Genomic DNA, 239,435 nt, shown 5'->3' with positions numbered 1-239,435 from the left:
GGCTCCTTACTTTTTGGGGTGGTGAATTCTGTGGAATAAATCCTGAGCTGCCGTTGACTGTCTTTGCTGCCCGAGAACGAAGCCTATGTGGAGGTTAGCAGAGACAAGAGATGGGAAGAGGCAGGTCCCTGATAACATTGTTTGAATACCTGGATCCCATTGTACCTAAAGCTATATATCCTTGCATCAGCTACAGGATAAACCTGTATTTCAACCTCAGGCAGTTTGAGTTGTATTTATTTCAACTACAATTGAATTTTAGGAGACTAATCTTACAAAGTATAAGGGTAACTAATCTAATCAGTCTTTTATAGATGGACATTTAGGTTGCTCCACATTTGAGTTGTTAAGTCTCTAACTTTCTGGGGCCAAGGGGAGAAGGAGAATGGATGAAGAATTTACAGAAATGGAAAGGCTTTGTTTTGAGGGAGATGTGGTGAATTTCAAAAGATGAACAAAGTCAGCAATGGGCTACTTTGAACCTGCATAGCTGAGCCAAGGAGAGGGAACTCTTTCATTACTCTCCATTAGAGGACTGCAGCCCTCTGCCTGGGGCAGAGGAATGGCCTGGAAGAGATGGGGCCTCCTGCCTCAGCACCTGTGCCAGGGGAGGGGAGAAGGCAGGGGCAAATGGCTGTTGCCATTATGAGTGCTCCTGCGCTGGTCTCTGATCCAGCCAACGCCATGCTCATGGTCACAGTCCTGGTGTCTGCCCTCTCCACAGATCTCTTCCTATCACACACTGCCCTCTCTGGAGGGGACTGTAGACCCTGAAACCCGGGGTCTTTCTGTGACCTTGATATAATCTTTTTTTTTTTTTTAAGATTTTATTTTTTTAAGCAATCTCTACATCCAACATGGAACTTGAACCCACAACTCTGAGATCACGAGTCGCCTGCTCTACTGACTGAGCCAGCCAGGTGCCCCTCTCTTGATATAATCTTGGATATAAATAATCATTTGAATTACTTTCAAGTTTGCAAGGCAAAATATCCGACAAAGGCATCACCATCATCATTTACCAAGGCTTATTTGAAAAGTGAGACTATATTGGAGATAGGAAAATACTTCAGCATATACTGTGGAGTCAGAATGATTTCAACGACTCTACTGGATTAAAACCTTGGGCGAGTTGCTTCCTATGCCTCAGTTTCTTAATCTATAAAATGGGGATAGCAAACAATTCCTCCATATACTGTAAGGGTTAAATGAAATAATTCTTGGCAGTATGACACATGGAACAGAGCCAGTGAATGGTAATAGTCATCATTAATAAACAAAGGCTCAGAAAAGTAGAGACATGCCCGAGTTCTCCTACGTAGGGAGAGTCTTGAACAGTCCTGAATGCATGACTTCTGCCTCTTGTCCTTTCCACTGCACTACACAGCTTCTGAAATGACTCTTTTAAAAGGACACAGGGGGAAGACACAGAATAGTCTCTCAGCCAGTGAGGGGAGATTGTGGAGATAACAGGATGTTCCCTAATTCCTTTTCCTTCAGCAGTAGACAATTTTCCTTTCTCAAACCTTCTCTGAACCCTGGTCTATGTAGAATGAGGTCCTCGCAGGAACTGATGCCGGCCACCTCAATTTTCCCATTGCGTGGAAAATGTCTCTAGAGTGTCCAGCTTCCCAGAGCTCCCGGCCCAGGCTCCCCCTAGTGGCTGCTGCGAGGCAGGCCCAGTCCTCATTGGGCCGTGAGGCCTTGGGGTCCATGGAAGAGAGAAATCATTCCCTAAGCTCAACACCCTTCACAGAACATACCCAACTGTGATGCAGTGCTTCCCCAGGGGGAGGATACACTCACCTTCTGCTCTGGGATTCCAGGGCTAAGGGTATAAACAGTGATAGGGGACTGAGCTGAGGTCTTCCTGGAGACACATAGCTGAGGACCAGGGCGGAGGAAGACAAAGCCTTTGTGACCCCTCCAAATCTCACATAGCTTACCCACGTTGCTCGGGGTCTCCATGCCTCACCAATCGTCTTAACGGACATTCGCATCCAATCTGGACCTGCCCCTGGGGGACTGGCTCCAGAACCCTGTCCTGCCTTTGCCTGTTCTTTTTTTTTTTTTAAGATTTTATTTATTTATTTGAGACAGAGAGAATGAGAGAGAGAGAGAGCACATGAGAGGGGGGAGGGTCAGAGGCAGAAGCAGGCTCCCTGCCGAGCAGGGAGCCCGATGCCGGACTCGATCCAGGGACTCCAGGATCATGACCTGAGCCGAAGGCAGTCGCCTAACCAACTGAGCCACCCAGGCGCCCTGCCTTTGCCTGTTCTTGGTCAGCATTCAGGCAAAGTCCTGTGCTTGAGAACCGTGTCTCTAACGCTCAATTTTGGTGGAAGCCTGTGCTATTTGATCCCCGAGGACACCCCTGTGAGCTTGGTTCTTCCGTTATCCCTATCTTCGAGATGAGGAGACTGTGATTCAGAAGCCCTCCCTCTCCTGCCAAGGATCACACACCCAGGGAATGGAAAAGGTGACATTCGAGCGCAGCGCTGAGAACTTCAAAGACTGTTCTCTCTCCACCAGGCTACCCTGCACTGAACACAGTAATTATTTGTTACCTACAGACGCTATCAATCATAGAACTGAATAAAAGACTTGGAATCGCAGCAGAGAGGAAAAGCCTTATTATCCACAGTTCTACTTGTATCTCCTTTCCCTGCTCTTACCCATCTTCCTCCCTCTCTCTGGTTTGTTCTACACGCCTTCTTTTTATCTAAGAACTGCTGCCAAGCCACAATTTCCTGTGTTTTGTCTTGTTATCCAGGGACGAAAGTAGTGTCTGCTGGCCTGATCCGTGACTTGGGGCCATAATTACTTCTGGACTGTTTGGGTCCAAAGGGCTTGCTAAACATCTCAAAGAAATATCACAGTTTTCCGGTTCTTTCATCTACCCTGTGGAAGTTAAATAGAAGAGGATTAACGTGATTGGAACACTGTTAAATATCCTATTCGGAGAAACAAATAGATATACATTTATTCCTCATCACAACTATCAGTACTTCCACTAGTACAGATGAGAAAACTGAGGATCTTAGAAGTAAAATGGTCTGTCCCAGGTCACATCTCTGGGATATAAAGCACTGAGATTTGAACCGAATCTGTCTGAATACCAGTCTATAATCTCTCTTATACCATACCTCCTTCTTGTTAAAATATTTTTTTTTCTTTTTAAGTCAACTCCAATGAGATGTAATTAACTTATAATAAAATATCCTCATTTTAAATGTACAGTTTGATGAGTTTTGACAAATGGATATACCTTGTAACTGCTACCATATCAAAATAAAAAATATTCCCATTATCCTAAAACGTTCCCTTGTGCCCCATTGTGGTCATTTCCACCTCCAGTGCAGGTAACCATTAGCCTGCTTTCTGTCACTATAGATGAGGTCTTTTCTAGAACTTCATATAAGTGGAATCATACAATATTGATACTTCAACACATGAATTTTGGGAGGGCATAGACATTCAGTTCATAGCAGTGTTTAGTTATAAATTAATTTTTAAAAATAGGATATAGGTCTATTCAAATTTTCTATTTCTTCTTGGGTCAGTTTTGGTAAGTTGCATTCTTTTAGGGAATTTGTCCACTTCATATATAAGTTGTCGAATTTGTTGATATTATGTTGTTCATAATTTTTCCTTATTATCTTTTTAATATTTGCAATATCTATAGTGATGTTCTCTCTTTCATTCTTGAATTGGCACTTTGTATCTACTCTCTTTTATTCTTGGGAAGTCTAGCTGGAGTTTTTTCAGTTCCATTGATCATTTCAGAGAACAAGTTATTATTTTCATTCATTTTGTTTGTTGTTTAGCTGTTCTAAATTTTACCATTTTCTGCTCTTGGTTTTACTATTTCTTTCTTTCTGTATTTTTTGGGCTTAATTTACTCTTCTCTTTCTAGCTTCTTAAGGTGGAAGCCTAGATCATTGATCCCATTTTCTGTCTATTGATTCAGAGTTTACATTTTGTTTGCTTGATCTTTCATCTCCATTACTGTGTAAATATTTTCCCTACTATTGCTCATTCTCCTATTATTTTGGAACATGTCTTGTTTTGTCTACTCTAATATCTGTTTTGATGGATTTAATAGATAGAACTATACTTTATTCTTCTTTGCATCCTGCACAAATATTAATGTGATGTTCTGCATGTAGTAGGTACTTAAAAATAATTATTAAAGTAAATAATATTTCAGTGTGTTTCCAAGCACCAGATACAAATGGGTGGAGGACAGGGCATATAAGAGGGTTTGGGCTTAATATTACTGTTTGGTCATCAAAAGTCAGCTCAAACATCTCTTCTTGGAAGGAGACTCTACTGGTGGAGAGCATCACTTTCTCATTCAGTTTTCTTTATTGTATCATAATATTTAAAACGTTAGTTTATAAGTCTGTCTCCTACTCTAGTCTTAATTTTTTGACAGCAGGGCCCCTGTCTTGTTCCTCAGGGCCCAGCACAATGCCTGACATGTCGAAATCACTCAATAAGTGTTTATTGGGCAAATGAGAGAACAAAAGGCCCTCCTCTGCCTCTGGAGTCTGGTGAAACATTCAGAACATATGTAACAATCTGTGCATTCTGCTGTGCTATATTTCAGAGGATAAGCATGCAGGCCTATTGTATTTTTGAAATGCATTTTAAATGGAAAAGCATTCAGCATGTGTTGTAAGTTACTGCTCTCACTCAGAGCAGGGTCCGGAATCAATCAATGCCTGGGACCCAACAGCAAGTGGACACCACCACTGCCCCCCTTTCATTGGTCTGGATAGAAAAGAACTGGCTAAAACCAAATGAAGCTCTCCTGTCTTTGTTCCCAAAGGTGAGGACTGTTTCACAAAAAAAGGAGGGTGTGCATCTCCACTGTCTCAGAAATACTGAATCCAGAGCAATTACGTAATAGGAGATGCCCCTCAACTCCAGCCAGATCAATGTGCTCCCCTTCTGGGGCTGCTATCACAGTGCCCTTTCTGAAGCTCTCAACTTCATAATCTCGCACGGGCTTAGATCTTGTTTTCCAAGCTCCTTCCCACCCATTACCTTCTCCAACCATCACAACAGCTGCTATATGTTCTGGAGGGCGCTGAATAAAGGAAAAAGATCCAGCTGGAGCCAGACAGCGCTGATTCAGCTTCTGCCTTTATCTCATCAAGCCTCGGTTTTCTCACTTGTGAAATGGGGGTGATAACACTCACCTCACAGGCTTGTGGTGCTTGGAGCTGATTTGTACAACCCATATGTTTGGCACCTGTTAGGTGCTTGATGGATGGTAGTTATTATTTTCATGTTTGCAAATGTTGTAATTATTTTGGGTTCTTGTGGCAATTCAGGGTGAGATTAAACCAGGTGCAGTAAAGCAATGCAAATGGACATGATATTGCTGCCAGTTTACTGCCTTCCAGAACAACAACTTCTATGGGCAAGAATAGAAGGAACTTAAACAAACAAAACCAAAAACCTTCCTCCAAATTAAATGGAACAGAGGGAGGTCCTGTAACTTAAATAATGCTGGAGGGCTGCTCAATCCATCCTGGAAGCTGTATAGACCTTGTACTTAAAGTGATTGCTTTGGAGAATTTGGTATTAATCGGTTTCTAGGAGTATCATTTTTTTAAAAAAGATTTTATTTTTTTGAGAGAGAGCACAAGCGAGAGAGCAGAAGCAGGGGGAGCAGCAGAGGGAGCAGCAGAAGGAGAGGGAGAAGCAGGGAGCCCGATGTGGGACTTGATCCCAGGACCCTGGGATCATGACCTGAGCCGAAGGCAGATGCTTAACTGACTGAAGCACCCAGATGCCCCTCTGTGAGTATCATTTAACAAAAATTGAACTGGCACCTCCTCTGTGCTAGATGCTGTGGTTAGGGAGATAAATGAATGAATAAATCAGTAACTGAATGAACCTTCTCTCTCCAACAGAAGGCCCTACAAAGAGCACAGAGGATGGACTCACTAACTTTGTCCAGGAGAATTGGGGAAGGGTCTACAGAAGAGTTTTGAAGGATAGGTGGGTTTTCCTCAGATGATGCTATCACTGAGTCTTAATGGCCTGATGAGATTTTATGAAGGACAGCTGTGGGGAACAATGAAGTTGCAGGGATTAGCTGGGCATGATAGCAGAATGTTTGCTCTAGATTAAACAGAACTGAGTGAGAATCCATGCTCTGTCATTGTCGAGCTGGGAAACCTTGGAGAAGCTGGCTCTGTGCTTGTGTTTACTGAACTTAAACTGGAGATACTAGTAATGCCTACTTTGGGGATTTTTTTTTTTTTTTTTTACTTTGGGGATTTTAAGAGATTAATAATTTCCCATCTTTTCCATATAGAGTTGAACTAATTGAAAAGGCAGAAATTAGATAGGCAAATATCAAATGCTGCTTTATACTAATAAAACTGTGTTCAAAAACTTGGATGTTTAGAAATGAAGGGCTTCCTAATATTGTGCCCCAACATTAAACATATTCACTAGGCACAGGCAGAAAAGGAAACTACCAGCCCCTCTCCTATGACAGATCTGCTCCACTAAGCTTACTCTGAGGCTTCCCAAGCAGACCAAAATACATCCTTTCTTTAGGAAGGCAGATCAAAGTGTGATCTTGGATGTGGCTGAGCCATGTGTGTCTAGTTCCTTTTTCCCCAACCCGCCAATGGGATGAGTGACTCTCCCCAGGGAGATGAGGGGGTGAGCAAGAGGCCACGAATTTTATTCTAATGGAGATCCTTCCACATGAAAACATGAAGCCACAGAAGGGGAGGCTGCCTCCAACACCTATGGCAAAGTGTTATTGTGAGGATGAACATGATGTAATATGTACAAAATACTAAACACAATGCCTGGCACACAGTAAGCACTCAACAAATGTTAGCCTTTATGATTGTTGTGATGGCAGCAGATTAGCAGGGTCATATATATTTTCTGATATTCTTCCATTAAAATATCCATGGAGATATGCAAAAAGGCAAACACTGGAAGCTAAAGAGAAGACCATATGCCAATATCTGAGGGAGAATTTCTTCCAGTTGTACCGTTCATAAAGATACACATCTGGACTACACTCTCCTTTAGAAAATATGGAACCTCCTTTTGGGAAGGAGTCTAAACTGACCCCAAATATCAACAAACCCTATGCAGCTACATCCCTTCTGCATTTGGGGATTATCTTTTGAGCTTGATAAATGTGGTCCTATCCTCTCATTTCCATAAATTTCACCCCACACATATCCAAAAGCTACAATTCTCAGGATGTGTGATATATTTCTTCCTAAAATGAATAGTTATCCAAGAAAAAAAAACATTCTGGTAGAAATGGTAGAGTTTGGGGAACTGTGGTAGGTAGAGATGGGGTAGTGGTGGAGGAAAAGGCAGGATAAAGGATATGGTCTTTTATGCTCTGACAAAATAATTGATGGGAGCATCTGACCCAAACATCAGAGAGAGAGGAGAGCTCACCTCAGTCCTGCTCAGTCAGTGAAATGCTCACCTCCCCAGCCCTGGACTAGGGACTGTGTACATCTATCCCTGTTTTAAGTCTAGATCTTAAAGAGGAATACTCTAGCACTCAAGTGCATATGGAGAGAAATCAAGGAGATTCCATGGTTCCCACCTGTTGGCAAAGATTGGGCCTTGTTTAAGGATAAGACAACAGTAAAAAAGGAATCCTATACAAATTATTATAGCATAAAAGAAATGGAAAATTATTCTCTAGGCACAGAGGAAAATCATAACTCTAAAAATTACTTACTACAGGAGTTAGAAAAGGTTTTGAAAGACATTCCTTTATTATTTTCAATAAGATCCAAGAAGTCATGGTCTCTCTGAAAAGAGATAAGTGAGTTTTATCAGCAATGGTTGGGGATAAAAAGGGAACTTGCAAGTCAACTCCAAAAGTAAGACTAATACCAGTGTTGGACATAATTTTATAAAATCGAATTGTTTCTGAAGAAAAGATGAGAACAAATGAAACAAAAATAAGAATCTAACTTTTTTTTTTTAAGATTTTATTTATTTATTTGACAGAGAGAGAAAGAGAAGAGTAGGGGGAGAGGGAGAAACAGGCTCTCCGCAGAGCAGAGAGCCCGATGCGGGACTCGATCCCAGGACCCTGAGGTCATGACCTGAGCCGAAGGCAGACGCTCGACTGAGCCACCCAGGCACCCCAAGAATCTAACTTTTAATTAAGAAGCTATTCTTCAGTGGGAAGACAGACAAGTGACTGGAGATCAACATGGTTTGGTATGTTCCAGGTGACATTAATATTCATTCTTGAGGATATTTTTTGAATTTTAAGGAAAACAAAAAAAATTCTGTAAGAATGCATGCAAAATAAACAATAAAACAAAACCCCAGATTATCTACAAAGGAGCCAAAATTAGATTTCTCTTTGGTGGCACTGATTAACTTAAGAAAATTGAGCAATGTCTGCATAGTTTTAAAGGGAAAAATGTTAACCACGTTTTTGTCAGAGAAACCAAGTGAGAGATGAATCTAAAATAATCCAAGAGTGTTAAATTGTTGTATAATAGGATAGGTGGTAAGCATCAAAAACAAACTTGAACATAAAACATTGAACATAAAAACTTGACTGTGTCAGTTAGGGTCCTGTCAGGAAGCAGTAACCATCTAGGCATTTCAAACAAAGGGAATTTAATACAGGTGATTTGTTTCTTAGGGGATGGTCTTCTTGAAGACACAAATAGGCCATTACTTCTCAAACTTTAATGAGTATTCAAATCACCTGGGATCTTTTTCAATGCAAATTAAAATTCAATAGGTTTGGAGTAGAGCCTGAGATTCTGCATTTTTAAGAATTTCCCAAAGTCAATGCTGCTGGCCCATTAACCACTTTATGAATAGCAAGGAAACAGGGGAAGCTGAGGCAACCAGAGATTAGGAATAGCAGGAAGACATACTTTTCCTTAGAGCTGAAAGAACACTGGGAGGAGACAATGCTTCCAAAGCCTCGAACTTTGTACCATCAAGGGCTAGCTAGCAACATGGTCAGGCCTTCCTGATGGGAGCTGGGATCAAGGGGGAGGGGTTATCTGGCAGGATCGGAAGTTACAGTGGAGAGGCTGCTGCTGCTGGAGACCCAGCTGGAGGCAGAGAGATAGGGAGTAAATGCCCTGGCTTCTGCCCTCCTTCTAGCCTCTGATCTTCTGCAAGCTTTTTCTACTAGCTTGAAGTACCTTCCCCAGTACGGCATGCAGCCTCACTGGCTCTCAGCTTCTCCCTCTGGGTCACTGTTAAATTTCCCATTCCTTTAATGTCCTGAACAATTAAGTTTGATTTCATCTTGGTTCCAATTTCTACCTCCAAACTGGTGCAAGTCAAACATATCACAAAGGGTTCTTTAGGGTATAGGATCTACCCTCTTAGAAAGAGTTGGAGAGGTGGTGTAGGGAATGAATGTGAGGGAAATAGCAAATATAGTTGTTTTTAATAACAAAGGTAGTTTTTCTTTTATGCTTATTATACTATGTGGCTCCTATCCTTCAGGGCCTTGAACACACCAAGCTCTCTCCCACTTCAAGGTCTCTGTAAAGGCTGATCCCTTACCATGGAATGCTTTTCCCCATCTGTGGCTGGTTAACTCTTGCTCACCATTTAGATCTTAGCTCAAATGTCTCTTATTAACAGAAAGCTCCCTAACACTCTAGACTAGGTAAGATATGCCTGAAGTAATTCCTCATAACATCTTTTCCTTGCTCTTCAATTTCAGCATGATATTATATATTTCTCTGATTATATTCTGTGTTCCTTTCCTCCACTAGGCCATAAGTTTCACGAGGGCAAAAACTTGTCAACATTGTTAAATGCTGTATTTCCCATGCCTGGAAAACTAGACTAATAAATGGGTGTACCTTCCCATTGCATTTCTATGAAAAAGCAAGCGGGGTGTTATGGTGGCTAAAGGGCATATTCCTGCTTTTAATATTTGCATGTGAATATTGAAATAATGTAAAAAAAAGAATGTGATTTTTGGAAGGCACTTTGCCTTAGTAATGAGCTAGTTAATCAGGAGCTGATATTCTAAACTTTCATATGTTGCATCGTAAGTGTATCTACCTAAAGCTGGTGGATAATAGCAATGGATAATTGCAATTTGGATAATGGATAAAATAGATAAGAACAATTTACCATTTGAACACTTACTCAGTGCCAGACACTGTGCTGCTTTGTAGACATTATCTCATTTAATCTTCACAACTGCCTGTGAAGTTACTACTCCCATTTCACTAATGAGGATACTGAAACTCTGGGAGGCTGAATGATGTCCCATAGCTCGTAAGTAGCAGAATAAGGATTAAGACCCATGTCTTTTTGTATTAATCAACCAATATAATTAACTTTTACAACTTCTATATAACTAGTTTTAGGCTTAATTTAGTAGGCATATTTCTCCCTTTTTCTAATTCAAGGGGAAAAAAGGGAAATGACCTAAGTTATGAATACAATATAGTCTTCAAGGAACTTTATTGCTTGGATGAGAAAGGTTAAGTGATGCAGGCACCTGTTTGTGCAGAGTATGGCAGCCTCCAAGGAATCCAGTGTGGGGTATATACGTCTCCCACCTGCAAAGAGTCAAGAGAAATCTTGGGAAGTAAGTTCAAATTGGAACCATGAAAAATCTTGGCAGATTGAATTCAGTGGTGTGCCAGCTCATAAGAACTGACTTAAATTTTGAGGAACTTTGCGAGCTGATTATTAGCTGTAGCCTTTATTAAAAATTAAATTTTATGCAGTTATAATTTAAAATTATATTAACAATGAAGATAATATAAACTTGAAACTCATCATTTCCTAATTATTTTACTACAATTTTCTATTATCTATGCTTTTGAGTTATTTGTATCTATTGAAACAGAATGGTAAAAATACATGTAGTGGTGTGCCACTCCGCCTCTCTTCCTAACTCTGTGTTCAGTGATATTATGGAGGTCTCTTGAAGTGGCCTATTGTGGAATATTTACACCATGAAAGTCAGCAAATGGTACAAATCAGCTTCTGCCCTCCTGAAATCTAGTTGTTAAGCATTTATCAGGACACTATTGCTTTAATCCCTGGGAAAAGGGCAAGGTTCCAAGCCAATGTCAAAAGCAAAAGAACAGTAATGATTAAAACTGCAGTTGCCTGGAAAAAGAAATCAAGAAAACAGTCCTATTTACAATTGCACCAAAAATAATGAAGTACTTAGGAATATATTAAACCAAGAAGGTGAAAGACCTTTACTCTGAAAACTATAAAAAACTATGAAAGAGAATGAAAACACAAATGGAAAGATATTCTATGCTCATGGATTGGGAGAAAAAAAATATTGTTAAAATGTCCATACTACCAAAAGCAGTCTACAGATTTAATGCAATTCCTATCAAGACCAACAGCATTTTTCACAGAACTAGAACAAATAATCCTAAAATTTGTATGGAACCACAAAAGACACTGAATAGTCAAAACAATCTTGAAAAAGAACAAACCTGGGAGTATCACAATTCCAGATTTCAAGGTATACTACAAAGCTGTAGTAATCAAAACAGTATGGTACTGGCACAAAAACAGACACATAGATCAATGGAACAGAATGGAAAGCCCAGAAATAAACCCACAATTATATGGTCAATTAATCTTTGACAAAGGAGGCAAGAATATCTTTTCAACAAATGGTTTTGGGAAAACTGGACAGCTACATGCAAAACAATGAAACTGAACCACTTCCTAACACCACCCACAAAAATAAGCTCAAAATGGGTGAAAGACCTAAATGTGAGACCTGAAACCATACAAATCCTACAAGAGAACACAGGCAATAATTTCTGACATCACCATAGCAATACTTTTCTAGATCTGTCTTCTAAGGCAAGGGAAACAGAAACAAAAATAAACTATTAGGATTACATCAAAATAAAAAGATTTTTCACAGCAAAGAAAACCATCAACAAAACAAAAAGGCAGCCTACTGAATGGGAGAAGATATTTGCAAATGATACATTGGGTAAAGGGTTAATATACAAAATATATAAAAACTTATGCAACTCAACACCAAAAAACCAAATAATCCAATTAAAAATGGGCAGAAGACATGAACAGACATTTCTCCAAAGAAGACATACAGATAACGAACAGACACATGAAAAGATACTGCCATCACTAAGCATCAGGGAAATGCGAACCAAAACCACAATGAGATACCACCTCACACCTGTCAGAATGGCTGAAGTAAAAAAGATAAGAAACAACAAGTGTCAGCAAAGATGTGGAGAAAAAGGAACCCCCATGCACTGTTGGTCATAATGCAGCCACTATGGAAAGCAGATACGGAGGTTCCTCAAAAAAATTAAAAATAGAATTACCATATGATCCAATAATTCTACTACTGGGTATTTACTCAAATAATGCAAAAACACTAATTCAAAAGGATATATGCACCCCTATGTTTATTGCAGCATTATTTACAATAGCTAGTTATGGAAGCAGCCCAAGTATCCATCAACAGATGAACAGATAAAGAAAATATGGTGCATATATATACAGTGGAATATTATTCAGCCATAAAAAGAATGAAACATTGCCATTTGCAACAACATGGATGGATCTAGAGGGTATAATGCTAAGTGAGACAGGTCAGTTAAAGAAAGACATATGATTTCATTCACATGTGGAATTTAAGAAATAAAACACATGAACAAAGAAAAAAAGAGACAAACAAAAATCCAGATTCTTAACTATAGAGAACAGACTGGTGGTTACCAGAGGGGATGTGGAGAGGGAATGGGTGAAATATAGGAAGGGGGATTAAGAGCACACTTAATTGTTGAATCACTGTACTCTACAGTTAAAACTAATACAACACTGTATCTTCATTATACTGAAATTTAAAAAGAAACAAACAAAACTGCAGTTGCCTGTGGTTGCTCCCCTCTGTTATTTGGGATAACTAGCCCTCAGAAGGCTGAGGAATGGGGTTTTAGTATTTTACCAACAGAAATATTTGGTATAGATGTCCTGATGATAATGCAGTTATGAAGTAGAAATCATACACTATTAATATAAACTCAATTGGTAAAAAATTTTTAGGGGCTAGAGAAATCTCATATTAAGTAGTTATAGATGGGATGATGGGATTCTTTTTTTATTAGACCTGATTAAACTTGGAGGTAATGTGTGAAGTTTAATCTGTGTTTACAAATTTTACACTTGTCACTCCTGCCACTATCTGGCTACTGTCCTGTTGTCCATGACTATGAAAGGTATAAGTTGTTCATGTTTATCCTCCTGTTTCCTGTCTTTTTCTAGTCAACATTTACCCCACTGGGAGTTCACTTTCCCTCACTTCTGGGTTGCATTATCAGGCTTTTTGGCTGCTGCGGGCAGTCAGATCCCATACCCTGTGGAGTGGCATTTCCTCTGAGTCTGCAGGTTGTGGGAGGAGCCATAGACTCTAGGGAAGTGGCTGGCCAGCCCTAAGCAGCAGAACCACAAGGTCCTGCATGAAGTTCTTTGGCTGGGGTGGTGAGTGAAGCAGAGCAAATGTCTGGGAATCCAGGAGGCAGGTGAGACTGAGATACTATAAGGATGTACAAAAATAGGTCAGTTAATAGGGCTACTGCTAGCATCTACATCATAGGGCTAGTGTGTGGATTAAATACATTACTAGTTGTAAAATGCTTAGCAAAGTGCCTGGTATGGAGTGAGGTCTCAGATGCTATTAGCTAAAATGCGATCCAATTTATCATCTTTTTCTCCATAGACACTGATCTTTGTGAAATGCTCAGAGAAGTCCTCTCCACTCAGCTATGATAAAAATAGCATCCATCTGGATTTTATTTTGGCACACGAAGTGAGGTCAGAATCATGCTTTATGTTTTTCCAAATGACTTGACACCAGTCCAAACACCATGCATTGAATATTCTGTATTTCTCCCTTTGCTTTGAAATTTGATTTATAATATATTAAATTTGTATATTTATTTTCTAATTCACTTTTTAATTTTGTTCTATTGACATATCTATACATTCTGTTGTACTATTTTAAGGATTGTAGCTTTATGATAATGTATTGTAGGACATGATCCCATTTCTGCTCTTCTTTTTTTAAAAAGGATTTTCCCAGCTATTTTCACATGTTTATAATTTTAGATGAAGTTAAGAATCATTTTTTCAAGTTCCTTCTTCCAAAAAAATCCTGCTGGGATTTTGATTGTGAATACATTGAATTTATGGTTTAAGTTAGAGAGAATTTATTATGATAAAATTTACTTTAAAAAAACCAAAATATTGCTCTCCATTTATTCCAGACATAATGTTTCTTAGTAGAATCTTGTGGTTTCTTATAAATCCCAAATATTTTTTATTACATTATTCCTGGATAATTCATAATTTTCTGTAGTTGTGAATGGAATGTTTTCTTCTATCATATATTTAACTTGATTATTGTTTGTATATCAGAAATTTATTAGCTTTTAGTTATTGGTTTTTAAGCAGCTTTACTGAGCTAAATTCTATAATATTGTTGAATTCACCTATTTCAAGTGTGCATTTCAATGATTTTTAGTAACATTGCTGAGGGATGCCACTGTTGCCATAAATTAGATACATTGCTTTTTCCAATAAGATCTCACATGCCAATTCACAGTTAATCCCAGCTCCCATCCTCAGTCCCAGGTGAACAGTAATCTACTTTCTGGTTTTATACATTTTCTGGATAATTCATATAAATGGAAATATGTAGTTTCTCATGTCTGGCTTTCTTTCATTTAGCATAATTTTTTTCAAGGTTCGTTTATGATGTTGCCTGTGTTATTGGGTTTTTTTTTTCCCTGCTGAATAGTATTCCACTGTGTATTTATATCACATTTTCTCTATCCATTCACCAACAATGGATATTTAGGTTGTTTTCAGTTTTGTGCTATTATGAATAATGCTATGAACATTTGCATGAAGTCTTTGTGTGGTCATATGTTTTTATTTATTTTGGGTAGATACATAGGAGTGGAATTGTTGGGTTGTATGGTAATTTCATGTTTAACTTTTTGAAAAACTGCCAAACTGTTTTCCAAAGTGACTATGCTATTTTATATTCCCACTAGCAATGTATGAACATTCTCTATTGACTTTAAAATATTTATCTTGTATGTGACTACCTTATTGAATAATCTTTTACTTCCTAATAGTTTTTCTCTTGGCATTTGTATTAGTATATACTCTCAATTGCAAGGGGCAGCATTCCAACTCAAACTAGCTTAAGGAAAAAAAAGAAATGTATTGGTTTATGTAAATAAAGACAAATGAAGTGATCATATACAATTAGCATTCAGAGACTTAAAAGATAATGAAAAGATGTCTCTTCCTCTCTCTCTCCCCCTATGCTTTTTAATATTTATCAGTCTTGAATATCTTGATGGATGCTGAATGATGATACAGTTTTCCTCCTTTGATTTCTTTCTAATGGATTATGTTAATCAAGCTCTTGCTAGCATACCATCCTTGATTCTCTAGAAGCAACCCCAGTTGATCATATTGTACTATTATTTTATATATTCCTTTATTTTATTTGCTAATATGTTGTTTAGAATTTTTCTTTTTAAATAAACAGGCAATCTTGATCTTCTTTGTTTTGTACTATCTTTAACCAATTCGGTTATTACAATGTTTCCTAATAAGATGAACTGGAGAGTTCTCTATATATTTATGTGGCTTGAAATAATTTGAATTAAAAAATAATTTGAATAGAGTTGTTATAGTTTGTTTGCTCAGTTCTAAACCCATTTGGACTTAGTGCCATTTTCAATTGGTAGATTTCTTGTCACTTTTCAACTGCTTTTAAAATTTGTAATTTGAATATGAATTTACAGTCTGAATCTCACTGGATTTACTGCCAAAATCAATCTTCTACAGGGGATTTTAATAGAACCCAGAGCTTCACAATACAATATTAAATTATGCAGGATATAATCTTAAATTACTTAACATACAAAGCACCAGACAAACGTGGTAAATTCTCAAGAGAAAAGGCAACAACAGATGCTAATCCCAACGTGTTTAAGCAGCCATTATAACTATGCTACATTAGGTAAAGGTAAACATTCTTGAAATGAATAGAAAGGTAAATTGAATATTCATTCTTTTATTTTTAAGGATTTTATTTATTTATTTGACAGAGAGATAGAGAGCACAAGTAGGCAGAGCAGCAGACCGAGGGAGAGGGAGAAGCAGGCTCTCCACTAAGCAGGGAACCTGACGCAGGGCTAGACCCAGGACCCCAGGATCATGACCTGAGCTGAAGGCAGATGCTTAACCAACTGAGCCACCCAAGCGCCCCTTGAATATTCATTCTTGAAGTGAGTAGAAAGGTAAAAGTCTCAGACAGAGAAATAGAAACTGCAAGAAGGACCAATTGGGAATTTTAAAACTGAAAAGTGTAATATCTAAAATAAAAAATTCACTGGATGAGAAGATGACAGAGGAAAGAGTCTATGAATATGAAGATGGAGCAATAGAAATTATCCTATTTAAAAAACAAGAAAAAAAGATTGACAAAAAACAGAACAGAACTTCAGGCACCTGTGGGGTGATATCAAAAGGTCTAATATTTATGTCATTGGAATTGCAGAAAGAGAGGAGAAACGATGGGTTCAGAAAAAGTATTTGAAGAGATAATGATGAAGAACTACTGAGGCTTGGTGAAAGACATAAATTTGTATTTCAAGAAGATCACCGAGGGGTGCCTGTGTGGCTTAGTCAGTTAAGCATCTGCCTTTTGCTCAGGTCGTGATTCCAGAGCCCTGGGATCGAGCCCTGCATCAGACTCCCAGCTCAGTGGGGAGTCTGCTTCTCCCTCTCCCTCTGCCTGCCATTCCCCTTGCTTGTGCTCTCTCTCTCTGTTAAATAAATGAATAAAATCTTGAAAAAAAAAGGTCACTGAATCCCAAACAAGATTAACTGAAACAACCATGCCCATATATCCATCATAGCAAGACTTCTGAAAACCAAAGAAAAAGAAAAAATCTTGAAAGCAACCAAAGAAAAGTGACATATTTCAAACAAGGGAATAATAATTTTTTTTTTTTTAGATTTTATTTATTTATTTGACAGAGAGAGACACAGAGAGAGAGGGAACACAAGCAGGGGGAGTGGGAGAGGGAGAAGCAGGCTTCCCGCCAAGCAGGGAGCCCAATGCGGGGCTCGATCCCAGGATCCTGGGATCATGACCCGAGCCAAAGGCAGACGCTCAACCGACTGAGCCACCCAGGCGCCCCGGGAATAATAATTTTTAAGACTGTAGATTTCTTACCAGAAAACTTGAAAGCCAAAAAACAGTGGAATGAAATCTTTAAGGAAAGAAAGCTGTCAATCCAAATTCTATATCCAGTAGATATTCATTAAGAAGAAAGGTGAAATAAGATATTCTCACTTGAATAAAAACTAAGAAAATGGATTCATCACTACTAGACCTGGTCTTCAAGAAGTGTCAAAGGAAGTTCTTCAGGTTAAAGGAAAATGATACCAGAGAGATCCTTGGAACTTCAGGAATTAATGGAGAGTAACAGAAATGGTAAATATCTCAATATATAGAATAGATGATTTTTCCTTTTATAAGTATTTTTTTTTCTTCTCTTAAATTTTTAAAAAGATGTCTGGCTGCTGAAATCAAATATTATAAAATTGTCAATGCATCTAGATGTAATACATATGACAACTGTAAACAAGAAATAGAAAGGTAATGGTTGTAAGACATCTACATTTTACTTGATATGGTGAAATATTTATTCTAAGGAGGCTATGAAGTTAGTTATATACATTGTAATCCCTAGAGCAACCACTAAGTGTGAACTTATTTATTCCTGGAAACATTCAATGGCCTGAAATCTACCCTGTTAAAAGCCACTCCAACAGTCTTCAAATTAGTGTTTGCATGGTGTATATTTTTCCATCTTTTAATTTCTAACTTCTTTTTTTTTAAGATTTTAGTTATTTATTCATAAGAGACAGAGAGAGAGAGGCAGAGGGAGAAGCAGGCTTCCCGCTGAGCAGGGAGCCCGATGTGGGACTCGATCCCAGGACCCCAGGACCACGACCTGAGCCGAAGGCAGATGCCCAACCATCTGAGCCACCCAGGCACCCTAATTTCTAACTTCTTTTATCTCTTTATATTTGAAGTGAGTTTTTCAGAGGCAGCACATAGTTGGATTTCATATGTTTTTATCCAAATTGATAATTTTTGCCTCTTAATTAGGACAATTAGACCATTTACATTTAATATGATTACTCATACAGATAGGTTTAAGCCTATTATATTCCCTTTTTTCCCCTATCTCTACCATCTGTGCTTTGTTACCTTTCCTCTTTTGTGCTAACTTCTTTTGGATTAATTGAATATATTTTTGTAATTTCATTTTGGCTCCTACATTAGATTATTAGCTATGACTATTGTTTTAGAGATTGCTTTAGGGTTTATAATAGACATCTTTAACTTATCATATTCTAGCTTCAAGTAATGTTATACCATTTCATATATAGAAAAATAACATTTCAAAATAAGCTTCCACTTCTTTCCTTCTAAGCTTTGTGCTATTTTTGTCATATCTTTTATTTTTACATATGTTGTTAAACTTTCATTAAATAGTGATGGCTTTTGTCTAAAGAGTCAATTACCTTTACAGGCATTCATATTAAGAGACGAATCTTATATATTTGTGTATGTAGTTACCATTTGCAATACTCTTGCTTCCTTTGTGTACATCTGTATTTTCATCGGATATCTCTTTGCTTCTGCCTGAAGGGTGTTTAAAAATATTTCTTGTAGTGTGGGTCTGCTGGTAGAGAATTTTTTCAGCTTTTCAATATCTGAAAAGAATCTATTTCACTTTCATTTTTGAAGGATATTTTTGCTGGGTATAAAATTCTAGGCTGACAGTTTATTTTCTTTTGACATTTTAAAGATATTATTTGTTGTTTTCTTACTTAACATTGTTTCTAGCAAGTTAGCTTTGTTTCCACATAAGTTATATATTGTTTTGTTTTATTTATTATTATTTTTAAACTGCTGCCTTTAAGTTATTTAGTTTTATCACTGGTCTTGAACAATTTGATTATGATGGGCCTTGGTATAGTTTTCTTCGTATTTCTTGTGTTTGGAGTTTGTTGAAATTCTTGTCTCTGTGGACTTATAGTTTTCATCAAATTTTGAAAAATTGTGGCCATTATTTCTTTAAATATTTTTCTACTATCACATTTTCTCTCTTTCAGGGACTCTAATTACAAGCACAGTAGCAACTTGCAGTTTTCCCATAGCTCATTATAAATTTTTTCTTTCTCTGTTTCTTCTTTTGGATACTTTTTATTGTTCTATCTTCAGGTCACTGACTTTTTCCTCTGCAAAATCTAATTTGCTATTACTTCTATCCAGTGTATTTTCTATCACACGTGTTGCAATTTTCTTCTCTAGAAGTTTTATTTGGTTCTTTTTTTTTAATCTTTATGTCTCCATTTAATTTTTCTTAATATGAAGAATATAGCTGTAGTAACTATTTTAACATTTGCTAATTATAATATTTGTGTCAGTTCTGGTTGGTTTCTATTAATTTATTAATTTCTCATTACAGGTCTTATTTTCTTTCTCTTTTATATCTGGGAATTTTTGGTTGGATTCTAGACATTATGAATTTTTCCTTAATGCATGCTGAATTTTTTTATTCATCCCCTTTGGTCTGTGGCATGCTTAAGATACTTGAAACAATTAGATCCTTCCAGGTATTGCTTTTAAAATTTATTAGGCAAAACTGAAGTAGTGCACAATAGAGGACTAATAATTCCCCACTATTGAGATAAGAGACTTTTGTGTACTTTACCTCACATTTTGAGAATCATAAAGTTTCCCAGTTTAGGTGGTGGGATCAGGCACCATTCCTAGCTATAAGTTAGCACTGGCTACTGTTATTTCTAAATCTTTTAGGATGTTCTTTACCCAGCCATGGCTTGTTTTGTCACACAGGTGTGCTTATACACAGCTGAAAACTCAAGGGAACCCTCTGCAGATCCCTGCAGTTCTCTTTCTGTGATACTCCATTTTCTCTTTACTCTGTCCCACAAATGCAAGCCACCTTAGTTTCCCCAGGCTCTCAGCTAAATATTCTTAACACAATGATTATTTCCTTTTGATGAACTGACCCCATTAGTCCCTCTTTATCCATGGCAATAGTCTTTGTTTTAAATCTTGATATCATTACTGATATGTCAGCTTTCTAAGTATTCTACTCAATGCCCTGAATTGTGAGGGTTTTCATGCTGGCTGGCAGGAAAATGAACTATTTCTGGCTTTCTGTGAGCTTTGGGAATTGATCTCTGCTCTTTTTGGTTGATTCTTTCCCCAGCTTTTGGGTAGATTCCTCACAAGCACAAATGTACTCAGCTGAAGACTTAAGAGGCTCTGATGATCTCTGTAGCTCACTCTTGGTATATCTTTCTCTTCTCTGGTTCCTTGTTTTGTGTGCTCTAGCCACTCAGCCTCCCTTTCTCCCAGCTCTCTCTTCTCAACTCACAGAGTCTGCAAATCTCCACCTTAATTCTACGTTCCTCTGTTATGGCCTGGAAATTCCCTCCAAGCCATAATTTGTGGCAACTGTTGTGCTCCTTTTCTTTGTTCCCCTTCTCTCAGGTGTCACTGTCCAGAACTAATGTCCAATGTCGAAAACCATTGTTTAATATATTATTTTGTCCTTTTTTTTTTTTTTTGGTTGTTTCAGATATAAGGGCAAATCCAATTTTCTGTTACTCCATATTGGCCCTAAGTGGAAATTTTTATCTTTAATAACTTTAGAAGTATCTGTTTTATGGATACACCGTATCTAAGGTTTTTGTATTCTAGGTGGTGCATACTGTTGTTCAATTATGATGATTTATGTTTTCGAGTGTTTAATATTGTTATTTTTTATTATGAGCTCATCTTCAGTTGTGGTTTTTCTTTTCTTTTGGTCAGAATCTTGTGCAGCCTGCTTTGAGAGCATCTCTCTCTAGATAGTTTAGTGTTCCCTTCTACCAGATTATGTTAACTTCTCAGCTCCACAGCATTCCCACAGATAAAAACCATTAAAGATGGACTCACAAAATATGCAAAATAATCATTTGTAGACATTGGATATCATCGGTGTCCTCAGATCACATGGAGAATGTAGAGTCAAAGTCCAAACCCATGTATGGTGTGGGCCCACATTTTTGCATTGCCAAGAGAGACTTTTTCTTTTTTCCATCCAGAGCCTAAGACAACATGGACAAACTTTCTTATGATCTTTGCATGCTGATAGTTTTTTTGTTTTGTTTTGTTTTGTTTTGTTTGCTAGAAGGTGGATATTTCATTTCTAACTCCTAGTATTAATAGGGTTTTTCTGTCCTCACAGAATGTTAAAACCCAAATCCCTAGATTACTAAAAATAGCATCTCTTTCCTTCCTCTAAAACCTTTGCATAGTCAGTTCCCATATTATTCCAATTTGCAGTTTCCTAAGATGTAGAAATTTCTCTTTATTTCTTATAGTGTTAGCTATTTTAAAAATATACATTTGAGGGGCTCCTGGGTGGCTCAGTCGTTAAGCGTCTGCCTTCGGCTTGGGTCATGATCCCAGGGTCCTGGGATCAAGTCCCACATTGGGCTCCCTGCTTGGCAGGAAGCCTGCTTCTCCCTCTCCCACTCCCCCTGCTTGTGTTCCTGCTCTCGCTATCTCTCTCTGTGTCAAATAAATAAATAAAATCTTTCAAAATATATATATATATATACATTTGAAACTATTTTATAGTATTAACTACACACACACAGACACACACACACACTTTCCAGATAACTATATATTTTCTATAGATAACTGTTTTTCTTATCTTTTTTCCAGATAACTATATTATATATTTTGATTGCTAGTTAGTGGCAAAACTTATTGACTTATTCAGGCTTCCAGCCTTCAATAATTTGAAGTTAAAGAATAAGTATCTAAATACAGGTAAGAGAAAGGATATTAATAAAGATATTGTCAGCAATTAAAGGAAATGGTGGTTGGGTAATGGTACCAGGAAATGAAAAAAGCAAGAAGAAAAGAATGGGGTCAGGCGGATGAGGATAGGTGTAGTAAACCTAATAATCACCATTTATTGGGTGCTGACTATGTGCAGGGCACTTTACATGTGGTGTCTCACTGACACTTCCTTTAGAGAAGATAATAGTAACCCCAGCATCCAGAGAAGAGAATTGGAGCCCAGGGAACCAGAATGTAAGAGAGCTGATTTTAATTGGATCTATTTGCTTTTTCTATTAAACTATGCTGCCTCTCAGGTGTGTAGAGCACATTGGATTCTTGTGAGAAAGAAGAAGAAAGGTAAGATTATTATATTCTCTTTGAATGAACATTTTGTTCCTAAACTTAGTGTTATTTTGTAATAAGAGTATGCTACTATACATAATACACATACATATACAGTTGACCCTTGAACAACACAAGTTTGAATTGCGTGGGTCCACTTATATGCAGATTTTTTTTCGATAAATATAGTACCATAAATGTATTTTTTCTTCCTTATGATTTTCTTAATAACATTTCCCTTTCTCTAGCTTACTTTAAGAATACAATATATAATACATAAAACATACAAAGTATGTGTTAATTGATAGCTTATGTTATTGGTAAGGCTTCAGTCAATAGTAGGGTATTAATAGTTAAGTTTTAGGGGAGCCAAAAGTAACATGCATTATTCAAGAGGTGCCAGTCCCCTAACCCCTGCATTATTCAAGAATCAACACTACATATATATGTATATACATGTTCACATACATATATACATAGATACTTATTATTTATATGATAATAATGATAATTTTATCTGTATCTATATTTCTTTATCTCCAAAGCAGGATTTTTCATGGTGATAGGGCAACATTGTGCTATCATGCTGTCTGATTTTGTTAGTGGGAGTCAGCTGGATGCCAGGCCTGAGCACTCTTGAGTAGGGTTCAGCAGAATTTTTAAAGGGCTAGATAGTAAATATTTTTGGCTTTGTGGCCCATGTGTTCTTTTGTCACAGCTACTCAATTCTGTTGTAGCATGAAAGTGGCTATAAACAATAGCCAGATGAATGGGTGTGGCCATCTTCCAATTATATTTTATTTACAAACTAGACCATGGGCCAGATTTGGGTCTATGGGCTGTAGTTTGCTGACCCTTGCTCATAAGTCTATTCCATGATGAAATGCCATGATCACATAAATGCATTAATAAACCAAAGCTTCCGCTGCACACATGAAACTCTCAGAGGCTGAGTCAGGTAGAGAGAATGTGGATGGCAACTGTTGGAGCTCCCAGAGAGTTGAAAAAAAGTGAGATGGAACTCTGACACACCAGAGTTGTTGTCTTATCATAGCCTGACTGCAGAGAGAAGGTGAAAAATATTGGTGTTGGCCAGGGAGTTTTTCATAAAGATAATGATACTATTCCATAGACTTTTGGAATCATCCTTGTCATCCCAGAGCCTGGTGGGCCTGGTAGAATGACAAAGTGAGATTATAGTTTATATTTATTATATGTAAGAAAAGTGTGTAAGTTTTAAAGTCTTTTTTAGGGCACCTGGGTGGCTCAGTTGGTTAAGCGACTGCCTTCGGCTCAGGTCATGATCCTGGAGTCCCGGGATCGAGTCCCACATCGGGCTCCCTGCTCGGCGGGGAGCCTGCTTCTCCCTCTGACCCTCCACCCTCTCATGTGCTCTCTCATTCTCTCTCTCTCAAATAAATAAATAAAATCTTAAAAAAAAAAAATAAAGTCTTTTTTAAACAGTTAAACTTAGTTTTAATATTAATAGTTAGCTTAGTAGTTTTATAAAAAGACAAGGTGGCTAGGCCAAAGAGTGATTTTCTAGTTATGATAAATTCACCTTTGAATGTCATTGATCTTAGTTTCATCAAGGGTGTAACAGGCTGGGCTGAATTCAAATGGGGATCCACTGACCTGACTTAGCTGCTCAAGAATCTAGGACTCTGAGAAGAGATGGGTCCAGAATAATCCTGTTCTAAGCAACAAGGTTACATGGAGTCACTGTGCATATAGTATACCGTTTACAGAGAGCAGTATGAATTTTAGTTTGCTTCCAGTATGGACCTGGACTTTCTTATACAGCTTTTTTGTTTGTTTCCTTCCTAGAGTTTCTAATTACCTGTTTTTGTGTTTCTAATTTCTGTTTTTGTGTTGACATGAGGATAATGTGCCTTTATCTTAGAATACAATCTATCTAGCTTCCATTTTTAAATAAAAATTTCTATTTAATTTTTTGAATATGGGATACATTCCCACAAGTCAAAGATCAGGAATTCTAAAGCAATCCCCTTCCCACTTCATTCTTATATTTGCTCAGTTCCCACAATAGGTAGCTACTTTTATTAGTTTCTTAATAATCCTTTCATTGAATTTTTCTTTGTACATAAGCTGGAGCACCTAATTATTTTTTTTCTCTTCCCCTTTTTTACACAAGGGACAACATAAATATTTTTCTGCATCTTATTCTTCACCTAACAGTGTATCTTGGCGATCCTTTTGTGTTAATCCATAAAGAGCTTTATCGTGTGTTTTTACAGCTGTACAGTTTTCCATTGTATAAATAATCATGATATATTTAATTCTCAGTTTACTGACATTCTAATCTTTGGCTAATGCTGATAATGTTGCAACGAATAACCCTGTCTGTTTGTCATTTTACATGTGCCTAAGCACATGATAAATTCCTAAGAGTGAATTTCTGGAGCAAAGGTTATGTCCATTTGAATTCTCATAATTATTGGCAATCTGTCCTCTCTACAGGTTGTACCATTTAAAACTTCTGGTAGTAATATATGAAAATACGCATTTCTTCAGCAGCATCACACTATTCTAAAATCTTCTGGTTTTTGCTAGTGTGATGAGTGAGAAATAGTATCTAAGTATAGGTTTAATATACATTCCCTTTATTATGAATCAAGTTGAGCATCTTCTCATGTGTTTTGTGAACTGCTTATATATTTTTTCTGTGAATTTTTATGTCCTTTAAAAATTTTTTTTATTAGAGTTTAGCCTCTTTCTTGTCTATATCTGGATATTTTATATTCTAGGGAGATTAGCCTTCTGCTCTCATGAATTGCAAATATTTTCCTGATTTGTCATTTATCTTTTTTTAATTTAAATTTGATTAGCCAACATATAATACATCATTAGTTTTAGATGTAGTGTTCAATAATTCATCAGTTGTGTATAATACCCAGTGCTTATCACATCACGTGCCCTCTTTAATACCCATTACCCAGTTGCCCCATTCCCTCACCCACCTCCCCTTCCACAACTCTCAGTTTGTTTCCCAGAGTCAAGAGTCTCTCATGATTTTTCTCCCTCTCTGATTTCTTCCCATTCAGTTTTCCCTCCCTTCCCCTATGATCCTCTGCACTATTTCTTATATTCCACATATGAGTGAAATCATATGATAATTGTCTTTCTCTGATAGACTTATTTCACTTAGCATACTACCCTCCAGTTCCATCCATGTCAATGTAAATGGTAGGCATTCATCTTTTCTGATGGCTGAGTAATATTCCATTGTATATATAACCACATCTTCTTTATCCATTCATCTGTTGAAGGGCATCTCAGCTCCTTCCACAGTTTGGCTATTGTGGACATTGTTGCTATGCGTATTGGGGTGCAGGTGCCCCTTCATTTCACTACATCTGTATCTTTGGGGTAAATACCCAGTAGTGCAATTGCTGGTTTGCAGGGTAGCTCTATTTTTAACTTCTTGAGGAAACTCCATACTGTTTTCCAGAGTGGCTGCACCAGTTTGCATTCCCACCAACAGTGCACGAGGGTTCCCCTTTCACCACATTCTCACCAACATTTGTTGTTTCCTCTCTTGTTAATTTTAGCCATTCTGACAGGTGTAAGGTGGTATCTCATTGTGGTTTTGATTTGTATTTCCCTGATGACAAGTGATGTTGAGCATTTTTTAAAATGTGTCTGTTGACCATTTTTATGTTTTCTTTGGAAAAATGTCTGTTCATGTCTTCTGCCCATTTCTTGACTGGATTGTTTGTTTTTTGTGTGTTGAGTTTGATAAGTTCTTTCTAGATCTTGGATACCAGCCCTTTATCTGATATGTCATTTGGTGCAAGTATAAGTGGGATCGATTCCTTAATTTCTCTTTCTTCAGTCACATTGTTAATGTATAGAAATGCAACTGATTTATGTGCATTGATTTTATATCCCACCACATTGCTAAATTGCTGTATGAGTTCTAGCAATTTTGAGGTGGAGTCTTTTGAGTTTTCCATATAAAGTATCATGTCATCTGCAAAGAGTGAGAGTTTGACTTCTTCTTTGCCAATTTGAATGCCTTTTATTTCTTTTTGTTGTCTGATTGCTGTGGCTAGGACTTCTAGTATTATGTTGAATAATAGTGGTGAGAGTGGGCATCCTTGTTGTGTTCCTGACCTTAGGGGAAAGGCTCTCAGTTTTTCCCCATTGAGAATGATATTTGCTGTGGGCTTTACATAGGTGGCTTTTATGATATTGAGGCATGTTTCCTCTATCCCTATACTTTGAAGAGTTTTAATTAAGAAAAGATGCTGTATTTTGTCAAATGTTTTTTCTACATTAATTGAGAGGATCATATAGTTCTGGTCTTGTCTTTTATTAATGTGATCTGTCACGTTGATTGATTTGTGAATATTGAACCACTCTTGTATCCCAGGAATAAATCCCACTTGATTATGGTGAATAATCCTTTTAATGTACTGTTAGATCCTATTGGCTAGTATGTTGGTGAGTATTTTGGCATCCATGTTCATCAGGGATATTGGTCTGTAATTTTCCTTTTTGATGGGGTCTTTGTCTGGTTTGGGGAATCAAGGTAATGGCCTCATAGAACGAGTTTGGAAGTTTTCCTTCTATTTCAATTTTTTGAAACAGCTTCGGTAGAATAAGTATTGTTTCTTTTTAAATTTTTGGTAGAATTCCCCTGGGAAGCCATCTGGCCCTGGACTCTTCTTTTTTAGGAGGTTTTTGATTACTGTTTCAATTTCCTTCCTGGTTATTGGTCTGTTCAGATTTTCTATTTCTTCCTGTTTCAGTTTTGGTAGTTTTAAGTTTCCAGGAATGCATCAATTTCTTCCAGATTGCCTAATCTGTTGGCATATGATTGCTCATAATATGTTAAAATTTTCTGTATTTCCTTGGTGTTGGTCATGATCTTTCCCCTTTCATACATGATTTTATTAATTTGGGTCCTTTCTCTTTTCTTTCTGGTAAGTGTGGCTAGAGGTTTATCAATCTTTTTAATTGCTTCAAAGAACCAGCTTCTAGTTTCACTGATCTGTTCTGCTGTTCTTCTGGTTTCTATTTCATTGATTTCTGCTCTAATCTTTATTATTTCTCTTCTCCTGCTGGGTTTAGGCTTTATTTCCTGTTCTTTCTCCAGCTCCTTTTGGTGTAAGGTTAGCTTGTGTATTTGAGACTTTTCTAATTTTTTGAGAGAGGCTTGTATTGCAATGTAGTTCCCTCTTAGGACTGCCTTTGCTGTATCCCAAAGGTTTTGAACAGATGTGTTTTCATTCTCATTAGTTTCCATGGAATTTTTAAAATTCTTCTTTAATTTCCTGGTTGACCCACTCATTCTTTAGTAGGATGCTCTTTAACCTCCAAGTGTTTGAGTTCCTTCCAAATTTCCTCTTGTGATTGAGTTCAAGTTTCAAAGCATTGTGGTCTGAGAATATGCAGGGAATCGTCCCACTTATTATCAGTTGAGACCTCATTTGTGACCCAGTATGTGATCTATTCTGGAGAAAGTTCCATGTGCACTCGAAAAGAATGAGTATTCTGTAGCTTTAGGATGGAATGTTCTGTGTATATCTGTGAAGTCCATCTGGTCCAGTGTGTCATTCAAAACCCTTGTTTTTTGTTGATCTTCTGCTTATATGATCTGTCCATTGCTGTGAGTGGGGTGTTGAAGTCCCCTACTATTAATGTATTATTATCAATGTGTTTCTTTATCTTGATTATTAATTGGTTTGTATAATTGGCTGCTCTCATGTTGGGGGCATAAATATTTAGAATTATTAGATCTTCTTGTTGGATAGACCCTTTAAGTATGATATAGTGTCCCTCTTCATCTCTTACTACAGTCCTTGGTTTAAAATCTACTTTTTCTGATATGAGGATTACTACCCCAGCTTTCTTTTGAAGTCCATTAGCATGGTAAATTGTTCTCCACCCCCTCACTTTCAGTCTGGAAGTTACTTTAGGTCTAAAATGAGTCTCTAAAATGAGACCAATCTGATATCCTGTGTCTTTTGATTGGAGCACTTAGCCCATTTACATTCAGAGTAACTATTGAAAGCTATTAATTTAATGCCATTGTATTGCCTGTCAACTCTCTGTTTCTGTATATGGTCTTTGTTTCTTTCTGGTCTATATTACTCTTGGGCTCTCTCTTTGCTTACAGGAACCCCTTAATATTTCTTTTTTTTTTTTTTAAGATTTTATTTATTTTATTTGAGACAGAGAGAATGAGAGACAGAGAGCATGAGAGGGAGGAGGGTCAGAGGGAGAAGCAGACTCCCTGCCAAGCAGGGAGCCCGATGCGGGACTCGATCCTGGGACTCCAGGATCATGACCTGAGCCAAAGGCAGTCGCTTAACCAACTGAGCCACCCAGGTGCCCCCCCCTTAATATTTCTTGCAGGGCTGGCTTAGTGGTCACAAATTCTTTCAGTTGCTGTCTATCCTGGAAGCTCTTTATTTCTCCTTCCATTCTGAATGACAGCCTTGCTGGATAAAGTATTCTTGGCTGCATGTTCTTCTCATTTAGTACTCTGAATATATCATGACAGCCCTTTCTGGCCTGCCAGGTTTCTGTGGATAAGTCTGATGTTAGTCTGATGTTCCTCTGTCTGTAGGTTAGGTGCCCCTCTTCTCAAGCTGCTTTCAGGGTTTTCTCTTTGTCTCTGAAATTTGCAAGCTTCACTATTATATGTTGGGGTGTTGATCTATTTTTATTGATTTGGGAGGGGTCCTCTCTACCTCTTGGACATGAATGCTTGTTTTCTTCCCCAGATTAGGGGAGTTCTCAGCTATGATTTGCTCAAATATACCTTCTGGCCCTCTTTCTCTCTCTCTTCACCCTCAGGCACCCCAATAATTCTGATGTTGATATGTATCATGGCATCACTGATTTCTCGAAGCCTCTCTTCATGAGCTATTCATTATTTTTCTCTTTTCCTCAACTTCCTTCCTTTCCATCAACCTGTCTTCTACATCGCTTACTCTCTTTTCTGCTTCATTCACCCTAACTGCTAGAGCATCCAATGTAGACTGCATCTCAGTTATAGCATTTTTAATTACAGCCTGATTAGATCTCATTTCTGTATGAAGAGATTCTTTAGTATCTTTTAAGCTTTTTTTCAAGCCCAGCTATTATCTTTATATTTGCTATCCTGAATTCCACTTCTGACATTCTACTTATATCCATATCGACTAGATCTGTGGCAGAGAACATTACCTCTGGTTCTTTATCTTGTTGTGAATTCCTCCTTCTAGCCATTTTGCCCAGAGAAGAATGGATTAGTGAGTGAGCAGAATCAAAAATATTAACCACAACCCAAGCAAAATACACACTAGACAAATCCAAAGAGGTCAGAAACCAAAGCAGAAAAGCAAACAAAAACAAAACAAAACAAAACCAAAAAAAAAAAGGGGAGAGAAGAGAGAATATAATCTTACAGCGTGGATAAAATAGGGTGATCCACTTGTTCCTGAGTGAATTTTGTCTGTGTGTTAGAAGATGCTAAAACCCAAAATTGCAAAGAAAGGAAAACTTATATATATATATATATAAGTTTTATATATACATATGTAAGTTTTATATCTATCTACACAAAAATAAAATTGAACAGAGTGAAAAGAAGCCAAAACTGAAGCATATATCTATAAAATGGTAGATGTAAAAAAGAAGTTAAAAAGCAACTTAAAAACAAAGAATTGATAAAATACAAAACTAGTTGAAAAGGGAAAAAAGAAAGAAAGAAATGCAAAATTAGACTGAAAGATAAATGAATCATGAGAAAAAAACCTTGAGTTCTATATACTATTTTTCCCCTAGCGCTGGAGTTTTACTGTCTTGTGGGATCCGTAAACTTGTGCACCTGTTCTTCCAATTGGTCTTCTGGGGGAGGGGCCTGTTGTGCAGCTTCTCAAGTGTCTTTGCCTGGGCAGAGTTGCATTGCCCCTTGTCAGGGGACTGGGCTCAGTGTAAGCTGGTCCTCTGTGTGGCTTTTGTTCCCTGAAGGCTTTCCACACCTCTTTAGAGGATCAAAATAAAAATGGCCCTGCCCCGATCTCCAGCCCCAGAGCCGAAAGATCGAGGTCCCCTATCTTCAGGAAACCTTCTGGGACAAACGGTCCTCACCTTTGTGTGTGCCAAACTCTGCAGAATCTGTGGTGCGTGCCCACAGCGATCCTCCCAGAAGGAGTCCGAGTGTCACTCGTTACCGCCCTTTGTAGGGCCCTGGTGCTGAGAGCAGTTGCGGGATGGTGTGTGTACCTGCTCTGCCAATCCCGGGGGATGGCAGACAGTCCCCGAATTCCAGCCTGCTGCTGGATGCTCAGGCAGAGAATGGTCACTGGATTTGGCCTGGCTTGCAGTTTATGGCGAACCAAGCTGAGAGTCCCCTCGTGGTATAACCAGTTTCCTCAATCCACTGCTTGGGCACTCCACCGGCTCAGACACCCCTGTTAGTTCTGTACTCCTGGGGTCCTGAGACCACACTGACCCACCATTCATCTGCCCATTTCATCCCCTGAGCCCCTTACAGACAGAGATGTCTCTTGCTGGAGCAGATTTCCAAGGGTTCTGATTTTGCCCTCCAGGGCTATATCATTTTCCAGTGGCCAGCGTAGGGAGGCTCCCTCCCCCCTCCATTTATCTTCCAATATCTCCCCTCAGACTCACTTCTCTGCACCTCCTACCTTGCAAAAAGCAATCGCTTTTCAACTTGTAGAGCTCCAGATATTTTTTTCTTACATCTCAGGCTGAATTCATGGGTGTTCAGGATGGTTTGATAGTTATCTAGCTAAATTCAAGGGACCAGGTGAAACAAGGTCCCCTATTCTTCCACCATCTTGCCCTTGTCATTTATCTTTTGCTATTTTGATTATTTAGTAAGTGAAATTTGACCTTCGTTATAGTAATTCTTCTTTGCTTTAGAGTAGTTTGTTGTTGTTGTTAGTTTTTACTGTAGTCAAATTTAACAATCTTTATTTCTGGCTTTTAGATTTTATGCTTTAATTAGAAAGGCCTTCCCCGGGCGCCTGGGTGGCTCAGTTGGTTAAGCGACTGCCTTCAGCTCAGGTCATGATCCTGGAGTCCCGGGATCGAGTCCCTCATCAGGCTCCCTGCTCAGCGGGGAGTGTGCTTCTCCCTCTGACCCTCCTGCCTCTCATGCTCTCTGTCTCTCATTCTCTCTCTCTCAAATAAATAAATAAATAAATAAATCTTTAAAAAAAAAAAGAAAGGCCTTCCCCATTCCAAGATCCTAAAAAAAAAATCACAGTTTTTTCCTACAACTTTATGATTATTTTATTATCTGATCTTTTGGAATTTATTCTGGAATATAGTGTGAGATATGGATCTAACTACAGTCTATTGTTATTACTCACAGATACAGTATATACAAATTCACTTCCTTTTTAAAATTCATTTGTAACCCCAAATTGATACTTTGCTGTCATTTGCTGACAAGTATTATAAAAAATCTGGGTTGCCTGACACATGAATGTTCCCAGCTGAGGCTGAACAAGGTGCCACTCAGCCTTCGTATTTCAGCTTTTGAACTGTGAACGAGTGTCCTTCTTGTGGTCTATTTAGTGCTACAGTTTTTACATCTCTGCACTGTTTGTTGGTAATTTTGCAGTTTAAAATGGCCCCCAACTATAGCACTGAAGTGCTGTCTAGTGTTTGCAAGCCTAGAAGGCTATGATGTGCCTTATGGAGAAATATGTGTGTTAGATAAGCTTTGTTCAGGCAAGAGCTACCGTGCTGTTGGCCATGAGGCCATGAGTAGACACTGTGTATTAACAAGGTATCTTTAAACAGAGACACCTAAAACAAGGTGTGTATTGATCAGTTGATAAAAACGTTGTGACCAGAGGCTTGCAGAAACCTAACCCTTTATTTCTCCCAGTGAAAATGTTTCAGTATTCACTAATTTAGTGTTTGCAGTGTCTTTATAGAATAGCACTACTGCTAATGAGAATTAACTATATGTGGATTTTCCAGATGACTACTAACTGCCCCAACACCTCCACTGGATAGTTCATTTTTCCTTACTGGTTTGATATGTCACCTTTATTGTACATCAGAGGTTCATTTCTTGCTCTATTCTGTTGGTCAGCCTGTGAGTTCATGAACCAAGACCACATTAGGCTTCGTTAAAAAGCTAGCATAGTTCCCTCCTCATTTCTTTTCCAGGATATGATTGGTTCTGTGTTTTACATAAACTTTTAGGGTCTCTTTATCTGATTCTGAAAAACTTAATTGAAAGTTTTGTTGAGTTAATTTACAAGTTAGCTCAGGGATGATTGACATCTTTATGATATTGAGTCTTGCCACTCAGGCAAATCTTTTATTTCCTTTAGGAGATTTTTAAAGTTTTCTTCATATAGGCATTAGACGTTTCTTTATTATTTTTTATTTTTACTACTATTCTTTCTCTGAGATTGGCAATCTCAGAAATCTATGGAAGATGGGAAAAAATATGTTCTGAACCTAGTTGGTGTATTTAAATATTTTCACATAATTATTTAAAGAGAGAGAAACATAAATAACAAATCAATTTTGGAATGATGCGGGGAGATTAATGAAAATGTAGGAAAGGCTTTATGGATCATTTTACTTATTTTAGCAAATACTTCCAGGGCTTTACTATATGTGTCAGGCTGTTCTGAGTACTTTAGAATTATTAATCCATTGAGTCTTACAACAACTCCAAAAAAATGGGTATATTATCATTATCACCCCCATTTTACCAATGAGGAAACTAAAGTGGAGAGAAACTTGAGGTTGAGCTGGTTGAAGGGGCAAATGGGTTCAGGCACAGCCAACTGACCTGCAGGGCCATGCTCTTCACCAGATGCCTCACTGCATTATATGGAGAAACAGTTGGAATGGGGACTGGATCATTATGGCCCCAAATATTGAAATACCAATGTATAGAGGTAACTTACAGAACAAACTTAATATGATTCTTCAGAACTTGAGAGGACCTCATGGTATCATTGACACTGTGGAGACTACAATAGAATATGGTGACAGAAGAGTCACCTTTACTTCAGGAGAGAGCAGGGATGGAATGTGGGTCACCTGAGTGAACATCAGTGAGCCTGGGAGTGGTGAGGATACCTGTGGGAGTCTGTGGCCGGCCACATGGCCATGGGGAGACATTGAATGACGCCATTTGACCCAACCAACAGGAAGGACACAAATGGCACATAGTCGCCAAGATAGGGAGGGAATCACCTCTCTGCATCCTTTCCCACAACCTCACATTCAGCTGCCAGCAGGATGACTGACAAGCAGATTTGTGAGTGAATTCATCTCCAAGAATTCTAAGAAGAAATTCAACTGCTTCTTATTCTGATCAATGAGGCGAGATTGGCTGGCTTAATGGGACTGGGAGGAAGCCATGTTATATATAGCCAAAATGCTGTAAAAATGACCATATTATCTCACTTCATTAGATTAGGGTAGTCAGATGTGTGCCCTAAAATTCAGGGTGAAAGATTCTAAATAGATAAAAAGCCACATAGGCATGAATGTATAAATTGAAACTGTGAAAAAGAAAAAAATACAGGGAGGTTATGAAGAGATGAAGAAGATAATCGATGTTAATTATTTGCCAACTGTGCATGTCTGCTTTACACACATGTTGTGGCTCAGGAGTAGACCATTAAGACAATGAAGCATAATAGAAAGTCTAGAAACAGACTCTTGTATTTATGGAAATTTAATTTATGACAAACATAGCATATCGAAGAATAGTGATAGGAACATTGGGTCTCCACTTAAAAAAGTTAGAGCCAAAGTTACATCCTAAAATAGGTCCCAGATGGAATATAGAGTTAAACATAAAAATTAAATGTTAGAAGAAAAGAATAAGAATATTTTATCATCGTGAGTAGGAAAGGACACAAAATTCAGAAGCCATATGTAGAAAGAAACTGATGGATTTGACTATGTCAAATTTTAAAAACTTTTGAGTAACAAAACATATAAAAAAAACAGCCTAGGTGAAACGTTTTGCCACATTTAAGTAATATTCAGTGTTCCTAAAAATCAATAACTAAAAGACAGAGAAACCCAATAGAAAACATGGGCAAAGAAAATGAGCAGGTGATTCATAGAAAAATACAAATGGCCAGTAATCAATGGATAGAAGTACAATGTCCCAGTAGACCAGGAAGCACGAATTAAATGAATAATGAAATATTATTTTTTTACCTATATGTTTAAATGACTTTAAAACTCATAACACCCGTCATTGGCAAGGGTGTTGGGGAGCAGGTGCTCTCAAATGATGATAGAGTGAATTAAATTGATGCAGAATTTTTGGAGTAAAATGTTCTTTCTCTCAGACATAACAATTCAACCTTAGAATATTCATCCAAATGGAGGAGCACAGTGATAGGAGTCTGACCTTGCCTTTGGGAGCAAGGTAGCCTGGGGGCTAAATCATTGCCTGTTCGCTTATTCCCTGCTGAGTTTTTTGGCGAGGCATTCAATTTCTTTCTCAGTTTTGTCATCTAAAAAATGGGAATGATAACAATAGCACCAAGCTCAAATGGCTGTTGTGGGCATTAAGTCTGTTAATGCATATGAAGTGCTTATATTAGGATAGTTAGCACCCAGTTGTGATAACTATTGTTGTTCTGTAAACACAGTGGAGCCAGGACATTCACAACAGTATTATTCGTAAAGGTAAAAAAATTGGAAGTAACCAAAATGGTTGCTTTAATGGGGGAAAGGTTGAATAAATACTAGTGAAGACCTGTAGGCATCAGAAGAACAAAGAAGCTGGTTATTCATTAGTTAAATCTTTATTTATTGAGTGTGTGGTAGGTACTGTTCTTACTTATGTGACAGGTACTGTTCCAGCGCTGGCGATCCAGTAGTGGATGGAACAAAGTCTTCTACTGAAAAAGAAAATGCTCTGGGAAGTGTTGTCCAGAAGGCAGCTGCAGAACTATGTGCTTAGAATGAATTTATTAATGATCAAAACTAATAACCATACAAAAATCGACAGATACATGGAATGCTGAGAAAATATTTGGAAAGATACTCAACACACTGCTATATCTGATTCCATCTTTTCACATCTCCAAAATGCGGATGTGTCTTACAATTGACGACATTTCAGCTAGCATAAAATAGGGCACGAGCAAGGGTTATCTTGGAGGCAGGACCTAAGGCTGGGTAAGGATGATGAGAGACTTCTGTATTTATTCTATATCCTTTTATATTGTTTGAAACTTTACTAAGAGAGTGCGTGTGTGACTTGCTTGTGTAAGAAAGCAACAACAACGAACCTGTTGGGGTTTGAGGAGGGCAGTCCAGACCAGGTAAAGTGTTGCAATCCCATCCTGATGCTCAGGTAAAAACCTTACCTTGCAAATCTTACCTGAACTCCCTCTCTTCCTACCTTGGCCTGTGGGCCTTCTTGTATTTCGGCTTTAGGCAATGTTCTTCTGGTTATAAGTAACCCAAACCCACTCATATTAGCGTAACCAAAGAAAATGGGGAGAGGGATTATTATACGAATAGGTAGAGAATCTAATCCTTGAAGAATCCAACGATGTAACCAAGCCTGAACAAAGATGCCTTTAGGAGCCAGGCTCAGGGTCTTTCAGGGGCTCTCGCTCGCTCTCTCTCTTTCTGTTCATCTGGTCAGTTCATTTCCCTCCTTCTCTCTCCACAGAGGAGGGTTTTAGGCTTTCCTATCTACGGGATAGAAGACAAATTCTCCATGGCTGCCAAATTACATCTCTTTAATTCAAATGATGAACTGGTACATCTAGCATCTCTGGACCCCAAATCTAAACTCCTGTGAGAGAGAATCTCATTATTCAGTTTGGGTCAGGTGTCCACTTATGATCAATTATCTCGGGGGTGGGGAGCAAGGCCTATGTTCAGATAATGCTATAGCCAAGGGCTACTTTTGTGGCCAAAGGACTGCAGCTTCTCTGGAGGGCAGATTATGGGCAGAGCAGATGACTTCATCATTATAGCTCATTGATGTCATTTCCATGCCATCTTATTTCCTTGATTCTTTCTGTTCTGGTCCTAAAAGGCTTATAAGGTTTTGGTGCCCTGTGGTACCAACAAAGTCAGGATGCTGTTTCCCTCCCTAGATACTACTGTTTCTCCCCAAATTGGTCCCTTCCTTGTAAGATTCTTAGCCTGGCTTCTTTCTTTGGGAGAGACTGCTAGTTTTACTTTCAGTGGCCTTAATTAGGTAAGACTTCACTAACAAATCCAGTGACCTATTGGTTTATCTCTTAGCCTTTGGATATGGAATGGTCATTTTGCAAACAGCTTCCAATGTCTCCATTCCCCCCATATCCTAGCCTAATGGTGCTGGGATAACACAGTCTTAGCTCAACTGCTCGAGTTACTACAGAGAAGTCTGTTCAAGTGCTACCATTCCCTGGTACCAATACCACGGAGTAGGGGGCGGAAATCAGGACACAGGGCTCCCTCCCCTGAGCTAGAGAATTTCTCCAGATGACTGGTACCAGAGATATTTTGGGGTACACACAGAAGTCTCTAGGCTTGAGCTTCTTTTTTAGTGTGGTGACAAGAAATTTTCTTGTGAGCTGCTCTCTGAGGGTGACTGCGAACATCCTAGGTTTCTAATTTTAAATGGAAAGTAACATCCATCATCATCATCATTCTAAAAGCCCGAGCGAGTTGTAATGTGGAATTTTAGTGACTCACCTGGTCTCTGGAGTGCGTGTTAAAGGACACAAGGAAGTCCTTGAGGAAAATGAAAATGCATTGGGTTTGAGTCCTTAGGGACAGCTGCAGGGTGGGGCAGGGGAAAGGAGGGATGGGGGGGGGCGTTGGGCCAATTCCCTTCAAGTCATTTTCTTTAGAAAATGGAAAGTGGAACCGAATCTAAAGATCAGCTGAAGAAGTGGGACTCCTTGATGAGATTCTTGTAATGAACTCATATCCGCAGCGGTGCGGGAAGTGGCCTGCACCATTCAAGGCCTGGGCAGCTGTAGGAAAGAACTGGACAGGTCAGTTCCTGTCTCTATTTTCAATTTGAGCAAAGGCAGAGACTTTGCTGGTCCTCTGCAAAGCATCCTTGGACCAATGGCACTCCATGCATTTTTCTGAGACTTCGGATCATTTGCAGTTTGCTCCACAACTCCCACACATTTGCCTCTTCGTGTCCCAAAGCTCTCACTGCTGCAACGTTCCCATAGGAATGTGGCCCCCTGCCAAGCGACCTCATGAACATTCCATTCATCTCCTTGGCTGGGAGGCAGCAAGGAAGCCAAATTGGCTGGTTGTTTAACCGTTTGGGTCCCAAACTCACCCTGAAATGAATGGTCAAGCTTGCTGGCCTTTTCCTACAATCATACAGAAACACAGAAGATAAAACAAAAGAGAAGGACTTATTTATTCATATGGTCCCATCTGAAAAACAGCTATTTTTAAAGGTAGCCTAATGAAAACCACATTCTCTGGTTCTCCTTGTTGTGAAATCATCTTCCACCAGAAAGGCATTTTGAAGTAATGAGGCTTTGTGAGGTGTGACTAAAAACAACGTGACTAATTTTTTTTTTTTTTAAAGCCAACACAGCAGAATAGAGCCATCTAAATAAAGGTTATTGCCTTCCAAGTAATCTCAGTGGGACATTATCCTGCAATTCCAAGATGCTCAGACATGTATAAAATTCCTTTTAAGGAATTACTGGCTGAGTCTTGCTCTCACTGTTTTGCTTTCTGTTTATCATTCGTTCAGCATGTATTAGACACCTCCTGTGTACCAAGCACTCTGCCAGGCCCTTGGGACAGAATGATGAGATGCACTCTCATTGAGTGTTGGATAGGAGAAGGTCCTCAGGGACCAATAGAAAAAGTTAGCTTGACCCAGGTTTGAATCCCGGGTTAGCCTGCTGTGAGTTGTGTAACCTCAGGCAACTTTCCTAAACTCATTGCATCAGTATCCTTGTTTCTAAAATGAAGACGGTAAAACCTACTTCTTAAGATTGCTTTGAAGGGAAAATCAGATGAAATGTGTAAGTAACCCTAACACGAGGCCAGTACAGAGTAATTGCTCAGCAAATGAGAGCTCTTGTGATTATAACTGTTTGAATGATATAGTTAGTTGGACCATCTTTCTTCGGGCTAGACCCTGAACGCAGTTTTTGAAAAATCAACCATTTTATCATCGTGTATATGGGTAACACAAGGTACAAAACTCAAGAGTGTACAGAAATGACAAAAACTTCTTCTTCTTGAGCCTCTGCCCCTGGTTCTCCTCCCAGAGATGATCAATATGACCAGGATCTTGTGTATTTCCAGATTTAACTGTTAACTATATTTCTTGGGCATTATTTCATAATAACACTTATTGTTTGTTCTTGGTGAATCACTTAAAAAAATTTTTTTATTATTTTTTTGTTTTTTTTAATTAATCAACACATAATGTGTTATTGGTTTCAGAGGTACAGGTCAGTGATTCATCAGTCTTACATAACACCCAGTGCTCATTACATCATGTGCCCTCCTTAATGTCCATCACCCACTTACCCCATCCCTCCACCCCTTTCCCTCCAACAACCCTCAGTTTGTTTTCTGATTAAGAGTCTCTTATGGTTGGTCTCCCTCTCTGGTTTTGTCTTGTTTAATTTTTTCTTCTCTTCCCCTATGATCCTCTGTTTTCTTTCTTTTTTTTTTTTTAAAGATTTTATTTATTTGACAGAGAGAGATACAGCGAGAGAGGGAACACAAGCAGGGGGAGTGGGAGAGGGAGAAGCAGGCTTCCTGGGGAGCAGGGAGCCCGATGTGGGGCTTGATCCCAGGACCCTGGGACCATGACCTGAGCCGAAGGCAGACGCTTAACGCCTGAGCCACCCAGGCACCCCCCTCTGTTTTATTTCTTAAATTCCACATATCAGTGAGATCATATGATAATTGTCTTTCTCTGATTGACTTATTTCGCTTAGCATAATACCCTCTAGCTCCATCCATGTTGTTGCAAATGGCAAGATTTTTTGATGGCTGTGTAATATTCCATTGTATATCTATATCCCTCATCTTCTTTATCCATTCATCTGTCGATGGACATCTGGGCTCTTTCCATAGTTTGGCTATTGTGGACATTGCTGCTATAAACACTGGGGTGCAGGTGCTCCTTCGGATTATCACTTTTTTTTTTTTAAATGATTATATGCCATTCTATTGACTGGATGTGGTATCCTAATTGATTTAGCTAGTCCCCTATCAATGAACACTTGTGTCTGATCTTTGGCCATGGCAATAATGCAGCCAAGACCATCCATGTGCCTAGCTCTGACTAAGGATGATAAACCAAAGGCATGCAAAAGGCTCCTAAGGCAATATCATCAGAATAAAGTACCTGATTGGAGGCAGATAATGCTGATCTGATTGGACACATTCTGGATCGTTTTCTCAAAAAAACTCACTCTTTTAATTCCTAGAATATTTATACCACTCCCCAAATGCTACCTGTTTGAAAAGTGTAGAGTCTTCATAATATTATAAGAACGGTGGTATTTTAGCTCAGACGGGCTTGTCTTAAGCCCCCCCTCCCCCCAAGATATATAATACAGGGACAAGTTTTTCTTTGGTTGACACCAACAGGTCAAGGATGCAGAGATTCCAGACAGCCACTCTAGGAGCAGCTGTTAGGAAGATTCACACTCTAAATTTGCTGCCACAGCTTGAGACGGTGAAATGTATTAAAATGTACCACATCAGTTAACATGGCTTCAATGAGATGAAGAAGGCTGCCAATTTGGAAGAAGGGCAAATGTTCTCTGGCGGCCATCTTTGCTGATGCTCAGGCCCACACAGGCTATGTGTGGAGTTGAATCAGAGAGAACCTATATGTGAGGTTCTGGCAAAATCCATGCACAAGTAAGACTCAGGGATTAGTTTTCCTGGATGGGTAATTATTTCTGAATCATGAGAAAGCACACGAGGAAAGGAGGCAGGGGAATGGAAGTCTTTCTAAGAAGTCTCCACCGTCAGAGGCGCAGATCCTCAGATGAGCTCCATGCAAATGAAAACCGGTCCCAGCAGCATCTCGAGCCAAAGAAGATTCTTGGTTGGGGTTGAAAAAATGTCAGATAAATAGTTTTTCCTTGCTTCTCAGCAGGCCCCAGCTATCACTGCAATCCAGATCTGGCCTCTGAGCGGTTCTGGCAGGTTTATCTTGGACCAGCTGCTGTGATGAAATCGCAGTAATTCCAGGTTTCCCTCAAATCCAGACTGAGCCAAAGGCAATCTGGGCTTCTAGCATCCGGCTTACTTCATTGCCCTCTCTCTGGTCCCTCCTCCACTTTCAAGCTTCTGATTTTTTAAAAAAAATTTAATTTCTTAAAAATTTTTAAAGTAATCTCTACAATCAACCTGGGGCTTGAACCCACAGCCCCGAGATCAAGAGTCACACGATCCACCAGCTGTGCCACCTGGGCACCCTGCTTCTGATTTTTTTTTTTTTTAAGCCGAGATAAGGGTGGTAGAGGAAACCTTCCAGGGCAGCCTGGAAATCTAGAAAATGTTTATTTCAGATTAATTCAAGAAACCTCTATTGAGTGAGTCTACTTAGGTGGGCTATGTGGTGTGGGGCTGACTACTATGGATTGTGTATCTGACAATATGCCAGGCTTCCTACACAAAAGATCCCACTTAATCCACCGACAGCACTATGAGCTAGGAACTATCATCCCTATTTTACTAAAGAGAAAATTGGGTCTTAGAAAGGTTGAGTCTCTTACCTTAGGACTCACAGCTGGATTTGAACCTGTGACCTGAACCTCAGGCCTCTGCTGATTCTTGCTAGGCTATAGCACTGGCTATGGGTAAGAAGGCCTTATTTAGAGTCCAGGAAAAGAGACTGGGACAAGAAAAACTAAGGCAAACAAAAGGGAGGAAACTGAGACCCAGATGAGAGAAGGTAGAGTGGATGGGTACAGTATATGGAAAAAATGACAGGCTTAGGAAGGGCTGCTTTATTGAATTTCTTTTTCTTTTAAGATTTTATTTATTTATTTGAGAGAGAGAGAGAGAGAGCAAGAGAGAGCACAAGCAGGGGAGAGGGAGGGAGAAGCAGGGGAGAGGGAGGGAGAAGCAGGCTTCCCGCTGAGCAGGGAGCCTGACATGGGGCTCGATCCCACAACTTAAGCCAAAGGCAGATGCTTAACCGACTGAGCCACCCAAACACCCCTTTATTGAATTTCTTATAATTTCTTTAAAATAGCCTTCCTGGGCTAGATGGCTCACTGCCTATCTCCCAAATTCTGGGCTCCCAGGAGGATGGCAGCAAATCTGGTTTAGGGCAAAAAGCATCCTCAACCCAGACAGGGAGATGGACTCTGAGCAGAGTGCACCTCAGCAACACCCAGCAAAAAAGGCAGAGCTTGAGCTTTGCACCAACAAGTGTTGGTGACAAAGAGGAGGGTGGATTCATAGTGGAGCTGTGGGATCCTGAACCACATGATGTGTCAAGAAGGACACTTCTGAGCAAAGCTGGTTAACAAATGACTTTTATTTTCACCTGTGGCATCTTCGAACATGTTCTCTGGATCATCCTGAGGCAGCTCCAGAAGGCTGCTGGTAACAAAGGTCTAACATTCAAAATGGAGGAATTGCTGGATTCCGGAAATGGAATGACCTGAGGAAAATTCATTATCTAAAAAGTAAAGAGAGAAGAAGCGTCCCACTTCCCTGACGGTGAGTTCTTCCTGGCAAGGTCTTCAGCCGAGGGAGAGGAGACATTTTAATCTCTTGATTATTTTGTTAGAAACGTAATGTGAGGGCGCCTGGGTGGCTCAGTTGTTAAGCGTCCGCCTTTGGCTCAGGTCATGATTCCAGGATCCTGGGATCGAGCCCCACATCGGGCTCCCTGCTCCGCGGGAAGCCTGCTTCTCCCTCTCCCGCTCCCCCTGCTTGTGTTCTTGCTCTCTCTATGTCTCTCTCTGTCAAATAAATAAATAAAATCTTAAAAAAAAAAAAGTGAGGTACTAGAAGTCAGAAGAAAATGATAAAACTGCCCAATTTTGCATGTCCTGGTAGGGGAGGGGCAATCTCCACTGACTAGAGCAAAAAAGACAAGGAGAGACAAAAATAGGTCTTATGATAACTTTTGGGACCTACATATCCATATACTGGCTTAATATTACAGTTTTTTTTTAAATTGGTAAACTAGAGCGTTTAGTAGGTTGAGAGGGACAGAGAATACAGTTGGTAGAAAGAAGGTGGTCTCTGACTTAGGTACACCTGAATTTGTTCTTGGGTCTGACACCCATGAACTGTGAGACTTTGGGCAAGTAAGTCCTTGTCCCTAAGCATTCCTATCTGCCAAACAGGATACAAAAATTATCCCGAGCCCTGGCATGAATGTTCTATATTTCCAAAATGTCTAGCATATTATGTGTGCTGAGTAAATGTTGGTTGAAAATAACAAGAATAGTACTATTTAATAATAATGATGATGATAATGATGATAACTACAAGGTACCAGATGATAAGCTCAAGCTCTGCCTTGGTCACCGCTGTATCTCCAGCGTATTACCAACCACTTGGCACGTAGGAAGCAACCTCTATGTTTGTTGCATTAAACCAAGCTGGTTGGTTGTGCACCATCTACATGTAAAGCATGGTTTTGAACCCTCTTGGAATTATAGCAGTGAGTGAGATGCAGGACAAAGTCCAATAGACAAAGGTTCAAGTCATGGAGTTGTCAATTTTGGTGATTTTCACCAGCAAGTTCGAGAAAACAGCATCCCCCAGGATCAGAGAGAGTTGGTCAGCTCCCCAGCCACCCTCTCCTTTTTCCTTGCAGACAGAATCCTGGTTGTACTTAGGGCTCCAGGCCCCCTCTCCATAATTCAGGGAGGAGCAATCCTCACTCTTCGGGCCAGTCTTTCTGGTGATCTCATTCCCTTTGCCTGTGAGTCGTGGCTTCAGGGTGGCCATGAGCCTCTGTCCTGGCCAAGGAGACACGAGGAGGGAACGTCACTAAGGATGCAGGGAAGAAGAAGACACATAGGATAAACAAACTCTCACCCCCCCCCCAAAAAAAAACCCACCAAAAAAACCTGTCCGCCCTCCACTGGCTATCACTGAGGCTGCCTATGAAGCCTGGAACGGAAGCAGCCATTGCAAGCCCGTGTGGAGAAACACCGACCCCCTGACGGGGGGCCGAGCTGTATGCGGGAAAGAACCTGGGTCGCTGATGACGTCATGGAGCCACTGAATTAACTGGCGCTGGACTTCTTGTTATGTAGATGAGTTTTCCTTATGGTTTAGTCCAGTCAGGTCAGAACTTGTGCTTTTTTGTAGACAAATGCCACCTAGATAATACACTCCTTCCTGGCCTTGTTAATGTTGGTTCCTCTCACTTCCTCTTCCGGGAAACAGGACATGCATCCGCCAGGAATATTGTCGGAGGGGTTCCTGCCTTGTGTGGGAAATGCAGCAGGTCCTTTCCAACCTTGGAATTCTCTGTTCCTGTGCTCTGCGGAGAGGAACTCTGCACAGCCTCTGGAGGGGATTTCTCAGGGAGATGGCAGGCAGTGGGGGGCCGGAGGAGTGCGGGGCTTGGAGGCAGACATCCTGAGGTGCATCCTGGTGATGCCATTACCAGTCCTGCAGCTCTGGCTGCATCACATAAGCTCTCAGAAACTCAGTTTTCCTACCTGCAAAATGGGGATAAAATTAGCCCCTACCTCAGGATGAGGATTAAATGAGAAAACCGTCAAAGTGCCTTTCCATGTGAACTCCTATTTATAGATAATTACTTTCAAGAAAAAGCCGAAACGAAAGGCTTTTGTTTACCTCACTGGAAACAGAGAAGTGAAATATAAAGACATTTGTTGGGAAACAATTTGAGGAAAGTGATGGTCTTCTCCAGGCAAGATTTCATGCTCTTTCCCCCACTAGCTTTTCCAACGAACACCACTCTTTCTCAGTGCTTCTAAAGAGCAGTGCAGCTGAGAGCAGAGGAGAAAGAGGAGTCCCTTGGACAGTGGCCTGCAGCCCCACTGCCACCAACTATTAATAGCCCATAAACCCTTGGAGTGGAGCCCCGGCCCCTGCCACCCCCCGGGACAGCAGAGGGGTCAGAGCACTGCCTGATATGGTCTCAGAATCCTGGTGATCCCTGGAATTCTCCCAGTTAGGGAACTTTTGTCCTGCTGGGCTGGGCCTGGCTGGACTTCCTCCTGCAGAGACCCCAGCCTGAACTGCTAGTCAGGTTTACATCCAGAAGCATGAATTGACCTCTTTCTGGGTCCCCAGGCCACATACTACCTGCCTTGACACACAGGATCTCATTGTACCCTCACAGTAATGGGCACGGCTATCCTCTGGAAGTAGAACCCAGCTCCGAAAGGGGTCATGGCCTGTTCAAGGTCATTCAGAGGGGAAATTTGGTTCTCAAACCCAATTCACCTATCTCCATGCCAGTACTCTAACATTTGTATTAGACTGTGAAGTCTAGCGGACTTCTGGGTCTTCAACAAGACCATCCAAATGCCCTGGTCATGCTGGCAAGGAGGGTGGAGGGGTGGGGTAAAGTGAGTCGGAGAGCAAGGGCAAAGCCAGCCTGGCCCCTGGACTCTGTGGACTGGAGAAGCTGACCTGGCGTGGCTCTGGTGGCTAGGGAGCCACGGGCTCAGAGAGCAGGTGGGGCCCCTCCTTCCCTCTCTGATCCTATTGCTTCCCCACTTAGACAACTTTAGAGACCCTCTCCAGTCCCTGAATGGGGGACAAAGATAGTCCCTTAGGTTGATGTTTGGGGTCCTTCATGACCGAACTCCTGCTCTTCTTTCAACATTTACTCCTATTCTGTACCTTCTGTTCTCACCCACACCTATTGCCAGGAGCCAGGATAGCATTTTGAGGGCAAGGATAAAATCTTAGGCCTTTTTGGACCCCCAGGTCCTGGCCCAGCATCCGGAGCAGCTGTGATGCCCAGGAACTGCCAGAAGAACTGCCTCTTGTCAACTGGGTCCAGAGAGCTGGAATAGGAGGGATGGGGCATAGGACGTGGGGCAAGGAGGCCACACACAGAGGAAGGTCCAGACTGCCCCTTCTGACTCCAGGGCTGAGTTCAAGAGATCCTGGGCCTGGGATGCTTGGTCTTCTCTCCTTTAAGTTAAGTTCTAGCGCCTGGAGTTTTGGTGCTGTTGAGGGCATTAGGTCCAGGCTGTTTCCAGAAGGAGTCCTTCTCCAAAGAGTTGGGCACAAATATTAGACTGTGAGTGTCTGGCTTCCTGGGTGTGGATGCCAGTGCATCCTACTGGGGAAGGAGAGCACAAGCATTTCCTGGAATCATTCTGGGGTCTGGTGGCCCAAGAAGCACACCCAGAGAGGAACCAATCTAACTCAGATGTCATTTTTCCCCGACAAAGAGTAGGAAGGGGCTTCTTTTCTTTCCATGACCATGGCTCTCAGAGTCTGGGGGCCTGGATGTTTGTATTCTCAGTTCCAATCCGTGTGTGTTCCCTCCTGCTCTGGGTTGGGCAAGAGTTAGCTCTTCGCCGGGGCCTCTGGTAGGAGAAGTCATTTCTCCGCTGTGGCTTCTCTGCGGTTGCAGCCTCAGGGAGCACTGCGAGCCATGGCATGGCCGCTGGACCAAGCTGCGCCCTCGGGGGCATACTCTCTTCCATGGTCCCTGTGCTCTGAGTCCTCTGGGAGGCTATTATCACTCTTATTCTGCAGGTGAGAGAAGACAGAAGGAGCCTCAGGGAGAAGCTGGAGCTGAATCTGGAACCGCAGTCTCCGTCCAGAGCTGCTACTTTGGTACTTGTGTCCCTCATTCAACTAATGAGGAGCCAGCTCCTCACCCAGAGGACAGTAAAAGCTCCAGGCTTTGCGCTCCACGCCTGGCCCAACCGCCAGGGTAGAAGCCACTGGTTGCCCTTTGAAAAAGCATGTGGTCACTGAGACATGATGAGCCAGCCGCCAGGGGGACCTGGGGCTTTGGCTGGTACGTGCTTTGGACCACGGACAGTCCTGTTCCACCCCAGGCTGAGTCATCTGCGGACAGTCACATGGGGTCACTCTACGGCCTCATGTTACTTGTTTTATAGCATTTCTGGGGTTCTTGCAGACCTTCCCAAACCTCCTTTGGGGGACTGGTTTCATAGGCAACCACTACTGAGCTCACTTGCTTTTTCACTTTTATTTCCACCGCTCCTCATTACGGCTGTGCCGTTTCCTCCCATAGCCTGTGTCCCTAAGAAAGGAAAGAGCTCCTGTTTCAGGAGAACACCTCATATGCCAGGCATGGTGACGTAGCATCTCTTTGAATTTAATCCTTATAACAGGCCTCTGAGAGTTCATTCCCATTTTTACAGTTCAGGCTGATAAGACGGAAGGACTTAGTACCTTTCCTTATACAGCTAGTAAGGGGCAAAGCCAGAATTTGAACCTGGCCTTCTAACCCCACCTATACTTTCCCATACACCCACGGTCCCCTAAGGAGGCCGGCTGCTACTCTGGTGGCTACTTAAGCTCAAACTCAAGCTTGACCTCTGCTATGGCTCCAGACTGGCTCTACTGAGCTTCCAGACTCTTCTCTCCCAGGTGCTCTGCTCAGTCCTTCTTCCTAGTGATTTTTGCTGAGAATCCTAGGCTCTGAGAGCTGAACGGGACTTCAGAAGTCACCCAGTTCCCCCTCCCCTGGAGTCTGAACCTCTTGCCTGATCCTCACAGCTTCCTTGGAGGTAAGCAGGACAGGTATTGTTTCCTTCTTTTTTGAATAAGAAAATGTTTTCAGAGAGGGCATGTGGGATATTCTCCATTTGCCCCTGCAGTCCTGCTTTCAAACTTTCCCTACCCTTCTCTGTGCTCCAGGAGGCTGCAACAGCTGGCCTCCCTTGGCCTCTGGGCAGGAGGCTGGAAGGCTGGAGTAGAAAGGAGGTTGTTCATGCTCTCTTGCTTCCTCCCTTCCTGGCCTCAGTTTGCCGGTGGTAAGTAGATTCCTTCACCGAAAGCCACAGCTCCTGTCCAGCGGCCCCTTCCTTGCAGCTCTCGGTCTCACTGGGTCCCCACAAGACCCCTGTGCCCCTGGCCCTGGCATGGTACCGGCTGCCCAGTGCTGCTGGTCTCCAGCGTGTCACCACCCCTCAGTGATTCCCTCAGGCCTGCCCCCAACTTTGAAAATCATTCCTTCATTAAATTCCCATGAACCATCCCATTGTTAATCTTGCTCACTCCTTTGGAATGGTCCATCCATTTCCTGCAGGGACTCACCTGAGACAGAGGTGAAGTGACTGACCCAAGGTCTCTTGGCCACTGAGGAGTGGAGTTGGTTTTTGAACATGGGGCTCAGGACTCCTTATACCTGGGCCAGCCGTGCTCTCCAGCCTGAACCCTTCTGCCCAAGACTGAGCACAGGTCTCCTACGTGCATTCCTGGGGTATACAATGGCCTACTCTGGGTTACTTTTTGGGGACTGATTACCCTTGGCTCTTCTTAGGTCAACGTTACTGAATGCAAGAATACCCCTGGGTCAAGACCCTTCACTTTTCCCCCTGGTTGGCCCCACCTTCTCAAGGGCTATCATTGCTGACCCAGATATAGTTCAGTCCTTTAGCCTAGCAGTCAGAGCCTAGCCCTTGAGGGCCTTTCCTGGCCTGGGGCTCAGCCCTTTAAGGATTTCCCTGAAGCTTTGAATCTGCCAAGCTCCTGGTCACTAGCTAGGCAGGGGGTCAGAACCATCCCTCTCTGCCTGATGTTGGATATTAGCCACCATGATTGTCTCTTCCCACGTCCACCCCACCTAAATCTTGTCTGAGCTTCCGAAGCCACAGTGCTTGCTGCCTCTGACCACCGTTCATGGTTGGGCTACTGATCGCCAGAACTCTGCTGTCATCCACAGTGGCGAAGTTCTGGGAACTCTGTCTCCTTGAGGAGCACCACAAACAATGGCCAGATTTTGGAGCAGAGATACCGACATCCTTTACTCCCGACCCCTAGCAAAGGGAGCACTGTCTGGGAACGCTGTCAGAATCTCAGTCAGGCAGCGTGGACTCATAATCAGTAACAATTCCGTGGGGAAATAAGAGTGCCAGGAAGGGAAACTGAGGCAGAAGTTGGGTGTGTTGGGGGAATGGTGATAGGCCACTGCTCAGATCACAGCCTCTTAGGCCTTGGCCACTAGGCATGAGTAAAATAATGTCACTGGGGCGCTGAGGGTGCCCCCTGTGGGCCCTGGGCCTGAAGGAGGCTGAGCGTGCGGGGGGAGGCCTCCTTGTCTGAGGTGCACGTGGTCCGGGGGTGTGTGTGCACATGCGGGAGCAGAGCAGGGGCCTACAGGGACAGGTGGGCCCGCCCACCTGGTTTTTTGCCCATTTCTCTTGTTCCCCTATGCAGGGGTAATCCCTCCCTTCTCTTTCCCCGCTGGTCTATCATGAAGCTTTTAAAAAAAATAAATTTATTTATGCATGCATGCATGCATGCATGCCCCCAACACGGGGCTCAAACCCATGACCCTGAGATCAAGACCTGAACTGAGATCAAGAGTCGGACACTGAACCACCGAGCCACCCAGGCGCCCCTATCAATGGGGCTTTTATATTCATATCTCCCTCATCGTATGTCATCCTAGAAGGATCCTACTGCCTCCTCATCAAGCCCCGTCTTGAGTTGCAATAATTCTGACTTAGTCTAGTAGATAGAGCACGAGTGTGACGTATTTCTATCCCCTTTGGGGACATCCCTGGGGAGCTGCTGGGCATTTGATTTAAATCCTGACCCTGCAATCCCTGGCTCCCCTGGGCTGGAATGGTGGCGGGCAGGGCTGCCCCGAGGAATGGGCGAGAACTTGACCTGCAGAAGGAGCGACTCTGCCCCTGGGCCACATTTGGGCCAGGACCCACGTGGGTCTTGCATGGGTCATGAACAAGCCGAAGGCTCCATTTTCCCACAAGAGCTAGAAGCAGTGTGGCTAGTGCAAAGCACATGCGCTGGAGAGCAGTGCAGACCTGAGCTCTACCACTTCTGGGCTGTGCAACCTGGGGCAGCTCATTGATATCTGCAAAATGTGACGCTAATAACCCCTCCCTTATGGGCTCGTGAAGATTAGCAGAAATGCTTATAGACAGAGTGGGTGTCAAGCACGTTAGCAGCTTAAATATCATCCCACGAAAGCAGAGGGCAGTGAGGTCAGAGGCCCCTAGGGCCAGCTTAGCTTAGCCACCAAGAGGTCCTGTGGCCCTGGGCGGGCTGTCCACCTGCGAGCTGGCAGGGCTGGATGCGGTGATTTCTCAGTGCCCTGGCTGCAGCGGGCCAGGGTCCCGGGCTGCAGGCTTGGAGATGCGGGGAGGCCGCACGAGGCAGACGGGCGCAACGGCAGGAGCACCTGCGAGCGAATGAGATACACCTGTCGGGAGCACCGATCACAGCACCAACAGCTGTGAGGGACAGCCCCTATGAGGAGGCAGCTGCGGTGAGGCCTGGGAGAGAAGCCAAACTGCCAGGCGCCTGCCAGGAGGACTCAACCCTCTCACCGGAGCGCCGAGATGCCCTGGATGGATGGAAGTAAGGTACCAGTCCTTGTGTCCCAGGGGTGGGGACACTTCCTTGGCTGAGGTCGCTGGTGCAGTGGGAGCACCTGGGGGAGGTTGGGGAGAAGAAGGGAATCAGCGCCAGGTCCTGAGGGGGATCTGGGTGGGCGCCCAACACCCTCAGCAACAGCCTTGCCCTCCTCTGGCCATTTCTAGAGGAGAGACTTGGTGTGCTGGCTTCCCGGTCTCGGGGCTGGCCTGGCCTGGCCTTCCGCAGCAGAGGAGAATCAGTGTCTGTCCGTGAATACTCACCCTCTGCACGGGGCTGCCAGAAATTCTGGAGGCAAAAGCGGAGGAATTCGAAGCATTTATGACTTAGCGGGATTGTTCCCAAACTGCAAGCTTCTCTAAAGAGCCTTTTGGATTTCATTGTGGTTGCTTCTCAGCTCTTAGATCCTGGCCAAGGGCTCCCTGGGTCTCACTTTTCAGGGCTGGCCTCTGGCTGTAGGGTCTGGGCCTCTGTGAGGTTGGCTGAGTAATGCGTGGCTGTTTGCAAACCTTGCTGCCTGCCCCCAGGTAAAAAGCACAGAAACTGAAGTTAGGAGTTCTAGCCCTTTCTAGAAGGTCATCTTGGCCACACCACTTAACGTCTCTGGGTTTTTTGCTCATCTCTCACATGGCTTGGTACCCCTGAGAACCTTGGGTAGTGTCTTTTCTAGAGGAGAAAAATCTGAGTAGAATAAAATGCTTTTTTCTAGTAGCTGTTTCTCTTGACTTTGAATGGTAGCTACTATGTTCTTACAGACTCTGCCTCTTACCCTTATCCTCAGTTGCAGCTAACTGGCCCAGGGGTGAGCATCTGACCCTGTGTGGAGCCCCACATTGGTATCCTAAGCTATAAATACTGTGCACGATGGCCAGTAGCTTTCTTTTCTACATTTCCTCTTCCCTCCACTCCACTGCAGACATCACTGGCCAGGAAAAGTGCTGGATGATAAGGGATGTCTGCCACAGGTGTGTGAGGAGCAGAGTAAGCATGCCGCTATTTGCCAACTCTGGTCCTGTGCTTGGAGCAGGAACAGCAGTGAGAATTCCTATGTGACACGAACTCTCAGCTCTACCCAATGTCCGCAGCAACACTCTCGTTCAGTCCCCTCTGCTCAGTCTGGGAAGGTCACTGTCAGAGTTGGAGAACAGCTTCAAGCCCGAAGAGGGTGAGGGGGGAAGGAGACACCTGAGTCAGGCAAGCAGAACCAAACCCCATACTTAACATGTGAGAGGCCCCCCCCTTATACCTCACTACAAAGAAAGAGGCTCAGAGAGGTGAAGTGACTTGCCCAATAACACACAGCTAGCGAGTGCCAGGCCTTGAGCCCAAGTGCTATGTTCTAAGTAGAAGTGTCCAGGGCTTCTGGCTGTACCTAAAACATGTGCCTGCGCACTCTCGCGTGGGTCCATCCTGGGTCAGTGTAACTTGATTCCCTGACACTTCAGGGAAAATGTCGAAGAAGATGGCTGCTCGGTGGCTTGCTTGCTTTTCCCTGGAATTCCATTTTGAAATCTCTCATGGAGTTATTGTAAATATGCATGGTCGTGGCACCTTCAGCTTACAACCAGCATTCACGCAGAGGCCAGCGTGAGAAATCCTGGTTGTGAATGGAGGAAGCAGAGACTTTCGGTGGAGGGGCCTAGGCTGGGCCAACAGAACTATGCGCTCTCCGCAGGGTGGCCGGGCCCGGCCTGGACGGTGTGCCAGGATGGCTGTCCCCACGCTGCTTTGGTTGCCTGCGGCTGGGTCCACACACATTCCCTGAAGCAGATGCAGAAGCCACCCCCTGACCACGGGGTGGGGGGGTGACAGGGAGGGGAGGGAGATTGGAAAGGGTGGAGAGAGGGATCACGGGCAGCAGCTTGGCAGCCCTGGAGAGGCTTGGTTGCTAAAGACCCAGAGTCTAGCTGGAGCGCCTGGGCACCTTGATGGCAGTGCCCTCCTCCCTGGCTCTTTTGTCCAGCTCACAGGCTGAGCGCCTGCCTCCATCCCCACCCCACCCCACCACCCCACTGTGGGGCTTCGAGGCCAGCTGGTCCGCCCCCTTTGTGAACGATGCCCTCTGAGCTCAAGCCTTGCTTGCTGCCCGGGCTCAGCCCTACCTGCCGGAGTCCTCCTGCCTGAACCGTGTCCAGCCTGTGGGAGGCTCACCTGTGAGACGTCAGCCGTTCTGGCTGCTCTCCTGGGCACAGCAGTGCTCAGCTGTCCTAGCCCCCAGGCCCCTTCCCTCCTTCCAGACACAAGCCTCATGCTCAGCCTGTCCCCTGCTTTCTGCCTAAGGCCAGACAGCCCCCCAAATCCCCACTCCAGGGCAAAGGCAGGTCACTTCTTTGCTGGAGAGAAAGTGAGGCTCCCTCAGCCATTAACACCTGCGCCCCTTCCCAGAGCACCCCAAATAACCAAGTGTTTGGCAAGAAAAGACACAGAACGGACCTTCAAAAGAACACCTTTGGAGTTTTGTTAAATCTTTCTTCATTCAGAGTTTCCTACAGTTAGTTAAGGAACGCTGCACCATTCCCCCTCTGCCAACCACCTAACTAGATAAATACATAAAGCATAGTCAAGAGGAAACACAGTATTTGAGACGTGAAAAGGAACACTGATCCACAGTTGGAATCAAACCCCACTGATCTTGCTCTTGACCTCCGTCTCTAGCCTGTGTGGCCCCAGAAATCTAGGATGCTAGGAATATGGAGGCAGCAGGGAATTGTGGGGAGAATAAAGCCTTCAGAGTCAGAACCAAGTTTGAGTCCCAGCTAGTGAACTTCTATTTTCTCTTCTGTAAAATGGGTATAACAGTTGCCCCTCCCTGAGAGGTTGCTTGCCCAGTTTTCTGCAAAAGCCAGCCCTGTGCCTAGACACAGGGTGGCAACACAACAAGAGTTTGTCTCAAGTCTTTGCTTGACCTCTGGAGCTCATCTCTGACTCACGGCCTCCTGACCACAAAGGGGCTTGGAGCTGAGCTTTCCTGAGAGGGAGTATCCGTCCCCTGGCAACACCCTCACAGCTTTGGCAAAACATGGGTTTTACCTGGCATGCAAAGAGGGTCTGAGCCCCCTAACTCCCTAGCGGGAGCCTAGCAGGGACTGTGGCTGGAGGGGGTCATGCAGAAGCCTGGGAGGAGATGTAGCCCGGTTCTGTGTGGGGTCTGCATCGGGGGTCAGAGGACAGTAGCAGGGTTTGGAAGTCACTTGACTGTAAGCACATGGGGACGAGGCCATGCCTGTTTTATTATCTGCAGTATTCTGCACCTCACATAGTGTCTGGTGGCGCAGGCAATATTTAAATCTTTATTGAACAAATGAATAAATGAATGACAGCCTTATCAGTCAGAGCCTGGTTGCTTCAGGAATTCCTTCTAGAAACAAGGCAAAGGAGAACAGCTCCTGGCAGGAAACAGAGGTCCTCCGGCAAACAGACGGGTCTGTCTGGATGCAGGGAGTTAGTGATTGGTCAGGCAGCATAGAAGCGGGTTCTAGAGGCCCGGAGCAGGGCAAAGGGATTCTGGTCTCTGGACAGGCAAACCGCTGAGGGGACCGAGGAAGACCTCCTGAGTTCAAGAGGTTAGAACCTGAACGCTAGAGCCTGGCAGGCCGGGCTCACGGCCCAGCTCTGGCACCCGTGGGGCACGTGACCTGTATCAAGTACTGGATCTCTGGGCCTTTAGTTTTCCCTTTGTAAAAGGAGGATGCTAATAGGATGTACCTCACAGTCTTGTAGAGGGGACTCGATGGGATTATTTGTAGAAAGTCCACGCTGTAAGCGCGCAGTAAGTACCACTGTCGGTATTATTGGAGAGGGGGGTGAGATGATCTGAGCTGGGTTTCAAGACCTGGAGGCAGGGAACGGGTGCAGGATGGATGAGCCCAAAGGGAGACTGGTTAAGAGGTCATTGCAAAATTCAGGCATGAGGGGATGAAGCCTAAATTAGGGGAATACTCAGGGTTTGAAGAGGAGAACAATGCAAAACAGGTGGTTCATGAAGAAGCAATCGATAGAACGGATCGGCTGTGATTGGGGTGGGGAAGATCAGGGGAGGGGAAGCAGAAAACTCAGAACTCCTTTGTGCATCTGAGAGCACCTGGGAAGGAGATGGCACCTCTGGAAGAGACAAGGGATGTCTAGGGAAGGAGCCGGTATGGGGGGGGGGGAGGGTAAAGATTCAGCGTGGGTGTGCTCGGTTGTGCTAAGGGGAGATGTGAGGCTGGAAATGCCCAACCAGCTGGGTGACTATGTCGGGGCTGGGGAGGAGACGGGCCATAGTGGAAGCCAGGCAGAGACCTAAGAAGTATGGAGGATGCCCCTAGGCAGCATTCACATTTGTGGAGCCGGGGAGATGGAAAAAAGCCCAGCTAGGAGCCAAAAGAGCAAGAGAGAGCGGGAGAGAAGCAGAAAAGTATAGTGTGCGTGACCTTTGTAGCTGAGTTCCTGGAAGGAGGTGATGGCCAGCAAGGTCAGAGGCTGCAGGGCCAGGAGAAGAGGTGTCATGGCCAGCCCCGTGTGTGAAGAGCTGACCACCCAGAGAGCAATTTCAGCTGCTGAAAAACTAGTAGTGGATTCTCGGGGTTCATAAAAGGAAGGGGTAAGGGAGGAAGTGGAACGAGCCTGGATCTGTATCCTTCCAGGAGAGTGTCCCAGAGAAGACGTGAACAGGGGCAGACGATGGAACTGCCTGGAGAACTGGCTCAAGTGCCGGTTATTTTTCACTGTAGGAATCTGCATGGTTTGGAGCGAAAGCCCAGATGCTGGAGGAGAAGGGGGGCTGGGCCTGGAGGAGGGGCAGCAGCCTGGGAACTGGGGCGGGAAGACATGAGAGGCAGTGAGATGTTGGGATGCTCTGGAAAACACAGGAAGCAAACGGCTTTGATTTCTCAGTAAAGGAAGAGGTGAAGACCTCATGTGGGGAGGAAGTAGGCAGAGGGGTCTGGGGAGAAGGTAGGGAGTGGGTGTTTGGGGGAGGTGAAGGGAATCCATGAGAGAAGACAGAGGACTCAGAGAAGGCAAGGAGCATCTAATGGCAATTGAGTAGTCCGCTGGTATGTGTCCATTCTGTGATTTGCTACAGCAATTCTATGCTGGGAACAAGAATAAAAATGTCCACTAATGGGGCTGACCAGAGGGTCATTTGGAGAGGCAAGGAAGCTTTGAGAGCAAGGACAGAGTTCAAATGATTGGCAATGGAGCCCGGCGTGGATTTGGGGGGACTGACTGGCTGTTTGCAGAATAAAGACAATGATTTCTCAGCAACAAGTATGACTTTAGACAAATGACCCTAAATCTCCATTTGGCTTTAGAGTGAGTCGTGTGTTCTCTTGTAGCAGCAAATCTGTATGGAATGTGAAATTACTGATCCTGGGGGCAGACGCCCCTAAAGATTATATGGCAGCTGGGGCTGGGTTATTTTCTGGGAGAATCTACCTAGATTCTCTCTGAGATACCTACTCAGTGGCATCTGGTCCTATCTTGTCATTGTCACTGAATTATTTTAAATGAGCTGCATCTGTCACCCACCTCCATTGGGATGGAAGAATCCATGTGGGAAGGGACCCTGTACTTTCCGATCCCATTTTGTGCATGGAAAGGGGCTGAACTCAGAACAAGGCTTCTTCAAATATTCCGCGACTTGATTGCATTCTGATCATGTGCAGTTTGGGGCCTGGCCCAGGGAGTTGACTGGGATTCCTATTGTCCTCTGGTGTTTGGTGTCCCACTCAACAATGCCAGGGCATACTCCTTGTGTAGGGATGGGAATCCTAGTGAAAAAACAGGAGAGAAAGCTATCTTACTGACAAATAGCACCGAAGGCATGCAGTTGAGGAAGCCATTTAATCTGGATGGGTGAGTTTTATGAATGAAAGAAATTTGGCAGGTCCCCTGATCAGGGTGGTTGCTGGTGAGCTTGGTCTCTCACAGGCAATGACAGACCTGGTCATGGGTCTGGACAACAAGTAATTCCAAAACGTGAGAGAGGGATATTATGGGAATGAGCTGCGGGAACCGAAGATGCAAGAGCTCAAGGCTCAGAGATAGCACGTAGAATGCCATCACCCACGAGCGCACCGCATTAACCGAAGACTCAGAGCGTGGACGAGATGAGGGTTCTGTGGCCTCAGGAACCTAGCTTAGTGCATGCTCCCCGGTCACCATTGTCATTGTCCATTATTTCAAGCCAACTGCCCCCAGTTCCGTGAGCGTTTGTATTCTCCAATATCATGACGAATGAGGAAAGATGGGGTAACCTCTGAAGCTGGAGTGGAAAAAGGCTTCCAGAAGCTGCTTTTCAGAAACACTGGCAAGTGTTTGCCAAGGGCGGGTCCAGTGTTTCTGTGGGCAGTTGGTGAGGCCATTGTCAGGGTTTCCGGAAAGACATGAGAGAGCCTCAGAGTCACACGGTCCCAAGCCCGTCTCCCATGCCAGGCCAATGTGTAACAGATTAAATGTTTATCTATTGTCCTGTCTGCCTCAATAAAACATGGCAGTCTTTAAAACGGCTGTCTTAATGACGTTTGTGTGTCTTGGAATGCGGCCCTGGGCTAGCAAATCGCATCTGAAGATGTGAAAACGTGAAAATCGATAACAAGAAATGAAAAGGCTGTTTCACTGACAAAACCTCATTTATCTTAATCTGAGGGGCTTCTCAGAATTTCCTAAGTGCCCTTTGAAATGCCAGCGCGTCAAAGCCAGGGCCCACGTGCACTGCGCGCCAAGGCCTGGGTTGCTCAGGCCACGAAAGCCTCCTGAGAGCGTCCTTCTGGGGCAGGCACCCACGGAACTGGTTTCCCGCCAAATTGCTCCCCAGCGGGGGTTTCCAGGGCTATTTCTGGGATTTCAAAACTCCCAGTGAAAATAATGTACCATAGGAATGAAAGGTATTTCACAAGACCCGAACCGTGAAGCCTAAGTGATCCACTTCTGGTAGGCTTTATTATAACGTGGTAGGCACGCTAACAGTAATTCATGCTGACTAATGTGAACTGGGAAAATGAAATTATTATTCCACCTCCAGGAAGCCTATACCTTGTCCTGCCCTCAGGCTGGATGACCACATTCCTGCCTCCCCCGGTCTCCTTCCCCCTTCTTCTCCCCCCCCCATCCCCCACTGAATCCGCACAGGGACCAAACAGCAACAGTCCTCTGTGGTGACAAGGTTGGGAGCACTGAGCCCCAGGGATCTGCTTTCTGGCTGTAAGTCCTCCCCTTTGCTTCATGCACACAGCCCCATCCTGTCTTCTGGTTCCAGAGCAAAATGCAGGAGGCTTGGAGATGGCTTAGGTCCTCCTGCCCTGCCAGTAGCCCCAGGAGGGTGAGCCATTTCTAAGAACACCCAGGCTTCCAGCTTGGGCTGGAGACCAGATTGGGGCTGGGCAGGGGCTCCATCCCCTCTCTTGGTCTCCTTTGTTCTCCAACTGTCATCCTGGTTTGCAGATGGAAGGCCAGTCTCAGACCCCCTACGCTGACTGCTTTCTCCAGTTTTCTCACACATGGGCCAGAAGGCTTTTATGTATACATTACTTGCCATTTTTCTGATAAAATCCACAGGCCTCTGCTACCTCCAGTCTGGTACCTCTTCTCCCTGCCTCACCCCTTGTCCTCTAGCCATCCTGGCTTTCTGCAGTTTCCTCCAGGGAGCCAAGTTTTCTCCTGGCTTAGGATCCTCACCTGAGTTGTTCCCTTGAACGGTGAGCTCTTCTCTTGTGTAGGTGTCCCTTGAAAACCTCACTTTGCCAGAGACCTCTCTTGACCTCAAAACCTAAATGAGACCTCTCTCATAGACTTTTGTATTTGTTCTCAGCGGCTATCACCATTTGTAGGTACCCCTGATCTGTGATGATTTTTTTGTGCATCTGAGTGAGCTCCACAAGGGAGCCTCCTTCACCACTGGACACAGCACAACTAAGACGTCATAGAGGTTCAGCACATACTCGTTGACTATCTGGCCCACTGGCTAAATTTTATGAACCGATGAGTTCCACAGAGCACTCATTCTGCAAATTTTTTAGGGGGCAAATAGGTCCCATGGTCAGATGCAATCCGGACGTGCCCTAGTCTGTCTCCCTGTAGAGGGTCATAATATATGTCCATGTAGGAAACTGAGATACGCTCCAATTAGAACACAAAAAGCAAAAAATAAAACCAAAGCTGTAGAAAGCGAGTTTACTTTTCTTTAGCCTCACATTTCCCAAACGTATTTGAATGTGACATTTTTTTCACTTAATATCTACTAACATCCTGCAAATGTACTTTAAGACCTGCTTCACTGGTGGCTTTGGACTTGGGAAGTCCGAAACTCCAGATTGTCAGGCTTGGTGTGGGGGCTGCTCATCCTGCGTTGAAGACCCTCATGGATGCCCAGGCATGTATTCGCGTCTGCACTCACCACCCTAGTAAAGCAGGGGGCGCGAGCAAATTTTGGAGCTAGCCTGGGCTTAGATTTTTCAGGGAAAAGAGAGGAAAAGGCAGTCTAAATTTGGTATTTGCAGATATAACTTGGCGTTTGCAGATATGATCTTTGGAGTTATAACAGTGAGAAACCTGCACACACGAACTTGTCTTTTGTTGAGACTTGAATCTGCAGGTGTTGGGAAGCTGGTGGGTGGACATGGGTCCCTTAGTGGCTGAGAGAGTCTTCTTCCTACATGGCATTTCATTTCAATTCAGTTCTCCTGTTCTTAGTATTCTCTTGAATTTTCCAATAGATGTAAATGAATTTTACGGGGAGGGGGGTGATTGCATGCCATATTAGCATGAGTGGAGGCTTCAGGACCTATCCCTCTTGAATAGCTAGGATGTTTTATGTAGGTAGGGTTCCTGAGGTGGAGCTGTAGTAGATGCAGTGGGTCTCAAATTATTTTTGATCAGCCCCTACTTAGGGCAAAACTGCTTGACCTGCAGACTCCATCTAGTCTCATTTTCCAGTGGAAAAATAAATTAGTGATAATTTGGGGGAAGTGGATTATGTATACATTTGCTTTAGCACTGGAGTATGGACAATTCATATTTGGACCACAATGTATACATGTCTTAGAGTCTGGTTATTGGAAAATTATAGTTCCAGAAGACTTTTGATGCAAATAAGCTTCAGTATGCTATGTAGGGTTAACCAAGCAACCCACAACAAAATAAACTGATAATGATAAAGCTAAGCTGACAGTAATTCATAATTAGAAAGGACTGACTGTAGCCATTGCAAATCGGAACCAACTCAAGGCCACACTGATGAAGTGCTGATAAAGAGTCTTCTCCCAGATTCTGGGCACATCAACTCTGGGTCTGCACACGGGAAATGGGAGTTTTCTGATAGAACAGAGGAGCATTGCTAGGCTTATAGCAGAATACACACAGTATTTAGTAACCATTAGTACTTTCTTAGTCGACTACAAATTAGTAGCCGTAGTTATATGTACAAATGAAAACTTAATTAAACTGTACACATTCAGCATAATAATCTAAAGGAGGCCTTTCAAAAAAAAAAAAAAAATTCAGAGGCTACCTGAGAATGTCTCTGGTGACATACCCCTGACCCCCAACTACTACCCACTAGAACACAGTTTCAACTTTTGAGATCACTGTCTAGGCAGCATTCCCTCCTTCCGGGGAGGGCTTTCATTTCCTAGCTCAAGCAGACCAGAGGTGTGCATTTGGATTTATAAAGTATTCATAGTCTCACTTGAAAAAGTTTTAATATCCAGTGTAAATCTCCAAGATATAACGTTAAGTGAAAAAAGCAATGTGCATGGCAGTATGTATAATATACTATTTATGTAAAAAAAAAGATTTTATATGTGTGTTAATGCTTTATATGGCCTGAGAATCTCTGGAAATGAATATGCAAAACGGATTCAAATAGTTGCCTCTGGGGAGGGTTATTGGCCGCTGGGGGAGGGGAGGGAGGCAGACCGGTTTTTTACTAGATACCCATTCATGCTTTTTGAATTTTGTACCACTTATATGTGAGCTATTAAAAATATCAATGAATGTAAAAAAAAATAAAAATATCAATGAATGTAGGAGAGAAAAGGCACAATAATAACAACAACAACAAACAAAAAAATCCAGTAAGCCCACAGAGACTTGATTCTTGGTTTCTTTTTCTTTCTTTTTCTTTCTTTTTTTTTTTTTTTTTTAAGAGGTGACGGTGAAGTTTGGTTTATTTATTGTTCTGATGCCTTTCTCCACCTCCAAAAACACCATTGTGTGTTAAGCAGGAGATTCTAGAATCTAAAGGAAAATCTCCAGGTGAGGGGAGATGACAGACCCAGGCCCTAGGCCTCTGGACTGAGGCAGAGACCTCCGTCTGGTTGTTTAAAACCTTCCCAGTGTTCTGATGTGTTTCCATTACCATATAAACACAAAATACAAAAGGGGTGCTCTTAATGAGGCCCCTTGTACTTTGTACATTTGCAGCTTGAATGTAAAGAGAAAAGGACAACAAAGGAGACAAAATTCGCACAGCAAAGCATGTTTAAATGAATGCATTCCTCTTATTTCATCCCGCTTTCGGACTGCTCAAAGAGACAAAGCAATGGTTTATCTTGATTTGCTATCAGGAATTTAAATGAGCGCAAACAGAAATATGACACTATTTAGTGTTTCCTAATGAGAAAAATGTAATATTGCGTTAATCCTGTAAAAAGAATTGTGTTCTTTTACATAAATTGGCACAAGAGAGTGCATTGTCTTTCTATCTTAAAAGCTCATTATGCTCAGTAACAATTATTTCTTAGAGCAAAATATCCACAGAAATATGCGGTCTATCTAAACTTTATGGGTTCAGAGTTACAGCAGGTAGCAGGAAATGTTTCGAAGCTGGAAGGAAATGTTTTGGACAATATGGGAGGCCTAACTTGGTGGGGTGGGCGGTGATGGTGATAGAGATAAAAATTAATTCCTCTAACTGGAGGTGGGCTTTGGGCAATGATCTGAAAGCAGTGACAAAGCAGGCACAGACTTTGGGTGGGTATCTAGGCTGGTGTCCATCTGGCAAATTTAGGAAAATTCTATAATGAAGTTGTAATAACAGAACGAGTTATTATTTACCCCAAGGCCTTAGGCAATTAAGGGCAACTGTTAAGTACCATAAGCCCCATCTCTCTCTGTCTGGGGGTACTCCCCCCGCAAGTCAAGTGTGCAAATGCGTCCCCTCGCTTCCTGTCCTTCTGGTCCCTCCCACTTCAGCCCCTTTCCTATTCCCAAGGAACGCAGCAGCCTGGCACAAGCAGAGCCCTGTATTTCAAAGCTGGGTTCACGGAGAGGGGATACAAGTAACCACAAACCCGCGAGTAAACCCACGCAAGGAGACTGCTCGACTTGGGTCTAAGTGACTTACATTTTTCCTCGCCTGAATTAGCCGGTAATTGCATGTGGGCAGACTTAGCCGGAAATGGTCTAAATGATCAATTAGAAGGCAAAAAGGAGTTTCTTTCTTTAAAGTTCAAGGGTCCCTGTTGAAGAGCCCTACTTCCTAAGCCCTGCTCACATGGGCCTGCGCCCAGCTCTCCGTGGTGCCCGAGTATATTGTACATTTGCTTAACGATAATGAATTGAGTACCTATTTTGCAGGAAAATATAGGGCACTCCCATTACATGCAATCAAGCAAAAAGGCTGCAGAATGTGCCACTCCATTAATTTTAAACAGAATTCTTCCCAAATGTCACCCTGAAACCAGAGTATGGGGTGATTACAAATCTGAAGGAATTGAGAGTAATTTTCATTTGTACAAAGTAGTTGAGGGACAGGACTCCTGCCACACACACACACAATTAATTGAGTTAAATTGGATTAGCCGATGTCAGTGTGAATCACTAAGCCCTGACCCAGCCCACCTAGTGGTGAGATGGGGCGGGGGGGCAGGGGCTCTGCCATCTTTGAGAGCGCAGGTGCACGCCCCACCCCCCACAACTACAGAGCGTGCAGAGTGTCATGTGATGGGCTAGTTATTAACAAACATGTTCAAGGCAGAAAAATGCCAGCCTCTGGCAACTCACTGAGCCTCAGTTTCGTTGTCTATAAAAGGGGATTATATTACCTGCTTCAGTGGGAGTCATGAGTATGTCGGAGCGCTTACCGTGGTGCCCGGCAGGTAGTTTGTGACCATTAAATGGTACCTATTACCTTTATTTTAATCTTCTAAGAGGGAGTCTCTTGTGCCTAAACTGGTTCCCAAATCACACTGAGGAAATCTGGACCTGGCCCCAGGGTGGGAGCGATGGCCCGTCGGTCCCCAGGGCCTGCGAGGTGCGAGTCAGCCCACTGAGTTACTGATCCTTTCCTTCCTGACTCCAGCCCTGCTGTCCCTGCGTGGGAGCTGGGTCGGCGGGAGAGCAAAGAGCTGGACACGGGAACAAGCAGGCGAGGGCGGTGGGGGCGCGGGCTGGTGTGCCCCTCACTCCATGTTCCGGTACTTGGTGAAGAGGTTGTACAACACTCGGAGTGTGGATTTCAGGTCACAGTTGACAATGTCTGCACAGAAAACAAAAACGCACGTGGCTTCAGTGGGGCCACACAGCCCCCTTCCTTCTACCACCCACCTCGTGTGTCCAGCATGGCCCGGGGGTGGGGGTCCCGCCCCCTCACCCCCAGGACATCATCTGGTGCTCCTGAAGAGCTCCCAGTGCTGCTGGGAGAGAAAAGCCTCCCCCACCAGACAGCCAGAGGCAGGGGGGTGGTGAAGGCTAGGCAGTGTGTACAGTAAGAATTCGGATCAGGGGGTTGGCAAGGCGCCGAGGTGCTGGGCGCGGGGGTCTCGCCTCTCACTGAAATAAAGCAGACCCCGGAGCCTCCAGGCTTTGCTCTGGAGACATCTCCAGGTGGGGGGCCCCTGCCCCGTCTCCCGAGTCTCACTTGTGTCCGGGGCTCCTCTGCCTTCAGCCTCCGCCACCAGAGCCAGCTAGGAGTGGTGGGGAGGAGCAGGGGGGGGGGGAACATAGAGGGGGGCACCAGGTGGGGAGTTAGGATGGAGCTGCCTCTCCCTGAGGAAGGGAGGGCCCCAGGGGCACAGAAGCCCACCTGGCAGACAGTACTCAGTAAACAGGTGGCATCAGGGGACAGACTGCTTCCGGTGGAGGACGGAGCAAGGCAGCTGGGTTTGAGGCTGGGAGTTTGTGTTTTCAGGAGAGTTCTGCCATGGGTTCCCCAGCTTTTATACAACCGTTTCCTCCCTCCCTCCCTTCTATTTACTGGTCACCTTCTCTGGTTGCCCCTTGAGCCCTCTGCCAGCTCCTCTGCCCTACAAGGCCCCCCTCCCTAGTCTTGTCCCCCCACACTCACTCCCTTGGAGAGCTGTCCATGGAGAGGACATAAGAAAAGAATCCTGTCTACTACTTAGGAGTGCGTATTTAGGTAAAAAATAAGGAAAAGTGAAAGAAAAAGAAAAGCAAAAGGCAAAAGCCCAATGACTATAAAAGTCAGGGCAGTGGTTACATTTAGGGAGAAGGCTGAGGATTCTGTAGCTGGAAGGAGCACCTGGGAGCTGTGTGGTGCTTACACCGTGGCTTGGCGGGACGGTACTTCACGGACCTGTAAGTTATGTCTGATGTACCTTTCTGTGTATGTGATGTTTTGCACAGTAAGAATTTTTAAAAACCTGTGTAGAAGGTCAGATGAAGTAAGTGTTGTAAGAGAAAATAATAAATGCTCTGGGATTCAGAGGTGGGAAGTTCCTGCAGAGCCACTGGGAAGGAAGGGATTGGGGAAGATGTTGGAACTCTAGCCACCCTGGTCAACAGGAACAGGGGCTCTTGGAGATCAGGCAGAGCAGGAGGCCGGTGGCTCTGATAGGCTGGGTTGTGACCCCCAGGTTGGCTGCCACACCAGGCACGCTCAGGCCCCGGGGCCCGGCTCTGCAAAGATCGACACTGACTGGGCCACAAGCTGAGGGTCCAGGGCCTAGGGTTCCTCTGACCACTGCCCTCCACCCCCTTGCTCGCCCAGCCTCATCCCAGCTGAAACCAACCCTGTTCCACCCCAGCTGGGCTCGGACCCTGCTCCAAGCTCTCCTGCTGATGGATGTGCTCATGGCCTTCCTAGGACTACTTGGGAAGCCTGGAGCTCAGCTTCCCTTTCTGCTCCCATGTCAGTTCAGGCACATATATGTATTTTTTCAGGCACATATTGAGCCTCTGTCGAGACCCTATCCAGTGGCTCCACCCTGCTACCTTGCCCTCCCCATCCAAGGCATTCTCCCTAGGTGGAGTCCTTTGCCCTATAGGCTGATTCTTGCTTTTCCCTGACTGCTTGCTATTGAGTAGTTCTTAAATTCCACTCAAGTCAAACGTTAAGAAGTTAGGGGAGGAATTGTTGGAAAGCAGAGAGGGACAGAGGTGAGCTCAGCAAGGGAGTGAGCATGAAGGGGAAGGTAGGGACCACGGCAACAGGCTCCTAACTGGGCTCCTCAGAGCCTCTTGCCCTCTCCAATCCATGCAACCCACTGTAGTTAGACTATTTAGTCTCTGGGTATGGTTGTGCAGGATGTACACTGCACAACCTTAGGGCGCGTCATTCACATTTCCAGGGCATCATTACCATAGACCACAACATAAATGGTGCCCCTTGAAGTTGTACAGCTCACGACTTGTATGGCCATACACCCATTTCACTTAAGCTAAGGTTCCAAATCCTAAATCATGAATTTGCAAGGCATGATGTGAACCCGGCCTACCTTTCCCAGTCTCCCTTCATGCCACACTCTCCCTCATTCACTCTGCACAGGTCACACGGACCTCCTTTCCTTCCTTCCCAATGTCTGCGCTTCTCCATCATCTTGGCCTCTGCACACGCTGTGTGCCTGGATTACCCTTCCCAGATCGTTAACTCCTCATCTTTCTGCAGACCTCAGCTCAAAGCCCCACCTCCTTAGGGAAGCCTTCCGGACCCCTGGCCTGGGTGATGGTACCCTGCTTTATGATCTCAAAGCCCCCCTGCTCTTCCTTCATGGCACTCACTCCAGTTCTAAATTGGTGATTTGTGTGTTCATTGGATCCAGTCTGCCTCTTCCCTGGACGGCGTGTGACTTGATCACTGACAGCCAGTCTTGCTTGCTCCAGCACCTAACCTAGTACCTGGCATGCACAGACCTCAAGAGGTACGAATGGATAGCCGGATGAATGAATGATTGCCCAGTGTCGTGCGAGCCAAGGAAGAAAATTCCAGGAAGAGGAGATAGCCAAAAGGGCTACGTGCTCCTAAGAGGGGAAGACTGGAAAGAGTTCCCAGGGGACACGGCTCCAACTGGTGGCGTGGGAGAGAGCAAAGCCATGTGCAGGGAGAGGCAAAGTAGTACCCACAGAATGGGCAGATGCGGAATGGAGGCAGTGGGCCTGGGCACAAAGGAGGGACTTGGGGGCCTGATGGAGGACAGATCGGGATGGAGGCAGGAGGACTCGTTTTCCCCTTGTAAGGACGGGTGAGTTGTGAGGTTTCTGGAGAAGGAAAATGTCCAATATGATGGGAGAATGTCTCAAACTGACCATTTAATTTTAAGGCCCACTGAGGTTTGAAGCCCATCTTCGTGATAGCTGCGTAACCCAGTTATGTCATTTAACTTCTCTGAATCAGTTTTCTCACTGGTAAAATTGGGTTTTATGAAGAACATCTAGAACACATTAAGGGCTCCCTAAGTGGTCGTCCCCTTCCCCTTTCCCATCTTTGCCTGTTAACAGAGCTGCTCTGTACAGCTGTGCAGTGTGTATACTGCACAACTCCTGGGGGTGCCATTCACCTAGAGCAGGCCCTGGGAAACCTGACTTCCTTCCTCCTACAGGCCATCACCTTATCAAGAAAGCCAACGGTCCCACAGTTCCAAGCAGGTCAGTAGATGGGCTTTCTCAGCCAGAAGAGGGGCTCTGGATTCCTGGGAATGAACTGTGACTCCATGCTATATAAACAGAGCCTCTTGAAAGCCCTGGCCTACTAAACTGTGTGATTAGTAACTCAGTCCTGCTCTGATGGCCTCTGCGTGCTGGCCCAGGGCCCCTCTCTGGCAACAGTCTGGATGCTGGGGCTCCTATTTAGAAACTACCAGAGCAGAGTCTGGCTAGCTCACTGTGAGCAGGGGAGAGACCAATCGGACCCCAGGCTACTCCAGGGAGAAAAGAGCCTCCGGCCAAGGGGAAAAGGTTCCATGTTTGCTCCTCTTGCCTGGTGGTATGAGTGCCTCTTCTGTTCATTAGATGACCATCCCAAATGAGTTCATGGCTCTCGTACTGATGCAGAAGTCAAAGGAAGGGGACGGGAACTCTTCACAGTGGAAACTCAGTCTTTACCCAGAGGGACAGGGCCCTGGATGGCCCCTGAGCCCCTTTCTCTGACGCTTCCCTGCTGGGTCCCCAGATCCCTTGAGCAAGGTGGGAAGACAGCGGGCAGCTCAGTGCCACCAGGTGGTGGGGGCTGGAATAAGTTGGGCAGTTGCAGGCCAGCTCCTCGGGGTGGGTCTGGCCCCCTCCCGATGGAGCTAGCTGATCCTGGGTCTCTGTCTGGCTTACCTTGCTTCTCCCTATTCCCCACTGGGCTAGGACCCATCCTCTGGAGATGGGTCATATTGGTGTTGGCCTGCTACCCTATCTGGGGAATCTTGCTATTTTCTGTACGTGTTAAAAAAAAAAACAACTGAAAGGTGATAAACATCCAGAAAAGTTCATGGAACATATATTGGCAGTTTTCAATGCTTGAAAGAGAACCCTGAGGTAACCAGCACCCAAGAGAGAAGCAGAACGTTGTGAGTACCCTTGAAATGCCCCCTCCCTCTCTGCATTCCGTTCACAAACCTCTCGCACCCAGCAAAGATAACCACTATCTGGACTTTCTATTTTATTATATTTTGAAAAGATTTTATTTATTTGACAGAAGGGGGAGAGAGAGAGCACAAGCAGGGGGAGCAGTAGGCAGAGGGAGAAGCAGGCTCCCCACTGAGCAAGGAGCCCGATGTGGGACTCCATCCTAGGACCCCGGAATCATGGCCTGAGCCAAAGGCAGACACTTAACCGACTGAGCCACCCAGGTGCCCCAACATATGTACCTTTAAAGAGCAGATTTTAGTTTTGCCTGTTTTCATGCTTTATATCAGTGTGATCGTGCTACGTGTATTCTTTTGTGATTTTCTTACTCCAAATTATGTTTATAGGATTCATCTATGTTGTGTGAGCTGTTCACTTTTGTAAACAACTTTGAGGTGTCATTTGTCTTATTGAGAGAGAACTATCATTATCCAGCTCTACTTTTCTAGTTCTTCAGGAATAAGTGCTTCTCCATTTGTCGTCAATTTATGGTCCATCTTCAGTGCCTTGAAGTGGTCGTGTTGGATCCTCGTGTCCAGTTTTATACTTGCTTTATTTGCGGAAAAGAATCACTGACTTCTTCATGCTGCAGTACCTAGAAGTCCTTTCCCTGACTTCTCAGTTCATTTTTTGTCATTGTTGGGTATTAACCCATGGTCTGATGATACTCCAACGCATCTAGTCTGGTAGGATGCGCAGTCCAGGCTCGGCTGCCGTGGCTAGTGTTGGGCTAGTTTCCTGGTGTATGGACACGTAACCTATAAGCGAGGTTACTGCATCAGCTGGTGTATTAGTTTCCTGCTGCTGTTAACAAATTATCATGGGTTTGGTGGCTTAACACAACCCAAATTTGTTATCTTAGAGTTCTAAAGGTCACAGTCCAAAGTGGGCTGCACTGGGATAAAATCAGGGCATCCGCAGGGCTGCAATCTCTTCTGGAGACTCCAGGGAGCATCAGTTTTCTTGCCTTTTCTAGCTGCTAAGGGCTAGCTTCAAGAAGCCTGCATTCTTTGGCTTGTAATCCCTTCTATCCGCAAAGCCAGTGATGGCTGTTTGAGTCTTTCTCATGCTGCATCACGCCGACACTGGGTCTTGTGCTTCCCTTGTGATTATGCCGGAACCCTCCAGATGCTCTAAGATCCTCAACTTAATCACATTTGCAAAGTCCCTTTTGCCATGTAAGGTCACATATTGTCAGGTTCTGGGGATGAGGATGGGAGCATTTTGGGGGCCATCCTTCTGCCTACCATTGAAGGTAGTGCAAATCCTTGACTGTATTACGTAAAGACAAACTACTCTTCAAAAATGGTTATGTTTATATTAACACCAGCAGTTTCTGTTGCTCCATATCATTGCTAACACTTGATATCATCAGTTTTGCCACTGTCTGGTCTGCACACTATTCTCAGTGAATGGGGGCAAGAAATGGAACTGTTTTTGCTATTTCCAGCCGCTAGCCAAGGCCTTCCCCAAATGAACTGATCACTTGGACCTCAGCTCCTATTACCTGCCTGGAATTTTTAGCATTGCTTAAAATCTGGCCCCAACTTTTCAACTTTTTAAATTGTAGATATTCCATCAGCCTGCTGGCTGATAGGCAGGCTCCATTCCTGGCGAGTACTAGATTTCTCCTGAGTCTGCACTTGGCTATAATGCCGGAGTCTTAACCATATTCAGCGAGGAGTCTACTTGAATAATAATGGGGTAGGCGTGTGCACTGGAAGACAGGCGGGGTGATGTCCTAAATAGCCACCAGCTTTATGCCAGGATTTCAACTGCTTCATTGGCCGTGAACATGGTGCTAACACTTGGCCTACTAAAAGTTGATGAAGCCCGGGCAGCCAAGTCATCTGGGATGCACACCCGGCTCCCAGGAGATTTCAAGGTACGATGGAGCTTTGAATGTCAAACAGCATGGCAGAGAGTGCACTTTCCTGAGCTTAAAATCCTTTGCCATGAAAAATGCCTCCACCACAGCCAATCTGATTTTGAGACACCCTCAAAGAATTACCCACATTGGCATCTTTTGTAAAGTCTGTAGCATTTACTATCGAATCTCACTTCCCAGGTAGAGGTGCAGAAACCAGAGGGGATGCTGGGGTATATACCTCTTACTAAGTACAATTTCACACAGGCCGGTTCAGTTCTCCTTTACGCACTGGAAATTTTCAGCATGGGGTGATGCCCAGTGTAACAACAAATAAAACAGATGCGTTTTTCCATTGCCATGGGTCAGGAAGTTTCATATTAAGCAGTTCAGTCAGTAATTGTACAAGAAATGTCCTCTGAATCCTGAAATATCCCTATAGGTTAATTGATCCTGGGAGAACGGTCTGTTCTGAGGGAAATAAACGTCGGACAGTGGATGTATGGGGGGAGTAATACTTCTGGTCCATGACCAGGAAGTTTCATATTAAACGGCTCAAGAACGTGGAAAGAGAAACGCTGGCCAGAACTCTCCCACTGTCTCTCTTACTCTGAAGCAGGGTGTTCGTCATCTGGCCACAGGGCTCCAAGTCCATTCCTGATGGCATCAGGATGGCCAGAGTGACCTTGGCCCCAGAGGGCCCCTAGAAGGACGCCAACCTTGCTAGAGGCCCTCGGTAGTGACCAGATGCTTAGAACAGGTGACAGTAAGTGAGAATAAGGGATTGGCTTTTGTTGGCTAGAGCCAAGTTAGCGAGGTCTGTGATGAGGCATGACATGGGGACCCAGCCCGTCTCTTCACGATCCACCTCTCCCCTCTGGTTTTCCTGCTTTCCCCTCCAGCTTCAAGTAAAAGCATTCCCACAAGATACTGTCCTTAACCTTTTTCTTCTCTCTGCATGCTTTCCTATTGTTGGTCTTCCACTAAGTGGAAGATTTCCAATTACATAACCGCAGCCCTGATCTTTTCCCCAAACTCCAGTTCTGCTTGGTCAAGACCTCGGCTTCCTAAAGCTGACATCCTCATGTCCCCTACCAAGCTTGCTTTTCTTCCCGGGTTCCCCAGTGTTGCTGACAGTGCCCCACAGCTACATATCTGTTCTTCACACTGCTTTCCAAAGGATCTCTCTGGAACAGAGCTCTGATCACGTCACTTGCCTGCTTAAGAACCTTCCATGTCGGGTGCCTGGGTGGCTCAGTTGGTTAAATGTCTGCCTTAGGCTCAGGTCACGATCTCAGGGCCCTGGGATCGAGCCCCGAGTCAGGCTCCCTGCTCAGCGGGGAACCTTCTTCTCCCTCTCCTTCTGCCACTCCCCACCCCGCTCGTGCTCGCTCGCTCTCTCCCTTTCTCTCTCTCTCTCTCTCTCGATCTCTCAAACAAACAAAATCTTAAAAAAAAAAAAAAAAAAAAAAAAAGAAGCTTCCATGTCTCCTACTGCCTAGAGAATAAAGTCCAAACTTTCTGCCTTGGTATCAAGTCTGTCTAGGACCTAAACCAGCTCGCTTCATCCTCACCAAGCACTATTCAATTCGTACTCTTAATATTCCAGCCAAATAGGTAACTGCTTACATTCCTTATCAAGTACCAGGCTTGATAAGGCTTGATTCAGGACACTGAATCCTGTCATGTGCATGTGTCTCGGAGTTCCATTCTTATAGACATGAAAAGTAGGCTCAGAGATGGTGGGTAAGTTGCTGGAGGCCACACAGCTGGTAGGGTGGGGACTGGATCCAGGGCCGTCAGCAGCTTAGCCACACCCTCTGCCCTCTCACAAGCAGAGCCCCTCCCCCTTTCCCAGGCGGGACTTGTGCTCACACTGTCCTCCTGTCTGGGGTGCTGGCTCCTCCCTCCCGATGGCCAAATACAAAAGCCCTGTCTGACCTTCCTGGTTTAGCCCCAGGGCCGCCATCTCCATCAAACCGTCCTCTGCCCAGACCCAAGTGATGGCCCCTCCATTCTCTCGCTCTCTTAGCGTTACCTCTTTTTTTTTTTTTTAAAGATTTTATTTATTTATTTGAGAGAGAATGAGAGAGAGCACATGAGACGGGGGAGGGTCAGAGGGAGAAGCAGACTCCCTGCCGAGCAGGGAGCCCGATGCGGGACTCGATCCAGGGACTCCAGGATCATGACCTGAGCCGAAGGCAGTCGCTTAACCGACTGAGCCACCCAGGCGCCCAGCGCTACCTCTTTCAATGGCAGTTGTCACCACTGTCATTCTGTTGTGGTTACTGGGGGCATCTTTTCTCTCCCCTGAGGGTGGCAAGTGCCTTGAGGTCAGGAACAGCCCACCCCTCTTGGCATATCACCATTGATGGGGCCGTGCGCCCCTAGACAGCGCATGCCCCCCTCGATGTGGAGGTGTGGGAGGCTCAGCAATGGGGAGGGAACACACCCCATCCCTACTTGTCCACTTCCTTTAAACAACTAGGAAAGTGCAAGCAAAAGGGCCCACGGCTGGAAAACAGAATATTATCTGTGACACAGTGTTGACTCACCAGTGCTGATAAAATGGAATATTTCAGTCAGTAAGTCAATAATCATCCGTACCAAGAAGACTCCCAGGAGAGACAAGGCTCACAAATGCACACAGCTCCAAGTGTGAGCATGGGAGCGCTGCTTGAGCAGTCTGTTCCTTGTGCATTTTTATTCAGTCTTACATTTGCATTCCGAACCCAGCAAATCAGGCCTCCTCTTTGGGCGGAGTTGGAGTGAGCAAAGAACAGGAGAGGCAATTATGCTCTGAGCAGAGCTGCCGGTGAGGACTCCTGCATCTCCCCCTGCCTGGCCGGGATACAGCTATGTGACAGGTCAGCACCCTGTCCAGTGACCGAAAGATCTGGAAACTGGGCACAGGGCAGTTCCTGTGGCCCCTCTGCGATCCCATGAGTGGGATCTTTACTTGCAGTTCACAAAGGATCTCTAGGACTGAGCAGCTTCGCCCTGTCCCACCTTCCCTGACGCAAAGAAGCTTTCAGAGAAGAAACCCTTGCCCTGATGTCAAACATGGGGCTTGCCCTGTGCCCTGAACACCCATGTGCAGGGACAGGGTCTCTCAGTCCTGTCACAAACCCAGGAAAGAGCAAAGTACCTTCTGGCCGTGGCTTTGGCTTTTCCAATCCCCCGTCTTGCATGAGCTCAAAGGCAAAGGAGACATTCAAGACCTGGAAAGAGAAATGTGCCAGTGTCATTGTGCCCAGATTCCTGGACGCTTGGGGCTCCCAGCCCCTGACCCTGGGAAGCGAAGGAGCCAGCACTACAGCCAGAGGGGCAGAGGCTGAGTAAAAACGGGGCCCTAATGTGAAGGAGAAACGAAGCTACCAGGATGGGCAGGCTGTGTGAAGTGCAGCCTGGCCGGACCCAGCTGGCTGTTGGTGAAACGTTCCCGGAGAAGTTCAAGATCTTCTTCCTGGCCTACTGTGTTCCCGCGTCAACTGCCAGGACTTTAAACTTAGGGACATGAGTGTGCACAGTTGAAAGGATCAGATGGCAAGACATGGTCAAGAGGCAGAGAGCGGCTTCTGCTTTGGACCAGATGTCCTTTGTCTAGCAGGCAGGCTGGGGCAGCCCGGGAGAGGCATCAGAAGTAGGCTGGGGGTGAGCCTCCGGTCTGGCCAGCCTTGCGGCCACCTTCCTTGTCCTGTCTGGGGAGAGATGAGGCTGGCCTGTGTACCTGGCCGGAAGCGTATGGCTAGGGGGCCAGGGCCAGACGGCAAAGGGAAGGGAGAGCTGTTCACGATGCTCAGGGGTCTGCAGGTGGCTCCTTCCCAGCTCAGCTGTTCATCAGAACAGGCCCCACATCCCACTGCCGAAGACTCGGGGCAGCTGGGGAGCCCTTACCTTTTCCCTGCATGGCCCTAGCAGAGGTGTGGGTGGGTGAGTTGGTGGGACACGCGGCCGGGGGGCCTCCCTTGATGTCCCCTCCCCTTACCTTCTGTTCAAAGCTGTCCGGGGTCAGGAAGAAGCTGTGCAGGGGCACGAAGTAGCCCTCGAGGAGCCCCATGAGCAGCACCAGGTACACCCCATCTGCAAACTGGAGGGAGAAGGTCAGGTGAAGGCACTGGGTCCCAGAGACCCCCAGGCAAGCCCTATCCAGGGGGCTCGTCAGTCACCATGTCAGTGCCCCAAAGGCTACATCCCCAGGCAGGCTGCTGGCCAGGGGTGAGGGGCGGTGGCCTGAGGCAGGAAGGTCCGCTTTGCAGCAGGCCCGCCCCACATCTGGCTTGTCCCCCACGGGAGCCACCACCCACGGTCCTGGTTTCAGCTGATTCAGCATGTACTGAGCACTGACCATGTACCCAGCCCTGAGTGGCATGGGGACCAGAGAGACAGGTGAGGCACGGCCCCTGCCCTTGAGGAGCTCCAGTTGGGTGGGGAGATGGATGTGGAGGAAAGGCAGCAGCTACTCTGATGGAGGGAAGCACGTTGGCCTGTGTGACCGTGACAGAGGTTCCTCACCCCACTGAAGATGACAGGGAAGGCTTCTGGAGGTGGCTCTGCCCGAATGGAGAGCTGAGGGGTGAGCAGGAGTAGCTAAGGTGGGGCAGAGGGAGGCCGGCAAGGGGGTCCAAGGCCTATGGCCCAGTGACAGAGAAAGAAGTCTAGTGTTTTGTAGGCCTGGGCAGTCTCCTGTCTCACCTCTTACTTTATTACTGTTTGAGAGACAGCATGGTGTAGCTGGTGCGAATGTGGGCTCTAGAGCTAGGCCTCCAGCTGTCCTACTTTCCAGCTGGGTGACTTGAGAAAGTTACGTAACTTCTCTGTGCCTCATTTTTCTCATCTGTGAAGTGGGGATGATGATAGTGTAGTACCTACTCTATAGGGTTATCGGGATGATAGACCAATTAATATGTGCACAGTGCCTAGAACACCGTCTAGCATTTAGGCAACACTTACTAAATCTTAACTATTGCTATTACTATCTGGGAAGACAGCAAAGCAATCAGGATACAACTCCCTGGCTCTTGTTGACAAAGAACAACTGTATGCTGAGGGCCACAGCAAGAGGCTTAGAGCCTGGTCCCTTCCATCAAGGGCAGTTGGGAACCTGGTCTGAGGGACAGTAGATTCCTGGGCTAAGTGGGAGGTGCAGGTCTTCTGCTGACAGGGGGTGTGGGCAAGGAGAGTGTGTGCTGGGCAAGTGGGGTGGGCTTTGTGGTGGCAGTGGGGGCCTCTGGGCTGGGAGACATTTGGGATGAACTGGTATTCCCAGAGGTGGAGGCTGGCCTGAACAAAGATCTAGAGGTCAGATGCATACTTGAAATTAGAGAACGTTTTAAAGGAGGTGGGGGCCCCCAAATCTTTGTGGGCATAAATCCAAGTTGCTAAAGAGTTAAGAGGTCAAAGTTCTTGGAATCATCTCAAGGAACTTAAAACTAGACAGAATTGCCTAGAACATGGACTGGACCATGAGCTGAACTCTGCTGGGTGACCCGGCTGGTGGGCCTGTGACTCAGCCTTTATGATTGGTGTACTGCTTGGCCTTGAACTTGACTTAGGAACAGCTTCCTCCCTTCATCCTTCCAGCTGGCCTTCAATTCCAGTGGGGAGAGCCCAAGCCTGACTCATCCCAGGAGTCAAGGAGAGCAGACCCCAGCATCTGTGTCAGAATCAAGGCCCTCCCACGGAACGAGTCAACTGGGCCTCTTTTTGGTGGTGGCTGGAAGGGACTGAGAATGAAAGAATCCAATCTGTCTACTCATGGGAGGACCCTGGGTTAGGGTCAGGGTTACTCAGAACTCTGAGTGCCACTGACCTAGACCATTCCCATCCCTGACCGCTGGTTCTGATGACTCGGTGGTTGAACCTGCAGACCGACCCCAATCATGCCTGGCAGAGGCTCCCTCTCCCACCACTCCTTACCCATGAAAACTGAAGTGGGAATCGCAGACTCATGCTAGCTCTCTCAAGGGCACCTCACTTTTCCAAAGGGTACCCTGTCTCCCAAATGAGTAGATAAAGCTCACTTTATAGAGTACAGACACCGAACAGTCAGGGAGAGCTCAGTGACAGACCTGGGAATTGCCTTACACGTAACAGGAGATGCCCATGTCCTCAAAAGAAAACCATACTTACGAAGTTCATTGCAGATGAAAGGGGGTTGGGAAATAGGGTGCGTTATACAGTCTTAAAGTATCTCCTGATAATGATTAGTTATAAGGGTGGGGGAAGCTTTACAGTAGAGAAATCTGGTGGAGACTAACCAAGTGACCAAAGTTACTGTCACCAGTAATGGGCCTAATGGACAAAGTGCCTGAGAAGAGCACAGTGTTACTGGGGTTGGAACCGTCACTGTAAATGCATAACTTGAATCTAATCATGAGGGGAAAAAATTGAGAGACAGCCTATGAACCTAGTGACCTGCACTCTTCAAAAATGTCAATGTCATGCAAAAAAAAAAACAAACGGCTGAGGATTTGCTCCATATTAAAAAGAGACTAAAGAGACAGGACCATTAGAAGCAGCTTGAGAATATTACAACACCTGTGTTTCTTTGACTCAGATGCTGTTGTCAAAAGTAGTCAAATATCCATGATTTTATGTGGTTCAACCTAAATAGATGAACATCTTGACGTTATAGTTGCTTGAATGTGGTAATTGTAATGTGATTATTTAAGAGCATACTTGTTCTTAGAGATGTTTGCTGAAGTATTTAGGGGTGGAGGGAGAGAAATAGACCCTGAATGTGGTCAGATGCTAACAATTGGTTTATGTAGGTGAAGAGTATATGGATGTTCATGAGAATATTCTTGCAACTTTTCAAAATAAAAAATTAGAAAAAAAAAATCAGCATTCCAGGCAGTTCACCCCTCTGAGCAGAACAGAATGCCCCTCCCTCCTGGGAGAGCTTCAGGATCAGTATGGATCAGTATGGAAAGCCATCCTGGCTGTGCGGGGGTGAGGTACTTGGAACAGTGGCTGCACTCAGGTCTGTCACCCACCTGGGTTTCCAGTTCTGTGACCTCCAGGTTCAGTTTATTCAGGTGCTTGTTCACAAAAGTGATGAGTGTCTAAAAGAGAACCACACGCCAGGCATGAAGATGGAGACTCCTGCCAGTGTCAGACCCTGAAGGCCACCTCTGTGACTCTACTGTGAGGACAAGGACCAGTGTGATAACAGGACGAGGCCCAGCTGAGGGTGCTAGCAGGGATCACTGCTGAGCTGAGAAGGAACAGCCTATGAGGCTCTTCTGCAAAGCTCCTTGAGTTCCCAGGAAAGGACAGCCCCAGGGTTTGTGATCCCATGTACTATGTGACTTGAATAGCCAGTTTCAGGGCTGTGAAAGGGGCAGGAAGTCCCGAGAGGGCAGAATGATAGGTGCAGTGTCCTAGTCCAGGCCTGGGAGGGGGTGGCAGAGAAGAAATGACCTCCCCGCGTCCCTCCTTCCAGACCTTCCCAGGGGCAGGTGCATGTGCCCTGGGGAGGAGTGAGGGAGGAGGCCTGGTTGGCCAAGGGTTCAGTGTGGATGGGAAGGCAGGGTGCTCATAGTCTCAGAACCCCCAGGAGACACTGTCCTCCTGATAGGAGGAGGGGGTGGACAAGGTATCCAGTGGGAACGAGAATGTAAAGTGTACATCACTTACTCAGAGTGGGAAAGCCCCGAGTTTGCAGAGAGCAGGTGAGGACGCCAGTTTCAGGAAGCATGCAAGCTACCGGCGTGGGTTCTTAATGTTTGGCTGCATCTCGCTCCCCTCCCTCCCAGGCACCTCTTGCTCACCTTTTTCACTACATTGAGTTTGTCTGGTGCGTGGTCGAACAAGGTGTCAAAGGCATCACGTTCTGGAGAAACAGGAAAAGGTAAAGTGGAGCAAAGACCAGCTTCCTGGTGGGGAAGCCCCCCCCCCGCCCCCCTAGGGCCCTGCCAAGGTGGCCATACTGTCAGCTACAGGCAGGAATTCTTCAGTGCATGAAACAATGCTGGGACTCGGGAAGTGGGGCTTGGGGCAGAGACTCTGGATTGACTCTTAGCTTAGGGGCTTTCTCTGTTTCTCTCTCTTTCTCTCTCTCCACTTTCCACATTAACCCTCTTTTGGGCTGGGGTTGGGGGGCTCTGTTGGACAGTTTGACTTGGTGACTGGTCCTTTCTCTTCACTATTTATATCCATTACATCATGATTTGTCACAGGTCTAAAGTGTTTCTGAAGCTTTTTGGAGGCAGAATGTTTTCCAAACGTCAAATCACCTCACCCCCTAATTTTCAAACCCAGGACAGCCACGGCAAACCTCGTGGTAGAGTGCACGGATGATGGGATTGGGAGCCTGGGAGCTCTGGGATAGAATGTGTGCTCTTGCTCTTGAGTGATCTAGTCACTTCAACCCTTGCGCCTCAGTTTCCTCTTCTGTCAAATGCCATCTGTAAACAAAACCTCCCCCAGGAGTGTTATGAGGATGAAAGACAAGAATGTATGTGCATGCGTTCTGTAAACTTTGAAGCGTCTGCTGATCTGAGTTCATTAGCATATTTCAAACATTATCCATAGTAAATATGGGATCGTTGAAAGTAGCAAAGCTGTGCCCCCGGCCCCCTGTTTTCCTTGCTGTAGCCCCCAGGCTCTTTGAACTCAGAGGTGAAATAGTGGATAGGATCGGAGGCAGGGAATGAGAAGAATGTCCAGGAGGGACGTGGGCCTGGGAAGCTTGGTGGTCCTGGGGCCTGCCTTTTCCTGCTCTTGCACCGATGAGTAAATCTGGGACTGCCAGAGGGGTGACTGAGGTCTCGAACATTCACAGACTGTATAAACAAATGCAAAGTTCTGGGAAACTGGAGCAGTATGACGTGTGATGAGGAAAGAGGGGTAAGAGGGCTTCTAGAAGGGCCAGACTGAGGGGGAGAGTGGACTGTCCCGAGTGTGTACGTCCACCCCTTTACTTCCACAACACACTTAGAGCACGACTGTCCCGCCGATGTCCAGGGCCCATCCCGAGCCCAGCAATGCCAGTGGTCTGGTTACTGATGGGAGGACTGTGCCGCTCTGGCTCGTTTTCCTCTTCCCACCGGTAAGCCAACCCTCCCTACTAAGCCGCCCTGTCACCAGGCTGGTGCAGACACACATGCAGGAAGCAGGCCGAGTGCCTGTTCTTCCCAGCTGCTGCAGAATTAACTAGACCCCTGTGGCAGCCACCAGCACCAGAGGATAATCTTATGCAACTCACCATGCCTTCCGGAGAGAGCCCTGCAGGAAAAGGAGAAAGAAAACAGTATGAGTCTTCTCTCTCCGTCCTTCACTGAAGAGCCCACAAAGCTGCTTTCCTTGGCATTTTATTCTGCACTAAGTCTCCAATTGTCTGTCACCTCTACCCCATGACCACCTGTTTCTTCCCTCTGCTCTAGAGATATGCTGGTGTTCGCACAAAGCCTGGTATAAATGATACTTTCAGGACTATTTCTTGCTCTACGTAAAATCCCACTGTTGCTTACAGTTGAGAAGGAATATCGGACTTGGGGTTGCAACATGCCCAACCATTGCACCGTCTGGGCTGCTGTGGGCATCTGCCTAGGGACATCGGCGTTGTCTTTCTCCTGTTTATTCTGTGATTCCCGCCAAACTGCACCTGCCGTTGACTCAAAATCGGTTTCTCAAAGAGGGCAGGAATTGCAACCATACTCATAGTGGTGAAGCAGCAAAGTACTAACAGCACAAGCATTAGAACAGACTACTTAGGTTTAAATCCCACAGAGCCACTTGCTTGCTGTGTGATCTTGGGCAAGCTACAGAACCTCTCTGGGCTCCAGGTCTCTTATCTCTAAAACAAGGATGATAACGTAACTACCTCAGTAGGATGTTGTGAGCATTACATGATTTAATATGTAGAAAGATTTTAGTGTAATTCCTAGTATATAATAAGTGCTCAATACATTTTTTTTCCTATATGTTTTTGGTTCTTATCATATTGGTTTATTGCAACTGTACATCTATCACCTACTAAATGATAACTTGGGGGTAGTGTACTGGAAAGAATAATGAACTTGGAGTTAACTGTTGGAGAGCCCAAGGACAGCTGCTTTTCCACCTTGGGATGGGGTCTTAGGAGGTGTAGGCATTGCTTTGTGTATTTATTATGAGTACCAATAGATATAAAAGTGCTTCATAAACTGTTATGTGTTGCCATTGTTAGGAGTCGACCTCCACCTTCATGTCTGTGTGGCAAGATGGCAGAGGGAGACCACAGGAAGCATGACAGGCAGCTGACTCATTACTCTGCAAACCTAAACTTCCATGTCCCCTGGTTCAGGAGTTTCTCACAGGCCACGTTCCTCTCAGGTATGTCTTTCTCTTCTCCAGAATGTGAAAGAACAGGCGTGGACAAGCCCAGCAAAGGGTGGGGGTGTGGGGCAGGGCTGAGCCAGGGGGCGTGAGCGACATGTCACAGGACCCAGGCCAGGGAAGTAGTGTGCCTTGTGGATCAGGTGCCCTCTTGACTTCCAAGACTAGCCCCCAGAGTGACATGGAGGCTGCCTGACAGGCTCTCTGCGGGCCATAAGCTGGGCATCTTGGGAAGGGCCACTGCCCCTCTCTGCCCTACCCTGGTCCTGTTGAAGCCAAAAGCACATTGTGGTTCAGACAGGCCACACCGGGGACCTCCCTCAGCCACCACTGGGGAAGCCAGCTGCCTAGAGATTGGGCAAGACTTGGAAGGCATGGGTCAGCTGTGAATCCTCACCACCACTCTGGTTACACAAATGCTCCCCACTTCAGATACAGAAACCAAGGTCTGAACAAGTGGCAGAGCCTGGATTTGAACTCAAGTCAGGCTGGCTTAGAGGTCTCTGCTCTTTCCACTTCGCTGTTGTTCAAGATAATATAGAAGAAAGTTGGGGCAGCAGGGGATGCTGAAAATGTCCTTTGCCTGTGGCCGGGGCTCAGGCCTGCCCGATGATCTCAAGACCCTTGCCCCCAGCGTCCTGCTTTTTCTACCTCAGAACAAACTTCGTTTCCCCACGGCAAACCTCTTACATATTCTGAGATTCCAACTGCTTAACGGAAATGAAAAAAACACAAAACACCAACCCACTGCTCTGAGGTAGAAAAGGGCTTTCTGGGTCATGGCATGTGACCAAATACATCAGATTCAGAAAAGGAAGAAAAACGTCCTTTTGAAGGTTCACACTTTAAATTCAACCCCATGTTTATGGCATGACGATTTCATGCTGGTTGGCTTTTTTGGGCACACTTTTTCCTGGAGTGCCACAAAATTAGAATTTTTCAATCACGGCTAATTCTCTCTCCCCACGTCCCCACCCAAGTTTGTATCTTAAGCATTGAGAGGCATGTTTTGAATGCATGGAAAAGGCTAAACTATAATCATTGGCTGAAGTCTAATCCCTCTTGCAATCCCAATAAATGAAAACTAAATATCAGCAAATGGATGAATTTCGGAGAAACATCTGTGTTCCATTAGAGAATCGCTGGCAACAATGGTGTTGACATACTCTGTGTTACCAGTTATTTCCTCTTGGATTTGCCGAGACTGGAGGATTCCTTCTCGTTTCTGAAACAGGGGTGGGGAGGCGGGCGGGGAGGAGGAGAGAAAAATATTCTTTAGAAAAATACAAAAAACTGATAAGCATTCCTGATATTGAGAAAGTTACTGGTGTTTAAGAAATGAAACCCAGAGAAGAGATCGTGCCAGAAGCAAAACGAGGCCCCTGATTTCCTGGGACTGGACCATACCATTCATGCTTAAGGGCAATTAGTGTTTATTCCAAGCAAGTTGGCTGTTTCTTGGACGGTGAAATCTTTTCTTTCTTTATTGGAAGACATTTTTGCTGGAAGCAAACTGCCTCCTGGAGTAATCCACAGTAAACCGAATGGAAATGAAGGCCAGGGTGTGTCTGCCCTCCAGCTGGGGCCACAGAGGGTAGGGAAGAAACACATTTAGCGGTGGGGCTGGGGGAGAGGACAGAAGCCAACTGGGAGAATTTAAACAGAGGGAGAGTTTTCGGTTTTGTTTTTGTTTTTAAGGGATAAATAGGGGAGCTTTTCTGTGAGCTGTACGGTCCTGAGGTAACTGGCTTATTCTCTGAGAAAAGAGCACTAAGCACTCTGGAGGCCCTCACGCCTACCCACCCACTCAGCCACTCATCCATCGGTCTGTCCATCCATCATCTGTCCACCTCCTCCCATCAATTTATCTTCTTTCTTTATTTCATGAGTCAGTGTCTTCTCTGTACAAGAACTTATGTTGGACTGACAGCAAACACTGTGGAACGTCTGACCTAACTTCTGACCTTGAGTAAAATGGGGTAGATGAAACAGGTAGGTGAGAAAGATTGCCAAGAAACAGTCCGGGTTTATGCCTGATGGCGCCGCTCGATTATTACAGCAGGATTCCCTGTTCACTCTCAGAAGTGTCACGTGTCATCAATTATGCGGTCACCCCAGGCAGACAGGACGTGCTGAATGTGGGACAGAAGCAGGCACTTTCGTGGGGATGGTTGGGGACCCCTTCCAAGGGGAGGGTGTCCTTGAGCTAGAACTTGGCAGGACACAGAGGATTTGGCTGGACACAGAGGAGAGGATATTCCAACAGAAGGGATGGCCCCAGTGAAAAGGCAGGTCAGGAGAGCACAAACGTGTCCGGGAGGATGTTTGGAGGGCTGGTGGCTGCCCTTAGTCGGTGGAGAGTCAACTGCGTGCCGGTCTGGAGTTTAAACCTCATTGTGTGGGGATGGGAGCCAGTAAAGGAGTGCTGGGGCTCAGGAAGACCTTCTGATAGGTGTGGGGAGGGAGATCCATTTCATCAGGTTTCTATAGTCCATTCCCAGACACCTAAACGACAGTAGTTTGGGGATGGCAAGCGGTTGTCAGGGCAAGTTCATCTACAAAGGCGGAGAAGAGTGTCCAGAAGGAGCCTCCAAGCCTTAGCATTTCAGCTGAAACCTGCCTTCTTGCCCTTCTGCCCAAACTTCCAGAACCTTCTCTTCTAGTCCCAGTAGCCACAGAAACGAGAGTCCTTGCAAAATGCTTTTATGGAAGGAAAGGTAGAGCTGGATAAAGGCCAAGAATATATCTGCACTAGATTAGGAAGAACAGATTATCAAAGTAAAAAAGAAAAATGATATCATTTAAAAGGGATCCAGTAAGGATAAATCAAGACTTTTTCCCAGTTCAGCTTCAACATGTGTATAATTTTCACATGGGGCTAATGGAATTTGTGTCCTTGTCTTGTGAGGTTCTTCACGGACATAAAAACTCATCTTCAACTTCTTGCAGAATTCATTGCTTTTGTATAGAATAGAAGGGAAATCTGGGTTAAATAACCCCTCACGCAGCATCCAGATTCCACCTTGATCTCTTATTTGTTGCCTCAAGAACTCTCTCTGTGGTTTAGTCAGTGTCTTCTGACTAATTCTGAGTCCTGCTTCTGTTCCTGTTTAAGTTGACAAAGGAAGACACCCCATAAAACCTGACACGCATAGGTGCCGTTCTGTGTTACCTTGCCCTCTTTTTACCCTCATGCTAACAAAATGGTCCGCAGAGAAATGAAACCGACAACAGCTTTCTAATGACCTGTAACTGAGCTCAAAATAAGGCGTGAAACGTGGGCTTGCAGTTTCATGCCACTGTTTCAAGAGGATTCTACCCCCTAATCTTGAATCAGAGTCTTAAAAAATATAATGAAATGAATTTATACGTTATTGACTGGTGAAAACAACACAGTAGGGATGGTTTGGATTCACTGGTAAGATGCTTGTACCAGGAGGATCTGGGCTGGTCACATATCCATGACAGACACAAAATGCTTGCCACAGTTGAGTGCTCAATACATGAGACCAGCTCATTTCTTTTAGCTGCACTTAGCCTCTGAACCACACACATTCTCACCCCCTCTGACCCTCTCTTCATCCTCTCTCTCTGCTCCTTAGGTGTAGTCTTGTCTCCTGGCAGGCAGGGCCAAGATGACCATTCCTATTATCCCCTTGATGTTTAGCAAGTTAAGTTCTCAGAAGGTATGGAAGAAATCCTTTATTACCAGGGCATGGCCGAGCAGCTGATCGAGGAGCACCCTCACAACCTCCTCCCCTTCACTAACATCTGATCCCTGAAAGCTCAGCTTTTGTCCTGGAGACTTGGCCTGGTGGGGTCAGGCAAAGCCTACCAGCCCTCAGGACTCTTCCTCACCAAGGGATGGTAGCGCCGCCACCATATTGTTCTCTTCTCCAGAACCCTGGCTAACCAGAGAGCTACTTATTAGGGGAGTTCTCCCTTGCAGCATGTTTACTTGAAAAGAACAGAAACAAGCAAACAGAATGCTGACCTTTCCTAGATGGGCATAGAGTTGGAAAATGAAATTGAATTTGAGTATGTAATGGGGTTAGGAGCAGAGTGAGAGAGTCACAAGGAAAGAGCACACCCTCATTGTGGAAATTATACAGCCATATGTGAGTGGAAATTCCATCCAACAGTCTGGAAAAGATGACCTGAGATCCCAGCCATGCTTCTGTGGGCAGGTGAAAAGCAGCAGTGCCCTGAACACAGGCACGGCCTGTCAGGGGCTCGCTCTCAAACACACACGCACCCATGCACGCAGCCCTTCACATGCACGGGTGTCTGTCTCTTCCCAATATCTGTGCCTCATTTGTTTAACCAAAAAATGACTCTCCATGGCTTGCAGGGTTTACACACACGGATACACCTTTCCTCCTGATCCTACTGCACACACTTCACAGACCTACACACCTCACACCCTCGAATATACAGGACACAGACACCCTCCTGACGACAACATGTAAACCCCAGGCATATGCCCCACACAAGGCTAGCCCATACTCAAGTATCCTTTGCCCAATAACTGATTGCTGCCCACATGCATCAGGCAGTGCACTCACATGCCTTCCAACATAGAGCATATCAAGGATACTCAGCATTCATCCCACTATCCTTGTAATAAGCTCCCCAGGCTGCCTTAGCTCCCTTACGAACTCAGCCTTTATCCCTCTCTAAGGGCGCAGATGTTTGTCATGCTGTCTCACCTGGACCACAACCACTTGGATGGAGACATGATCTGGGAGTCGGATTGGTGCCCGGAAATACTGGGACAGAGCAACCAGCAGATGCAAGATGGCTACCAGGCTCTTGGCATGAACAGCTGAAATAAAAGATGATTTAAAAATTAGAGAATCTTCTTCCAGATCCTAGGCAAATATAAGCAGATATTCAAAATGTAGCAGTACCAACACCCAATGCACCTTCTATCCCCCACAGCCCCACATCCCCCCACTAAGGATCTCACAGGCCTCCCTGTTAGGCCCCCTCATTCTTGGCCAAGTCCCATGGAGCTGCTTCTTGGATCATGTGATTGTTGGATTTCCAATATAGTGCCTCTCCACTCTAATCCAAGTTTCCAGTAGGGCCCCTGACAACTGCTGAATTTTGAGATCAGATCAGCCCTCTGCCACCCCCATGTTTTTGTTCATTCTATTCTAATAACCATGAGCATGTCTGCTCTGCATCCTCTTTTCCTTCCCACTTGACTGTGAACTCTTTGGGTTATCACCACTCCTTGTGTCCCAAGGCTCTACCCAAAGCACGTCCTCAGTAAATGAACACTGAGTCAGGAACACTGGATCCTTTCCTTTGTTCAGGGCTTACAGTCCCTTGAGGAAGTCATGACATATCTAAAGGGCTTTGTTGCTCTTTTGAGTACTGTGTATGGTCAGCGTAGGCAGTGGCCCTTGGGGAATAGCGGGGAGAGGATGTTTATGACCCAACTAGCTTCTACAGCTACTGAGTAGCATGCTAGATGTTAAACCACTCGTACTAGAGAATGGTGAGCAACCACTGAGTTGTAGTTTTTGCAGCAGCTGAGAGGAGAAAAATGCTGTGACATAATGGGTACACATGGGGTCAGGCAGACTGGAGCTTCAGTTCTCAGTTGCTAAGCTCTGTATTGGTTTCCTGCCTACATGACCTTGGGGAGGCCATTGAAGGCCTCTGAGCCTCAATGTGCTCATCTTCACAAATGGGGATAACAGTCCTGTGCAGAAATACAAGCTGTAAGAATTTCTAGAGATAAGGAAAGCAAAGCTTCCAGCACATAGCAGGTACCTAGGAATGGTTGATTTTTTTTTTTTTTATTATAACTTAGGAGAAAATAGCTGGCACCTAGGCAATTCAGTCATATCAACACTCTCCTCTTTCTTTCTCCTAAAAGGAAAGATTCACCAGATACTTTACCTGCCTTCACAGTCCTATCAGCCTCATGGGCTCCTCCTTACAGAGGGGCACTTAAGGAAAGAACAAAACATGCTCATTTTGTGTACTTAGCACAAACTGGGCCCATTATTAGGGTGTCGCTCTGTCTGCCCTGGGATTGATGAATCTGCTTCAGCAGAAGCTTTAAGAAATCACCAAGAAAAGGAAATGACTCAGACATTCCTTGGGAACTCATTAGAGTTACTTGTTATCATTGCTGTTTCGAAGGTTTTCCACTGAGCAGCAGTCCCACAGCAACATAGAGTAGATGATCTGCTCCTAACTCAGCCTTCCAGAAGACATTTTTTAGTTCTGGGCTTTTGGGCATCGTCCAAAGTTTCACCTACATGACAGCCTCAGAAAAGGCTCCTGGCATGGGAGTGACCTACTGCCAAGGTGTGCTCGCTGCTGGGCAGAGGCATCACTGGGTTTGCCCGTCTGATCAGAACTGTCACACCATCAGTCCGGGCACCAAGGGCTGTAAGGACATTGGCTAACTCTCTCCCTTTTAATGACAAAACATGATGCTAGAGAAGGTGTGGTCGAAAAGGTGGTTCTTACACACTGGTGACCTGTACTTCATCCTGACTGTCTCACTAAGCAACACGGAGCTATCTTATATGCACCGTACAGATGCCAGTCTCTTCTGATGAGGGTTCTGTCCTCCTGGGAGTTTTTTCAAAAGAAGTGAATTACAGTTTCTCTCTCCCTCTTTCTCCCTCCCCGCCACACACTACATGTGCAAAGATGTTAATTATTATGTGATATATCATCATTAAAAAAATCTGGAAAACACCATGTCTAATAACCAGAGGATCGTTTAGACCAGTGGTTTTCAAAAGAAAATTTTTATTATGCAGAGAAACCCTTTGTTTAAAAGCCATTAGGCAAAACAGAGAAGAAAAAAAGTACAAGTGCTCTGGTCCCCAAGTCCTAACTGCAGCCCACCCACAGCTGCCTCTCTCTCCAGTGATGTCTGAGTTCCTCCTAGCAAATCATTAGGTTGGGCCAAGCATGGTTTAATGGTTTAATAATCACTGCCTTAATAAATTATGGTATACCCACATAACGGAATAGTTTCCATGCACTGAAGATCACTGTTGAAACAATGTAACTATAAATGTTAATAATGTAATGTTAAACAGAAACAATAGAAACAATGTAAATATATACACTTAATGGATATACAGATATAATACATGTATACATATACACACATATATGCACACACATACAGACATGCTTATGGCCAAGACTTGGAAAGGAACATTAAAAAAAACCGAAAACATGGTAGTTTCCTATTTCAAAATTTTCTTTAGGTTAAAGACACGTCATCCTCTCCCATTAAGACAAATCCTAACAACCTTTGCATATCTGGATACCCTCCTCATTGTCACCTGTGAGCATGTCTCCTGGTTTTCTCCCTGATGCTATACAGAATCTAGAACCACTGTGATCTTGCACTCGAGTCAAGATGGCAATGTGCAGATCTAGAGTAGGGCCAAGGCTGTACTGTATAAATTGGGCACTTACCCACTGTGCCGAGAGCTGAAAAACAATTTCAGAGGAGCTGCTGAGTTAGAAATAGTCCTCCAAATAGGAGTTGTTGTGGAAATATAAATTGGTGTCATTTTGGGGGGAGGCAATTTGACAATATGTATTATGACCTTAGAAATGTACATATACTTTGGCCCTAAAAATACCATTCCTAGGTATTTAGCCTGAAGAAGTAATTGTGGCTATGAGCGGAGAGAACTCATCAGGCTATATTGATAAGAGTGAAAAAAAAAAAATCTCAAAAATCCACCATTAATTAAATAGTTATGATATACCCATACAATGTCCTGTTACATAATGTTAAAAGTGACAGAGTATTTAATGATCTGTCAAGATATATATCTTCTAAACATACACAGACTGATTTCATCTTTGTAAAAATAAAATATATTTACATAAGTATGTATACACACATTTATCTATTTCTTACACACATACACACGCACAACTTGATGGAGTACACCACCAGGTGACAGTTCCCGTCTTTGGGTGGGCAGCTTAAAGGAACAGCATGTGCAGGCTTAGTGCAGAGGCTCCACGATCAGACTCTCTGCCTCTCATTCCTGGCCCCATCACTTACCACCCGTGTGGTGGATGACGATACTCCTTTAGCAAATATTACTGTGCTTAGTAATTGCCAGTCACTCTTCTAGATTTTGGGGATTTGGTAGTGAAGAGACAAAAATCCCTGACCTCATGAAGCTTACATAAATTGTTTCTTAACCTCGCTCTGCCTCTATTTTTCCATCTATAAAATGGGCATAATAGAATTTTTTTTTTTAAGATTTTTTATTCATTTATTTGAGAGAGAGAGAGAGAGAGAGTGAGAGAGACAGCACAGAGGGGGTAGGGTCAGAGGGAGAAGCAGATTCCCCGCTGAGCAGGGAGCCCGCTGAGCAGGGAGCCCGCTGCGGGACCCGATCCCAGGACTCCGGGATCATGACCTGAGCCAAAGGCAGTCGCTCAACCAACTGAGCCACCCAGGTGCCCAGGCATAATAGAATTCTTACCTTAGATGAGTGTGGATTATAAGGATCAAAAGATGTAAATTGCTTAGAATAGTACAAAGCATACAGAAAGCACTATAAATATGTTAGATCTTCATATTTAAATTTCTTTTATCTTTATAAAATTTAGTAATGAAAATTGTTGTGAATAGAACAGAAAAAAAGGGAAGATTTCCCTAAAGCACTAGATGAAGAGCCTTGTTAACTCATAGCTGTCCCTGACACCTTTATGCTGACTGGAAAGATGAAAAAATGTCAAACAGCCAGATAGGAGAACAGGAGGGACGGAACTTCTCCCTAGGAATTAGGCCCACCACATTCCTTATGGAAGAAGCTACTGCTGCTTGTAAACAGGCATCACAGGGAGCTCGCCACTGAGATAATCATCCCTCTGACCTAGTAATTCATCTCAGTTTTGGAAATCTATCTGACAGGAATAATTTAAGAGAAGCAAAAAGAGACACAACCTAAGACATTCGACTTGGCCCTATCGGATAGGAGCCATAGGCGAGCAAATGTCCTAATAGGATCAACGTCCACATAGAGTTTAAATCTACTATGGGATTATCTCCCCCATGAAATAGAAGCAAAAGTAAGTACAAAGACCACTTGGGAATATAGGAAATATCTAATATTAAGAGAAAGTAAAACACCAGAGTGTATGTGACTTCATCAAGTAAAAGTAGGCATGGATATGGACAGTAGTGGGCGAAAAATGGAAACAGCTAGATGAGAGTGAGAATACAGGGGATTATTTTCACATTTCCCTATAAGAAATGAAGGTAAATGCGAACCAAACAAATCATTAAAAGCCACTGAAGACAATGGTCCTGAAGTGGCTTTAAAAAGTTCCATTCTTCTGGGGCACCTGGGTGGCTCAATCAGTTTCAGTGTCTGATTCTTGGTTTCAGCTGAGGTCATGATCTCAGGGTTGTGAGATCGAGCCCCGGGTTGGGCTCTGAGCTCAGCACTGAGTCTGCTGGAGATTCTCTTCCTCTGCCTCTCCCCCCACTCTGCATGCGCTTGCACTCTCTCTCAAATAAATAAATAAAAATCTTTTTTTTATTTGTTAGGGTGAGTGAGAGAGAATATGAGTGAGGGGGGAGGGACAGAGGGAGAAGCAGACTCCCCACTAAGCAAGGAGCCTGATGTGGGGCTCGATCCCAGGACCCTGGGATCATGACCTGAGCCAAAGGCAGATACTTAACTGACTAAGCCACCCAGGTGCCCCTAAGTAAATCTTAAAAAAAAAAAAAAAACCCATTCTTCTATCTCAGTCTTTCCCAAACTGGATTCCCTGGTAAGTTAAAAGGTGTTTTGTTTTGTTTGGAGGGGTACATGGAGATGGTCCATATTCAGGGAGTAGGAAGTAGGATGAAATGAAACTAAGAAGGGGTCTTCATCAGAAGACTTTCTCATGACTGTTGTGGATTTCCAAAATGTAGATGCAGCTCCTACACAAGTGATCAGGTGCTCTCCCCTCCCCTCCCCTCCCCCCAACACTATTAGCATTCCCAGACCCTGGGGCAGCGTCCAGGGCCCAGGGCTTGGCCTCTCCTCCACCTGCTCTTGGGTGTTTCTGTCAGGCAGCAGACACCCTGTTCCAAGCACTGTGTGCTGTGCACGCAAAGATGTAATTATGCTGGGCGCCTGGGTGGCTCAGACGGTTGGGCATCTGCCTTCAGCTCAGGTCATGATCCCAGAGTCCTGGGATCGAGTCCCGCATCGGGCTCCCTGCTCCTTGGGAGCCTGCTTCTCCCTCTACTTCTCTCTCTCTCTCTCTGTCTCTCATGAATAAATAAATAAAATCTTAAAAAAAAAAAAAAGATGTAATTATGCTGCAGGAGGTACCTGGTATCTTGCCTCCAATGTCAGATGCTAGAAACTCGCTTAAGAGGTTGCGTCTGGCAGCTACTGGGTCTCTAAGTTGAGGGGTAAAGATTTCCTTTTCTTTCCCAAGTTGGAAAGGCATGTTTTGTTTTGTTTTTTTGGTTTTGGTGGGGAGGGAAGGTGTCCACTGTAAGTTGTATGAACTGGATACAGTAAGGTCTAGCACTTAACCCCGTAATGCTTAACAGCAGAGAACACAATCTAGATCATTCTATTAATCTGAATTCTTTTCATCTATTACAAAGAAGAAAATAACTTTAGACTCCCTCTGAGAAATCCGTTGTTGCTGCTGGATTCACCTGACTTGCTGATTTAACACGGATTCTGTTAGGGACTCATCGTGTCCACAGTAGACTGGCGGGCCCTTACGGCAGCAAAAGAATGGACAGTTTACACTTTCCCAGACCCTGGAGCTACACTCGCTGTGCAACCTGAATTTGAAAATCCCATTCCAGGGCCTGCAATCTCAGCCAGATCTTTGCTCCTTCTGGAAGATATGGGGCTGAGAGGAAGGGCATGGGCTTAAGAACAGAGCCAAGTCTTGTACCCTTGCTCCTCAGCTGCCTGAACGTAGGGATCCCCACATCCTGAAGCCTCTCTGAGCTGGAGACACAGCTTTCTCAAAAGGTTGTGCTGGGGCTCAGGAGGAGCTCATGATTGAGCTCCTCCTCCTCCCCATCTCCCATGAGCTTGCTACAATCAGCCTTTCACGGAAGGGCACACCGGACTTTGTTCTTTTCCCAGCAGCGCAGAGAAGTTCTCTAAGGAAGGGCATGTCTCGCTCAATGATAAATGGGTTTGCACCCCCCACCGTGGGCCTGCCAGCTTCCTGGATGGCTTCTTGGGGAAACCCTAGGGAGGGGACGACAGCCCCATCCTTCTTTGTAAAACTCACAGTCCACGTTCCACTTGATGCTCCTGGGAGGAAGTTTCAGAGTTTCGTTGATCTTCTCCAGGACAGTCTGCAGCTTTTGCTTCTGAGCAATCTCTGACTGGGTGACTTCAGCAACGTTCAGCTTCTCACTCTCAAGCTTCTCTGGGGTGACAAGGGGGAAAGAGAGCCACTGTTATCTCCACAGACAACCCCAACTCACACGCTTACTTGCTCATTCATTCCCTCACACGTACTCCTGCACTCACACATTCGCTCAGTCCACAAGGGTATACTGAGCACCTGCTATGTGAGGGACACTGCCCTCCCCTCATCTGATGGTGGTACTGGTGACACCAGGATTGTGAGAGCTTGTGACTGTGTCTTGAATGATAAGCTCCCAGGAGCACAGAAGTGGGGCATGTAACCCAGCCTGCCATAACTGAACTGAACATAACCCAGCCTGCCACCATTCTGGATTTTTCCTTCTTTTCAACTCTGCCTTCTCCAAGCATACTCTGGGCCCCGACTAGAAAGCCTTGTGTGCCTCCCCTGGGTCTTTTGCACACTTCTGTCTTGTGTATGTATGCATGTGTCATGCTGAATCACATTTATCTGTTCTAAGGACCTCCTTTCCTCTTAAACCCACCTGGACTGTAACTTATTTGATGTGTCCTGTTTCATGAATTCTAGGGCATACTTCCACCCTGCCCCCCCACACTTTAACATCCCTGAAATCAGTGTCTTCAAATTGATGACATTCTATAGTTGTGGTCAGCCAGGTGCAAGATAGGCGTTCTCACTGTTTCCTCGTGGGTGTAGTGTGGCCACTTCTATGTCTCAGTCAGCCTAGAAGAACACTTTCCAAAAGTAGGAAATAAAAATTCTAAGGAAAATGAAAGCTTTGGGTAATAGTAATTTAAATGATTTTTCTTTTTTTGAGTGGTACTTGTAAAATGGTATGTTTTAAAATCAATTGTTCTTGCATGCAGTGGCATAGCCCCATAATACTTACAGGCAAAACACAGTCTAATCACTTAATTGGTCTAAATTTTTATGTTAGAACAACTTTTGGATTTCTGAATGGGAAGTATCATCTGCTGTTGGATTCACCTAATCTACTCTCCACAACTCATTCAGGATTGATAGAATTGACACTCTGAAATAGGTTAAAATATCTTTTTCCTTCATTTTTAAGGACTACCCTCCAAAAGAATTAAACTTTATGTCAATGATCCCCTCGTTGCTTATATTATTTCTTTTATTTTTCAGTAGTTGTAGCTTATCCGGTCAAATATGCATTGGGTAATTCTTTGAAGAAATTCTGCAGGTTCTGTGGATTTAAGGATTCTTTTCTGTACCTGGATAGAAGGAGCTCAAGCTCTTCTCATCTGTGAAGGCCCGAGTGTTCTCCTTCTCTCCTCTTTAGTTGCTTATGGCCATCATTCTTTATTTCTAAATGTCAGGGATTTAATAAGCCTATACTTAATTGTCTTCCTCTTGATTGTTCGAACGTGAAGAGACCATGTGTGCTTTTTCCATTTTTAGGCTGTGAATTCTTGTCTTGGATCCTCTCCTACTGAAGAAATGACAAGCTGCTTGTATCTTATGTCGCAATCACAGTTTTGGTAGTTTGGTAGAGGCTGCCCAAAGTGCTAGGTTAAGGAAATTTCTGAAACCTTCTCTTGGCTAAGAGAAAAAGATCACCAGGTTAGGACAGTGATGAGTGTCTTGGGAGAATGCTTGGGGTGGGGATGAGGGGACGAGTGGCAGTGTCAGAACCACTCTCCAGCCAGCTCTATTGTGGTATATCATTGCCTGTGATTTTTCATATTTATAACCTTCTGCTGGCATTGGACTTCTTAGGTCTCTGAGTCTGTTTTCTAGCTCACTAACTTTTTTTTGCATTGTTGTCCATTCTGTTCTCATTTTTTTAAAAATAGGATTTTAGACATTACCTACTAGAACACTTAATTTTTTCTGTTTTTGCCAATATTTTTTAATTGTCACAATACTAACATTATAATGCTTTCTTCTTAAAATTAAAAATGTTCTGATTTTTAGCATCTGGCATTATTCAGGAGGAGACTTTTTATGGTTTGCTTATTTCTTTTGCATTACTAATTTTGGAGGAAATGTAATTCTGCTTTACTTTTTTTCTACTTTAGTTATGCTTTGGGTTTATTTTTTTGCTTTTTATTGGATATTTTACTTTAGGCACTGATGTTGGTATAACGTAGATTTGAGTAGATAGAATATCTGAAGTAACCTTTATTAATAGTTTTAGGTGTATCTTTTCATGTTCACACAGAGAGTTCTCTCTCTCATTCTCCTTTAATGAAAGTGAGATTACCGTGTATATATTTTTCTGCTACCTTTTTTTCCATTCAAACATATATCATGAGTATCTTTGTCAATATATATGGATATAATTCATTTTTGGGGTACCTTTTGACCACCTTTACCCACTCAGTCCACCCCCCAACCCCTTACCTCTGGTGACCACCACTCTCTTCTCTGTATCTATGAGCTTTTTTTTTTTTTTAAATAAAGATTCAACATACAAGTAAGATCATATGGTATTTCACTTAGCATAGTGCCCTCAAAGTCCATCTACATTGTTGTAAATGGCAAGATTTTATTCTTTCTTTATGACCAAATAATACTCCATATAAATATACATACACCATATCTTCTTTATCTATTCATCCATTGATAGACATTTAAGTTGTTTTCATATCTTGGCTATTGTAAATAATGCTACAGTGAACATAGGGATGCACATATCTTTCAAGTTAGCATTTTCATTTTCTTCTTTAGACAAATAACCAGAAGTAGAATCAGTGGATCATATGGTATTTTCATTTTTAATTTTTTAAAGAACCCCCATATTGTTTTCCACAATGGCTGCACCAATTTACATTCTTAGCAACAGTGCATGAAGGCTCCCTTTTCTCCACATCCTTGCCAATATTTCTTCTTTTTTTTTTTAATGTTTTATTTATTTATTCATGAGAGAGAATGAGAAAGAGAGAGGCAGAGGCAGAGGGAGAAGCAGGCTCCCCGCCAAGCAGGGAGCCCGATGTGGGACTCAATCCCAGGACCCTGGGATCATGACCTGAGCCGAAGGCAGACGCTTAACCATCTGAGCCACCCAGGCGCCCCGCCAATATTTCTTATTTCTTGTCATTCTGACACTAGCCATTCTGACTGGTGTTAGGTAGTATCTTATTGTGGTTTTGGTTTGCCTTTCTCCGATGATTGTTGTGCACCTTTTCATGTGCCTGTTAGCCATCTGAGTGTCTTCTCGGGAAAAGTATCTATTCAGATCTTCTGTGCATTTTTAAATTAGATGTATTTGCCCCCCCCCCCTTTTTTTTTGCTATTCAGTTCCATGAGTGCTTTATATATTTGGATATTAAATCCTGGCAAATATTTCCCCCCATTCGGTAGGTTGCCTTTTCATTTTATGGATGGTTTCCTTTGCTATGCAGAAGCTTTTTATTTTGATGTAGTCCCACTTATTTTTGTTTGTTACCTTTGCTTTTTGTATCAAATCCAAAAAAATCATCCCTGAGGCCAATGTCAAGGAGATTAATGCCTATGCTTTCTTGTAGGAGTTTTATGGTTTCAGGTCTTATATTCAAGTCTAAAGACCCATTTTGAGTTAGTGTTTCTGTATGTTGTAAGATAGAGGTCCATTTTCATTCTTTTGCATATGGCTGTCCACTTTTCCCAATGCCACTTATTGAAGAAACTGTTTATTCTTGGCTCCTTTGTCATGAATTAATTGGCCATATATGTGTGGCTTTATTTCCAGGCTCTCTATTCTGTTCCATTAACATAGTGTCTGTTTTTATGCCAATACCATACTATTTTGACTACTGGAGTTTGTAATACAGTTTGAAGTCAGGGAGCATGGTGCCTCCAGCTTATTCTTTGTCAAGATTGTTTTGGCTTTTCGAGGTCTTGTGTGGTTCCATACAAATTTTAGGATCCTTTGTTCTATTTTCTTTTTTTTTTTTTCTAGACAATGTGTCTTTATTTTTATCTATTTTCATTTGTATATAATTGACACAAAATGTTACAATAGTTTCAGGTGTACAAAATAGTGATTCAACAAGTTTATTTACTATGCTATGTTCACTACAAATGTAGCTACCGTTTGTCTTGATACATCTCCATTACAACATTGATTATATTCCTTATGCTGTGTCTTTTATTCCCATTTCTTATTTCATAACTGGAAGCCAATTTCCCCCACTTCCCTAATTCTGTGAAAACTGCCATTGGAATCTCAATAGGGGTTGCACTGAATCTGTAGATTGCTTTGGGTAGTATGGACATTTTAACAAATATTAATTATTCTAATCCATGAACATAGAATATCTTACCATTTGTGATCTTCAATTTCTTTCAGCAATGTCTTATAGTTTTAAGTGTAAAGGTCTTTCGCCTCCTTGGTTAAGTTTATTCCTTGGTATTTTATTCTTTTTGATGTGGTTGTACGTGGGATTGTTTTCTTAATTTCTTTCTAAGGGTGGGCATCCTTGTCTTGTTCCTTATCTTAGAGAAAAATCTTCCAGCTCCTCACCATTGGGTATGTGGGCTTGTCATATAGAATCTTTATTATGTAGAGATATGTTCTCTCTGTACCCACTCTGTTGAGCATTTTTATCGTGAATGGATGTGGAATTTTGTCAAATGCTTTTCTACATCTATTGAGATGATCATATAATGTTTATCCTTCATTTTACTAATGTGGCATATCACACTGATTGATTTGTGGATGTGAAACCATTCTTGCATCCTTGGAATAAAGCCCACTTGATCATGGTGTATGATTCTTTTAATGTATTGTTGAATTCACTTTGTTAATATTTTGTTGAGGACATTTGTACCTATGTTCATTAGGGATATTGCTGCAATTTTCTTATGGTGTCCTTGTCTGGTTTTAGCACTGGAGTAACACTGGTTTTGTAAAATGAGTCTGGAAGTGTTCCTGCCTCTTCTATTTTTGGGGAAGAGTTTGAGAAGGATTGGTATTAATTTTTTTTTAAATGTTTGATAGAATTCATCAGTGAAGCCATCTGGTCCTGGGCTTTTGTTTGTTGGGGACTTTCTGGTTACTGATTCAGTCTCCTTACTAACAATGATTTGGTCAGATTTTCTATTTCTTCATGATTTAGTCTTGGTAGGTTGCATATTTCCAGGAATTTATCAATTTCTTCTAGGTTGTACAATTGTTGGTGCATAATTATTCATAGTAGTCTCTTATGATCCTTTGTATTTCTGTAGTACCAATTATAACGTCTCCTCTTTCTTTACTGATTTTGAGTTCTCTCTCTGTGAGTCTAGCTAAAGGTTTGTCAATTCTGTTTATCTCTTTAAAAAATCCAGCTCTTAGTTTCATTGATCTTTTCTATTATCTTTTCAGTTTCTAAACATGTCTCTATATGATACATGTGTCACCCAAACGTATGAGTATCTTTTTATGCCAGTACATATTGATATAACTCATTTAAAAATTTGCATAATATATTATGGGACTTATAACTTATTCGACCATTCCTCTGTAGATATATAGCAAGGTTATAAGCCACCTTTTTCTTATTTGTATTAAAGTTTCAGTAAACATGCGTGTGCGTGCGTGTGTGTGTTACCAGCTGATTATTGCTAGTAAAAAGAAAAGCTGCTGCCTTACAGATTTTCTTCTTAAATAGAATCATCTTACCAAATCTCCTTATTAGTTCTATTATTGTTTATTTGAGTCTCTGGGTATGGAAATAAGATAAAACATAGTTATCTCTATTTTGTAAGCTTATATCATTTATTTCAATTTTGTGACATTTTAAAATAAAAGATTTGAGGACCTCTTCTATTTCTATCCCCTACTTTATTTTTAAAATACTCAACCCCCAAAATTTAACAGATCCACTCAAATATCCCTATAGTTAAATAGTAATTGCACTCATTGTTGCTAAGTATTTAAAGATAATTTCTTTCTCAAGATTCCTGGCTTTTCTCTTTTGCTCTTTATTAGGCTAATTTCAGCTAGCTACATGAAAATTTTCTATTGCTGAAATTTTATTCTTCCATGAAGTTGTTTCTTTCATGTTTCTATAGTTCTGTAAATTGTTCATCATTAGTTTAACTTGTTATAAAGTAATAGGCATGATTTTGAAATAGGATGCTATTTAGAAAATTTCCTCAGGATTATTTTGTGAATCTTTCACTTGTTTTTGAATTTAGCATCCCAACGTGCTTCTGGAGAGATTATTTTTAGAAAACAATGAAATAGTATTCAAAAAGTTCTGAAGTATCAAGACAGAATAAACTCAATTACTCTGAATGGTAGAAAAAATGGGATGTTCTAGCAAACACAGTTACTATATATATTATACTATATTAATGTAACCATCCTTCAGAGAATTAGAGTACATAAAATACTCTTTCCAGTATGAGTGATTCCTGAGTTATTACATTTTTGTTTTCCGAATATACAGAGAGGCTTTGTTAGAATTTTTTTTTTTTTTTTTGTATCATGGCCAGAGAATTTGGTCTGTATAACAATTTGTTGAGACACACTTTATGGACATAGTCAAATTTGTAAGTGTTCCATATGCAGTTGAAAATAGGGGCGCCTGGGTGGCTCAGTCATCAAGCATCTGCCTTCGGCTCAGGTCATGATCCCAGCGTCCTGGGATCAAGCCCTACATCGGGCTCCCTGCTCAGTGGGAAGCCTGCTTCTCCCTCTCCCACTCCTCCTGCTTGTGTTCCCTCTCTCGCTGTCTCTCTCTCTGTCGAATAAATAAATAAAATCTTTAAAAAAAAAGAAAAGAATGCTCTAGTTTTGGTATTGGTGGTTAATTGTATTCTCCAAATCTTCTCTATCCTTATGCACCTTTTTCTTAATGTGTTTATTAAAAGATATATGTTAAAAATCTAACACTGTGATGACAATTTATCATGTCCTTGTAATTCTGATTGTCATTTTTATATAGTGATGCACAAAAAAATACATTTAGGTTTAAAATGTCTGTATTTTCCTAGTAGCTTTAGTCTCCTCAATATGTAGACTTTCTATAGTAATGCTTTTTGCTTTAAAGTCTGTTTTGTCAGATATTAAAATATTACTCCAGCTTTCTTTTATTTAGCATTACTCTAGTGTATGTAATTATTTCCATTCTTTAAACCACTCTAATGTGGGGTTTGAACTCACCACCCTGAGATCAAGAGTCAAATGCTTAACTGACTGAGCTATGCAGGTACCCCTAATTATTTCCATTCTTTTTTTTTTTTTAAAGATTTTATTTATTTATTTGAGAGAGAGAGAGAGATACAGCATGAGAGGGGAGAGGGTCAGAGAGAGAAGCAGGCTCTCTGCTGAGCAGGGACCCTGATGTGGGACTCGATCCCAGGACCCCGGGACCATGATCTGAGCCGAAGGCAGTCGTTTAACCAACTGAGCCACCCAGGAGCCCCATTATTTCCATTCTTTAAAGCATTCTTTGTCCTCATAAATTAAGATTGTCTCTTGTAAATAGCATATAGCAAGATGTGCTATCTAGTCTGACAATTTTTATCTTTTAAATGGATAAAGTCAATTTATATTGAGTGGGTTCATCAATATACCTGGATTCACTTCTACCAACTTATTTTCAACTTTGTATTTGCTTTTCTGGTTTTTTATCCACCTTTCCATCCTTGCTTTCTTTTGGTTTAAGGTTTCTCTTTTCTCTCATTTCATTTTTTCTCATGGCTAGTGGGGAGGTTATATACTCTGTTTTATTATTTTAGTGGCCACCATAAAAGATTTATCATGTGTATTTAACTTAATAGAAATGATCCAGGCTTTCTCAGTCTGACTTATTGCACTTAGCCTGTTACTAAATAATACAGGACCTGAGCATACTTTGACTCTAATCATACTCTTCCTGATTTAAATGCTATAATTGTCTGGTATTCTATTTTATTTTTTTAAATAAACAAATTAGACATGATTTTGATTGTTTTATATTCATTTAATTATTGCTTCAATCTACCCACAATGGTGATCTTTTTAATTGTAGATACAGGTTTTTATTTCATTTTATTAAAAATTTTTTTTTAAGATTTTATTTATTTATTTGACAGAGAGAGACACAGCAAGAGAGGGAACACAAGCAGGGGGAGTGGGAGAGGGAGAAGCAGGCTTCCCACAGAGCAGGGAGCCCGATGCGGGGCTCGATCCCAGGACCCTGGGACCATGACCTGAGCCGAAGGCAGACGCTTAACGACTGAGCCACCTAGGCGCCCCTAAAAATTTTTTTTTGAGTATAGTTCACATGTTACACTAGTTTCAGGTGTACAGCATAGTGACTCAACATCTCTGTACGTTATGCTATGCTCACCACAAGTGTAGCTACCATCTGTCACCATACGATGCTATTACAATATCACTGACTATATTTCCTATACTGTACATTTTATTCCCATGATTTATTCATTCCATAATTGGAAACCTGTATCTCCCATTCCCCTTTGTCCATTTTGCCTATCCTCTACACCTTCCTTCGGCAACCATGAGTTTGTTTTCTGTATTTATAGGAATGATTCTGCTTTTTGTTTATTCATTTGTTATGTTTTTTTTACATTCCACATAAGTGAAATCAAAGGTTTTTGGCTTTCTCATCCTGACTTATTGCATTTAACCTAATACCGTCTAGGCCCATCCATGCTATCACAGATGGCAAGATCTCATTCTTTTGCATGGCTAATATTCCAATGTATATATACACACACACACACACAACTTCTTTATCCATTCACCTATCAATGGGCACTTGGGTTCCATTTCTTGACTATTATAAATAATGTTGCAATAAACACTGGGCTGCATAGATCTTCAAATTAGTGTTTTTGTTTTCTTTGGGTAAATACATAATAGTGGAATTATTGGATGGTAGGGTATTCCTATTTTTAATTCTTTTTAATTTAATTTTATTATGTTAGTCACCATACATTACAAATTAGTTTTTGATGTAGTGTTCCATGATTCATTGTTTGCGTATAACACCCAGTGCTCCATTCGATATGTGCCCTCCTTAATACCCATCACTGGGCTAACCCATCCCCCTACCCCCTATTTTTAATTTTTTTGAAGAAACTCCATACTGTTTTTCACAGTGGCTGCACCAATTTATATTCCCACCAACAGTGCACAAGGGTTCCCTTTCCCTTTCCCAACACCAACAGTTGTTATTTCTTGTCTTTTTGATTTTAGCCATTCTAACTGGTGTAAGGTGCTATCTCATAGTGGTTTTGATTTACATTTCCCTGATGGTTACTGATGTTGAGCATTTTATCATATGTCTGTAGGCCATCTATATGTCATTTTTTGAAAAATGTTTTATTCAGTTCCTCTGCCCATTTTTAATTGGATTATTTGATTTTTTTGGTGTTGACTTGTATAAGTTCTTTATATAGTTTTTATATTAACCCCTTATCAGATATATCATTTTCAAATACTTTCTCCCATTCAGTATGTTGCCTTTTTGGGCTTTTGATCTTTTTTTTTTTCTCACGCTTTTTATTTTGATGTAGTCCCCCCCGTTTTCTTTTATTTCCCATATCTTAGGAGACATATCTAGAAAAATGCTCCTATGGCCAATGTCAAAGAAATTACTGCTTATGTTCTCTTCTAAGATTTTTATGGTTTTGGGTCTTACATTTAGACCTTTAATCCATTTTAAGTTTATTTTTGTGTATGGTATAAGAAAGTGGTCCAGCTTCATTCTTTTGCGTGTTGCTGTCCAGTTTCCCCAACACCATTTGTTGATGAGACTATCTTTTCCCTGTTGTATATTCTTGCCTCCTTTGTCATACACTAATTGACTATATAGGCATGGTTTTATTTCGGAGCTCTTTATTCTTTTTTTAAAAAATTTTTTATTGTTATGTTAATCACCATACATTACATCATTAGTTTTAGATGTAGTGTTCCATGACTCATTGTTTGTGCATAACACCCAGTGCTCCATGCAGTACGTGCCCTCCTCAATACCCATCACCAGGCTAACCCATCCTCCCACCCCCCCTCCCCTCTAGAACCCTCAGTTTGTTTTTCAGAGTCCATCGTCTCCCATGGTTCATCTCCCCCTCCGATTTCCCCCTTCATTCTTCCCCTCCTGCTATCTTCTTTTTTTTTTCTTTACATATATTGCATTATTTGTTTCAGAGGTACAGATCTGTGATTCAACAGTCTTGCACAATTCACAGTGCTCACCATAGCACATACCCTCCCCAGTGTCTAGCACCCAGCCACCCCATCCCTCCCACCTCACCCCCCACTCCAGCAACCCTCAGTTTGTTTCCTGAGATTAAGAATTCCTCATATCAGTGAGGTCACATGATACATGTCTTTCTCTGATTGACTTATTTCGCTCAGCATAACACCCTCCAATTCCATCCACGTCATTGCAAATGTCAAGATCTTATTCCTTTTGATGGCTGCATAATATTCCATTGTATATATATACCACATCTTTTTTTTTTAATTTAAAGATTTTATTTATTTGAGAGAGAGAATGAGAGAGAGAGAGCATGAGAAGGGGGAGGGTCAAAGGGAGAAGCAGACTCCCCGCTGAGCAGGGAGCCCGATGTGGGACTCGATCCCGGGACTCCAGGATCATGACCTGAGCTGAAGGCAGTCGCTTAACCAACTGAGCCACCCAGGCGCCCTATACCACATCTTCTTTATCCATTCATCTGTCAATGAACATCTTGGCTCTTTCCACAGTTTGGCTATTGTGGACATTGCTGCTATAAACATCGGGGTGCACATACCCCTTTGGATCCCTACATTTGTATCTTTGGGGTCAATACCCAGTAGTACAATTGCTGGATCATATGGTAGCTCTATTTTCAACTTTTTGAGGAACCTCCATACTGTTTTCCAGAGTGGTTGCACCAGTTTGCATTCCCACCAACAGTGTAGGAGGGTTCCCCTTTCTCCACATCCCTGCCAATATCTGTCGTTTCCTGACTTGTTAATTTTAGCCATTCTGACTGGTGTGAGATGGTATCTCATTGAGGTTTTGATTTGGATTTCCGTGATGCTGAGTGATGTTGAGCACTTTTTCATGTGTCTGTTGGCCATTTGGATGTCTTCTTTGGAAAAATGTCTGTTCATGTCTTCTGCCCATTTCTTGATTGGATTCTTTGTTCTTTGGGTGTTGAGTTTGATAGTTCTTTATAGATTTTGGATACTAGCCCTTTATCTGATATGTCATTTGCAAATATCTTCTCCCATGCTGTCGGTTGTCTTTTGGTTTTGTTGACTGTTTCTTTTGCTGTGCAAATGCTTTTTATCTTGATGAAGTCCCAGTAGTTCATTTTTGCCCTTGCTTCCCTTGCCTTTGGCAATGTTTCTAAGAAGCTGCTACTGCAGCTGAGGTTGAAGAGGTTGCTGCCTGTGTTCTCCTTTAGGATTTTGATGGACTCCTGTCTCACATTGAGGTCTTTCAACCATTTTGAGTCTATTTTTGTGTGTGGTGTAAGGAAATGGTCCAGTTTCATTCTTCTGCATGTGGCTGTCCAATTTTCCCAACACCATTTGTTGAAGAGACTGTCTTTTTTCCATTGGACATTCTTTCCTGCTTTGTCAAAGATAAGTTGACCATAGAGTTGAGGGTCCATTTCTGGGCTCTCTATTCTGTTCCATTGATCTATGTGTCTGTTTTTGTGCCAGTACCATACTGTCTTGATGATGACAGCTTTGTAATAGAGCTGGAAGTCCGGAATTGTGATGCCGCCAGCTTTGCTTTTCTTTTTCAACATTCCTCTGGTTATTCGGGGTCTTTTCTGGTTCCATACAAATTGTAGGATTATTTGTTCCATTTCTTTGAAAAAAGTGGATGGTATTTTGATGGGGATTGCACTGAATGTGTAGATTGCTCTAGGTAGCATTGACATCTTCACAATATTTGTTCTTCCAATCCATGAGCATGGAACGTTTTTCCATTTCTTTGTGTTTTCCTCAATTTCTTTCATGAGTATTTTATAGTTTTCTGAGTACAGATCCTTTGCCTCTTTGGTTACATTTATGCTTAGGTATCTTATGGTTTTGGGTGCAAGTGTAAATGGGATTGACTCCTTAATTTCTCTTTCTTCTGTCTTGCTGTTGGTGTATAGGAATGCCACTGATTTCTGTGCATTGATTTTATATCCTGCCACTTTACTGAATTCCTGTATGAGTTCTAGCAGTTTTGGGGTGGAATCTTTTGGGTTTTCCACATAGAGTATCATATCATCTGCAAAGAGTGAGAGTTTGACTTCTTTGCTGATTTGGATGTCTTTTATTTCTTTTTGTTGTCTGATTGCTGTGGCTAGGACTTCTAATACTATGTTGAATAGCAGTGGTGATAGTGGACATCCCTGCCGCATTCCTGACCTTAGGGGGAAAGCTCTCAGTTTTTCCCCATTGAGAATGATATTCGCTGTGGGTTTTTCATAGATGGCTTTTATGATATTGAGGTATGTACCCTCTATGCCTATACTCTGAAGAGTTTTGATCAAGAAAGGATGCTGTACTTTGTCAAATGTTTTTCTGCATCTTTTGAGAGGATCATATGATTCTTGTTCTTTCTTTTGTTAATGTATTGTATCATGTTGATTGATTTGCAGATGTTGAACCAACCTTGCAGCCCAGGGATAAATCCCACTTGGTCGTGGTGAATAATCCTTTCAATGTACTGTTGGATCCTATTGGCTAGTATTTTGGTGAGAATTTTTGGATCCATGTTCATCAAGGATATTGGTGTGTAATTCTCCTTTTTGATGGGGTCTTTGTCTGGTTTTGGGTTCAAGGTAATGGTGGCCTCATAAAACGAGTTTGGAAGTTTTCCTTCCATTTCTATTTTTTGGAACAGTTTCAGAAGAATAGGTATTAATTCTTCTTGAAATGTTTGGTAGAATTCCCCTGGGAAGCCATTTGGCCCTGGGCTTTTGTTTGTTGGGAGATTTTTGATGACTGCTTCAATTTCCTTAGTGGTTATAGGTCTGTTCAGGTTTTCTATTTCTTCCTGGTTCAGTTTTGGTAGTTGATACATCTCTAGGAATGCATCCATTTCTTCCAGGTTATCTAATTTGCTGGCATAGAGTTGCTCATAATATGTTCTTATAATTGTTTGTATTTCTTTGGTGTTGGTTGTGATCTCTCCTCTTTCATTCATGATTTTGTTGATTTGGGTCATTTCTCTTTTCTTTTTGATAAGTCTGGCCAGGGGTTTATCAATCTTGTTAATTCTTTCAAAGAACCAGCTCCTAGTTTTGTTGATCTGTTCTACTGTTCTTTTGGTTTCTATTTCATTGATTTCTGCTCTGACCTTTATGATTTCTCTTCTCCTGCTGGATTTAGGCTTTATTTGCTGTTCTTTCTCCAGCTCCTTTAGGTATAGGGTTAGGTTGTGTACTTGAGACCTTTCTTGTTTCTTGAGAAAGGCTTGTATTGCTATATACTTTCCTCTTAGGACTGCCTTTGCTGCATCCCAAAGATTTTGAACAGTTGTGTTTTCATTTTCATTGGTTTCCATGAATTTTTTTAATTCTTCTTTAATTTCCTGGTTGACCCATTCATTCTTTAGTAGGATGCTCTTTAGCCTCCATGTATTTGAGTTCTTTCCGACTTCCTTCTTGTGATTGAGTTCTAGTGGTCTGAAAATAGGCAGGGAATGATCCCAATCTTTTGGTACCAGTTGAGACCTGATTTATGACCTAGGATGTGATCGATTCTGGAGAATGTTCCATGGGCACTAGAGAAGAATGTGTATTCCGTTGCTTTGGGATGGATTGTTCTGAATATGTCTGTGAAGTCCATTTGGTCCAGTGTGTTATTTAAAGTGTTTATTTCCTTGTTGATCTTTTGCTTAGATGATCTGTCCATTTCAGTGAGGGGGGTGTTAAAGTCCCCCACTATTATTGTATTGTTGTCCATGTGTTTCTTTGCTTTTGTTATTAATTGCCTTATATAATTGGCTGCTCCCATGTTAGGGGCATAGATATTTACAATTGTTAGATCTTCTTGTTGGATAGACCCTTTAAGTAGGATATAGTGTCCTTCCTCATCTCTTATTACAGTCTTTGGTTTAAAATCTAATTTGTCTGATATAAGGATTGCCACCCCAGCTTTCTTTTGGTGTCCATTAGCATGGTAAATGGTTCCCCCCCCTCACTTTCAATCTGGGGGTGTCTTTGGGTCTAAAATGAGTCTCTTGCAGAAGCATATTGATGGCTCTTGTTTTTTAATCCAATCTGATAGCCTGTGTCTTTTGATTGGGGCATTTAGCCCATTTACATTCAGGGCAACTATTGAAAGATATGAATTTAGTGCCATTGTATTGCCTGTAAGGTGACTGTTACTGTATATTGTCTGTGTTCCTTTCTGGTCTTTGTTTCTTTTAGGCTCTCTCTTTGCTTAGAGGACCCCTTTCAATATTTCTTGTAGGGTTGGTTTTATGTTTGCAAATTCCTTTAGTTTTTGTTTGTCCTGGAAGCGTTTTATCTCTCCTTCTATTTTCAATGACAGCCTAGCTGGATATAGTATTCTTGGCTGCATATTTTTCTCTGAGCTCTTTATTCTACCCCCCATGTGACCTTTGCTCATCTTTTTTTTTTTTTTTTAAGATTTTATTTATTTATTTGACAGAGAGAGCGATAGCAAGAGCAGGAATAGAAGCAGGAGGAGTGGAAGAGGGAGAAGCAGGCTTCCCGCGAAGCAGGGAGCCTGATGTGGGGCTCGATCCCAGGATGCCAGGATCATGACCTGAGCCGAAGGCAGACGCTTAACGACTGAGCCACCCAGGCGCCCCTGCTCATCATTTTTTGTTGCATTTCAGATCTTTCTTTGGGTTCATTTTTCTTGTTCCTGGAATACATCCTGGAATACATACTTTTTAGTGAGGGTCTGTTGGAAGTAAACCCTCTCAATTTATTTGCTTAAAATGTCTTCATTTTCTTATTTTTAAAAGTTTTTAAATTTAAATTCAATTTAATTAACATACAGTGTATTATTAGTTTCAGATGCAGAATTTAGTGATTCATCAGTTTCATATAACACCCAGTGCTCATTATATCAAGTGTCCTCCTTAATGCCCATCACCTAGTTACCTCATCCCTCCACCCACCCCCCCTCCAGCAACCCTCAGTTAGTTTCCTATAGTTCAGTCTCATTTTTTAAAAACAGCTTTTTTTTTTTTTTTCTGGGTAACTTACAACTTGACAATTTTTTCCTGAATTTTGAAGATTTCATTTCAGTATCTTTTGGCTATTGTTGTTTCTGATGAAAGACAGCTTTCACTGTGCTGTTACTTTACAGGTAATCTATCTTTTCTCTCTGCTTTTAATCATTTCTTTGTCTTCAGTATTCTTAGGTTTCATTATAAAGTGTGTAGGTATAGATTTATTTATCCTCTTTGGGAGTCTGTGAGCTTCCTTAATCTGAGAATTCATATTATTCATCAATTCTAGAAAATTCCCATTCATTATATCTTTAAGTATTGCTTATTCTTCATTTTCCTTATCTTCTCCTGCTAGGATTCCAATTAGCTATATGTTGGATTTTCTTAGAAAATCTCTCTCTTTTAATTCTCTTTCTTATTTTAGGCACTGTTGTCTCTCTAAATTGCCTTCTGGGTAATTTCTTCAGTGCCAACTCCCAGTTCACAAATTCTTCCTTTAGTTGTGTCTAATCCATTGAGTTTTCTAATGACTACTTTTTCTTTTTTTCATTTCTAGAAGTTCTGTTTGGTTCTCTTTTACATTGACTTGTCCAACTTTGATAGCTACTTTAAAAAAAATATATTTTAGAGAGAGAGCGAGTAAGCATGGGGGAGGGGCAGAGGGAGAGGGAGAGAGAATCTTAAGCAGACTCCATGCTGAGCACAGGGCCCAACTTGGAGTTTGGCCTCACAACCCTGAGATCATGACCTAAACTGACATTTAGTCAGCTGAGCCCCCCAGGTGCCCCTTGATAGCTACTTTTTAAAAATTATCCTTTCAATAGCCTTTTAAAATTTTTATTTTGACCTATTTAAACATATTTTATATTCCAGGACTGATCAGTTGCTAATATATAGCATTTGTGGGATGAATTTACAGTTTATTATTCTGTTGATCTTTGCTCAAAGTGGCTTGCTTCTCATGTGTTTCCCACTTTCTGATTTTTAGCTTTTTTGGAATTTCGTCCTTGGGAGCTCTTTGTGAACTGGGTTTAAAGTTCATTCCTCTAAAAGGACATATGTTTGCTTCTACCTTAGGAAGCACTAATAATCTGGAATAACTTTTAACTACATCTTAATCTTGGGTTGTTTTGTCTTTTTTGACAATATAGCAAAAATTTTTAATTATTTTTATTTTTAATTGAAGTATAGTTGATATAAGGTTGAACAACATAGTGAACAACATTGTGATTCCATAATTATGTAGATTATGAAAAGCTCAGCATGATGTGTGTCTACTATCTGTCACTATATAGAGTTATTCCAATATTATTGACTATGTTCCCCATGCTGTACCATTCAACCTCATGATTATGTATTTTAAAACTAGAAGTTTGTACCTCTTAATCCCCTTCAACTATTTTTCCCATTCCCCCAAGCCCCCTCCCCTTTGGCAACCATCAGTTCTCTGTGTTTGTGATTCTGTCTTTGTTTATTTTTAAGATTCCACATATAAATGAAATTATATGGTATTTGTCTTTCTCTGACTTATTTCACTTAGCATAATACTCTCTAGGCCCACCTATGTTGTCCCAAATGGCAAGATCACATTCTTTTTTATAGCTGAATAATACTCTATTGTGTGTGTGTGTGTGTGCGTGTGCATATACCACATTTTCTTTATCTTCTTATCCATTGATAGACACTTAAGTTCTTTCCATAATTTGGCTATTGTAAGTAAAGTTGCAGTAAACATGGGGGTGCCTACAGTGTTTACATTTTCTTTGTGTAAATATCCAGTAGTGGAATTATTGGATAATAGGGTATTTCTATTTTTAATTTTTTGAGGATCCTCCATATTGTTTTTCACAGTGGATGTACCAGTTTGCATTCCCACCAACAGTGCATAAGGGTTCTTATTTCTCCATGTCCTCACCAACACTTGTTTCTTGAGTTTTTGATTTTAGCCATTCCAACAGATGTGAGGCAGTATCTCATTGTCATTTTGATTTGCATTTCCCTGATGATAAGTGATTATGAGCATGTTTTCATGTGTCTGTTGGCCATCTGTATGTCTTCTTTGAAGAAATGTCTGTTCATGTCTTCTGCCCATTTTTTAATTAGATCATTTGTTTTTGGGTGTTGAGTTGCTGAGTTCTTTATATATTTTATATATCTTTACATATTTTGGATACTAACCCTTTATCAGATGTGTCATTTGCAAATATGTTCTATTCCATAGGCTGCCTTTTAGTTTTATTGATCGTTTCCTTTTCTGTGCAGATGATTTTTTTTTTTAAAGATTTTATTTGAGAGAGAGAATGAGAGAGAGAGAGAGAGAGAGCACATGAGAGGGGGGAGGGTCAGAGGGAGAAGCAGACTCCCTGCTGAGCAGGGAGCCCGATGTGGGACTCGATCCCGGGACTCCAGGATCATGACCTGAGCCGAAGGCAGTCGCTCAACCAACTGAGCCACCCAGGCGCCCCATGTGCAGAAGATTTTTATTTTGATGTAGAGCCAATAGTGTATTTTTGCTTTTGTTTCCCTTGCCTCAGGAGACCTACCTAGAAAACAGTTGTTATGGCTGATGTCAGAAAAATTACTGCCTGTGCTGTCTACTAGGATTTTTATGTTTTCAGGTCTCCTATTTAGGTCTTTAATCCATTTTGAGTTTATTTTTGTGTATGGTCTAAGAAAGTGGTCCAGTTTCATTCTTTTGCATGTTGCTGTCCAGTTTCTCCAACACCATTTGTTGAACAGACTTTTTTACATTGGATATTTTTACCTACTTTGTTGAAGATTAACTGACCATATATTTGTGGGTTTATTTCTGGGTATTCTATTCTGTTCCATTGATCCATGTGCCTATTTTTGTGCCAGTAGCATATTGTTTTGATTATTACAGCTTTGTAATATAACTTGAAGTCTGGAATTGTAATGACTCCAGTTTTATTTTTCTTTCTCAAGATTGCTTCAGCTATTCGGGGTCATTTGTGGTTCCATACAAATTTTAGGATTGTCTTATTTCTGTGAAAAATGCTGTGGATATTTTGATAGGGATTGCATTAAGTCTATAGGTTGCTTTGTGTAGTATAGCTATTTTAACAATATTTGTTCTTCTAACCCATGAGCATGGAATATCTTTCCATTTCTTCTTGTTGTCTTCAATTTCTTTCACCAATGTTTTATAGTTTTCAAAGAACAGGTCTTTCATCTCTTTGGTTAAATTTATTCCTAGGTATTTCATTCTTTCTGGTGCAATTGTAAATGGGATTATTTTCCTAATTTCTCTTTCTGCTGCTTCATTATTGGTGTATAGAAATGCAAGAGATTTCTGTATATTGATTTTGTATCCGATGACTTTACTGAATTCATTTATCAGCTATTAGTTTTTTGGTGGAGTCTTTAGGGTTCTCTCTCTACTATATCATGTCATCTGCAAATAATGAAAGTTTTACTTCTTTGTTACCAATTTGGATGCATTTTATTTCCTTTTGTTATCTGATTGCTATGGCTAGGATTCCAGTACTATGTTGAATAAAAGTGGTGAAAGTAAACATCCTTGTCTTGTTCCTGACCTTAGGGGAAAAGGTCTGTTTTTCTCCGTTGACTATGATATTTGTTGTGGGTTTTTCATATAAGGCTTTTATTATGTTGAGGTACATTCTCTCCAGATCTACTTTGTTGAGAGTTTTTATCATGAATGTATGTTGTATTTTAGTCAAATGCTTTTCTGCATCTATTGAAATGATCATATGGTTTTTATCCTTTCTCTTATTGATGCAGTGTATCACACTGATTGATTTGCAAATATTGAACTACCCTTGTATCTCAGGAATAAATCCCACTTGATTGTGGTGAATGATTTTTTTCATGTGTTGTTGGATTCAGTTTGCTAGTATTTTGTTGTGCATCTATGTTCATCAGAGATATTGGCCTGCAGTTCTCTTTCTGTGGTGTCTTTATCTGGGTTCGGTATCAGGGTAATGCTAGCCTCATAGAATGAATTTGGAAATTTTCCATCCTCTTTTATTTTTTGGAATAGTTTGAGAAGAATAGGCATTAACTCTTCTTTAAGTGTTTGGTAGAATTTGCCTGTGAAGTTCTCCAGTCCTGGGCTTTGGTTTGTTGGAAGTTTTTTGATTACTGATTCAATTTTATTGCTAGTAATCAGTCTGTTCAAATTTTCTATTTCTTCCTGCTTCAGTTTTGATAGGTTAAATGTTTCTAGGAATTTATCCATTTCTTCTAGGTTGTCCAATTTGTTGGCATAAGTTGTCATAATATTCTCTTATAGTCAATTTATATTATTTATAAATAATATATATTATTTATATTATTTAGCATTTATTTCTGTGGTGTCTGTTGTTCTTTCTCCTCTCTCGTTTATGATTTTGTTTATTTGAGTCCTTTCTCTCTCTCCCTGTCTCTCTCTTTTTTGATGAGGCTGGTTAGAGGTTTATCAATTTTGTTCATCTTTTCAAAAACACCAGTTCCTGATTTCATTCATCTGTTCTATTTTTTTGTTTGTTTGTTTCTTGTTTGTTTTTAGTTTCTGTATCATTTATCTCTGCTTTAATCTTTTTTTTTTCCTGCTGGTTTTGGGTTTTGTTGGTTTTTCTTTTTATATGTCCTTTAGGTGTAAGTTTAGGTTATTTGAGATCTTTCATCTTTTTGAGGTAGGCCTATATTGCTATAAATCGCCCTCATAGAACCGCTTTTGTTGCATCTGAAAGACTTTGTACCATTGTGGGTTTTTTTTTTTTTTTTCCTATGTGGTTTTTTATTTCTTCTTGATTTCTTGGTTGGCCTATTCATCGTTTAGTAGCATGTTATTTAACCTCCATGTATTTGTGTTCTTTCAATCTTCTTGAATTTGTTGAGACTTGTTTTGTGGCCTAATATATGATCTATTCTGGAGAATGTTCCATGTACACTTGAAAAGAATGTGCATTATGCTGTTTTAGGATGGAATGTTCTGAATATATTGGTTAAATCCATCTGGTCCAGTGTGTCATTCAAAGCCACTGTTTCCTTGTTGATTTTCTGTTTGGATGATCTGTCCATTGATGTAAGTGGGATGTTAAAGTCCCCAACTATATTGTATTACTATTGATTGCTTCCTTTATGTTCATTATTAACTGTTTTATGTATTTGGGTGTTCCCATGTTGGGTGCATAAATATTTACAATTTTTATATGTTCTTGTTGGGTTGTCTTCTTTATTATTATATAGGGTCTTTATCTGTTGTTATAATCTTTGTTTTATGGTCTATTTTTTCTGATATGGGTATTGATCTCTGGCTTTCTTTTGACATCAATTTGCATGATAACCCCTCACTTTCAATCTGCAGATGTCTTTGGGTCTGCAGTGAGTCTCTTGTAGGCAGCATATAGATGGGTTTCATTTTTTAATTCACTCTGTCACCCTACGTCTTTTGATTGGAACATTCAGTCTATTTATATTCAAAGTAATCATTGATAGATATGTGTATTTTTTTGCCATTTTATTATTTGTTTTGTGTTTTTTCTAGTTTTTCTAGATCCTTTCTTTTCTTACTCCCTTTCATGGTTTGTTCGCTTTCTTTGGTGACATATTTGGATTCCCTTTTCTTTATTCTTTGCATATCTATTACTTTTTTTTTTTTTTAAGATTTTATGAGAGAGAGAGAGAGGGAAAGCACTGAGGGAGAATAAGCACTATTTTTTGGCATTTTGATTACTATGTGTCTTGGTGTGGACCTCTTTGGGTTGATTTTGTTAGGGGACCTCTGTGCCTCCTGGATCTGAATATCTGTTTCACTCCCCAGATTAGGGAAGTTTTCAGCTATTATTTCTTCAAATAAACTTTCTGCCCCCTTTTCTCTCTTCTTCTTCTGAGATATCTATAATGTGAATTTTATTATACTTGATGGAGTCATTGAATTCCCTAAATCTATTCTCATTTTGCATAATTTTTTTTCTCTCACTTGCTCAGCTTGATTAGTTTCCATTTTACTGTCTTCCAGGTCATAATTTGTTTCTCTGCTTCCTCTAGACTGCTGTTTATTCCATCAAGTGTATTTTAAATTTCATTTATTGTGTTCATCTTTCTTTTTTTTTTTTTTTGGTCTCTTTATTAATGGTCTCACTGATATCCTCCACTCTTTTCTGGAGTCCAGTGAGAGTATCTTTATGATCACTAGTTTAAATTCTCTATCAGGCATATACTTGTAGATACAAGTAATTTTGCCTAGGTCTCCTATTATGGTTTTGTCCTATTCTTTCCCTTGGGACATATTCCTCTGTTTCCTTATTTTGTCTAACTCTCTGTTTCTGTGTGTTAGGAAAGACAGCTAAATCTCTTGCTCTTGAAGGTAATGGCCTTTATGAAGAAGTCCTACAGTGCCCTGCAGTGTAGTGTCCTCTGTTGCCCAGGACTTGATGCTTCAGGAAATGTCTTCTATGTGTGTTGTGTGTGCCTTGCTGTTGTGTCCTGTTTTGTTTTTGTTTTTGTTCCCTTCATTCTAGTCATCTGCAGAGGCTCTTTTTGCCTGTTGTGGGCAGTTTTTCATCCCCAGCCAGGTGGGGCACATTTAACAAGATGTGAGCTGGTCTGCTTTTGAAATGAGACCTGCCACCACTGGTACTGAGGCCCCGCAAAACGTGGGTCAGGAGAGGTGGTATTGGCAGAGTTTGCACCAGTCTTCTTGGGAGGGGACCTGCAGCACCAGTACTGAGGCAAGCGTGACTGGGAAGGGTGGATCTGCTGAAATGTGAGGCATTGGCGGGGGGTGGACAGGGGTTGGTGTAAGCAAGGTAGGTAGTGAGTGTAGGTGCTGTACTGGTTCCTGTAGGTGGCTGTGTGTTTATGCTCGGGGGCAGGGGAAGTAAGTGGTGGCTGCCAGTTCCTTGTTCCTGGAGGGGTTTCCCTAGGATCCCTCACTCTCTGGGCCATGCTCTGAGATGAGTAAGTAACTTTCCCTCCTGTGTGCCCCAGGTGTTTTTCAATCTGTTGTATCTCCATGGGCTATTTGCCCTGCTGTCTCATTAAGGGCTGGGACTCAGCTTCCTAATGCTCTCCGGACTCTACTGGAACAGACCTTACTGATTTTTAAAATTTCAGGCTAGTTGTAAGAACTCATGAGATTTGGCTCCTTTTGCCTTCAACGCCAAATATGGGGATTTGTCTTCTCCATATGTGCTCCCCAGTGTGATAGTCTGTTTCTTCACGCCCCTAGCTCTCTCCCAATTGCAGACAGCCACAGTCCATTTCACTCCCAAACTGTGTCTGTGCTTGTCCTACCTTCTTCGATGTGGTCTCTTCTTTACCTTTAGTGGAGTTTCTTCTTCCTGTCTTCAGGTCATCTTCTCAGTTATTTATGCTGATGGGAATGTTATCTAGTTGTATCCACAGGATGAGGAGAACTTAGGGTCCTCCTACTCCACCACCATCTTTATAGCTTCCTACTGTCTATGTTTTCATTGAGGAGTTTTATGTTTCAGGTCTCACATTTAAGGCTTTAATCCATTTTGAATTTAGTTTTGTGTAGGATGTTAGAAAGTGGTCCAGTTTCATTCTTTTTCAAGTAGCTGTCCAGTTTTCTCAGCACCGTTTATTGAAGACTGTCTTTTCCCCATTGTATATTTTTGCCTCCTTTGTCATAGATTGACTATATAAGTGTGAGTTTATTTCTGGGCTTCCTATTCTGTTGCATTGATCTATGTGTCTATTTTTTTTTTTTTTTTTTGCCAATACCATTATGTTTTGATTACTACAGCTTTTTAGTATATCTTGAAATCTGGGATTGTGATATCTCCAGCTTTGGTCTTTCTAAAGACTGCATTGGCATTTTGGGGTCTTTTGTGTTTCCACATAAATTTTAGGATTTTTTTCTTTATTGTTTTGTGAAAAATATTGCATTGGATTTGTAGATTGCCCTGGGTAATATGGGCATTTTAACATTAATTTTTCCAGTCCATGAGTGTGAAATATCTTTTCATTTGTTTGTGTCATCTTCAATTTCTTCCAACAATGTTTTATCATTTTCAGAGTACAGGTCTTTTACCTCCTTGGTTTGGTTTATTCCTCAGTATTTTATTCTTCTGGGTGCAATTGAAAATGGAATTGTTGGGCACCTGGGTGGCTCAGATGGTTAAGCGTCTGCCTTCGGCTCAGGTCATGATCCCAGGGTCCTGGGATCGAGTCCCACATCGGGCTCCCGGCTCAGTGGGGAGCCTGCTTCTCCCTCTGACCCTCTCCCCTCTCATGCTGTTTCTCTCTCGCTCGCTCTCTAAAAAATAAATAAAATCTTTAAAAAAAAAAAAAAGAAAGAAAAGAAAATGGAATTGTTTTCTTAATTTCTCTTTCTGCTACTTTGTTATTAGTGTACACAAACACAACAGATTTCCTTATATTGGTTTTGTATACTGAGACTTTACTGAATTCATTTATTCCAGTAGTTTTTCTGGTGAATTCTTTAGGATTTTCTATGTATAATGTCATGTTGTTTGCAAATAGTGACATTTTTACTTCTTCCTTACAAATCTGGATGCCTTTTCAATTTCTTCTCTGATTGCTATGTCTAAAACTTCCACTTCTATAGTGGCATGATTTTAGAGGAAAAGTTTTCAGTTTTTCACCACTGAGTATGATGTTAGCTGAAGTTTTTCATATATGAAATTTATTATGTTGAGGTATGTTCCCTTTAAACCAATTTGTTGAATTGTTTTGTTTTTTATGAATGGATGTTAAATTTTGTCAGATGCTTTTTCTGCATCTATTGAGATGATTATTTTTATTCTTCAGTTTAATGTTGTGTATTACATTGATTGATTTGTGGATATTGAGCCATCCCTGCATCTCTGGAATAAATCCCATGTGGTTGTCATGAATGATTCTTTTCTAATGTTCTGAGGAGGATTTTTGCATTTATGTTCGTTAGGGATATTGGCCTGAAGTTTTCTAATTTTTGTAGTGTCTTTGTTTGGTGTTGGTACCAGGGTAATGTTGTCCTCCTCAGAATGTACGGGATGCTTTCCTTCCTCTTCTTTTTGGAATAGTTTGAGGAGAATAGGTATTAATTCTTTAAATGTTTGGTAGAATACACCTCTGAATTATTCTGGTCCAGGACTCCTGGACTGTTTTGATTACTGATTCAATCTCATTACAAGTAATTGGTCTGTTTAGATTTTCTGTTTCTTCCTCATTCAGTTTTGGAAGATTATGTTTCTAGGAATTTATCCATTTCTTTTAGGCTGTCCAATTAGTTTGTGCATAATTTTTCATAGTATCTTATAATCCTTTGCATTTCTGTGGTGTTGATTGTTACTTCCATCATTTTTTATTTTATTAACTTGGGTCCTCTTTTTTCTTGATGAGTCTGGCTAAGGGTTTATCTATTTTCTTTTCAAAAAATCAGCTTTTGGTTTTACTGCTCTTTTCTATATATATTTTTTTAGTCTATTTCATTTATTTCTCCTCTGATTTTTATTATTTCCTTCTAACGTTGGGCTTTGTTTTTCTTTTTCTATTCCTTTAGGTGTAAGGTTAGGTTGTTTGAGATTTGTTTTGTTTCTTGAGGGAGGCCTGTTTATTATCATAAATTTCTTAGGACTTCTTTCACTGTGTCCAAAAGATTTTGGACTGTTCTGTTTCCATTTTCATTTTTCTCCATGTATTTTTTGATTTCTTCTTTGATTTCCTCATTGACTATCGGTTGTTTAATAGCATACTGTTTAGCTTCCATGTGTTTGTATTTTTCCTTGTGATTGATTTCTAGTTTCACACTGTTGAGGTCAGAAGAGATGCATAGTATGGTTTCAAACTTTTTAAATTTATTGACACTTGTGGCCTAACATGTGATCTATCCTGGAGAATGTTTCATGTGCACTTGAAAAGAATGTGTATTCTGCTGTTTTTGTATCTATATGTATCTGTTAAGTGCACTTGGTCTAATGTTGTTCAAAAATACTGTTTCCTTATTTTTTTTAAAAAATTTTGTTTGTTTGTTTATTTATTTGGGAGGGGGCAGAGGGGGAGGGAGAGGAAGAGGGAAAGAATCCCAAGCAGATTCTGCTCTGAGCACAGAGCCCAACATGGGGCTTGATCTCATGACACTGAAATCATGACCTGAGCCAAAACTAAGAGTTGGTTCTTAACTGACTGAGCCACCCAGGCACTCCAATACTGTTTCTTTATTGATTTGCTGCTTGGGTGATCTACCCATTGATGTAAGTGGGTTGTTAAAGTCTCCTACTATTACTATATCACTGCCAAGTTTGCCCTTTATTTCTGTTAATATTTGCTTTGTGTATTAGGTGCTCCAAAGTTGGGTGCATGGATATTTACAGTTGTTATATCCTCTTGTTAGACTGATCCCTTTATCATTATATAATTCCCTTGTTTGCATCTTATTAAAGTCTGTTTTATTTTTTAAAAGATTTTATTTATTTATTTGAGACAGAGAGTGTGTGTGCACAAGCGGGGGATGGGGAAGGACAGAGGGATAAGGAGAAGTAGACTCCTTGCCAAGCAGGGAGCCTGATGTGGGGTTCAAACCCAGGACCCCGAGATCATGACCTGAGCCAAAGGCAGACACTTAACCGACTGAGTCACCAGGTGCCCCTTAAAGTCTGTTTTAAAGTTTACTTTGTCTGATGTTTATATTGTTACTCTGGCTCCTCCCACTACCCACCTTCTTTTTTCATTTGCATAAAATACCTTTTTCCATCCTTTCACTTTTAGTCCTTATGTGTCTTTAGGTCTGAGGTGAGTCTCTTGTAGGCAGTATATAGATTGGTCATTTTTTTTTTAAATCCATTCTGCCACCCTATGTCTTTCAATTGAAGCATTTAGACCATTTACATTCAAAGTAATTATTGAAAGTAGGCACTGATTTTCAGTTTGTTAATTGTTTTCTAGTGGTTTGTGTTTTCTGTTCCTTTCTTCTTTTGTTCTCTTTCCTTGTGATTGATGGCTTTCTGTAGTGTCATGCTTGGCTTTCTATTTTTTCTGTATCTATGATAGGTTTCCAGTTATCATGAAGTTCATATATAACAATCTAAGTATATGACAGTCTGTTAAATTGATGGTCACTTAAGTTCAAACACATTAAAAAAGAATTGCTTTTTTACATTCCTCTCTCCATTTTATGTATATGTTGTCACATTTACATTTTCTTATTCATAATTTTCTTCTAATTATGGCCTTTTCTTTTCCACATAAAGAAGTCCCTTTATTTGTCAGGGGATCTCTTTATCTGTTCTTCAATTCTGAATGATAATCTTGGCAGGTAGAGTATTCTTGGTTGTAGGCTTTTTCTTTTCTCACTTTGAATATAGCATGCCATTCCTGGCCTGCACACGTTCTGCTGAAAAATCAGCTAATAGCCTCTAATGGGGTTTCCCTTGTGTGTAACTGTTTTCTTTTCTGTTGCTGCATTTACTCATTTTTAAAAAAGATATATATATATTTTTTAATCTCTACAACCACTGTGGGACTTGAACTTAGAACCCTGAGATCAAGAGTCACACACTCCATCAACTGAGCCAGCCAGGCACCCCTCTCTCGTTGATCTAAAAATTCTAATTATTACGCATCGTGGTGAGGACCTCTTTGGGTTCATCTTGTTTGGGGTTCTCTGTGCTTCCTGAACCTAGAGGTCTTTCCTTATCCAGGTTAGGAATGTTTTCAGCTATTATTATCTCTTAAAATAAGTTTTCTGTCTCTTTTTCCCTCTCTTTTCCTTCTGGGACCCCTATAATGCAAATTGTATTGTGCATGATGTTGTCCAAGAGATCCCTTTACCTATCCTCATTAAAAATTTTTCTCTTTTTTCTCCCTCCTACCCTTCTTTCTTCCTGTTCAGCTTGGGAGTGTTCCATGACAGTGTCTGTCAGATCACTGCCATTCTTCTGCATCTACTAATCTGTTCATTCCCTCAGTGTTTGTCAGATCGCTGCCATTCTTCTGCATCTACTAATCTGTTCGTTCCCTCTAGTGTTTTTTTCATTTCAGTTATTGTATTCTTCAACTTTGATTGGTTCTTTTTTATATTTTCTATCTCCTTGTTTAAGTTTTCACTAAGTTCTTCCACTTTTCTCTGCATTCCAGTAAGCACCTTTTTTTAAAAAAATTTTATTATGTTACGTTAGTCACCATACAGTATATCATTAGTTTTTGATGTAGTGTTCCATGATTCATTGTTTGCGTATAACCACCCAGTGCTCCATGTAATACATGCCCTCCTTAAGGCCCATCACCAGGCTAACCCATCCCCCCACCCCCCTCCCCTCTAAAACCCTCAGTCTGTTTCTCAGAGTCCATAGTCTCTCATGGTTCGTCTCCCCCTCCGAAATGCCCCCCTTTATTTTTCCCTTCCTTCTCCTAATGTCCTCCATGCTATTCCTTATGTTCCACAAATTAGTGAAACCATATGATAATTGACTTTCTCTGCTTGACTTATTTCACTTAGCATGATCTCCTCCAGTCCCATCCATGTTGATGTGAAAGTTGGGTATTCATCCTTTCTGATGGCTGAGTAATATTCCATTGTATATATGAACCACATCTTCTTTATCCATTCATCTGTTGAAGGGCATCTCGGCTCCTTCCACAGTTTGGCTATTGTGGACATTGCTGCTATGAACATTGGGGTCCATGTGGCCCTTCTTTTCACTACATCTCTATCTTTGGGGTAAATACCCAGGAGTGCAATTGCTGGGTCATAGGGTAGCTCTATTTTTAACTTTTTGAGGAACCTCTGCATTGTTTTCCAAAGTGGCTGTACCAACTTGCATTCCCACCAACAGTGTAAGAGGGTTCCCCTTTTTCCAGAACCTCTCCAACATTTGTTGTTTCATGCCTTGTTAATTTTTGCCATTCTAACTGGTGTAAGCACCTTGATGATCATTACTTTAAATTCCTTATCAGGCACATTGTTTATATCCATTACATTTAGTTCTTTTTCTGAGGTTTTGTTTTGTTCTTTCATTTGGAGCATATTCTTCTGTCTCCTCATTTTGCTGGATTTTCTGTTTGTTTCTATGAACTAGGCAGAGCACTACCTCTCCTAAACTTGAAGGAATGGTCTTGTGCATATTCATTCCCAGTGTAGATTGTGTGTTCCTGGTGACTTTGGCTGGCTAGTTGGAGCTGTGCCTGCCATGGGTCATGAAGTGGGTCGGGGCTGGAGTGGTCTTGGGGCTCAGAGTGTGCCCTGACAGGGCAGCTAAAGTGGGCATAAGCTGGTGCAGTCCCTGGGGTCTCTATGCAGTGGGCATCCTGGAAGAACAGTCGAAACTGAAGTGGGTGCAAGCTGGAATGTCCCTAGGGCTCTCAACACAGAGGGTGGCTTCTCAGGGCAGCTAGAGCCAAGGTGGAGTGCTGAATGGGGGGTCCTGGGGTACTCCATGTATGGGATGCCCTGGCAGGGTGGCTGGAACCAAGGTAAACACAAGCTGGGAGTTCCCAGAGTGCTTTGCATATGGGGCACCCTGGAGGTTGGCTGGAGTTTGGCTGGAGTTAAAGTAGGCATAAAGGTCCCAGAGTACTCTGTGCTGGGGGTGCTCTAGCAAGCCATCTGAAGCTGAAGTGGTACAGGCCTGGAGTGTTCTGGGTGCTGTATGCCTGTGTCACCTTGGATGATGACTAAAGCTGTAATGAGATGACCAGGGGTATCCTGTTGTGTGCTGTGCTGGGGCCACCTTGGTGGGACAGCTGGGGCTGGTATGGGCTAGGGGCCCATGGCTTGCTGAAGTGGTAAGCCAGCTAAGGTACCCAGACTCTGCTCCCATCCATGTTATCAAGGTGGAGGGGGAATGTAAACCATAGAACTCACCAGCTCCTCCAACCCAAAGAGATTTCCAGCAGCTTTTCAATTGTTTGGCAGAATTTTAGGGCTGGCTTTTAAATATTCCAGTTGCTCTTCTAAACTGAGTTTTGTTTTGTTTTTTTTCTTTTTTTCTCTGTCCCTGGTGTTGGGACTGGTGTGGGCTAGCGGCCTGGGGCTCACTGAGCTGGCAGGCTGGCTATAGTGCTTAGACCCTGTTCCTGTCTGCACTATCAAGGTGTAGGGGAGTGTAAACTATGGTGCTCATCAGCTCCTCTGACCGAGAGAGTTCCAGCAGCTCCCTTGCCATTTGGCAGGGCTCTAGGGCTGGTTCCTTTATATTCTAGTTGCCCTTTTAAGCCCAGCTTTTTTTTTTTTTTTCCTGTGTCCTGGGCAGATGAATCTGTTAGTACTGTCCCTCTCCAATGCAATTCACAGCATCAGGGATGAGGTGCCCTTCATTGCCATGTCTCTGTCTTGCTGTTTTCTATGTGTCTATCTTTTGTTGTGCAGCTGTTCAGTCAGCCCTCAGTTCTTCAGGAGGAATCATCCTATAAATAGGTATAGATTTGATGAGTTGAGGATCTTCCCAAGTTGTCATCTTGGACCAGAACCTACCATCTCTGTTTTAAAGTCTATTTTGCTGATGTAAATATTGCTTTTTTGTTTTTACTTCCATTTGCATGGAATATCTTTTTCCGTGTGTATGTGTTCTTAGCTCTGAATTGAGTTTCTTTTAGGCAGCATATTAATGGGTCTTGTTTTTTATCTGTTCCTCCACCTTATGTCTTGGATTGGAGCAACTAGACCATTTACATTTGAAGTAGTTATTGATAGGTATGTACTTATTGCCATTTTGTTAATTGTCTTCTGGTTATTTTTTTAGGTTCTCTGTTCCTTTCTTCTTCTCTTGTCACTGATGACTTTATTTAGTGTTATACTTGGATTCCTTTCTCTTTATCTTTTATGTAAGAGAGATTTTTGGCTTTTGGTTACCATGAGGTTCATATATAATATCCTAAGTATATAGCAGTCTATATTAAGGTGATGGTCATTTAAGTTTCAGTACTTTCTAAAAGAATTTCATTTTTACTCCTTTCCCTCCATGTTTTATGTATATGATGTCCTATATTGTATCTTTTTTTTTTTAATTTTTTTATTCTTATGTTAATCCCCTTACATTACAACATTAGTTTTAGATGAAGTGTTCCATGATTCATTGTTTGTGCACAACACCCAGTGCTCCATGCAGAATGTGCCCTCCTAAATACCCACCACCAGGCTAACCCATCCTCCCACCCCCCTCCCCTCTAGAACCCTGTTTGTTTTTCAGAGTCCATCGTCTCTCATGGTTCGTCTACCCCTCCGATTTCCCCCGCTTCATTCTTCCCCTCCCGCTACCTTCTTCTTCTTCTTCTTTTTTTTTTTTTCTTAACATATATTGCATTATTTGTTTCAGAGGTACAGATCTGAGATTCAACAGTCTTGCACAATTCACAGCGCTTACCAGATAACATACACTCCCCAGTGTCTATCACCCAGTCCCCCCATCCCTCCCACCCCACCCCCCACTCCAACAACACTCAGTTTGTTTCCTGCGATTAAGAATTCCTCATATCAGTGAGATCATATGATACATGTCTTTCTCTGTTTGACTTATTTCACTCAACATAATACCCTCCAGTTCCATCCACGTCGTTGCAAATGGCAAGATCTCATTCCTTTTGATGGCTGCATAATATTCCATTGTATATATATACCACATCTTCTTTATCCATTCATCTGTCGATGGACATCTTGGCTCTTTCCACAGTTTGGCTATTGTGGACATTGCTGCTATAAACATCGGGGTGCACGTAGCCCTTCGGATCCCTACTTTTGTATCTTTGGGGTAAATACCCAGTAGTGCAATTGCTGGATCATATGGTAGCTCTATTTTCAACTTTTTGAGGAACCTCCATACAGTTTTCCAGAGTGGCTGCACCAGCTTGCATTCCCACCAACAGTGTAGGAGGGTTCCCCTTTCTCCGCATCCCCGCCAACATCTGTCGTTTCCTGACTTGTTAATTTTAGCCATTCTGACTGGTGTGAGGTGATATCTCATTGAGGTTTTGATTTGGATTTCCCTGATGCTGAGCGATATTGAGCACTTTTTCATGTGTCTGTTGGCCATTTGGATGTCTTCTTTGGAAAAATGTCTGTTCATGTCTTCTGCCCATTTCTTAATTGGATTCTTTGTTCTTTGGGTGTTGAGTTTGATGAGTTCTTTATAGATTTTGGATACTAGCCCTTTATCTGATATGTCATTTGCAAATATCTTCTCCCATTCTGTCGGTTGTCTTTTGGTTTTGTTAACTGTTTCCTTTGCTTTGCAAAAGCTTCTTATCTTGATGAAGTCCCAATAGTTCATTTTTGCCCTTGCTTCCCTTGCCTTTGGCGATGTTTCTAGGAAGAAGTTGCTTCGGCTGAGGTCAAAGAGGTTGTTGCCTGTGTTCTCCTTTAGGATTTTGATGGACTCCTGTCTCACATTGAGGTCTTTCAACCATTTGGAGTCTATTTTTGTGTCCTATATTGTATCTTTTTGATTCCCTTAACTATTTAAGATGTAATTGGTTTTATAATTCTTTTAATCTTCATACCAGCTTTACTCCCTTTAGTGTATGTTTGCTTTTACCAGTGAAATTTTTTTCTTTTCATAATTTTTTAAAATTTCTAATTATGGCCTTTTCCACTTAAGGAAGTCCCTTTAACGTTTGTGGTAAGGCCAGTTTAGTGGCGATGAATTCCTTTAATGTCTGGGAAACTCTTTATTTCTCCTTCTATTCTGAATGATAACTTTGCTGGGTAGCGTATTCTTGGTTGTAGGTTTTCTCTTTTCATCAATTTGAATATAGCATGCCACTCCCTTTGGGCCTGAAAATTTTTGTTGGAAAATTAGCTGATAGCCTTATAGGTTTTCCCTTGTGTGTAACTGTTCACTTTTCTCTTGCTGCTTTTAAGATTCTCTCTTTATCTTTTTGTCATTTTAATTACTATGTGTTTTGGCATAGACCTCCTTGGATGCATCATGTTTGGTGTTCTCTGTGTTTCCTGGACCTGGATGCCTGTTTTCTTCCCCAGTTAGGGAAGTTTTCAGCTATTATATACTGAAATAAGTTTTGCCCCCATGTTTCTCTTTTCTATCAATCATGCAAATGTTATTATTCTTGATGAAGAGTTCTCTTAACATATCCTCATTTTCTACAGTTCTTTTTGTCCTTTTGTTATTCATCTTGAGTGCTTTTTACTACCCTGTCTTCCAGATTACTGGTCTGTTTTTCTGCATCCTCTACTGTTGATTCCTTCTGAGGTGTTTTTCCTTTCAGTTATTATTCAGCTCTGCTTAGTTATTTTTCATATTTTTTTGAAGTTCTTAATGAGTTCATTCACTCGTGAGTAGTTTAGGACCACTACTTTAAACTCTTTGTCGGGTAGATTGCTTATCTCCATCTTGTTTAGCTGTTTTTTTCTGGGGTTTTTGTCTTTTTCTTTTGTTTGGATCATATTCCTCTTATTCTGTCGGACTCTCTGTGTTTCTTACTATGTAGTAGGTAGGTCAGGTATGTCTCCTGGTCTTGAAAATAGTGGTCTTCTGTAGAATGCATCCTGTGGTGTCCAGCACAATCCCTCCAGTCACCAGAAACAAGTACTCCACAGGTGTCCTCCATGTGCGCTGTGTATGCCCTCCTGTTGTGGTTAGGATGCAACTGCTGTGGGCACACTGGTGGGCAACACTTGCCCCTGGCATGGATGGCTGCAACTACTGTGGGTATGATGGTGGGTGGGACTAGCTCCCCCAACCCTGGGGAAGGAGTTGCTCTAGAAAGGCACTGGTACTGTCTGGGGCTGCCCCATGGGTGTGGTAGGAGCTGCTTTAGAGTTACAAGGTAGATGGAGAGTGTCAGAACTCATTTCTACAACTGTCCAGCTAGCTAGGCTGAAGGAGGGCAAGAAAAATGCCTGTCAGCACCTCCATTCCCTGAGAAAGCTCCTGCAGATACCTACCCCACTCTGGCACATGTCCTAAAATTAGTTAATAATTCTCCTGGATGTACACCCGAGGCAGTTTTCAAACTGCTATTTCCGTGCTGGGTCTCAGGTCAAGTGATATAGTCTGTTGGCCATTTAAGAGCAGAGACTTGGCTTGCTAACCCCACCCACCAGAGTTAAGCCCCAATGATTTTCAAAACCAGCATTATGGGGACTTTAGGCCCCCCAAGTGCCAGATTTGGGGCTTGATCTCCTTACTCCTCAGGAGGTCCTCTGGTGCCTATAATATCCCTTCCGCATGTGGGTCACCACTGTTCCATGGTTCCCTACCATGTTTCTTCCCCTCCTATCCTTCTCGATGTGGCCTTCTCTTTAGTTGTAGAGATCTGCTCTGCTACTCTCAGGTCATTTTTAGAGTGAGCTGTATTACATATTAGTTGTTGTTTTAGTGCTTCTGTGGGAGGAGGTGAGCTCAGGATTCTTGTACTCTGCCATCTTCCTCTCTCCTTCCCATCTTGGGGCTTTAATCCTAGCCCTAAATCTGTGTGGGTACAGACATTTGATAAAGAATTATCAAGGGCAGACTTTTTGTTGTCATTCCACACATATCCAAGGATGAGACATTTATCCTTACTGACTCTCTGGGGGACAAGATTTCCTAGTTTACCCACTGAAATTGTTGCCCTTCAGAAACCCCTGGCTTTATTCAGGGGTCTGATCCAACTCCATCCAGGCTTTTTCTCTTGACCCTGTATGTGTGACCTATTAAACCTTAGGCTATAGGCCATTAGGAATTAATACTTATCTTACTGGATTTATACTTCCTTCATTTTGGCATCAGAACAATCTCCTTTCCTTCCACACCAGTTTAGGCATGCAATACAAAAAAACCTTTTTAAAGTCTTACCCAGATTTTTAAAGCATGCCAAGAGGATTTGTCTGAACACCTAGTTAGCCATAATGTTGAACACTAAAATCTATTTTCCTCTTATAATGGTAGTGAAAGCCATCATCTCTGACTTGTTCCTAAGACCATGTCTTTGATATGTCACTAATATAGTCACTGTTAGTTTTCATCTTTATCATAGCTAGGTAGTTTCCTTTTCTTACTGTTTCACTTGGGATAGCTGCTGAAATGTATCAAGGATTATTTGACATCTGATAGAATAATTCACATTTGCTACTGACATTTATATATATAACTCTTGTATTTTTTTAATAAGATTGATAATATACAAACATGGAAAAAATTCAAGCTGTGAAACTTAAGTCCCTTCTTCCCATTGTAGTCCCAAGTTCCCTGGTTCCATTCTACAGAGACAGTTAATTGTGACTATTACCGAAGATGTTCTCTACATACTCAAGCGATTAGATGTGTCCCGCAACTCACACACACAGTAAACTATATGTACAGTTCTGCACTTGGACTTAGTAAGAAATTTTAGAGAGCTTCTCTACTACTTATAAATAAAAGAATAAAAATAAAAAGACTGCCATCCAGCTTGAGGCCAGAAAATGCTTCCTCCATTTTAAGAATAGCAGTATACATTATCTGCAAGTATCCTAGAATCAATGACTATTTTAGTGGGAAGACCTTAGAGCATGCTGTCCAAAAGAACTTACTGTTATGACAGAGATATTCATTTCTGCACCATCCAAATGTAGTCACTAGACACATGTGGCTCTCAAGCACTTGAAGTGTAGCTGGTGTAAGTAAATACATTTTTACTTTTGATTACTTTTAATAGCTACATGTGGCTAGTGGTACTATATTAGCTCAGCCGGAAGGTTGTAGAGGCCATCGTCCTGGTTTTACAGAAGAGTGATCTGAGCTGCAGAGAAATGCTTTAGTGGTAGAACCAAGATTGGAACTTAGTTCTCCTGTCCTTCTCTTCATTCCTCCTTCAGTCTTTCACAGCTTCTACTTCAGCCTACATACTTTGGGGTGTGGGGAAGTGACTGTCAAAACCAGTATGATCAAACCCTTCAAGATGTTGCTCCTCCTGGGATTCACAGGATCATCCCCATTCAACATCACTGGTTTCCTTTAGCTGCTTATTCCTTACATTGCTAGGTTTTCTTGAAACTTTTCCCCAACTATACAGCTCCCCCTCTAATTTGATATCATCTTTACCTCACAAGGAGGTGCTTTCTTGGTATTTCCTCCACTTCCTCTACGGCTCCTAGGTCACCTTCAAAAGCCCCATTTCTCATGTCACTTGGCTCACAAGCCATCAGCAGTTACCATTGCCTACCCACCCAATGCAGTCTAAAATTCTTTGTTCAAGGTTCTCTATAATGCAGGCTCTTCTTCTTTCTCTAAATTTTTTTTTAATTTAAATTCAACTAGCCAACATAAATTTCAGATGTAGTGTTCAATGATTCATCAGTTGCATATAACACCCAGTGCTCATCACATCATGTGCCCTCCTTAATGCCTTCATTTTAGAATGGTTTTTAGATTTCTAGAAGAGCTGAAATTATAGTTCAGACAGTTCCTGCATATTCTGAATCCAGTTTCACCCATTGTTAACATCTTACATTACTAAAGTACATTTGTCACAACTTCTGAACTGACATTTGTACAGGACTTACTGTTCACACCTACTCATCATTGTCACCTTTAGTGTCCTGTTCTAGGTTTTCAGACTTTCCTTGCTCTTCATGACCTTGACATTTTTGAGGTACACTGGGTTTTTCCTATGTTTTTCTCATGGTTAGACTGAGGTTACGGGTTTTGGGGAGGAAGACCACGGAAGTGAAGTGCCCTTTTCATTGCATCGTATCCAGGGTGTATGCTATCAACATGACTTATCATTGGTGATGTTAAGCTTGATCAGTTGGTCAAAGTAGGGTCTGTACCTTGTTTCTCTATTGCAAAGCTATTTGTCTCCCCCAACTCCATACTATAATCATTGGAAGCACGTCACTAAAATGCAGTCTACTCAAAGGGTGGGAGTTAATCTTTGAGGGGTTGTAAATACATGAATTATTCAGTGAGGAAGAGTTGTCCCTTTCCTCTCATTTATTTAGCTATTTATAACAATATGAATTTAAGGATATTGATTTTACACTTTGGACTACAATTCTACTGTCATTCATTGTTGTGCTCAAATTACTCCATCATTAGCTACTGGGGCTGTTTTAGGTTGGTCCTGAATACTTTCAGCATGCTGTCCCACAGATAAATACGTTTTTTCAGCCCCTCTTTTTGGCACAGCAAGAGTCTCCAGTCTTAGAGTTTGTTATTGGAGAATGGTGCAAGAAATCAAGATCCGGGTCTTGTCTGTGTCAGCCACAAGTCCCACACAACCAATCTTGATGATCACCTACCCACACACTCCTTGTCTGCACAACACTCTCCCTGCACTCACCCTGAAATCAACAGGGGCCTACCAGCAATTTTGTTGTGCTGACTAAAATGTTCTTTTCCTTCCACACCTGGTTGAAGTTCTCCTTCCATAAGGCCCCATTCAAAATGCTGCCTCTTTCATGTCACCTTTCCTAAACTACTTGATCTCCCACAGCCCTCTGTACTATTAAGCACTGTTACATCCTATGTTACACTGCAACACATTTTTTTAATTAATTTTTTCTTTTTAGATTTTATTTGAGAGAGAGAGAGAGAGTGAGAGGGAGAAGCAGGCTCCCCGCAGAGCAAGGAGCCTGATGCGGGGCTCGATCCCAGGACCCCGGGATCATGACCTGAGCCGAAGGCAGACGCTTAACTGACTGAGCCACCCAGGTGCCCCCACATTTACTTTTATATCCCTAAATTCAGCAGTTAGCATGTAGCAAATGAAATGGTTGTTGCTTAATGACTATTAATTGACAAGAGTAAGGTCAGTGTAAGATGTACTCTCTAGGGTCTATCAGGGACAAAGACACAAACACACACTCTAAAGTGAAAACAAACCCTCCTGCAGAACCTTTATGTCCAAGGGACCCTTCTCCATCTCATGCTTGAAGATCTCCTGTTTCCCATATGCTATTGGGAAAATCAGAAGGAAGAGCCTTAGGACTTTCATCCCTCAAAACAGGTGAGGACATGCACATGTTTAAAGATAAGAATCGGTTAAATAAAACATACCCTAAGGAAACTCACAGAGCTATCCCAAGTCGGGAAAGCTTATGTTCACATGAAACGATTATCTTGTGCAAGCATTTTTCTAGAATCCTTCATCTCCTGCCTCTCTCGGTCCTATCGCCTAGGTGTTGGGGATGCAAATAGAGCAAGCTTTGGTCCTGAGGTGTGGGAAGGGCCGGAGCTGTTGGTGTGAGAGATTTGAGGGGATGGGGTGGCATCATAAATGGGCAGGCCCGGCTGGCCAGCATCAGCACCGAGGGTACAGAGAAACAGCCAGGCTCAGGAGGAGCAGCTCCTAAGGCAGATGTGTGCCCTCTCGTCTTCCTGGATGCTGTGGATGCCCCTTCCCAGGGCTCCCTGGCTCACCTGCAGATGGTGCCCAGCACACCCCATCAGTTTCCATCTCCAGCCCTAAAGCTCTCCTGCTCAAGAGCTTCTCTGGCAGGAGTACAACCTGGAGGCCCTTAATTCTTACACAGGCAGTCCTCACCCAGCAGGTGACAGGAGGCAGAAGGATGACTTGAGGTGTGTTGTCACCTGGTTTCTCAGAGGGAAAACCGCAGGACTGAGCGCTGGGTGCAGAATGCGCCCTCAAAAGGGCCTATCTCTTCCCCTCTTACGTTTCCCACCTGATTATTCACTTTCTGAGATTCCCTCTCATATACACTTCCTCAACCCATGTCCTTGTCCCAGCATCTGCTTTCAGGAAAACCTAAATTTGGAAATGCTGCCAAGGCAAGACCCAGGGAATAGCAGCTGCTGGGTTAGGCAGCTCAGAAAGAAGGACTGGGGAAGGGTATGTCAGGACAACCTCCCAGACATGCCTGGGGTCTCTGAGAAAGGCAAGCAGAGTAGACCATGCTGCCGAACAAGGAGCATCTGGCTGTGCAGCGGAGACCCAGAGACCCAGTATGACCCTGCCTTCACAGAGCTTGTGGTCAGAGAACTCCCAGCCAATGCTGCTCAGCAGAGGGGGCCTGTCATCTCAGGGATGCTCACCTATTCAGGCTCACCTATTCAGGCCTTTTGCCGAGAGATTCTTGCCTCCAGATCTTGGTCATGTCTAGGTTCTGAGTCCTTGCTCCATGAGGTCATCAACCTGGTTCCCTGGATTCCAGATCCATATCCTGCTCTGGAGATGTGACTCGCTTAGCACATCCAGACTCCTGGAGGTGCCTGTGGCATTTCCATTTTCCTCTAAGTGCCAGTGTTTCATAGTTTCCTAAACCCAACCTCAGCCCCTCCTACTCCCATGCCCAGCCCCTGTACAATTTGAAAGTGCATTTCTGGGAATGATCATGCCTGGTTCATCTTCGAACTCCCAGGTCATAGTTCCGTACCTACGTATAGATGTTTATGTGTGCTACAGATAGCAAAAGTCTCTCTCTCATATGCCCAGATATTGATTCGAAATACCATTTTCTAACAAAAGAAATCAGAGCTCTGTGGAGAAATGGCTGATTCCAGGGCCAGAGTAAGTAAAACTTAAGATGAGTCTGGGACATCTCATGATGCCAGAAAGTAAGGAAGTGCTAAGAACAAAAAACATGCGCTGGCACGTCCAAAGGGGCCAGGAGCCAACCTGAAAGAGCTCCAATGGTCAAAGCTGGAGGTATAGGAGCCAAAAAAAGGTAATATTGGATTATAATCTAAAGTATAAAATAAATACCCTTGTGTCCATACTGAATAAATAAATAAATGGGCAACTTTTCCTAACAGAAGGATTCCAATTAATAAATGTGGAAGGAATGGGTGTGCCCAGGTGGCTCAGTCAGTTAAGCATCCAACTCTTGATTTTGACTCAGGTCATCATCTTGGGGTCATGAGATCAAGCCCTGCATCAGGCTCCATGGTGGGTATGGAACCTGCTTAAGATTCTCTCTCTCCCTCTGCCCCTCACTTCTCCACTCTCCCGTACACGTGCTCTCTCTCTAAAAAAATGAAGGAATGAAGAAAATAGAAAATATCCACTAGGCAACCACAGTAATAACTGAGGCAGATATGCTCCAACAATTAAAATCAGTGGGGAAAATTTAAGGAAAAACAAGATATTTGCATAATCTTATCTCCCCCGCCCCTAAATATATGAATCACTAAAAGAAAAATAGTAACTTCACAGTGAAGAACTCTGACAGACACCACCTTAACCAAGTGATCAGGGTTAGCTCACCAGTAATAAGACATGCTAACCTCAAGTACTCCCCTGATACAGTACACTGAGAAGGACCCATCACGTCTGTGGTATTCTTCCCCTAAATATGTACCCTTCATCTAATCCTCAGAAAACATCAGACAGACCCAAGTTGGAAGCCATTCTAAAAAATAACCAGTCCTTTTTCAAAAGTGTCAAGGTCATGAAAGACAGGAAAGGCAAAGGCAAAGACCATCACAGGTTGGAGGGGACATGACTACTGAACAAAGTGTATGATCTTGGATTAGATTCTAGAGCTGAAAAAGGACATAAATGTAAAAAACTGGTGAAATCCAAACAAATTCTGTAACTTAGTTAATCATCATGCTGAGGTTGATTTCTTAGTTTGGGTCCTTGTACTGTGGTCAGGTAAGATGTTAGCATAGAGGGAGCTGGGCCGGGGGGGTCAGGAACTCTGCATTCTCTTTGCAACTCTAAGTCTAAGATTAGTTCAAAATAAACGTTAAAAAAAACCCCAAACCTACTGACAAATGGCCTAGGAAGTGTTAAGACAAACAGTAAAATATAAAGAGGATCTGGACGTTCTTAGAAGGCCACCAGGGCAGGACGCAGCATGCCATGGAGAAAAGGATTTCTGGGGCCAGAGAAGTTACGGCGGCAGCGCTGGGGCTGGAAGGTCGTGGAGAAAGGTCCCCCGACCTAGCATGGAGGGAGCCAGTACTTTCTAAGTGCTTCAGACATCCTACCTGGTTGAGAAAGGGGATGGTTTGACACATGCACTTGGGAGTCCGGTTGTCACAATTTGTGACTAACAGAATATAAGGGATGAAAGAGAAGGAGCAAGAGAGGAGGACTCCTAGGTTTTTAATCTGAGCAACTGTCTGTGTGGTTGTGACACCATTCATCCCTCTGGAAAGGAGAATGGCTTTGGTGGGGAGGGGGAGGGGGAGGAGATAAGCAGGTCAGTTTGGGGCAGGTTGGTTCCAAGGTGCCTGGGTGACACCCAGGTGGGCATGCCTGGAAGGCAGAGGAGTACCTTACAGCTTCAGAGAGTGATCCTCAGAGAGGCGATGGCTGGAATGTACAAGTAGGTGAAACACCCAGGAAGAGGATGTGAGATCAAGAGAGAGGGGAGGGGGCCACGCATGGAAGACTGAGGAGTCCCCACGATTATGCAGAGATGAAAAGCGTACCAAGAAGTTGGGGGGAAGTGGCGTGTGTGGGAAGCCGAAGAGAACCAGGAGGGCATGAGATCCCAGGAGCCCCTGCGCTGGGGAAGGGGGACGAGACTTTCAGTAGTGTCAGAGGCCACAGCATGGGAGGTCATCGGAATCGACACTGGTGGCCTCAGAAGGGAAAGCCGGTGGAGAGGTTGGGGTGGGACCCAGCTTGTCCCTCAGGGGGGCATGTTCAGTGGTGGGGGAGCAGATACAGAGCCAAATATTCTTTTGATAAACTTTGCTGGGAAAGAGGAAGATAGAAAAATAGAGGGGAAGTCGAGGTTGGAGGGGTCACCCCAAACTCCATCTCTAGACTGACTCCTCCCAGGAGCTCCCAATGCATATTTTTACCTGCAAACTGGTTCTCTCCACCTGATTATCCTGCCTGTAGCTTTTTAATATGTCTGCCCAGCCATCTACCTACAAAGGGTCTAAACTTAGGTTGACAAAAGCAGCGTTGAGATCTGAAATAATAATCTAATGTGACTGCCCCGTGCCTGACTCAGGGCTCCACAGACGTGACGCTAGGCGGTTCTGGAACCACGTGCAGAGGCAAGATTACCTCATGACCAAGTTCCATCACTCCCTGACCACGTTCCACCCTTGCCCTGAGCATTTTGAGACACTTTCAGATCCTGACAGGAAATTTGCTTGGGGAGGTAAAAGCTGCAGTCACTGAAAGAGACGCTCAGTTGAGGCTCTCGGCTTTTCTACACGGACATGTGCCAAAGCCTTTTCCTCTCTGTGTTGAGCTGCATTTACAAGCCTTTAAATATTAACACTCGCTAATACTGATGTTTGAGTACCATATCAGTTTAGCTTCCTAGAAATGACTAGATTTTATAACACTCATTCATTCAGTACACATTAAGTGCCTGACCACATGTGGCAGGCAAACTGCAAGTACTGGAGACGCCTGGATACATAAGTACGATGTGGTGTTTCCTGCCCTTGAGGAGCCACAGACATTTCCCTGGACAGCTACAAACAACATGGAATGTCATAGAATAAAGGCATGTATATTATATACACATCTGTATGTATGCGTGTGTATATCCGGGGGAACACAGAAGGTGCATGACCATCACTTCTAGAGGTGTTTGTTGGAGGTACGAGAGGCAGGCGCACTCTACGAACCCCAAGATTGGTTTGCCTGCCGGAGAGAGGGAGAAGGGCCCGAGGCGGGAGGAACAGCATGGGCGGAAGTATAGAGATGTAAATAGGTACATTTATATAGGTATACAGAGGTAAATAGGTAAATCGAGATGTAAATAGTAACGTAGCAATGGTATTCACAAAAGTAATAAAACCAGTACTCGTGAAAAGGATGAAAGACATTGACGGGGCACTCACTGCGTGTCCGGCATGATCCTAGGCACTTTACGTTGCACAAGCCATGCGTGTGAGGGAGTCCGGAGCTGAGGCTGAAAGATAGCTGGGCGTCGCCTGAGGAAATGTCTGAATGCGGTGCTACAGGGCCTGCCTGGGTCCCCCTGGCAGGGGAGAGCAAGCACTGGAAAGACTAGACTTGGGTTTTGAGGACGCTCGTCTGCTGGTGCCGTGGGCTGGGGGCAGTGAGCCGGGAGGCACAAAGGTGAGGCCGGAAGCTGTTTCAGGAGTTCAGACGAGTGAAAATGGCAGGGAGGATGGATGCAGGAGACAATGTGGCAAGAAGAAATGAGCCCTGGAGGCCCCCCACGTATCTGAGGTCACAAGAAAGAGGGCAAAGTAGATGAGCTCAGCGTGAGAGTAGCTAGGAATGGAAGTCTAGAACTTGGAGCAGAGGTTTGGACGAGAGAGAAAACAGGGAACAGCTGAGGAAAAGTCCAAATTCAGTCAGGCTGAATTTGGCCTTTCAACACTAAGATCAGCCCTGAATTTGCCTTTCTCCCCCTGGAGGCCTTGTATCTCCACAGGAACACAGAAGGGGAACATACTTTCCCAGAGACAACACACCTAGACACGCAGAAGCCGAACATCACAGAGGCACGGGTTCCCACACACTTGCACCTGACCTAGACAGGGATACACAGAGGAACACACACACAGGTCCACAGATCGCAGAGGTACACACACACGCCCAGAGGTGACAGAGGTCTATATAAACATGCACACATGTAACTAGACCTACAGAGGCCACACCCGCACAATTTTCTAGAGGGGGTAAGGCGTGTTTTCCAGTATACAGTGGAGTCTTTTCATCTACCCAGCTGATGACCTTCAACTGCTAGGGGGAGCAGCCCCATCCGGTCATTGACCTCCCTCTGCAATTCATTCCGGTAGAACCGACTGCAGGAGGACAGCTAAAGGCTCCCCTGGTCTGTCGTCCCACACCCTGCACAGTCCTAGTCCACTGCACATGAGCTGCTGTGGGCTGAGCACAACTAAGTAGGAGTCGGTGAGCCACCCACCCGCCGATCAAAGCTCTCCACTGCAACATTCAACCCCCTTCTCACCAAAGAGCTTCTGTAGGACTTGTCCGTCGTATAAATCTTCAGCCAGGTCTTTCACGATGATTCTTTCACCGACAAGCACATCATTAATCCAGTCAATTAACACCTACAGGGAGAGAGACAGAACAAGAGAAGAGTCATGGGTATTTTCTTACAGATCAGCTCTCTTAGCCTGGACAATTAAAATCTAAATGAACTTCAGATCTGGAAAGCAGCAGAACTGTCCATGTGACTCAGTAGATGGATACAAAGCAGTGTGAACTCTAGGGGCCCTGCTATTTTTCCGGTATAAGTGCTTCTAAGCTGGTGACACCAGTGTCCCTGCCGGTATTTTTTGGCCCCTTACCATTCCTTACCCCAATGGCAAGCAACATTCACACAGTGTTTGGGTGTGTAGCTAGTACCAGGCAACGGTACTGACTCTGGAGTTACACAACCTGGGGTTAGTGACCCACTAACTGATTCGTGTAGCTCTGTCATCTACGGACCTCTGTGTGTACCTGGCAGGCTAGTTTCTGCTCTGAGCCTCTGACGGCCCACCTCTAAAATGGAGGAGGAAAAGACCTCCCACTTGAGGTAGCAGAAAAGAATCACATATGGCAAGGGCCAAATGCTCAATAAATCTTATGAATCAATCAATATGAATATTACTATGAATAAATAAAGCTTTCCCCTAGTATGACATTTGGTCGGGTGTTACTATCACCCCTATCTATGTTCAGGAGGGGAGATCAGACACAGAAGTGAACGTATTTGCCAAGGTCGCGTTGCTGACTGGACAGAGACCAGAACCGAACTCTTGTCCATCCCCTTTTAAGGGACTGTTCTCCTCCTGGCCCCAAACTACATCTCCATGCGGCCAGTGCAGTCTCCCCTCTGGGGGCTCTCTCAGCGGCTGTCTTTACCTGAGCACCCCCTGCATCAAGCACCGAGCGGAGCCATTCCACGGGCATCCCCTTTAGTTAATCTGCACAACACCCACGAGGGGGAGGGAGCATTTGTTTCATTTTTCAGGTAAGGAAACTGAAGCTTGTTCAAGTCCGTTGTCTTTTCTTTTAAATTTTTTCAGGTCATTTGCTTATTATTTTTATACAGTAAAATTAACTCATTTTAAAAGATACAGTTTGGTGAGTTTTGGTCATTGTACACAGTTGTGTAACCACCACCACAACCAAGATGCAGAGCTGTTCCCTCAGCAGAGGAAGGTTCCTTTGGGCTCTTTGTGCTCAGTCAGTCCCCTTCCCTGAGGACAGGTCAGGCAACCACCATAATTTTGTAAAAATGGAATCACAAAGAACATCACCTTGTGTGTTTGACTTCTTTGACTTAGCAGAAATAGATTGCCTTTATTACAGGGGCTGTAGTTGGGCTGGGTTTCCAAACCTGGGGGGAGCCCGGGGCCTTCACAGCACATTGTTCTATATTGTTCTACTGTTGGTAGGAGCTTCCCTCCTTACCCTTCCTCCCTCCCTCCATCCAGCCATACCCCACGTATCCCCTACCCATCCACCCAGCATTTATGAATATGTGCTCCATGTCATATTCTGTGCTGGATCCTGGGGTACAATGATGAAAAAAGAGGTGGTCTCTAACCCTGAGAAGCTCATCGTTTAGGGAAGGAGACATAGAGGTGTCTGAGTAGTGGTAACTAGTCATCAGATGGTGACTCTGAGGGGACAATCTAAGGTTGAACAGGCAGCTAGGGCATGAGACCCCAAACACCACCCTCAGAAGCATGGGCCTCAACCTTCAGTTGGCAGGAATCTACACACACAGTTTGAACAGGAAAATGAGAGATCTGATGCACATTTTGAACGAAGCACTTTGGCGTCCAGTGCCTTTTTGTCCTGTTTTGAGTGTAGCTTGGAGAAGCTAATGAAGAAAAACACAGGATGGGGAATCCAAAGGGGGATGGCATAAACACTTTTCAGGGGATGACCACATGCCAGCCCCTCTGCCAGGTACAACATACACGATGTAATTCAATCCTATCTACTTCTGTTTGAATTCCATCTCCTCTACTCAGCTGGGACCATACACAAACCAATGGCTTTTCTAAGACTCACTTTCCTCATCTGTAAGCGGGGATGACATGAAGTCTTACTTTGCAGGGTGCCTTTGAGGGCCCTTGAGAAAAGCAGAAAGACTGCGTGAACCTGAAGATCGTGGCAAATGTGAGCTCATCTGCACTAACTTCTCTGGCACTTACGATCCACACCATTCCGTGGGCAGCTGCCATGTGCCATTTTTGTTAAATTTGAGATGTCCACCTATGGGACCACGAGCTGCCCATCCAGAGCAGGTGGTCTACAGACGCCTGTTAAACCCGGGGGCGGGGCAGTTGACACCCTTCCTGATTTCTTCTTACCTTCATCAGTTCTTGCAGTTTGGGGTCGCTGCGGGAGTTTGGGTCCACCATTGTTCGCACTTCATTCTCCTCTTTAAAAGGAAAAGGCAGTCAGTGGGGGTGGCTCCACTTGTAGGCATTAGGCTAACCCAGAGAACAAGAGACCCAGTTACCCAGCATGGTGTCCTCTGGGTCCAGCTCGAAGGGGATCGGGCTGAGGGGCAGGTTGATGGCGTTCATGCCTTCCTCCTGAAGCTCCGATACTGCAAGAAGAAGACAGGCAAAGTCACACTGTAGCCCACCGGTGATGGGGAGGCGCTCTGTTACAAACGTGTTTGGGATGGACATTAATACAACCACTAAGGTTAGCTTACAGCTGTTACTCAGCCTGCAACAGATTCCCTGCCTCTCCTCACGAACAGGACCGAGTAGTCCCCTTCAGGTCACCTCTTCCGACTATCACCTCACTCCCTTTCCTCGGGGAAACAGGCCTCTGTCTGCTCCCAGACACGATCTCAGGATAACCACAAGTGAGGTGGGCACTCACATCTTTCTGAGGTCTCTACCTGTCACCTCCTGCCTGCCCCTCCTTCCAGGGCTTTCTATCTGGTGCACAGTGGGGGCCCAGTAACCGTTTGGGTGAACAAGGTCACCAAGTCAAGGCCACATTTATGTTGTAAGCCATTTCTACCCTTGGTGCAACCCTCCTTTGGCTTCTCTCCTTATTTGGCTTCCCTAAGTATTTTTCTGATTATCCTACCTTCTCTTTTCCCTCCACCTCACCCCAGCCGCTGCTCCAGAACACCTCAGTCTAGCCTCTTTCTGGGCTCTGGTCCTGTCCCTTCAGCTCTAATGAGTACGGGGACCTGGGGGCCAGACATCTCCACACTTAGGCCCATTTCCTCAGCTTTATGTCAAGAGTCCGACTGGATGGATAGCCAGCGAGTCCTTTTCACCATTTTCAAATCCTAGAAATCTATAATTCCACTTTTCTCAAGGAAAACAAAAAGAGGTCAATGGCCACTCAAGCCTTCCAGCCTGCTCCCCACCATACGCAACCCCCCCCCCCCGCCCCCAGCCACCGCAATGAAGCCTCAGAGAAAAACAAATCCCTACCACAAAACCACTGTGTGATGGGCATTCGATGAGCACTGACCTTGGATCACCCCCCCACCCCTAAAATCAGTGACTGAAATCTCCTCACCTCTATTCACTTCCAGTTTGGAGAATTACTTTTCACCAATTAAGCACAGAAAGGCCATTTGCTCTGAAGGCACTGGTCACCAAAGGGCTCTCAAAGAGCTAATATGGCAGCAGCAATCAGCCTTAATAAAAGCAATGTCCCATCTTTCCATTTGATTTTTTTTTTTCCTTTTTATGGAATCTGGCCTCCCTGACTGCCAGCATATAGTTGCAAGAACTCTTAAGCACAAGGCAGTCACTTACAAAGAGTTCTTTCATATTAGCAAACTCACTGATGTTTGCAGTTGGACTGGGGATGAGATTGCCTAACAAAGAGAGTGAAACACACTCTACCCTAAAGAGACACAACTTGCATTATGAAGCTGGTATTTAGTCCCGTTGCTGTGGGCTCTTGACATTCATACGGGATATCAGCCAGTCACGGTCTTGAATCTGCAAATTCACAGACACCCACCACTCTATATAATTCCCCTCATAAAACATAACTGAAAAACATAAGCCACACCTTCAAGGCTAAAATGATTCTGATAAGCCTAGGATCACGTTTGCTTTCTAGTGAAAAACAATGGACTCCTGCAGTCTTGTGAGACTCTTAGAATTTCTTCTAATATTCCTCCTAAGACTGGCAGTTCGCTTTCTTTTCCAGGCTGTTTCTCACAAAGAAGCAAGATTTCCACCACTGAACAAGCATTACTGTGCAAGCACTGGGCAGCGGAAGTCAAGTCACACTTAAATGGGGGTGCGAGGCTGGGTGTACTGGCCGGTGAAGACACTAGCTCCTGCCCGGGACCTTCTCTGCCTATGTCCCCACCCCCCAAACCCCCCTCCCCCCAGGGCTGTACTGTCAGTACAATAGCTACCAGCCACATGTGGCTATTCACATTTAAATGAATTAAAAATTCCATTTCTTAGTTGTACCAGTCACACTGCAAGTGCTCAGGGGCCCGCACGTGGCTAGCGGCTAACATGCTGGACACCACAAATGTAATGATGTCCATCATTACAGGAAATTCAATCGGATGGTGGTGTCCTAGTTGATCCTACATCTCCAAATGCTGATGATGTCCACATTTAAAGCTCCAGACAAGGCCTGACCCCGAACTCCAGGCTTACCCAATGTCTCCTCTTTGGTTTATTAATAGAGATCTCAAATGTATACCTCCACAACAGAATGATTGTCTACACCCTCACCCCCACCATGACAACACTTAAACAAGACCGTCATTCCCCTGTTCTTCTCTTCTTCAGTCAATGGCATCGCCATTTATACAATGGTTTAAGCCAAAATCCAAAAAATCATCCTTAACTTCCCCTTCCTTATGTCTTGCATCTAACACATTGGCAAGTCTTGTGGGCTCCGCCTCTAGACCAGGATCCAATGCCAACCACTTCTCACCATCTCCACCACACCATCCTGGTTCAGGCCACCAGTATCTTTCACCTGGACAACCAGAACCACCTTCCAACTGGTCTACTGCTTTCTGATGCGTTTTCCCCACCCCTGTCTACTTCCCACAGCACAGTCAGAATGATGTATAAGGATGTAAATAGCATCATACATTCTTCTGCTTTAAGTACTCCTGTGGCTTCCCATCATACTCAGAATAAAGCTCCAACTCCTTACTAATACCCACAAGGCCTTCTGGTTAAGCCCCCTGCTCCCTCTCATGTTTTATTTTCTGCAGAACACTCATCACAATCTGAAATAATAATCATCCATATGTCTGTTGTCTGTTTCCCCCCACCCCCCACCAGAAAAAAAAACTGTGAGAAGGCTGGTACTTTCTCTCTTTTGTTCACTATTAGATCCTCAAAGAGGAGCCAGAGTGCCTACATTCAAATCCATGATCTACTAGCTCCGTGACCTTGGGCAAGTTCATTAACTTCTTATACCTCAGTTTCCCCATCTGCAAAATGGGAGTGATAATATTACCCACCTCCTAGGGTTGTTGAGAAGGTTAAATGAGTTAATATATGTCAAGCACTTGCAAGAGTGCCTGGTAGTTGGTAAGAATTGTGTAAATACATTATGTGGGGGCACCGGAGTGGCTTGGTCAGTTGAGCGTCTGAATCGCGATTTCTGCTCAGGTCATGATCTCAGGGTCGTGAGAGGGAGGCGCGCGTGGGGCTCTGCGCTCAGGGGGGGAGTCTGCTTCTCTCTCTCTTTCTACCCCTCTGCCCCTCCCCCTGCTCACATGCACGCGCTCTAAAATAAATAAGTAAATCATTAAAAAATTAAAAAAAAAAAAACTACTTGTTGAGTAAATGAATAACCCAAACTGTTAAGACCACCGTTTGACTGCACGGGTTATGAATTGAGCCAGAATTTGCCAGAGCAGTGCAAAGAAGGATTCTACCTTGTTCTCAGGGGGAAAAAAAATTATATTTTGGCCTGAACCTGTGTGCCCATGTGTGTGCATATGTGTGTGCTTATATTTTGTAAGGAGAGAAAAGCCGCATCTGTTCCAAGACTGTTGTACAGCCTGAGCTAATCTGTGAATATAGAGATATTTACACCTCCAAAATGGGACTAGAAATGTAATATTTGCAGCAGTGACTCCTAAAGATGGGTCTGAACAGGATCTTTTTTATGTGTACATCATCGTTAAAATGTTTTCAGATGAAAAAAATCCCCAGTCAGAAACACTCCCCTCTGCCCTGCCTCTTTAATTCACTCACAGAGACATAACAAACCCTAGAAGAAAGGCTGAGATATGTTTGCAATTGGAAATGTTTTTTTTTTTTTTTTTTTTTCAGGAAATGATTTGGTACAGGAACATCATTCCCATCCCATTAACTGCTGACTCTGAGCCAACTGTTTGTAAAAGTGAATATGCAAACTGCCCGGTTCAGGCCTAGCCCCCGCCCCATGGGGCCACGTTAGTGGCCACTTTCCCAAAACAGCCCTCTTGCTTTGGAGGCTTCCTTTCTATTAAACCCAAGCAGGACCCAGCAGAAGCCCCTCGCCAATCCCTGTACTCTGAAAGAGAAAAGAGCTGCAATTGAATTTTCTCGGCACAGAAGAGGAATATGATGTTTATCCCTTGAACCTCCTCTAACAATCTGAAACTAGGGCTCAATGTGCAGCCCGTGGTGTCTCGCGGCGCCATTAGTCATAACTTAATAAACAGATTAAATGCCCAGCTGAAGGTCGAGCTCGAGAAAGCAGGGTGATTGCCTCAACTCCTGCCTGAAGTGCTCGCCATCAGAGAGGGGGCTTTGGCTTTTCCGGGAAAGGCAGGCTGACCCTGGGTCCAGTGGTGCCGCAGAAAAAGTATACGGATGGGCTTTGGAGTTTAGAAGAGCTGGATTTGAATCCTACTTCTATTTTTAGGTGGGACCTTACATAAGCGATCTAACCTCCCTGAAATTCAGTATAAAACAATTCTCTATAAAATAACATTGTAGCTGACACTGCTGGTCTCCTCGCTAATATTTATTTTACTCTTTTTCCCTGCTGAGAGAACCCTCATTTTATTCCAGGGTACACTTCCCCCTCCTAAGTTCCAGGGGAGATCCTGACTGGTTTAGGCTAATCACGATAATCTTAATTCCCTTGGTAGTGACTGATTCAAGCATTGCCATGTGATACAACGAGTTGTGAGAAAACTTCTAGAAGCTTCTAACAATAGTTTTCCTCCATTTTAAAGAGAGGCCCAAAGAAGAGAAGGTATTTTTCTCCTTCTCATCATTATTATATCAGGATGCTATGCCTGGATTTGCTGCAGCCATTTTGTAGTCACGAGGTGAGCTAGCCCAAATCCAAAGAAGAAACTAATATGCTAAGATTGGCAGAGAAGAAGGAAAGGGGTTCTTGTTGATACTGTTAAGCCCCACCATCCCTGGAGCCACTCTAGCTTTGTGTGTCTTGTTATAAGAGACGTAATAAGCTCCCTTATTGTTTAAGCCAGTAGAGTTGGCATTTTCTGGGGCTTGGAGCTCAAACTCCCTAATTAATACACAGGACACCAGGATTATAAAGTTGATAGATGAATAGCGTAGGTCTACAATGAATGGTAATTTTCCTTTCCTTTTTTCCATGAGAAACATCAGAGCTGCAGGCATGTCTTATACTTCAGAATACATACAGGGATTCAAAGAATACCACAGAGAAAACAACTATGGAGAGAAAATGGACAGAGGTTTCCAAAATTACAAAAGGGTCCATTTATGCAAAGCCAGTAATTTCATTCGTTCAACCAGTAAACATTACTAGGCACCTCTTCTGAAGCAGACCTTGCGCCAGCATTGGGAATATAGGCCTGGGAATTTGACAGGGCTCTGCCTTAATCTGCTCACGGATGGTGGGAGGGGCAGACACACAAACAACATGCAGGATGCTGCACAGAGGGGTGAGAGCCACGTGACTACAGGGCTGTGGGAGCTCAGGCAGAATGAGGGCAGCTCTGGATGGAAGACTGGGGTGTATTCCTAGAAAGAGGGAATTTGAGTTGGACTTGGAAAAACAGAAATTTTCATCTGACACAGGTGCCCCACAAAAGGCACATCTTGTGTAAAAAAACATCAAGGTGTGTAAAAACGAGGCAGGTGTTGAGAGTGATGATTATGCCTGAGCACTGGGAATGGGGGAAAGGGGGGGCACAGAGGGGAAGAGAGGGAAAGGAACAGAGGAGCAAATAGGTAGGCGAGGTCCAGAGTGTCGGGGATCATGAATTCATCTGTTCCCTAGCATTCCCTGTACCATGCTCCCTGTGTCTAGAGACAAAACAGCAACGAAAACAAACCAAACATACCAAGGAAGTGAAAGAGAGTAGCTAGGATGCTCTTTCTCCTTCAGTGGAAGTGGGCACCAGTGAGATATTTGGGCTGCTCTAGATCCTTATCAGGACTCTGATGATTAATCTCTGGTCCTTCTGAAAGCTCCTAAAGCTCCCTTAATTCCTAAATGGATCAGACGTTCTTGGCAGCAAGACAACTAACTTGATAATGGTCTAGTCAGCAAGCCCCAACAATTTTTGTCTATGTGAAAAATCAACCTGAAAGAATATCAGTCAAAAAACTATAGTTAACATCATACTTAATGGTGAGAAAATGAATGCTTTCCCCCTAAGACTGGGAAAAAGGCAAAGATGTCTCCTCTCACCATGCCTATTCAAAATCATATTAAAAATTCTAGTTAGTACCACAACACAAAAAAAGGAAATAAAAGGTATAGAAATTGGAAGCGGGGTGCCTGGGTGGCTCAGTCGGTTAAGCATCTGCCTTCGGCTCAGGTCATGATCCTGGAGTCCCGGGATCGAGCCCCACATCAGGCTCCCTGCTCAGTGGGGAGTCTGTTTCTCCCTCTGCCCCTCACCCTGCTTGTGTTCTCTCTCTCCCTCTCACTCTCTCTCTCGCTCTCAAATAAATGAATAAAATCTTAAAAAAAAAAAAATGGGAGCAAGGAAACAGAACTATCTTTGCAGATGACATGGCTATCTATGTAGAAAATCCCAACTAACTGACCAAAACAAAAAGAACAAAAAACTCCAAACTCCTAGAACTAGTAAGCAATTATAGCAAGGTTGCAGATACAAGGTAAATAAATGCACAGTTACCTTCCTTTATGCCAGCAATGAATGATTGGAATTTGAAATTAGAAATACAATATTATTTACAGTAGCACCAAAGATGCAATACTTAGGTATAAATCTAACAAAATTACGTATAGAATTGATATGCAAAAAATGATAAAACTTTGATATAAGAAATCAAAGAAGATTTAGGTAAGTGAAGAGACATTCAGTATTCATGAATTACAAGACTTGATATTGTTAAGATGCCAATTCTTCCCAACTTGCTCTATAGATTAAATGCAATCCCACTCAAAATCACAGCAAGCTATTTTGTGGTTATCAACAAACTGATTCGCACGTTTACACAGAGGGACAAAAGACTCAGAGTAGCCAATAAAATGTTGAAGAAAAATGACAAAGTTGGAGGACTGACACTACAAACTTGAAGAATTACTATAAAGCTACAGTAATCAATACAGTGTAGCATTGGTGAAAGAGTGGACACACAGATCACTGGGACAGAATAGAGAACCCAAAAATAGATCCACACAAGCACATTCAACTGATCTTTGACAAGAGCAAAGGCAATTCAATACAGAACGGACAGTCTTATCAACATATGGTATGAGAACAACTGGACATCTACATGTAAAAAATGAATCTAGACACAAACCATACACTTTCTGCAAAATTTAACTCAAAATGATCACAGGCCTAAGAATAAAACACAATACTATAAACTTTCTAGAAAAAAATAGAAAACCCAGGTGACGCAGGGTTTGGCAGTGACTTTTAACCTACAACACAAAGGACAATTCACAAAAGAAAAATTGATAAGCTGGATTTCATTAAAATTTCTACTCTGCAAAAGATATTATTAAGAGAATGAAAAAACAAGCTATAGACTGAGAGAAAATATTTGCAAAACATATGTTGGATAAAAGACTTATATGCAAAACATCCAAAAAACTTTAAAAATGGAAGAAAACAAACCAACTACAAAATGGGCAGATCTAAACAGACATGTCACCAAAGAAGGTGTACAAATGGCAAAAAAGAATATGAAAAGAGGTTCAACATCGTTTGCCATTAGGGAATGACAAAACAATGAGATACCACCCCATTTGTTAGCATGGTTAAAATCCCCAAAATTTGACCACACCAAATGCTGACAAGGATGTGAAGCCACAAGAACTCTCATTCATTGCTGGTGGGAATGCAAAATGATATAGCCATCGTGGAAGACCACGTGATAGTTTCTTACAAAGCTATAGTTTTACCATATAATTCAGCAATTGTGTTCCTAGTATTCACTTGATTTGAAAACATACATTCACACAAAATCCTGCATGTGAATGTTTACAGCAGTTTTATTCATAATTGCCAAAAACTTGAAGCAACCAAGACATACTTGAATAGGCAAATGGATCAATTGTGGTATATCCATATATGGTGAAATATTATTTGGTGATTTTTAAAAATGAGCAAAAAGCCATGAAGAGACATGGAAGAACTTTAAATATATAATTCCTAAGTCAAAGAGGCTAGTCTGAAAAGGTGACACATGTATGATTCCAATATAGGACATTCAGAAAAGGTAAGACTATAGAGACAGTAAAAAGATCAGTGGTTGTCAGGGGTTTGAGGGAAGGTTTGAATAGGCAAAGTACTGAATATTTTTAAGAAGGTGAAACTATTCTGTATGATACTGTAATAGTATATACATGATTTTATGCATTTATCAAGCCCACAGAATTTTATAGCACTGGGAGTAAACCTCAATGTAAGCAAATTTAAAAAAATCATTTGGGGGGTTGGCGGCTCCAGGGGTGGGATGCAGACTGTGATAATTGAACCTAGCAGAATTGCAAATGTACGAGACAATCTCACTGGAAGGGGTGAAGGGGATGGTGCTGACCTAAGTACTGTTGGAAATGAGTGGTGTCTGTGAAACCCAAGTCAAAAGGAACCGCACATAAGCATGGACTCTAGTTGATAAAGGTATTTGCTATGGGGGTGCAGGTCAACAATTCTGATGCTGCTACACGAGCACACTGGAATTGGACAATTAAGTAAACGGTCGGTGGATGGTAGAAGCCAGGTTTCTCACTGTGGGAGTGGGAGGTTACAGACAAGCCTGGGAAAAGGCTAGGATGATCTATGTGGTAATGCATGAGAGGTGGAGATATCAGTAAGCACTCATGTTTAGCTTAATATAGACACAGATGATTACAAATGGAAATATTGCGAGGTGGGAGTACAGTTGACCCTGAACAACACAGGTTTGAACTGCATGGCTCCACTTTATTGCATTTTGTTTTTGAGCGGACAGCAAAAGCCACAAGGCATTCATTTACAAGTGCTCACCGCAGTCCCTGCCAAATCAAAGGCAGCTGGTAAAGAGGTTGCACCTTCTGCCCTCTGAATAGCTGGAGAGCCCCCCCACCCCACAGAGGCTGTAAGAAGCCCCTAGGGGCCCTAGACCTGGGCAGGGCTACAGGTCACCCATATGCCACAAGAATGGTCGGGTCCAGCACCTGGGGCTGGCCAGCAGGAGGCTGAGCTGAAGTGGAAGAACGTGTCCAGAGGGCAGAGGCGGCACTGTGCTCAGAGTCCCGTGCCTGTGGTACCCCTGCACTGAATTGTTCAGGCTCCAGGGAGGCATTAGGTTGGCCACAGACCTTGGACCTTCTTGGGCTGGGTAGGGACCCCTCTTCCGTGGCAGCACCCCAGCCCCTTGGCCTCCTGGGGGCTGGGGTACTCACAGGCAGCCACAGCTGCCAAGGGCCCCAGGCCAGTGGTACACCTCCAGGCACGTGGAGTGGTTGTACTGTGCCTCCAGGCTGTTGTCACACCCACAGGTGGGCTTGGTGGCTGCCACTGCTGAGCTGAGGCCACTAGGCTGCAGAACATCACCATCTCGGGGTGCCAGGCCCACTACCACCTCCCCTGTCCCTGTCCCAGCCCAGCCTGCTGTGCCTATATGTGGATTTTTTTTTTCCAATAAATATACCTAGAGTACTGCAAATGCATGTTCTCTTCCTTATGATTTTTTTTTTTTAAGATTTTATTTATTTATTTGACAGAGAGACAAAGCGAAAGAGGGAACACAAGCACAGGGAGTGGGAGAGGGAGAAGCAGGCTTCCCGCGGAGTAGGGAGCCCGATGTGGGGCTTGAACCCAGGACCCTGGGATCATGACCTGAGCTGAAGGCAGATGCTTAATAACTGAGCCACCCAGGCGCCCCTTCCTTATGATTTTTTTTTTTTTAGATTTTATTTATTTATTTGAGAGAGAGAATGAGAGAGAGCACATGAGAGGGGGGAGGGTCAGAGGGAGAAGCAGACTCCCCGCTGAGCAGGGAGCCCGATGCGGGACTCGATCCCAGGACTCCAGGATCATGACCTGAGCCGAAGGCAGTCGCTTAACCAACTGAGCCACCCAGGCCCTATTTTTACTTTTTTTTAAGATTTTATTTATTTGCGAGAGAGAGAATGAGAGACAGAGAGCATGAGAGGGAGGAGGGTCAGAGGGAGAAGCAGACTCCCCGCTGAGCAGGGAGCCCGATGCGGGACTCGATCCCGGGATTCCAGGATCATGACCTGAGCCGAAGGCAGATGCTTAACAACTGAGCCACCCAGGCGCCCCTTCCTTATGATTTTCTTAATAACATTTTCTATTCTCTATGTTACTTTACTGCAAGAATACAGTATATAATACATAGAACATAGACTATGCGTTAGTTGACCGTTTGTTATTGTGAAGGCTTCCAGTCAACAGTAGGCTAAGAGTAGTTAAGTTTGGGGGAAGTCAAAAGTTATACACAGATTTTCTTAACTGTGAGGCAGTCAGTGCCCTTAACCCCCTGCATTGTTCAAGGGTCAGCTGTACATACATGGGTTAGTTTCTTACTCTATTAGCTGAGAAGTCCTAAAAGTAACGATACTCGAGTAGCAACAAACACACCTAGCACCAGATCTTGGTTTCTAGTGATTCTCCAGTGAAAGGAACCAGAGCTTGTTGTAAAGATGGCCGATTCTAGGACTGGAAAGGGAATCTGCAAGATGAGTCTGGAACCAGAAAGGAAAGAAGCTGGAACAATCTGAGCGGCAAAATAAATAACTCAAAGATTATAACTCAAAGCACAAAATAAATATCCATGGGTCCATACTGATATAAATGACTGGATTAATTAATAAATGGGGAAGAGAAATCTCCTCTGTAGAATTCCAAATAATTTACATAGCTCCTGTGTCCTCAGAGAGGGAAAGCATAACCCTTTACCCCTTAAATGTGGGCCTTCCTTCCAACGAGTACAATAGGGAAAGGAGGAAAAGAGTAACTTTACAGTGTAGAAACCTGACAAACACTAGCTAAGCCAGGTGATCAAGGTCAACATCACAGTCATAACTCATGGCATTTGAGGTGATGTGGTGAAAACAGCATTTACCTCTGTGCTCTTCCTTTCCAAACCCATGAGCCCAGGAGAAAAAACATCAGACAGACTTCAATAGATGGGCATCCTAAAATATGCTTGACTAGTACTCCCTCAAAACTGTCAAGGTCATCAAAAACAAGTCTGAGAAATAGTCACAGCCAAGAGGAGCCTAAGGAGGCATGATGACTAAATGTACTGTGGTGTCCTGGATGGGATCCTGGATCAACAAAGGACATTAGATAAAAACTAAGGAAATCTGAATAAATTACATACTTTAGTTAATATATCAATTCTGGTTCGTGAATTTTAAATGTACCCTACTAATGTAAGATGTTAATAAGAGGGGAAACTGGGAGTAGGTTACAGGGCAATTCTTTGTACTACCTTTGTAATTTTTCTGTAAACGTAAAATTACTGTCAAAATAATCTATTAAAAAAACCCGAATTTGCTATTTTGCTATTTGCTATTGCTAATCTATTAAAAAAACCCGAACATAGTGTTCACTGGGGGGGAAATCCATGATTTTATGGGATACATAGGTTTCCTTCATCACCAAGGAGACAGTGGTAATTTATCCAATAGGAGCTGAGCCCTACAGAGCATCTGTACAGGAGGAAAAGCACAAAGAACACTTCCAAGTCCTACAAGTGCAAGATGTACTCATTCCCAAGTGGGACCTGAAGTTCCCAGGAAGAAAGGACATAGTTTATGTGTTTGTTTCCAGGGCTGAGATGAGAAGACAATCTTCCTCATAAATTAAGGATGCCTGGCAAGGCCGTTTCTGCTTTCCCACTGGTACAACCATCACTGAAAGTACACTGGTCTCTTTAATGATTTTAATGATTTTCTCTGGAACTGCTCTGGAAAGTATGTGTTTCTCTATGGTCCCTGATGGGGATTTTCATACCATGGGCTTTTGTATTAGTTTACCATTGCTGTGGTAACAAATGACAAATACTGGGTGGCTTGAAACAACACAGACTTATCCTTACAGTTCTGTAGGTTGTAAGTCCAACATGGGTCTCTGGGCTAAAATCAAGGTGTTGGGAGGGCTGCGTTCCTTTCTGGAGGCCCTAAGGGAAAGTCTATTTTCTTGCCTTTTCCAGCTTCCAGAGGCCACTTGCATCCCGTGGCTTGTGGCCCCCTTCCTCCATTTTCAAAGCTGGCAATGGGGGGCTGGGGGTCACAGCCTTCTCACGTTGCATTACTGAGCTGCTTCTTCTGCTTCCCTCTTCCACTTTTAAGTACCCTGTGATTACACCAGGCCCATCTGGACAAGCCGGGACAATCTCTCTATTTTAGGGTTGACTAGCAAAATTCCACCTGCAACCTTAATTTCCCCTTGCCATGTACGATAACATATTCACAGATTCCAAAGATTGGGCTATGGTCATCTTTGAGGGGGGACCATTATTCTGCCTACAACAGCTTTCTTGGTTAAGGGGACAAGTTCTGTTCTTAATACTCACCCTTGGGTACGACATATGGGTTCACTTTTCCTCTATGTGAGATTGCCAAAAGAAAATGCAAAATTCCAAACCTTTCCATCCCAGCCCTTAAACTGGAGGACTTTTATTACTTTTAACTAAAAGGATACTTGTTTCAGCAGCCATAATATAAAGCATCAGGGAAACATGGGAGCCAGCCCGTGGTGGCCTCAGCAGACTGTCAGGGTCTCAACACACTCCCCTCTACTTGACAGAGCGATTTAGTCACCAGGGTCTGAAATCCGGCCCTTGGAGTATAGCCAAAAAAAGGAACTTAGAGGCTGGTGTTGTGATGGGGGCTGACAGGGAGATCTATAGTCTTTACGAGTCTTATAGTTTCCACCAGAGTCTTTGTTTTGGTCAGTTTTATAGTCTCTGCAGAATTGGAAGGCTGCCAAGCAAATGGCCCCTGGACATTTATTCATTGTTTAGCCCAGCACGTGATTCAGCTGCCCTCCAATTACTAGTAAACAAGGAGGGAGATGGATGCACCATTGGCTGGCTTTGGGCAGTCAAAGCAATCTGAACTGAAACATTGGTGGAGGTCTCAAGTAAGTCATGGGAATTTAAACACTGAACAGGCACAGAGGGTCCTGGGGAACAATACATCATTGTTCTTTGTCTCTTGCCATGCTATGTCCTGTTATCTCTTTATATTGAGAACCAGAACCATTGCTTTGGTCTTAAAGGAGACCTACTCCTACTTAAGCAGAAGGTGGTGTGGATGTGCCAGCCTGGCAGTTGATAAGCTCTAAGCTGTTGTGCATGTGTGTACTCCTGTGTGCATCCATACACCTAAACCCCTACAACAGCCTTGGGGAGACCACAGAACTTGATCTGGCGTATTGCCTAATTACATGCAAAGTATGGGTACAATGAGCAACCCAGGACAGCCAGGGTGGAACCGGCACGCCTACTAGCTCTTTCCTTCCTAAACACATATGGGCACCTCTGGTGCCAGGCACTGGGCCAGGGGCTATGGATACAAAGATAAACAATTACTTCCCTTCTAGGGTCAGTAGGTTCCTGAAGGGCAGTTACCTTTAGGGGTCCGTAGAGCCCAGTGCAGGGCCAGGCACACAAGAAGCATTCAGTAAGTGCTAGGAGGATACTTTAGTTGGGGGCAGGAGGGGAAAGACACATACACAAACTGCAATGCAATATGAGTAAGGGCCCCCATGTGGTTCTGAACCAAGTCCTGAGGGCAGAGTGCCCTTCCAGAGTGGAGGGAGCAAGAGAGGAGTGTGTGGGAGATGGAGGGGCCACGGGAGGGCAGGAGAGCCCCAGGACGTATTTCGGCTTCTGTGCCTCACTTGCTTCCCTCTTTGTGCACCACCTGAGTGAAGTTTCCTTTCCTCATTTCAGTTCTCTGTGGCTCTTGGACCTTCATGTCGGTATCTTTTTTATTTATGAATCCTGAACAGCCAGTCGTTTGTTTTTGCAGTGGCTCAGTGCTGCTTAAAAAGCACCACATCAACTACTGGTGCACTTGAATTCCCAAGTGGTGGCCTCCATAGAAACGAGCTCTGGGTGTGGCCGGCGAGTGAACATGGCATTGCTGTGTCCTGACTGGCTCAGTTCTCTGGTGGGCTAATTCTGGATCTGTCTACAGGTCAGTCAGTCAGGGGTTTATCCTGAAGGAGCACAGTGTGTGGGGACTCTCTCTCAAATGAACAATAATGATGACTCTCTCTCAAATGAATAATAACGATGACCACTGCCCTTCCTCCATGGAAATGGGGTTTTTTTTTAAACACATGGAAACTTTTTTTTTTTAAACACATATTAACGTATTTAATCTTCCCAACAATCCAATGAGTAGGTACTGTTATTATCCCCATTATACAGATGAGGAAAATGAGACCCAGAGAAGGTGTGTAACCTGACCAAGGCCACACAGCTAGAAAGCGGAACTCAGGGGTCTCGGGCTAGCTGGCTGCAGAGTTCACATCCTTAACACTACACTATAGATTGTCCCACTTTTATGTAATGGCATTTATTTATTTATTTATTTATTTTTAATGAAAACATCTAGAACATGGTCACTTCTGCAATTCCACGTAAAGCTAGGAGAAAGTTTCATGGCAGATCATCTTGAATATACTAAGCCCTACAGGTTGGTCACCTTACAGAGGAGGCTCAGCCTCTGTGAAAACAGATTAAAAAGGAGGTGATAAATGAGCAGTATTTTTGTTTTGTTTTAAATAATGGGTTGATTTATTTCTGGCTATAAGAGAAAAACAGGCTCATTGAAGAGAACTTTGCAAATATAAAACAACGAAGAGAGAAAATAATCCTACTGTTTAGAGATAAACCCTGTTAACACATTCTATTTTGTTACCAGGTTTTCTATGTTTCTCACACACACACACACACACACACACACACACACACAGCACAGCACATGGCTTTACAGCCTTTTATCTCAGAATCTCATTATCTTCCCATATGCCATCAAAAATATCACTTTAGGGGCGCCTGGGTGGCTCAGTCATTAAGCGTCTGCCTTCGGCTCAGGTCATGATCCCAGGGTCCTGGGATCAAGCCCCGCATCGGGCTCCCTGCTCAGTGGAAGGCCTGCTTCTCCCTCTCCCACTCCCCCTGCTTGTGTTCTCTCTCTTGGTGTGTCTCTCTCTGTCAGATAAATGGATGGAATCTTTTAAAAAAAATTTTTTTTTTCACTTTAAACAGTGTTCTCAATTTCTATCGAAGGGCCATACATGCGTTACTTAACCATTCCATAACTGTTGGACATTTAGGTGCTTTCCAATCGTGGTGGGAGGCGGCTGAGTGGGAAAGGGTGAGTCATTCCCCAGCTATGAAGGGTGAATGGGCCTCCAGCGGCGGGACCAGCCAGTGCAGAATGTGGTGCCCGTGGGGAACTAGATGCATGGCCTGTGTGAGTCAGGCAACAAGCTATTCTCTCTTTCATGGATAAGGAGTCTCAAGTTCAGAGTTTAAGAGACTTGCCTGAAAAGTTTCCTAGAAAATGCTTCGAACAGTTAGTCATCTTCTTTCCCCTGTGTCTTGGTTTGGAGTCTCCTGAAAGCAGGGAGGAACCCCAGAGAAAGGGGGTGAGGGGCAAGGGGAATGACGTAGAGACAGGGGAATGAAGGGCGCATATGTTCCTGAGCCGCTTACCTGCGGGAATGGAGCCCCATCCCCTGTGCGGGCTCTCTGAGGAACCTGTAGGCTGTCTCCAGGAGACCTCCTCCGTAGTTGAGGTTCCCCAGTTGAGGGTGCTAGCTTTCCACACCTCACGCTGTGCTGGCTGCTGGCTGAGGGACTTCAGAAGCCACAGCCCTGAGACAGCAAAGTGGACGTGCCAGGTCGTGGTGGGCTCTGCTGTGTGCACCAGTCATCACAGCCAGGCTGAAACAAGAGGTGGCCTTAGAGCTCACGGTCACGTACACCCAGAATCTCAGTGGGCCAAGGGCCAGCGCAGGTGTGGCTCTAGGTGACGGGGGGAGCACCAAGAGGGAGGAGGGAGGGCTTCATGAAGACAGACCTCTGTTCTTTCCATATCACTTCCCGGCATTTGTAACCACACATCCGTGTGCGTATCTGTAGGACACCTGGCTCGCCCATTCTCCTGAGTGCTTTGAGAGGATGGGGGCCTTGCCCACCGCCGTGCTGCCAGCACCTGGCCTGTAACGAGCACTCAGCGCGCACTTACCCAGTGAATGAATGCCTGGTACGGCAATGCTGGCCCCCAAGAAGTCTGCCCTTCCAGCAGAGTCCCACGGCCAAGTCAGCCCCTTTATCATCTTCTACAAGACAGCCAGACATTCATACTGGGTAGGTCTGGGCTTTAAGAAGAGAAGGATACGGAACTGGACGCAGCAAGGGAGGGAGCAGAGAAGGCATGTGAGCATTGGTTCTGAGTGTGAGGGTCCCAGATGTTGACTGGGAGGCGTTTTTGCTTATCACCGAGACCTCCTCGGCATCAATGACTAAGTCCCATCCCCAACTGGAAATCCAAGACCATCACACCAGAAGTGGCAAAAGGCTGCTGGTTGTTGTGCATCACAAGGACCATTGTGGCTTCCTGGTTTTGTTTTTCTTTTTTCTCCGAAACCAATAATCCATGTTGACAGCAAATCTGCACAGAGAACCTATTACAAGAAATTGTAGCAAATCAGAGATGCTTTCACTGTCTATCTGGCATGCTGCTGATTGCATGCCTGACACGTCCACGGTAGCTCCCTTTTGTGCAACCCTCCATTTGATTCAATTCTACAGGTAATTATTGAGACTTGACGACAGGCAAAACAATGTGTTAGGAGCCTCCCTCCAGTGCATCTTCCAGGCCCAGAGCATAATTTAAGTTATAGACAAAATAAATATGCACAACTGAAGCACAGAGTGGAAGAGGCCACAATGAACGGTCAAGACCATTTCCAAGAATATAACATTATACCTGTGGGACCCAGTGTGGGACAGCAGGTACCACCCACTCATTCATCGGTTGAAATATGCATTCAATGGCATTGCCAGCAACCTTCCTGGGCCAGACACCGTGCTGGGTCCTAGGGTCAGAGGGATGAATAAAACCCAGCCCCAGAGTATAGCCTCGCACTCTGTGGGTATGACAGGAGTATCACTTAACTCATCTGACAGTGCAAGTCAGTGAGGGCTTCACAAAGGCGATGCTTCATTTTCTTCTTCAAGGAGAACTAGGGGTTTAGTAGGTGAAGAGGGAGCAAGGGGGATCAAAGAGCTGGAGACAGGAGAGTAAGCACATTTTCACGAAGATTGCTGGGGAGTAATGTGTCCGTGGGGTGTTAGAGAGTTAAGCCAAGGGCCAGAACATACAAAATGTGGATTGCATCCTGAAGGCAATGGGGAGCCACGGAGGGATAAGAAAAGCAGAGTTTTGCAAGTTTGCAGGATGGCTGTGGAAAGTTCCCAAGTGGGCCTATCTATGCACAAGTCTTCCTGGGATGTACCGCCATCAGGCAGTCTGAGCTGGCCTGGGCTCTGGAGGAAGACAGACTTCGGCTCCACCCCAACTCCATCTCTTATTTAACTTTCCTCCACCCCAGAAAATGGGAATCGTAACACTTAGCTCACAGGTTTGTAGTGAAGCTTCGATGACATAACAACACACATCAAATGCCCAGCATTGCGGGACACGTGTCAGTGCGTGTTCGGTGCCTCCCGACCTCTTCCCAGAGTGCCGGGAATGTGAGTGAGCACGAGAGAGAAGGACTGCTCAGCGATGGGCTGCGGAAATAGGAATGACTTCAGCAGGAGCTCAAAATGAAGTTGGAGGAGATTTTAAGAAATTATGATGTAGCCCCTTGTCGTGGGTTTCAAACAGATGAAGAGACAGCAATGTGAAAGAGGGAAGAGAAGGCCCATGAGTGCTTTATAGTGCAGAAGGGTGCTTTGGAGCAAAGACATAGTGAAGGTGCCCAGGCACGCTGGAGAAGGAATATCTCAGGGCTGTTATGGAGCCTGGAACATGGACACTTAGGAAAAGGGAGGGCTCTCTGGTGATGGCGGTGGGGGTGACAGCCACGGTGGCCCTAACGGGCCGTAATACTGCTAATAGCAGTGACTATGGTTGGATAAATTTTCAGAGGTGGAAAAAAATAGTGCTCAGTACCCACAGCATCTGGATTGTGGCCTCTAAATAATAATTCTATTTCCCCCTAGAAGGAGTTAGGGCTCCTTGGAGAAATGGTTGAGTCTAGATCTGAGGCAGAAAATATGTGAGGTGTGCCTGGAACATCTTATTGCCAGAAACCCATAAGCTATGAATTTCCACTAGGTAGGGCTAAAGACAGAAAAAATGGAGCGCCAATAAGGATAATAACGGCAATGGATCAAAATGCATCAAATATACTTAAATCCATGAGTTAATAATACTAGAAAAACAAAACACCGCATGACACCTCTCAAGTCACGTCTGGAGGAGGTTAGGAAACCCACTCATTTTAAAAACTAGTGAGTAAAGGGAAAAACAACCTAACATTAAATGATGATAGAATAAATGAATTAGAATATAACCATTGGGAAACCCCTGAAGAATTAATGGACCTGGGCAATGGTGGCCAATGGCTCCCCACAAATGAGACACAACCTAATGTACAATGTCTCCCCTTCCCCTGACCCCCAAAGAGACACACCAACATCAGTCCTAGATCTACCTACCAATCTTCAGGAAATGCAGGGGTCAGAGGAACACATTAACTGACACCATCAAGATGCAACTGGCAAGACCTAGTCTGTGGGAAACTCCATAGGTTTCTTCAATACCAAGGAATAAAAGAGATGTGAGAGAATATCACCCAATCGCAATGCATGAGTCTTATTTCACTCTTGATTCCAACAAACTGTAAACATAATAAATAAATGAAACAGTCAAAAGGATGCGCCAGGATAGCTGAGGATCTCAGGGAATTATTAAGTTCTCATCTGCATGTAATATAATTCTATATTTAAAAAGAACCCTTAAGAGCTACGAATGAGAAATATGTACTGAAATGATCTATGTGGGATTCACTGCAAAGGAATCTTCTGGTGAGGGCTGAGGGTCAGATGGAGGTAGACATGAAACAAGGTCGACCATGGACTAATCATTGTTCGAGCCGGTGGTGGGTTTCCTGGGGTGTGCTACACTATTCCTTCTACTTTTGTATATGTATATTAAGAAGTTCGTGTTTGTGTTTTTGTCATGGTACTTAAGAACGAGATTCTGGGTGTAGGGAGCAGAAGGAACCCACAAGCTTGTTTTGTAAAATAAAGAGGCAGATCGGGGCAAACCACTGAGAAGAAGGTCAGTCTAGAAAACAATGCAACTAATGTGGCAAGCAGAGATTAATATTCTCCATATATAATGACTTCATTATAAAAACCCATTAATAACAGTCTATCAAAGCCCCCAAGGAAAGTTAATTAATTACAGTAAGTGGCAATTTATATGAAGAAAAAAATATGTAAAAATAACTAGTAAATATTGGGGGAAACATTCACCCCTATGGGTTTGCACAGAGAAGTGGGGAAACAATGGAACCTGTCAGGGGCCTCCCAGGACACCCTCCACACCTTCCTTCCCTCTATGCCTGCCCCCGCCACCACCCCAATCAATCAAAGGGCCAACACCAGCTCTTCTTAGGACCTCGGGGGTCAGCTGTAACCTCCAGATCCCTCAAAACCTCCTGCTTTCCCAGGAGCTGCTATTTCCAGAGTTGCTATTCTCTCTGGCTGAGACTGTCAACACAAATGCTTCCCAGAGGGTACAGATGAGTGACTCTGGGGTGTAGACATTCATCAGTTAGGCTGTTAATCTGTGACAAAAGAGCCCAGGGAGGAGCCACATCTCCCCTATCCATGTTCAGGGGAGCCGAGAAGGCTCACTCACCATGGCCATCCCTCGGGTCTCCATGTGGCCAAAAGGTGCTCATGGCTACTCTTTTCACTCCTTTACTAATTGTGGTCTTTTCAGAACCTGGATCAAGGAGCCCACATTGTCAAACCCATGAGGAGGCATTTCAGCCCAGCCATAAACCCAAACATGTGACTTATCAAACCACGTGGTGGAAACTGAGTGGGAAGTCTTGCCAAGAACTTACATGCACATCAGTCAAACCCATGTCAGTCCCTGTCTTAATAGATTTATCCCAAACTATTTAGGGAATTGGACAGGCCCATTAGGCATTATTGATTATGAGCTCGTCAAGTAAGATATCTGTCCTATTCATATTATTGCCACAAATGAGAACTACAACACCCTCTCCACTCCAGCTATGGAGTAGAGCTGGCTGTTAGGTCTTAGGACAAGCATTTAGCAGTCTAATTGCTCAAAGAGGCCAAAAGCTTCTTTCTCCACGTTCAGAACGCACACTTAGATTTATCCTCATGCAAGAGCAGAGGACGTAAGTCTTTCACTCCTTTGTTCACTCCTCTTTGTTCATTTCTTTGTCCACCCTCATCTCATCCCCCCACCCCTAAACATCTCTCACACACGTGTGTGTGCCCACGTGCGCGCACACGCACGCACACACACACACACACACCCTCCCTCCATAGTTATCTCTAACAACAGAGCGAGGCTAATACAGGGCAGATTAATATAAACAACCTTCAGAGGCAAAAGGAGGGGGCCCCTACCATCTCAGAAGCCCCAACACCAGAGAGGAGCCAGGAGCTGGCCAGGGCACCCCCAGCAGAGAATCACCCCCACAGCCACATGTGCAACTTTGTCTAGGCTCTGACGTACCTTTAGGGCAGAGTGCCCCACAGCCCATGGTCCAGGGTTTCAGCCACAAGCATGGTACCTTCCTCCCAGAGCTGATGACTCCCTGCGATGGCCCCACACCCCTCTGTTGTCAGGCCAATTTTCAGAGGTTTGGAGGTCTGTGGAGCTATAGGATCTTTTCAACTGTTTCCTGAGGACAATGCTGCCTGCTTGATACAACTCTCGGCTCAGTGCATCAGTTGAAAACAAGTGGCTGCCTATATAATTTAATATCATGCCACATGAGACTCATAGACTTGCTGCAAAGCAAGCAGGATTCTGCCTCTCGCCTCTTGGCAACCAGAAATCCAGAGGGCCTGCTTGTTTCGGCTCAGCCTGGCTCTACACCTCGAGCTACCTGTCAGAGCTGGGTGCATGCAGAGGCTGGGCTCCGTATTTTCCAGGGGTCATCCCTGCAGAGAACTGAGTCTCATCTGGGGTTATCTGGAATTTCTTAGTCCAGCCACAGATTCCAGGGGCAGGTTGAGGGTACGGCTGGGTGAACCCAGGCCACCCTGGACACAGAGCGGCCATGCTGTGCCCTCAGCCTTTTCTCGGTTGTTGTGGGGGACCCGTCCTTTGGAGAGGGAACCTAAACTTGTACTTAGATAATGAAGGTGTGAGGGTACCTACATATTTCTTCTAGGCATGAGCTTACCATCTTAGGCAAGTGTTAAGAACAAGAAGAAAACTCTCTTGTATTTGAGTGTTGGTTGCTGTGGTCCTTTGAGTTTGTTGGCTGGTTGGTCTAATGCAAAGCACTGCTGGGGGAGGCCCTGGTGCTGTGCACCTGTTTCCCTTGCAGATGAAGCAGGGAGGTGTCCCCACACTGGCACTGGGCTAAATGGATTCCGCAGATGCCGGGACCAATTCATCTGTGCCCTGGTGGAGTTCTGCAGAGACATGGGGCTGGATCCCAAGATGCTGGATCCTGGGGGGACTCGGCAGGGATGCCCACCACTGTGGTCAGTCCTCCAGGACCCTTGCCCTAGGGGAGGGGAGAGACCCCACAGGGAGACAGAGAAGGCCTTACTGAGCATCCATCCTGGGCTGGAAGGAGGCACCACAGCCAATCAAGCAGGGGATTCTTAACTTCCTGCTCCAATGGACCCCAAAGACCAATGTATATGGATCATGCTGGGAGACAGTGCTGCAGAGCTGTGCTCAAGGATGTTCAAAGCTCAGGAGGGCCAGACACCTGAAAAAGGCTGCAGGTGCATTTTCCAAGTCAAGGTGCTTTGTGCTCCTAAATGGAGGGAGGGGAGCTAGGCTCAAGGAACTGGCCCAGACCCTCCTTTGTGGTCCCCTCTAGCAGGCTGGCAGCTCCAGATGGTGGAGGAGGTGTTGTTTGGGGGTCACAGGGAATAGGAGGCTATCTGGGGTACTTTTCCCTTTTGGAAAAGACTAATCCTCTAAGGTCCTACAGACCACTTAAAAGCTCTGGAAGGAGAAATCCTGGTATGTAATTACCATGCTACCTGTAATCATTTGAAAAACGGGGCCTTTTACAACCACCAGCTTTATGATTATCCTTTAAGAAGCACCATATTCATCAAAGAGCCCAAACCTAAAAGGCACAAAGTATGCAAATTTAGCTAACATTTTTGGATTCATAATGATCACATGGCTGGCATTCAGTTGACCTCGCACATATTATCTCATTTAGTCTATGGGATGCAGAATTTGTAAAAGTAAATTTATGTCATACCTGCTGCCTAACACATCAGAGTATGTAAAAGAGAAGTCTAGAAATAGCACTGCAGGACTGGACTAAAAGGTTTTGATTCACAGCAAAGGAAATTTAATTAAAGCATGTAATGTCAATTACTGTCGTTCATAATCATGTTATACCTCCCAAGAAATAATACAGATATAAAAGTCTAGAGTTACCTGCCTGTTTGATGTAAATAGGATAAAATTATCTAAGTTCTGAAAATATCCAGATATCAGAAGAAAAAAAAAAAGGATTTCTACCTAGTGTCATGTGTCATCAAATTTCATTAGGTAGGGACATGAGTATCCAGCCACAAAAGAGCCCATCTCTCCTCTGAGAGCAGGTCATAAAAATTTTCAGAGGTGCCTGGAAATCTGGGGTTTAACATGGTCATGATTTTTTTTAGTTTCTGTAAACAGATGCTCCTGCTCATTTTGACAAGGCCAGGAGAGGCTGAGTGATTGCTCTGGACCCGTCCCCACCACTTTTAGGACTCAACTTGGTGATGAGTACCAGACCCTTTCATGGGGGTAGCATCTAAATTCCAGTGGAGGGCAGCAATCATAGGGAAGCACCAGGGCAGAGGGCATCCGTGGGCATCTAACACCCCACCATTTCATTCCCTTGTCCTTCAATCACTTGTGGTAGATCCTGAGCTAAAGAGTGGGCTTACTCCAAGGAGCAAGAAAGCAATAAGGTCCCTGCATTCTTAGGATCACAGTGCAGTGGGGGAGATGGACACTTATTTTGAAAATGTACAAATTCATAATTACAAGGCAAGCCCCACCAAGTCCTAGTTTCTGCATATCTGAAGTGGGTATTATAGGGTATCTATCCCAGGCGATTGTGGCAAAGATGAAATGGGTCAATACCTGCAAAGCCCTTGGCTTAATACATATTAAGACAAATTCCATTGCTATTACTATGACTATTCTCATTACTGAGCGGCCTTACCAGTTACCTAGCTGTGTGACCTTGGGTCAGTTACCTAACTTCCTCATGTTTCACGTCTCCCATTCGTAAAATGGAGTAACAGTAATTCCTAACAAAAAAGATTAAATGAGTTAATAGGTAGAAAATGTTTGGGAAAATGCAGCAAGAGTAAACTCACAGTAAGAGTTTGATAAATGTTAGCTGCTAGTGGTGATGTCAGCTCATAATACGCTTACAGTCTATCGCAGGATTTCTCAATAGAAGCACTACTGATGTTGTGGACCGGATAATTCTTTGTTTTAGGGGGTGGTGCTGTGCATTGTAGGGTTTTTAGTAGTATCCCTGGCCTCTACCTACCAAATGCCTGGAGTATCCACCCATCCCTGCCCTAGCCATGACAATCAAAAATGTCTCAAGACATTGCCTAATGCCACCTAGGAGGAAAAACCGCCCCCACAGAGAACTAATGGTCCAGCTGGGAAGTGTAATGTACCAGGAAGAAGGGAAACAGTGAAGATCTAGAATCTGTGGTCATGAGAAAAAAGCAACAGGAGGTCAAGGAGGGAGCCTGTCAACAGAAAGCCAGCAAAGGCAGCTTAGAAGAGGGGCCATAAATACTGCTTCATGACCATTTTGAATCTATATTCCTTTTGATAAACATAAAATCACTTTATTGAGATTTGAGACTTCAAAACAAACATCATGAATAAACCCAAATAAAAGCAATTTATCAAATATAATTTTCCATTATATACGGTTCTCTTCTTTCACCAAAATCCTGCTAGAGGTTCTTGGCTAAGTGTTACCCTACACTGATTTAGGGAAGGGACCAGGGAAATGGAACCTTCAAGGTCACCCCTGAAGAACTTTGGAGCAATGATCACTGACATCTGTGGAGGTGAATCCAAATTTTAACCAAGTAGCAACAAGTGAATCTGCCTTCGAAGAGGTATAATGTCTGGTCCACCCTGACTCCCAGCTGCTGCATCCCATCTCTTCCCCATGACTGAGACCATTGGACCCTCATTGGTAACTCACTCCTGCCTCAGTTTTCAGGATCCAACTTGACTTGAGGCTGTCCTGGGCTCCACAGCATCATCATTTGACCCCAATACAGTGCTTCATTCCAATACTAAAGGCAGTCCCACTGCATTACCCAAGTTCTTACTGTTGACCTTCTGCCTTGATCCCTGTCCCAGAATTTGCTTAGCACACCACCCCAAGCCCTGCACAAGTACCCCCACCTAGAGTCAGGCTGCTTGGGGTTGTCACCTGCTTTTCTGCACATCTGAGCATCTTCCCTTCAAACTCCTGCTGCTGGACTCAATCTGTCTGATGCGAGAGCCACTGTTTCATTGTGGACCCTTCACTGATGCTGCTGTGTTGGGGTGGTGATCAGAGATCGCTGTACCCCATGGTGGCCAGACTGTATCTTCACTGTGAGCATGTGGATCAGCAATCTGAGTGCAATCCTATCACTGAGGAAAGAGTCAGATCCACGTCCCATCCCTCCCTGCCTTTCCCCTTCCGTTGTTGGTAACTGGCTATGCCCCCCTATAACCAACAGAATCACATTCTCTGTGTCTGGTTATCGCTGTTGTGTGGTAGATGAATCAGATGGCAGCTCTGCACGTGTGACTCAGTGATAATGTATACACATGATAAATGGAGCACCTGCCATTTGCTAGACACCCTATCAGGTGATGGGGGGATAGGAAAACAAATACTGACTGAAGGTTTATTCTGTACTATACATTCATTTATGTGCTTTCCATAGAACTATTTAATTTTAACTCACAGCCATCCTAAGAGGTAGACATTGTCAAGAACATGTCCCGTATGAGGAAGAGGCAGTAAGGCATCTGAAAGGTGGTCCTGCTGAATTCAAAACTCATGCCCATTCCCTGACGACCAGGAGTGGTCTTTATGATGGATAACTGGAACCCTACAGGGTTTCTATTTTCTCTTTCTTTCAACTTTTATTTATTTATTTTTTAAATATTTTATTTATTTATTTGAGAGAGAGAGAGCGCGAGCAGGGCGGAGAGAGAGAGAAGCAGGCTCCCCGCTGAGCAGGGGACTCGATCCCAGGACCCTGGGATCATGACCTGAGCTGAAGGCAGACACTTAACTGACTGAGCCATGCAGGCACCTCTCTTTCACCTTTTATAAATTTTCATACTATACATGGGATCCACTTTCAGAGCTAGCGACTGAACTCAGAGCACTCACACCAACCGTCCTCAGTCTCTCCCTCCAATCTGTTTCTGCTATGAAAATTCAGGCGTCAAGCACTTTACTCGAGGTCACAGAGAAAATGAGCTGTGGAATCCCACACTCTCAAGGGGTCTGCATATAAGTACTTAACGTCTACGGGAGCCGCTGCCCCAATAACAAGGTATCAGTGGGACCTGGATTTCCCAGAGGAAATCAATGTACCCCAACAGATAGGGACCTGTGTGCAGAGCTTGGGGTTCAGCAGTGTGCTCTGGCCTCTCTCTTCCCGCTGGGGGACAAGAGGTATGCCAGAGATCCAAGAGTCGGCCACGCACTGGCTGCATGTTTTAGGAGACCCATGGGGTTTGGTATTTACAAGTTTCACATCTGCGCAACGAACCCTCTCCCTGCCCTTCCTCCTTTTAACAGATTAGCATTTGAGGCATTAAAAATACCACAAAAATAGACACTAGAGATTGTATTCGCTTTTCCCTTCAGCGGGGGTAACTAGATTGATCTTTATGTGAATGGATCTTGATTTTATGGTTGAGTATGTACTGCTACATTTGAGGATTTGAGTAACACACGGAAGGAAGCTCACCACCTGTTAGAACCAGGCACCTGGGCATTCATCGGTCCCATTCAGGACACAAGGAACAGAGACAGAGGACAGACAGAGCGTTCTCCAGACGAAGAATACAGCACCACACTGGAAGCAGCTACCCATCTTGAATGGAGATCTATCTAAAGACGCAGCCAGCATTCACCCTGAGACAATTTACAGAAGACCGGAGTCTAAGCCCTGTTCTGACTCTTCTATTTTTGTGGAAAATCTGGCTACATTTAGACTGTCTGCACCCATAGTAATGCTGCAATCTGCCAAACACCACAGAATACACTTTTACTATAGGAAATCGAGGAACTATACAATTTAAACTTTTATCTGATCCTTATAATTAGACAAAACTAGCTCTCACATGACCGTAATCAGTACGGCCAATATATTTAACATTTTAAATATATTTTAAAATTTTATTTTAACATTTTAAAATATATCTTCTCTCATCACAAAGCGAACATATTTGGTGTTTTAATGATAAAATATTTTATTTATCTTAGACTATTACATTTAATCATCATACAATTGTTGGCACTTTGGGATGTTTCACTGTAGGTGAGATATTTATATCACATAATTGTTGGTAATTTGGGTTGTTTTGGTCTCGCTTAAATATATATCTATATATTTAATTTATATATATATATATATTTAACTTATATTAAAATAAAGATTTATTTAACTAACTAAACAATATTTTTTCCTTAGGACATAGTTCCAAAAGTGGACTTGTTGAGTCAGAGTGGTGGATTGTTTTTGTGATGTTACATATCATCACACTGTTCTCTAGGAGGAAAAAGGAAAGAGAACTTTTAATGCCTTCTGAAATGCATGTATCCACAAAGCCCTGCCCATGTTATATTTTATAGCTTTTGTTTATTTTTGATAATGTGATAGGTGTGATAGAGTAAGTCAAAGTTGTGTTAACCTGAATTTATTAAAATCCCTTGCTGGGATTTGTTTGCAGTGAATGTTTCGCTTGTGTGAATTGTCTACTCATATCTTTGATCATCTGTCCAGTGAAGTCTTGATTGTGCCCTTTAAGCTTTATATAAAACTCCAAAGTGTCTGGGTATTAAGTTTTTAGCTGTTAGGTTTACTGCAACTATTTCCCCAATCTGTTGCTTCTCTTTTCATCTTTTAGTTTTGTTGATTTTCTTTTTTTAAAAAAAAAGTTTTCTCTTTTAAATGCAATTGAACCCGTCAAACTTGGCACTGATAATTTCTTCAATTGCTTCAATAGTCAGAAAATTGTCTTTTCTCAACAATTGGGATAAGTATACCATTAAAAAAAAAAAACTTAGCTCTTTAAACCATCTGGCATTTGTTGTGGTATAGGGATACAGTGACCATATTTTCTGAATCAAAAATTGGAGCATGTGCTCTGACAAGTGCCAGTATTCTTATGGGCAGAATGGGACAGAATATTTGAAATCGAGACTGTCCTGGAAAATTGAGGACATATGGCCCCCGTATGTATGGAGCAAGCTGTTACTTTAAAGGTGCAGTGCCAGGCCCTCTTTTCTCAGCTCCTGTCAACTCTAAGCAACAGAGATTTCTAGCCCGAGGCTCACCTCACCTGAGTCCTGAGCCCAGCCTTACTAGGGCTGGCAGGATGTCCATAGGGTCAGTCCCACTGGAAAAAAAAAGGATCCAGAATTAGTTCTGTTTCTAACCCCTACTGTTGTCCCTCTAGATCCATCTCTTCGTTCCTCTCCCTGCTTCCTGCCCAGGAGTGGCTGCATTAATGGGCACACTTGCCTTCTGCCTTCAGCTGAAGTTCAGTCAATGGGAAGAGCTTCAATGGGAAGAGCTCCAAGAAGACCAGGAGAGAGAGAGGAACTTGGGGTATTTATTTCCTGATTCCTTTGTTGTGGAGTCACCATGACGCAAGGACATAGGCTCTGTCTGCTAAGTGGACCCCCTCATCCCCCTCATACTGTTTTTCCTGTCTCTGGATTTCAGTAACCACTCAGGCCTTGACAAAAACCTCTGCCAGACCCTTCCATGGAAGAAAGGATCTCTCAATTCCCCCCACTGACTATAGGATGGCTCCACCGTGGACAGACCACAGGCACTGCAACCCAGCCGCTCACACCATCTTGCAATCCTGAAGCTCCCATCCTGGTTGTACCCCATCTCAGCTGCTTTCCTTTCCCCCAGGCCAGGGCCAAAGTCTTGGAATGCCTCAAGGTTCACCTAGGCTGGCAACAGCCAGTGACTTCTTTCTTTAGGAGCAACTGGAATGCCAGAGACTATATCATGCCTTTGGGACATTCTGGACTGAGTGTCATTATACATAAAGATGGGATCAGTCATCACAAGCACTAGCTGATAATTATTAGATCTTCCTATTCCTGGTCCCCCACACCTTCATTAGTGGAGTCTCATTTCTTCTTGGCCCTTGAACCTGGGCTTACGGTGCTGTCTGGAGTACCTTGCCATGCCTCCGTTTTCTGCTTTAACCACAGCACTGCCTGATGCCCTACTGCACGTTCCCACTGACAACGTGAATTCCACTTCTGCCAAGTCCATACCACTTGGGGGCAACACCGATACGCCCACTCTCCAGGGAAACCAGAGCAGAGAGAAGGTGAGGAACAGGAAATTCAAACCTGCCTCCCTGTAGCTGCCCCACAGGGCTGGAAGTGACAAGCCCTACATTCAGCTCGACGAGCACCCACGAAGCCAGGCTCGGGACTATCGAACCAGGCTGAAAAGGATGAGGCCAACGGGAATGCGATCAGAGACAGTAAACTTAGGGCAGAGACAACAAGCAAATGGTGATCCACGTGCATGAGAAGATTTGGTAAGGCTCTGAAGGAGAAACAGGGTTCAAGCTATAACTTGAACATAGAGGAGAGGAAGTATGCCTGGAAACAAGATCTTTGGGACAGAAACCAGGAGCCGTGGTGACTATTAAATCACTGTTGGCTGAGGGCATAGAGGAGGGAAAGCCAAGAGTAAACTACACTTGTTCCCATATGACAGCCATTAGGCTGCATCTCTGATTCCTCGGGGCCCAGAACAGGGTTGAGTAAGAGCGGCATCAATAAATGCTATTGGAGGGGGTGCCTGGGTGGCTCAGTCGTTAAGCGTCTGCCTTCGGCTCAGGTCATGATCCCAGGGTCCTGGGATCGAGTCCCACATCAGGCTCCCTGCTCAGCGGGAAGCCTGCTTCTCCCTCTCCCACTCCCCCTGCTTGTGTTCCCTCTCTTGCTGTCTCTCTCTCTCTTAAAAAAAAATAAAAAATAAAAAAATAAATGCTATTGGAATAAAGAAATGAACAAATGCACTTAACTCTGTTATGGCCAAAAGCCAAGGGTTCAGCTCTCTCTCTTTGAATCCTCCATCTGCAGGGGTAAAGTGTCACCCAAGAGAGGAAACAGTTTGGGATAGACATGTTTAAAGAAGTTAAGTCAACAAGCAACGCGGACCAGTTGGATACCACCGTCCAATGGCTAGGGAAACTGCCTTTATTTCATTGAGGCAGCTCCAGGGCAGGCTCTTGTCCCCTCGGGTCCTCAGACTCAAGCTTGGCCTCTGGTTTCTCGGGGAGCCTGGCGAGTAGGCTCATTAGAGCCCAGGTGTTAGGCTGCGCTGTCCAGAGTTCTAACTGGCATAGCTATGTACACCTGAGCAGTGCGGGCTTTCTGTCTTGGGCCCGAGGCTTCTGTCCTGCACAGTGGCTATTCCTTCCTCCCTTTTTAAAGCAGTTTCAAGCTCCTAGTGTTATATTTGTTGGTTTCGAGAACACAATGTTTTCCCCTGCATTTCCTATACCTGTCTGGGGCTCCATGTACCTTTTCTTCAGACATTGACCATCCACCACCCTGGGTGGTGGTCTCAATGTCTTCCTATTAATACCACTAATACAATACAATAGCTTATGTTTGCCTGATGCTTTACAAAGCTTGCCCACACGTCTTCCTTAATTCTATAACCCTGCTAACTAGATATCATTTTCATCAATTGGCACTGAGACTCAATTGTGCCCGGTCCTCCAGCAGCAGCACCAGGCACTACCCGAGGCCTAGGACTCCTTATCTTCATTCACAGCTGCTGCCTCTTTATTTCTTCTGACTCACTGTAAAGAGTAGGATCAAGCAGAGCTGATGCCCTCCTGTCTCTGTTATTGAGCCGGTCCATGCATCAAATAAGGGCACCACTAGCCTACAAGGGGTGAGGCTCCTTCCAACTCTGAGGCTCTCTAGGATTCGATCATCTCACAACCCTTCAACCTGCTGGCAATTTTCCACAAAGTAAGCTTACCTCCGCGAGTCCCCCCCTCCCCCCCCATTTACCACACACTACGCTTGCCGCTCAGCTACTGCTATCTGTGTTTGAAGCTAGGCAGTGACCTGGAGAGCCGTTGCATATCTCCAAGTTCCTACAGCGTTCTGGAAAACTGTCACATTGCACAAACAGAAGAGCTAACAGCAGCAGAGGAAAAAATCACCAAAATGTAACCGTTTTGTGTCCCCCTGCCTCCCTCAGCGGATTGGGTCGGTGACCTCTCTCTGAGTCACAAAAGGCTTTCAAACTTGTTCTGATTTACATCTACAGGAAACAGAGTTTATGTCTTACATTATTCTTTAAAAATTTTTTTTTCATTCCCAAACCACAATTTATTTCCTTCTATATGGAAATTCTTGATAATACCTCAGGACAAAAATATACATACATAATAGCTTTCCAGCTTTATGGTGTGGATTAACCAAAACCACTCATTTCAACAAGAGCCTGAAGGCTTTCAGCCAATTACCTTCAGAATGTATTCTGTGAGATTTAGCTGGGCGGTCCTCGCCTCATCAATTAAGTCATGGGAAAAGGCTCGGGATCACCAATGATCTCACTTGGACAGTGAGCTGCAAGGAAAAGCATTTAAAAAAAAAAAAAGTTTTCTACCAGAGTTTGGAGGCAAAGAGCTATTTTCATTATTTTTGGCATCTGAAGTATGGCAGATGGTCTAATCTTTTACATCTCTATATTCTGAACTCGATTCCAGAGGAAAAATAAAGAACCACAATTTAGCAGAGGTCAGGAAGACAAAGTTTCTAACTGCATCCCCCCACCTCCACTCCCCAAGGCTAGGCCTCTGTGGACCACAGCCATTGCTCTTTGGTTGCAAATGACAGACCCCCCACCCCCGCCTTTTATCCCCTCTTCAAGTTAATTAATTAAAGGCTATTAAAAAATAAATACTGTGGTAGGCAGAATGCTAAAATGGTCCCCCAAGATTCTTTATCCTAATGCTAGGACTGTAAGTATGATGAGATGTTATGCTCTGATAATGTTAGATTACAAGGCAAAAGGAATTTTGCAGATATAATTAAGTTCCTGGTTAGTGGATTTCGAGTCAATCAATAGATTATCCAGGCAAGCCTAGAGCCTAACCTAATCACACAAACCCTTTAAAAGGACAGAGTTTTCTCCTGCTGGTAGCAGAAGAGGAAGTCAGAGAGCTGTGGGAGCAACTGGATGTGGAGGGGGCCACATGGCAAGGAGTTGAGAGGGGCCTCTTGGAGCTGAGAGCAGCCCCTGCCAAAAGCCAACAAGGAAATAGGGACTCAATCCTACAACTGCAAAGAATTGAAGATTGCCAACAAGCTAGAAGGAGTCTGGAAGCGAATTCTTCCCCAGGGCCTCCAGATAAGAGGCCAGTCTCGCCAATACCTTAATTTCAGTCTTGTGAGAGAGACCCTGAGCAGAGAACCCAGCCCACCCGGACTTCTGACCTACAGGACTGTGAGATAATAAACGGGTGTGGCCTGAAGCTGCGAAATTTGTGATAATTTGTCCTGCAGGAGGAAAAAACGAATACAAATCCTCAGACAAGTCAATGAGCAAAACAAATACAAATATATCAGGACACAATGGGAAAGAGAGAAGCCCCCCCAGCCAGCAAAACCTTCTCCTCCCCTTTCAAGGGACACCTGGGCTCTCTCCCCTCAGCTTCTCTTTCTCTTTTTTTTTTTTTTTTAAGATTTTATTTATTTTGAGGGGAGAAAGCACACACACACACACACACATATACACACACCCCCGTGAGTGAGCATGGAGACGGGCAGAGGTCAAGGGAGAGAGAGAATCTTAAGCAGACTCCCTGCTGAGCACAGAGCCCAACTGTGGGCTTGATCTCAGGACCCTGAGATCATGACCTGAGCCAAAATCAAGAATCAGATGCTTAACCAACTGAGCCACCCAGGCGCCCCAGCTCAGCTTGTCTTTTGATCTTGACCAGCTTCCTGTGCTTACATGGGATGAACATGGCTATCAGCCCCAAGCCTGACTGACCCCACATGGCCAGAACCTATCAGCAACCAAGAAAGTCACTATGTCCTTCGTTCAGATTCCTGAGAGAAGCTAGTCGCTGGTCATTCATTCATTCAGCAAGTAATAACTGAGCACATCCAATGTATGAAGGATCATTCTAGGTGCTGTGGGGATGCAACAATGAACAAGATCTATCGCTCACAGGGAGTTCACGTTCTAGTGAAGGGGAGAGACAATGAAAAGGCAAGCAAATACATATGTTACGCCAGCAATGGTAGGTTATAAAGGCAAACAGATCAGGGCAACGGGATAAAGGGAAACAGGAAGTGCTGTTTGTAAATAGGTGGTAAGGCCTGATGGGAAGGGTGGGCATTTAAAGAGATTTGAGTGAAGGAGCAGGATATACAAATACATGGCAGAAGGAACATTCCGGAAGAGGGAACAGAAAGTGAAAAGGCTATGGGATGGAAACTGACTTGGCATGTGTAAAGAGCAAGGAGGCCTGTGGAGCTGGTGTGGAGGAAGCAAGGGGAAATAACAGGAAATGAGGTGGGAGACATGACATGGGCCAACACAAGTAGGGTCTAGAGGCTGTGATAGGGACCTTGGAAAACCACTAGAGTTGACTGCAAGGCAGTGACGGGGACTGGCTGCTCTGGGGTCAGAGACCCAAACAAGGTCTAAAGCATGGCCTCCCAAGCCTGCTCCTTCAGCTAGCTCTCTGGGTGCTGCCATCCCCAAAGAAGGCAAGTCAGGTAGACAACGACTTCATGCCCCCAGTATAGCTAAGACCAACCCTGGTTAATCCAATCATGTTTCAACCACTTCCTAAAGGGGAAGCCTGAGACCAAATCAAGAGTGAAGTCCACAGGCAGTAATGGTAAATGCAGTGAAGATGGTCTGTACAAAACGCTGCTCACAGACAGCAGGGATCTCCTTCCCTTTCTCCTGCCATGTAGTTCTGAAGGAGAATCAGCAGAGTGGTCCCATTTCCCATCCATCCTTATGTCCCAGGAAAGGAAAGTGCATTAGGACACATTCAGCTCAGAAATCAGCAGTTACTGTTCATAAAGTCCCCCTGGGACCGGAACTAGTGGGGGTCTCCTCTGCCACATCCCCAAATCTGTCCTCTCTCCATCCTCTGCCACATCCCCAAATCTGTCCTCTCTCCATCCTAAACAGTCTTACCCATGCAGCCCCTCTCATGAGTTCCTCCCAGAGACATGAGCCACTCAGGCTCCACAGTGCCTACCCCAGCTGCATTCTTCATCAATCGCCTGTGAACTGGCTGAGCCAATCCCTAACTTCAAACTGCCACTTCTCTCCCTTTTCTTCCCATTCTGGTCCACGTTTTCCTAGAATGGATCCAACAAACATTTATGGAGCATCAGCCTCCTGATACCGTGCAAAGCAGGAGGGATTCAAGCTCTGGATTCAAAATCTGATTCTGCCACTGACTAGCTGCCTTCATTGGGGCAAATAACTCCATTTTCTGAGCCTCTTCTAGAAAATGGAGATACCTACCTTGAAAGCGTTTTCAGGGGTTAGGGATAATGTAAGTAAAGTCTGTAGCATGAAGCTGGACACAGAGTAGGCCCTTAGTGGATATCTGCTGAATAAGTGAATAAATTAATGAATGAGAAAGTTTGAAGTATATCTGATGATTGGATATTGATGAAGAAACTATGACGAATGCTTCAGCAGAGATCATGCTACTGTCCTTCCCTCTTTTCTTTTCTTTGCCTCCCTGGCAAACATTTCCCACACAGGCTGCCCAAGTCCAGTTCTGGGCTTCGGCTTCCATGTCTTCTCCACATGTTCTACTCATAACAGATGAATAGTCTCCTCCTTCCCGAAGGATCTTGGATGCCAAGCATGGCCCTGATGCTCCTTTATCTATAAAATATACCCACCTTGCCTTATATCCACCATTCAAGACTACTCTTCCAATTCAATTTGATTTCATGTGAGCAAACCTTCACGGAGCACCTACTGTGTGCAAGGCAATGTGGATATAGAGATGAAAAGGCCATGGTTTCCACACAGAGCTCATATTCTAGTGGGGGAGCCCACCAAGATGGTCAGTTCATACAGTACCACGATGACAGCAGTAGAAATATGTCCACGGGGCAGTGGCAGCATGAGGGCTGATTAGTCTCTGGTGAGGCCTGGGGGTTTGGGGGGGAGGTTGGGAAGAGAAGGCTTCTTGGAGGGAAGGACCCAGGAGGTGAGCTTTGAGAATGTACAGGCTCTTGTCTGGCCGAGGAGGAGAGAGGATACCCTTCCTCAACCTCACTTCTTCCTTCCCAGGGACTTTTACCTTTCTTATTCCTCTAGAAGAGTGTTTATCAAGCAATCTGAAGAAAAGGACCAGTTTCTTTCTTTCTTTTTTTAAATTTCCAAATCATTGTAGACTGATATTTTGCAATATATGATAAAATAAATTATTACCAGAAAATGTTGAAATAACAAAGCGTACACAAATACACGCACATTCATCACACGCTCAGATGCTGCAGCAACATTGAATCGCTATGAAAGTTTCTGTGGTGGTGATGGGAGCACGACAGCATGAGTATGATTAATGCTACTAAACTGTGCCCTTAAACAATGGCCAAAATGGTAAGATTTATGTTGTTATATTTTACCACACAACGAAGTCTCACTTTCATTTTCATAACATCCCAGAGGAAACTTCGGAGTTACTTTTAAGTCATTTTTCCTTTTTTTTCCTTTCAATTGTGTGAAACTATGATTTATAAAAAGAAATATATATTTGGTCTTCATCCCCATTTCTGGCACAGAGCTCCTAAACTCTTGGAATTTCCTAAGTGATAAGAGCAAAGTTCTGATTTTTTTTTTTTTTAAGATTTTATTTATTTATTTGACAGAGAGAGACACAGTGAGAGAGGGAACACAAGCAGGGGGGAGTGGGAGAGGGAGAAGCAGGTTTCCCGCCGAGCAGGGAGCCTGATGCGGGGCTCGATCCCAGGACCCTGGGACCATGACCTGAGCCGAAGACAGACACTTAACGATGGAGCCACCCAGGTGCCCCAAAGTTCTGATATTTTAACAAGCCCCTTTCACCCACACCTGAATTTATATTAATGAAGGGACTTCTGGAAAGCCCCCAAGGATGGGGGCTGGTTGCCAGGGAAATCAACCTGATTAGAGGCTGGCACTTAACCCCACCCCATGACCTCTGGGAGTGGGGAGGGTCTGGAGGTTGAATCAATCACCAGTGGTCAATGATTTAATCAACAGTGCCTTTGTAATAAAATCTCCAAAAGTCCCCAAAAAGGAGAGCTTCCGCTTCAGAGACCTTCCAGTGGGTAAACACAGGGAAGTACTGGGAGAGTGGTGTGCCCAGAGAGAGGGCGTGTAAGCTCTGGGCCCCTTCCCCCCACACCTTGCCCTATGCATCTCTTTCATCTGGCTGGGCCTGGGTTGTTGTGGTTTTTTTTTTTTTTTCTTAAGATTTTATTTATTTGAGAGAGAGAGAGAGAGAGAGGGAGCACAAGCAGGGGAGCGGGAGGGGCAGAGGCGGAGGGAGAAGCAGACTCTCCGCTGAACATGGAGCCTGACACAGGGCTCGATCCCAGGACCCTGGGATCATGACCTGAGCCAGAGGCAGCCACTTAACGGACTGAGCCACCCAGGCACCCCTCTGGGTTATATTCTTAATAAACCAGTAATCTAGTAAGTAAACTGTTTTTCCGATTTCTGTGAGCCACCCTAACAATTAATTGAACTTGAGGAAGGGATCATGGGAGCCTTCAATCTATAGTCGTTCAGTCAGAAACACAGGTGGCATCTAAAGTGGGGGTAAGGGGTGGGGAATGGTCTTGTAGGACTGAGCTTTTTTTTTTTTTTTTTTTAGGACTAAGCTTGTAACCTGCAGGATCTGATGCTATCTCCAGGTAAACACTGTTATAACTGAGCTGAATTGTAGGACATCCGGTCAGTGTCCACTAAGAATATAAAAACTGTCACTAATACTTTTAATCATTTTTTCTTTTAAAATAGTTTGCATTTCCATCTTTTCCTTCTCAACCTAACCCTGTATGTCTTCAAATCAGGTTCTGGTTCCTTCAACAGTCTGTCCAATGCCTCCCTGGCTGCATCCTCCCAATCAAAAATGTCTTCTATATAAGGAAGCTAAACGAATCTTCTTAAAACACTGCTTTGGGGCGCCTGGGTGGCTCAGTTGTTAAGTGTCTGCCTTCGGCTCAGGTCATGATCCCAGGGTCCTGGGATCGAGCCCCGCATTGGGCTCCCCGCTCAGCGGAAAGCCTGCTTCTCCCTCTCCCACTCCCCCTGCTTGTGTTCCCTCTCTCTCTCTCTGTGTCTGTCAAAAAAATAAATAAAATCTTAAAAACAAAACAAAACAAAACACTGCTTCATCGTATTCTCACTCAGAAATATTCAGCGGCTCCCTGGGGCCTCTGGTAACAATTTTAATTTTCCCCACCTCACTTTAGCAGAAGCCTCTGACTATATCACTCATTACTTGCTTTGTACTAACATGACATTTCTGTTCCAGGGAGTCAAAGATTCTCCCAGGCCACTTGTCCCGTCTACTCTGGCCCACACTCATCTCTCCACCCCCAGAACTCCTGCCGTCCAACACAGTGAAACCTGGATGAGAGATGGTTACTGAATGCACAGAGGAGGGGAATGGGCTCTAGCTGCATGGTGTGTGGTTTCAGTCAGTCTGAGAGCAGGGACCACTTCTGCTCATGCTCTCCATTGACTCCTGAACCTAGTGCCATAAAAGAGGTGATTAAGCGATTTCTGATGGGCTGCCGGGTTTGTCAGGCTTATGGTTAGCCTAAGAGAACATGCCTCTATCAGCTCAATCATCCCACTGAATTAAGTCTAGCAAATAATAATATCTTCCTAAAATGTGCATTATCCCTAATCCTGGGAAGAGGAAGATAAAGTTATCTGCTTTGCCAGTGAAAATGCAGAGGTACAGCCAGGAGAGAAGTCAGTTGCTCAAGGTCACACAAGTGGTAAGAGGAGAGCAGGATTTGAAACATAAGGTCTAAATCCAAACTCCACCTGTTTCCACTACACACCCCAACTTTTGAAATGGCAACTCTTCTCCAGGCTCCAGGTACGTCCCATTCATCGTCCCTGACGGCCTATGAGATTGCAAACACCCAACATGGCAGCTCAAACCCTCTGCCCAGCCAGAGCCCACGCGCCCTCACACTGGCTCTTACTGCCCAAATGAACACTTTTCAGTCCTGGGACTCATGCCCATCTTCTCAGAAGCAGACTGCTAGGCACTAGCCAGTCATCTGGGTGTTTCGTTTCCCATCTGTGTTTAATGAGAAAGATGTTTTCAGAAGTGGCCTTTGGTAGAGTTCACCCTCTTCATTTCTTCCCATGTTGTGGGATGAGGGTCTTGCGAGTGAGAGGAGAGGGGGACAGAGGACGGGAACTAAGGGGATAGATAACACTTTTTGGGAAGCAGAAATTAAAGGGAGAGCCAGTGGGGAAAATGAAACAAGGGTTCAGGCGGGGGGAGAGCCGTGGGTGACACCTGTCACAGCTGAGGAAGAAGAGCTCGAACACTCCAAGAAGTGGATGGTTGAAGAGAGACCCTGTGAAATGAAGAAGGAAAACTGGGAAATTGGAGGGTCACAGGTAACCTTCGATGGAGCAATTTCGATAGCAGCAGAAGCCAGATTGCAGTTTGATGCATTCGGGGAAACAAAAAAGCAGCGCTGCCGATGAGCTTCTTTGGTGAAGAAGGGAAGAGAAGGAGCTGACGGAGAAGCAGGGCCAGGGGTGGCACTGAGGGCTGGGGTTATGTTAGAAGCCAGGGGCTTGTCCGGAGTCATTTAGACAGATTAAGTGATTATCTCCAGCAGCTCTTAGCAGGCCCTCGGCAGGGATTGCTCAGTTGGAGCAGAGGAAGAACAAGCGGAGTGGGGGTGCGGGCGGGGGAAGGGGAGGATGCTGGAGAATGTGGCTAGAATCATCCATGACCCACCAGGCTGGGGTGGGAGGGGACTGAGGATCTGGGAGAACAGAGGGTCAGGAGCTGGAGGTCCTTACGTTGAACGACAGAGTGGTAGAAACAGGACATGGAAGGTTGCAGTCAGGGAAGGGAAGTTCAGAGGGCAAGTGTTGGTGATTCCGGACAGGAGCCTGGTGGCAAAGTCAAGTGCAGGAGTAGACAGTACGGTCATGGGAGCAGAGAAGACAGAGGAACTACATGGCTGGGGGACAGACCAGTAGGGGACTACTGCGGGCACCAGGGAGGACAGAAGGAGTGTGTGACGACGCCATGTGCCCAAGTCCTCAGTGAATGCGACACAGGTCCCAGGACTTTGTAACAGATGGCGGTAGGCTAACTGGGCACCTCCGCTTAAAAAGAGGAGAGGCGGGCGCCTGGGTGGCTCAGTCATTAAGCATCTCGGCTCAGGTCACAATCCCAGGGTCCTGGGATCGAGCCCCACATCGGGCTCCCTGCTCAGCGGGGAGCCTGCTTCTCCCTCTCCCACTCCCGCTGCTTGTGTTCCCTCTCTATCAAATAAATAAATAAAATCTTTGAAAACAAAAAACAAAAAACAAAAAAAACACAAGTCCACTGGGGCACCTGGGTGGCTCAGTCAGGCAAGCGTCTGCCTTTGGCTCAGGTCATGATCCCACAGTCCTGGGATGAAGCCCTGCATCGGGATCCCTGCTCAGCGGGAGGCCTGCTTCTCCCTCTCCCACTCCCCCTGCTTGTGTTCCCTCTCCTGCTGTGTCTTTCTCTGTCAAATAAATAAATAAAATAAATAAAATAAATAAATAAATAAATAAATAAATAAATAAATAAATAAATAAATAAGATCTTTAAAAAAAAAGAGAGACAGAGGAGTGGCTTCCAAGGGGTCCTGAAGGACACTGAACTGCAAGGGTGCATGGAAAACCAGAGAAGCTTGGGAAGAAAGCCATGTTCCGGAGACAGGCCGGGGTTTCCAGGAAAAGCTTGTGAGGAATGGGTTAAGGGGTTACGGGTGTCATGTTGGGGGGTTTCTTGACAGTAAAGCCAAGACTCCAGAGGGAGAGCCTGGTGGAAGAGATGACTAGAAGGGCCTGGCAGGAGAAAGGGGGAGCTGAGCCGGATGGGAACGAGAAGAGAGAAAACACAAACAGTCAGAAGAGTGGGCCCCATCTTGTGTCGGGCCCCACACAGAGGGAACACAAGCCAGTAGACCACTCTGAGAAGTGGCGTCCATTTTCCAGAGGCCCCTTGCTACCCGAGTGGCTAATTCTGGCCCTTACTGCCTCCAGACCTGCAAGCAGATGCCCCGTCACCTGACTGGTTCCAGCAAGTGCCACAGAGAAGGACAAGGGGCAAAAGTCAACGTGGGCCTGGCAGCCGTGCACAGAACTGAGGTACAAGGAGAGGGAGTGAGCAAAAACAAAGGGACTTCATTAAACCTAGTTTATTACTTTGGTTGGGGAATATTCCTCTGAGGGTTTAAAAAGGCATAAGTGCCTTTATAATCCTAAAAAGCATGCCGTAAAGGAAAGCACAGGCCTGTCCCAACAAGCTCCCTCTCTGTGCCTGGCCCATTCTGGGTAGCCAGCTCGTCTGTAAAGCTCACAAATACATTCTGGAGAATAACGAGGGCCTAGTTCTAATTAATCTGGCCCAGCCCTCAGCTGAGATAGCGATCAAAGCAACGGGAATGCAGAATTTATCCGCGCTCCTCGGGCTGCAAAATGCCCCCCACTTCTCTCCTGCAGGGAACGTAGGGCTGCGGAAGGGCTCCATGGCAGTGTGTTGGCCTTGCCCCCCTGCCTTTCAAAACAGGATGGAAAAACTGCTTACGTGGTCTGATATTTTCACTGGAGGGCACTTGGAAAATCAGCATTGGAGGGCAGCCTGCACACGCGTCTCGAGGCCAATCGTGGCTTTACGAGGTCGTAGAGCAGAGGGCGATGGTGCTCAGACCCACGCCATCGAGGTAAGGCAAGCTAGCTTTCGGCCCGCCTCCCATTTCTCTCTTTATTTTTATCTGCAGGATCAGGAGTGTTGGAGAGAAAAGAGGAGGCCTGGTAACAACAGCTTCCCCGTCATTCTTGGTTACTTACATCTGTGGTCAATTTTCCACACTTTATTCCATAAAAGGTAAACGAGGCACGGTGCTTGCAACAGGATAATCTAAACAATATGAACCATGTTACTGTTCAAGACCATCTGGTTGATCATGCTCAGCCACAGACTTTTAACTCCTTGAGGTAAGAAAGATGCCAAGCCCGGAGTGGCAAGGCCCTCTTCTGGTCTTTTCCTCCAGAATCTTTTCCTCCCTCCTCAAGTCAATTAAAACAAGGATCTCTACGGTTTCTGCCAGGCCTAATATTCTAGGCTGGCTGCTGGTGAAACTCTGTGTGCTTTGTGAATGAGCAACTCGCAAAAGGCTTCTACCAAATGCCTCTTCTCCTCTTTCTCTTTAAAAGGAAACATTAAAAGCTTTAAAAAAAAAAAAAAAAAAAAAAAAAAGCCCTACACACAACCCAAACTAAAACACTCTCAAGTGCTGGGGTTGTTTCCTTCATTTCTGACTCTCCTACTTAAAGCCGAGGGATCATTTACATAATTTTAATTTTAAAAAGCAACTGACACCAGTGAAGATACAGTAAAGCTCATGCTTTGCTTTTATTTGGGCTTACACATTTTCTGGCCATCTGTTATTCAAGAAAGTTGCAAACTCAAATAAGAGATGGGAAAAAATTGGAAATCAGATGGTGTTTTTCATCCTTTGGGTGGGGAGCTAATGATAAGAGATTCCAGGAAAGTTTCAAATGGGTAAGGTCATCACAAAAATGAGACTTGGCCTCCCTCTTAAGGTGCAGCTTTCCCACCTGCAGAAGGAATTCAGCATTTGACCCAGAGGTTCAAGGGCATTTTATTCTTCAAGTGGGTCATTAAGAACTCTAGCTTTCCCTAGCAACCTCGAAGGGTATTAAAACCATCAAAACGGGGCGCCTGGGTGGCTCAGTTGGTTAAGCGACTGCCTTCGGCTCAGGTCATGATCCTGGAGTCCCGGGATCGAGTCCCGCATCAGGCTCCCTGCTCAGCGGGGAGTCTGCTTCTCCCTCTGACCCTCCCCCCTCTCATGTACTCCCTCTCTCTCATTCTCTCTCTCTCAAATAAAAATAAATAAAATCTTAAAAAAAAACCCAAAAAAACCCATCAAAACAATTCAATTTCATACACCTTTTAATATTTTAAACCCTGCCTTGCAGTATTCCAGCACAGAAGCACCTTGCAGCATCACGACTACAACAGAGCCCTCATTTCTGACCACGATCTCCTTTTTGTGTAGCCACAGGTCAGAGATAAGCAGTCAGTTTTCTGGAAAAAGGTTTTCAGAGGTCAGAGTAGAAAAGCTCAAACACAATGGCCATGCCAGGCTTCAACAATAATGTCTAAAACCAACAATGCTAGAACTACTATGAATTCCCTCTTCAAACAACATTCTGGAAAATCTTGATATGAATAGAAGACGACATAAAAGCCCAAGGGATAGCCAAGTTGGCAAAACATACACAGGATAGAATGTGGCTCTTAGTGCATCCAACCCCTTCCCATCTCATGGCCAGGATGAAGCAGTTGTGTTATTTTTTTGCTTTGTTCTGTTGACCTGTCAAACCTTCTGCAACATCCCTCCTTCCTCCCTCATCCACCTTGCAGGCTGGCTGCTCTGGATGCAGAGTACTGAGCTGAAGGAGTTAACGGTCACCCAGGCAGCCCTTGGGAGACAAGGCTTCATATCCCATGATCATAAATCTCTTTCAAGGCAAGTTGGAATCGGGACTCGATTTTACAACAGCTCCTAAAATTCAGCATTCATCTTCAATTAGATCAAATGACATTCACATCTATTTATACTCTCTTCATTTCCCAACACATTTATCTCATGAAATGACAACTGGAGAACCCTCCTGTCCTAAACATGCACAGTATTTTTAAAAAGAGTTACTGAACAAGGTTGAAAAATTAGTCAATAGGCCTCTTACTGGAATTCACTTCTTAAATTCTTAAACATCTGTGAGCAAAGTTCTTTAAAGCAACAGGCGAGAACGAAAATGAGGAAGGAAAAACAACAACAAAAAAACAACCCACGACCTAATTACTTGCCTTCAGTAGTAATTCCACAACCCAAAGCAAAGTAGGAAACATTTCATGGCTGCGCAACACATGATTTTATTATGATTGGATACTGATCACACTACAGTTCTTTCGCAGAATCCTTTCCCTTCCACCTCTTTTATGATTTGGGTCAAAAGGCAGGAGACCCGATGTAAACTAGTCCCCGGACCCCTGTGAGGGCCAGGGCTGTTGCCGGAACAAGGTAGCCAACAACTTATTCCCAGCTGGGTTTGGAGGAGCACTTGGGTTCAGAACCCATAGCAGAAGAGGAGGGAAAGTCCCCGTGGGCGAGTGAGGCACTGTGACAGAGCGCTGATAGCAGAGAGAGTCACGAGAGTCAGGGAGGTGGGGAGAGGGTGAGGTGGGGCGCGGGGTGGCACGGGGTTTGGGACACAGGCACGGTGAGGCCCAGGCGGGCAGAGGGTCAACGTTTGGGAGGTCTAACGGGTGGTAAGGCCCCGGTGGGTGGGGCTGGGGGTGTGTTGGTGCAAGTGAGAGCACCCAGGGTTTTAAAGGAACTGGGATGTGGGGGGAAGTGAGTGAAGCTACCTCCAAACTGGTCGTGGACTGGCGTGAGCAGAATCATTGGATTCTGAAAACGCTTGCTGGATTCCAAGCTGCTGAGTTCTTCTCTATTAAAAACAAAATGGGTCCTGCGGCCAGGAGGTGGGTCTCAGCCTTCTGGCTGGGATCTGGAGGTGGGGGCTGAGCACACGGGGTGTTTTGTGGCTCAAACCCTGTAACTGAGAGGATGCAGGCAGGGGCACAGTCCAAATACTTAACAACGGGCAGAATCTGGGCACTGTCCCGTCCATTGTGGGAGCAGATCTGGAGGCACCTGCTGTTGCCAGACTGGGGGGGTTGGGGTGGGCAGCAGGGCTGGGGAGGGGCAAGGTAGCCTGAAGGAGGTGACGGGGCACTGGCCGGATGGGAGATCAGCTGTTTACCAACCAGGGCAAAAATAAACTTCTGTGAGTCAGCCTGGGGAGTGGGGCAGACAGGTTATTCCAGCCTCCCACTTGGCCGCTTTTCCCCATCTGTGTGAAAGGGTTATTGCTTAAGAAAGGAAAATCAGGCCGAGGGTGGAGCCAGGGGGAGCTTGTTTATGTCAAATTTCTCAATAAAAGTTTGCTTTGCCAATAAAAGTTTGCGTTTGTGATAGTAGGAATTGTGTCTCTTTGTTCTTGTGCGCGGAAGGTCGTGAACTTCTCCAACCCGTCAGGCAGGTTCGGGTTTCTTTAAGGAGGCGGTCAGGAGGGAGTTTTTGAAGAACACTTCGGGGAAACTAGGCCAAGTGCTCTGTTTATAATTGTCCTCTGTCACCGCCACAGTTTTTGTCTTTAAAGAAAGATACCATGGAAAGAAGTGTGAAATGTGCAGTTCTAGGGAATCCGTGGAACCTCACGAGGAGCAGGGAGCCCTGCGGCTGAGGGGTCAGGACTCCCTGCAGCAAGCGTGGGGTCAGACTCTGGAAGGCAAGGAGCCCCAGCGTGACGTTTTCTGCTGGAGGCAGCCTGGGCCACTGAGCCCTGAGCGTCTGGGAGGGGCAAGGTGAAGAAAAGAGGAGACACTCACCCTCATTAGGAAGGAAGCCGGCTCCTACCAGCTCTCTCCATTATGAAATCGTAAGAATTCATTGGGCTGGTGGTTAGAAACAACCATGATTAAAATTTAAAACATAAACTTATAATTAAATACATTATGCTTAAAAACAGAGGTAATAAATACTCAGACTCGTCACTTATTTTATCCACGCCCTTGAGATTATTTACATTTGCAGTCTCTATATGGTAGAAATACCACATAATGGTGTGCTATTGTCCCTCTCTCTCCAATTCCACATTCAAGGATCTCACAAAATTGGCCACAGTGGGGGTATGTGCACTTTGGAAATCGGCAAACGTTACAAGTCAGTGCTTGATTTCTTGTTTTGTCGATTATCTAGAGTTAAGAAAGTGATGGAAGAAATGTCAATAATGCAGATTAAACTTAAAAGTGAGTCACATCTAAAGTCATTACATTGTGAATAGTGTTCTTTAAAAAAAAAAAAAGAGGAAAATGCTCTCCTAGTATTCGAAAACTCTTATCTGATTCAGCAAAGATGTTCATGTCTTAGTGAATGAGTAAGTTCTGACATACTTAATGCTGAAGCGGAAAGAGGTTTCAGTTTAATGAATATGCACAAGGGTGAAAAATAGGTTAGCAAATCACATTATCTGACTTAATAACAATGAATGTATTGGGAAAGAGTGGATTGGGATGAAATTCTACTGAAATGGTTGAATTGTACCCACAAGTCAGCTGTGAACACAAGAGCTCAACAAAAATAAAAAAAAATTCTGTGGCAACCGACTGGCTTATGGAGTTTACAAGGAAGTATTGGACATCTTATTATTATTTGTGAATTTTGTGCTACAGATCCTTCATATCAGAAAAATTTACATTTATATATGCATTTACACATCGCTTCTCGGCCTTTTGGCTAAGATCAAGTGTATATATGCATTTACACACATACTTTTTTTCCTGGAGAGCTGGTTGTTAAATATTTAGCAGCACCCAACTGAATGAGGGTGTCTGCAAACGCCTCCCCTGCTTGGGGAGGGGTTTTGTTCTCCCCATTCCCACTGTCACAGGGTTAAAGGGTTAGCACTTTTCCCAAACTCTGAACCTGATTCTGGATTAATACATGTCACACTCTCCCTACCAATCCACATAATTTATTCCTCCCCCAAATTCCTGAAGCTCCCTCTGTTTTTCACTCACATGGTACTTCACAAATGCTACCTCTGCACGAGCTTTTCAATTTATAACATTTTTTATTTACGCCCCCTCTCGTTTTAGGTCTCAGAGGCTTTTTCCATGCCTTTTAAAGGTGCCTGCAGGGCACAGGTGCTCAGAAATGTATTCATTCAGTTAGTCAATAGGTCACCATACGCTCATGGACTCTGACATGTGCACTAGACACTTGGTCAAGCCAGAGATTTGGAGACACGTGGACAGTTGCCTGTCCTCAAGGATCTCACAGCCTCCTGATGATGACGGAAATGGTTATATGAGGGTGGTCAGGCTTTGCTAAGGACCAAATATGCACCAGGTGCTACATCTAGGACTTCGCATATAATGTCTAGACATACCAGTATGTGTGGACATGTGGCTGACTAGCCAAAGACGTTAACTGGAGATTGTACCTTGGTCATCAGAGTTCCCAGGACCCAGCTCTGTCCTGTCTTAGTAATGCCAAATGTCCACGAATGAGTGGCCTCGTATTAGCATCTAGTTATCCACCCCCTCTGTTTCTTTCCTTCCTCCCGCTCACCTTGCTAACCTTCCTTCCTTTCCAATGAGGAACAGTCTACGGAAAAGGAAACTGTGGTGACCCGAACCTGGTATGCACAAGCCGGACTGCTTTCCTAAGGTTTGTAACCTGGCCGTGCCTAATGCACACGGCCTGACACCCCACCCGTGCTGACGTCTCTGCTCACCTTCCGTGCCACTCTGCAAATATCCCAATGCCCTCACAGAGGGCACTTGGTACCCTTGTAAAGGGCCGCTCGCCCACTAAAGGAGCTCACATAGGCGGGTCGTGAGCCCTGTCCTAGGTTTTCCACGGCTGGGGAGACTTCTCCCGGGAGGAGGGAGTACTGAAGAAGGCGGGCAAGAGGTGGGAATGGCAGCCACACTTGGCTACCCTCTCCCGCTCTCGTCACTCTTTGAGCTTCTGGGACACACACTGAGACTGGACCCAGTCCTGGTCCCTGGAAACCAGCATCAGGTCTCCTCCCATCTCCCCTGGATAACCTGATGGAGGTGTACTTCTCACGCCTGTCATTCACCTTTTCTCAAGAGAATACAGTTCACAACATGGCAGCTGTATTTGAGGTTTTCACCTAAAATCTTACAAGCTCAATTCACCCACAAATGCTCCACTCTGACTTTATTTGGCCCACTAGGTGATCCACATCAGTTTCCAGAGAATTCTTTCTTATGTCTTCACGCTCCAAAACTTGCTTGTTGAAAATGTGTCTGTTAGGGTAGAAACCATTTCTAGAGCAGATTAAACCCTCCCCTGCTCTCTTCAATAGAAAAGGCTGCACAGAACGTAACCTTTGCTTCTAGTACCGTGAGGCCATCTGTCCTGCTGGTCATTGTGGATTTGGGCTAAAACAACCACGGGTTCATGGTGATAGTTTCATTTTTCTATTTTGGGGAGGGATTTGAACAGGGTCAGGAGGATTGGTCAGACTTCAGCAGGCAGGGAGAGGAGGGGAGGAGAGGAAAAGAGTGGGCAGCAGATCCCATATCTGCTACGACACTAAATTGTGAACCAACTTCATTATCTATTTACTCACTAGTTTAGTTATCTGTTTCGGCTTGGTTAGCTAATTTAGCAAGGAGTTATAAACAATATTCCATACAAATGACACATTTCTTTTAGAATAATTGCATTTCCTTTCTCAGTTCTTCTTTTCTTCCCACTGTATCAATTAAGGAAAAGCTTGTTTATTAGTCTGATTTGCATTTCATTTCTGATCCTATTTTTATTTGCTTTTCACGCGGTGCTTTTGCTGATTACTTTCTTTTATAAATTTCAAATTCTTTAAAATGAGACTTTAAAGACTTTTTTTAAATGTCTAAATAAATCATACCTATTTATTCCCACGTTATCATGTTTCCCTTTCTCCATCTGGGCCCCACCCCAGAATATCGGTTTCTCTCCAGTTACAGAGCACCCCCAGTCTAAGGTACGACCTCTTACCTGCACTGCTGAAAGAGACCCCGAATTTATCAGCCTGCACCTACGCTGCCCAACTCCACAAGCCACGCAGTGGCCAAGTGATGCTGTGGCAAGGCCACCCAGTGGTCAGAGCTTGGGCTCTGGAGGCCCAGGACAACTGGTTACATACTGGCCCCTTTACAAATGTGCTTGTGACTCCAGGCTAGTTGCTTAACATCTCTGGGCCTTGGTTTCCTCAACTGGAAAATGTGCATATTAAAAGTACCTATATCATATGGATGTTCTCTGCATTAAATAAGATAACATATGTATTTTGCTTGGAGCAATACTAGGCACATATATTGGCTTAGAAAAATCTCTTAAAATGGACATCAGATTGCTTAAAGCTGGTTAAAAATCCAAATGCCCAATCCAGCACCATAAGGGCGCTTTGGATCTGGACCTGCCTCAACCCATGTCAATTCCCCCCAACTTATTTACCATGCTCTACTCATACACTGGCCTGTGGTTGTTTCTCAAACCCACAGAGCTCTTTCACACCTCAGGGCCTTTGTACATGCTCTTCCCTCTACCTGGCTTCTTCATTCATATTAATGTAATGTAATCCATCCTTCAGCTCTCGCCTTAAATGTCACTTCCTAATCTGAGGCCCCACCCAGCCAGCCGGGTTAACTTCATCCATATCCTTCTCTTTCCTTTGTAGTACTTAGCACAATTTCTTACGACATCTTTATTTGGTGGTATACTTATTTAATACCAATCTCCCCTACTGGACTGTGGACACCATGAAGCCAGAGGCCATGTTTATTTTGTTCAACCCTGATTCTCCCACCTGTGGCACGTGGGAAGGAGGGCATAACTCAGCAGTTACCTGTTGAGTGTGAGGGAACAAGGGGCTGAATTCAATCGGGAAGATGAGTATGGTCCTTTATGGAAACTCTTTTGCCTGTTTCTCCAAATAGGTTATACTAGTTTACAAAAGCTCTAAATCCTGCCCATGGCCAGAGATTTTGTTAGTTTTCCTGGTAATAGAGTAAGAATCGCTAATATATCAAGACACTTGTTCAGTAAGTATCTCTGAATGTCTGCCACATACTTAGCGCTATATACTGGCCCGTGTCTGCTGAACAAAAGAAATGAGAGACCTGAAATCTACCTTCACTCCTATCCCTACAGGGACCTTAGACACAGGAGAGGTACATAATAACACAAAAGATAATTAGATGATACAAGGCTGTGAATAGTTATTTGCCAAAAAGAATGACATGCTCAAGGAATACATTAAGATGAGAGCAGAAAGAAATCACTTGGAAAATCACAAAGACAGGAACTTTGGGTGGGTCCTCAGGGTGAATGAGAGGGGGAAAAGGGCATTCTCTGCAAGAGAAACTCATACTTGGGATGACGGAATGTGGTCACTGTACTGGAGCTGGGGCGTATGTGAGAGGACTGACCTGGTGGTCAAGCTGGGGAGTACAACAGGGGGACACTGAGGGGTAGGAGAGAGCCTTGAAGAATCCTGTGAAAGGGGCTATGAAAGCCTCATTCTTTTCAATAGCCAATATTATGTTCATCTTGCCATACAGCATTTTGCCCTGTGTTTCACAGGAGAGGTTTACATTCGACGGTGCTTACTGAACTAATTATGTTGAATAAAAAAATAAAAAAGTTCTGTCCCCTCCATACATTTCTAAAAGAAGCCCCTAATGGGTTCTCCAGAGAACATCTATAAATTTTCAAATATCAGTTACATAAAAGGTTTCAGAATACAAGATTGTTTATCATATAAGTCATATTAGGGAGTAAATAAGATCTTGATCTAAAACACCTGAGGACAACACTGAGCGAGAGAGAATGCTAGGACTACCCTGTACAAGAATATAGTTTAATAAACCATAAATAATTTCCTATAGACAAAGGGGAAATGTTTAAAAAATAAACAAGCGTAAGCTATTTTACAAAGACAGAACCAGCACTAGATGGGGGAAATTATTAGGACAGTTCAATGCTTTCATGTAAAAAAAAAAAAAAAAATCAATTTTTAAATCTAAGAATTCTATTGGTGGATGCTGAGAAGGCCATCATTAACATTCAATGTTAATTATTTAAAAGAAGTCTTCAAAATAGGAAGAGGAGATGGATACCTTAAGATAAAAAAAGATCACAGATTTAAATCTGAGTTTCAAGATTATTCTTTTGTAAAAAAAAAAAAAGATTTATTTATTTGAGAGAGAGAGCGAGCACAAGCAGACGGGGCAGAGGGAGAGGGAGAAAGAGAATCCTCCAGCAGACTCTGCACCAAGTGCTGAGCCCGACAGGGGGCTCCCTCGCACGCCCCTGAGGTCACGACCTGCACCAAAACCCAAGAGTCGGACACTTAACCGACTGTGCCACCCAGGCACCCCTCACTATTATTCTTCATGTGGAAATGGTAGATTAGTGCTGTGCCTTAACACTTTCTGCAATGATGGAGTATTTATTTGTGCTGTCCCATGCAGTCATAACAAGTCATGTGTGTCTACTGCGCACTCAGATGTGGCTAATGTGACAGAGGAACTGAATTTTTTACTTTATTTAACTTTTAATTTATTTAAATTTAAATGGCCATGAGCAGCCATGGCTGCAAACACAGGCAGAAGCCTAAGATGCCCTTCTCAGCACTCCCACTGGAGCGAGTATTAAACAATATTGCAAGACAAGATGGAAAAGAACTGCAGAATAAATATAGGAAGGCAGAATTAGAACTATCACGTTTTTGCAGGTGATACGAGAGAGCAAATAGAAAATGCAAGATCAACCAAATGCATACCATTGATGTAAAGCGAGAAAAGGCAACGAAAAATGGTGCTATGCCCAATACTGAAACAAAGGAAATACTTGAGAATTTATGTATCTAGGTGCAGAAGATATCTAGTGAAGTAAAAATGATAAAAATCATAGTAGGAAAAATAAAAGAATACCTAAACAAAGTTATATCCACTCCTCCTCACTTAGAAAATTTAGAGTAATATCAGTAACATTAGTCCATAAAAAAATAGAGTAACATAAGAACAACTGAAGTCCTGCCAGAATGTTCTAGAATGTAATAAATCACTAGCAAAATTAATAAGGAAAAATAAATACATAATAATACCAAAGAAGATTGTTGGAGGGTATAATAATTAAATTTAAGGATATATTATAAAGTGATCTTCATCAAGACTGAATTTTGCTGGATCAAAGCCAGAACAAAGACTAATCAAACAGTGATTCCAGAGATGGATTTAAGCACCGATAAGTCCTTGGGATACAGCAAACAAAACAAAGAATCACAGTGATGAATGAAAGAATCACTCTTTAATAAATGTTAATGGAACAATCTGGTATCACTATGAAGAAAAGTAGATCGTATTCGTAACTCACCAAACACGATAATACTTTCCAAATTGGTCAATGAACTAATTAAACACAGAGAGCACTGAAAAAAAATTATGCATTTATGTCGGCTGTAGCAGAGAGAGAAATCCATGCCTACTGAAAAACAAAATAGTATCCTAAGACTAGAGAAAGGTGAATTCAAATATTTTAAAGTCTAGGGGCGCCTGGGTGGCTCAGTCGTTAAGTGTCTGCCTTCGGCTCAGGTCATGATCCCAGGGTCCTGGGATCGAGCCCCGCATCGGGCTTCTTGCTCCGTGGGAAGCCTGCTTCTCCCTCTCCCACTCCCCCTGTCTGTGTTCCCTCTCTCACTGTGTCTCTCTTTGTCAAATAAATAAAATCTTAAAAATATATATATATTTTAAAGTCTACTTAAAGTCTCCTTAATAAAAAGTAACAAACACAAAGGGGCAAAAGGAAGTTCGAAGTTATGACACAGACAATGGGTAAATATTTAAGATCCAAAAGTAGGAATGAAATCTTACATTGTGATATAAACATACACTGCCATCAGCAATGAGAACACACTTGACCGAGAGCAAAGGGACAGAGGAAAAAGAGAGAGAGAGAGAAGGAATGTCAGTAAGTCACAGCCCTATGCCAGACACTTTATATATCTGCACATGCACACTGGGAACCATACCGGATAAACCAGCACCTGGGAAGGGGTTCAGTCTCACTACTAAAGAAATAGGAATTAAAATAACCGAATACCTACTTGAAAACAATGTAAGAGACCACGATTAGGCAACATTGGCAGAGCTGACGGGAACACGCGTACTTAGCCACTGCTAGGACCACTGCAAATGACCCCAGGGTTTCCGCAGGCTTTCTGACAGCGTGGAACAAGAACCATAAACCTTTGGATCCTTAATTCCTCTTGGGGACTACATCCCAAGGAAATACACAAGAGGAAAAGAGAGACAAAAAAAAGAAAGAAAAGTAAGAAATGTGAACAAAGTTTCTAACAGCAGATTAAGAAGAACCAATATCAAATCGGTTTAAATGTCCAACCATAGGGGAGCAGGTTAAGTAAATTTGGTGTAGCGATTCATTGCGATTCTATGAAGTTATTAAACACTGTAAGTGAGTAGTAGATCTATGGATGGAGAGGTAAATATGGAACAATTTTTTTTTTAAAGATTTTATTTATTTATTTGACAGAGAGAGAGACAGCGAGAGAGGGAACACAAGCAGGGGGAGTGGGAGAGGGAGAAGCAGGCTTCCTGCGGAGCAGGGAGCCTGATGTGGGGCTTGATCCCAGGACCCTGGGATCATGACCTGAGCCGAAGGCAGACGCTTAACGACTGAGCCACCCAGGTGCCCCAATATGGAACAATTTTAAGTTTAAAAAAAGAAACAAGCCTAAGACTCCTAAATGGGAAAGCACTACAACACATCTCCAATTAGACACAGAAGATGACAATTTGACAGCTGTGGGTCAAAGCCCTTCCCTGGCTGGAATACCCTCCAAAGCAGGGAGAAGTCAGGTTAAAGCTACAGCATCTGGGGACACCTGGGTGGCTCAGTCGGTTAAGCATCTGCCTTCAAATCAGATCATGATCTCAGGGTCCTGGGATCGAGCCCCACGTGGGGCTCCCTGCTCAGCGGGGAGCCTGCTTCTCCCTCTCCCTCTGCCTGCCACTCCCCCAGCTTGTGCTCTCTCTCTGACAAATAAATAAATAAAATCTTAAAAAAAAAAAAAAAAAAAAAAGCTGCAGCATCTGGCTTGCATGGTCACCTGGTAAGGCTTTGCATTCTATCAATAGATCATGAACCGCTCAATCAAGAATGCTCCAGGCCTGACTTGTTCCAATATTTCTAGAGGGTAGATAGTTTAGTTCCAAAAGAAAAAGATCAGAAAAAGATAAGATCAGTCCCAATATTTGTAGAATGCATCCTTTTGGCTTTTCCAATTATCTTGTGGATTAAGGAAAGGAGTGTCCAAATTCTATTTGTGCAATTCCAGTTCAAGAATTTAAACCATTGTTTTCCATTGAAATACATAAATGAGTAAAAACACTGCAATTAGGGCATTGAGAGTCTGATGTATCACTGCCCTTGTAATCATCCCCAGCCTGCCCACAAAGGACAGCCTTGGCAGTTAGGTGTCAGCAGGTGGGCAGCTGAGATATGCTCTGGTAGGTATCCTAAGACCATGTGAAGTCCATTTCAGCAAAGCTGTTCTGTAATTACCGCAAAGGTAGGAGATCTTAAAAGGCAGATTAAAGAAAAACATGTCTGTTGTTAGATCTGGTATTTAGACTCTCAGAGAAAGAATCTGATATATGTAGTTGGAGTCACCGCCTCATACATTCTCTCTAGGAAAGTTCATCCATTCTCATGGCTTAATACTCCAACCCTCACCCTGAAGCCCAGTCCCATGTCTTTGCCTAGATTTTACTAATTGGATATAATGTAAACACTTGTATTTAGGGCTGAGATGTCCGTAATCCTTGTTACCATGCTTGGATGTCCTCATCGGGGCCACTCTCTGTAGTTGGGTCTGATCCTCAGACCTCTTGCCTGTCCCATGTCAAGGAACCCATAATGGCAAACACCTGCGTCCATCAAGCTACGACACTGAGTAAATTCAGAATAGTACCACTTCTCAGAGCTGCTACAGATTGAAAAATACTAAACGTCCCAAACAGGTTGATGTGAATTGTCAGACAGTTGACAGTTGCTTGGGTGACCATTGAAGGAAATAGGAATTTATGACCTCTGACTGCTAACTCCTTCCAACCTTGCTGGGAGGCAGTGGGTGGTGTGAAGAACACAAGCTCTGGACCTGAACGCTGGTTATGCTGCTTACCTAGCTGTGTGACCGTGAACAAAATGTTTCACTGGGCCTTAGTGGTTTCCATCTATCAACTGGGAATAATAGATTGAGTGATTTAAGACCTATAAAGTGCTTAGAACAGTGCCTGATACACAGTATGCCCTCAACAAATGTCAGCTATTATCATCACCCTCATCATTGCTAAAAACGAGCCTTTGGGCTCCGAGTCTGAGCCCACAGAACAATCATTGCTGCAAGTAGAAAGGATGGGCAAGTAGAAGCAAAGATGGAAAAAAAGATCTGGAGTAGACAGAGTCACTGGAATGGTGGCACACCAGCCCGCAGATCCAGAAACTTCTACCTCCAGAGCCTCTCCTGCTGCCTTGGATTCTGAGCACTTTCCACGTTCCTTCCTCCTAAGGTCCAGTCGCCGTGTGGTGGCTGCTCAGCCTGTAGTCTCTGGCTTTTGTTTTTTGAGAGTTCTTATCAATGTGCATCCTTAAAATAAACCCCCATTCCTTGAGATCATTTGAATAGTACTCTCTGCCTGTCTGAAACAAGATCAACTTGCTATGGCCTTTGTTTTCTAGGTGAAAAGTACAGCACCAAGAACATAATCAATAATATTGTGATACCGTTGCGTGGTGACAGATGGTGACCACGCTTACTCTGGTGAGCATGGAGTGATGTGGGGAATGGTTGATTCACTATGGGGTACACCTGAAACTAACATAACATCGTATGTCAGCTATACATCAATTATTAAAAAAAAAAAAAGAGAGAGGATATTTAAAAAGAAGAAAAGAAAAAGATGCGAAGAAGCCCCGAAGCAGAGGAAATTCACTGCAAAGCCAGCCGGCCCCTGGGCTTCTGCCTCCCAGCACAGCGTCTTTCTAGCCGAACTTCCTCCTGGCTTGGGGAACTGTCTTCCTGGACTGCTGCTTTAAGTGCGCTGGCCTCTCTGCATGAGACTTGCCCCGCCTCTCAGGGCTTGGTAGCGACAATCATGGCCAGGGTTCTTCCTGCCACGGTATATTTCTCTCCATTTAAAAACTAAATAACAGAAACCGATGGGCATTGCATGGGCTTCAGATGTTTCTTTGCATGCCCTGGCTGTGCCGGATTCACTGTGACTGGAACCCTTACAGGGAAGGCTGAAAGGGACTAAGAATTTAGCTCTGCAGTCATTTCCTTGGGTCTCTGAAAAGCCCTCCCTCTCTCTTAATTAGCAGCCTTGGCTTCCTCCTGGTCCTGCTTTTTCTCCTATACAGTTGCAAAATCCAGTTTAACCCAGTCTGTAGACCCTCCCTTTTCCCCAGCCAGGAGAATTTGTCAACTTCCCTGCTCAAATTTCACCCAGTAATTCCTTCCCCAATGCGCACCCTTCCCCCCTGTTCTGTAATTACCGCAAAGGTAGGAGATCTTAAAAGCCCCCTCCCCGTCTTAGATCCTCAAAGACCTGTTATTTCCCTCATCTTCTCCTAATTTTTTATTCTTATTTGGACTTCTTGGCTCCCAGCCCTTGAGGACCCTTTCTTTTTTCTGCCTCAAAGAGTGTCTGGTAATACAGTATTCAGTATTCTCTTGATTTTGGGCTGAGATCCAATCCCAAATTGCCTTCCCTCAGTTATACTTTATCTTTTTTTTATTAAGTCTCTCTGTACTGTTCAACACCATGCAGAGTGGTGTCTTTGGTCTTCGTGTCTTACCTTCCACAAAAATTGAGTAGAATTTGCTTCTTCCAGCTTTCTTCAACTATAGATCACTCCAAAAGAACCCCTTGGTTGGATAGGACACCAAAAGCACAGGAAACAGAAGCAAAAGTAGACAAATTGGACAATGTCAGAATTTAAAACTTCCGTGCATCAAAGGACACAACCAAGAAGAGTGAAAAGACAACCCATGGAATGGGAGAAAATATTTGCAAACTGTATATCTGATAAGGGGTTAGTATCCAGAATATATAAAGAACTACCATAATTCAACAACAATAACAAAAAAACCACCCCACCTGACTAAAAAAAGGGTAAAGGATTTGAATAGATATTTCTCCAGAGAAGATACCCAAATGGCCAATAAGCACATGAAAAGATACTGAAGTTACTAGTTATCAGGGAAATGAAAATCAAAGCCATGATAAGATACCATCTCACACCCGCTGGAATGGCTACTCTCCAAAAACCAGAAAACCAGTGCTGATAAGGACATGGAGAAACTGGAACTCTTGCACATTGCTGGTGGCAAAGTAAAATGTTACAGCCACTGTGGGAAAGAGTATGGCAGTTCCTCAAAAAATTAAAAATAGAATGATCATATGATCCAACAATTCCACTTCTGGGTTTATACCTCAAAGAACTGAAAGCAGGGACTCAAACAGATACACCTATGTTCACAACAGCATTACAACAGCCAAAATGTGGGAGCAACCCATATGTTGACTGGCAGATAAATGGATAAACAAAAACGTGGTCTGTGCATGTAATGGAATATTATTCAGCCTTAAAAAAGAAGCAAGCATGGATACACCTCGAGGACATTATGCTGGGTGAAATAAGCCGGTCACAGAAAGACAAATACAAGGTACTGAGAGTCATCAAAATCACAGGGACAGAAAGTAGGATGGCGGTTTCCAGGGTCTGGGGGTGGCAGGGTTAATGGGAACTTGCTGTCTAATGAGTATAGAGTTTCAGTTTTGCAAGATGAAAGGAGCTGTGGAGACGAGTTGCACAACAACGTGAACGTGCTTGACGCCACCGAACTGTACCATTAAACACGGTTAAGATGGTAAATTTTATGCTGTGTGTATTTTACCACAGTTAAAACAACAACAACAAAAGAACCTCCCTGGTCACAGCCTGGTTACTTCACTAATTCACTTACTAATTTGGGCAAGTTATTCATTCTCTCCGTGGTTCGATGTCCTTACCTGTAAATGGGATTTGTTCGTACCTACCTCACAGGCCATTGTGAGGATTAAGTAAATTACTGCACCCGAAGTGTTTATAAGAGTGCCCGGCACAAAGCATTCTTCAATAAATGTCAGTTATCACAGCAGTAATAATTATTATGATGACAGCATGCGAGGCGCTCCTGGAAGCATTTTCCTGTTAGCACATTTAGTCTTCAACCCCCAAGAAAGCTAAAATGTCACAGGTGAGGAAACAGAGGCTCAGAGAGGTGAAGGGACCTGCCTGGGTCCCAAAGGCAGTGGGTAGCAGGATAAAGATTCGGTTAGGCCCCAACGAAGTACAATTGCCTTACGGAGAAAAAGCAATCATCGTGCCGGCTCCAGCTCAAGTCAGAACCAGAGGTTATGTCCCAACCAGGAACTAGGGCTGGGGGAGGCTGTGGTAGGGATGGCTGAGAAGCTCGGCTCTACTCCAGGCCCACAACCCACCAGCTGAAGAATCCCAACTGTCTTTCATCGTCCTCCCACACCCATCCTGCCCCCAGGGATGAGACCAGCTGGACCTAACAAAGAGAAAACAAGACCAAAGTGGGAAGCTGGTCCCAGAGGTCACCACAGCCCCCAAACACATGGAAGCACAAGATCCAGAGGGGAGACCTCTGAGGCCTGTTGTGGTCAGGGTTTGCCAGGGCAGCCTCGCCAAGCCCACACTGAGGGAACAAACCCAAGCCACCCAGCCAGAGACTGGGAGCATCCGTCATGAACAAAAGCCCAGGTAGGTGGCCCGCGCTCCACTTTGGCCTCTCATTGGGCCCATGCCGACTTCCTTGGAGAATTTCTGACAGTGGGGCAGGAATTCAGTTCCTGATTTTCCTCAGGGCCCACAGGAGTGTGCCAGCAGGAACTTTACAATGACTTGCACTTTGTTTTTGTTTTGTTTTGTTTTCTTTCAAGTAAATGTGTTCTCCTCTCCACCTCGACTCTGAGTCTTGTGCAACACCCAAGCTTGCCCTGAGTGGCCAATGGTCACTTCCCATCAGAACCTGGTAACGCTGGGGTGTTGAAGCCTGAGGAGAGGGTGCCACCCCGCCAGAGATGCCCCCAAGTCAGAAGGGTATCTGCTGGCTCCGGCCTTCTGAGGAGACTCAGGTCAAGCTATAAGCAAGAAGGAAGCCTAGGCGCCGGGGGGCCCTTAAGGCAAAAAAGATCCCAAAACAGGATTTTGACATTTGGGAAAGTTTTTTTTCCCCTTCCAGCATTGGGAGGGGCTCGGTAAACACAAACTGAACTTGGGCCCTTCTCTGTGGAAAAAAAGCTTATTAAATAAATCCTCTCTCTCAGAGTGAAAAATCCTCCTCACCTACCAATTAATATATTTTTTTAAAGATTTTATTTATTTATTTGACAGAGAGATAGAGAGAGAGAACAAGTAGGCAGAGCGGCAGGCAGAGGGAGAGGGAGAGGGAGAAGCAGGCTCCCCGCCGAGCAGGGAGCCCGATGCGGGGCTCGATCCCAGGACCCTGGGATCATGACCTGAGCCGAAGGCAGCCGCTTAACCAACTGAGCCACCCAGGCGCCCCCCCCAATTATTTTTATATTAGGCAAGTAATACATACTCACTGTAGAAAATAAATTAGGAAACACAGACGGAAAAATTAAAATCACTCCAAACCCTACCTTCCAGACTTACTCACGGTCAACATTTTAGGTATGCATTCCCAGATTTTGCTCAATGCAAATATATATATAATATAATCATTCCATGTCAATAATATACAACTGCGTTGTATTTTTAATGACATTATAAAGTATATTACTACCGGCTATACCATAGGATTGGTGTCCAATCATATATGATGTCCACTGATTTCTTAAGAATAAACTCATAAAAGTGGAATTGCTGAATCAAAAGGTTTTTATAATATGCATAAATCTCCCTAATCGGTCTGTTTCATTGATATGCAAGTTTCCTTAAAGTGACAGACGTTTGCACTGTGCTTATAATCTGAACCAGCCCCTGGTTTTCTCAAATACAGTTCTCCATTATAAGTAGTTCCAAAATAGAACTCCTTAAACTCCTTGTCTATGAGCTCAGAAATGACTCAGTGGCATTTAAAAAAAAATACACAATTCTATCTGACTTTAGTAATCAGCTAAACAGAGATCCACATGACAGATGTACCAGGATATTTGCCACACAAAATGTATTTGTGCAAAATCAGACTTAACTACCCACCGTCTGATCGGCCCTCCTCCTCTGCCCCCCTTTCTCCTTCCCTTCTCCTTCTTCCTTCCTTCAGTCCCTCCCTCCCTTTCTTTTCCCATCCATCCAATCATCTATCCGTCCGTCCATCTATCCATCCATCCGTCCATCCGTCCATCCGTCCATCGTTCTTCTCCCTTTCAAGATCACTTCCCTTCTTTCATTTCCATTCCCTCCCTTCTCTCTCTCCCTTTCTGTCCTTCCTTCCTCCTTATCTTCTTTTCCTTCCTGAGGCAGTAGGGAACCTCCTGGAAGCAGACAGCACTGGAGCCGGGGTGAAGGTCCCAGCTGCACCGAGAGCTGTGTAAACTGTCTGTGAAATCCTCAGTTTTTGTTATTCATTATTTAAGTTCTGTGGAAACGAGCGAGCTTTGAAGTCTACTGACTCATCCTCCTCTTTAACTTCTTATTTCCTGTAAATGATCCATTCGTTTTTGGCAAGGTTCGTGTCACACAGCATTCCCATCAGAAGGCGCTGCTCCCAAACCCCGGACAATTTTAAGACTGCCTTGGACCTGGAAGCAAGATGGGGCTGTGCAGACCCTGCTTTCTTAAAAGTTGCTTCCACCATGGGGCGCCTGGGTGGCTCAGTTGGTTGGGCGACTGCCTTCGGCTCAGGTCATGATCCTGGAGTCCCGGGATCGAGTCCCGCATCGGGCTCCCTCCTCGGCGGGGGGTCTGCTTCTCCCTCTAACCCTCCCCCCTCTCATGTACTCTCTCTCTCTCTCTTTCTCGCTCTCTCAAATAAATAAATAAATCTTTAAAAAAAAAAAAAGTTGCTTCCACCAGCCCTAATGCTGCCTTGAATCAATAATGTGAAGCACATGCTCCATCTGCCTGCCGAAGGGTGGCAGAGCCATTTATGTTCATAAGGGCCGAATTTATTCTACAGATGAAAATCCTTCTAAAGCTAGGCACACAGGCTAGTGGATCAGTTTCGCCAAGGGGAAAAATCCCCCCCTCAGTCATTCCACTTCAGACCACCGTGCCAAAGCAGCCCGTTCGGCGTGGCATTAAGATGTTGACAGGGGAAACAAATGGACGTTATAAACAGTTCTCCTAAGTTCCCAAACTTTCTGCCCCTAATAAGGCATGCCTAGAATAGCGCCAACAGCAGAGGCCAAGAGCCTCTCCGCAAAGATCCAGGAAGCTCTGCAGGACTCTCGTGGATTTCAGAGACCTAATAAATCAGACGCTTCTTCTTTAAGAAAAAAAATTAATTGGGGGGGGCGCCAAGAAGTACTATTATCAGCAAAATGCTAGATTTCTCACTCTTTTTTGCCCCCTGGCTGAACGGGAGCAGAAAGATATCCCTTCGACATGAGAGCAAATAAAAGTTTGAATTATTGACTGCTCATGCTAATGCTGAATTTTACTAGCACCATATTTCACAATGAAATTATTCTAACATCTATGCCTGAAATTAAGATCTGTGATAATATACACTGCACTCCAGAAAACGTCTTCGGTTCAGATGATGTAAAGGCTGATCCCCCTTGGGAGTCAACACTGGCTGTTGCTTCCCATCGGCTAAAACTCTCCTCATCCCTCCAAATAAATTTCAGTATTGATGACATCAGGGAGCGCTGCCAGGTTAGCAGAGCACATCTGGGGTGGGGGGGGGGGGTGGGGATGGGGAAGGCAAGACCACTTAATCGTCAAAGGGGTTGGTATGTCTTAAAGGCTGCCTTGTCAAAATAAGGCTTTCTCCTATGATTCACCGAAGCCAAGGCCTAGGAGAAAGCTGAGCCTATAGCACACAAAACTTGACTCTGCCCACTCCACTGTGTTGGAAACCTGGTTTCCAGTTTCTCATTCCGTCTCTGCTCCAGGGGCCCCAGGGGCCTGTTGGGAGTATTCAGAGATTTCCAGGGCTCCCATGCCCACCCATATCAGAGCAGCCAACAGCTCACTTGTCAGAAGTAAATCCCCCCCCAAGTGGTGAGGTCCTCGGCACTGCCCTCCGGCCCTCCACACTTCACCCCATCAGTGGGGAGGCAGGCAAAAAGCAGGGAGCGAGGCCAGCCTGCCAGTGTCCAGGCAGGCTCCTGGGCCCAGTCTTAGGCTCTGAAAAGAACACGGCCCTTGAATCTGAGTATTCGTTCCTCTGATGTAAGCGGAAGGTATCTTCTCCTCCCAAAGCCTTCACATAGCAGAGCTGGAGGCCCAGTGGAGAGAGGCTCCTCAACGTCCCTCCGGGAGGCTAACCCCCCCGCCCCCAGCACCTCTCCGCCCCGCACATGGGGCCACTGGCCAAACAAAATTAGAAATCCAATTCCATTTTTAAAATTCCTTCTCACAATTCCTTTCACTTCCTATGACAACAAGATCAAATGTTTGGCAGGACGCGTTTGAATCTATTTTCACTTTCCAAGCACAAACTAGGCGACCAAAAAAAAGAAAAAAAGAAAAGGAAACTCTCTGCAGCCACAAGACAAGTCCGGCTTTCTCCCCAGCTGCCAAATCGGAGCATTATGCACACAGGAAGGTCACCATGCAACCAAACCAGCTCCAAATGCTGCCCTGTGCTCTCGTTTCATCTTGCGATTCCTTCAGCTCCCACATTTTAATCGCAGTTTTAGAACCTTAAATTCCTTCAGAGGGACTAAAACACAACAGAATTTAGAATGGTGCTGAAGGTTACCTCGAAGCAAAAGATCAGGAGTTTCAGGCCTCTTAAGATAAAAATTTAACACGTAAACCACTCAAACCCCTCGGAGTCCTCATAAAACACAGCAAACTGACTCTGTTGAATCTCTGACCAGGGAAGTAGGCTGCTGTAAAATGTAAATAATTCTTCACTTGCATCTCTAGCTTTTCTGTTTTAATTTTAAAACTGGAGTATAATTATCTCTTATTTACTAGAGTCGCAAACACTGCCAAAGGGAAAATAAACCACTACTTTTGGGATGAAGTTGCTGACAAAGGTTTGACAAAGAAAAATAATTAATAGCTCCGTGCTGGCACGGGCGAGTCTTGCGCTCAGGGAAGTGAACTTGGCTGAGGGTGTGCCAGGCAGGGCTGCCAAGTGGCCCGCAGACCCCATGGGGCCCAGCCAAGGGCATGGTGCACACCCGGTCCTGGGAACCACAGTGCCTATACTGGGACTGAGGCTATCATGTGGGACAAAAGTCCAAATGGTTTTTGCACATCCTCATTTAGTCACGGCTCTGAGCAGAAATTGCTTTGCTCTCCGGTTACAAATTCTCTTTTGTTTAAGAAAGCTGTCCGTGGACGATTAATGTCTTTCAGCTGGGGGCTCAAGTGTTCTCTAAGTTTGGTTCTGGACTTTACCATTTAGGATTCTCATCCTTAGAAATGATGGAAGAACCTTCGGGACAGGGAGCCACCTGATAGGCACCTCGTGGGAGCATAATCATAATTGAGGGGCCCAAACAGAGGAGAGCTGAGGGAGGATCACGTGCAGCTGGGTCAAAACCCTGAGGAGGAGGTGGAGTCTGTCTCTTAAAACATGGGAGTTTACATGGGTTGGAAGAACAAATATTGTTAAAATGTCTGTACTACCCAAAGCAATCTACACACTTAATGCAATCCACATTAAAATAGCAACAGCATTGGTGGTGGGTATTGAGGAGGGCACACTCTGCATGGAGCACTGGGTGTTGTGCACAAACAATGAATCATGGAACACTTTATCTAAAACTAATGATGTAATGTATGGGGATTAACATAAGAATAAAAATAAATAAAAAAAAATAGCAACAGCATTTTCACAGAACTAGAACAAACCATCCTAAAATGTGTATGGAGCCACAGAAGACCCTGAATAGTCAAAGCAATCTTGAAAGAGAAAAAAGAAACGAGGTTATCACAATTTCAGACTTCAAGTTATACTACAAAGCTATAGTAATCAAAACAGTATGGTACTGGCACAAAAACAGGCACATAGATCAATGGAACAGAATAGAAAATCCAGAAACAAACCCACAAATATATGGCCAACTGATCTTCAACAAAGCAGGAAATTTGTATTTCCATTGTTTAAATGGAAAAAAGACGACAGTCTGTTCAACAAATGGTGTTGGGAAAACTGGACAGTGACATGCAAAAGAATGAAACAAGACACTTTCTTACACAAACATAAACTCAAAAATGGATGAAAGACCTAAATAGGAGACCTGAACGTAAAAATCCTAGAACAGAGCACAGGCAGTAACGTCTCTGACATGGGCTGTAGCAACACTTTTCTAGATGCGTCTCCTAAGGCAAGAGAAACAAAAGCAAAAATAATCAGGACTACATCAAAATCAAAAGCTTCTGAACAGCAAAAGAAACAATCCACAAAACTAAAAGGCAGGCTACTGAACGGGAGAAGATATTTGCAAATGACATATCTGCTAAAGGGTTAGTATCCAAAATATATAAAGAACGGATATAACTCAAGACCCCAAAAACAAATAATCCAATTAAAAAATGGGCAGAAGCCATGAACATACATTTCTCCAAAGAAGACAGGCAGATGGCCAACAGACACATGAAAAGATGCTCAACATCACTCATCATCAGGGAAATGCAAATCCAAACCACAATGAGATATCACCTCACACCTGTCAGAGTAGCTAAAATCAAAAACACAGGAAACAAGAAGTGTTGGCAAGGATGCGGAGAAATAAGAACCTTCATGTGCTGTTGGTGGGAAGGCAAACTGGTGCAGCCACTCTGGAAAACAGTATGGAGGCTCCTCAAAAAATTAAAAATAGAACTGTCCTATGATGCAGCAATCACATCACTAGATATTTACCCAAAGAATATGAAAAGGCTAATTCAAAGGGAAACATGCACCCCAGTGTTTATTTTTTTGTACCCTAATGTTTATGGCAGCATCGTTTACAATAGCCAGGATATGGAAGCAGGGCAAGTATCCATTGACTGACAAATAGATAAAGGAGAGGTGGTGTGCGCACGCGCACACACACACAGAGGAATATTATTCAGCCATAAAAAAGAATGAAATCTTGCCATTTGCAATGACATGGTTGGATCTAGATAGTATTATGCTAAGCGAAGTAAGTCAGAGAAAGACAAATACCATATGATTTCACTCATGTGGAATTTAAGAAACAAAACAAATGAGCAAAAGAGGGGAAAGAGAGAGAGACAAACCAAGAAACAGACTCAACTATAGAGAACAAATGGATGGTGACCAGAGGGGAGGTTGGGGGGGGGGGGGGCAAAACAGGTGATGGGGATTAAGGAGGGCACTTGTCCTTGATGAGCACCAGGTGATGAAAATAAAAACTTAAAGTGTGAGTTTAGAGGATCCATCATAACTTTGCTTTTTAAACTTTTTTGTTAAAGTATAAAAGTCCTTTGAGTATAGACAGTGTTACATTCTAACAGTATTCCCCTGTATTCTCATTCATCTATCCTGAAGGCTAGGAAGTTCATGGCCCCAGAACAGTAAGACATCATTCTTTTTATCATTAATGATGGATTTACTTGTAATGTCTATACATTTCTGCCTTGTGTGATTATCCCTTCCCTTCCTCTCATCATGTGTTAAGATTAACAAACATTTTAGATCCTTTTGGGGTGTGTTTAGGGGATTGAGAAGGGGTCCGGTCTTGAAGCCTTAACAAATCAATGTGCCGAGCCTCAGTTTTTGTCTATGAAGTGGAGCTAATATCTCTGTGGCAGAATGGGCAGGGATGATGCCGGTCTAATTCCCTTGGATGCCCCAAGGCCAATGCCTGGCATGGGCAGAGGTCTCCATCCCAACGTTGGCATGGAGTAGGCACTCAGTACACGAGACCTATTGTTACTACTACTACTGTTAATAGTATCAGCCACAAGAACAACATAATAGATGTTATTGACCCCAGAGAGCAATTTCTAATTCAAGCTTCATTATCTCAAATTAACTCAGCTATTTTTCTTTCCCCCTCCTCACAGAATTCAAAAAAAGCCTGGAAATTTTAGCTCCAACGTCTCAGTGATAATCTTGGCTTTTAGGAATGGCCATTAAGAGTTTCTGATCCAAGGAGAAAAATTAACGCTGAAGTGGAAGCAGAAATTGGGAAATGTGAATGAAGTGCAGGTCTGCTCTTGGCTATAACAAGATCATTTGCTTCTGCAAACATTATTTCTTAGCTATCAGTATCTTTTGTCCCAATTTCTGCAGGCAGAGACCTCTGGGAGAAAGAGCTCGACCGGGGCCCACACATGTTTTCAGAACAGGCTGGTACATCCTGTCCTTGGTACAGAGCCTGGCACGTCAGTAGCAAAACAGACCTCTCTTTTGACACACTTTCTTTGTGGATCCTGTCGGACCCAAGGCTTGCTGCAGAAGCCACTCCTGAGCCTTCCTCTCGGGCAGGGCTTATGAACTACTTCCCAGAGCCCCCTGCTGGCCCTTTCCATGTTCACACTGCGTTCTCACACCCCTTTGGGGCCCGGAGAAAGCGCCTTTCCACCCAAGGGCTCACCACTGGCATCCGTCACCCACTGGGGTAGCTCACATTTTGAGGACAAAAGCAACATGATCTGCATCAAGGCAGTTACAGATACAGCACCTCTCTACAATGCCTGTCGTTGGTTAAGCATCTCTTGAGCACCTACTGTGTGCCAGGCCCCACCATGGGCATGAGGAAAAAGGATTATGGTCCAGTTGCCGCTCTCAAGAAGCTTCCAGTCTGGAGGAAGAGGCAGAGATGTGACCCAAGAAGGACACTCTAAGAAGAGATGTGCCAACTTCTGTGGAGACCCCGGCAACGGTGCTACTTGTCTTAGGGAAAGCGGGAGAGGCATCAGGGAGGAGGTACATGTTTAACTGGACCTTAGAGTCTTTTCTTAGAGACCAGGAATTACTGGGGCAGAGAAAAGAGGGAAGGCATTCCAGGTAGAAGAAGGAACATGACTCAAAGTCTAGACCTCTTCGGAGGATGTGGAGAAGCAGGGGGAGGAGACTGGGGAAGTGGGCGGGGAGGACAGAGGGCCTGGAAGGCCACACCCAGGCGCGTGGACTTCATCTTCCCCATTGTGATTTTCCAACCTGTGCTTGAGGCTTCCCACAGACATTTGACTTTAATTTCATGGATGCTGAGGCTAACAGAACAGTACAGTAGCCATCCATGACCCACTGACTTCAAATGTCTGTGCTCAATCCATCTAAGCAGGAGAAAAACATCAAATTCCAATAGAGGGACATCTTGCAGAATCCCTATGAAACACCGGGACCCCCGAAAACGGACAAGATCATCAACAACAAGGGAAGTCTGAGAACTTGTCAAGAGGAACCTAAGGAGGTGGGACAATTAAATGTAACACGCTATCCTGGATAGAATCCTGGAACAGAAAAGCGCATCATTAGGTAAACACACAAAAAAATCTGAAGAAGTACGGACCTTAGTTAAGGGTTACGTATCAATATTGGTTCACTACTTGTAACAAATGTGCACCCTAATGTAAGATGTCAACAGTAGGGGAAAACAGGTGCAGGGCATAGGGGAACTCTGCACTATCCTCACAATTTCTCTGTAAATCTAAAACTATTTGAAAAAATAAAATGTAATTTAAAAAAAATTCTGTGTTCGTACCTTGTGACATAGGATTTCTGCAACAAGCCCATGAGCTAGGTACTATCAGCGTCCCCATTTTACGGAAGAGGAAACTGAGGCACAGCGTGCTCAGACAACTAAGTGGTAGAGCCTGGATTTGAACCTAGTCTGTCTGAGGCCAGAGTCCACACACTTCATATGCATCCTGCCTTTCAGTTTTATAGGCTGTTATTTCACTGACCAAGAAGATTCTCTAGTGATTTTGCTAAATATTATGATTGCTCTTATTTAAACATTCGAAACCACAGCTATAGATGGGGTGGGTAGGAGGAGGGACTAGGTCAGAGGTAGGGTTTGGAGCGAATGTTCTGGCAGCCGCAGTGTGAAGGAAGGGTTGGTGCAGGCACTGAGCCTCTGTGGCTGTGATTTTTCTAACAATGTCTCCAAAAGGAAGAGGAGAACCAACTGGAGAGAATGAATTTCCCTAAAAGGATAAAGTAAAAAGCCCTTGCCTATGAACCCTTTGTATCCAGCCCCAACCAATCAACCTGCAGGCACTGCTAAGCCCCTAAATGTATGCCTGGCCTGGGGCCTGCCTCCGGGCTCTCTCTCTCTCTCTCTCTCAACTTCTCCCATCGTGGGCCTCCTTCTAGTTCCTTGAACTTCTGCGGTTGTACTTACTGACCCCTCCTTCTGCAACATTCACCCCCAAGATCTTCACATTGCTGGCCCTCTCACATTGTTCAGATCTCTATCCTACTCAGTGCTATACTCTCAACTTCTCTCTGACAGCACCTGATGGTTAGTAAAGGGAAAATAAGCACAGCTTGAGTACCGGAGCGGGCGGGGCCCAGAGCCCATGCCAGGGGAGGGGCCAAGTCTCAGAGTGACTACTTCCTGTGGGCTGGTGGGCTGGGGTGCTTCATGGAGGAGGCGGCCTGGGGACTGGGCCCTGAAGACTGGGAAAAGGCAGATGGAGGGACTTGGGGGGGGGGGGCAGTGCAAGGCAACCCCAGCCTCCTTGCAGGTCCTTGTTCCTGGGTCCCCTAGCCTGAGGGTACTGGAGCTGAGAGCCCAATCTCTTACCTTGAGCTCTGTAGCTCCCCTTGCCCTTCTAGATCCATGAAAAGCAGGACTCGCTTTGCCAGTGTGCTTGAAGGTTGTAACGTGCCACCTAGAGGCACATATGGAATTTGGTACCCCTAGAGGTTACAGAAAACACCAAGTCTCCTAGCTGGTCAACTCCCCCAAAGCACAGATGCCAAGCAATAGACAGTGAATGAAACCGTGATTTAAAAATTCATGGGTCAGGGCACCTGGGTGGCTCAGTCGCTAAGCGTCTGCCTTCGGCTCAGGTCATGATCTCAGGGTCCTGGGATCGAGACCCACATCAGGCTCCCTGTTCGGCGGGAAGCCTGCTTCTCCCTCTCCCACTCCCCCTGCTTGTGTTCCCTCTCTCGCTGTCTCTCTCTGTCAATAAATAAATAAAATCTTAAAAAAAAATAAAAAAATAAAAATTCACGGGTCATAGGTCATATTGGAGCGTACTAACCTGGAGGTTAGAGTACCTGGTGTAAAATCCTTGTATCCGTTTCCTATTGCTGCTGTACCAAATCACCACATATTTCGTGGCTAAAAGCAACACAGATTTCTTATCTTACAAGTCCGGCAGTCAGAAATCGAAATGGGTCTCACTGGGCTAAAATCAAGATGTTGGCAGGGCTGCATTCCCTTCGGGAGGCTTTCGGCGAGAATCCATTGCCTCACCTCTTCCAGCTTCCAGTGACCTCCAGCATTTCTGGTTCTTGGCCCCTACACCATCTTCGAAGGCAGTAATGGTGCATCTCTCTGACCTTCCATGGTCATGTCTCCCTCGGACTCTCTTCTGCCTCCCTCTTTCACTTTTAAGGACCCATGCGATTACACTGGACCCACCTGGATAATCCAGGATGCTCTCCCTATTTTAAGGTCAGCTGGTTAGCAATCTTAATCTCACCTGCAACCCCAATTCTCCCTTGCCATGCAAGCTAATGTACGTACAGGTTCCGGAGACTAGGACATGGACGTCCTGGGCGCGCCATTCGTCAGCCTATCACAAACTTCATCTTTTAAGGTCAAACTATAGGAGGTAACCATTTTTCTCCACAATAGGAAAATAATAATTACTACTTATCAAGCACTTACTGTGTACCAGGCACACCACTAGGCACCTTACGTGCACTATCTCATTCAATTGTAGTTTATGTTCAATGAAGCAGGCTCTGTTAATTAAAACCAGATTGTGTTGCTCACCTGCTATAATCCTCTATTGGCTCCCCATAAGTCTTTGGGGAGAACGCACAGCATTTTCTGATGGCCCTGTGAGGCCCTGGGGAATCCAGCCTGGGCCCAACTCCCAGCCCCATCTCCTGCCAGCCTCCCCTCGACCTCCATGTTTCAGCCATTGTGGGCCTCCTGCTAGTTCCTTGAACTTCTGCAGTTGTACCTACTGAGCCCTCCTTCCTCAACGTTTACTCCCAAGATTGTCACATTGCTGGCCCTCTCGCATTGTTCAGATCTCTATCCTACTCAGTGCTATACTCTCAACTCCTAAAATAGCTCTTGGCACATAGTAGGCACTCAATACATATTTATTAAGTGAACAGATCTGAACTACGTAGATGAGGAAATGAAGTTTCCAGAGCTCATCAGCTAGGATTCCAAGGCAGGCCATGTTCTACACCTAGCTTCTCAAGGAACCACCCCCCAAGCTTCCCATCAGAAACCCACAGCTTAGGGGGATGTGCAGGGCTGGAAAGCCCGGGACCAGCTCTCAAGCAGTCCCCTACTCAGTGAAACGGCACCACAGGCCAGCTGACCAGGCTGCCATATCCCAATCAATCAAGGGGCATAACCGAGTATGGTCTGTGTGTTTGGCCAGGAAGGCACTGAGACAAGGAGAGACATGGTCACTGCAAACCAGAAATTCCTAATCAAGTCAAGGAAGCCAATCCAAAACATGAAACAATCAGACATACCAGAAGGCATACGAGCCAGGGTTCACTGCTATGACAGGAAGGGCTGCAGGGCCAGACATGGGATGGCACAGTGGGGGCCACAGCAGCTGGGTTTAACTAGCAGCGCTGGGCGAGTGGGGGGTGGGAGGTAGAGAGGCGTGCATGAGCAAAGGCACAGACCTTCATATTGGCCCGACGTGTGTGAAGACAATCAGCAGCAGGTGCACATGAGGAAGCAAAGGAAAATAATTCAGACACTGGAGGTCTTAAAAGCTGGACTGAGGAATTTATACTTTATCTTTTAGAAGGATGGGGAGTCCTGGCAGATTCTGGAGCAGGATAGAAGCCCATATTTTAGGCAGATTTATTTTAGCAGTGGAAGGTAGCTGGACTGGACAGCAGGAAGACCTGTTCTCTACGAGGTGGCTCGGGTGCCGAAAGGCCTCCAACCACCAGCACTCCACACCGCAAAGCCTTCTGCTGGGGCTCTGCTCCCTTGGATTTAGCACTGCCCTCATGCTAAGGGCCTTCAAGGGGACTAAGAGGTGCATACCCTGAGTGAGGATGACACAGGCAGAAGCCAACACTCCAGGCTGTGAGGACGTCGTGCTGTGGATCATTTGGGCAGCTGGGAACATCCGGGAGGGGATGAAAGCAACCAAGAGGGAAGAAAAAACCCTGGGAATGGTGACCTGTACCTGGAGCCGAAGCAAGCCGCGAAGTGAATAGTTATAGTTTCCTGATTTTAGAAGACAACTTGAAAAGCTGGCTGGAGGGGCGCCTGGGTGGCTTGGCCCATTAAGCGTCCAACTCTTGATTTTGGCTCAGGTCATGATCTCAGGGTCGTGAGACCGAGTCCTGAGTGGGGCTCCACAATGGGCGTGGAGCCTGCTTAATATTCTCTCTCTCTCCCTCTCCCCCTGCCCTGCTGGCCCCCTCCCACTCTTCCTCTCTCTCCCGCCGAGGAAAAAAAAAAAGAAAAGAAAAGCTGACTGGAAAGAATTTTTGATTCACCAAGCATGATCTAAATGAAACCTTGAAGAATATCCCTTAGAGGAGACAAGCTCTGCAACTCCAAAGACTAACAGTCCGTATTTCTAAAGCCTTCCCCTAGCGTCCATTCCACCTGCAATGCCTGATGGAGTCACCATTTTTTCCTGAAGATATCCAATGCACAATTGAGGCCTCAGGAATCAGCCTTAAAAAAAAAAGACAAAAGATGGTTCCAACCTCCACAGGAGCTGATCCTTCCATAGTCTAATCAGCTGCATACATTTGAAACATCAGAATTTTTGGTTCACTTTGCTGTCATTTGTGGGGAGTCCAAACAGATGTCATCAGGTTTCTCTGTGGGTGACAGCAATAGTTGTCCTGAGCGCCATTATTTTAACACATGTCAGGGCAGGCCACCGCATCGTGGGCTCCGGAGGCTGAAATCCCAACCCAGCTAACCACACTGAAGAGCTCTTTAAAAATTCCTTACGGGGGCCTCTGAAGAAGCCAACACGGGGCATCAGCCATGAGCCAGCAAGCCAGCAGTAATCGGGAGAGTATTATGATAGCACGAATACTGGAAGACTCTTGTCCCTTCTCAACATAGTCCTCCGCACCCCTGCCACGGAGAGTAGCAACAGGAGGAGGTGGCGCCGCACATGTGAAAGGCCCCGCCAGGCCCACCGGCCACTCCCCCGGGCCCCACCACGGGTGCCTGGGTCGGGGGAAGCCAAGCACGCGGCGGGGGCGGAGCACGGAGTTGGACGGGAAACTGCAGTGTTGATTTCAGACCGGACTAGACCGCCACACCTACATAATGACCTAAATGAGACTGCCCTGCTAGCTGGAAGAGACTGGAAAGTCATGCAATCCACCTAAGATACCACAGGGCATATTTTAAGGCTGTGCTTGCAAAATAAAAAGTTTTTCCTTGGGCGCCTGGGTGGCTCAGTTGGTTAAGCGACTGCCTTCGGCTCAGGTCATGATCCTGGAGTCCCGGGATCGAGTCCCGCATCGGGCTCCCTGCTCGGCGGGGAGCCTGCTTCTCCCTCTGACCCTCCTCCCTCTCTCATGCTCTCTGTCTCTCGTTCTCTCTCAAATAAAAAAAAAAAAGTTTTTCCTGGTTGAATGCCTCTAGTAGCCCGCCTCTTCAATCAATTTGTTACAAAAATCAAAACAACAACAGAATATCATTTGGGGGTAGCAAATTAACAAAGAGAAAAACACAATGCCCAGTTTTGATGAGAGTGAAGTAAAACAAGTCTCTATATACTTCTGGTATATTTCAGTCCATTCAGGCTCCTATAACAACATACCCAAGACTGGGTGGCTTAGAAGCAACAGAAGTTTATAGGTCACAGTTCTAGAGGCTGGAAGTCCAAGATCAAGGCACCAGCAAGGTCAAGTTCACTGGTGAGGGCCTTCTTCCTGGTTCATAGCTCTTCCCTTCTCCCTATGTCCTCACACGACGGAAGCGGCGAGGGATCTTTCTGGAGCCTCTTATGAGGGACTAATCCCATTCATCCACCCTCATGACATAAGCACCTCCCTAAGTTCCCACCTACTAATAACATTGCATCAGACATTAGGGGTTCAACAGATGTATTTTTGGAGGACACCAACATTCAGACCCTAGCATGGTAGAGATTTTCTTGGGCAGTGCCTCTCAAACTGTGGGGTGCATACAAGTCACATGGGGATCTACCTAAAATCCAGATTCTGATTCAGTAGGTCTAGGGAAAGGCCCAAGAATCTGCCTTTCTCAGGAGCGACCCAGCTATGCCAGTGCAGGGATTCCAGCCTGAAAAGCATGGTCCTAGAGAAAACTTAGCAATGTATATCAAAAGCCTTAAAATCTCCATAACCTTTGACCCACTAATTCCCCATCAATGATATATTCTAGGAACTAATAAGGAATATGTAAAAAGAAAATGCACTGTGGCACCTGGGTGACTTGGTTGGTTGAGCATCCGACTCTTGGTTTCAGCTCAGGTCATGATCTCAGGGTTGTGGGATCCAGCCCCGCATCGGGCTCTGCGCTCAGCAGAGAGTCTGCTTGAGATTTTCTCTCTCCCTCTCCCTCTGCCCCTCCCCACCGTAAAAAAATAAATCTTGAAAAAGAGAAGAAAAGAAAATGCACCCAAAGATGTCTATCATGATGTTAAAGCTATAGGAAAACTTGATAAAACCTAAATATTTGACAACTGGAAGTTCCTAAATAAATCATGGTCAAGTCATTGGGTGAAAAAACCAGTAAGTATCAAGTTCTTATAAAATGTTTCATGCTATGGAAAAATATTCACGACATGCAAAGTAAAACAATCAAAATACAATTGGGGTATGTGGTATGTGATGGTCAGTTTTATGTATCAACGGGGCTAGCTTATAGTACCCAGTTATTGAATCCAACACCAGATGCTGCTGTGAAGGTGTTCTGTACATGTAGTCAACATCTACAACTGGCTGACTTTGAGTAAAGGAAAGTACACTCTGCAGTGTAGGTGGGCCTCATCTAATCAGCTGCAGGCCTTACAAGTGAAAACTGAGATTTCCCTAAGACAATAGAATTTGGCCTCAAGACTGCAGCCTTAACTTCCACTCGAGTTCCCAAGTTGCTGCCTCAGATTTCAGGCATGCCAGCCTTTAGACTCATGTGAACCAACCCCTTAAAATATATCTCCTTATACATGTGTTTGTGCATGTGTGTATCTGTACCTCTTGATATGTATATGCATATGTATATGAGCATATAAGTGTATGGGTATAAATACGTATACATATATATATCCCCAATTGGTTCTGTTTCTCTGGAGACCCCTCACTGATAAACAGTATGATTCCAGTTTTGTAAAAACAAAGCTAAAAACATATATATGTGGAAATTACATTTAAAGAGCCTGGGTCTCATTAATGAATCTATAGCATGATTCTAATTTTATTAAAATAGTAGATATATGAGGGGTGCCTGGGTGGCTCAGTCGGTTAAAATAGTAGGTATATGAACGACGCAAGAAAAGAAAACATATCCAAATATTAACAGTGAAAAAGACTAGGGTTTATTTTAACATGTCTCTATGCTTAATATTTTTTCCTAAATTTTTTACTCTAAGCATGTGTTCCTTATGTAATCAGGGAAAACATAATTACTATACGATTTGCCAGAGACACTGTGAAATTTTAAGTGGCCATCTCACCTGCTACTCAAGTCGAACATTTTATTCTTGGCCTTTCCTCCAGGCCTGTCCCAGCCCCACTTTCTAGTGTGTCCCATTCTGCTTCCCGCCCCTTCCTTTACTCTCTTGAAGGAAAAACCCATTAAATGGGCAAGGCAGTAACTTTTATCATCCCTGTATCATAAATGAGGAGACTAAGGCTAAGAGGGGCTGAGTGGTTGGGACACAGGTGCCCACTGGTAGCTGACGCAGCCCCGAGTCTCTCCTTCGTAAACCGTAAAACGAGGCACAGGTGAGTGATTCTCATCACTCTCCCACGCGGACCGTGTGAGCACCGTGACAATTACATCATGGGGTCTTCTCCCCGGCCTTCCACAGCCTTCCTCAGTGACTGCAGACAACGGAATCATTAAGCTCCAGAGAAGATGAGGATGGCAGGGTCAGATGCCAGGACCGAGGTGGCTCCGGGCTCTGCCACATGTCCAAAGAACTTGATGACTCAAGCTCCACAGCTGGAAGCAAGCGGGGCCACCCACACGGTCCCAAATGGAGCCAAGTTCAGTGCTCTTTCCACTCTCAGCAGCTTCTCCAGTCCCCACCTAATTATAGGCATAAGGCCCTGGCCAGCTGCTGTCTCTGTACCCATGAAGGGATGGCCCCACGGCAGAAGACTTAGGATCCAAGAGCAGTTCTCCCTGCCGGCAACTTGGAGTTTTTGGACTGGCTTCCAGCACCAAGGGCTTTCCCTCTTTATCCTCCTGGGTCTGCCCAGACGGAGCATATTCCTGAAGCCCTTTAGGACTGGACCCTGATGCCCTCCTTAGCACGTCCAGGGAACTGGACCCTGCTGTACCAGCATCTCTGCAACAAATGAGCTGATCTCCCCCCAAATTATGAGCCCTGCACCCCCAAGCACAAGTGCCCCCAGAGTATTCTGCTATAGCCTGCAACCCCAAGACCCAATGGTAATCCAGGCTGGAATGATACCCAGTGTTTGCTGAACAAATGAATAAACACACTGCACATAGGCCATAACTGAGATCTTGGCACATCTCCTAAGCATTTTCCCAACTTAAAAAAAAAAAAAGAGCCATATTAAATCATACGCTAGTTGGGCAGCCACCTGGGATGCAAGTTTATAAGAAATGCTACAACTCCCTGGAATAAATTGGAAACATGGTAACAGTTAAGTCAGGTTTCCACATTCTGCTTCTTCCATAGCTGGTAAAATAGAAATTGGTCCCACTTCTGTCAAAGAAGATCGTGCATTTCGTGGCAGGGGATAAAAAAGGCAGACTCCACTCTGAAAGCTATGTTGAGTGAACATGTTTGCAAGCTGCAAGGTGTAACTAGAGGCCACACAGGGCCACCAACCCCGAAACCAGCCGGCTCACAGGAATCTAAAGTCAGCAGGTCCAGATCAGCTGAAATTCTAAAATCACCCTAGACATTGTGAGCCATTTTGTGGGAATAAATAATGTGTTTGAATAACTAAATTTTAACTCCTTTACTGTGTTTCCAAGATCTTGCTTAGTTCAGAAACTCACATGAAATAAACACATGTAATCCCCTAGTTTTAATATAAATAGGCTTACTAGCTTTATTTATATAAATCACAGTTTCTCCCCATCCCCACTGCATAAATGCTGACACCGTACTTCAAGTATTTGGCTGATACTCTCTGGGTCCCACCACATCCCAATCCCTCCGGCATAGCTGAAATGCTCAAAGCACTGGCTGGGCACTGGAAGGGGAGGGCACTCCTATCCTCAGCATGTGGAAGCCTCCGGGAAGCAGCGTCCTTAAAGGTCGCGTGGTATCCTCCCATCCACTAGCGCACAAATCAGGGCCCCTGCTCCACGTCCTGGTGACCTCAAAACCAAGTCCTCTGGCTGCTCATGACAAAGCTGAAAAAGCCAGAGGATTCCTCCTGCCCCTCCTCCCTCAATTAATTAACAGAAATAGCAGAGGAGGGGGACGAGGGGGGAAAGCAGAAGGCAGAATGGAGTAGGGGTTTCACAGTGAAGCCCTGGAAAAGAAAGGGAGGGAAGGGAAACAGAAAAGACAACCACACCTTAGAGCTGCCCCATACTGGTCTCTGTGGGGAGGAAGGGAGGTGGGAAGCTGAGACTTGTGCTTTTGGGCTTGATGACCTGTACTTCACAAAGATTTAAGGGGCAGAGCTAACCACGGGCTGTAGAGAGGGACTGAGAAGTAACCTTCTCAGCTGTGCCAAGTACATTACAGAAAAGTTACCAGAAGCATCAGAAAAAGGTGTTCAGGTTTCTGGGACTGGGTTGAGGTCCGGAATGGAGACTCAGCCACTGAATCACGAGATCAGAAAGGTATTAAGCTTTCAGATAGAAGGCCAGACCCCGGAGGAAAATGAGCTTGTTCTTATGCGTACACGTGCATTACGTGCGGCAAAGTGGAATGGAACAGCTCCACCCTTCACATGTACTCAGAGCTCATTATGTGCCAGGCACCGACAGGTACTCGTTATCTGACGTCACAAGAAAGGCACCAGTTAGTATGTCCTCTGTGGAGAGAGTGGGAAGCTGGGGCACAAGGAGGTCAGGTCATTTTCAATTTTCCAAAAGTGACACAGGTAGTAAGTAACCAAGTTCAAAATGGAAATGAATGGCACAGTACCCATCAAAATTAGTCAGCATGAACTGAGCTCTTCCCATGTGAGCTATCCATCTGCCACTCCACATCCCCTCTCTGCCATGGTTGGGTTCAGTCATGGGATGCGGTAGAACGTTCACTCCTGGGCCCCTCCCTGCTGGGCCATGAACCGGCAGGGACTGTCACTCTCCTCCAGCCACAGCTCTGTCCCCAGCAGCGGGTCAGCACCCCGTTCCCATGTCCCAGAAGGCCTCAGGGTAGTCCGTGTTCCCTGCTCTTGTCAGTCCTGGGGTGCCTCACCCTCGCTGGTTCCCTTCCACCCCACCCACAGCTTTGTAAAGGTCCCTTCATTCCCACACTGCTCTGAGAGTGGGCCAACTCTTCCCACCAGGACCTCGGCTAACACCCGGGGCTCTAGGCACTTCACACGCATTTCTTTTTAAGATTGTATTTATTTATTTGTCAGGGAGAGAGAGAGAGAGCACAAGCAGGGGGAGCAGCAGGCAGAGGGAGAAGCAAGCTCCCTGCTGAGCAGGGAGCCCGATGAGAGGCTTGATCCCAGAACCCTGGGATCGTGACCTGAGCCTAAGGCAGATGCTTAACGACTGCGCCACCCAGGCGCCCCAGCACTTTACACGCATTTTTATTCCCAACGTCAATCCTAGCGGGTGAAATTATCCTTATCCTATAGCTAGGGAACTTAAGGATTATGATGGGTTCACTAAGGGCCCCAAGCCACATAGTTCACTCCGTGGCAAGGCTGGATTAGGCACAGGCGGTCATACCCCTGAGAGAGTATTCTCCTTAATGACTGTGCGATATTGTCCTCTAACCAGAGATGTGTAAAATGTCTCCACATACGGGGCTGCCTTGATCGTGGTCTATTTAGTAAGAGGAAGAAACACTTTTAGTGCCATTAAAGACTGGACGTGGGATCATGGTTTCCCAACCCTATTGCTCCCCAAAGGTTATTGATCTACCATCGGACATGAAGAAGGGCTGGTAGGCGAAGAACTACATTTCAAAAACCAACCCTTATGGGCGCCTGGGTGGCTCAGTTGGTTAAGCGACTGCCTTCGGCTCAGGTCATGGTCCTGGAGTCCCTGGATCGAGTCCCACATCAGGCTCCCTGCTCGGTGGGGAGTCTGCTTCTCCCTCTGACCCTCCCCCCTCTCATGGGCTCTCTCTCACTCTCTCTCTCTCAAATAAATAAATAAAATCTTTAAAAAAACAAAAACAAAAACCAACCCTTACAAAGTATGAGCTATCACTCCCATTTCACAAATGATCTGTGCTTCAGGACAATGATCCCCAGCTTCAGGGATCCCCAAGATTCATGACCAATGTGAACATCAATGCCACAGAAACTGGCCTGGTTCCAGCATTTTCCATGGTCTGTTGTATGCTGCAAAGAACTATTTTGCAAGGGGTTAGTAGGAGCTTCTTGAAAAATACGATCCCATAGGCAAAAGAAGTTTGGAAAAACTGAATACTATATCTTACTTTGCTGCTGCTTTGGAAAATCAGAGAGTGTAATAAGCTTTAATAGGAAAAAATGAAGCTCTTTTAACCTAGCTTTTCTGAACTAATTTGAACATAGTATGCTTTTTTGTGGACACTTATTAAGAGCTTTCCTACAGGGGCACCTGGGTGGCTCAGTCGTTAAGTGTCTGTCTTCGGCTCAGGTCATGGTCCCAGGGTCCTGGAATCGAGCCCCGCATCGGGCTCCCTGCTCCGCGGGAAGCCTGCTTCTCCCTCTCCCTCTCCCCCTGCTTGTGATCCTGCTCTCACTGTGTCTCTCTCTGTCAAATAAATAAATAAAATCTTTAAAAAAAAAAAAAAAAAGAGCTTTCCTACATATAAAATTAGATAAACTTTCTTTCTAAATTCCATTAATATCCACATATTTTAGCTAGCTTAATTATTTTGCCTATCAGGTCACTATAGGTTCCAATTATGGTCTTTTGCATTGTCTAAAAATATCTACTGAGCCAGGGAGGGGACCCGAGACTTGTCAAGGGGGAAATCGGCTGCAGGGAAATACCTTGGTCCCACCATTACCACTACACTCTGCCATCGTCATATACTTTGAAAGGGCACACTTTGGGGCATACAGAGATATCCCTGCCTTATGGATAAATACCTCCTAATGTTATTAAAAAGCAAACAAGTCCTCAACAAGTCCCTTTGGGGGAAATACAGGTGAGCATTCAGTGCTAGACTCCAGCCCAAATTGCCTCGTCACTCCTCAGGCCTTGCTTGGCCCACACTGCTCACATACACAGGAATACGGTTAAATGTTTGAGTTCAGGCATCTAGAATTTCCCCAAATCATCCAGATTTCAAAAGGTCTTCCTATTTTGCTCATAATTCATAAAAGTACATCAGAAATTCCAATGGATCAGTAGTTTCAAAAACTCATTCATTCAAGGGCGCCTGGGTGGCTCAGTTGGTTAAGCGACTGCCTTCGGCTCAGGTCATGATCCTGGAGTCCCGGGATCGAGTCCCGCATCGGGCTCCCTGCTCAGCGGGGAGTCTGCTTCTCCCTCTGACCCTCCTCCCTCTCATGCTCTCTGTCTCTCATTCTCTCTCTCTCAAATAAATAAATAAAATCTTTAAAAAAAAAAAAAAACTGATTCATTCAAGCTAGCATGCAATACTTCCTAAATAGGTCCAAAAAACAAAAGGAGAAAGAGAGAAAGGAAAAAGGAGAGAGAAAACATAGCCGAGGACATATGGGCAATAAGTCCCTGTGTCCGTCCCTGCGCACCGTTACAACAATACACCATGGCCTGTATGGCTTCGAAACAACAGAAATACATTTCTCACAGTGCTGGAGGCTAGGAAGTTCAAGACCGAGGTACCACCATGGGTATGTCTGGCGAGAACCTGCTTCCTGGTTCATAGCCAGCACCCCATTCCTATGTCCTCCCATGGTGGAAGGGCCAAGGGCTCTCTCTGGAGCCTCTTTTATCAAGGCACTAAGTTCCCCCAAATGATCTCCCGAAGGCCCCAGAGACTAACCCATCACCTGGGGGTTAGGATTTCAACATATGCATTCGGGGCGTGGGGGCGGAACACAAATATTCAGACCATATACTTGCTACATTATTGGTACATGGTATTAGGTATGCATTCAGACGGATTTTTCTAAAGATGAGGACCACCATAAAGATCATATAAAAGCGGGCGCCTGGGTGGCTCAGTTGGTTAAGCGACTGCCTTCAGCTCAGGTCATGATCCCGGAGTCCTGGGATCGAGTCCCGCATCGGGCTCCCCGCTCTGCGGGAAGTCTGCTTCTCCCTCTGCCTCTCTCTCTCTCTCACTCTCATGAAAAAATAAATAAAATCTTTAAAAAAAAAAAAAAAGATCATATAAAAGCATCCCCCAATTCTGGCAGCAGAGAAAAGGGGAAAGACCTCAATAATGGAGATACCATACATCAACAGTTACAGACTTTATATACAGGTTTACTTGGCTTCCAGTCTAAAGTAGTGTGAAATCTGTGCCAAGTCATAATATTTTATTCTAGTGCTCAACTGGGTATAAAACCAAAGAGTAAATATAAATGGCTACAAGTGTGGAAAATGTTCAACCTCATCAGTAATCAAAGAAACTCAAAATAATTAAGATTGGTCCCTTAATTAAATGATAATATTGAATGCAGAAAAGGATGTAGTAACAGGCACACTTCAGACTACTCTGGAAAGCACATATTGGCACATCCCTTTTAGAAAGTAATTTGGGGGGCCCCTGGGTGGTTCAGTCGGTTGGGCATCTGACTCTTGACTTCACCAAAGGTCATGATCTCACAGTTGTGGGATCAAGCCCTGCATTGGGTTCCTCGCTCAACGTGGAGCCTGCTGGAGATTCTCTTCCTCTTCCCCCTCCCCTGCTCTCTTTCTTTAATAAATAAATAACATCTTTAAAAAAAAAAAGGTAATTTGGTAATATCTAACAAGAAGTTTAAAAGGCTTGGGGAGCCTGGGTGGCTCAGTTGGTTGAGCGACTGCCTTCAGCTCAGGTCATGATCCTGGAGTCCCGGGATCGAGTCCCGCATCGGGCTCCCTGCTCGGCAGGGAGTCTGCTTCTCCCTCGGACCCTCCCCCCTCCCATGTGCTCTCTCTCTCTCTCTCATTCTCTCTCTGTCAAATAAATAAATAAAATCTTAAAAAAAAAAAGACATTTAAAAGGCTTTATATTGTTTGACCCAGTCATTCCATACTAGGAAATCTACCCTATGGCAATAATGTTAAATATGGAAAAGTAATTATACTAAAACTATTCACCATCATATTTTTATCATGGCAATTAACTGGAAACATACCAAACCCCATGAAAAAGGGACTAGGTTAGTAATCTATGGTACATCTTCCAGATGGAATATTACTATTGTCATTAAAGATTATACTTAAACTGGGACGACTGGGTGGCTCAGTCAGTTAAGCGACTGACTTCGGCTCAGGTCATGATCCCAGAGTCCTGGGATCGAGCCCCACATCGGGTTCCCTGCTCATCGGTGAGCCTGCTTCTCCCTCTCCAGCTCCCCCCTGCTTGTGTTCCCTCTCTCGCTGTCTCTCTCTGTCAAATAAATAAATAAAATCTTTAAAAACAACAAACAAATTTTTAAAAAGATTATACTCAAGAATAGTTTACAGTAACATTGTAATGAGAAGGGTAGTGAGCAAAAGAAATGTGCATACAGACTAAAAATAAACAAACAAAAAAACATAGAAAAATACTGGAAATAAGTATGTTAAAATGTAAACAGTGTTTGTCCAGGTCAGTGCTGCTTAGAGTATGATTCATAGACCAGCATGAGTCTGTGAACCATGTGTCACTTCACAAAACAAGAAAATAATTGAGAAACTTTTAGCAATTTGCTATTCCTGTAACATCCGAGCACAAGCTCCAAGGAATCGTACAGGTAAGCAGGGTATAGACCAGCTTGACTCTTGTCAAACTTAAACAGAGAGTTACAGGTGACATGAGCTACCCAGTCGTCACACACAGGAGGATACCACTGTCCATAAAGTACAGAAAACAAAAAAGAACCAGCCTTTATCTAGACCACTGGTCAGGTGGTAGTACTGTAGACAAATACTTTGACCTTCCTCTTCTGTATTTTTCAATTTTTTAAATAATGCTATGTTGCTATTATAAGAAAAACCAACATTTTTCTCAATGCAAGCAAAAAGAAGAAAATAAATGTCACTTAACTGCTGTAACTTCGGAAAACGGTCTTATAGAAACGTACAAACATAAACTGAGAAGCAGGATGATAATAGTGGTTAAGAAAGTAGCTTTTAGAGCTGACGACCTGGGTCTGAATCCTGGCTCCGTTATTTACTAACTAGGGGCCAGCTCTTCAACCTCTCCATGCCTCGGTATATTCACGCAGAAGATGGGGACAATAATAATAGAATCTATTGCATAGCTACTCGTGGGGTCTGGCAGGATTAAATGAGTCAACATACATAAAGCCCTACAACACAGTACGCTCCACATAAAAGTTCACTATTATTATTACAGATCATCGGCAGGGGTGACAGCCACAGCCGGACCATGTTTCCTAATTTTTTATTTGCAAAATTGTCAAGAGGAATGTAGCAGTGGCACTAAATACCAAGTATTAAGTGCTTTAGGTGCGCTGGCTTCCATGCTAAGCACCGGACATGAATTACCTCATTAATTACGAACAACCCTAAAGATCAGTACTAAATTCTTCTTTCCCATTTTGTCGGGGAGAAACTGAGGTTCAGAGAGATGAAGTGACTCGCCCAGGGTCACCACACTATTAGGTCTGTCTCCCTCCAGGGCGGTGGGCTAGGCATAGCACAGGGGTCCCTAGAGGCTAGACCATGAGCCCCTTGAGAGCAGACCTGCCCTGTGCCTTCTTCCCAGGGGGAGCCAGGGTCACCAGCCGGTTCAAAAGATCTGGCGCAGAGAAAAAAAAAGTCCAGCCAGGGCCCTCACTGCATCCCCCTCACCCAGCCAGCAAACAGCAACTGGCCTTCCTCCGCCGTCTGGTCAGTCTGGTTGGGGTGTTGCTCTTAGGGAGTGATTTAAGCCCTGAGGAAGGCAGCTCTTGGAATGTAGCAGGAGGATGTAGGGACTCATGAGTCATTCCTCCCCCCTCCTCGCCTGTGGCCCTGGACGCAATTTATTATCTTCGTCATCGGGTTTTCTGCTCCTGGTTGGCTGGGGGTTGGTGGAGCAGTCATCCCTAAAAGGAAATCAGTTTGTTGGAGGCAGAAAGAAGGACACTGGCGGCACCCAGCTGTTTCTGGGCCTGGAGGAATTCAAGGAGGAGCCGAAAGGCCTGGGCCAGGCTGGTGGACGCTTAGCAAGACCCTGGCTTCAGATATCCACTTGAAGATGCTCTTGTGGGACTTTCTCCCCCAGGGAGAAATCTGGACCTCTGCAGCAAAGAGAGGCCATTCCAGAAAAGCATGAGGCCGATGTATCCTGAAAGTTAGAGAGAGAACAGAAGTCCTTCCCTCAGAGAATGGGGGGCAGGGGGGCCTGGGAGTGGAGAGATAGTTAAGCACACACAGATTTTTGCCTTGAAATCTAGAACATTCTGTCTGTACCAAGCACCGAGGACAGGAGCCTGAGAATTTGATGCCTAAAAATGTGTGGGCAAGGAAAAGCATTCCCAGCAAAAGGAAAGATCAGGCTGACTTTTCATTTCCACCCTCTCTTTCAAAACTGAATTCTTCACAAGAAATATGAGTTTTAAAGCTTGGGTAGCACTTTTCTTCCCTAGCATTTCCTTTTTCGAGAGCAATTTGGTAATATCCAACAAAAGTCAGGCCTAACAAATTTTTGACTCAGCAATTCCATCTGTAAGAATTTATTATGCAGATAAACAGATACAGAATGCCTTTATTTGTTTGCAAGCAGGCTTAATGCAGCACTGTTTGGAGGCGCAAAACACCACAAAAACCTTAAATGCGCATCAATAGAGAAATGGTTAAATTAACTATGGCACACCCAGGCCATGCATAAAGTTGTTTTAAAAATGAGGTAAATCCGGGGCGCCTGGGTGGCTCAGTCATTAAGCATCTGCCTTCGGCTCAGGTCATGATCCCGGGGTCCTGGGATCGAGCCCCGCTCAGCGGGAAGCCTGCTTCTCCCTCTCCCACTCCCCCTGCTTGTGTTCCCTCTCTCCCTGTGTCTCTGTCAAATAAATTTTAAAAATCTTAAATAAATAAATAAATAAAATTTTAAAAATGAGGTAAATCCATATGTGAAAGACACGTGCATACCTTGGAGATATTGCAGGCTTGGTTCCAGACCACTGCAATAAAGCAATTATCACAATAGAGTAAAATGAAATTTTTGTTTTCCCAGTACATATAAAAACTATGTTTACACTATATTATAATCTATGAAGTATGCAATAGCATTATGTCTTTAAAAATGTATACACCTTAATTAAAAATATTTTATTGCCGGGGCGCCTGGGTGGCTCAGTTGGTTAAGCGACTGCCTTGGGCTCAGGTCATGATCCTGGAGTCCCGGGATCGAGTCCCGCATCAGGCTCCCTGCTCCGCGGGGAGTCTGCTTCTCCCTCGGACCCTCCCCCCTCTCATGTGCTCTCTTTCTCATTCTCTCTCTGTCAAATAAATAAATAAAATCTTTAAAAAAAAAAATTTATTGCCAGAAAATGCTAACCATCACCTGAGCTTTCAGCGAGTCGTAATCACTGATCACAGAGCTCCGGAACAAATAATGACAAAGTTTGAAATATTGCAAGGATTAGCAAAATGTGACACAAAGATATGAAGCGAACAAATGTTGTTGGAAAAATGGCACCAACAGACTTGCCTGATGCAGGGTTGCCACAAACCTTCAATTTGTACAAAAAACATGCAATATTTGCGACACGTGATAAAGTGAAGTGTAATAAAATGAGGTATGCCTGTACGCAAGATGGGTAAATAGGTAAGTGGAAAAGTATAAACTGTCAAACACCCTTTACAGTGGCATTCCAGTTGTATAGAAAGAAGACAAGTGCGTATGCTTGCACAACAGAGCATTCCTGACACACTATTATTACATTACTATATACTATTATTATTATTACTGTTATTACAGGCTACACCAGTCTATCTAAATCCCGACTATAGGAAAGAAGGAGGAGTCCTTCCTTTTCAGTTTATATTTCTGGCCTCTTTGAATTTTTTTACTATAAACATAAATATGTTTAGCTAGTTTAATGAAAATAGGAGCAATAATATTAACTGGCTAAACATAAGAGGCGAGTTCCATGAGAGCAGAGACATAGGTCTTCCTCTAGGGCCTTGACAGTGTCTGCCAGGGACTCAGATTTCTAGAATGCCCACTGAGAGCCAGGCCCTACTTTAAACACTTTGCAAGTCTCTACTCCTTTCATCTCCATGACAACCCCACTTTAAACACTTTGCAAGTCTCTACTCCTTTCATCTCCATGACAACCCCAGGGGGGTGGGAGGAGTACCATCCCATTTTACAGATGAGGAAGCCTGGGCTCAGAGAGGATGATGAACTTGTCCCAGGTCACACAGCCTGTATGCGGTGGGACCAGTCTGGTGCACTCCAGAGCCCAGAAACCTCCCTCCCAGGCTGCCCCTCAATAAACGGTTGAACAAATGGAAAACCAGAAAAACTGCCAGTATCTTTTAAGACTAGAGAAACTAAATTATTAAACAGTCACTCTTGTTATGGTTCATCCATTGTTATTAATTATCATTACTGATGAATGAAACATAAACACTATGAAGAAAAGCCAGCTGTGTTACAGTGGGCAAAGCACTGGACTTGAGCTTGAAGGAATTAACTCAAATCCTTGCTCTACCACTTAGTAGCTGACACCCTGAGCAAGTCACTTCACCTGAGCCTCTGTTAGCTCATCTGTAAAGTGGGGATGACAGAACCTCCCGGGGTTACTGCAGGGATTAAACGTTTCATCACACACGAATGCCCCTGTGTGCTTGACACATGCTGCATACATGTAAAAATAGGAAAAGATGCTGAGGATGAAATAAACTATGCTCACAGCATCACCAGGCTGACCTCCCTCTTTCTCAGCCTGCTGAGTTTGAAAAGTGAACTGACAATTTATATTCATATATACTCCAATGATCCAAGGAGGAAATCAGGGTTTTTAATTGTTCTGATCCTGCCTCTAGAATATTGATTTAGGACATTTAATACCATCGCCAAATGCCAAGCTTAATTTGCATCAGGTCAGAAGCTGGCTGCGGAGCCCTGGCTGTTGATTTTAGGCAGGGACTTGGGAGGGCCTGCAGCTCACCTTCCTCCTGGCCCGCAGCCAGCCGAGAGCTGGCTTCACCTGGGACTCAGAGAACTGGCTGACTGAGAAGGCCGAGTCTTTGATGGATTTTCACCGTTTAATTAAAGTGCAGCTGGGGCCCGGGGCCGTGCTGTACCTTTCAGCGAGATATTTGTCGCATGCTGCACAGCTAGCCTGTGTGGAGGCCGCTGGGCCAGGGCAAAACCCACCCTCAGCCTGGATCCGCCTCACCCAGGGAGCCTGTGTATCTGCCTTTTGGAGGCCCCAGGTTCGTCTTCAGGAGCTCAGTTCTCTGGGCACTAAACGCTGCCTCTGGGAGAATCTCAGAATTCAAACATGGGCCAATGATGCCCAAACAGAGCCCCTGATGGCCTGCTTTAGAAAATCTTCCAGGCTGCTCAGCTGTTCTTTTTTTTTTAAGATTTTTTTTTTTTTAATTTGTTTGTCAGAGAGAGAGAGCATGCAAGCAGGGGGGAGTGACAGGCAGAGGGAGAAGCAGGCTCCCCGCTGAGCAAGGAGTCCGATGCGATGCAGGGCTCGATTCCAGGACCCCGGAATCATGACCTGAGCCGAAGGCAGACGCCGAACCGACTGAGCCACTCAGGAATCCCTGCTCAACTGTTCTTAACGAACATGTTCTGTGCTCTGAGCCCAACCTCATCACTTCATTTACAAACTAGGGGGCTACAGAAAGCCCATTCATTAAAGTTTTCTTTTCTTTTTTTTTATTTTAAAGATTTTTATTTATTTATTTGACAGAGAGAGACACAGCGAGAGAGGGAACACAAGCAGGGGGAGTGGGAGAGGGAGAAGCAGGCTCCCCGCAGAGCAGGGAGCCCGATGCGGGACTCGATCCCAGGACCCTGGGATCATGACCTGAGCTGAAGGCAGTCGCTTAACCAACTGAGCCACCCAGGCGCCCTAAAGTTTTCTTTTTTATTATAATTATTACAGGAAATTTCAAATACACCCCAAAGTGAGAGACTAGTACAACAAACCTCCATGTACCCATCATCGTTCTGCAATAATGAGCAATTCGTGGCCCCTTGTTGCTACACCTCAACCCCTGCACTGCATTATCCAAAGCAACTTCCAGACATCTTATCATGCCGTCCACTACACATTTCAGTATGTACCTGGAAAAGATAAGGACTTCCGTCTTTTTTAACATGACCACGACGCTGTTCTCACACCCTACAAATTAATAATGATTTCTTCATGTCATCCATTGCCGGTGAGTGGTTACTTTTTCCTGATTGTCCCATAAATCACTTGAAGAAGTTGATTTTTCTTTTTTTTTCTTTCTTTTTTTTTTTAAAGATTTTATTTATTTATTTGAGACAGAGAGAATGAGAGACAGAGAGCATGAGAGGGAGGAGGGTCAGAGGGAGAAGCAGACTCCCTGCAGAGCAGGGAGCCTGATGCGGGACTCGATCCCGGGACTCCAGGATCATGACCTGAGCCGAAGGCAGTCGCTTAACCAACTGAGCCACCCAGGTGCCCTGAAGAAGTTGATTTTTCTGAAGCAGGATCCAAATAAGGTTCTAGCTGGGGTTTGGTGGCGTGGACTTTCTCATCTTCTCTCACCTTCCCTTCAAACCCCCCCGTGCTCGGTCGTTTCATATGAAGGTGCTAGAAGCCCAGAGACGCCACTTACTTACACCGGGAGGCACACCCAAGCGTTTGGTTTTAGCCTCCTCACCTGGAAAATGGGAATAATCATAATCCCCTATCTCATGGGGGTAATTATGAGGATTCAATGAAATAGAACATGTAAAAATGTAGAGAACAGAGCCTGGCACTGAAAGACAATGACTTTGATAGAATTTGATAGAATTCCCAAGCCCAGCATCTGGGTGGGAATAACACGGAGTAAAAAGTGGTGTAACTCTCCACACTTTTCTCTGACTTTGAGCTGTTGTTCACAGTGAGATGGTAGAATGTTCTAGTTAAGAGCAATGCTCTGGAGCCAGACTGCCCCGGTTCAAATCCTAGGTCTTCCACTTGCTAGTGATGGCAAAACAATGCGTGTATTTGCCAGAATTCATTTCCTTTCCCTCTGGGCCAACAACTATGTCTCTTTGCCTCTTTTGCACTGAAGTGCGGCCACAAAACTGAGCTCTGGCCAGTGGTAAGTGGGCAGAAGTGATATGCATCAAGTCAGTGCCTGCCAGGTAAGAACCTCCCACTGAAGTCTTGCTGTCTTTCTCACCAGGCCCCCTTGATTGATTGGTGAGGACCCAAAGAACATGGAAGAAGGAAGACTGTTAAGATGAAAGGTACCTGGATCCCTGAATGACCATGTGGAAGGCAATCCAATCAAGGAGGCTGGAGTTGGGGGGCTGGCTGGCTCAGTTAGTAGAGCATACGACTCCTGATCTCAGGCTCATGAGTTCAAGCCCCGCACTGAGTGTAGAGATCACTTAAAAAAAAAAAAAAAATGATGCCATGGGGTTCTGCTATAAGCAGGAAATAAATTTTTATTATGATAAGCTTCTGAGAATCTGGGGCTTATCTGTTATAGCAGCTAGTGTTACCTTAACTAGTACATGAGCTTTGACCTCGGGCAAGTTACCTGGCCTCCCTGTTCTTCACTTTCCCCATTTGTAAAGGGGCAAAGCTGCTAATACCTATTTCATGGGGTTGTTAGGAAGATCAAACATTAATATATCTGAAGCATCTACTACATTGCCTGGCCCATAGAGCATCATAAGCGCTTGCCCCTGATGCCCTAATGGTATTATCATTGTTTTTAGTATTATTATGTGAAATATAATAGTATACCAACAGGAATTTCCCACATTTACAATTTGGGCCCAAAGTTTTATTCCAATCAATTTCCAATTTAATAATGACAGCCAGTGGTAAAACAGGATTATGACCATTTGCTTAACAGGAAATATTTCAGGAATACAGTCATTCTGCAAGATGAACAGCACCTCATACAGGATGCAACAAGTCTCTGGCACTCCCCACCAACATTTAAAAAAATGGGAGGATGAGACTTTCTTGCCATGTACCTTTCTGGGTGAGCAGCCAGAGTCCTCTTCATGCTTAGGACTGGGGAGATGTGCAATGAACTCTATGGGGGCATGGTTACCCAAGAAGATCTACAAATGTCCAAAAAGCACATGAAAAGATGATCAACATCATGACCTTTCAGGGACATGCAAATGAGAACCACAGTGAGCTACACTTCACACCACCGCGATGGCTACCATCAAAAAAGAAAGACGGTAACAAGTGTTGGTGGGGATGTGGAGACACGCCCTGATGGTGGGAGTATTAAATGGTGCAGCCCCTTTGGAAAACAGCCTGGCAGTTCTTCAAAATGCGAAACATATTCTCTTGTACTCGAGAGAAATGAAAACATATGTCCACACAAAAACTTGTACATGAAAATTGATAGCTACATTATTTATTACAGCAAAAAGTGCAAACAATCAAAATGTCCATCAACTGATGCATGGATAAACAAAATGTGGTATTATCCATCGAACAGGCTATTTTTCGGCCGTGAAAAGGAGCAAAGTACTGATGGATGCTACGACATGGATGAACCTTGAAAATACTACCCTAAGGGGACGCCTGGGTGGCGCAGTCAGTTAAACGTCTGCCTTCAGCTCAGGTCATGACCCCAGAGTCCTGGGATCAAGTCCCTCATCAGGCACCCTGTTCAGCAGGCAGTCTGCTTCTCCCTCTCCCTCTGCCCCTCCCCCTGCTTGTGCACTCACTCTCTCTCTCTCCGACAAATAAAATCCTTTAAAAAAAAAAAAGAAAGAAAGAAAGAAAGAAAATACTACCCTAAGTGAAAAAAGCCAATGGAAAAAAACCATAGAATGATTGTTTGACTCCATTTATACGGAATGTCCAGAATAGGCAAATCTGGAGAGAGAATATAGATTAGCGGCTCCTGGGGGGGGTAGGAGAATAGGGAGGGAAGGTAGGGTGACTGCTAATGGGCACAAGGTCTCTTTTTGGGGTGATGAAAATGTTCTAGAATTGTGTCAATGGTTGCACAACTGTGAATATACTAAAAACCAGAGAATTACACTGTTTAAATGGGGAACTGTACCTCAATAAAACTGCAATCCTAAGAAAGAATAAATATAAAAAAGGTACCCATTCATTCACAGAGATCAAACTACCTCTCCTCTGGACTTGAGCTGCCATCAGAACACAGAGCACAACCCCACCTCATCTGGAGCCTTTGAGAACGATATGGCCTGTTAAAATCCAGCTTCACCTCTGTGTACAAGGACTGATGCTGTGACATAAACATGTAATGAGTCTAAAGCTCAGGAGAGAGGTCACGGCGGGAAATGGAGCTTGGGGGCTTACCAACACATCCAGGTAGGAGGTGAAACTGTCATCCACACGCCCACGAACACAGATAACCCAGTGATACCACCCCCCTCCCCGAACACAACTGCCTGACCCCAGAGATACAAGCAGGGTTGGTTCTCCAAGCCCTTCCCCTTTAAGGACATAAGCTAGACCATGAATCACACTTTCCCAAACCAGTCATACTAAATAGGCTAGGTAGCTGGGAGCCCAACTCACTTAAATTGGTGTCATATCATTCGAAAAGCTGACATTCAGGTCTTACAAATTGAACGACAATTGTTTTCTATCCAATTCATGGCTCTGGACTCCTGTTTCCCACCTGCTCCAACACCAATTTAAGCAATTCTGAACTTTGATCTCCACAGCAGAATGTCTCCGATTTATTGAAGTGTCAGGTCCCAATTGTGCTCACATCCACCCCTGGCAGGGCCATTACCAGGTGTGAAATCTGGGTGCCCATCACCCCGGCCACGTTGAGCACAGCGACAACCACAAGGAACAAAATCAATCTGCCTCTCCATAGTCATCATGGGAGCCTTGTAATTTACCATAATGACAGGCGGGGAGGAAAAGCAGGCGAAGAGATCGTTCTGTTCTCCAGGCCCTTGGACATGTGCTGGAGGGGCTACGGAGTCCACCAGGACAGGCCTTGCAACTGTCAGCTAAGAGGCAGCTACTACTCCTTGCAAAGGGCTATTTCGGCACTTGCCCGTGTCCTGGGTTGCTTTAAAATGCAACTTGTGTTTTGCAAACAGCATCAAAAAACGTTGGTTCCTGCTGCCCCTGCTTCTCCCAGCTGTCACTAGTCACTACCTGTCATCTATAGGTCGGCCCCACCAGGGCTGGGAGTCAGGGACAGCTCAGGCTTACCGTAAATAGGAAACCCCTCTCCACTAAGAGGAAAGTTGATTTCCAAGCCGGGAGTGTAGGGGGGTGGGGGCAATGAGTGAGGCGAGACCCCGGGTTCCTGTGTGAGCACTGGCAGACTCATCAACGACCTCCATTTGTGGGGTCAGGATGAGTCCACATTGGGGCCGTAGCCTGCCCCTGCCCCTCACCTGCTCAGCTAGGGTCTTGACTTGCCTGCTAACTTCTGCCGGTGTCTGCCCCCAGGCCCCTGAAGCTGAGACCCCAGCCTGGACTTGGATAAGCCCTTCAGATTCAGAACTCAGGCACTCAACAGAGGCCAAGAACCTTGGGACCCTGTCACCTCAACGCCTGCCCTAATAAACCTGGATTGCCCCATCCCCTCAACTTGGAGATTGGGGCCGCAGACCCTCTTCCTGAACCCCTCTCTCATTTTGTCTCTCCACAGGGGCTCCCACACACCCTACGGCCAAAGCCATGTTGTCTAAGACAAAATCTGCTTTAGAAAGAATTGTTTTGGGTTGGAAAAGTCAATGTCATACTGCAATTGGCAGATTAATGGTTCTACTGATGAATATATCCTAGGAAGAAGTAAGTGCAGAGCCTGCTCCGTGGAGCACCCTGGTATTTTGGGGAGCCCTGCGGCCTGGGTTTGGGTCTCCGAGGGAGCAGAAACAGGCCAGCAACCTCACTTTTTTGTAGTCCCACATCATCATCATCCCCAGGAGACCCACCGCGTTCACAACTCCTGTGTCAGACTGGGTTTTTCACAGAACAGAAGAGGGGAGGGGCCTCTGGATTTTCAAAGAGATAGGGAATGAGTGAAGGGAGTGGAGTATGATTCAAGGATGAATAAATGCCCTGACACACCACTCCCGGGGGGGGGGCGGGGGGGGGGAGTCTGCCTCCACAACTGACGCCCAAGAAACGCTCCCTGGGGTGCTGGGTGTGATAATTACGTGCTCCAACTGGCTCAGATCCACTCTTAGCAGATGAAATGAGACACCTGACTGCTGACTCCTAATGCAGGTTGAGGAAACTGAGCCCTGGAGGCATCGGCCCAGCCCACTCTTGTCAAAATCCATCAGAAACTCAGAAAGCTCCCGAATCCTATCCCTCCTCTTGTCAGCCTGGGGCGGGGAGGGGTTTCTTCCTCTGGTTTCGAGACCCAGCTTGCAAGCACCATGTGTCCTAAGGAGCCCTAAACCCTGGCAACCTTAATTTGTCCATCGTCGCCCTCAGTTCACTGTCTTGTCATGACCTCCCAGTTGTGGTTACCAAGTGTGGGGCAAGTCCAAGAATTCAGCAGTTGGGAGGTAGGGAGGGAGAGGTCAAGACAAGGAGGGACTCCTTGACCAAACCTTCACTGGGTCTCACATGAAGTGGTGCGAACTCAGTGGGGCAGGGGGAGGCTGTGACTTACTTCAAGGATGACCATTTCCAAGGGGACTTCAAGGATGACCATTCCCAAGGCACCTCGGGCCTTGTTAGAAGAGCAGGCACTTGGGATGATAAACCAGGCCACATATGGATGGAAGGATGGCCCCAAGAGAAAGTTCTGAAATAAAGATCTGCCTGTTCTAGAGCTCACTATGAACATGTTACTGACCAGGAGGGAAGTGTGCACTTGCCTGACCCATCACCGTCCCACCCCACCCCATCCCACAACTCAGTGACCTGGGCCCATTAGCCAGGAGCAGACAGAAACTTCCAGCCTAACGATGCTGGTTTTACTTTCAAACAGCCTACTGGGAAGACCACCCAGACCCAAAAGCAGGAATCTCTGTTTATCAGTGATAAACAATCAGTGTTAAGCAAGCCAAAAGTCACCCTTTGACCCATAACTGTACTTCTGGGGCTCCATTCAAAGAAAATTATTCTTCCTTTTTAAAAAAGTTTTGGACAGCATCATTTCTAGAAAAAAAAAAAGAGGATCAAAAGAAATGGGTAAGTGAGCAAGAGGACATTCACTCAATGAATATTATGCACCTATAAAAAGTATGTTTGGTAAGATTTACAACACAAAATCTATTGATATAATAAATGAAAAATAGAGATACAGAATTTTTATCTATGTAATATACATGGTATACTTACAATTATAAAAAGGAAAAAAGTTATAAGGAAGAAAAAGAATAGACCGAAGTAAGTCAAAATTCTAACAGTGATTGCTTCTGGGAGGTGCAATTCGCATGGCTGTTTTCTACTTTCCCGTAAATCCCTAAAGCATGGGTTAATTTTATAATGGGAAAAAAACCCTACTTTTATTAAAAAATTAGATGCTAAGCAATTTGGTTCATTCTTCCTTCCCCCAAGAGTGTGTGGTAGTAGAGAATATTTCTGTTTCAACCGATGAAGTTCACCGCTTCTTCCGTCCACGGCCTAACTTCTCCCTAAGGCTGGTTTGCAGGGAACACAGGGTCTCTAGCCACAAAGGGTCTCTAGCCACAAAGACGGTTTTTCTAAGGCGTTGGCAGGCTGGTGTGTTCACAGCAAACAGAATTATCACTTAGTAAATGCTAGTGGAACCAGATTTTCAGCAAGGCCTATAGCGATCCATCCGCACTCCGTGCAAACGCGTGTCTCCGGGCCAGAACACAGATGAAGCAGCTACGATCCACAGCTTGTGCTCCGAGCCAGGCTCTCCTTTTAGTAGGTCCTTCCGGGTGGGCCGGAGTGGGGAGTGTGGTGGTGATGGATTCCCCTGGTTTGGCACCTAGTGAGTAATGGAGCGGAGAAGCGCAGGAAGGGCTAGGCAGGCGGGGGAGGGCAACCAGCAGGCTCCGGGGGAATTACAGGAATTCTGAATTTCTTGCACAGTTTTGGTCTGCACCTTTCTTTTGTCTCCCCCAAACCTTGCCCAGAGGCTGTTTCACCTCAGCCCGTCATCATTTTAGCTCCATCAGGAAAACATGCAACGCCATTTTCACAGAGCAAGCTTTTCTGGATGAAAACAAAAACGCAGGCCTCTACACTCAGAGGGATCTCCACCCTGGACCTGCCTGCACTGTATCATCACTGCCTATAGATTCTAGGACCCAGGGCCTTAGCGTGCTTGTCAAGAGTGGGGCTAAGTGATAATGTCCCTCCACAAAGGGTAAAGAGATTCCTGGTGGGAGAAGGCAGTTTCATCTCTCACACACATACACACGCACCCGTGCACGTGCAGCCAGAAGTTGAGGCCTGGATGAAAGCAGGGGACCAGGATTGTCATTCAAGGTTAGGCAGAGTTTGAAGTAAGCTGGGGACACCCTCAGGAGGAGTCAGATGCCCACTGATGATTCAGGCAGTTGGTTCGCCATTTTGTAGGGCACTTGTTGAGTATCTGGAACCACGCAAGGCACGTGCGGTGCAAACAGGAGCAGGACGGACAGAACCCCTGCCCTCCCAGGCACCACAGGGAAAAGGAGGGAAGGGACGAGGTCCAGGGCCTAAGCTAGAGGAGGCCTCCTTGTCCTGGGGGCTCTAGGCCTCAGACAAAACCTTCATAGGGATTTCTTCCTGATTTCGGCTGCAGAACACACTGAACACTTAACAGAACGTTTGTGCCTCCCTTAAAGTATTTTATTTTGGGGGCACCTGGGTGGCTCAGTCGTTAAGCGTCTGCCTTCGGCTCAGGTCATGATCCCAGGGTCCTGGGATCGAGCCCCGCATCGGGCTCCCTGCTCTGCGGGGAGCCTGCTTCTCCCTCTCCCACTCCCCCTGCTTGTGTTCCCTCTCTCGCTGTGTCTCTCTCTGTCAAATAAATATATAAAATCTTAAAAAAAAAAAAGGAATAATTTAAAAATGTATATTTTATTTTTAAGTGTTTTTTTTAATTACTGAAATTGTTGTAGAGCTTTTCCCAAATGTGTTCTTTTTTCCATGACAGTGAATAGTGATTTTAGATGCTTACATATGTTTACATGAGGATTTCATCTCTTCTGTACTAATGGCTAAAACATAATTACGAACTGCGCTTGTTAACCAAAGAGAGATATTCCATGAGACAAGGACTCCTAATATGGAGGTGTCCTTGGGCCGGGGCCCGCTTATCCTGGTGCCCATCTCCTCCTCCCGACACTGAGGTGCCTTCATTAGTGGAGGAAAGAAAGAGGTCTTTGTGATGATGTCATTCCCAGACCACCCTACACAGACAATAAAACTGAATTTGAGAGAAGCCTGGTGAAATGAGAGCTCAGAAATCACAGAACACCAGAGCTGCAAGGGCCCTCAGAGGTTCTGTAGCTTAATCCACTGACATGAGAAATGGACAAAGAGGAAGAGGCCTAAGATTACACAACCAGTTAGCAGGGGGCTATTTTCACCCAGGTAAATATGGGGAAATTCCTCGCATGGAAACTCCAGTATCACCATGTGTTAAACACTACGCCGGGCAGGGGGGCTACGGGAAGGGGGCCCTCAGCGTGGCGTGTGACATGCACTCCCACAGACGGCCACAGGGCAACGTGGCCAGTGCCACGGCAGAGCCACGGATAAGGGGGCATGAGAGAAGGAAGCAGCTCACTTCCTGCGGGAGCGAGGAAGGCAACCAGCAGAAGGGGATATCTGAACTGGGTTTTAATGATTGAATAGGAGTTTGGTGTATAGGGAAAGGAAGAAGGTCATTTCAGAAATATGGAACAGCACGTACAGAGGTTAACACGTGTGAAAGAACGTGATGTGTTGGGGAATAAAGAGCGGTTGGGTGCAGCTAAAATGGAGGCTTCCTGAAAGGGAAACAGAGGCAAGACCAGAAGGGGAGACTAAGGAGCAGCTGAGGAGGTCTTGAACGCCCTGAGGGGGCATTACCTTGGTGTTAAAAAAACAACAACAAGCGCTGTGAATTGTGCAAGACTGTTGAATCTCAGATCTGTACCTCTGAAACAAATAATGCAGTATGTGTTAAGAAAAAAAAGAAGAAGAAGAAGAAGAAGGTAGCGGGAGGGGAAGAATGAAGCGGGGGAAATCGGAGGGGTAGACGAACCATGAGAGACGATGGACTCTGAAAAACAAACTGAGGGTTGTAGAGGGGAGGGGGGTGGGAGGATGGGTTAGCCTGGTGGTGGGTATTGAGGAGGGCACATTCTGCATGGAGCACTGGGTGTTGTGCACAAACAATGAATCATGGAACACTTCATCTAAAATTAATGATGTAATGTATGGGGATTAACATAAGAATAAAAAAAAATAAAAAACAACAACAACAACGGTATACTGGCAAAATAATGAAGGGTGGATTGAACAGAAAAGGCCCAGAGACAGGGAGACCAGTGGGGTGGATATTTGCAACATTTCAGGTAGAAAATAAAAATGGAAAAATTAAAAAAAAAAAGAAAAAAAAAAAGAAAGAAACAATGTTGAAAAAGACAAAGAGCACTTCCGGGGCCTGACCCGAGGTGGGGATGCAAGGCGGAATCCACAGGCCTCCTGGACAGACGGCTGTGTGCAGGGACAGGAGAGAGCAGAGGTGGGCAAGCCACTGCCCCGGGGCTGCCACGAGCCCGCCATCTGTTTTCTTGCAGCCCCACTGCTAAGGATGGGTTTCACATTTTTAAAGGACTGAAAAAGAATGAGAATATTTTGTGACACATGAAAGTTACATGAAATTCAAATGTCAGGGTCCAGCTGGAGCAGAGCCATGCGTGTTCCTTCACCTCCCGTCTACGGTAACAAGGGCAGAACCGAGCACAGGCTGGGGCCAGCAAAGTCTGCGATATTTGCTATTTGCCCTTTCAGAAGAGGTTGCCAAGACAGAGGAAGACCGCGGCCTCAGGCAACTGGCGGGATGGTGGAAGGAGAGAAGCTGATTGGGGCAAGTGGCACGGATAGTAATGCCCTCGAGGGCATGTGGACTTGGAGGGTGACACACCCAGGAGATGGGTGCCCTACAGGTGAGAGATCCGGACTTAAGACATGGATTTGAGAAGCATCAATGGGCAGATGGTCATTGAAGCCATGGGAGTGGGTGAGATAATCCACGGGAGAGGAAAAAAAAAAAAAACCACCCCAAAACAGAGAGCAAAGCCGGGAAGTCAGAACCCCAGGAAATGCTGCTGAGGGGGCAAATAGGCAAGAACAACCCAAGAAGGAGTCTGAGAAAGACTAGTCAGAGACATAGGCAACAATTTCAGTGTGAATAAGGTCAAGGGAGAAGATGTCTTGAGGAACAGAGAGAGCTGAAGAAATGTCAAATGCCACCAACAGCCCAAGTGGAATGAGGACGGAAAAGGAGACCGTGGGTCCTGGGAGCCCTCAACCAGCAAAGCCTGCACTGTGGGAACAGGCGGATGCGCTCCTGCTTTCCTCCTTCCATGGCCCCTCCTGCTGATCCTCTCTCCACGGTCCGCTATGTTTGAAAGCCTCAGGGCGCAGGCCCTGGACCTCTTCTACTTTCTAGCCCAGACACCCCCCGCCCCCGAACTGGGCTCTTGGAACCAACTGTGAATTCAGCATGGCCGCTGCAAAGTGAAGCAGGCCCCTCTATTCAACAGGCCCCACCCTCTTTCTCCCCAAACCAGCTCACCCAGAGACTTCTCCAGCTCAGTGAAAGCACTCTCTCTTCAGCTGTTCAAACCCAAATCCCTGGAGTCATCTCGATTCTCCTCTCATCTTCCATCCAACCATTCAGTAAATCCTACCCACCACATCTTCAAACTACACCCAGGCTTCAGCGCCCACCCCTCTACTCCAGGCCACCGCCGCTCTCCCCTGCCTCCTAGCTCATGTCCCTGCTTCTACCTCTGCCCCCCCACAGTCATGCAGCACCTCACCAGAGCCATCCTGCTGAAACACAAGTGCAGTCATGTTATTCCTCTACTCAAAGCCCCTGAAACCTTCCCATCTCACTCTGAGTAAAGGCTCCAGGCATACGATGGCCTCCAGCACCCTACACAACCCGCATCTACCCTCCGTCTAATCCCTGAGACCTCACCACCTTCCACAACCATGCTCACCCTCTCCAGTCACAGCGACCTCCTTGCTGGCCCTCCACATATCAGGTCCACTCCTGCCTCAGGGCCTTTGCATTTGCCATTCCCTCTGCCTGTGATGCTCTTCTTCAAGATACACATATGGCTCCCTCACCTCCCTCAGATCTTTCAGAAATACCCTTCCCAGGGAAGTCTTTTCTAGCCATCCCATTTTACAGTGCCAACCATCTCTCAACCCTCAACACTCCGTGTTCCCTTGCCATGCTTTATTTTGCTCTAAAGCACCTGTCACTACTCTAATACAACACACATGATCTACCAACTGATCTTGTTTATTATCTGTCTCCACTGCTAGAATGTAAGCTCCATGCAGGCAGAGATTTTTGTCTGGATTTTCCCTGCCATATCCCAGCACAGCGCCTGGTACATGGTAGGCGCTCAGTAGAGGATTCCTGAAAGAACGAGGCTAATGGGTCAAGAAATGATGAGGAGATAAGCAAGGGAAAGCCATTAAGGCAACTCTTTCAAGATCTGCAGTTGAGTATTAAGAAGAAACCAGTATCAGGAGATCTTCTCCAAATGGGAAAGACTCAAGCATATTTACAGAATGTTGGGGGGTAGAGCAGCATGAAAGAGACTGAGGACATGAGAGCAAGGCTATTTGGCTATGCCGAGTCTGGGAAGGAGCAAAATGAATGGCCTCACAAACAAGGGGACAAGGGACCTCTTTGGAAGAGACTAGGGTAGGCAAGGAGCATGAAAGGAGGTGTAGATCTCAGGGAGCAAGGGGAAATTGAACAAGTTCACACCTAGTACTCAGTTTTCTATCTCAAGGTGTGGGGAAGAGTTTGAGTGGTGAGGGTTTGAGGTGGCACTTTGGAAAATGAGAATGCATGCTGATTCGGGGAGAAGAGAGTTGCTCAGCAGGGCTGGGGGATCCCCCCACTCCCGAAACCATAAATATGTTACAGTTTGGGGATCTTCCCCAGTTACACTGGGAGGCCAATGAGAACCAAAGGGGTAAGTCCTAGTATTATTTTAAAATTATTAAGTTAAAGCCCTTATTGGACACATTGGACATCGAACAAAATGTAAAACTCTAAGGGATAATAAATACAAGGGTAAGTGATAGGAATAATCATTGCTGCTGACCCAACTTAGGGCACCTCCAGTTGGCAAATACAATGCAAGATGGTGTCCCTGGAAAGAGCAAGTCTTGAGGACAGATCTAGAGAAAGAAAGATGAAAGGTGACCCTTTGGCTAAGGACTCTGAAAGGCTACTCTAAGGAGCCACAGAAGAGGGCTGTGTATAGCGTAAAGGAAGGCTGGAACCACAAAAGAGAAGATCCACAGAGGAAAACAAAAGCCACTTAACGACAACTCCTGAAAATGGGCCCAGATATTCTAAAATACTGAAATATGGGGCACCTGGGTGGCTCAGTTGGTTAAGCGTCTGACTCCAGATTTCGGCTCTGGTCGCGATCTCTGCGTCGTGGAATTGAGCTCCACGTGGGGCTCCGCAGTCAGCACAAGTCTGCTGGAGAGTCTCTCCCTCTGCCTCTCTCCCCACTCCTGCACACATGCTCATGCTTGCACTCTCTCTCTCAAAAAATAAATAAAATCTTCTAAAAAATGCTGAAATATGACATTATGGAAATAGGAGTATCTGATGTGCAAGGAAAGATCCCTAATTTCCAAAGGGACCAACGCAGGGTCATAAGAGCTTCAGAGTCATGAGCTACTAGGCTATTTGCAGAACCTGTAGAATCTTCTATAGTCCATAATGAAAAGACTATTTCAAATTTTAAGGACTATGTCACATTGAGCTATCAATTTTAATAGCTACTATTCATTATTCATACCATGCTATGCATATTACATGCTTTATTCCCATTTTATAGATGAAGAAACAGAAGCTTAGATAAGAAAGTTGTCCTAAGTCATAGCAATAGATAAGGGGCTGGACCAGAAATCAAAGCCAAAGGTGTCTGGTCCCAAAGACCATGCTTTTAACCTCTCTTTTCCTAAGGTTATTTTTCCTTATTGAAAACACAGGAGTGATGACTACTTTTAATGTATTCTTATGAGACTTATAAGTCATTCTATGATGTATGTAGTAGGTATTTGTACGAAGACATATTGTTATATGAAATTATTGACTAAATATTCTAACACGTATTATGTCTTTCCAATGTTTGTGTTCTACAGTGGGACACAACAGGTGTCAAGTGAATGAATGGCAGTCCCTGAGCCCAGGAGAATTCAATGCTCAAGGTCACATCAGTGACCTTGAGGAATCATGTTCTAGAATATTATGGGGGGGGGGGAAGTAGGAGAAAGCAGTTTCTGCAAAGCACACAGCTGTGAGTTTTTGCAAGATCCAGAGCAAGATCTAGTCTTACTGTTACTGAAGTGATGATTAGTGGGCCCTTGACAGGCAAAGCATTGATCACTGAGACCCAGCACACACTCACCAAGAGCAGGTGATTTCAGACCAACCCAGCTGCCTTCTTTGGGCTCGCAGAACTACCACCTACAGCGGCAAGCAGGTGGGGCTGGGTGGTGGTGGGCCCCTTTAGAAGAAGCAAACTCACCATTTACATCCCCTGGATTAGTTAAGCGTCTGAATGACAGAATCAGGACTTAACAGTTAAGTAGAGCAAGGATAAAAATAAGATCTTGCACCTGGTTTCAAAAACCCAATTGAGTAAATCTGAGACAGGTAAGGGAATGGTTCAGGAGCCACAGACATGAAAATGTTTTTGAATAAGTCGGTAGCCAACTCAATGAGAGCTAACAGTGTGATGTAACGGACAGAATAAGGAAAAGCGGCCCTGGCTGCATTACTAGAACCTGGTGTCTGGGCTAGAACCGAGAAGGGTTCTAACCTGGGTGGGCTGGGCTAGACTTCCACACTACTATGGGGGCTTCCGGGCAGCTCACTTTGAAAGGGTCTGCTGGTTATTTTCATTTCCCCCAATCCCCACTATGATCGCTGCACGGCTCTGTGTCCTGAGGGAGCTGACCCCTACATATGGCATTGTCCATACACCCTTGCCCGGGTGACTTCCCCCTGGGTCCAGCCAACTAGAAGCACCCACAAGAGACTCAAGGGCAAGGAAAGAGAAGACACAGAGTATCTCTTGTGCCAATGTCTCCCTGCTCCATCTCCATGTTACTGACAGTCGCTGTGTCTCTCTGTAGCTACAGTTCCTGTCCGGCAGCCCCCCTTCCATAGTTCCAGCTCTCTGTGGGCTCCCCGTGCCCCGTCAGGTCTAGAGGTAGTAACAGCTTCCACCTGTCTGTCGCTAGCCCCTAGCTTCCTCACCATCCTTCCTGGCTCCGCTTACCCCTGCCCTCACCTCTGAAACTAGTCCCTTCACGACAGTATTTTCAAAATAAGGGACGACTCCAGGAAACAGGCTAACCCACTTGAAAAAAGTGAGGGGCTACCATCAGACTCATTCTTCTGGCTCCAGAGATTCCGGCTTCTGGCTCTAGAGAGTCTCTCTCTCTAGACAGAAGCCAATTCTGTATTTTTACAACAAACTTTTCTGAAGAGTTGGCAAAGGTGGGTTGGGCGCACCGGGAAGGTCATGAGCTTCAGAAACTCAGAGTTGTTTAGTCTTAGCTGGAGAGCCCACACCAGGAATACAGTAGGAAAAAGTCAGAAGGGTAACGAAGGGCTTTCCAAGCCTGGATTTCATGATTTGCTACCAGCTATCATGATCAAAACAACCAAACCGGGAAAAAACCTTTTTGGAGCTGTGTTTCGCTGCGTCTCACTCCAACACAGAAAGTAGAGGTTTAGTCCTTTGTGTTAAGTTTGAGAACTCTCAGCACGGAAGTTCTTCTTTACGCTTTAAGGTAACTCAGAAACACGGAATTACGTGACACCACGGTATCACGGCCTTCGAGAGCGCTATTCCCAAACCACGCAGCATTAACCAAGCAACTTCTATCTACACATCACTAGAGCTTCTTCTGAACTGTCACTTCATTTTTCAAACCAAAAGCCAAGATGTGAAATCTGCCAGTGAGACGAAGTGTTTTACATGCAAATTGTCCTGGAAAAAAAATAAGATCACTTCCATTCACCCTGGCGGGGAACAAAGTGTTTCTTACAAAGAGCCCTCCACTCCTGAGTTCACAGAAAGGTCACAGCGCGATGCCAAGTGTGTCTGATCCAGGTTTTCCCCTTGAGTGCGAGTGTGTCATTTATCACAGGGCCCGACCGCTAGGACAGCCACTCATTCATTCAACAAACATTAATAGCGCCCTACTGGGCCCTGGGGGCGGATGCGAGAGCCGGAGGCCGACGCTGCTTCTGGGGTTGCGTGCGTCCAGGAAACGAGCGGGTCTCAAAGGCCAACGAAGGCAGCGAGCGAGAGCGCGGCGCCCAGGAAAGTTTCCGCAGGAACCTGGGGAACGCCAGCCTTCGGGCGCCGAGAGGGCGGGGCGCGGGCCTCCGGGAGGACGCCGCCTCCGCTTGGGGGCCCGGCCGCCTCCCCGGGCCCCGCGGCGCTCGCCCCCAGCCCAGCGCGGCCGGCGCCGGGGCCCGGGCCGCTGCACCCGCGCGCCGCCAGGCCCTGGCGAGCAGCACCCACCCCGGCCACCCCGGCCACCCGGCCACCGAGCTGGGCGGCGGCGACGACCCGCGGGCCGCACTCGCCCCGGCCCCGCGTTCCGCGCCGCGCGCGCCCGCGCCGCCGCGCGCCCCCACCGCGTCGGGCACCCGCGGCGCGCGCCCGCCCGGCCCTGGAGCCCCAGCCCTCGGCCCCGGCCCTGCAGCGCGCTGGGCCCGGCCGCACTCACCCTCCTTGGCTTTCTTCCTCCGGGCCAGCGTGCCTCCGAGTTTCCCCAAGAAGGAGTCATCTTTCTTCCGGGACGGGGGCGACTTGGGAGTGGGCGACTTGGGGACAGAGGGCGACTTCTGCGGGGACGTGGCCATGGCGGCGGAGCGGGCAGCCGCGCGCGGGCCGGCCGGGACGCGGAGCTGGCGCTGGGCGGTGCGGCGGGACTGAGGCTGCGGCTTTCCAAACGGAAGCGGAATTATTCCAAGCATTTGAGGCAGCTCACGCTCGCCTTTCCCTTCCCTCTCTCCCTCCCTCGCGCCGCCCTCCGCCCTGGAAGGAGCTGCGCGCTCGGGGCCCTGGCCGTTGGGGCCTGCGCCCGCGCCCCCGCGCTGCCCCGGGCAGGGAGAGTGCCCCAGATCTGCCCCTTGCGGGGCGTGCGGCCTTGTCTGTGTGTGTGAGACCCTCCTGCCTGGGAGCGCTCCAGCCTGGAGGCCACTTTCTCCCCGGGCTCTGCACCCAACACAGATCCTGGGACAAATCCGGGGTTCAGTGGCTGCTGACGCCCGGCGACCCGCTACTCTGTCTCCCAGTGTCTTCGCCCGGCATGGTGGGTGAGGAGCTCGCTCTTCCCCTGCATTTCTACCTGTGCAGTTATTAGGCCATGTCTTGTGCCCAAAAAGAGCGTGAGTCCACTCCGGGAAGAGAGTGAACCAAAATGTGCTTAGGCCTATCCATGTTGCTACACTTCTCTGTGGCAGGCAACCTCCTCTTCACCCCCATCCCAGGGTGAGGAGTTTGAAGTTCGTGAGAGCAGGGCTGAGACATCTTCTTACAAAACACCCGTTTCCAGAAGCTCAATGGCTTGTACAAAGGAGGATCACACAAATGTTGGTGGAAACATGAACGGGAAGGTACATCCATGGGCTCCTGTGAAACAGCCCTGCGCCCCAAACTTATCCTGGCTAAATGAAAGCAACAGAATGGCAACCAAACTCATTTGGGATAGCAGGGGAGTGGCAGCAACCCCAAGATTCAAGGACTCTTGCTAGAAATGATTAAAAGGCACGTTTTATTGTGCTTGCCCCCCTGAAGTTTGGGGCTCTCTGGGCTCTCTCCCCCCCCCCCCCACACACACACAGCGCCTTGGCAACTGTTTCCTCCAAGTAGCTACAGCTGGTTGACCCTGGGTGACCACCAGACCCAAAGAGAGCGAATGTTTGAAGAACAGCCAATCAGATGATCTCAATCAAGAATCAGAACTAAGCTAGAGACTCATGTCAGAAGTCGAGCAACTAGTGATGCTCATGAAGACTCCATTACTGGAGTGTTCTTTTTAGTTACATGCAGGGGGATGAGCAGAGAAACAAACCAAGGGAGCAAGGAAGTGGATTCAAGAAGCCAGGTGGTCTGACTACGAAAAACCCTGGGTTAGTAGCTGCCTGGACCTTGAATCTCTTCCCAGGGCCCACTGCAGTTCCCCAGAGGGCCAACCCGTGCTTCCTGCCTAGGACATATTCCTAAAGCTTTAAATAACACATCCGCCTTTGCTCCAGCTAATCAGCAAACTGACAAGCAATAATTCCTGAGGACAAAAATGTAACACACAAGACCGCC

At 44.3% G+C, this 239,435-nt stretch overlaps 1 protein-coding gene, 5 long non-coding RNA genes and 1 pseudogene across 8 annotated transcripts; 4 read left to right on the top strand and 3 right to left on the bottom strand.

Moving 5' to 3' along the window:
* Nucleotides 1-39,000: 39,000 nt before the first annotated feature.
* On the bottom strand, nt 39,001-56,905 carry LOC135362392 (uncharacterized). Of its 2 annotated transcripts, none has more exons than XR_010407014.1 (3): nt 55,376-56,905; nt 43,390-43,998; nt 39,001-43,287 (listed from the first exon to the last, which is right to left on the bottom strand). It is a non-coding gene; the product is annotated as an uncharacterized LOC135362392 (long non-coding RNA). The 2 variants fall into 2 exon arrangements; XR_010407015.1 differs by having other exon boundaries at nt 39,001-43,282.
* LOC123840540 (uncharacterized) lies at nt 46,667-48,389 on the top strand. Its single transcript, XR_006790015.3, has 3 exons — nt 46,667-47,031; nt 47,162-47,277; nt 48,189-48,389. It is a non-coding gene; the product is annotated as an uncharacterized LOC123840540 (long non-coding RNA).
* LOC135362393 (uncharacterized) lies at nt 49,459-163,719 on the top strand. 2 transcript variants are annotated; one of them, XR_010407017.1, is made up of 3 exons: nt 49,459-49,849; nt 78,676-78,821; nt 163,445-163,719. It is a non-coding gene; the product is annotated as an uncharacterized LOC135362393 (long non-coding RNA). The 2 variants fall into 2 exon arrangements; XR_010407016.1 differs by having other exon boundaries at nt 49,459-49,854.
* Nucleotides 60,308-238,073, bottom strand: PARVA (parvin alpha). The gene is made up of 13 exons (XM_064577106.1): nt 237,841-238,073; nt 135,549-135,638; nt 135,397-135,467; nt 133,032-133,134; nt 90,105-90,245; nt 83,534-83,649; nt 79,991-80,049; nt 77,713-77,732; nt 76,277-76,338; nt 75,500-75,568; nt 72,490-72,591; nt 71,650-71,722; nt 60,308-62,324 (listed from the first exon to the last, which is right to left on the bottom strand). Exons 1-13 carry the CDS (start codon nt 237,974-237,976, stop codon nt 62,248-62,250), a joined length of 1,119 nt encoding a protein of 372 aa, XP_064433176.1. The 5' UTR covers nt 237,977-238,073; the 3' UTR covers nt 60,308-62,247.
* LOC129046358 (uncharacterized) lies at nt 164,487-172,821 on the top strand. Its single transcript, XR_008507496.2, has 3 exons — nt 164,487-164,557; nt 171,905-171,944; nt 172,568-172,821. It is a non-coding gene; the product is annotated as an uncharacterized LOC129046358 (long non-coding RNA).
* LOC123858157 (U2 spliceosomal RNA) lies at nt 180,649-180,794 on the top strand (annotated as a pseudogene).
* On the bottom strand, nt 180,956-237,578 carry LOC129046357 (uncharacterized). Its single transcript, XR_010407018.1, has 2 exons — nt 190,830-237,578; nt 180,956-187,225 (listed from the first exon to the last, which is right to left on the bottom strand). It is a non-coding gene; the product is annotated as an uncharacterized LOC129046357 (long non-coding RNA).
* Nucleotides 238,074-239,435: the final 1,362 nt, after the last annotated feature.

This window comes from Mirounga angustirostris, unplaced genomic scaffold, assembly GCF_029215605.1.
Source record: "Mirounga angustirostris isolate CCGP_5_RB_7025 unplaced genomic scaffold, mMirAng1.0.hap1 SCAF_13, whole genome shotgun sequence".
NCBI lineage: Eukaryota > Metazoa > Chordata > Mammalia > Carnivora > Phocidae > Mirounga > Mirounga angustirostris.
Note: the sequence above shows the minus strand (reverse complement) of the source record. Positions and strands in the feature narration are given on the sequence as shown.

Excerpts from the sequence above, each read along its gene's own strand:
- PARVA (XM_064577106.1), bottom strand. The coding sequence starts at position 237,976 with ATGGCCACGTCCCCGCAGAAGTCGCCCTCTGTCCCCAAGTCGCCCACT. Across the intron at positions 135,468-135,548 it reads CCCAGAGGACACCATGCTGG|AGGAGAATGAAGTGCGAACA; the intron begins GTAACTGGGTCT and ends TTCCTTTTAAAG. Across the intron at positions 71,723-72,489 it reads CGGACAGCTTTGAACAGAAG|GTCTTGAATGTCTCCTTTGC; the intron begins GTAAGGGGAGGG and ends TTCTCTTTCCAG.